Source organism: Capra hircus, chromosome 11, assembly GCF_001704415.2.
Source record: "Capra hircus breed San Clemente chromosome 11, ASM170441v1, whole genome shotgun sequence".
NCBI lineage: Eukaryota > Metazoa > Chordata > Mammalia > Artiodactyla > Bovidae > Capra > Capra hircus.
This window is the reverse complement of record NC_030818.1, coordinates 37,523,759-37,783,007: the sequence shown is the minus strand read 5'-3', so window position 1 is coordinate 37,783,007 and position 259,249 is coordinate 37,523,759. Positions and strand designations below refer to the sequence as shown.

The following is a 259,249-nucleotide window of genomic DNA, read 5'->3' as shown; positions in this document are numbered from 1 at the left end:
GTCAGCTTCTCCACTGTTCAGCCCTGCCTTCCTTACCTCCCCAGAGGTCTCTATCTAATACCAAATACCAGTTTCTGCTTACAACTCTCCACCCTAGAACCTTCATGTAGGGAACTAACTCTGAAACCATGTCTACTGGAGGTGCCATTATCCTCTAACGTAATTGTGCCATTTACAATGTGTGGTAGTTACACAGTTTACTATTTGTTGAAAAATCCAAGTCATTTGTTCTGTAGAATTTTCCATGTTCTGGATTTGGCTGATAGTATCCCTGTGAGTAGTTTTATTCTGATACTTTCTGTGAACTGTTAGTAATACTAAAGGCTCAAGTTCAAATCCATTCATTTAAATGTGGTATTCTGAAATCTTTTTTAACTTTTCTTTTTCTGCCCCATGAAATGTAAGCATTGCTTATCTGATCCTAAGAAGAGATGAAAATCAAAGCTCCCCAGGATCAGGAGAGCTCATTTATAATTGTATCTCCCTCCCCTACCCACTTATCGCCACAGACTTGGTGTATGCAACATAAAGGCCTTCCAGATGCTAAAACCAAATGACTGGAGAATATGTTTACTTAGGTTGAAGGCCTTAAACGATAAATACCTTCCTCCCAAAGCAGAGTCTGATTATCTTATTCTCATCTAGGAAGAGAACCAAAGATAGCGACACCATCTCTGGACTATTTGCATGTAGAATTCCACGTTGTTACTAATTTTAAAAGCCATCCTGGCTTTCTTGTCAAATGGTTTGATTGTGGATCACATTCTTTCACCGACAGCTGGTGTATTCTAAGTCAATTAATCAACATGCATTTATCAAGCACCTGCTGTGTGATCAACGTAATTCTTAGAGAATTCATGCTGATTAAATTCTCTGTAAAACAATTAGAAGGCTGTATCTTGTTCCTGTTCTGCCCCATCCCCACCCCCAGTTCACACAAATGCATTCCAAAATCAAATAGATGCTCTTTTTGTATCAATTTACTGTTTTGAATTATCTATATCCTGCTAGAGTTGATAACATCCTGGACAATTATGATTTTTTCTAAGGTATTCAAAGCAGTTTTGCATAAATGTATACCCTTCTGTACTCTTATGCATCTCCTTTTAAAGAAATTTGTTATGAGTTTTTGTTCATTTTATTTTTTTATTAATGTCATTACAAGTAATAGAAACCAGCCTGAGCTGACTCAAGGGAAAATAAAAACTTATTGGAAATAATATATTAGGCTCTCTCACAGAATCCAAAGAACTGAACCACCAACCAGGCCTCTGGAAGGGCAAAAGACAGGGAACCTCTGGAGACCCTAACAACAGCTGCTCACAAACGTGCCTTTTGGAATTCTGCCATTAACATGATTCAGAGCCAAACTTCTCCTGTCTCTGCTTCTCAGTTCAAAACTCAAAACTCCTGGGAGTGAGAATCTGATTGGCTAAACTGTGGTTAGAAGGCTGCTGATGCTCCAATCAAGTATGACCAGGACACTGGGTCACATGTCTAATATATCCACACTGTCCAATACAGAAGCCACTGGCCACCACGTGGCTGTGGAGCACTTGAAATGTGGCTAATACATTGAGGAACTGAATTTTTATTTTATTCGTCACTAACTTAAATTTTAGAACTAAAGCAAGGTAAAATATTTTCCCATTATATACAACTTTATTATTTTAGTAGAGCTTCATTTCACTTTGTTAAAATTTACAATCTGAATTGAGATATGCTGCCAGCATAAAACACTCATTGAATTTTGAAAGTCAAAGTGAAGTCCCTCAGTCATGTCCGAATCTTTGCAAGCCCATGGACTGTAGCCTACCACACTGCTCCATCCATGGGATTTTTTCAGGCAAGAGTACTGGAGTGGGTTGCCATTTCCTTCTTCAGAAGGCATTCCCAACCCAGGGAATGAACCTGGGTCTCCCGCATTGTAGGCAGATGCTTTACCATCTGAGCCACCAGGGAAGTCATTGAATTTTGAAGGTACTATGAACAAAGCAAAAGAATATTGCACATTGTGTTAACATTGTATTATAAATAAAATCAGTATATGATTACAAGTTGAAATAATATTTTGGATATTTTGGGTTAAATTGTTTTTGTTCCGTTGCTTAGTTGTGTCTAACTCTTTGCAACCCCATGGACTGCAGCACACCAGGCTTCCCTGTCCTTCACCATCTCCCAGAACTTGCTCAAACTCATGTCCATGGAGTCAGTGATGCCATCCAACCATCTCATCCTTTGTTGTCCCCTTCCTCTCCTGCCTTCAATCTTTCCCAGCATCAGGGTCTTTTCTAATGCGTTAGCTCTTCGCATCAGGTGGCCAAAGTATTGCAGCTTCAGTTTTAGCGTCAGTCCTTCCAGTGAATATTCAAGATTGATCCTCTTTAGATTGACCGGTTTGATCTTGCAATCCGAAGGTTTAATAAAATATCTGAAAATTGGTTTTAGCTATTGTATTTACTTTTAAAAATTTTAGCTCTTGGAAGATTTTATAGTACATGTGCAGTGCACATTATATATCTACTGTTCAGTGCTCCTCTGAATAACTATCAAGGATCTATTTATGAGTATCTAGGGTACATCCAAGATACTAAATAAAAGTTCTGAGCAGAAGAAACTCTCAAAGGGTAAACCACACAGAACAAATACCACAGAGACTTCTGGGGAAACCTAAGGTACTCAACTGATACTGGATTATATTTCCTCAGCATTATTTGACTGCTTCATTACAATACTCATTGTATCTCAAGAAATATTGAAAACTGTTATCTCAGATTTCAGTGGTTGATGCTACAAATTCCCACTCAACCAACATTTCTTGACAAGACCCCTGTTCTCACAGAGCTGAAAATCTGTTAGACAGGAGAGAGAAAATAAGTGGATAAACAAAAACATAATGTCCCGGTATTAATGAGTGCTATGAGGGGAAAAGACACTAAGATGGAGAATGACAGAGGATGCTTTTCTGCTGAATGAGTAGGGAAGATTTCCCTGATCCCATCCTGCTGAAATAGAGAGGAAGAATGTAATGGAGGGGAAGAGTGAGTCATATGACTCTCAGGGAAAGCAGTCTTTCTGATAAATGCATTTAGTGGGGCTTTCCTGGTGTCTCGGACAGTAAAGAATCTTCCTACAATGCTGGAGACACTGGTTCAATCTGTGGGTCAGGAAGATCCCCTGCAGAAAGGAATGGCTACCCACTCCAGTATTCTTGCCTGAAGAATCCCATGGACAGAGGAGCCTGGTGGGCTACAGTCCCTGAGGTTGCAAAGAATCGGACATGAATGAGTAACTAACCTTAAAAAAAGAAAGAAACAACACACAGCTTGTGTCAGGATCCACAGGGATGCTTCTGAAGCTAAAGAACGAAAAGGAAAAAAAGAAAGGGGAACAAGATAGAAAGGTAAATCAGAACAGGTAGTCTGAAGCCAGATCATTCACGGCCCTCAAGACAAGGTGAATGTAAGCCAAAGCCCTTGCAATGTTGAGAACAGAGAGTGAAACGACTGCATTTACATTTTTTCCTTTGGTCCATAAATCATACTGGCAAGAGATTTTATAAACTAGTTTTTTCTGTGGATTTTTATCCACATGGGTTTATCAAAAATGATCAACTCTTTATTTCCTCACTCTGTGTTTGTCTTGTGATAAAACTAAATGACTTATGAAAAGATTAATGAAGATTTAGGAAAGACAATTGAAAAATTAACCAGAGCTACTTACCTCTTGGATTAATTTGAATCCTGAAAATTTCTATGCCTTTTATCCGAATAAGATATTTGCCCAACTGAGTTGTGGAACAAACCTATTTACCTCAGGGAATCAATTTTATCCATGACAGAAGTCTTTGTAACGGAAGTCAAAATTTCTTGCATGAACAGTTTTAAAAAATAATCCACTCAACTGCCTAACACACAATCTAAAGACAACCATTAAAACAGACATGAATGCACATAAAGTCCTTAAACTTGCTAAGTACATGCATAATCTATATTCAAGAGGGTGTATGTATATGTGTGTGTATATATATATACATATATATAAAATAACTGCATACTACTATTATACTATATATATATATAAAATAAACTGCATGCTACTATTTTTAAGCACTTACTGTATATCATTTACCTGTGACCATCTGTATTAGTTTGCTAAGCTAAGCTGAGCTAAGTCGCTTCAGTCGTGTCCGACTCTGTGCAGCCCCATAGATGGCAGCCCACCAGGCTCCATCGTCCCTGGGATTCTCCAGGCAAGAACACTGGAGTGAGTTCCCATTTCCTTCTCCAATGCATGAAAGTGAAAAGTGAAAGTGAAGTCGCTCAGTCATGTCCGACTCTTAGCGACCCCATGGACTACAGCCTACCAGGCTCCTCCATCCATGGGATTTTCCAAGCAAGAGTACTGGAGTGGGGTGCCATTGCCTTCTAGGGCTGCTGTAACTACATACCACAGACTGAACACCATGGGCAGAAATTAATTTCCTCACAGTTTGAGAGGATAGCAGTCCAAGATCAAGGTGTCAGCAGGTTTGGTTTCTTTTGAGGCCTATCTGCTTGTCTTGCAGATGGTGGCCTTCCTATTGTGTCTTCATGTGGTTTTTTCCCTCTGTGCACGCTCATAACACTGCCATTTGCCTATGAAGAAAAAAATTGAATAAGATGCTGTTCCTAAAAGAGGGACATTGTGAGAAGTGCTATCACAGAATTATGTAGTAAAAGTGAGAGCACAGAGGAAAGAATGCAGATTCTTCCTTGATGCCGGGGCTGGGAGCAATCAGAGGACTTCACAGAGGTGGTCATATGTGAGGTGGTGTCAGCGAACAATTACACACTGCCTACTTTGTGTCAGCATCAGTGGCAGCTGTGCCTAAAATATAAAGACACCAATAAACTATTCAGTATATCATGGGTGAGCAACTGTTTGGGAAGCAGTAGGCACTATTTGAGGTTTCCTTTTTTTAAAATTAATTAGCAATATTACTATATCCCTTATCCCTGCAGAAAACAAGTTGCTCAGTGAGAATCTAAACACTTAATATCTTCATTAGCCTTCTTTATTTATAGGATAATACTTGGCAAAATAATTTTGTTGTTTCTGGATATTTTTTCATGTGTCTTCACTTAGATAATTGTTAAATATTTTTCTGGGGTGGAGGAAACTTCTACAGAAATTTTGCTTGTCATCCTGTAATTGATGACAGCATCTGAAGCTATTAATTGTGGTAGGAGCAAGATGGAATAATACTTAGCAAAGCTCTATATTTCTCTTGGATTGAAGAAGTCCTTCAACTGACTTCAAGTAGAATTCTTTATAGCTCTTTGTTATAATACCCACAGTATTGTTCTCTTGTAATGAAAGACACATAGTCTTTAAATTTTTCAGTGAGTCCTTTTCTTCTTTCAGTCACACCATGTGGCGTACGGGACCTTAGTTCCCCAACCAGGGATCAAACCCATGCCCCCTTCAGTGGAAGTGCATAATCCTAACCCCTAGAGCACCAGGGAATTCCCTGTAATTTTTTAAAAACCCTGCATCAAGGTAGCTTCTATTGGTCTGAAAACAGCTTTATTTAACAATGCAAGGAATTCCCTGGTGGTCCAGTGGTTAGGACTGCACTTCCATTGCAGGGAGCACAGTTTTGATCCCTGATCAGGGAATTAAAATCCCACAAGCCACTTGGGACTCGTTGGGGGTGGGGGATGGGCAGTAGGTGGGAGGCCAGATTACCTTCAGATTCCCCCATATTACTCCAGATATTTCTCCTAAAGAGAGCTTTCTTTTCCTAGAGAGAACTTTTGTGTTGTTGGCAATTATTTGTCCTCCTAAAGAAGTTGATTTGGCAAGAATCTCACCCTGTGGTCTTTTGCGGTTTCTGTGGCTCAGACTGTGATGAGTGGGTCAGACCTGTAATGTTTTCATAAATTATACTCCCACTACCTTTACAGCATGTCGCTGGGATAAAATTCAAACTCTACTAATTACATTAGGAAGAATGAAACTGTTTTCCCCTAGAAGTTAGAATGCTTTGAATTTTTGTGTACTTCTCTTACCTCTCACTACTGTGAAACTATTACTACGTTCTGTAGAAAATGTATGAAACTGTATATAGCTAAAATATGCCAAACAAATAATAGAGACTCTTCACCAGAGGATCTCATAATCACAGCACAAGTGACATCCTGACAACTTGTGTTGTTTTGCTAATGAATAGTTTATCTTAAATATTAAAATGCCACATTCTTCACAATTGTCACAGCTTAACTGGAAGTGACTTGGGAAAGAACTCATTTTAGCAGATTAAATGCAATGTGCTTCTCCTGGATTGGATCCTGGAATAGAAAAGAATATTACTGGGAAACTGATGAAATCCATATACATTCTGGAGTTTCGTGAATAATAATGTATCAATGTTAATTTCCTAGTTTTGATAAATATATGCTGGCTGCCGCTGCTGCTGCTGCTGCTAAGTCGCTTCAGTCGTGTCCAACTCTGTGCGAGCCCAGAGATGGCAGCCCACCAGGCTCCCCCATCCCTGGGATTCTCCAGGCAAGAACACTGGAGTGGGTTGCCATTTCCTTCTCCAATGCATGAAAGCGAAAAGTAACAGTAAGTCGCTCAGTCGTGTCCGACTCTTAGCGACCCCATGGACTGCAGCCTACCAGGCTCCTCCACCCATGGGATTTGCCAGGCAAGAGTACTAGAGTGGGGTGCCATTGCCTTCTCCTATATACTGGCTAGGGAAGATGTTAAAGTTAAGAAACAGTGGATGAAGGATATAAAGGAACTCTCAGTCCCTCTTTTCAACTTTGTTCTAAGTCTAAAATTACTCTGAAATTTAAAGATTTGTTGTTGTTGTTGTTGTTTTAAGTTAGCAGAGTGTTGAAGTTATATTTTCCAGTCTGTCTGCGTGAGTAAAGGGGCCAGCTCCAATTCCAGGTATCTGGATTGGACTTGAGGCTATTGGGGAAGACAAGACAGAACCAAGATGCAAAACCAAAAAGGATGGAACAAGAAGAGTTTCTGGGTGAGGAGATTCAAAACTGGTAAAAGGAGAAGAAATCTCTAGGTGGCCACTAAATGTTAATATAAATCTAGAAATGAGATTTTAATAACAGTGTTATAAAATCAAAACATATATGTAGATTAGAAGGATGGACAGAACATTCACTGATGCACCTTTTAGAAGTACTTCTGAAATTTAGACTCTACCTGTCAAAAATTTGGAAGCTGCCAGTTGACAAAAGCTAAGGAAACTGCTGAATATTTACAGGATTGGCTCTTGCATTTCTGATGTGTGAAGACAAGACAAAGTGTTCTTTTTATTTTTGTTGTTCTCTGTTTCTGACTCCTCATTCTGTTTGAGATCACCTTGCAATTTTTAAGCATGAGGGTGTGATCCTAAGAAACTTTCCTCCTCATATATTTTCAGTTTTGGATTTGATGATTTTCATATGAAGCCCTTAATTCTGTAAGGAATTTTAAAGATACAAGGTAGCTTGTAGTCTACCTCAGCGTTCCCATTCCTTTTCCCTTTTTCCAGGAGACCCCATCTAGTTGGATATGGACACATGACCCAGGTCCAATCAAATGTGGTACCCCATTTATCTGGATGTACTGATGCCAACATGGAGATGCTAGAAGAACCCTGTTAAGCAAAGAGGAAAGGATGAGCTTGAATTCAAACTCACTTACCTGAAAGCAGAAAGGCAAAAACATATTGGGAGGCCCTTTCTGCCTCTGACCAGCAATCCAGGACCACTGAGTGTCAAATAATTTTTCTTACTGATTTGAAAAAGCTGAAATCTATGCTCCAATCTAAAAGTGTTGCAAAGAAAGGAAGCAGGAATCACACCAGAAACACGGTAAAAATTAGAAAATCCTGTTTCCCTTGTCCCTTTCTCTTAAACAACTGTGCTGTTCCCTGCCAAATATAATTAATAATCGTGCCCGTGGAAAAACACTACCCACTGCGTTATAGCCCAGGGGCAGGATGCCATAATGGGAGACAGTTGAAAACCCATGAGAAGTGCAAAGCTGGTATCTGTTGCTAAGAGTAACTGCAAGGGCAGGATATGATTTCTGGTGTTGGTGTCTAGCTTATGGAATCCCCAGGTATAAAACTGGCAAAACACCAGCTGAGATCTGAGGGGAGTTGTATTGCCGGAAAAACCCAACTTGGAAACAAGCCTGTGAATGTTCAAAGCCTAAGGCAATGTGCAGGCTCCATAATGAGGCCAGTAAGAAGTTGGTGGCTGAAGAAGTACCGAACAGGAACATGTTGGGTGAGGGAGACTAGCCTCTCATAGGGACAGACTCAAGGGCAGCAAGATTGAATCACTAAAGAACTCCTCCAGAGCTTCCCTGGCGGTCCAATGGCTAAGACTCCATGCTTCCAATTCAGGGAGCCCAGGTTTGATCCCTGGTCAGGGAACTAGATCCCACTTGCCATAGCTAAGAATTTGAAAGCTGCAGTGCAGATAGAAGATCCCTGCCTGATATCTTTCTGAATTTTGGCTGGCCATCACGCTATCTATCTCTCCCAATACTAGAACATCTCTTCCGGAACAGACATGAGCATACATCGCCAGCCAACCCAATCTTAGTACCCCATTCCCCAGACATTGTGATTAGTACAGGGGTGGGCATGCAGCCCAAGCAGGGCCTATAAGAGTTCTTCTCTGGTACTGATATGTAGATGTTGAGGGAGAGAGGTCTCTTTCCACTGAGACTCCTAAAGCAGATGATGTAAGCTGAGAGCTGTGGGCAACCTAATTCTCTGGCAACTTGGAACGTGGAAGAAAGTGAGGTCACCACACAGAGGAGGCTGAGCTGAGCAATTAGGGGGAGGGAGGACGAGAGAGACCTGATGATATTATTTCCATGTGGGACTAAATCCAAGTCCTTCCACTGAACTTCTCTTTCCTTCTTTCTCACCCTCCCCTCAACTCCTCTCCCTCTTTAGTTTAATCTGAGTTGTGTTTCTGTCCATTTCAACTGAAATAGTCTCTATTTTAAACATTTTTCTAAATGTAATGGTAATATGTACTCACTGTAAAAGAAATTTGAAAAATATAGATAAGTAGAAAGAAAAAAGAAAATAATCTATTCTTTCAGTCTTCAAGTATAATGAGGTTAGCATTTTAGATTTCTTGCAGTACAAAAAAAATTTTTTTACATAGTTGTGATCATAATAAATATTCAAGCTTAATCTACTCCTTTTCCTATTTAACATTTTCTTATATTCTTTAAACACCTCTGGTGGCTCAGACAGTAAAGAATCTGCCTGCGTTGCAGGAGACCAGGTTCGATCCCTGGCTTGGGAAGATCCCCTGGAGAAAGGGAATGGCAACCCACTCCAGTATTCTTGCCTTGAGAATTCCATGGACAGAAGAGCCTGGTGGGCTATAGTCCATGGGGTTGAAATGAGTCAGACATGACTGAACAACTAACACTTATGTTCTTAAAACAGCTTGTACACAAAATAATACTCTTAAATATTCTCTACTATTGAGTAATTTTGCACTATTATAACCATTTGGATTACAGCATTTATTTTCAGAAATATAATTACTAGCCCTAAATATTAGGACATTTTAAAGGCTCATTTTATGTTTTAGATATGATTCCTTATTTAAATAGATACAAATACATGCAAATGAGAACTTTGTCCTTCATGGACAATCAGGATTAAATGAATCAAATATATTAATATAAGGTTAAATAAGAAAAAAAAACTGAAGGATCATCAGGCCTTCACTGAATAATTCTTTTTAGAGACAGAACTATCCTGAATTAATCCAGTTCAAAACTTAAGCCACATCCAATTACAGGCATTAAGAGTAATAAAAATACTGATATTCAACCATGATGCCATGTATACTTCCTCCCTAATTGACAGTCCTTTAAACATTATTTTAGCATTTTTCCACTTTGAAAATTATATATAAAGAACACATGATACTATTGACACATTTTTTAAAATGATAATGGCTGTTTTTGTTGAAGATGTAGTTGTAACGCTGAGAAGGGTGAGAATTAATATAAACCTTTAGAGACAATTGACAGCAATTTTATTTTTGTGTGCATGAATAAATAACCAGTCATTTAAATTGTTCTATGATACTCAATTACATGCATGTATTTCCTTAACCAATACTCTATTTTAAAACATGTAGATTGCCTCTAGTGATTTACTATTACAACAATACTGTATTATATTATTTTGCAATAAGTCTTGAGGAAAAACATTCCTCTCACTTCCTTGGGAGAGTCAGGGGGTGAACATGTGACCTAACTAGAACAACTGTACTCTGTGTCCTAAAACTTTTTAAAAAAGAATTTAACACTTTATTCCAGCATATGCAAAGTAAAAGGAATGGTATAATGAATCTCCTTGAACTCACACTCATTCTCAACCATGATCAATTCATGGCCAATCTAAACTGTGTATATATTTCTCCATTTCCTCCAGTCCCCAGGTTTTATTGAATCTAATCTTAGAGATATAGTATCAAGAAATATTTTATCCAGTATTACTAATATAAGCCATTCGACTCCTTTAAGTTAGTTTGATAAACGTATTGCTCTGTGCTATAAATTATGCTTTCTTAGAGTCCTTTCAGAGCCCAGTACTGAAAATGACAAGGCCTGAAAAAAAGTATTTTCCTCGTTGGAAGAATGAAGAAATGTCAGGGTCTCATCATCTTCTGTTTCTCTGACTTTTTGTCAACCAATCTTTGTTACCTCCAAAGTCAAACACAGTTGTATCAATTTTATTTAACTTGAAAACATTTGTTTACTTCCATATATTATCATGTGTCATTTAATCCCTAGAAAGATTTATGCTTCAATGCTCTAAATTGCCTTCCTGAAAATTTTCAGTATTTGACTGCATTTAGACTATTTTAAATTTTTTGTTTATTGTGGGAAAATATATATAACATAAAATTTGCCATTTTAACTATTTTTTAGTGTACAACTCGGTGGCATAAGGTACATTCACAATGTCATGCAATCAGGAACTTAGTATATTAAGCAGTGTGATTTAAGGAGAGAAAGAAAGTGTTCAGCCCTTGAAGCATGAATATCCAAACAAGATCAACCAGGGATTCCTACTACTGAAGCCTTCAGGAACTGTTTCATTCCAAGCTGGGTGTTCAGCCTCCTTTCTATCCTAAAGGCTCCTGCAACGCCCTTAAAATGATCACTGTCAATTATTTCTCTACCAGAGAACCCTAAATGACACAGAATGTGAAAGATTTGAAGCAAAAAAGTGACATGATCAGCTCAACTGACAAAATCCAACACCCTTGCACTATAAAAACACTTAATAAACTAAGCTTCCCTGGTGGCTCAGTGGTAATGAATCCACCTGCCAATGAAGGAGATGTGGGTTCGATCCCTGGGTTAGGAAGATCTCCTGGAGAAGGAAATGACAACCCACTTCAGTGTTCTTGCCTGGGAAATCCCATGGATAGAGGAGACTGGTGGGCTACAGTCCATGGGGTTGCAAAAGAGTTGGTCATGACTTATCAACTAAACAACAACAACATAAAAGGGAACTTCCTTGACATGCTAAAGAGCATCTCCAGAAAAATGCTCAGCTAATATCATACTCGGTGGTGAAAGACAAGTCTTTTTCCTTACATCAGGATTAAAACAAGGATACCCACTCTTGCCACTTCAATTCGACATTGTACTGAAAAGGTCTAGCCAGAGAAATTAGGCAAAAAATGCTGGGGGTAAGGATGGGGGAATCCAAACAGGAAAGGTTTGCAGCTTTGTGTTTTGGGAAGGTCACTTGGACTGTAGTATAGAAGTTGTTATGGACTGAATTGTGTCCCCTCCAAATTTCAATGTTGAAGTCCTAACCCTCAAGATGACAGAATTGGAGATAAGGCTTTTAGGGTAGCCATTAAGGTTTAAATGAGTGGGACTTTAATCCTTTAGGACTGGTGTCCTTATAAGAAGCCAAAGAGATGCCAGAACTTTCTCTGTACACAGAGAAGAGGTCATGTGAAAACACAGCAAGTAAAATAATGCTACAATAAACATTGGGGTGCATATATATTTTGGAATTATAGTTTTCTCCTGATGTATGCTTAGGAGTAGGATTGCAGGATCATATGGTAACACTGGAATCAAGATTGCCAGGAGAAATATCAATAACCTCAGATATGCAGATGACACCACCTTTATGGCAGAAAGCAAAGAGGAACTAAAGAGCTTCTTGATGAAAGTGAAAGAGGAGAGTGAAAAAGTTGGCTTAAAACTTGAAATCCAGAAAACTACGATCATGGCATCTGGTCCCATCACTTCATGGCAAATAGATGGGGAAACAGTGGAAACAGTGTCAGACTTTATCTTTTTGGACTCCAAAATCACTGCAGATGGTGACTGCAGCCATGAAATTAAAAGACGCTTGCTCCTTGAAAGAAAAGTTAAGACCAACCTAGACAGCATATTAAAAAGCAGAGACATTACTTTGCCAACAAGGTCCGTCTAGTCAAGGCTATGGTTTTTCCAGTAGTCATATATGGATGTGAGAGTTGGACTATAAAGAAAACTGAGGGCCAAAGAATTGATGCTTTTGAACTGTGATGTTGGAGAAGACTCTTGAGAGTCCCTTGGACTGCAAGGAGATCCAACCAGTCCATCCTAAAGGAAATCAGTCCTGAATATTCATTGGAAGGACCCATGCTGAAGCTGAAACTCCAATCCTTTGGCCACCTGATGTGAAGAACTGACTCATTTGCAAATACCTTGATGCTGGGAAAGATTGAAGGCAGGAGGAGAACAGGATGACAGAGGATGAGATGGTTGGATGGCATCACTGACTCAACGGACATGAGTTTGAGTAAACTCTGGGAGTTGGCGATTGACAGGGAGGACTGGTGTGCTGCAGTCCATGGGGTCGCAAATAGTAGGACACAACTGAGTGACTGAACTGAACTGAACTGATGATAACTCTATTTTTAGTTTCTTAAGGAACCTCCATACTGTTCTCCATAGTTGCTTGTGCAATATATTTTGAATAACACTCATTTCACTATTTTAAAAAAATCTGTTATGCTGCAATTTCAGATAGCAATTTGTAAAGTGCTGTACAAGCCTCCTTCAAGGGATGGGATACTGATTAGGATCCTCCAACTGCTAACTAATCGCCTCTGCCTGGGGTGTGGATTTCTGATCTGGCTGTTAATATTAAATCATTATCCCTGGGATACAGATTAATGTACACACACATATACATCAAACTAGAGTATTTTCAAGCAAATTCAAGACAAAATATCAGATACCTTTAACTAATAGTGTTTAAAATGAATTTTGTTTCCCACAGTTTTTTTTTTCTCCTCAAGGTGGAAGTGACATTGATTTTAAAAATATTTGCTATGACTCAGATATAGTGTAATATGCCTTACTATTAGTCAAGTGGCAGAAATCTTACTCAAATTGATTTAAGCAAAGAATTTAGTGGATCATGGTCCTGATGAGAACAAGGAAGGATCTGACCATAGACACTCTGGACCTAGGGACTAAAAAGGATATTGAAAACTCTTCTCACTCTTTCTCTCTCTCTCTTTTCCTTGGCTTTGTGTTTCTTCCTTGCAGATCTTTTTGTCTATTTTAGCCTCTTTTCTATTTCTGATAAGACTTTACACCAGGCACTTGACTTTCCACCAGGTACTTGACTTTCGTCTAGGTCTGTTAGCTGAAAGAGAGTTGGGAAACCATTTCTCCTGTGGGCCTGGGTTCTTGGTAAGGGTGCAAAGAAGAATCTAAGGTCTTACCCATTGCAAGAAAGTGTATTAACAATAAGGAAAGAAAGATCACAAAGAGTTGGGTACAAGTGAGCACACAAAAAGAAAGAACAGAGACAACACCTCAAGAAAGAGGTGGACCACACCGCGGGAGGCACCTGGCCCTGGAAGGCTGGGGTACAGAGTTTTTAAGGCAGTCATTTCCATAATCCAGGGAGGTATTTGATTGACAGTCTTAATTGATAACTGCAGGTTATATTACAAGATGCTCTGCCATGCATGTCCTTCCCATGATTCAGTCTGTTATAATTAGATGTATGTATTAATGGCATATTTATGAGCAGGTAATGAGTCCAATATGTGCCAAAAGTTAGTTTAGTATAGGACAGTGTGAGGTATTCACATGTGCTAGAGTAGGGAAAGTCCCACCAGCCTGCAGGTGGGGGATTTTTGTGGCCCCCCTGACTATTTTTGGAGTACAGCCGGGAGAAGCCACCTCACGCCTGAGGCCAGGGGTGGTGGCCCAGAGGAGCAACCCAAGGAGCGGTGGCTGTGTGGGCGCAGGAAGGCCTAGAGGAACTATCGCACGTTGAAGGTCAGGAAGGGTGGCGTAAGGAGATACACCTCATCCAAGGTAAGGAGCAGAGGCTGTGCTTTGCTGGAGCAGCCGAGAAGAGATACACCACGCCCAAGGTAAGACAAATCCAAGTAAGATGGTAGGTATTGCAAGAGGGCATCAGAGGGCAGACACACTGAAACCATACTCACAGAAAACTAGTCAATCTAATCACAATAGGATCACAGCCTTGTCTAACTCAATGAAACCAAGCCATGCCCACAGGGCAACCCAAGATGGGCGGGTCATGGTGGAGAGGTCTGACAGAATGTGGTCCACTGGAGAAGGGAATGGCAACCCACCTCAGTATTCTTGCCTTGAGAACCCCAAGAACAGTATGAAAAGGCAAAATGATAGGATACTGAAAGAGGAACTCCCCAGGTCAGTAGGTGCCCAATAGGCTACTGGAGATCAGTGGAGAAATAACTCCAGAAAGAATGAAGGGATGGAGCCAAGCAAAAACAATACCCAGCTGTGGATGTGACTGGTGATAGAAGCAAGGTCCGATGCTGTAAAGAGCAATATTGCATAGGAACCTAGAATGTCAGGTCCATGAATCAAGGCAAATTGGAAGTGGTCAAATAAAAGATGGCAAGAGTGAATGTCGACATTCTAGGAATCAGCAAACTAAAATGGACTGGAATGGGTGAATTTAACTCAGATGACCATTACATCTACTACTGCGGGCAGGAATCCCTCAGAAGAAATGGAGTAGCCATCATGGTCAACAAAAGAGTCCAAAATGCAGTACTTAGATGCAATCTCAAAAACGACAGAATGATCTCTGTTCATCTCCAAGGCAAACCATTCAATATCAGTTATCCAAGTCTATGCCCCAACCAGTAATGCTGAACAAGCTGAAGTTGAACGGTTCTATGAAAACCTACAAGACCTTTTAGAACTAACACCCCAAAAAGATGTCCTTTTCATTATAGGGGACTGGAATGCAAAAGCAGGAAGTCAAGAAACACCTGGAGTAACAGGCAAATTTGTCCTTGGAAAGCAGAATGAAGCAGGGCAAAGACTAATAGAGTTTTGCCAAGAAAATGCACTGGTCATAGCAAACACCCTCTTCCAACAACACAAGAGAAGACTCTACACATGGACATCACCATATGGTCAACACTGAAATCAGATTGATTATATTCTTTTCAGCCAAAGATGGAGAAACTCTATACAGTCAACAAAAACAAGACCAGGAGCTGACTGTGGCTCAGATCATGAACTCCTTATTACCAAATTCAGACTTAAATTGAAGAAAGTAGGGAAAACCGCTAGACCATTCAGGTATGACCTAAATCAAATCCCTTATGATTATATAGTGGAAGTGAGAAATAGATTTAAGGGACTAGATCTGACAGATAGAATGCCTGATGAACTATGGAATGAGGTTCGTGACATTGTACAGGAGACAGGGATCAAGACCATCCCCATGGAAAAGAAATGCAAAAAAGCAAAATGGCTGTCTAGGGAGGCCTTACAAATAGCTGTGAAAAGAAGAGAGGTAAAAAGCAAAGGAGAAAAGGAAAGATATACCCATTTGAATGCAGAGTTCCAAAGAATAGCAAGAAGAGATAAGAAAGCCTTCCTCAGCGATCAATGTAAAGAAATAGAGGAAAAGAACAGAATGGAAAAGACTAGAGATCTCTTCAAGAAAATTAGAGATACCAAGGGAACATTTCATGCAAAGATGGGCTCGATAAGGGACAGAAATGGTCTGGACCTAACAGAAGGAGAAGATATTAAGAAGAGGTGGCAAGAATACATAGAAGAACTGTACAAAAAAGATCTTCAAGACCCAGATAATCATGATGATGTGATCACTAATCTAGAGCCAGACATCCTGGAATGTGAAGTCAAGTGGGCCTTGGAAAGCATCGCTACAAACAAAGCTAGTGAAGGTGATGGAATTCCAGTTGAGCTATTTCAACTCCTGAAAGATGATGCTGTGAAAGTGCTGCACTCAATATGCGCAAATTTGGAAAACTCAGCAGTGGCCACAGAACTGGAAAAGGTCCGTTTCCATTCCAATTCTAAAGAAAGGCAATGCCAAAGAATGCTCAAACTACCACACATTTGCACTCATCTCACATGCTAGTAAAGTAATGCTCAATATTCTCCAAGCCAGGCTTCAGCAATACGTGAACTGTGAACTCCCTGATGTTCAAGCTGGTTTTAGAAAAGGCAGAGGAACTAGAGATCAAATTGCCAACATCTGCTGGATCGTGGAAAAAACAAGAGGGTTCCAAAAAAATATCTGTTTCTGCTTTATTGACTATGCCAAAGCCTTTGACTGTGTGGATCACAATAAACTGTGGAAAATTCTGAAAGAGATGGGAATGCCAGACCACCTGACCTGCCTCTTGAGAAATCTGTATGCAGGTCAGGAAGCAACAGTTAGAACCGGACATGGAACAACAGACTGGTTCCAAATAGGAAAAGGAGTACGTCAAGGCTGTATATTGTCATCCTGCTTATTTAACTTTCATGCAGAGTACATCATGAGAAACGCTGGGCTGAAGGAAGCACAAGCTGGAATGAAGATTGCTGGGAGAAATATCAATCACCTCAGATATGCAGATGACACCACCCTTATGGCAGAAAGTGAAGAGGAACTAAAGAGCCTCTTGATGAAAGTGAAAGAGGAGAGTGAAAAAGTTGGCTTAAAGCTCAACATTCAGAAAACGAAGATCATGGCATCAGGTCCCATCACTTTATGGGAAATAGATGAGGAAACAGTGGAAACAGTGTCGGACTTTATTTTTGGGGGGCTCCAAAATCACTGCAGATGGTGACTGCAGCCATGAAATTAAAAGACGCTTACTCCTTGGAAGAAAACTTATGACCAACCTAGATAGTATATTCAAAAGCAGAGACATTACTTGCCGACTAAGGTCCGTCTAGTCAAGGCTATGGTTTTTCCTGTGGTCATGTATGGATGTGAGAGTTGGACTGTGAAGAAGGCTGAGTGCCAAAGAATGATGCTTTTTAACTGTGATGTTGAAGAAGACTCTTGAGTCCCTTGGACTGCAAGGAGATCCAACCAGTCCATTCTGAAGGAGATCAGCCCTGGGATTTCTTTGGAGGGAATGTTGCTAAAGCTGAAACTCCAGTACTTTGGCCACCTCATGCAAAGAGTTGACTCATTGGAAAAGACCCTGATGCTGGGAGGGATTGGGGGCAGGAGGAGAAGGGGACGACAGAGGATGAGATGGCTGGATGGCATCACTGACTCGATGGAAGTGAGTCTGAGTGAACTCTGGGAGTTGGCGATGGACAGGGAGGCCTGGCGTGCTGCGATTCATGGGGTCACAAAGAGTCAGACACGACTGAGTGACTGAACTGAACTGAACTGAGTGGGAGTATGACAATCCAAAGTGAATTTATTCTCAACAGTGAAAGCTTAAATGTGTTTCCACTAAGATCAGGAACACAGCAAGTGTGCCCACTGTTGCTACTACTATTAAACATAGTCTGAAAGTCCTAGCCACAGAAATCAAAGAAGAAAAAATAATAATGCATATTGGAAAAGAAGAAGTGAATCCATCACTGTTTGCAGGTGACATAAAAGTACACCTAGAACACCCTAAAATGCCATCAGAAATTAATAGAGCTAGTTGATTAATATAGTAAAGTCTCAGTTCAGTTCAGTTGCTCAGTCATGTCTCACTCTTGCAACCCTATGAATCACAACACGCCAGGCCTCCCTGTCCATCACCACCTCCTAGAGTTCACTCAAACTCACGTCCATTGAGTCAGTGATGCCATCCAGCCATCTCATCCTCTGTCGTCCCCTTCTCCTCCTGCCCCTAATCCCTCCCAGCATCAGGGTCTTTTCCAATGAGTCAGCTCTTTGCATCAGGTGGCCAAAGTATTGGAGTTTCAGCTTCAGTATCATTCCTTCCAAAAAACACCCAGGATTGATCTCCTTTAGAATGGACTGGTTGGATCTCCTTGCAGTCCAAGGGACTCTCAAGAGTCTTCTCCAAAACCACAGTTCAAAAGCATCAATTCTTAGGCGCTCAGCTTTCTTCACAGTCCAACTCTCACATCCATACATGACCACTGGAAAAACCTTAGCCTTGACTAGACGGACCTTTGTTGGCAAAGTAACGTCTCTGCTTTTGAATATGCCATCTAGGTTGGTCATAAGTTTTCTTCCAAGGAGTAAGCGTCTTTTAATTTCATAGCTGCGGTCGCCATCTGCATTTCACTTTGGATTGTCATACATTGCCTCTTTTATGTTGAGGTAAGTTCCTTCTAAGTCTACATTCTGGAGAACTTTTATCATAAATGGATGCTGGGTTTGTTGAATGATTTCTCTGCATCTATTGAGATGATCATATTGTTTTTATCTTTCACATTCTATTATGGTATATTACACTGATTGATTTGTATATATTGGAGAATCTTTACATTCCTGGAATAACCCTACTTGATCATGCTGTGTGATCACGCGTTGTTGGATTCTGTTTGCTTGAACTTTGTTGAGAATGTTTGCATCCATACGTATCAGTGATATTGGCCTCTAATTTTCTTTTTGTCTGAAATCTTTGTCTGGTTTTTGTATCAGGGCAATGGTGGCCTTGTACACTTTGGCACCCTTCCTCTGCAACTTTGTGGAAGAGTTTGAGTAGGATAGGTATCAGCTGTTTTCTACTACTGGTAGAATTCACCTGTGAAGACATCTGGCCCTGGCCTTTTTTGTTGTTGTTGGAAGGTTGTTGATTACAGTTACAATTTCCATGCTTGTGATTGGTCTGTTTGTATTTTCTATTTCTTCCTGGTTCAGTTTCGAAAGGTTATACTTCTGTAATAATGTGTCCATTTTCTACCAGGTTGTTCTTCCTGGTTTTTTTTTTTTTTTTTTTTTTTTGACATAGAGTGCTTCTAGTAGTCTCTTACAATCCTTTGTATTTCAGTGTTGTCTGATGTAATTTTTTTTCATTTTGAATTTTACTGTTTTGAGTCTTTTCTTTTTTTCAAAATGAGTCTGTCTAATGATTTTTCATTCTTTCTTAATCTTCTCAATTTGCAAGCTTTTAAATTTATTGACCTTTTCTATTGCTTCCTTCATTTCTTTTTCATATATTTCTGCTCTGATCTTTAGGATTTCTTTCCTTCTACTAACTTGGGGTGTTTTTTATTGTTGTTGTTCTATTTCTTTTTCCAGTTGCTATAGGTGTAAGGTTAGATCGTTTATCTGAAGGTTCTCTTGCTTCCTTTTTTTTTTTTTTTTTTTTAGGCAAGAGGTCTTTTTACTTTCATGCGATGCATTTGTATTGAAAACACATGTTATAGGCCAAAGTAATTTTCTTTACAGACAATGAATCTTACAACTGGTTTGAAGAATTTTTAAAAACTTGAGTGTTTTACCACTCCTTGTGATTGGTAGAGCTAGAAGAAACTTCCCCCCATCAAAAAAAAAAAAAAAAAAAAAAAAAACCCACCTCACCCTAAACCGCCCCCTGCCAAAACCCACCACCACCAACAAAAAATATGAAGGAGGGAAAGAAGACAAGAAAGGCGAAAATGGAAGAGAACTGTTTGAAAAGTTGCAAGTTACCAGAAATTAAGGAATGCAGAGAGCCTTTGAAAGGCAGTGATTCTGTTGCTTTAGAAATTCTGATTATAGTCACTTGCAATATACTTTGGGGAAAATAGCTTTTATCATTTTTCGAAATGTTAGTAATTTGATAATTCATCAAATTTTAAAAATCAAAACACAAAAGAAAGCTATCAAAAAGAAAAACCCACTTTAGGGTGATCTTGCTTCAGGATAGTCTAGGTAGGCTTGTGTTGCTATAAACTTCCCTCTTATCATTGCTTTTACTGTGTCCCTTAGGTTTTGAGTTGTCATGTTTCATTGTCTTTTGCTTCTAGGTATTTTTTTATTTCCTCTTTGATTTCTTCAGTGACCTCTTTTTTGTTCAGAAGCATGTTGTTTAGCCTTCATGTGTTTGTGTTTTTTATAGGTTTTTTTTTTCCCCCCATGAAAGTGAAAGTCACTCAGTCTGACTCTTTGTGACCATGGACTGTATAGTCCATGGAATTCTCCAGACTGCAAGGAGATCAAACTGCAACCCATACTGGAGTGGGTAGCCTTTCCCTTCTCCAGGGGATCTTCCCAACCCAGAAATCGAACCCAGGTCTCCCACATTGCAGGCGGCTTCTTTACCAACTGAGTGCAGTTGATATCTAATCTTATAGCATTGTGGTTGTAAATGATGCCTGAAATGATTTCAATTCTTTGTGATTTACAAAGGCTTGATATGTGACCCAAGATATGGCCTATCCTGGAGAATGTTCTGTGTGCACTTGAGAAGAAAGTGCAATCTACTGTTTTGGGATGAAATGCCCTATATATATCAATTAGATCAAACTGATCCAATATATCATTTAACATTTGTGTTACCTTATTAATTTTCTTTCTGGATGATCTGTCCATTGGTATGAGTGCTGAGTTAAGTCCCACATTATTATTGTGTTACTTTCGATTTCCCCTGTAATAGTTGCTAGCATTTTCCTTATGTTATGAGTGCTCCTTTGTTTGGTGCATGCATATTTATAATTGCTAAATCTTCCTGGATTGATCTCTTGATCATTGTGTAGTGTCTTTTGTTGTCTTTATTTTAGAGCCTCTTATATATGATATATGTAGTGCTACTCACTTTATTTTGATTTCCATTTGCATGGAGTATCTTTTGCAGCCACCACTTTTAGTCTGTATGTGTCCCTAGGTCTGAGGTGGGTCTCTTGTGGAGAGCAAATATAGGGGTCTTATTTCTGTATCCATTCAGCCAATCTGTACCCTTTGGTTGGAGCATTAATCCATTTATATTTAAATTAATTATTGATATACATGATCCTATTAACATTTTCTTTATTGGTTTGAGTTTGATTTCATAGCCTTTTTTTTTCTTTATTATATAATATTATTTCCTATCTCATGACTTCTTCTGCCCCCTAAATATAGTCTAATCTGAGAATAGGGAACACAGAAAATCCAGAAAACCCATAAAGAAGGTACTCATAGGAGAGTTATGACCAACTTAGACAGCATATTAAAAAGCAGAGATAGTACTTTGCCAACAAAGGTCTGTCTAGTCAAGGCTATGGTTTTTCCAATGGTCATGTATGGATGTGAGAGTTGGACTGTGAAGAAAGCTGAGCACTGAAGAATTGATGCTTTTGAACTGTGGTGTTGGAGAAGGCTCTTGAGAGTCCCTTGGACTGCAAGGAGGTCCAACCAGTCCAGGAGATCAGTCCTGGGTGTTCATTGGAAGGACTGATGCTAAAGCTGAAACTCCAATACTTTGGCCACCTCATGCAAAGAGTTGACTCATTGGAAAAGACTGTGATGCTGGGAGGTATTGGGGGCAGGAGGAGAAGGGGATGACAGAGGATGAGATGGCTAGATGGCATCACCGACTCAATGGACATGAGTTTGAGTGAACCCCAGGAGTTGGTGATGGGCAGGGAGGCCTGATGTGCTGCAGTTCATGGGGTTGCAAAGAGTCAGACACGACTGAGCGACTGAACTGAACTCAACTGATTGCCACTGCTGTCACCTTTTTCCTGGATTAATCTCTTGTGGGAGGTTGGGGTGCTCTAAGTCTGGGGGACTTGCCCTGTGCTTTGTGGGTGGGAGAAGACAGCAAAAGAAGAGGTTGAGCCAGATTGCCCCAAACTACAGAGGCCATGCCTCCCCCACCATCCCTTTTGCTCCATCCCTGTTTTTCTTTGGCTTCTCTGTGCTAAAATGGATGTTATGAAAAACAAGAAGAATTAAAACTTTCCATGTCTTAAGATTTTTGTAGCATGTCGGCTTTGATCCACTTCCTATTTTTAGTAGGAAAGACCATGTAGAACTGGCTTAAGAATTTTCTGGGATTTACCGCCCGCCCCCCTCCACCACCACCAAGTGATACCATTAAAATTGAAATCTAAAAGTTTTTATAAGCAGATGTGAGGTAACATTGATCTGAAAAAAAAAGTGCCAATGTGCCCTAGCAGTGAATATCATAACCAAAATTAATTTCCTTAATCATTGAAATTAATTGAATGTGGGACTAGAAAAAACAGCCTGTTTACACATTTAATCACTGTCTATAGGTAATAAGCTCCTGGATTTTCCAAGTAAATGATGCTCCTGATAAATATTTCTCTGTCTTGTGGACAATGAAGTGACTCAACAAATGCCATATGTAGTGTTTAGCTCTAAAGGAGACCTGCAGCCTAGTTGGAACACAACCTATTTGCTGTGCCTACTGGAGGGTGGAATGAACAGATTGCTGGTAATAGCTCACTCCACATACTGTCTGTCAGACATGAAGTGCCAGGTCAACAACTGACCACATGCAATGTGGACACCATTATTTTTCCATTTCTCTCAGTTACTAAGAAGCTTCAAAAAGGAACAAAGAGAACAAATTGTGAGAACACTCTCCAGGCAACAATAAATGGTGATATGATTATCTGACCATTGTATTATAACTGGTTTATAGCATTGTTGAATAAAAATGGACAAATAGTACCAGTTCTGATTTTAAGTTTTAAAAGAAACACTTTAATGTAATGATTAGCAACTTTCTGGCATGAAATTTTATTATTGAATATAGTCTGAAGATGAGTGTCATTGTAGCAAAAACCATATTAGTATTAATATTTATATATGGAAGATAGTACCCTCATATGCCCACTCCAGTGTTCTTGCCTGGAGAATCCCAGGGATGGGGGAGCCTGGTGGGCCCCCGTCTGTGGGGTCACACAGAGTCAGACACAACTGAAGTGACTTAGCAGCAGCAGCAGCAGCAGTACCTTCATATAGATAAATAAGACCAAAATTTTAAAGATGAAAGAGTGAATGATAATGTCTAAGCTTTGCTGTTTAGGACCTAGTTGTTTGCTAGGAATTACACTGTGGATACTGAAAATACATACTGCTGCATACATACATGACTGATATATTATTAGTGCCTTAATACTTAGACGGTGGTATATGGACATGCAGCATCAGCATCACCTGGCAGCTTCTTTAAAATGCAAATTAATTGGCCATACCCTACACCTACTGATTCAGAAATTCTGGGAGTTGAGCCAGCTGTCTGTTTTACAAGCCCTCCACATGCTTCTGGGGCACCATAAATTTTAAGAAGTACCACCCTCTCCTGGTGGCTTGTGCCAAGCCCCAGGGATAGGACTTGACAACGTAGATGAGTGTCATACACAGGTCTCTTTTTCAGCAGTTAAACCAGCTTAGTAGACCTCCAGTGTTGCAATGACTTCTTTCACCTAATCCTCAAACCCACACATTAGGGAGGTTGAAAGTTTCCATTTCTTTAGGTCATCAACAGGAACGTTTCAGGTTACTTTTACTTCTAGAGTTCTAGCTTCTGTTGTCTTTAATCAATGCCATGTAATATACAAATACTGTCCGTAATAGTTAACACAACGAAGACATTTCTTCTCTATAACATATATTCTTTAAACATTTGTTTTTCCTTTTAACTTTTTTTTTCTCACAAGACTGGAAGGCTTGAATTTTCTTATGTCACTTTGTACTAGGATAAACTCCTTTCATTCATGTGTACTAGCCAAAGCTGCATAATTAACTCCTTACTATTCATATATTAATTACAAATTAAATTGTAAAAAGATACTTTGGGAACAAGTGATCAATCAGCATCAACAAATATTTATATTATGTATATTTTTACAGCCAATATGTTTTCTCAGAGTAGATGTGTGTATGTGTGTGTGTGTGTGTGAAAGAGAGAGAGAGTTGGTCTAAGACACCCCCATCATTTAACATCTGGTTAAGAAAAAAAGAAACTTGAAAATTTTAGTGACAATATCACATGATAATATAAGAGATATATCTAGGCCTTTTACAATAAATTGTAAAATAAATGGGAAAATCAATATAAAGGAAGAGGTCACTGGGTCAAATCTGTTTGAGAAGGCTTCACTCAAGTTTCCCTCACTGAACCCATGTTGAAGAACTACTTGTTCCAAGAAGGGCCTTGTGCAGGTGCTGGAAAGATTATGGAACCTGAGCTAAGTTTCTGGGAAAAGCAATCCAAATGACAGGAACAGCACAAGCAGAGGTATGGTGCGAGGAGTTAATGCAGTAGGTCTGGTGACCTCTCCTTGCATATCCCCAAGGAAGCCTGGACCATGACTGACCATTGCCCATACCTGGGCATGTGGCCCTTTGAAGGCTATATTAACTGGGGTTATCCTGTTGTATTTACTTGGAGCAATGGGCCATGATTTACCAGCTTGTCACATTGCTTTGCATAATCATTAAGATGGCTGAGGGAATTCCCTGGTGGTCCAGTGGTTAGGACTCCCAGTGGCAACTCACTCCAGGGCTCTTGCCTGGAGAATCCCATGGACGGAGGAGCCTAGGGCTACAGTCCATGGGGTCGCTAAGAGTTGGACACAACTGAGCGATTTCACTTTCACTTTTCACTTTCATGCATTTGAGAAGGAAATGGCAACCCACTCCAGTATTCTTGCCTGGAGAATGCCAGGGACAGAGGAGCCTGTTGGGCTGCCGTCTATGGGGTCGCACAGAGTCGGACATGACTGACGCAACTTAGCAACAGCAGCAGCAGCAGCAGCAGCAGCAGCAGCTTCTACGGCCAGGACAAGGGTTTAATCCCTGGTCAGGGAAATAAGATCCCACAAGCATCATGCAGAATTGTTAGAGCCCTGAGTTTCATTTGGCATGAATGGTCATGTACCAGAATATGCCTAGGCAACCAGACCTCCATGAAAGCCTTGGACCCTAAGACTTGAACCAACTCCCCTGAATGGAGACATTCTGCATATGTCCTATGCCTAGAGAGAAAGTATATCTTATATGGCCCTTGTTGGGGAAGGACTTGAAAGCCTGTATCTGACCTCTCTGGATTCTGCCCCATGTGTATCTTTTTTTGCCAGCTGCTTTTGCTCTACACTCTGCTGCAACAAACCGTAGCCATGAGTATAACCTGATTTGAGTCCTATAAATCCTCTAGCAAATCACCAAACTTGAAGCAGTCATAATACCCCTGAAACACATGGCATGCAACAAGATTCAAAATGCACGTAAATGCCTTTGTATAGAGACAATAAATATTTAGATCTGGTGGGAAAATCCAACTGTTGATTGCTGAATATAGATAAAGGGTATGTGGGTATTTGGAGGCTTCCCAGGTGGTTCAGTGGTAAAGAATCCTCCTGCTGATGCAGGAGAAGCAGGAGACGTAGGTTCGATCCATGGGTCTGGAAAATTCCCTTGAGGAGGAAATGATAACTAACTCCAGTATTCGTGTCTGGAAAATCCCATGGACAGAGGAGCCTGGCAGGCTACAGTTCATAGAGTCACAAAGAGTCAGACACGACTGAGTGAACTGAACATAAACACGCACAAATGTGGGTGTTCTGTGTACTATTTTTTAAAGTTTCCTGTAGGTTTTAAACATTTCAAAATATAAACTTGTAAAAAAAATGAATAATATTCAGCAAACATTAGTACTTACATTAGTAGAAATGTTAGCAATTAAAAACCTTAATTATACATGTGTATATAGAATCATAGAATTGTACATTGTCTTGAATAATAGAAGTTTTACATGTCACTGTTTAGTCAGATCTAATCATCTTTGCTTGTTTATTCGTATGTGTATTTTCCATTACTTTTTGTCCAATCTCCTGTCTTAGACAGATGGGGGCCTGAGAGGCATGGGAAAGCCCTGAGTTCCTGGGCTGGAAGTGGGCATGAAGCTGTGGCAAGTGGAGCCAAGAGGATAATTACCAGGTCAGTTTCCTATGGAGTTACTGGGTTAGTAGTGCCAAGACCAATAGTCTAGGGTCAGGATGCCAAATTCAGACAGGACAATAAGAAGAGGAAGCTTTAATTTTATCTGTCTGACAGATAATGGAGTACAAAGGGAATTCAAGCAGAGAGGAAAGCAGACAAGCCAAGAACGATCCCTGAGAAAAAAATACATAGAGCTACAAATTCTTTTTTAACCTGGTTCCTGCCACAGCCAAATGAGGGGGTATATCCTGAAGTGACTGATACATCTGGGTGCTGGGAACTTGTGAGGTCACAGAGTTCTATCTCATCCAAGTACTGAATAAATATTCATTTACATTTTCTTCTTCTTTTATTATTTGATATTTTTGCATGTAATATTTTAATTGCTATGTTAGATTGTTGCATCCATACATATGAATGAGATTGGTTTATATTGTGCTAACTGCCTCAGGTTTTATAAGTAAGATGTGAATAGCTGTCAAAAATGTGAATTCTGGAGTTAATCCCTTGGGTCTAAATCTTTGCTGTAACACCTAATAAATCATTAGTAATATTACTTATTTCTTGATATTTCATTCTCTCCTTTTATAAAATTCAGGTAAAAATATTACTTGACTATGCCAAAACCTTTGACTGTGTGGATCACAATAAACTGTGGAAAATTCTGAAAGAGATGGGAATACCAGACTACCTAATCTGCCTCTTGAGAAATCTGTATGCAGGCCAGGAAGCAACAGTTAGAACTGGACACGGAACAACAGACTGGTTCCAAACAGGAAAAGGAGTCCATCAAGGCTGTATATTGTCACCCTGCTTATTTAACTTATATGCAGAGTAAATCATGAGAAACGCTGGACTGGAAGAAACACAAGCTGGAATCAAGATTGCCGGGAGAAATATCAATCACCTCAGATATGCAGATGACACCACCCTTATGGCAGAAAGTGAAGAGGAACTAAAGAGCCTCTTGATGAAAGTGAAAGAGGAGAATGAAAAAGTTGGCTTAAAGCTCAACATTCAGAAAACGAAGATAATGGCATCCGGTCCCATCACTTCATGGGAAATAGGTGGGGAAACAGTGGAAACAGTGTCAGACTTTATTTTTGGGGGGCTCCAAAATCACTGCAGATGGTGACTGCAGCCATGAAATTAAAAGACGCTTACTCCTTGGAAGAAAACTTATGACCAACCTAGATAGTATATTCAAAAGCAGAGACATTACTTTGCTGACTAAGGTCCGTCTAGTCAAGGCTATGGTTTTTCCTGTGGTCATGTATGGATGTGAGAGTTGGACTGTGAAGAAAGCTGAGTGCCGAAAAATTGATGCTTTTGAACTGTGGTGCTGGAGAAGAGTCTTGAGAGTCCCTTGGACTGCAAGGAGATCCAACCAGTCCATTCTGAAGGAGATCAGCCCTGGGATTTCTTTGGAAGGAATGATGCTGAGGCTGAAACTCCAGTACTTTGGCCACCTCATGTGAAGAGTTGACTCATTGGAAAAGACTCTGATGCTGGGAGGGATTGGGGGCAGGAGGAGAAGGGGACGACAGAGGATGAGATGGCTGGATGGCATCACGGACTTGATGGACATGAGTCTGAGTGAACTCCGGGAGATGGTGATGAACAGGGAGGCCTGGCGTGCTGCGATTCATGGGGTCGCAAAGAGTCGGACACGACTGAGCGACTGCACTGAACTGAACAGGGTTGTCATGAAGATGAAATGAGGTATTTATATAAAGCGTACAGCACAGTTCTGATAGAAGTACTCAGCACCTTTTTAGTATTTTATTGGTACTTGCAGCATCAAAGAAGGAATAACATATAAGAAAAGGAGAAAGGCTAGAATGACCTCTATGAAGTTGGAATGGAATAAAAGCAACAGGAAAAGATGGTGGAAAAGGGGTTTTCTACCATCGTTCTACCACAAAACATCAACTTTGGCAATCACCTACAGATAAGGGTACCCTTGTAGGAGTCCGTGAGTCCAGGGGAGAAGTTCCAGCACATTTTGAGGCAAAAAAATCTGAGAACAGACAAAATGAAGAGCATAATAAGAACAGTTTTGCTTTACTTGCAGAAGTTCTGGGGATCTATTTTACAGCACAGTGACTATAATTAATAATATTGTATTGCATACTTGAAATTTGCTAAGTGAGTAAGCATTCTCATGATACATACACAAAAGAGGTAATGTATGTGTCAACTGGTATAATTGTGGTAATCATTTCACAGTGTAAACATACATCAATTCATGTTGTACACTTTAAATATACACAGCTTTATTTGTCAGTTCAGTTCAGTTCAGTTCAGTTGCTCAGTCGTGCCCAACTCTTTGCGACCCCATGAATCGCAGCACATCAGGCCTCTCTGTCCATCACCATCTCCCGAAGTTCACTCAGACTCACATCCATCGAATTAGTGATGCCATCCAGCCATCTCATCCTCTGTCATCCCCTTCTCCTCCTGCCCCCAATCCCTCCCAGCATCAGAGTCTTTTCCAATGAGTCAGCTCTTCACATGAGGTGGCCAAAGTACTGGAGTTTCAGCTTTAGCATCATTCCCTCCAAAGAAATCCCAGGGCTGATCTCCTTCAGAATGGACTGGTTGGATCTCCTTGCAGTCCAAGGGAGTCAGTTACACCTCAGTAAAACTGGGGAAAAAGTATCAATATGAACTGTTGGGTCTGGATAAACAGAAATATAGAAACAGAGGTGTATGCATATGTATATATACATATAGATAGATATTAATTTATGTATATATACATATATTCCCCAGCTCTGTCTGATAAGAGGGCCTGTAAGAATGACACGCTAGTAGCAACAACCTCACTCAATACCCAGATTTTGTTCTATAAATATAATTTAAAAAAAAAAAAGATAAAGCTCCTTAGAGAGATGGTTAACTCCAAGGTTCGAACACGGAGAGAACAAGAAGAGCCTGGAACATTTTTGCAGTGCCAAAAATGATGAGAGTGGGACTTCCCTGATCATTCTGTGGTTAAGGCACTGTGCTCCCAGTGCAGGGGGCATGTGTTCAATTTCTGGTCGGGGAACTAAGATCCCACATGCTCCAAGGTGCAGCAAAAAAAAAAAACAAACATACGGGCATATTGAAAGAACATTACAAACAATGTGAAGGGTTTCCAGTAGCCAAATTTGGGATAACTTAAGCAACAGAATAAACGAGAGTAGCATATTATAATCCAATAATAAAATCAATGTCCATGAGACCATATGATAAAAAATCAAATCAATCAAAAAATCAAATAATCAGTGGGATAGGGAAAGCTCTTTGGAACAGTAGAATTTCAAGTACTAGATGTTGAAGAAGTGATAGAAATAGAAAATCACCATTTGCCCAAGAGTATAGTAAGAATTGTTTTAGGCAAGAATCATTAATGGATCTAAAATTGTTAGAACAAAGAATGGAAAAATGGAATTTTTTACATAAAGTCAAAGATCTCCCCAGAAGACACTTATTCATGGCAAAGAGAAAAAGTATCAAGGTCTCAAAAGACAAAGGAAGATTGAGAAACTGTCCCAGATTAAAGATTAAAGAAACAAAAAACTAAATACATTGTGTAATCCTGGATTGTTCCATCCTGGTCCAGGAAAAGCATGACATTTAGTGGATCAGTTGGCAGAATTTGAATATGGCCAATAGATTAATTAGTAGTATTTATTGGTGGTATTTTCTTGATTTTGATCATTTTAATGAGGGTTATGTTACATTTAAAATTTGGGGAAATTGAGTTAAGGGCATACAAAAATTCTTTATACTATTTTTACAACTCTTGTAAGTCTGAAATTATATCAATGAAAATTTTAAAATTAAAAAGTATTTTTCATATATAGCTGACTCATTTTGTTGTACAGTAGAAACTAACACAAGAATTTAAAGCAACTATACTCCAATAAAAATTAATTTTAAAAGTGAATAACAAAAAATATTTTTCCTACTCACTGATGTCTTTCCTGACTTTTCTAATATAAGTATTAACAATAAATATGTATTTGTATATAGATACTTTTGTTCTATTTTACTGAAATGAGATTGCATTATACATGGCTCTTTTTGGTTTCTACTCAGCAATTATATTAAGTTCTTTTGGGGTACTGGCTTATCTTACAATGACCTAGCTTAACTCATTCTCCACACTATGGGCCCCAGACAACCCTATTTCTGTTTACATGACTTCATTCCTTGGTCACAGATGATGAGATCATGGGTAGAGGTCTGACTTAAACTGAGATCATCAGATTCTCTCTACTAGGAATTTGAAATTGGTACCATAATATTCTTATTCAGACTGAGCTACTATTTCAAGTGAAGGAAATTATAAAACTTTGAAGCTGGGATACAGGTTAACCTGACATGTGAACTGAGTAGCAGAGACAGTTGCTAGGAAGAATAATGAAAATTAAACAGAGAAACAGGACAAGATACTAGAAGGCATTTCCTGGGTTCCTGGTTGCTAACCATTGTATTATCCCATGCTCCTTCTGAGATACAACTGCCCTTAGATTCCACAAAGCCTTACCAATAATTCAAACAGCTAACTAACACATAGTTTATATATGATATGTATATCTATATATTTTATGCATTACTGGCATAACTTTTGATTGATGTTTTGGATAGTTCTATGCTATGCCATTCATCTGTGCAGTTTTCAGTTTGTCGCAGATCTCAAAAAAAATTGGTGATGCATTTACTGAAAAAAATCCCCATACAGGTGGACCAGTGCAGTTCAGATCTGTGTTGTTCAAGAGTCAACTGTATAGGCCAAATACTGTTGTTCAAAGTTCCCTAGGTTAGTTTTTATCTTTCCTCCTTCAGTAAGATTATGTCATTCATTTGTAATATAGTACTTGAGTTCATTTGTTATTATCCAGGCTCCTCTGTCCATGGAATTCTCAAGGCAAGAATACTGGAATGGGTTGCCATTTCCTTCTCCAGGGGACCTTCCTGACCCAGGGATTGAACCTGGGTCTTCTGCATTGCAGGCAGATTCTTTACCGTCTGAACCACCAGGTAAGTTTTATGTTATTTATATTTTACCACAATAAAAAAATGAATCACATGCACCATCATCGAGTGGGATTTATTCCTGGGACATGAAGATGGTTTAACATTATGCAAATCAATAAGTATGATTTGTCATTTAATAGAATAAAATATTTTAAAAGTCATCTCAATAAATATAGAAAATGCATTCCACAAAATTCAACATCCTTTAGTGACAAAACTCTCAACAAATTAGGTGTAGCGGGAACACCCTTGATAATAATAATGGCATTGTAAGACAGACTGCAACTATTATGACCAACCTAAATAGCATATTGAAAAGCAGAGACATTACTTTGTCAACAAAGGTCCGTTTAGTCAAGGCTATGGTTTTTCCAGTGGTCATGTATGGATATGAGAGTTGGACTGTGAAGAAAGCTAAGCGCCGAAGAATTGATGCTTTTGAACTGTGGTGTTGGAGAAGACTCTTGAGAGTCCCTTGGACTGCAAGGAGATCCAACCAGTCCATTCTGAAGGAGATCAGCCCTGGGATTTCTTTGGAGGGAATGATGCTGAAGCTGAAACTCCAGTACTTTGGCCACCTTATGCAAAGAGTTGACTCATTGGAAAAGACTCTGATGCTGGGAGGGATTGGGGGCAGGAGGAGAAGGGGACGACAGAGGATGAGATGGCTGGATGGCATCACTGACTCGATGGAAGTGAGTCTGAGTGAACTCCGGGGGTTGGTGATGGACAGGGAGGCCTGGCGTGCTCCGATTCATGGCGTCACAAAGAGTCGGACACGACTGAGCGACTGAACTGAACTGAACTGAACTGAACACCGTATTAAATGGTGAAAGGTTGAAAGCTTTTCTGGAAGATAAGAGTGCCCCACTCTCATCACTTTTATTCAACAGAGTACTAGACGTTTTAGTCAGAGCAGTTAGGCAAGAAAAACAAAAAGCACTGAAATCACAAAGGAAGAAATAAAATCGTCTCTGTTTGAAAGGGTTTCCCTGATAGTTCAGTTGGTAAAGAATTGCCTGCAATGAAGGAGGCCCCGATTCGATTCCTGGGTTGGGAAGCTCTGCTCGCATAGGGATAGGCTACTTACTCCAGTATTCTTGGGCTTCCCTTGTGGCTCAACTGGTAAAGAATCTTGCTGCAATGTGGGAGACCTGGGTTCGATCCCTGGGTTAAATCTTCCTAAGGAAGATCCCTGAAGAAGGGAAAGGCTGTTTGAAAACCCTAAAGACTCCACCAAAAATCATTTATTAAATTCCATTAATAAATTCCATTAATAAAACCATTAGTTGAATAAACAAATTCAGTAAATCATAGGATACAAAATAAACATAAGATTTAGCTGTCTTATACACTGAAAAACACCATCTGAAACAGAAATTAAGAAAACAATGGCATCAAAACAATAAAATATTTAAGAGATTTAAACAAAAAAGTGAAAGATCTGTGCACTGAAAACTTAAGACATCAATGAAAGAAATGTAAGAGGATACAAATAAATAGAAAGATAGTCTGTGTTCATGGACTAGAAAAGTTGATATTGCTAAAATGTCCAGACTACCTAATGTGATATAAAGATTCCATGCAATCCTTATGAAAATTCCATTGCTATTTCCCACAGAAATAGAAAAAATAATCTTAAAATTCATAAGGAAGCACAAAAGACCCCAAATAGCCAAAGCGATCTCAAGAAAAAGGAACAATGCTGGAGGCATCACAATACCTAATTTCAAACTTTATTACAAAGCTATAGTAACCAAAACAGTATGGTACTGGCATTAAAAACAGCCACATAGGCCAATGGGGGAAAAAAAAAAAACAACGGAGAGCCCAGAAGTAAACTCACACATGCAAAAGAGTTAAGAAATCTTAATGAGGAAAAGATACTCTCTTCAATAAATAGTACTGGGAAAACTGGATATTCACAAGAAAAATGAAATTAAACCTGTCTTATAATACTTACAAAATTCAACTTGAAATTGCTTAAAACTTAAATTTTAGGCCCCAAACTATAAAACTACAAGAAAAAAACACAGGGAAAAATCTCCTTGACTTTGGCTTGGCGATAATTTTTTGAACATGATGCTAAAAGCAAAAGGGCTTCTCAGGTGGCACTAATGGTAAAGAACACGCCCGCCAATGCAGGAGACATAGGACATGCAGGTTCAGTTTCTGGGTTGGGAAGATTCCCTGGAGGAGTAAATAGCAACCCACTCCAGTATTCTTGCTTGGAGAATCCCATGGACAGAGGAGCCTGGTGGGCTATGGTCCATAGAGTCTCAAAGAGTCAGACACGACTGAAGTGACTTGGCACACATACACGCACTAAAAACAAAAGAAAAAATAAACAAGTGAAAGCCACTCAGTCATGTCCGACTCTTTGCAACCCCATGGACTGTAGCCTACCCGGCTCCTCTGTCCATGGAATTTTCCAGGCAAGAATACTGGAGTGGGTTGCCATTTCCTACTCCAATAAACAAGTGAGATTACATCAAACTACAAAACTTTTTACACAGCAAAATGAAAAGGCAACCTCTGAAATGGGAGAAAACATTTGAAAATCATATATCTGATAAGAAGTTAATATCTAAAATATATAAAGAACTCATACAACTCAACATTAGATCAATCTGATTAAAATATTGACAGAGGACTGAAAAGGAAACTTTCCAAGGAAGACATACAAACGGTTAACAGGTATGTGAAAGAGTGCTCAACACCGCTAATTATCAGGGAAATGCAAATCAAAATCACAATGATAGATTACCTTAAAACTCTTCGAATGGCTATTCTTAAAAAGACAAGTTATAACAAGTGTTAATGGGGCTATTAAAAAAAAAGGGACTCCTTTTGCACTCTTAGTGGGAATGTAAATTGGTATAGCCACTATGGAAAACAGTATGGAGGTTCCCTAGAAAATTAAAAATAAAACTGCCATATGATCTAGCAATCCCTCTTCTGGGTATATATCCAGAGGAAATGAAATCAGGATCTTAAAAAGAAATATCTGCACTTCCATGTTACTGCATCATTCAAATTATTTAAGTTCATGGAAACAACCTAAGTGTCCATCAACAACAGATTAATTTTAAAAAGTGTGATACACACAAACACATGCACACTGAAATATTATCAAGCCATAAAAAAACCAGAAATCTTGTCTTTTATGACAACATGAATGGACATTGGGAAAATTATGCTAAATGAAAAAAGTCAAACAAAAAGAGATATATCATGTGTTCTCACTTATATGTGGAATTTAAAAATCTCTTGGAAATAGAGAATAGAATTGGTGGTTGCCAGGGGCTGGTGGCTGGGGGAAATGAAGAGATTTTTGATCAAAGGATATAGACTTCTGGCTATAAGATAAATAAGTTAGTTCTAGGGATTTAATGTACAGCATAGTGAAGGAACAGAGGTATTATCTAACCTTACTGTAAATCATTTTGTTATTTACATGTGCATCAAAGCATCACGTTGTATACCTTAAACTTACATATAAGTCAGTAATATCTGAAAACAGGAAAAAAACTTTAATTTTTTTTCTGATTCAAATTATATTCTAAAAAGTTTTTATTGATGTGTAAATATAGTCTTGGTGTATTGTTATGTGGGAAAAAAAGAGTACTATACATTGTCTATTGTTTGATCCCACAGGTGTGTGATTGTGTGTGTGTGTGCATATCTGTATGACAATTTGAAAGCATCTAAGTAGATGGGATTATGGGTGGAATCTTTCCAATTTCTTTCTTTTATTTTTATTTTTTCATTTTTATCCTTTTTGTATTATCTATAATATCTGATTATAGATACCTGTAAGATACTGTTACAGGTCAATTTATATAAATATAAGTTATAGTTTGTCTTAGTGTGATTAATGCTGAATATATTAAGACGTATAATTATAATAGTGTTCAGGACACAGATATAAATTACTTGTATTTATCATAGAGCATTTTGTATAATACATATTCTTATTATACATTTAGATCACTACATTAGTGGTATCTTAATTTTCTTTCTATTATCATGTTATGAACATCTTGAGATTCTTTTTTGTATCCTTTATTCTTAGCACATTTAACTGGCACTTGGTTGCAATGAAATTTATGATTAACTTGAATTTCAAAGAAGGAGAAATCTTGTTTGTAGTTGTTGTTTAATAGTGTATGGAGGATGATTCAAAACCTCCATGATAGCATACATATATATTTGTGTTAATGCTGGCATTTTTTTTTATTTTTGTATAGTTAGTTTATAACATATAAATTTGAAGTGTACAGTGATTCACAATTTTTAAAGATTATACTCCATTTACAGTTATTATAAAATATTGGCTATATTCTCTTGCTATATAATATATCCTTTTAGCTTATTTATTTTATGCATAATTTGTCTCTTTTAATCCCCATCCATATCTTGCTCCTCCTCCCTTCCCTCTTCCCATGGTAACCACTAGTTTGTTCATTGTATCTATGAGTCTGTTTCTTTTTTGTTATATTTACTAGCTTGTTTTATTTTTTAGATTCGACATAGAAGTGAAAACTTATAGTATTTGTCCTCCTCTATCTTATTTCACTAAGCATAATGCTCTCCACATCCATTCATGTTGTTGCAAATGGAAATTTTTCATTTTTTATGGTTGAGTGGTGTTCCGTCACATGTGTGCCTGTGTGTGTGTGTGTGTGTGTGTGTGTGTGTTTGTATCCCATCCTGTTTATCCATTCAACTGTTGATGGACCCTTAGGTTGCTTTCATAATCTTGGCTATTGTAACTATCGCTGCCATAAACACTGGAGTATGTGCATCTTTTTGAATTAGTGTTTTTATTTTCTTCAGATATATACCCTGGAATGGCATGTGTTTTTATATCACCAAACAGAACAAACATTATTTCAGGGAAATCTAAATTCCACCAGCAAATGAATCTGAAATAATGCCCCAAGCAGTAATTACTTTTCCTTTCTGCCAATAGAGGGCAACAAGAACAAGCTGCCTGATGGGTGGTAGTGTTCATAACCTCTTGTCTGTCAACAAAGTTCAAGAAAGTCAGTGTTAAACTTGCAACAAACGAAAGCAGTGTGTATTGAATCTATAAAACTTTAGTAGGAGGAATTCCTGTCTGGTTCCTCTGCCTGCAGCCTCACCTCTTTCCAATCCCCTCACTACTGTACTACTAGAATTTTCTTTTTAAAAGAGAAATCTGATACCATTCACTTGTTTTTTTTGTTTTTTGTTTTTTTTAAGCTTTATTTGACTAAGACTAGCTCTTGTGTATGATATTTTGGTTTCTTCATAGTATGACCTCAACTTTCATTTCCCACTCGTCTCCACCCCTGGGAAACTACGTTCTTTCTCCACAGAAAGCTATTCATGACGCCCAAAGACACCGTGCTCTTCTGTACTTTGATATGTTACTTCTGTTTTTCTTCTACCTGAAATGCCCTGGACTTTCCCTTCCCACTGAACATCTACTTTTTATTCGAGGCCTGAATAAAAGGTCATCTCTCTGTGCAGCCTTTCTTTGCTTTCCACTAAAACTGAACCTTGTTTCTTCCTCAAGTACTACCCATCACACATTACACTGTTTAAGAATAATCAGTTTGTCTGTATTTCCTAGCTGACTGTAAGGTCTGTGAGGGTTCATGTATTATAAGGAAACATCTTATTCACCTCTGTATCCTCAGTGCCTGGCTCATAATAATTATTCACAATGCACGTTCACTGAATACACAAAAGAAAAAGAGCTGAACAGAAAGCTCTCATAGTGGACAAAACCTGTTGGACAAAATTTTAGACTGACATTACAGCTGAGGCATGTGGGTGGTGCTTTCCATGAGTTTAGGAAGCACTTGATATTACTAAAAGATTATTTTTGAAATATATAGAGTTTTTTTGGTGAATTTTAATTTCTCCACAGCTTCTTAGTGGCCAGGTTTTTTGTTTTGTTATTTTGTTTGTGGTATTTGTCCAGGTGCGGGTCCTTTAGTGCAGAAGTACAGGGATATTGTGTTATAGTTTGGAGAAATCCTGGAAGCACCAGGTTACTTGATTTCTAGACCAGGTGGAATTCTACTTTTTTGCCTCTCAGGAGACAAGGGTGATCTACAGTCTGTGTGTACTTGGCACACTCAGGCACTGATTTCAGTCTCATTGACGCTTTGATGCTGAGATCAGCATTCAGGAGTGCAATGAAGGGAGAGCAAGCATTCCTTTCGTGGTTCTACCTCAGACTTGAGCACCAGAGTATGTTAAAAAACACATGATATATATACTGGTAAGTAGACACAGATGATGTTTTGTAGAGGTGGTCATTGCTATACCATCTGCCAGGTCCTGCAGTTGGTTAAAAAAAAAAAGAAGAAAAGAAATTAGTTTGGCAGGATTTGCTCTTCACAAAATCATGTTGATTTTTGCCAATTCTATGTAATTTGATATGCTCTTGCAAAATGAGTAAGAGCAAAGTGTTTTCACATCAAGCTACAGGAAAAATATGGCCATTGTTCTTATGACCTTAGTTTAAAAAAATGTAAGTATGAGTAAGATAGGGCCATGGTAAACAAAAGATAAAATGAAGGAGATGCAGACAGATGGGTAACTAATTCAGAACTACCAAAACTCAAAAATTGTTCGTAGCTGTAATGTAATTGATATACTATTACCATGTCTCAAACTAAAAGGGAGGGGCATGAAATCTAAAGCCTTCTGGGATCAAAATATGCTCAATTCAGGACTAGAAAATTTAATTTTTCACACTTACATTAGTAAATTTCTACAGAACATGTATATGAATTTGTGAAAAGTAACAGTTACATACAAATAATTTCTTCCTAATTTAGAGTCAAAGTCTTCATAGGATTAATGTATTAACTATAGGAGCTCTAGTTGGTATTATCTACTAACATTATTTCAGTCATTACCATGTTGATTTCACAAAGAATTTGGAAGATGCTAATTAAACTTTGTCAGATATAAGTAAAGGGTATAACTCTGATTTGTTATCCATTTTGCTTTTATTAAACAGAACGATGACTAAATGATTTCAAATGAGGATTCATTCTAAATGTTGAATGAATAGGTTTTAGTGCAAGTTGGTTTGTGTATAGTACTTCTGCTTTTTACTGTGAGTGAAGGACGCAGATAAGAGACAACACCAGTGCCAGTGCCCCATTGTCACATTAATCTTGCTATTTTCTTTTAAAATAACATCTCCTAATAAATTACATTTCCTGCTACATAAAAGTCAAGTTCTTTAAATGAAAGTTATGAAAAATTAATTATCTTAACAAATTTATTCATTCAACTAATATAGAGTACATACTATGTGCAAGACATTGCAGGATACTGATACTATATATTTGTTAGTCTAAAAAAAGAGATTTGGTTTATACTTTGCATTAACATATCTTATATGTCAAATGACATGCCACACATTTTATGGCATTTTATTCTTAACATCTTAACATATTTATTCACTCCCTCATGTTTCATCATGGCAGGGCACCAAAGATTCATTTGATAAGAACTGCCAACCTGTATGGCTAGTCAAGGCTATGGTTTTTCCTGTGGTCATGTATGGATGTGAGAGTTGGACTGTGAAGAAGGCTGAGCGCCGAAGAATTGATGCTTTTGAACTGTGGTGTTGGAGAAGACTCTTGAGAGTCCCTTGGACTGCAAGGAGATCCAACCAGTCCATTCTGAAGATCAACCCTGGGATTTCTTTGGAAGGAATGATGCTAAAGCTGAAGCTCCAGTACTTGGGCCACCTCATGCATAGAGTTGACTCATTGGAAAAGACTCTGATGCTGGGAGGGATTGGGGGCAGGAGGAGAAGGGGACGACAGAGGGTGAGGTGGCTGGATGGCATCACTGACTCGATGGACGTGAGTCTGAGTGAACTCCGGGAGTTGGTGATCGACAGGGAGGCCTGGCATGCTGCGATTCATGGGATCGCAAAGAATTGGATATGACTGAGCGACTGAACTGAACTGAACTGATGGCTATCAAAGAATCTAAAGACATGGTTCCAGGTGTTATCCACATTTTCCACATGCAGCTCTATACCAGAGAGTCACATCACCTGAGTTCTCTTGCTCTCTGCTTCTCATGGGGTTCAGCAGTGGGGATCATTGGCCAGCAACATAAGTGAGAAAGACAGAGGTTGGGATATTCTTTCCCATTTCTTCTTCTGCAGCGTGATGATTTCAGTAGCTCCATTCTCTGTGGACACAGTTCCTGTCCAGTGGTTCCTCTTCCAAGATGACAGTCTTTCGGGGTTCCAGAAGAACAATTTCCTCCTCCCCGAACCCTTTGGCAGAGGGGTAGAAGCCCTCCTGGTATTGCTCTTCCCTCGGTGCTTCTCCATCTTGGTGGTTCACTTAACTCTCCACAGCTCTCTAAGCCATCCCTTCAGTAAATTCCCCTTTTAACCACTTCAAAGGTAACCCCTCTTTCCTGCTGAGACTCAAGAGAATGCCCCCCAAATAATTTTATATCCAGGGGATTGGTTTCCAATGGTAACATGATGAGAGAGAGAAAGCTGTTTGAGCTATATCCGATGCACTGGAATAATGGAATTCTGTTTCCAAGCAACTTGTAGACAAACTCTTCCACACTTCCAGAATATATATGCAATAGAGTTGATTATTCAGAAAGTTAATGACTTGACTGGAAAAAATTCAACCCTGTTTTTTGTTTTCTTTGCATACAATATAAATAAAGTGACTGCTAGTTTACAGGGAACAAACTATGGCCTGACAAAACCAAACCTTTATTTTCCGCAAATAAAGTTTTACTACAGTGCAGCAACACCTGTTTCTTTTGCATAGTCTATAAGTGCTTTGTGCAGCCATGGCGGAGGGGGTACTCGCAACAGAGACTTTATGGCCCACAAAGCCTAGAATATCTACTATCTGACCTTTTACAGAAAACTTTGCTGACCTTTGAAATAGTTGATTGAATAATATATTTGTCATTTTATTTATTTTGGCCTCATTTGGATACTTCTCTGAATCTTATAGTCCATATGCTATCTTACACACACAGTAACTCAATCAATATTGATTAATAAAGAAAGCGAGAATACACTGACCAATATAGAACTCAATCCCAGTTTTGCTTTAAACCCAGAGAATTCATTTTTATTCTTTTACAAGATTTATTAGCCAAGTTTTAGATATGGTTACAGAAATTTAGGGGTTGCTGTTTCAAAAATTGGTAACCTGGTAGTTCTATACACTTAACATATGATGAATATCATTATTAAAATTTTATTTGAGTTCCATTTATTGAATAATTTAAACTGAGATACATGTTCAAATTTTGATCATAGTTATATTTCCTAGTGGTGTTTTGAGAGTGGTACAGTTTTTTAAAATTATATGAATTATATGCAGAAATGTATTAACTTCTGAGTGGTAGAATTATAGGCTTGATTTTTTTTTTGTTTCATTTTTTTGCGTTGTTGATTTTTCCAAATAGGACAATGAAATGTATTATTGATAATTTTAAAAATATGGAATATGTTTAGTTTCACGTAACTGAATATTTCATACTGCTTTTTTGGTTTGGGAAATAAAAGATCTTTACAAAATTCATGGGATAAAATTAACTCTGAGAATTCTTCTGAAGCTACTATTTTAAGAAAATATTCAACTGGCATATCTCAATTGAAAATTAGAAAATAAAAATATTCACATTAAAATTTTTTAAAGTTTTGCATGAATTTTAACTTTAAGCAGCAGAACATCAAATACATAGTCTCATATTTGCATACGCATTTTTAACACATCTTCCTACTGTCATTTGACAGAAGGAAATAAAACGCTTTCATATTTCCTCATTTGCAGTGTTCATCATTTGTAATTCATATTTTTATATGAAAGAAGACCTACATTTTCTTCTATGATTAGAAGTATTTGTTTTAGCCCTCATTTATTTTCAGCAGCCTCAGAGCACTACTGGTACCTTATGTGGAATTGACTTGCTGATTTACCCCAAAGGGAATGCTGTGTGACAAATTCAAATGACTCCCTAAAATGGTATTATTATACCCAAGAATAGCCAGTTTGTGTTTCTTTTATCAGAAGGTCTTAAGCTTTTGTGTCATGGTATATAATTTATCAATTGTATTTCTGTGGTCTTCCTCCACTGTGAGGGTACTTCCTGCCACATGGAAGTTTTGTCTGCTTTATTGATGCTCCATCATTTGTTCTGACACAGATAAGTTCTTTCTTAACTAAGTATTGCTAATGTTTGCCTCTAAGATCATAAAGATTTACCATCAGAATAGGAGAGTGATTTTTTTCCACCTTTTAAAAGTCCATTTTTATAAAATTTTCCTTTTTCCATACATGTTTTTATTTTCTCCTCTGTTTATCTAGCTTCTATTTGTTTGCTGTCTTTCCATCAGTAGCATCTTAAGTAGGAATGAGTCATCACCACCTATTGCACAGATTTAAGGAATTAAAGGAGGGGGAGGAAATCATACAAATAAAAGGAACTGAACACATGCTATGACAGCCATACCCTGGAAATACCTGACAAGTGACCATTAACTTAGAAGATTATTTCCTGTCAGACCACAGCCAAAACATTACACATTACTTTTAGGCACATCACAAATTCATAGACTTTACTCATAGGAGAGTCCATCAGGTTCTCACTCAAAAATTATTACTTCTTTCAGACTGTTTTCACAATGTGTGAATTTCCTGCAGATAGAAAATTAGTAGCTGCAGATTTAAATGGGGACTCTTGATAGATTCTCAGCAACAAAAATGAAGAGCCAGGAGAGAAGATAGGAAAACTCTTCAAAGTAAAAACTCAAAACATAGTTGTCTGGGACCCGTGAGGACAGGTCAAACACCCTCATACTTCTAAAGAGCCTCTGAATATAGTTATATTAAAAGCATGACGCAATCTTTTAGGTCAATTGCAATGACATATTTCTTTAATAAAATATCCATTTCTGTTCAATAAAGCTTAAACAATAATAACACCTTTCTACAAGATTTCATAAAATGATAACAAATGGAAAACAGTTTGGGTATTGCTGAGAAATGAAAGATTGCATGATATTTATGTATCCCTCTATGCTTTTCCTTGAGGGAAAAAAATTATGGACTTTGGCAAAATCTGTCTTGAAAGCCATGTGTTTTATAATCTCAGTATCTTTTCAGTTCTTCATGTTCACTGGCAAGTGTTATCTTCAGCTAATGCTTTCTCTAGGTCATTAGTTAACTAGAATAGTTCTTGGAAGTCGCTCATCTGTGAGCTCTTGACAATTGTCAGGAATTTAAACTGGTCACCATGGTTGAAGGAAGACTCTGACTCACTGACCAAGAGTTCCCATAAGAGCAAGGCACAGTCCTAAAGGCCAGGGATACAAAGATTAATAAAATGAGGTCATTCTTCAGGATTTCCCCATCTATCCAGAAGAACATGTCAGCAAATACATGCCATTCAGAGTATATTACAGAAACAAATGGAGATTAGATCATCTGCAGGCACCACTTATCCCGTGGAAGAGGAATGCTTCAGAGAAAGTGACCCTGGAATCCTGAAGGTTGGGAGTTCACTTTGTTAGAACTTAGGAATGAGCATTTCAGGGGATGGTAACATGAAATTAAAAGATGCTTGCACCTTGGAAGAAAAGCTATGACAAACATAAATGGCGTATCAAAAAGTAGAGACATTACTTTGCCAACAAAGGCCCATATAGTCAAAGCTATGGTTTTTCCAGTAGTCATGTATGGACTTGAGAGTTTGACCATAAAGAAGGCTGAGCACCGAAGAACTGATGCTTTCCAACTATGGTGTTGGAGAAGACTCTTGAGAGTCCCCTGGACTGCAAGGAGATCAAACCAGTCAATCCTAAAGGAAATCAATCCTGAATATTCATTGGAAAAACTGATGCTGAAGCTCCAATACTTTGGCCACCTGATACGAAGAGCTGACTCATTGGAAAAGACCCTGATGCTGGGAAAGATTGAAGGCAGGAGGAGAAGGGGACAACAGAGGGTGAGATGGTTGGATGGCATCACCGACTTGACGGACATGAATTCGAGCAAGCTCTGGGAGATGGTGAAGGACAGGGAAGCCTGGCGAGCCGCAGTCCATGAGGTTGCAGAGTCAGACATGACTGAACAACAACAAGCATGGAATGTAATGATGAATTTGTGATGGTTCACCTTGTTCAGAATACAGCATTAGGGCATTTGAGAGGAATCATTGTAGACAGGGCTTCCCTTGCGGCTTAGCTGGTAAAGAATCCGTCTGCAATGTGGGAGACCTGGGTTCGATACCTGGGTTGGAAAGATCACTTGGAGAAGGGAAAGGCTACCCATTCCAGTATTCTGGCCTGGAGAGTCCATGGACTGTATAGTCCATGGGGTCACAAAGCGTTGGACACCACTGAGTGACTTTCACTCTTCCCCGATAGTTCAGTTGGTAAAGAATTCGCCTGCAATGCTGGAGTCCCCAGTTCAGTTCCTGGGTTGGGAACATCCCCTGGAGAAGGGAAAAGCTACCCACTCCAGTATTCTGGCCTGGAGAATTCCACAGACTGTATAGTTCATGGGGTTGCAAAGAGTCGAACGTGACTGAGTGACTTTCAGTTTACTGATGACCAGGCTAAGAGGAGGATTCCTTTCTCTGCCCTGTCATCTCTTCCAACTTTACTTTCTTCTGCCCATTTGAGATATAGAACAGAACTACAAGTACACTAATTAGATGTCCTTAGCGAATGAAACCCAGAGAAGGCACTGGCAACCCACTCCAGTACTCTTGCCTGGAAAATCCCATGGACGGAGGAGCCTGATAGGCTGCAGTACATGGGGTTGCTACAAGTCGGACACGACTGAGCGACTTCACTTTGACTTTTCACTTTCATGCGTTGGAGAAGGAAATGGCAACCCACTCCAGTGTTCTTGCCTGGAGGATCCCAGGGACGGGGGAGCCTGGTGGGCTGCCATCTATGGGGTCGCACGGAGTCGGACACGACTGAAGCGACTTTAGCAGCAGCAGGGAATGAAACCACTATCCCATTTTACAGCTGAGGGAACAGATGCTCAAATAAATTAGGAAATATACCTTCTCTTTGTCATCATATTATGTTTCTCTTAAAACTATGCTTGATAATTAAAACATATATATTCTATATTCTAAGGTGAATTTAAAATCTTATTCTTTACATCAAGGGGACTTACATCAAGGGGACTTAGAGACCCTTTTGAAAAATCTTTGAGAGATTGGATTTCTTGATAACCTGGCATTTTGTTTTTAAATATTCATGAAGCAATGATGCTATTCCTTTTTTTAAGAACTAATTGACAATTCAGCCATTTTAGGTGTCCAATTCAGTGATTATTATATATTTACAGTATTTTGTATCCATCACAACAGTCATTGAGTATTTTCTTGAAACCCACACCCCTAAATCATGAATCCTATTTCCTCCCAACCTCCCCAGACCTAGACAGACACTGATCTGCTTTCTGTCTCTATAGACTTGTTTCTTCTGGACATTTCATATAAATGGTATCATACAATATGTGACGGGCCTTTGTGACAGACTTCTTTAGCTTAGCATAATGTTGTCAAAGTTCATCCATACTTAGCATGTGTTAGTACTTCATTGCTTTTCATTGCCAAATAATACTCCATTTTATAGATATACCGCATTTAATTTATTCAATTATCAGCCAATGGGCATTTGGGTTATTTTCATTTTCAGCTATTCTAAATAACAGTGCCATTCTGCTACTGTATTTATGACATTTATTATACTAGCTTATGGATGTGATTAGCTTTGCAAATATTTGTCACCAAGGAGCCTGGTTCTGAGTGAGTTTATCACTTCCTGTAGTGTAAATCAAGATGGAGGTAAAAATGGGTGCTTTTAGTACACAGGTCGTGTTATGTACGTGTAACCTGCAGGGGAAGCCTCAATTATAATAGACCGAAAGAATCTTTCTCTAGTGATTTCTAAACTGATCCTGGTCCATTCCAATCATTTAATTTCTGCTTACAAGAGGGTGGAGCTTTAGACCCTAGCCAGATGGATATGATTTTTCCAAAGTCCTTTCCTGGGGATTTAATGTTCTAAGAAGGAATGAATTCAGGACACATAATTACAAAGCACACAAAAAAAATACCTTGAAGAAATCTTGAGAAATCTCTTCCTAAGTGAAAGGAGGATAGGGAGAACTTTGGGATTTATTCTTACAGGATGTTGCAATTCAAAGACCATTAAGTTGTATATAATGTGCAATCCTCTTTTGCCAGACAGAGAAGTTTCCTGATTGTACTCTTGAGATATTATAAAGCGTTTCTAAGACTGCTGTTAAACTAGAGAATTGTGAATTGGTAGGTTTTCAAATAAGTTACTCCAGACCTCCGTCTGGTCTAAAGCTTCCTGGTTTTACAATTAACTCCTCATGTTTCTTTGTTGCGTGCTTGTGTGTGTGTGTGTGTGTGTGTGTGTGTGAAACCTAAAGATAGACCAGGAAGCATCTGGGGCCATCTGGTTCTAAAGGGGAATCCAGATTTCTATCAGGGCTAGCTACTAAATGTAAAGAGGATAAACAATTCTATCTTAACTTTCAAGTCCTGGGCTAACCTTCAGTCATCACCATCCAAAATGCCCTTAACTCACACTGGTGTTAAACTTAATGGTGTTTTTCTTTATGAATGAAGCAGGTTGGTCTGTCTTAACACAAACCACAGTACAGGCATGAACACTTCCATGTTGTTTTTAGCCAGGCTTCTGAGAGATTACAAAGAAAAGTGGACAAGTTAGGCATATGGCAATTCTTCCTACTTGGTGCCTGTTCACTCTTGGTCTGTTTCCAAATAAGGGATTGTGATTAAGAAAGAGTCATCAAGAGCAAAGGGGAAAGACTGCTAACAACCAGGACGACCAAGGACTTGTGTACTGGCCAGGGCAATGCAAGATTCTACTCTGTATATCACTTAGCAAAGTGCCACATGAATGCATCCTAATTTTAATTAAGATAATTTAGGAGGTGCATTTATCTGCTCTCCAAAGCAAGATTGTTTCTCCTGCAACTGAAGTAAGACAGGTTACATTTCAAGTTTTTTCCCTCAAGATTCTTGAGAGGAATAATAATGAAGACAACACCAATAATATGTATAAAGCCCTTACCCTAGGTTGCTATTTAACTCTATTAAGTTAACCCTGTTTAACACGTGAAGAAAGTAAAGTGCAGAGAGGTTCAGAGACTTGCCTAGGCTTACACAGTTGTTGAGTATTAGAGCCTGGATTTGCATTCAGCATAAGATTCTAGGGCTCAGATGGTAAAGCGTCTGTCTACAATGCGGGAGACCTGGGTTCGATCCCTGGGCCGGGAAGATCCATTGGAGAAGGAAATGGCAACCCACTCCAGTACTATTGCCTGGAAAATCCCATGGACAGAGGAGCCTGGTAGGCTACAGTCCCTGGGGTCGCAAAGAGTCGGACACGACTGAGCGACTTCACTTACTTACTTAGAAGATTCTAGAACCCAGGCTCTCAACAACCTAAATAAGAAATTGTGCTGTTCTTAATTCAGTGTTATGACAAACACATTTTTACTGCTAATTAAAAATATCATGTAAGTACTCAAAGTAGATATTTATGTAAACACACACTGAAGAACTATAATATTTATTTTCTTAAAAAAAATGTTTTTGCATGCTATTTTGTCCCAGGGAAAAGCCTTATTTTCCTTCAGAATGAAGAGGAATAACATTTGATTTTGTGGGGGAACTGTTAAAATTACTTTGATGGTTCCAGTCGTGCACAGCATTAAGATTTATGACAAATATGTAATCTGTTTATTTGTCACCCAACTTGGCTGACTTCCAAATGTTTCCTCTTAGTAGCTCTTGATTTTTGTTTGGATTTTTTTCAATCACCAAATAGTCAAACAACAATGTCTGAATCACGTTTGCTCCAGTTAGAAAATACCAACATGTTGAAAGGCAGCTTTGGTTATTTAAAACCCTACTACATTCACGTGCAACTTTGAAGAGCATGCATGCTTTCATGGACTGGATTTTTTAAAGAAGCAAAAAGAGGAAAAAACCCCTAAAACAAACAAGTTTGCGACTCAAGTCCCTTCTTTGCTATTTACTGCAGTGAGTTTTCCTACTCCGTTTCGCTGGCGAAAGCACGCTCAACAGATCAAACTGTCCGAAAAAGGCCGTCTGCATCCCTCATGTTTAGAAGAGAGGGATTTCGTTCTCTTTCCTTCACACATCAAAGAAAGCACTCGGGGAGGAAATAAACCATAATTAGGCATGAGCAAGCGAGCAGACCGACCCCTTCCTCTCCCTTCCCCATCCCCGCCCCCCGGGCCCTGGCAACCATCCTGGGCGCGAGCGAGGAGCCGGCCACCGCAGCAGCTGCAGCGAGCGCGCGTCCACGCCGCGCCCGTCGCTAGGATCTGGGCGGCGGCGGGGCCGGCCCGGGGTCGCGCGTACTCGGGAGCGCGCTCATGCAGCGGTTTTCTTCTCCCACAATCCAGAGGCTTGCGGCGCGGGAGGGGCGGGGTGTTGGCGGAAGGATATGGCCGCGGAGGGAGCTGCACGCTCCCTTTGATGGCTGGCTGGAGGCGCTAGTTGAGCGGCAAGGAGCGGGGTGTGATGCGGCACTGCGGTTCTGAGGCCGTTACTCCGGCTCCTCTAGAGAGGGCGGAGGAGGAGGCTGGAGCGCGGCGGTGATTTTGTGCCAGGGCTTCCCAGAGGCGCACTGAAAAGGCTGGCGGGGCTTGGGAAGCTGGGGGGTTAGGGACACTCATTCAAGCCCCCACCCCCCGGGAGGGGAAGGGGGCAGGCGGCGAGGCTCGAAGGCGGCTGAGAGATGGTGTGTGCTCGGGGGGAAGGAGCGAGTGCTGCCTGTCGTTGGTGAGGGGCTGCAGGCAGGGAAAGCTCCGTGGGTCAAATCTGTTCCATGCCCACTGGTGGGTGGAACGTGTTGAGCGGAACACTGAGGTCTAGCCTGGCGGCCGCTCGGAACCCTTAACATAGTATCTAACGTGGGATTTCATTTAACCCACGGTGGGATTAATTCGTTGGGGGCAGCCTCGTTGGTCTGGCTCCTCCAGGAGCTGGGCAACCTTGACGGGCTTTTTGTCTTGCTGCTCCAGCCCCTTCTCCCTTCCTCCTCCTCCAGATGCCTTTTCTCTGCCCCTCCTCGCCCGGTACAGACATTTCCAGCGCAGGCTGCCGCTCGTGGCTGCTGTCGAAGCCACTTTTCGGGATTTCGATTCGTTTCCCTCTGGGGTGTTTTTTGAGGAGGGAGAGTTTTTTTCCCCTCCACGATGGGATTTTCTTCCCGTGCCAAAGTGGACTTTCATTGATTTCTACTTACTTCTTCAGCGTTTAGTGACCAATACTCTAGGCGTTTTTTTTGTGGTAGTTCCTTTTTTTTTTTTTTCAAGTACATTCTCTGTAAAATGGAGAACGAGGTTTTTACTCCCCTTCTGGAGCAGTTCATGACCAGCCCCTTGGTCACTTGGGTAAGTGGGGTGTTATTTGTTGCATATTTTGCTGCATTATTTGTGGCTGCAGAGATGGAGGTGGGCGTTCGTGTCGTAATGATCCTTCTGTTCTAGGTTAAAACGTTTGGACCTCTGGCTGCAGGAAATGGGACCAACCTGGATGAGTATGTGGCTTTGGTGGATGGGGTATTCTTGAACCAAGTCATGCTTCAAATGTAAGTGCTCTGTTTTTTCTTTCAAGGCAGCTTTTTTTTTTTTTTTTAATTGCACACTGTGAACTTAGAGACTATGTTTTAAGATCTTTGATCAGAAAAATTCAGGTGGTTTAAGAACTGCACCTTGAAAGGTGATAATCTTACGTGCCCACCCCATTTATCACAAGCCAGTAATTATACCTGTTAAAATTGTGAAACTTTAATTTTTCATTCTGCAAATCATATATTGTCACTTACTGTCTTCAGTGCTGAAATCCAAACCACATTGTGTCCTTTTTGATAATTTGGTAAAATGAGGAGGAGAATTAGAATAGTTTCCTGAGGTGGGGGGCTGGGGGGGGGAGCGTTTACTGTAAAGTTATGTGCATTTGGTACAGAATGTTTCCTATTAACCTTAGTGTCTAAAAATAAATGGCTCAAATTTTGAAACTGGTGAAGTAACAGATTTCAGAGAAAAGAATTTCAAATAGCAGTTCTGATTGGTGAAGACTGTTGCTGTAGGAAGTAATTTAAATGCATATAATAACTAAAGTCTGATTAGATGATTGATTGTGTGAATTATTTGATTAATATTTGGGGAATCATTTTAAGGTGTTCTTAGAGCTTGTTTTGAAATGCAGGTGATCGAAATCTTGATGACAGTTAGCTAATGATTTAGTAGGCAAATCTTTGTTTTTTATATTTATAATGTTGGCTTTAAATTAAGTAGAAAAGTGTTTTTGAGGTGGCAGTTGAATATCGAAATCACATTGGTAGCTGGGTCAATGAAATAAAAACTCTTTATCATAGATATTGTAGCATTAGGTGCATTCTCAGCACATCAGTGTAGTGAATATTACAGCTGTGCTCAAAATTATGTGTATTAGCCTTATTTCTCTTGAATACTACCTGATTACAAGAGTAGTTTGAAACTTTCTATTTTAAGATATTCTTTGTGTTAGATATGTGGGGAATTTAGTGCATTATTAGTAAATGTTACCAGAGAATAAGTCTACTGTTAATAGACTAATACCCTAACATAAAAATGATCAATTTTGTATATTTTTGGTATTAGTTTTCTCTTTAGATTTTTCTACTTAAAAGAAGGTATAGTGAAATCCATAAATGACTGTTCCACTTGTAACTTCAGTCTGTGTACTCAGAGTCTTGTAGTCTATGCTCAGAGACTTTGTGTTGTTTTTCATATATGTATTGATCGTACAGCAAAGTATTACACTACTACATGTTTCCAAAAGTGTTTTTTTTTTTTGTATAGGCACCCAAAGAAATATGTTATCTGAATGTTTTTTTTTTTCTTAAGAAAGGAAAAGGGAATGTGGACATAATTATTTCCAGGGATAATAAATATATTTTGGGCAGCTTTCCTATGGAAGTATCTTTAATCTTTGAAATATCCCTCCATTTTCCAAGCAAAATGGTAGAATAATTAAACCAACTTCTATTTTAGGGAACACAAATGACAGGAAGGGTAGCCATTACAGTAGATACTCAGAACTTGTTCCCCTGTGTCTCTTTTCTTATTTGTTTTTAGACAGAAGATTTTGAGTTTGTATGTTAAACCCTAAAAAGAAGGTGTGTTCATAAATATAGGAAAATATATCAGTTTTCTCCTTTAATGGTTTTTATTTGAATGATCCTTTTTCCAAGAAGTATTTAGTGGATTTTTTTTGAAGCCAGAATAGTTAGCCGAGGTGCTAAAAACAGACACTTTAGCTTGTTTCCACTTTGGGTATAGTTTTATACTTAAAATATATATGTGTGTGTATATTTTGAAGTAATGGTGTTCCAAAATAGTGGTTGCCAGGTTGTTTTTTTGGGAAGACTAGCTCCATTCCAAACCTCAAATCTGCTTCTGTTTTTAATTCCACCTTTTAGTTTCTTTAAAAGTGTTTTCAGTGTCCTAATTCTGTTCTGAATGACCTGTATAAATTAAAGGAAAAGAAAATTAAGAAAAAAAGAAAGACATATGTTTTAGTTTTTTAAAAAGTGTCTTATGAGATCAACACAAATTTATTGTAATTTATTACCTAATTATTTACCTAATAGGGCAACAAAATACACATTGTTTTAAAAGCAATATTTTGCTAATTTTGAAATCATTAAGATTTCTACTGAGCACTTTGCTCAAATTAACTTTTGATTTATTATATTAAATTGTCAGTTGAAATTGTACCTAGTAAGTTAACCTAAAAATAATTTCTAGATTAAGTTTGGTTATAGAATTTGTGAGTGAGAACCGTTTGTAAATGCAGCATATGGATTATTTTGTGTGTGTGACATTTCTTGTGCTTGGAGTTCATTGAGCTTCTTGGATCTGTGGTTTTATAGTTTTTATCAAATTTGGAAAAAATCTGTCCATTATTTCTTAAGTATATATGTATATATGTCTTTTCTTTGTCCCCTTTCCTCCTCTTGGAAGTCCAGTTACATGTAAATCAGGCTCCTTGATGTTTGTTGATATACCATTCAGTTTTCTTTTCAGTCTTTTTCTCTGTTTCACTTTGGGTAATCTTGCTAATTCGTTAATCCTTTTTTTCTGTAATGTTTAATCTGCTGTTAGTCCCATCCAGTGTGTTTTTCATTTTAGATACTGTAGTTCCATCTCTAAAAATTCAGTCTTTTTTATATCTTCCATGTCTATAGATTTCATGTTTTGTCTTTTCTGTAGCTTCTTGAACATAGAGAGTACAGTAATAATTGGCTTAATGTTCATGTCTTCTAATATTGTCTGTGCTGTTTCTTGGTTGGTTTTGATTGATTTTTTTTCTCGCTATGGATTGTGCTTCCTTGCTTTTTGCATACCTGGTAATTTTTTTATTAGATGCCAGACATTTGAAATTTTACTTTGTTGTTGGGTGCTGGATTTTTTTGCATCTCATTAAAAATATTTTTGAGCTTTGTTTTGGAATGCAGTTAAGTTACTTGGAAACAGTGGTCTTTTCAGATCTTGCTTTGAAGTTGTGTTAGGCAGTACCACTTTGCTTTGTGGCACTGTTGAGGCAAAACCCTTTTGAGTACTCTGGCAGTGGGAACAGGGACCTGTTCCTGGCCTTCTGTGCACTCTGGGTGGTGTTCCTTCTAATCCTTCTTAGTGGTTCTTTCATTGCCCGTGGATGGTTTCTTCACACATATGTACTGATAAGTACTCAGGTAAAGACTTGAGGGATAACCTGTGCAGATCTCTGGATCTTTCTGAGCAGCTCTCTCTTAGGTGCTCTGCTGTGTATATGAAGGTCACCTTGCTGTCGCCAGGCTAAGTTATGTGTCCTGGATTCAAGGAGACCACTGTGCTCTGCCTCCGTTCCCCATTCCTGTTTTGCGGCCTAGAAACTCTTTCAAGGCAATAAACTGGTACAATGGTAGGATTTATTTTGTATGTTTCCCATCTATGAAGGATCTACTGTTCTTTGTTGCCTGGCGTCCATTGTTTTGAAAAATGCTTCGTATGTTTTGTGTCCTTCCCCACCCCTCCACCCCCTCAGTTGTTTCAGGCAGGAGGGTAAATTTGGTTCCTTTAATTTCATCTTGGCCAGATGTGAAAATCTGTTTATATACTTAAAACCTGTCTTGTATTCCTGCTTTCAGATGTGACAGAATTTCATTATAGGATCCTTATGGTAGAATTTTTTTTTTTCATCTAAAGAGTAAGAATATTCATTAATTTAGTGACTTCTGGATTTGCCATTTTTTACCCAGGATTTGAAAGTAAAGAGTGGACCTCTTCATTCTAGTTTATGACTCTGCCTTATCATTTCAGAGTCTGTTCACTGGTTTGGGATTCACTTTATTCAGAGATGAATCCTGAATTTCATTGAGTAGCTCCTTGAATCAAAGAATCTCTGTAAGAGCCTGTGACAAGGCATCAGCCCCCTAACTGATGGGAAGAGGAAGCTATTCAGAGGTCTGTAATGATGGCCAGCTCTTCTGCATGCTGCAGGGCATTTTCCTACTTCAACCAGATGAGATCTTTTCTCTTCAGTGCTAGTTATCAGACATAGGGCTTGGTGACAGTGAAGTGGAAATAATCATTTTCCTGTTTGAGATGTCATGCAGTTTTGCAACCAATTTAGGATATTACTTGCTGTGAATTTTTAAGGTATTTGTGACATTGTAGCTGATTTCATAATTTTAGTCATACTACTATAAGCAGTTGAAAATATGGTTATGTTAGGGTTTTAAGTACTGAAAAGTTGTTAATAATATCAAAACCATATTTGGAAATTCTGTGATTCAACCTCATTCGATAGACCCCTACAGTACTTGAATTATGTAGTAATTGTGATATACTTGTTTATGGCATTTCTTCTTTTAGAAATCTTGAATTTGAAGGGATTTAAAAAATCATCTACCATGAAAATCATTCTTATGTGACACATGGTCATCCAACTTCTGCTTAAGTATTTCCGAAGAAGCAGCTTCATAAAGTATACCTAAAGAAGGCATTAAATAGAGGAAGTTGACTGAGAAATCTTCCTTTATTCTATTAGTGCTTAAGATTCAAAAATATACTGTGCTAACTTCATGACTAAGTAACTGTCAAATGTCTAATAAAATGCATGTTTTCTTACCAAGTATGGCATTGACTCTGAATTTTGGTATGATCTCTCATACAGTTTTTGTTCAGTTTTTTTTGTTTGTTTGTTTTGACTTCTTTAAGAATGCACTCATGATATAGTCAGAGTTGCTCTCTTTCTACCTGGTTTTTGATTTACCTCCCAAGTATTTCTCAGATGTGTCCTTGACTCTGGTTAATGCAGTAGCCCCTGACTGGTTTTCTTACCTTTGGCTTGCCCCACTTCAAGTTGTCTCCTCATCTGTAATCATGGGAAATTTTTCAATATGCAGATTTTAGCATGTCACTCCTATCTGTAAGATGGCTCAGCAGCCTTCTTCTGCCTTCAGAGTAAACATGTTATGGAATGTCTAGACTACTTTGAGATCTGGCTACTGCCCGATTCTCTGTTTTTATCTTTGCATAGTACCAGTTCTCAGTGCATGCCCGAGGATTGAGCAAACTTAGAGTTCCCAAAGACAAGTTGTGTTCTCACATGTCTCTGTGCCTTTCTGTACACATTTCCCTTCCTTAGAACACTCTCCACCTCCTTACTAGTGTTTTCTTTAGCTTTGCAGCCATTCCCTGGGCCATCTGAGGCTTAGCACTCCTTGTGCTTCCGTAGGACCCTATATATACCTTGGTAATAGCAGTTTTTGGTATGCTAGACTCTACTGACTAACCTGTGACTGTCTTGGTACCAAAGACTATATCTTTTATATCTTTGTTCCTAACACAGTGCTTGATACACAGTAGGTTCTTGCTACACTTACCTTGAATAAATGAATAGTAGGATGTGTGGTAAAGTGGAATGAATTTGGGCTTTGCATCAGGTGGACTTGGTTTCACGTCACCATACTTGCCTGTTCATGTTTCCTCAAACAAGTCATGATCTTTCACAGCTTGGTTTTGTATGATCTCTATTGGTGTCATCTCACTTCTGAGTTTTCTCATTTATAAACAGGATAAAAAGAGAATCACAGTGTTATTATAAGAATCAAATAGGATGGTTTGTGCACAATGCTTAGCATATAGCGAGTGCTAAGTAAGTGTTAGCTGTTGAAATCTTTTATTTCTGTTATAATAATAACTGTCTTCTGGACTTCCCTTCCTCCCCCCACCTTTTTTTTTTTTGTGCCAGCAAATTCTTACTCATCCTTTAACATGCTGAGAAGCCCCTTTGTAGAGTTAATTGTCCTCTCCTGTGTTATTCCTCAGCTACCTTTACTAAATTGTTAAATTGTTGTTACTACTAGACAGTTAGCATTTGGAGGCTAGAGATTCAGTGTTACGAGTCACCCGCACTTAGCATAGTGTAAGTGCGTGGCATGTATCGTCAGCATGTAGCATAGATTGGTACATCTAAGTTTTCAGTAAAAGTCAAAGGAATGAATGCACATTTTGTAATTTTATTAATTGTCAAAATTTTGAGGACACTCTCTAGTTTTAGTGTTGTACTATTTTGTTTTACTTTTTAGTTTGTCTCCCTTTTTTCCCTAAATTTAAAAAAAAATTATTTGTTTTTGGTTTGCTAGGTCTTCATTGCTGCACTGGTTTTTCTTGAGTTGTGGAGCGTGGGGGCTAGTCTCTAGTTGTGGTGCATGGACTTCGCAGACCCTAGGGTGTGCCAGCTGCAGTGGTCGCGCTTCCTGTGCTCTCAAGCACAGGCTCAGTGGTCCTGCCACACTGATTCTTTACCACTGAGTCACCAGGGAAGCCCTTTAGTTTGTCTTCCATTTCTCCTTGCTTTTGTTTTCCTTCTGTCCCCTTATTTATTTTCATTACCTTTATTGGAGTTTTCCCCTTATGTTTTATGTGAGGTGGTAAGAACAAGTCATAGTTGGTGGTTTTGTATGGTATTAGAATATATAAAGCCTTCAGTTTGTGTTCTAGTAACTTTCTTGTTGATGTTCAACATACTGAGATTTTTTGTCCCCAGCTTAATAGTAAAAATTCAGATTGATAATTGGTGGAATTTAGAATTCATAAATTCACAGTTTTGCATCTGAAGAGGTGAATCCCAGCCTCCTGTCTCCATCGCTGACTCTGGCACCACAGAGGGGTCCTCTGCGCATGCCTGTGGGCATCTTGCACGTGCCTGAGGTCCAGGCTCTTGTCCTCCCTCTTCCAGACAGCTGCCGCTTGGCCCAAGGATGTACACATCTGTAGCACTGAGCACATCCTCAGAACTTACGGGAAGAGAGGCCTGTGCAGGTGCTGAAATTGGGTTAGAGGTATTTTAATAAGAAATTCCACAGTTCCACATAAGTGGAGTGTCATCAAGAAGTGGTAGGGGTTTGTCCTCTTGTTTTCATGGACTTCTTGCCCAGTGGTGAGGGGCATGTCCTGAGGAGGGCCAGAGTGCCACTCTGGACAGACGTCTTTTGCCAGGATCTATAAACATAATGAGAAGGATAAAAGGGATGGTTCATTCAGAGATCACTTCATTCATTTAATAGCAAAATCTGTACACAAACTGTTTGATAGGTGTTTGGGATGTGATGCTGAGTAAGATACAGTCTTTTGCCCACTAGTAATGGAGACGACATGTAAACAAATTGCAGCGTGACATACGTGCTATGTAGTGGAATTATGTTCTTGGTACAGTGTTGGCACAGAGAGGTAATCATTTACATTGAATAGGAGCAGTCAAGTGAATAGAAGTCACAAATAGTGGCAATAGGAGGGAGGACGTTTTAAGTAAAGAAGATAACACGAAAAGAAACATGAAAATGTGAATAAAAATGGTGGAATTGGGGAGCTGTAGGATATTTTATGTGGCCAGAGCAGAGATTGTATGCTTCTTGCACATGGGAAATGAATTTGAAGAGGTGGAGAGTGGCAAGCTGTCCTTAAGAAACCGCATTGAGAAGATCGAGTGTTTTCCTGGAGAGATGACTATTTGTTCAGGTCCTCTCCAGAGAAACGAAACTGACAAGATTGTATCTGTGTCAGTGTGTCTGTATGTGTATGTGTGTACATGTGTATGGGGAGAGAGAGATGTATTGATAGATTTATTTTAAAGAATTGGCTCAGGAGATTGTGGAGGCTTAGTCTGAAATTTAATGGAATGGGCCTGCGTGAACTCAGGGAAGAAATGCGCTGAGTTCAAAGGCAATTTTCTAGCAGAAGATTCTGTTTGTTCCATTAAGGTCTTCAAATGGTTGGACAATGCCCATCCCAATTATGGAGGATAATCTGCTCTACTTAAAATCGGTTGACTTAACATTGTTAATCTTTTCCAGAAAACACCTTCACAAAACATGCAGAATAATATTTGACCAACTATCTGGGCACTGTGTGTTCCAGCCAAGTTAACATATATAATTAGCCAACATCACTAGTGTTTGTTTAACCGGGTCCTCAGGTATTCTTGGGAATCTTTAGAAATTTTAACTTTCTTGCTTTCATGTCAGTTTTTTAAATTCTTTTTCAATTAGTAATAGTAAAACATTTCTTTTGCAGTAGTAATTCCCTGTTGAATGTTGTTTTTTTTTTTTAAATCATAGATTTTAAATTAGTTTCTTAAGCGACTTTTTTTCAGACAGGCGCCTAAGACTCTTAGGATGTCTATGGACAGATCCTCAGAGATTCTTGATAATTTGTTTCTTTAAAATTTGTCACTCACTACTTTATTCCCATCTTGAAAAGCATTAATATAAACTAAAGAACATTGGAATAATTAAGCAGATAGCATTTGCATTAGAAGGACTGAGTCTGAGGCCAAAACAGAGATAGAAACCACATTGATGTAGAAATGATATGGAAGAGAGAGAATGCTGACATGATGGGACTCGGCTACCATTTTGGTATGAAGAATGAGAAAAGGATGTGTTTAAGATGATTATCAAGCTTTTTGCTTGGGTGGAGAATGGTTGGTAGAGGGGCTTCCCTGGTGATTCTGTATTACTGATTCGTCTTGCAGTGCAGGGAATGTGGGTTTGACCCAGGGATCCAAGATGTCACATGTGGGTTTGACCCAGGGATCCAAGATGTCACAGGCAACTAAGTCTATATGCCTTAATAAGACCTGATGCAGCTATATAAATATATATTAAAAAAAAAAGAATGGATGATAGTGGTAGTGCCTTTTGTAAGTAAGGCATTATGAAAAGTTAAGGGGGGGGAAGTGTGGAAAATAATTTTATTTTGGAATGTCTGGTGAACAGTGAGAAATATCTTGTGGGCAGGTGGATATACATAGGTTTGTGCTCAGGAGAAAGGCTTAGAATAGAGAGAGAAATACGGGAATTAGCTTTTAAGTTTGTAATAGAAATTAAGGACATGGATTTCAAAAAATAAACAAAAGGGCCAATGACATATCCTAGGAAGCAGCAACATTTAAAGGCTGGAAGTTAGAGGAAAGTGGAAAATTTCACAAGGCTGCTGGGAGGAAATCACAAAGGGAGTCAGTTAAAAATGAATACAAGTATTGTCTTGCAGGGTTGATGGCTTATTTGAGATTTGGAAACCACACATTTTAGCAAGCCAGTCAGCATGGTTGAGTTCGGTGATGCTTAGCACTCAGAAACTGACCCAGAAGATCTGTGGAGTTTATTCAAAATTAGGGATTGATTCAGATATGTGGAGTGGGAACATTTTCAGATGAGAGGTGAAATGAATAGAATGTGAGCATTAAAGTGAGGAGGGAGGGAAGTGTCATTAAGGGAGGTTGATAGACTAGCGTTTGCAGTAATGAAAAGTTGGTTTAGAAGGAGTGAAGAAGTGAGACAGAGTAGTGTGTGATGTTGAGGTCAGAGGGGACTTTTGGAATTTGAGCTTTTGGAGGTTTCAATTCTGGGTGGTCATTTAGAGCCAAACTTACACCATAGTAATGGGTGAATACAATAAAATAGAGTGAAGGTAACTAAAGTTGAGAAGGAACTTATTTCCTTATGCTTAATGAAGCTGTGGTCTCTTGATCACCATTAGAGGTAGGCAAAAGTATTTTGAATTAAAAAAGAAAGCTGGATAATAAATAGCTCATTTTAACGATGTTATAATTTAAGAAAATTTCAATAGTAGGGAAAAAAGACCAGTAACTGGAAATTTTATTAGCATAACCCTTGTATTAAAAATCAAACTTTGTGAAATAGCTAATAGTTTTTGGGGAAGTCTTTTTAAATGATGTATTCTTAATGTGACTTACTTTCCTAATGATAACCAGAAAAATATTTGAACTTCACGTTACCATTGACAACACGACTGTTGCCTTTCCCTAGCGTGGTAAGGAACCAAGGATGATGGCTCAAGTTTTAGGTGTTGAGTTCTAGTCCTTGAATAAGACCTGGATTATTTATTACAAAGTGGTAGTGGATAAGACCTGGTAGGCTGCAGTCCATAGGGTCGCTAGGAGTTGGACACGACTGAGCGACTTCACTTTCACTTTTCACTTTCATGCATTGGAGAAGGAAATAGCAACCCACTCCAGTGTTCTTGCCTGGAGAATCCCAGGGATGGGGGAGCCTGGTGGGCTGCCATCTCTGCGGTCGCAGAGTCAGACACAACTGAAGCAACTTAGCAGTGGATAAGAAGTGAAGAAAGACCACCGGAGGCAATACTCCAATCCTTCTTATTTTTTTGTAAGATTAAGCAAAATTTTATTTTGCATTATTTCTGAGAATGTATTTTTTTAGGTATAATTGATTAACATTATATTAGTTTCAGGTATGCAGCATAATGAGTCAGTATTTGCATATACTGTAAAATGATCACAGAAGTCCAATGAACGTTCATCACTATTCCAGACCATTTTCGCTGAGACTGGTTATGAAAGGGTAAATCACAGTAAAATCCTAGTTGATTTGAATGTTCAGTGAAAATGGAGTGTTTACTTACAATTGAATGCTAATTTCATTTTCTCCAACTCTTTGTTTAAAATCTTTGCAAATGAATTAAACTGGATTTCTACCTCTGTAAATGTATATGTGATGATTCAAAATCTTACAATATATAATTTTATTGTTTTAAAGTTAAGTATTTGTGTTAAGTATTGAATGTATACCTAGATGAATGATGAATGATTCCAAGCATGTATTTGAAAACAAATCTCTTGTTAGTAGCTTTTCTCTTTCTTTCTTTAGTTTTCATGAGTTTTATGTTTCTTTTCAAAGAGAGAGTGTGTGTGTATGTTAGCAGGTTTCGATTAGGAACAAACCTAAAAGAGTAGGGAAGCTACTGTTTATATATATGTTAGAAGTTTGGTTTAGCTTCTTGAGTTATGGATAGTCAGGGAAACCTAAATAGGGAGGAAGCTAGATTTGATTCAGATCTTGTGGAATGATTGGACTTGATAGCCATAGATGAGAGGAGGGTGTTTTAAAGTAGGGGAGCAGCTTGAGGGAAAAGTATATTATGTATATTTATTAATTGGAAGATGGTGAGGGGACTAGCCTTAGCAGAAAATCCAATTTGGGGACCCATAGTAGGCCAGATTATAGAAAACCTGAAAATTCACTAGTTATGAATTAGACTGCATATATAGGCATTGGAGAGCCATTTAAAATTCCTCATTAGGGGATTAAAAGTAATATTTTAGGAAAATCACTTTGGCATTAATTGGCAGCACAGATTGAGGAAGGAATTGATTTGTTTATTCAGTTTATTGAGCACATACTATTTATAGTATTACAAGTACTGAGAATTACACCAGTGAATTAATGGAACTTAGAACTGGACATGGAACAACAGACAGGTTTCAAATAGGAAAAGGAGTACGTCAGGGCTGTATATTGTTACCCTGCTTATTTAACTTATATGCAGAGTACATCATGAGAAACGCTGGGCTGGAAGAAGCACAAGCTGAAATCAAGATTGCCGGGAGAACTATCAATCACCTCAGATATGCAGATGACACCACCCTTATGGCAGAAAGTGAAGAGGAACTAAAAAGTCTCTTGATGAAAGTGGAGAGTGGAAAAGTTGGCTTAAAGCTCAACATTCAGAAAACGAATATCATGGCATCTGGTCCCATCACTTCATGGGGAAATAGATGGGGAAACAGTGGAAACAGTGTCAGACTTTATCTTTTTGGGCTCCAAAATCACTGCAGATGGCGATTGCAGCCATGAAATTAAAAGACGCTTAAACTCCTTGGAAGAAAAGTTATGACCAACCTAGATAGCATATTCAAAAGAAGAGACATTACATTGCCAACTAGGCCCTTTTAGTCAAGGCTGTGGTTTTTCTAGTGGTCATGTATGGATGCGAGAGTTGGACTGTGAAGAAGGCTGAGCGCCGAAGAATTGATGCTTTTGAACTGTGATGTTGGAGAAGACTCTTGAGAGTCCCTTGGACTGCAAGGAGATCCAACCAGTCCATTCTAAAGATCAGCCCTGGGATTTCTTTGGAAGGAATGATGCTAAAGCTGAAACTCCAATACTTTGGCCACCTCATGCAAACAGTTGACTCACTGGCAAAGACTCTGATACTGGGAGGGATTGGGAGCAGGAGGAGAAGGGGACAAAAGAGGATGAGATGGCTGGATGGCGTCACTGACTCGATGGATATGAGTTTGAGTGAACTCCGGGAGATGGTGAAGGACAGGGAGGCTGGCGGGCTGGGATTCATGGGGTCGCAAAGAGTCGGACACGACTGAGTGACTGAACTGAACTGAACTGAATGTTCTATTAATACTAGTGTTTGAGGAATAGGTAAGGAAGATAGATGGGTAGTAGTGATGTCATTTACGCTTTTGGTGTTGAGGTCCTTGATCAGGGTGAGGTGTATGACTACAGAAGGAGCAAATTCAAGAATTACTGCAAAAGAATTAATGAAATTCTAGTTACAGTGTGTGAAAAGGAAGAATGAAAGATGATGTGAAGATATAAGTTGAGCAGACAGACTATATTTAAAATTATGTGCTTATAAGAAAAATGATGTGAAGTTTGAATACTTAATTTTAACATTTAAATCTATGAGATGGCAGTGTGTTTCGACAATGAGGCCTAATTTTGTATGAGAAATATTTCAATTGCTCTGTGTCTGTGCTCTTGTTCAAATTCTCATGACTATCATTTAGTGCATATTTTGTTTATGAATTTATTTTGCAGAATAGTTTTAGGATGTGTTACTACAATTATTTTGGGCTTTTAGAATGCGTTAAAGTCTACATTTAAAGAATATAGCTTATCTAGGGGATTTAACAATCCCCTGAAAATTAGGTTGAGTGTGGGTTTTGTTTTTGTTTTTTTTTTCGGTTGTGCTGTGCACCTTTCTTGACCAAGAAACTCTCCTTTTGCAGTTTAACTGTTTAGAATTTAGCTATCTTTATGGCATACATCTGGTAATTTTAAGGATTTAAAGTTTTGTCTGTGCTAATAGACGTTAAAACAGTGTTTCAGAGTTTCGATAGCGCTGTCTTCAAGTTTTTCTGTTATCTGAGAATATTCGTATATTGCACATTATTCTGAAGACATAGGCTATTACACAGTTATTTACTCTGGCCTTCTTTGCATAGTTCTCCAGAGGTTTTTTGTTCTTAATTCTATTTTTAAAATGAAATTCTTATATTTATAGAGAAATTAAATTCCGTATTTAGTGAATATTGCATGTTTTTCCTCTGAACATCCCATTATCCATCAACTTTGCTGTTCCTAGGCACTTTTAAAATATTCTGAAATCCTAAGTCATATGTTCCTCTATTAAAAACTAGTGATCCATATTTATGAAACTGGAGGCCCCTGGAACAGTTTCCTCCTCCCGTTTGTAGACCATCTTGCCTATTGATAATTTCTTACCTCCCTATTTGTGCTTTTCTTCTTACTTGGTTTTCAATTGATCACATATTTTTCAGTACTATGCTTGTTATATGTGTGGCTATTTTTCCCCTTCTGTTTTACTTCTTTTTACTGTATTTTTTCTTTCATTTCAGTCTGTCCTTATCATTGCTTTTTTAATAAGCATCTATTGTTTTGCCTTTAGTTGGTGGACTTATAATGAAGTTAGCTTGTGATTCTTTTGGATCACTTTTATGGAATACTGAAAAGGGCGTATATTAAACCAGTATCATTTAATAGAATTCTGCTCTTAATAGAATTCATATTCTTAGAGTTATCCCTAGAGTTATGGGAACTATTTTTGTTTAATATTAGAGAAACTATTTTTGTTTTATATTAGAGAAACTGATGATGAAAAGGCATTTTCTTATCAAATTTTTAAACTTCTTACTTGAGATAAGTTTCTCTGACTGTGTATTTTAGTTCATTAATTAGAAGAGATTGTACTTTAGAAAATACTTTCTAAAGTTTTTCGTAATTTTAGAGGGCTTTATTACTTCTCAGAAATGACAATGATACATGTCATTGATAATTAATCAAATGAACTATTTAAATTACCCTAGGAGGATTTATGGACTTCGGGTTAACTATCTTTAGAGAATTGATAGTGTGGGAGTGAAAGCCATACTAGTTAATAAGTTGGTCACTGATCGAGGAAAGTACCTAACTGCACATCAACTCAGTTTGAGGTTTCTTGAGTCTCTAGGGTAACTGGATCTGGAGCATATACTGCCCTAGAATACTGATTTAGACAGACTCCTGTGACCCTTTCTGAAGGCTTAAGGGCACTGGATGAAAGTTCCACCACTGGTCGGTGATGCTCATTGGTACTATATAAACAATTTCTGTTTCAGTGACTCGCCATGTGGTTGATCACTGAGCACATGAAGATTCTGTTACTTTATGGAGGCACTGATTAGTGTAATACTAAGTCCTCAGAGTTCCATAGTCAAGAACAGGAGTTGATTAGCCTAACACAGTGGTCTCAAAGTGAGACCAGGAGATAGCTGGGAGTCTGTCTGGTTGTCTCTCAAGTCAGAATTATCTTCATAATAATATTAAGATAGCATTTGCCTTTCTTACCTGTGTTGCAAAAGCAGTAATGGTAGAAGAGCAAGAGTGGGTAAAACTGCTCACATCTTAGCATAAATGGTGGAGTAGCACCAGACTGTGCTGGTGGTCATTATACTTTCCACACTATATACTTATATATGTACTTATATTCTTCACACTATGTATTTGCAGTTAAAAAGAAATCCAGCTTTACTTTAAAATGTCTTGATAAAGTAAAATTTACCTTGGTTAGTCTTGACTCTTGAGTGTGTGTCTTTTTTACATTCTGAAGGACAAAATGGGAAGTATGCCTGAAACACTTTTGTTGTATAATGGGGTATGGTGATTCTTTCAAGAAAAAATACTCATGATGTTTTGAGTTGCAAGGCAGAGCAAGTCTCTGTTTTGTGGAACACTGTTTTTACTTGAGAGAATGACTGATGGGCAAACTATAGTTATTCAAGCTTGAGTTCTCTGCAAACACTTTCTCAAAAATGAATAAAGTGAGCCTATCACTTCAAGGAAGATATCTGATACTATGTGTTGTCGGTGATAAGACTGAATTACAGAAATCATGAACTTGGTAGATTCTCAATATTTAAAGACTTTTCTGGTGAGACTGGAGGTGGTAATAATGTAATTTTAAAATATTAAATAATAAAATGTGCAATGTTGGGAAGATCTGTGTAACTCAGTGAAAACAGTATTTTCAAAATGACCGGTGCTTGGTAAGAAATCATGCATATGTAAAAGATCCATTCAACGTGTCAGATAAACCAGTAGATTTTAATGTTATAACAGCAAGACAAGTTCATTGATAAGGGCTCGAATTCCAGATTGTGTCCAGCCTTTTAAAAAAGTAGCATTTCACTGAATTTCGATAGTATCAGAGAAGAATATCAGTAATTATCTGAAAGGACTATTAAAGTACTCTTCCTTTTTCTGATTGCATGTTTGTGTAAGGTCAACTTTTTTCATATACTTAGAGCAGAATAATGTATCACAACACATTGAATGTAGAAGTGGATTTAACAATTCAGATGTCTTCTACTAAGCCAAACATTAAAGAGACTTGAAATTTACAAAGTTATGAAAGAATGTCATTCCCTACTAAAATTTTTTTTATTGGTTTTGAAAAGAATACTTGTCATAAAAATGCTCTTTATGTTAATATACAGTGAGTTTGTTATTCTTAGATAGACTAACAAATTATTTTTTACTTCCTAATTTTAATATCTAATATAGTAAAATATAGATAGATATAACACATAAATAAGAGCTCCTTAGTGTTACCAATAATTTTTAGGAGTGGGAAAGACGTCTTCAGACCGAAAAGTTAGAAAACTGCTAACCTAATATTTGAAGAGCTCATGTTGTCTCATTCTAACAAGTAAGGGGTGTATCTTTAGTCATTTTATCCAATTCAGATAAAACCAGAGTTAAGTGTATTGTAGTTTTATTCTCTTTGGGTCCATTTGCGATTTTTAAATCAGAGCATTAATTCTGTTTGTTAAGGGAAGATTGTGCTGTACTGCTAGCTCAGTCTTGGGCTAACTAGAAAATATCAGATATTTCTTCAACTTTTGAATCTTACATTCTCTATCTTAAGTTATGAAAGTGTTTTAATACATGAAGATGGTTGGGGCTGTATCCATAATCTCAATGTGGTAATTGTGTGTCACATACCTCTCCAAGAATGACTGTTTACTCATTGTGAAGAACAAATTAGTTAAAATGTGAAAATGTTATATAGATTTATAAAAGATTATATTAATACTACATTTTATTATTGGCCATCGTGCATTATGATTGAGTTTGTGAGAAGGGGGAGATGCTAAGGTGAAGGGATACTTTCTCATCAAGACAGTATGGTACTGGCACAAAGACAGAAATATAGATCAATGGAACAAAATAGAAAGCCCAGAGATAAATCCACACACATATGGACACCTTATCTTTGACAAAGGAGGCAAGAATATACAATGGAGTAAAGACAATCTCTTTAACAAGTGGTGCTGGGAAAACTGGTCAACCACTTGTAAAAGAATGAAACTAGATCACTTTCTAACACCGCACACGAAAATAAACTCAAAATGGATTAAAGATCTAAATGTAAGACCAGAAACTATAAAACTCCTAGAGGAGAACATAGGCAAAACACTCTCCGACATAAATCACAGCAGCATCCTTTATGCTCCACCTCCCAGAATTCTGGAAATAAAAGCAAAAATTAAAAAATGGGATCTAATTAAAATTAAAAGCTTCTGCACAACAAAGGAAACTATAAGCAAGGTGAAAAGACAGCCTTCTGAATGGGAGAAAATAATAGCAAATGAAACAACTGACAAACAACTAATCTCAAAAATATACAAGCAACTCCTGCAACTCAATTCCAGAAAAATAAATGACCCAATCAAAAAATGGGCCAAAGAACTAAATAGACATTTCTCCAAAGAAGACATACGGATGGCTAACAAACACATGAAAAGATGCTCAACATCACTCATTATTAGAGAAATGCAAATCAAAACCACAATGAGGTACCACTTCACACCAGTCAGAATGTCTGCGATCCAAAAATCTGCAAGCAATAAATGCTGGAGAGGGTGTGGAGAAAAGGGAACTCTCCTACACTGTTGGTGGGAATGCAAACTAATGCAACCACTATGGAAAACAGTGTGGAGATTCCTTAAAAAATTGCAAATAGAACTGCCATATGACCCAGCAATCCCACTGCTGGGCATACACACTGAGGAAACCAGAATTGAAAGAGACACATGTACCCCAGTGTTCATCGCAGCACTGTTTATAACAGCCAGGACATGGAAACAACCTAGATGTCCATCAGCAGATGAATGGATAAGAAAGCAGTGATACATATACACAATGGAGTATTACTCAGCTGTTAAAAAGAATACATTTGAATCAGTTCTGTTGAGATGGATGAAACTGGAGCAGATTATACAGAGTGAAGTAAGCCAGAAAGAAAAACATCAATACAGTATACTAACACATATATATGGAATTTAGAAAGATGGCAATGACGACCCTGTATGCAAGATAGCAAAAAAGACACAGATGTGTATAGCGGACTTTTGGACTCAGAGGGAGAGGGAGAGGGAGGGATGATTTGGGAGAATGGCATTGAAACATGTATACTATCACGTAAGAATCGAATCACCAGTCTATGTCCGATGCAGGATACAGCATGCTTGGGGCTGGTGCATGGGGATGACCCAGAGGGATGTTGTGGGGAGGGAGGTGGGAGCGGGGTTCATGTTTGGGATCGCATGTACACCCGTGGTGGATTCATGTCAATGAATGGCAAGACCAATACAGTATTGTAAAGTAAAATAAAGTAAAAATAAAAATTAAAAAAAAACAAAAACAAAAACAAACCACTTAGTTCCCTGATACCTTACTACTTGGATAACCCTAAATGTGATGATATTTTTCCAGTTAATATTTCATAAAGCTATCGTTCTGGTATATGTGCATTTTAAATTAAATATGCAAATTAGTTATTTCAGTATGTTTCAAGATGACATGTAAATACTATTCTTTTATGTGATATATCTCAAAATTTAAAAAAAAAAAGCCCTGTGTACAACTAGCTTTAAATTAGAATGGCATTGTCAAGAACATGAGCACATGTAGTTGTTAGGCACCAACACTAAACAGATGGTCCAAGAGGATACATAACAGGTTTGCAGTCTGGGTAGAAGAGCATAAAGCCATTAAAACTATCAGATTTCTCTTTTTCATAGATAATAGTCAATGAATAAATAAAGATATAATCCTCGTTACATAAGGACCAAATCTTAGAATATTAGTTGCAGAATTGCTAACTTTTCCTTCCTCTTTTACTCTTAATTTAAAAATTACTGTATGCAGTGACAGATAATACTATAGCCTGTTTATTGAAATTAATGTATCTTGTCATAAGTAGGTCATTTATAAATGTGAAATTGCTTGAGGCAGTCTTTTACTGCCATGTTGCATTTAACTTGTGGCTGGACAGATTTGAGCTATACTTATATTGCTAGGCTATTTGCCTCTCTCGATTTTCATCTTATAAGAGGAAACGGACAGTTTGAAATTACGTTGACTTAGGGATAGCTGTGTATGATTAGAAAGGTACTTCCTCACATATTATGTGTATATCATTCAATAGCTCATCTTTTGTTTTAGAAAAAGGTTTTTTCAAAGATAGCCTTTTTTTTTTAAGGTGTGCCTTCAAAAACTTAAACAAAACTTAATTAATTATGACTCTTTCTGAATTAATCTTTGTTTAGCATTTTAAGTATTAAACATGAAGGAAAAACAGGATTTTAGAATACTGAATAGACTACAGTTTCTTTTTAGAGATTTCTGGACTTATAGTAAGTATGTTTAAATTGCTACACTGTGACCCCTGTATCCTGTAAAGAAATAAACCTTAAAATATACAGTGGGAGTGGAGTCCTTTCTGTCTTTCATAGAATGCATACTTTTTACAGAAGAAATGTTTTATATTGTTTTATTTTCTTATGTTTATGCATAGTATCACACATCTTGTGACTCTGAATCGCTAGCATTGAGTGCCACATGTATGACCTGATATTTTTCCTAAAAGTAAATAAAAAAGCTTCATGAAACAGCATTTTTTGTATCGTTTCCCTCTTTAAAAGAGTTTTCTACATGGTTAAGGTGAAGTAAGGAGGTGAAGTCGCTCAGTCGTGTCTGACTCTTTGCGACCCCGTGGACTGTAACCTACTAGGCTTCTCCGTCCATGGGATTCTCCAGGCAAGAATACTGGAGTGGATTGCCATTTGGTTAAAAGAATTAGTTAATACCAAAAGGTTCACAGTGAAAAACTATAATCTCTGCCCTAACTTAGCCACATTTAATTTCTGTTCCCCAGAGTAAAACTTCTAACTTTTTTAAAAAGTAGTTTCCTCTGTCAATTAGCCCGGAATGTAGTGAGAATATACCTATCCTAGTATTTCTTTTTATTTTTTTTACCCTAGTATTTCTTGATTTATCCCTTTCAGACAGTATCTACTAACTTCCTGATAATGGTAGGTGAGATTTTAGCTTTTTTTTAATGTCCCATCTGTTTATTTTCTTACACTATCCTTCTAATTTATTGCAAGTTAAATCAGTAATCAATATTCATATGTAATGTTTTCTTCAGAGCCAGGTAGCATATCCTTATTATATTTTTCTTCGTTTAAAAAAAATACTTCTTTTCCTAAAGTTACTAATTTTCTTAAATTGCATTATTTTCAGTAGATCCATCCTTAAATGTTTAATAGCGTTTCATGGGAATTGAGATTAAGACTTTTCAGGCAGTTTCACCTGAGAGAAGTCTCTCACATAAAGAGGTGACGTTCTTGGGGTCAAAAGGCCTGTTTTCAGGGTCCTAACATATGTCAGTATGACCCTAACTCAAATTAAGCATGAATCAAATGGGAAACCCAAGCCTTGTAATTGAAAGTTTATTGCTTTCACTCCATGCCTAGAGTGCTTAGCAGTTACCGCCATCTCCAGTTCAGAACTTTATGGGTAGACTGTGATGCAATATCCAATGATTCTAAAGCAGTAGGAACTTTCCAGTTCTGATTGATTATTAAAATAACTTCAAATTGAGGTCTTGAATACCTAGGTATCAGCCAGTTCTTACCAGAGAATTGCACTACTCCTTTGAAATCGCTCATGAGTCTACTAGATCTACTCCATCTAGTATCTTGTAGGATCTACTAATTATCTGGAAACCCCCTCAAATCCCATGTTAATCATAGCAAATATCTATAAACATAAAGCCACTAGAAAACTTTCATTTCCCCTGTCTTTTAAGACCCCTGTTGAAAGTGAGGTTAATTTTAGGTGTTGAAGTACTGTCTGTAAATTTTTCAAAATACTTTCTCTAACGTCTCTTAATGGCATATTTCCTATTTTCCTAGATTTCTAAAATAATTTCATCTGCTATACTTAGTGTATAAAAACTGGACAGTTCCTGCTCTTTATATTCAGAATTGTTTTAATTGTTATACACAGTCTTTCTCAGAGGCTGAAGAAACGATACAGAACGTAAATATTTTTTTCTGCAAAAATTTCTTAAAAGAATTTGAGCAAACTAATATTCTAAATTCTTAAAACTTGCTAATTCTTGGAGAAGAGCTTTATGCAAAGGAGACTATAGGCCTTTCTGGCAATTTAATAAATTTTGAAATATCATATGAGTAATGTTGGACATAAAATATTAACAGAAACTTGTAAGACTTAAGTTTAAAAGCACTTTAAGAACACAGAGAAACTTGGTAACAACTCTGTGAAGGCAAAGATAATATTTACGTTATAAAATTAGTTAAAGTGGGAATGGAATCACATGTGTTTATTGGAATATTATGCATCTATTCCAAAGTATAATCTGAATTATGTATTGTCATGTAACAGTGGACTTGTACTGTATATTTGAGGGATTTTGGGTGTACATACCTCTTCAGTAGTACTACTAAAATAGAATTTCTTAAATATTTTTCATCTGAATTAAATACCTAGATTTTTAAAGAAAATAGTACTGTAATGAACTGGAGAGGCAAAGGAAATGAATCTTCTTTATTTTAATTAATCACTATGAAAACAATCAGGAATATACTCAAACAAAAAAGCAATGATTTATTGTACACATGGATTTTATAGATGACATTGCCAAAACCATTTTCTGTTGGTATTGTCTTTGTTTTCTTGAGTAAGAGAAAAGATTGAAAGAGAGTAAAGGGAAGAATCCGTGACAGCCTAGGCAAATTACTACTTTGGACTTCAATTTTCTGATTTATAGTGAAACTAGATAATCTCTAAAGTATTTTGGGGGTCTAAATGTTATCATTTAGGAGATAGTTATAGGTGAGAGGTAATTTAAGAGAATTCAAATACAGAATAAGGAAAATAGAAATAAAACATGGAAGACTAGAGAGAAAAGATACTTACTGAATGTCTGTGATTACAAATGAAATTTATGTACCTATAGTATACCTAACATTTTTACTGAGTCATTCCTACAGTCTTTTCTCAATTACAAATGTACTTTTCTCCACAGTGATAGCTTGATTAAACTAAGCTCTTATACATTAAGTAGATTGCCGGGAGAAATATCAGTAACCTCAGATATGCAGATGACACCACCCTTATGGCAGAAAGTGAAGAGGAACTAAAAAGCCTCTTGGTGAAAGGGAAAGAAGAGAGTGAAAAAGTTGGCTTAAAGCTCAACATTCAGAGAACGAAGATCATGGCATCCGGTCCCATCACTCCATGGGAAATAGATGGGAAAACAGTGGAAACAGTGTCAGACTTTATTTTTTTAGGCTCCAAAATCACTGCAGATGGTGATTGCAGCCATGAAATTAAAAGACGCTTACTCCTTGGAATAAAAGTTATGACCAACCTAGATAGCATATTCAAAAGCAGAGACATTACTTTGCTGACTAAGGTCCGTCTAGTCAAAGCTATGGTTTTCCCTGTGGTCATGTATGAATGTGAGAGTTGGACTGTGAAGAAGGCTGAGCACCGAAGAATTGATGCTTTTGAACTGTGGTGTTGGAGAAGACTCTTGAGAGTCCCTTGGACTGCAAGGAGATCTAACCAGTCCATTCTGAAGGAGATCAGCCCTGGGATTTCTTTGGAAGGAATGATGCTAAAGCTGAAACTCCAGTACTTCGGCTACCTCATGTGAAGAGTTGACTCATTGGAGAAGACTTTGATGCTGGGAGGGATTGGGGGCAGGAGGAGAAGGGGACGACCGAGGATGAGATGGCTGGATGGCATCACTGACTTGATGGACGTGAGTCTGAGTGAACTCCGGGAGTTGGTGATGGACAGGGAGGCCTGACGTGCTGCGATTCATGGGGTTGCAAAGAGTCAGACATGACTGAGCGACTGAACTGAACTGAATATAGCTACAGTATGTATGTGTAGTATGTAACTTACTGACAAAAAGTATACCAAGTTAGTTACGTAAAACAGGATTTTCCCTTCAGCTGTCTGAATTTTTAACCATGACTTGACTTTACTGCTGTTTATCTTTTGTCTGCCATGGCACGTAATCTGACTTCTGTGATATAGTCTCCTTGTTTTTGTGGATAACTAGTTCTGGTTGGTACCTTCATCTAAGAGACCTACTTTTCCACTTATACATCCTTTTGCTTTGGCTATTCATTGTTCATTATTTGCTTTAAGAATAAGTCAGTCACAAGTGAAATTTAACTTACTTTTCTATTATTCTTGCTTGCTCTGTATGTCTCAAATTGTGGTTTAGAACTGTGTTATTCAACTGATATCTGGGACACAAACCTTAGTAGGGAATGTCTACTCGAGTCTGCCAAATGACTTTAGCTTGGAGAATGTCATCTCGTAACTCTTAATAGTAAGCAACAATTTTTAAAACTCTTTGCTTGCTATACATCAACATGAATCTACCATAGGTATACACATGTTCCCCATCCTGAACCCCACCAATACAATATTGTAAAGTAATTAGCCTCCAATTAAAATAAATAAAATTATATTAAAAAAAAACTCTTTGCTTGGTCTCAGATCATTTATTGTTCTTACCTATTCAAACATTTGCTTAGGATATATGCTGATTGTAGAGAATAATAAGATGAGGTCCCTGCTGTCAGGGAACTTACATTCTGGTGAGAAAGTAAAAGGCATAAAGGCAATTAGTACTGGAAGACCTATAATAGAATGATGTACCAAACATGGGAACAGTAGTTACACTATGGGGTGGGGCTGATGGAGTAATAGTCTAGGATCGTGAGGACAATTCAGTGTTAAAGATGTAACAATGTAATATTCACTACATTAACACATTAAATGAGAAGAATCACATGGAAGTCGATATTTGAGAAATTCACCAATTAAGATATTAAATAGGATTAGGAGGGAACTTAATTTGAAGGAGGGTGTTGATCAGAAAATGACAGTGAACATTAGGTATTTATGGCAAAACATTAAAAGCAATCTCATGAAATTTGAGAACAAAATAAGGATAGCTCTTATCTCCATTATTGTTAATACAGTAAGTAAAAAACAGAAATGAGATATACAATTGGAAAGGAGATAAATTGTCATTTACTTAACATTTTTCAGCTAGAAAATCCAAGAAATGAACTGAATAAACTAAATTTTAAAAGGTGGTTAATCAGAAGTGTAATATACAAAAACTACAGTTTTCCTATTACACACTAGCAGTGACCAAGAAGACAGTGTGATAGAAAACAAACCCATTTCACCAACAAAAACCCAAGGGAAAAAAAGCCGACTTAAATATGTAAATACCATTGTGCATAAATTTAAAAAATTTACTAATGTGAATGTATCAAATTAGTTTATTAATAAAATCCCAATAAATCTCAACAAACTTTTTCATAGAACCTTAATAAATATCCTAAAACTAATAGAAAAGAGCAGCAAGTGTGACTAAGCAGGACGATATACAAAACAAAACCAAAGGAGAAGAACTTGCTCTAATAGAATCAAGATGGCAATAAAGCCATAGTAATATTTAAAGGGTTTTAATGACGCAGGAATAGACAGATGGGTTAAAGAAACAGAATAGATGCCAAAAGTACAGCCACACTTACAGGCACACTTAGATAGAAATCTAGCATAATCATAGAGATCAGTGGAAAACAATAAGCTCTTTAGTAATTGGTGTTGGGATCATTGATTTTCAGTATGCAAAAACTATAAATTACATTCTAGAGAACCTGTAAGAGCACCAACAAACAGGATTTCTAAAGATAAGAGAAATACACAAAAATTTACTGTATTTACATATCAGTAGTAATCTACTAGCAAATAAATTTTTAAAAATTACATTCATATTAACAGCAAAAACTGGAAGGAATTTATGAATGTAGCCAATAAAAGCCCTTCCTAAAGAGAATTAAACTGATTTTATAGTAAAAATTTTTAGTAAAAATTAAAAGTGGATCATATCAATGATTTATGTGCAATTAAGGAAACAGTCAACAAAATGAAAAGACAATCTATGATATTATAAAAGAAGTTATATATTAATAGATTATGATCACTGATAATTATGAGGAATCATAAGTGTATACTGATGTAAACATACATAAATTAAAGATAGATGTAAATCAGATTATTGACATAGTTTCAAAGTATGTCTTCACAAAATAATTTCAAAAGGAAAATAATGACTACCATGGAGAAAACTGGCAGATACCAGTTTAATCAAGTGATAAAAGTGAATATTATCAGTAATGGGATAAAGTGAAATCATGTACCTCCTCTTAGCATGCACTGAGAAGATCAGAGCATCTCTTCTGCATTTCTCCTGTCAAAGATATGTAACCTGAACTTAATTATGGGCAGTATACGATTTAATCAGACAAACCCAATTGAAGGACATTCTATAAAAAATTGGCCTGTAACTGGCCTATAACTTTTGAAAGTACATAGGTCATGAATTTCAAGGAAAGATAGAAACTGTTCCAACTGAAAGAGACTAGGGATTGTAATTCAGAATACTGAATGCAAAGTGTGGTTTTGAGCTAGACCCTTTTCCTATAAAGCCATTCGTAATTGGAACAAGTTTTAATGGATTCTACAGATTGGATGGTAGTAATTACATGATTGTTAATTTCCCAATTTTGATAGTTACATGTGTTTGTACAAGATAAATACTAAAATGTGTGTGGATTCTTGGGTATCAGGCCATCAGTTTATTCTCAGGTGGTTTAGGAAAAAAACTGTATTGTCCATGCAACTTTTTTGTTAATCTGTTGCCCCTTAGCTCCTTTAGTCTCCTTTGTTCATTTCAGGTGTTTGTTTTTTTTTTTTTCCTGTGTTTTTTTGAATTTGTGTGTGTGTGTCTTCAAATTCACTGATCTTTTGTAATAGTTTCTTATCTTCTGTTACACAAATAAATTTCTCATTTCAGATATTATATTTTTTAGCCTTAGAAGTTCCATTTGGGTTTTTAAAAATATGGGCCAAAGAACTAAACAGACATTTCTCCAAAGAAGACATATGGATGGCTAACAAACACTTGAAAAGTTGCTCAACATCACTCATTATCAGACAAATGCAAATCAAAACCACAATGAGGTACCATTTCACACCAGTCAGAGTGGCTGTGATCCAAAAGTCTACAAGCAATAAATGCTGGAGAGGGTGTGGAGAAAAGGGAACCCTCTTACCCTGTTGTTGGGAATGCAAACTAGTACAGCCACTATGGAGAACAGTGTGGAGATTCCTTAAAAAACTGGAAATAGAACTGCCTTATGACCCAGCAATCCCACTGCTGGCCATACACACCGAGGAAACCAGAATTGAAAGAGACACATGTACCCCAATGTTCATCGCAGCACTGTTTATAATAGCCAGGACATGGAAACAACCTAGATGTCCATCAGCAGATGAATGGATAAGAAAGCAGTGGTACATATACACAATGGAGTATTACTCAGCCATTGAAAAGAATACATTTGAATCAGTTCTAATGAGGTGGATGAAACTGGAGCCGATTATACAGAGTGAAGTAAGCCAGAAAGAAAAACACCAATACAGTATACTTACACATATATATGGAATTTAGAAAGGTGATAACGATAACCTTGTATGCAAGACAGCAAAAGAGACACAGATGTATAGAACAGACTTTTGGACTCTGGGAGAGGGAGAGGGAGGGATGATTTGGGAGAATGGCATTGAAACATGTATACTATCATGTAAGAAATGAATCGCCAGTCTAGGTTCGATACAGGATACAGGATGCTTGTGGCTGGTGCACTGGGATGACCCAGAGAGATGCTTATGGGGAGGGTGGTGGGAGGGGGGTTCAGGATTGGGAACTCATGAAAACCATGGCAGATTCATGTAAATGTATGGCGAAACCAATACAGTATTGTAAAGTAAAAAAAATAAAAAAGAGCACACACACACACAAAAAGTAATGTCTCAAAATAAAAGATGAGATAAGGGAAAATTTTGCAAATCACAATAAAATATAAGACTAGGATATTTTTCTTTTTTAAAGGAAAAAGATGTAAAAGAGAGGGATACATTATAAAGCATTGAACATGCAGTATATAGATAACAGGAATTCCTGATATAGCCAAAACAAGGGGTTAGAACAAATAATAAAATTAAAAAAAATAAATAAAAGTAGTTAACTTTTCTTTCATATAATGTTTATTTTTTAAAAGTTCTTTAGTATATTCATAGCAGCTCTTTTGAAATACTTGTTTGCTGTGTCCATTCTCTCTTAATTTCTGGATCTGTTTCTGTTAACTGTTTCCATTTTCTTTCCTGTTCACAAATCACATTATTTATTTATTTGTTTTGCTTCTTTGCATGTCTAGTAATTTTTTACTTTATGTTGGATATTGTGATTATTACATGGTGGGGTCTAGATCTTGTTCTTTAAGCAGTGATGAAGTTTGTTTTGGCAGGTTTTCAAGTTACTTGCAATCAGCTTGCGCCTTTCTTTTCTCTCCTTTTTTTCTTGCCCCACCACATGGCATGTGGGATCTGAGTTCCCTGACCAGGGTTCAGTCCTTTGTCCCTTGTAGTGGAAGTGCAGATTCCTAACCACTGGACTGCCAGAGAATCCCCAGCTTGAGCCTTTCAATGCTTGTTTGCAAAGCTTTCTAAGGAGCTTCTGGAATAGCTTTTACTCAACTGCTAGTTTAATTGCCAAGACATGATTCTCCTGAGGACTCTACTGATGCTCTAGGTATTTATTCTGACTGGTCAGAACTTAAATTTCTCTCTGCACTCTGTGAGCTTTGGGTGTTATCTAGTTTCCAGCTTTTCTGTACTTGTCCTCTGCTCAGCCTCCTGGAGTTTTAGGGTGCATATGTACAACTTAGTATTTAGTCAAAATCTTAAGGGCATATTTTGGGAGCTCTTTGCTTGTATAGCTTCCTTGTCTCTGGTTTTCTTTTCTGAAAATTTCAGTTTTTTAATTCCCTTAAATTCCAAACTTTGTCGCCCTGAGTTCAGTGAGACATGGGCTACCCTTCCTTATGTCTCATTCTGGAAAGTACTTACTGTTTCATTAGAGCTTTGCTAGAGATTATAGTCTTGTATTATTTGCTGTTCAAAGTCTGAAATTAGTTATTTTGTATGTTTTGTCCAGTTTCTAATTCTTTATGGCAAAGGGCAAATTTGATGCTGTTTCTACCTATGTGATGTTTTAGCTGAGTTTTAATTGTATTATTTTCTCATCTAGTACTATGGGCAACCTCAGTGTACACAGTTGAGCTGATCCAGTATCAGGGATTGACAGTGTGAATGTGATAAGAAAACAGGATTAGTGTTGAGAGTGCTGGCAAGAGAATAGTTGAAGTAAAGCAGCAGTTCTCACAGTATAGTTTGAGGGTCCTTTCAGAGAGTCCCTAGGCTCTGTCAACTTTTAACTAAATGTCTGTGAGAGGCCGATTTCTTTTTTTATATATATATAAATTTTTATTGATTTATTTTTGGCTGTGCTGGGTCTTTGGTGCTGCATGGACTTTGCTCTAGTTGGAGTGAACAACTGCAACTCGTTGTGGTGTGTGGGCTTCTTACTGTCTTGGTTTCTCTTGTTGCAGAGCATGGGCTCCAGGCACATGGGCTGCAGTGGTTGCAGCACACGCGCTCAGCAGTTGCAATTCCAGGGCTCTAGAGTGCAAGCTCAGTAGTTGTGGCACATGGGCTTAGTTGCTCTGCAGCATGTAGGATCTTCCCATACCAGGGATTGAACCCATGTCTCCTGCTTTGACAGGTGAATTCTTTACCACTGAACCACTGGGGAAGCCCTTTATTTCTTCATATACATGAACCAAAATAACACAAACAGTAGATGGAATGCAGAAGCAAAGATGAACATCAGCCCTCCCCTTTTTTTTGACATTAAGGTAGATATCAAAGAGATATTTAAAAATAGTAAAACAGTGCCAGTCCTCTCAATAAAAATTTTTTTTGATTTGGTGTTTATAAGCATGTAATGGGTTTATTTATTTTTTTTAATGAGTCAATAAGTAAACAACCGTGAAATTTTCTGTTTCATTTTCTGATATGATAAATACTGATAAATGTAACCCACAAAGTAATTGCTGAAATAAAGCACCATAGAGTGCTGTCTAGGGAAGGAACTGAAGGCATCAGGTACAATAGACTGTATAAAAAAGGGAGGGATTAAGGAATGAGAAGTGTCCATTCAGTTCCTATTCTCTATTGGGTAAGTGTCAGTCTTCTCTGCATTCTCCTGTGGAGGGACCTGCACTTAGAGTCTGTAACCATGGGTTAGTACTCTGTCCCAGCAACTTCTTAGATTCCTGCTTTATGATATTACACACTCAGCCCTTTCATAGGGACATTTCACCTGGCAATGTCTTTTTCTAGCTTGACCTCCTTGTCCTAATGAGGAACTAGATCTTTGCTAATGTTCTGGCATTTACTTAAATTTCCTATTCTTTAAAAAAAAAAAAAACTTTAATTAAAAATTTTTATTTTCTTCACCTTTATTGACATACAGTTGACAAAATTGTAACCATTTAAAGTGTACGTAGTGGTGGCTTTATGTATGTGTACATGTGAATGAATTCCCACCATCTAATTAAGTAATACATCCATCACCTCACATTTTTAACTGTGTGTCAGAACATTTAAGTTCCACACTCTTAGCAAATTTCAATTATTTAATATAGTGGTTGCCATGTTTTTCATTATATCTTCAGGCCTTATTCATCTTATAGCTAAAATTTTAACCTTTTTACCAACCTCTCCCTCTTTCCATGCAACTCTCCCATCCCAGATGCTGGCAAGTGTTCTTCTACTATTTCTATGAATTTGACATTCTTTTAAAAATCATTTTATTTATTTTAATTGGAGGATAATTACTTTATTGTGAAGGTTTTTGCCATATATCGACATGAGTCAGCCACGGGTATACATGTGTCCCCTGATCCCGAGCCCTGCCCGAACCTCCCTCCCCACCCTGTCCCTCCAGATTGTCCCAGAGCACTGGCTTTGGGTGCCAGGTTTCATGCATCGAACTTGGCACTGGTCATCTATTTTACATGTGGTAATATACACGTTCCAGTGTTATTCTCTCAAATCATCCCACCCTCGCCTTCTCCCACAGAGTCCAAAAGTCTGTTCTTTACATCTGTGTCTCTTTTGCTGCCCTGCATGTAGGATCATTGTTACTGTCTTTCTAAATTCCATATATATGTGGATTTGTGTTTCTCTTTCTGACTTATTTCACTCTGTGTGAGTTTGAGTGTTTTTTTATGTTTCACGTGTAAAGAAGAACATACAGTATTTTTCCGTCTCTTTCTAGGTTATTTCACTTAGCATGACCCCTTCAAATTTCATCTATATTTTCACAAATGGCAAGATTTCCTTCTTTCTCATGTCTGAATAATATTCTGTCTGTGTGCATGCTGAGTCACCTCAGTCTTGTCCAACTCTTTGTGACCATGTGGACCATAGCCCACCAGGCTCCTCTGTCCTTGGGATTCCCCTGGCAAGAATACTGGAGTGGGATGCCATGTCCTCCTCCAGGGGATCTTCCTGACCCATGGATTGAACCTGTGTCTCTTAAGTCTCCTGCATTGGCAGGCAGGCTCTTTACCAATAGTACCACCTGGGAAGTCCCTCTATCTGTATGTACCTGTGTGTGTCTGTGTGTGTATTTCATATGTTTTTAATCCACTTATCTGTTGTAGGACATTTGGGTTGTTTCTATATCTTGGCTATTGTAAATAATGCTGCAGTGAATATGGGAGCACCATTATCTCTTTGAGATCTTGTTTTTTATTCCTTTGGTTTTTATACCCAGAAATGGGATTGCTGGATCATATGGTCGTTCTGTTTTTAAGTTATTGAGAAACTTTCACAGTAGCACCAATGTATTCTCAACAGCAGTGCACAAGGGGTCATTTTCTCCTCATCCTCACCTACCCTTATCCCTTGTCTTTTAATAACTGAGATTCCAACAGGTATGAGGTAATACTTCTTTGTAGTTCTGATTTGCATTTTCCTGATTCTTGTGATGTTGAACACCTTTTCATATACCCATTGACCATTTGTATGGTGTTTTTTTTTTTTTAAATGCCTCTTCAGTTCCTCTGGCTATTTTAAAATCATTTTCACTAGTGAGGTGTATGAGTACTTTGTATACTTTGAACATTAACCCCGTTAAATAAGTGATTTGTACATATTTTCTCCCATTCAGTGTTTACCTTATCATCTTTCACTGTGTCCTTTGCTGTCCAGAAGCTTTTTAGGACGATGTAGTCACACCTGTTTATTTTTGCTTTTATTGCCTTTGCTTTTGGTGTCATTGAATTTCTTTCTTAACCAGGTCCTATCTTTTATTCTTTTTCAGCTTCTGCTACTTCACAATCATTCATTCCTTTGCTCTTATTAAATCTGCAGAGTTTATCCAAGATGAAAGTGATATCTTGTGTCATCACTTCACTCTTTAATTTCTCTGGGACATTGCCTGCTCAAGTATGGTCCTCGTTTGCCACTGAGAAGAAACAACATTTATTGATTATTAGTCCAAATTTACATTATTGATTTAAATAGATTTATTTTGGGTGGTGGAAGTATATATATTCAAAGAAAATAAGTGTTATTCATTTCAGAAAAAATGAGATAAAATGAGAATGAAGTGCAACATCTGACTTATATTTTACCACTGTCTGTGAAATATCAGATACATTTATATTAATTAAAACTACAGAATACATGTCAAAATAATCATGTGTCCTTTTGGATCATCTATTAATGAAGATGAATACACAGTTTGTTTATAGAAAAAATGTATTATATGATTATTTTTAGTCATCTATAAATTGATAGGTATATTTCAATATAATTTTTAAAGTATTCCTTTTCTTATTTCTTACAGTAATCCTAAATCAGAGAGTCAGAGAGTAAATAAAAAAGTCAACAATGATGCTTCACTTCGAATTCATAATCTGTCCATTTTGGTGAGACAGATAAAATTTTATTACCAGGTAAGTAGTTCTTTTTTTAATCTAATATTTTAATAACTGCTTTCATAGTCACATTTTTGTGTTGTTTAGTATTAGTCACCTAATATATACTAAAGGCTTATTATATGCCAGGTATTGGTCTATTTGTTGCAGGTAGAGTAGTCATAACACAGTTTGTTTCTTATGGAGTGTGAAAGATATAAACATGTACTTCATAATTATTAAATTTATAAATAATTATTGTTTTATGATTTTTTAAATTTCCTGATAATTTGTATAGTGAAACACTTTAGGTGTAAATCAGTTTCGCATTGTTTTATTATTTTGGAGAAATTATACCATTTATAATTGTTTCTACATGTCTTTCTATCTACTAGTTTAAAATTTTTCACCCTACGTTGGTTTTTTCTGGAAACTGCTCTTGAAATTGTACCTTTTATTCTTTTCATAGCAAGGGCCAAAACTAATCAGTAGCTTACTCTTTTTATGCAATAGTATTATGACCGAAGTTCAGTTCGGTTCAGTTTAGTCGCTCAGTCGTGTCCAACTCTTTGTGACTCCATGAACCACAGCATGCCGGGCCTCCCTGTCCATCACCAATGACCTGAGTCCACAAAACCCATGTCTATTGAGTCACTGATGCCATCCAACCATCTCATCCTCTGTCATTCCCTTCTCCTCCTGCCTTCAATCTTTCCCAATATCAGGGTCTTTTGCAATGAGTTAGCTCTTCGCATCTGGTAGCCAAAGTATTGGAGTTTCAGCTTTAGCAACAGTCCTTCCAATGAACACCCAGGACTGATCTCCTTTAGGATTTACTGGTTGGATCTCCTTGCAGTCCAAGAGACTCTCAAGAGTCTTCTCCAACACCACAGTTCAAAAGCATCAATTCTTCGGTGCTCAGCTTTCTTTATAGTCCAACTCTCACATCCATACATGACCACTGGAAAAACCATAGCCTTGACTAGATGGACCATTGTTGACAAAGTAAAGTCTCCGCTTTTTAATAGGCTGTCTAGGTTGGTCATAACTTCCCTTCCAAGGAGTAAGCGTCTTTTAACTTCATGGCTGCAGTCACCATCTGTAGTGATTTTGGAGCCCAGAAAAATAAAGTCTGACACTGTTTCCACTGTTTCCCCATCTATTTGCCATGAAGTGATGGGACCGGATGTTATTATCTTAGTTTTCCAAATGTTGAGCTCTAAGCCAACTTTTTCAGTGTCCTCTTTCACTTTCATCAAGAGGCTCTTTAGCTTTCTTCACTTTCTGCCATAAGGGTGGTGTCATCTGCATATCTTAGGTTATTAATATTTCTCCTGGCAATCTTGGTTCCAGCTTGTGCTTCCTCCAGCTCAGCGTTCTCATGATATACTCTGCATATAAGTTAAATAAGCAGGGTGACAATATACAGCCTTGACGTACTCCTTTTCCTATTTGGAACCAGTCTGTTGTTCCATGTCCAGTTCTAACTGTTGCTTCCTGACCTGCATACAGGTTTCTCAAGAGGCACGTCAAGTGGTCTGGTATTCCCATCTCTTTCAGAATTTTCCACAGTTTGTTGTGATCCACACAGTCAAAGGCTTTGGTGTAGTCAATAAAGCAGAAACAGATGTTTTTCTGGAACTCTCTTGCTTTTTCGATAATCCAGCAGATGTTAGCAATTTGATCTCTGGTTCTCTGCCTTTTCTAAAACCAGCTTGAACATCTGGAAGTTCACAGTTCACATATTGCTGAAGCCTAGCTTGGACAATTTTGAGCATTACTTTACTAACGTGTGAGATGAGTGCAATTGTGCGGTAGTTTGAGCATTCTTTGGCATTGCCTTTCTTTGGGACTGGAATGAAAACGGACCTTTTCCAGTCCTGTGGCCACTGCTGAGTTTTCCAAATTTGCTGGCATATTGAGTGCAGCACTTTCACAGCATCATCTTTCAGGATTTGAAATAGCTCAACTGGAATTCCATCACCTCCACTAGCTTTGTTCGTAGTGATACTTTCTAAGGCCCACTTGACTTCACATTCCAGGATGTCTGGCTCTAGGTGAGTGATCACACCATCATGACTATCTTGGTCGTGAAGATCTTTTTTGTACAGTTCTTCTATGTATTCTTGCCACCTCTTCTTAATATCTTCTGTTAGGTCCATACCATTTCTGTCCTTTATCGAGCCCATCTTTGCATGAAATGTTCCCTTGGTATCTCTAGTTTTCTTGAAGACATCTCTAGTCTTTCCCATTCTGTTGTTTTCCTCTATTTCTTTGCATTAATCGCTGATGAAGGCTTTCTTATCTCTTCTTGCTATTCTTTGGAACTCTGCATACAAATGGGTATATCTTTCCTTTTCTCCTTTGCTTTTCACTTCTCTTCTTTTCACAGCTATTTGTAAGGCCTCCTCAGACAGCCATTTTGCTTTTTTGAATTTCTTTTTCTTGGAGTTGGTCTTGATTCCTGTCTCCTGTACAATGTCACGAACCTTCATCAGTTCATCAGGCATTCTGTCTATTAGATCTAGTCCCTTAAATCTATTTCTCACTTCCACTGTATAATCATAAGCGATTTGATTTAGGTCATACCTGAATGGTCTAGTGGTTTTCCCCACTTTCTTCAATTTAAGTCTGAATTTGACGATAAGGAGTTCATGATCTGAGCCACAGTCAGCTCCCGGTTTTGTTTTTGCTGACTGTATAGAGCTTCTCCATATTTGGCTGAAAAGAATATAGTCAGTCAGTGTGGACCATTTGGTGATATCCATGTGTAGAGTCTTCTCTTGTGTTGTTGGAAGGGGGTCTTTGCTATGACCAGTGTGTTCTCTTGGCAGAACTCTTATTAGGCTCTTCCCTACTTCATTCTGTAGTTCAAGACTAAATTTGCCTGTTTCTTGACTTCCTACTTTTGCATTCCAGTCCCCTATAATGAAAAGGTCATCTTTTTTCAGTGTTAGTTCTAGAAGGTCTTGGAGGTCTTCATAAAACCGTTCAACTTCAGCTTCCTCAGCGTTACTGGTTGAGGGATAGACTTGGATCACCGTAATATGGTTTGCCTTGGAAACGAACAGAGATCATTCTGTCGTTTTTGAGATTGCATCCAAGTACTGCATTTCTGACTCTTTTGTTGACTATAATGGCTAATCCATTTCTTCTAAGGGATTCTTGCCCACAGTAGTAGATATAATGGTCATCTGAGTTAAATTCACCCATTCCAGTCCATCTTAGTTCACTGATTCCTAGAATGTGGACATTCACTCTTGCCATCTCCTGTTTGACCACTTCCAGTTTGGCCTATTTCAGCCATTCCCTGCTACTGTTTTTAAGCTCTTCTTGTCTTGTATTTTAGTTCTTTTTAAACCCCATTAATTAAATATTGAGCATACTGTTAAATAAATCAATTTGATCAAGCCACATAGTTTCCTTTTTTTCTGCTACACGTTTTCTGTTGTATCTCAGATCTGCCCTGATATTACTTTCTTCCTGAAGTACATCCTTTAGTTGTTTGTGTGGAAAAGGCTTGTTGATAGTAATGTTTATCAGTGTTTGTCTAAAAATGCATTTCTTTCATCCTTGTTCTTAAAAGATAGTTTTGTTGGGTATGTAGTTATAGGTTAATAATTACTTTTCTCTCAGTGTTTTGCAGGCTTTTATTTCTCTCTCTAAAAGAACAAAAAGGATTTTAGAACTACATACTCAAGAAAATCATAAAAAATAAGAAAAAAATAAGAACAAGGAAACTAAAAATCACAATTAATTTGACATTTGTTTAAGTCCATTTAGCTGTTATATACTTGGCTATAGCATATTTTATCTTGAGATAACTTGCTTTTAACTTGAAAATTCACTTATTAAATACTCCCAAACTCAGTATCATCTGTTGGAGTAAGTGATTGTAGCAGTTTTTGACACTTATTTTTAATATTCTTAACAATATTTACATAATATTTTATATGTATTCTTTATTGTGTTCAGCATATGCTAAATATGTACTTTTCTTTAAATGTGTGCATATTTTTGGTATTAGTTTTTTTAAGAACTAGTGAATATAATACTGAGAAAATTTCTATGTATCTGTAACAAATAGATAAAAGATCAATTCTAACTAGCCTCTGGTATCATGCTGTTCTCTGACTATAGGAAAACACTTAGAGTGAAAATCACACAGTTTTTTAAAAGCAATACAAATTAGGTTTTCATGGTTATTTGCTTCTTTGTCATAGTATTAAAGTAAAGAATGATTCAGAAAGAAATAACAAAAAATTATTCCTCAGCAGCTAGTATGTCTGAATGTGTAGTGAAAGCCCAATAGTTAAGCACTTATTAGTATTTAATATTGCAAAGATTCAGTATTACCACATTACAGTGATCAATCTGTAGTCTCTTTCTTCCCAGACCCTTTAATGGTCATTGTTGGTGGTTGTAATGATAGACGTGGTGTGTTCTTTCATTTGCTCAAAGAACAGAAGATGCATCTTGGGTATATAAATAAAATGAGTAATTCGGAAGCATTCAGTTCTTTCTGAATCATTCTCTACCATCAAAATTTGTATATATTCTTGTCACAAAAAGTTTGACAGAAATCAAAGGGAGTGAAACATCTGTTTTTGATAAGAGAAAAATAATGATTCACAAGGAAGAATCATCCACTTTTATGAAAATGATCGTAAGATAGGATTTTTAATGAACTAACTAGCTTTCTTAATTTTACTATCAGTTGATTTTTTTAGTTCTCTTAGAAGTAGTAAAAAACAAAACAACAAAAAGTACACATACTTGAATTTTTATTGAAGAAGCTTGTTTAATTATCTAATACCTAAAATTCAGTTCAACTTGGACATTGTTGTTTTATGGACATCTAATATTATAATTATAGTTATTTAAGTCATTAACTTATAGTTAAAAAAGATTTAAGACTTTAGTTACCTTTTTTTCACATTTTGTAAGCTTTTTAATTGCAGTATACCAGTGTAGGTATCAGAGAAGGCAATGGCCACCCACTCTAGTACCCTTGCCTGGAAAATCCCATGGACAGAGGAGCCTGGTAGGCTGCAGTCCATCGGGTCGCGAAGAGTCGGACACGACTGAGCGACTTCACTTTCACTTTCCACTTTCATGCCTCGGAGAAGGAAATGGCAACCCACTCCCGTGTTCTTGCCTGGAGAATCCCAGGGACGGGGGAGCCTTGGTGGGCTGCCGTCTATGGGGTCACACAGAGTCGGACACGACTGAAACGACTTAGTAGCAGCAACATTGTAGGTATAGCATGCCCAAGAGATGTGCAAATAGTAAGTTATAGCTTGTTGAGTAATAACCCTGTCAGCTGTACTCATACGGCAACCTTTGTGTATCTTTTTATAGGAGACTTTGCAGCAGTTGATCATGATGTCATTGCCAAATGTCTTAATCATTGGCAAAAATCCCTTTTCTGGTAAGTATTAAAATTAGCATAATTTGATAATAAATATAATACCATCTTTGTGTAATGTTGTAATGCTAACTAAGATCTTGCTTATTTCCACTAACACACTACGTTTTTCATCAGTCTGTAGTGAGAATTGGAGGTGATAATCCATTCTGTATAGAGAAAATGAACAGAATATTTGTAAGTTGTAGTGAAATCAGACAAGCATTACTAAGTCCAGTGTTTTTCTGACCCTACCAAATTGATACTTTCCTGTGATGATTTTTAGTGCCTTAAAGATAAGTATGGAAGATAAGTACAGTAGTTAAAAGCTTAGAAAAATATAAGCTTTGAAAAGAAGTGATTTTGAAGTGACTTCTAGGATTCTGTTCACTCTGTTCGGGTGTTTGCTTTGGGCTTCCCAGGTGGCGCTGGTGGTAAAGAACATGTCTGTCAATGCTGGAGATGTAAGAGATGAGTGTTTGATCACTGGGTGGGAAAGATGCCCTGGAGAAGGAAAGGTAGCCCACTCTAATATTCTTGCCTGGAGAATCCCATGGACAGAGGAGCCTGGCAGGCTATAGTCCATGGGGCCACAAAGAGCTGGACATGACTGAGCATGCACACACATTTTCTAGTTTATATTAAACTACTTTTGAGTGGAAAAAAAATGAGAAATAGTTTCTTAGATCATTTAAATTATTTTCTTCAAAGTTTCTGCCCTTTGCCAGATTTTAATTGTGACATGTTCAGGGTTTTAATTTTTGAACAATTGGGAAAATTAACAGCTACCTAACAGTTTCAACAAAGGACTTGATTCTTACAGGCTACATGTAACCCAAATCAAGTATATCTTCTCCAATTCCCACCTTCAGTCAAAACAAAGATAAAACCAAAATAAAAACTAAATCCAAGCAGCTGGTTTTGTTGAGGAAACTACCAATTACATGGAGGTGAATTAGGAGGTTAGGTGCTCTTTTGAGACATTCTGGAATGTTTAAATATACAAATAAAAATGAAAAAGTGTTGTATGTATTATGGAATTGTTTTCAATTCCACATATATTTAGGATTTACTTAAACCAAGTTAGAGGGACCAGGAATATAAAGAAAATGGTTTATGTTCTGGAGGATCTTATGTTTTGGTGTGTGATAAACAGATTACTGGATCATGTAGTAATTAATGCAAAATAGATGTAAAAATGTTAAGACTTATAAAATATGAAGCTATTGATTATTCTTAAAGTTGGCAAATTAGTGATGGTTGGAGACTACTGGTATTTGGGTCAAGGAAGACTACACAGAGATGTAAGAGCTGTGCATATTATTGTGATTAGATTAGTAGGTAGTTCATTAGAGGAAAGAGGGTCGCGAAAAAAGACAGGCAGAGGGAGTAACAGAAGTTGTGGCAGTGGCATGTGTAGGTGTGTATATTTGGGGAGGGTGTTAGTATAGCTAAGAAGGTTTCATGGAGAGGAGGAGGAATTATTTGAAAAGAAAGTTTGGACTTATTTGTAGACAGATTGGCTTGATGGTGAAATTCTGGAGTAACCCAGTGTTTTAAGAAAATTTGGATTGAATACTGTTGGACAGTGAATATACTTTCCAGCTCTGTTACAGACCATTACTTTTATCCTGCTTGTTATATACCTTTATTTTACCAGCCTCACTGTAACTGACATTTAAGATTTTGATTCTTATGACTCTACATAGTGGAAAAGCCATTTAAATTTTATAGGTAGATGAATCATATAAGATATATGTTTAAAAAAAAAAAACACCAATAGGCCTAAAAGAAGCCAGACTTATTCGGGACCATTTTGGCTGACTCTGGCATGTCTCTATAGCAGCAGTTCTTAATTTGGTATCCTGTTGTAATATAATGATTTATGGAGAAGTAGTGGATTTATAGTTAGCATCTGTTATCACATGGAGCTTTGAAAGCTATTTTATCTGTACTGCAGCCTTTCAAAATTGAGATACTTGCACATTTCTTCTGCTCTTACCACTGTAGTTAGAAACTTAATTCCTTGATCAAGTTGTGAATACCATCTCTAGAGTTAATTCTACCACTATCACAAAGTTGAACTAAAGTAAAATGTTGTACCTAGTAATTATTTTTATTTCAGAACAAGGCACAGAAGAAGTTAAAAAGTTGCTTTTGCTTTTACTGGGTTGTGCAGTTCAGGTAAGTTAAAATACTTCATATTTTATTTTAATAAGTTTTTGTAACTTTTTGAGGCTCTAGTTTCTGAAAGACTTAAAGGATGGGCCTTTGCTGTTCAGAGTCCATGTTAGAAATTTTAACATAGCTGTATAACCTAAGGAGATTCTGAAGAAAAATACTTTGTGTTATTTCAAATTTTATTTATGTTATCAGATAATCATATCTGATAGCATAAATTATGTTTGTTAATTTAATTCTTGTAATTTAATTAAAATTAATTATCTTTTTTTAAAATACAGAGGCTTTTAAAGACCCCAGGCTTTACAAGTTCCCTAAAGGTACCCTGAAAACCTCTCCCAAAACATCCTTATGACTTATGCGTGTATGTGTATGTGTTATTGAAGGGAAGAGGAGTGATGATAAAAAGGCAGAAATTATGAAGTCTCAATCATCTGCTGGCTTAGAAGTTAGTTACTGTAATAGAATTAGAAATCTTTCAGTGCCCATAACACTTTAAGAACTGAACATAAAAATAAAAGAGCTTAATTTTAAGTGGAAAAAGTTTGCTAATGCTTATTTAGTCTTCATGCCTATCTTTATAATTGGAAGTAAAACTATTTGTAGTTCTGTTTTTAACACCAGACTTTTTATGCTCTAGAGCTGGACTGTCAGTAGAATAGCCACTAGTCACAAGTTGTTGTTAAAGCTTAAATTCAGTTTAGTTCAGTCGCTCAGTCGTGTCCGACTCTTTGCAACCCCATGAATCGCAGCACGCCAGGACTCCCTGTCCATCACCAACCCCCGGAGTTCACTCAGACTCACGTCCATCGAGTCAGTGATGCCATCCAGCCACCTCATCCTCTGTCATCCCCTTCTCCTCCTGCCCCCAATCCCTCCCAGCATCAGAGTCTTTTCCAATGAGTCAACTCTTCGCATGAGGTGGCCAAAGTATTGGAGTTTCAGCTTTAGCAACAGTCCTTCCAAAGAAATCCCAGGGCTGATCTCCTTCAGAATGGACTGGTTGGATCTCCTTGCAGTCCAAGGGACTCGCAAGAGTCTTCTCCAACACCACAGTTCAAAAGCATCAATTCTTCAGCTCTCAGCGTTCTTCACAGTCCAACTTTCACATCCATACATGACTACTAGAAAAACCATAGCCTTGACTAGACGGACCTTAGTCGGCAAAGTAATGTCTCTGCTTTTGAATATGCTATCTAGGTTGGTCATAACTTTTCTTCCAAGGAGTAAGCGTCTTTTAATTTCATGGCTGAAATCACCATCTGCAGTGATTTTGGAGCCCCCAAAAATAAAGTCTGACACTGTTTCCACTGTTTCCCCATCTACTTCCCATGAAGTGATGGGACCAGATGCCATGATCTTAGTTTTCTGAAGGCTGAAGTTAAGCCAGCTTTTTCATTCTCCTCTTTCACTTTCATCAAGAGGCTTTTTAGTTCCTCTTCACTTTCTGCCATAAGGGTGGTGTCATCTGCATATCTGAGGTTATTGATAATTACAATTAAATAAAATTGCAGTCTCAATTGCTCATTTGCACTAGTTACATTTCAATACTCAGCCATAGGTAGCTCTTGAGTACTGTGTAGGACAACTCTGATATTCTGATTTTTCAATTTCAAAATTAGTGTCTTCTCATTCTCTTTTCCATCTTGGTACTCTCTCTTTTCTAGCCTTCAAGAACCTATCAACTTCATCCTATATTCTTTAAGAAAGTCTAGCCTGTTTATTCTTTAAGAAAGTCTAGCCTTCTTAAAACTTCTAAAGTTTGAATAGAGGTGAGATTTAGTACAAATTGTAGGCATTTTAAGAGTAAAGGAAGAATTCTCATTGATTTATGTTGAGATTGTGTTAAAGGGTGAGCTTTTAAAAATAGTATAAATATAAAAAGTGGCTCTAGGACTTAGAAAAGGGAACTGTAGTATATGTTTAATTTAAATCAGCCAGAGGTATGGCAGTTGAATTATGACTCTTCATTGAGTCATAGTTATTATAACCCTGCTATTTAGTGTATGCTCATTGGCTCAAACTGTTTATTGGGCAATACTTTGGAAGCATAAAATTTAAAAATTGGGGTTACCATACCTAAAAAGTTATTTTATAGGTGCTACAAAGGTACTATCTGAAAGTCGTTCTTAATTATTCTTACTATGCCTGTCAGATATTAGTAGACCAAAAATCTTGTTTTTAAACCTGGTAATTTTTATCACATGTTCCCCAAAACTCTGACTTCCTCGTTACAACTGAAAACTTTACATTTCTTGTAATTTAATTTTAAATATTTTTGTATTATCCTAATAATTTTGTTTTTATAGGATGAGGAACTTTCTGCACTGATAGAAATGTGCTTAATTAAGTTAAATTGTGTGGCAGTAGAAATAGAATATTATAATGTAATATGTAGAGTATAAATCAGAACCTTATAAGTTTCTTATTGACGGAAGACCCAATTTTTCTTTTTTGAGTTTAATGCTTTCACTAGGAGTTCAGTAATTGGCCCAAAAGATGCAACTAAGCTAGACAAGGCTGTGCTGTCTATTTTGTATGCACTCCTCATTTGGTAGCTGTAAAAATACAGTTACACAAACAGTTGGATTGCAGTATAAGAGATGTAGGGGGAAGATAGAGTGAAACAATAAGATGCATGTTAAGCTCTTATTCAGTACTGATTGGAAAGGAAAAGATAAGGTTTGCATTGTAACACTTTTAGTTTATATCAAGTTTTTTTTAATGTGCACAATGAAGAATTGCTGCCTTTATTCTACTTGCTACATGTGTACTTGTATATACATTCTTAAATTTTGCCCCTGGTAACTTTTTGTTAGAAACAAATCAAATATTTATTGTATTATCTTATATGTGTTGAACTGGGCCACAAAAAGAGATTTCTTTTATTGAGATTGATAGGATAAAGATGTGAGAATGAATTGTAAGTTTGAAGTAAAAATTGCTCAGAATTTTTTTTTCCAAGAAGAAAGGCTGTGTTGTTTGATGACAGCCAAAGACTGACTGAGCATTTTGGCTATATTCCGAATTCTGCCACTGACTCACTGTGTTTTTTGGCAAGTAACTTATCCTCCCTGAAACAAGTTCTTGATTCTTTACTTCTCTGTTTGTAAAGTTAGCATAATAATATTTTACTGACCTCACATGAGTTGTGTAATGATTACCTGCTTTAGAACTTTTCAGCATACAAGTAATATGGATTTTCAGTACCTTACTTTTTAAATAAATATTTCTAAATTTTAATCTTTTTATTAGGTAAGTATATTAGAGAGATCATTTAAATGCAAAACAAAACCCTCATTGTGCTGTTTAAACCCTCATTGTAGCCAAGCTTTTTAGCCTAATGAGTTTTTACTTATTTACAACATATTAGCAACTATTCCTTATAAAGTATGAGTGATTGTTCTATTCATTTCCCTTAGTGTCAGAAAAAAGAAGAATTTATTGAAAGAATTCAAGGTTTAGATTTTGATACGAAAGCAGCAGTTGCCGCACATATTCAAGAGGTAATAATCTGTATAAAATGTTCATGTGTTTTTTATGAAGTTCATCATACATTATATTTGTATATCTCCCCAAATACTTAAAGTCATAACTTAAGCAAGAATAAATAAAAGTCAAATATAGTCAAATACTTAAAGTCATAACTTAAGCAAGAATAAATACAAGTCAACTTAAGCACTCTGCTTTTAGGTCATCCTCTTTTCTTTAGACATAGCTTCTTAAGTGAATCATCTATAATGGCACAGTGCTGACTACAGATGTACTGTTGACTTTATCCATAGGGATATAGGCAGAAAGTGCTATCTGGGGAATGTATATTTCTTTGTTAGACAGCGTAGCATGCATGATATAGTGAATGGAAACAGCATAAAGTGGATCACTGCCTGTAATTCAAATTAAAGTGAGCTAAGGCAATGTATTATATCACTCCAGTGATTTTGTTTTAATGAATGGGCACAGCAGAATTTCTATTGAAGATATTGCTTGAATTATAAATACATTAGTGATTGTATCATCCATGTAAAACCTAAATATAGGACCTAATGTGCAATGTCAAATAATTGAAGTTAATATTTGTTTAGATTTTCTTTTTTTAAGCTGCTATTTCTGCATCTGTCTAGTCTTGGGCTTTTAATCTTGTGTACTTATTAGTTTTTAGAACTACAGTGTGTTAAATTTTACATTTTGATTAGAGAGAACTAAGGAAACGGAAGGGGGAAGAGTTATATTTAAATAATCTCTATTTAAATCACATTGTGTTCCATATGTTTTCTTTTCTGTTAGTTAATGTTCATAGAACTCTGCTTTCTTGTCAGTAATATTGTCAACAGTAAGCATATTAGTACGCAACAAGATGCAGTTTTGTTGGTACTTTCCCTTTACATGTATGTTTCCATTAGCTTTGTGATTTGTATTTTATTTTGAATAAATGTTGAGTGCCACACGTTACTGAATTTGCCACCATTCATGAAAGTGTTATTTTTCTGTTTATTGTGAAAGTTAAAGCAAAATATCAGAATCACAGTGAGAAATGGAAAACAAGAAATAAGTATCTCACTTATATAACTTCTCCATTCTTTTAAAAATCTTTATTAGGAGTCTTTTTCTCCTAAGGAGCTGTGATAGTGTCACCTCAGAATCTGTAAAAACTTTGCTTTTTAAGAATAAAAGTGCAATAATATATATAGTATAGGATTAGAAAAACCTTTTGCTTTTGATTTCAGTTACAATTTATTTAGTCTTATCTAAGGAAATGATCAATTGATTCTATTAAAGCAGTTGTCAGAAATAATAGTATCACCTTTCCTTAGGAATGCCTTGAATTAAATCTTATTTTTTAATTAGAAGATAAAAATAAATTCATTTAAAGATTATATTTAGTGAAAATAATTTTTAGTAGAAGCTTTTTCAGCATTCGTTAATTTCAAATGCTTTTAGACATATTTACTTTTCATATTTTTATTATATGGGATATATAATATTTAACTTAATGTACTAAAATCTATTTTTAAGTATCAGCCATTTAAAAGTTGTTTATTTTGGTTGCTTTCTAAAGGTAACCCATAATCAGGAAAATGTGTTTGATCTACAATGGATGGAAGTGACTGATATGTCTCAGGAGGAAATAGAACCACTCTTGAAAAACATGGTGTTGCATCTAAAAAGGCTTATAGATGAGAGAGATGAACATTCAGAGGTTTGTAAATTTCTTTTAGTATATTATGAAAGTTTCCTTTCCAAAAAACTTCAGAGATTTTTGAGAATTGATAGTCTGTTTCTTAGGGACAGGTAATAAGGTACTATATGTCTTTTGTGTAACATAGGAACCAGGAAGGATGCGTAAGAGCCCCAAAGTGCTAGTAAACATATTGCAATTGGATTTTCTTTTCCCCTTCCTTTTAAAGTGCTCTGACTTTGTTCTGTGTTTTTTTAAAAACTCATCCCTATAGTTCTGGCAAAAAGTACGAAACCAGAGTTCTGGCAAATTATAAAACTAAAAATATCGTTGATGTAAGTGGAAAAACCATTGCTTTTTCAAAGTTTAAGAATTTGATTAAGGTTAATCTTGTAGTTTCATTACCACATTTTGAGACTGTAAAAAATGTGTTAATAAAAGGAGAATAACAGGTGTTCTGAATAAAATGTGCCGCAAAAGGTCTCAAATTTTTGTAGCAGTTTAATGAGGTGTGATTTTTAAAAAAGAATTATTATAAGCTCTTTTTAAGAAAGCACTTTGCTTTTAAAAGGAGTAAAATTGCGCCAGACTTTTTGGTTGGATTCTTTGAGAGCAGTTTATAATTTTTAGAGAAGTCTAGACGTTAGTGCATGTGGTGGTGAGTAATATTTTCTTAATAGCAGACCAAAATACTCTGTCATTCTGGAGACTGTAAAACTTTGATCAGTCGTTCAATTTACATGAGAGAGACAGATTTGAGTTTATTTATGGAGAATTTGATTAGTCTTGGGACTAATGAAAGACTATGTAGGAGAAATTTCTAGAGATGTTTTTGAAATAAAAAGCTTTCTCGTTGCTCTATAAAATATATTCATTTCTGATGGGAATTTTTAGCTTTTCTTATGGCTTTAAAAGAGAATATATAGGAAATAAAGAAATGTTTTTTAAAGCAACAGCTGAATTTTTTAAAAATTTAAGACAGTGAGACCAAAGGAAGAAACGAATGAGTTTCAAAACATCCCTAGTATATATGAAACCTACCCTGAGATACTCAGATCACTTTATTTTCAGTCAGTTTTGAACCATATGCTGTATCTTCTTTTTTATGTTAGTAATCTTTTTACTGTTTTAGTAAAAACAGTTTCAGTAGGCGGTAGTACTCACACTGGGAGTTCAAGTGGGTATCCTAGTACTCAAATCCTCCATTTGTTGGCATGGCCAGAATTGGGCAGCCACAGGCTATCCACGAGGGGTGCTCCCCCTTGTTAGAACAGAGAGCCCTTTTCTCTGTTTTTATTGCTCTTGTGTCATCGTTGTTTCCCTTTGATCTAGAAAGTATAATTTGGTGACATTGTTTTAATTATACGTCTTTTTTTTTTCTTAATGCTGTGAAACAAGAATCTCTTCAGTCATCTCCTTTTGAAAGTGAAAGTAGCTGAGTCATGTCAGACTCTTTGTAACGCTGTGGACTGTAGCCTGCCAGGCTCCTCTGTCCGTGGAATTCTCCAGACCAGAATACTGGAGTGGGTAGTTGTACCCTTCTCCAGGGGATCTTCCCAACCCAGGGTTTGAACCTGGGTCTCCTGCACTGCAGACGGATTCTTTACCATCTGAGCCGCCAGGGAAGCCCAAGAGTACTGGAGTGGGTAGCATGTTCTCCAGCAGGATCTCCCCAGGCCGGGATCTTCTTTTACTAAACTCCAGCAGGATCTTCTCCTTTTACTAAAAACTAAATATTTATTGTCACTGTTTAGGCCAAGCTTTGTATTATAGATTTATTGTGTACTTAATCTTAGTACATCTGCACAATAATCCCATTTTAAGGATGAAGATTCTAAAGTTCAGAGAGGTTAGATGACTTGCCCATTCTAACTCCAACACTTGTGATCCTAACCTTTATAATACCTTTGCCTAAATCTCTGCTCTGATACTTTTCCTTAATGATGATTTCTGTAATTATCATCACCTGAAATTTTTAGCCTTGTTGTATCATATGTTCATTCTTCACCATATATTGATAAATACCTGCTTTTTGTAAGAACTTTTACTAGAGTACGAGAGAGCAACAGACTTCCAAAGAAGAACCAAAGATGATTACAGTCTAATAGGGAAATTATTTTAACAAGTGAGTTAACTGTAATTAAAGTTGTTAAGTGACAAGTACCAAAAAAAAGAGACATGTATCTAAATGTTGTACCATGTGTGTGAATTGGTCACTCAGTCATGTCCGACTCTTTGCGACCCCATGGACTGTGTCCCGCCAGGTTTCTCTGTCCATTGAATTCTCCAGGCAAGAATTCTAGAGTGGGTTGCCATTTCCTTCTCCGAAATGTTGTACTATATGAATTTAAAGAAGAAAGATATTACTTGCAACTGATAGTGGAATACCTAAGATTGGAAGGATCAGAGAAAGCTTTTCAGAAATTAAAAGTATGCCTTAATAACATTTCCTATCAGACTTTTTGAAAATGTTTGGAGTTCTTGAGCTCGAGAAACTACCACTATTAGAGAAAAGGCAAAATGGAAAGTACCTCTGGGTATTCTCTTAATTCTTAATACTAGGTTTCTTTCTTTTTATTTTATGACTTTATTTATTTTAGTTGGAGGCTAATTACTTTACAGTATTGTAGTGGTTTTTGCCATACATTGATATGAATCAGCCATGGGTTTACATGTGTTCCCCATCCTGAACCCCTCTCCCACCTCCCTCCCCATGGTTTCTTTCTTTTTAAAAAATATTTTGCATCCATAGATCTTTTGTGCTCTGTTTGTTTACAACTGGAAATTGTTGTTATACTTTAATTTTACCACCTGCTAATTTCAAATATAATATGTATCTTCAGTACTTTTCTTGAGTTTTCTGTTTTGTGAATAATTCAGTTAAATATTTCTGAACACTTTTTTTATTCACTACTATGCTGGATAACATCAGGGATACAAAGGAAGTATAAGGAAGGTTGTATCTGATTTATTTTAAAAAAGCACATTGTAAATGAAAAATAAGGTGGCATGTAATTAAGTTCTAGTTTGTGTATGAAACAGATATTTAGTAATTACTATATGCAGATACTGATGGTTCACAGGTAAAGAATTTGCCTGCAAATGCTGGAGACATAGGAGACGCAAGTTCAGTCGCTGGGTCAGAAAGATCCCCTGGAGGAGGAAATGGCAACCCACTCCAGTATTCTTGCCTGAAAAATCCCATGAACAGAGGAGCCTAGCGAGCTACAGTCCAAAGAGTCACAAAGAATCAGACATGACTGAGCACAGACACACACACGTATGAGATGTTATAAGGCAATATTAAAGCGACAGTAAGAGACAATATTAATTGAGACAGTAAGAAAATAGGCAAATAAAAGCTGACTCTGTGAAGTTTGAGCTTGGGGTGCTGTGGAAATTAGTAACACTATCCACAGAGACAGTGGAGTTGGGCTGGACATACTAAGTAGATAGACCAGGTGAAGTAGTGTCAGTGAGCAAACCATCCTTCAAAACGTAACATTGAAAGAGAAGTAGAAGGATAATAAAGGGGAAAATGTGATTTTTTTTTCCCTCCCTAGATAGTAGAAACTTGTATGTCTTTGAAGAACAAGGAGAAAAAAGCAATAGGAAGAGAGAAACTGAAAATGTTACAGAAATAAGGGATATGTGCTGGAAATAAGAGATGCATAAAAATGGAGGAATTTATTGCAGGTGGTTCTGTTTCTTTGACAAATTGAAGGAGAGTTCATTTGTTGGAAGTCATGATAGCAGTTGGTAGTTGAGGGCTTGTGTAGAGAAAAGGGAATATATTTACATCTGCCTTTATGGGAAAATTTTGCCAGGAAACCATCAAGATTTTCAGTGAAAGAATTGATGGACATTGGAAAGAGCTTAATTGAAAGTGGATGACAACTTCTGTAGTAGGGCTGTATTTTATTTGTTTAGTTTTTTTAGAGTTCTTTATCACCTTGGAACAGGAATAGAAAAATTGACAGTAGGTAAGGAAAATGACATAGCATTGTAAGTCAGACTTGAATTTGAATTTGTGTTATATTCCTGTGTGACTTTTAAGTTATTTAATCTATATGTGCCTCAGTTTCCTTATATCTAAAATAGATGTAAAGCCTCTATTGCCAATTATAGTATTGGATGGGATCTTGTTGGAAGATTCTCTAGCTAGGAGTTCTATATATATTTGTTTCCTTTTGTTTTTTCCCCGAAGAGTGAACGAACCATAGTCAAAGAATGACATAGTAGTGTTAAATTAGAAAGTAAGAGTGACATTTAACAGCCTAATTGCAGTTTCAGGCCAAATCGGGACTCTAGAGTAGCCAAGAATAATCTGTTTGACTGGGCAGAGGGGGAGAGTTGAGTGATTGGAGGTTCAGGCATAGGAATGGTGATATAGGAGTAATGTTCTAGTAAAGAAGGCTAAGGAACTGTATTTTTGATTTTTAAAACTTGAAATTAGCCTCTTGTGCTACTGCTTACTGTGTTGGACAGAACAGTTACAGACATAATAATTTTGAGTTAATTCTCTACTGTGTCAGCAAATCTTCTATGCTTTTCCAACAGTTGCTATTTGTTCTACAGATTTTACCACAATTTATTAATTTTTCTTAAAACACTGAGAAGGGAAAAAAGTATTGTCTTGTTCTTGTGTTATCTACTAAATAACTCAACCATGTACTGTTGAATGAAACTTTTTGAAAAATGACAGCTAAATATGTTAAAGTTAAGGGACTTACCTGGTGGTGCTGTCTTTAAGTCACCATGCAAGGGGTGTGGGTTTGATCCCTGGTTGGGGAACTAAGATCCCACATGCTGTGTGGCATAATCAAAAAACAAAAAGTTCACCATTAATGATAAAGATAATAAATAAGACATTTTTGACCAATGGATTCTTTCTGATATTGTAGTATAATACTTAGAATTAGTGACTAGTGTTGTGTATTTGGTTCTCTGATATGTAAAATACTAAAAGTGCTTCTGTGATTTCTGTTCCGTTAGACTATTGTGGAACTCTCTGAAGAGCGGGATGGTCTTCATTCTCTACCCCACGCCTCTTCATCTGCACAGTCACCGTGTGGTTCTCCAGGCATGAAGCGAACAGAAAGTCGACAGCATCTGTCAGTGGAGTTGGCAGATGCTAAAGCCAAGATAAGAAGGCTTAGGCAGGAATTGTAAGTTGCTACTTTTCAAGGCTTGTTGAATTTATATGGTTGCAAAGGTGACCTAAATGCAATGTTTTTAGACTTATGAAATTGTGCGGTTCCCAGTTGGTAGGCTGTGTCACAGTTTTCAGTAGTATTTGTCAAAATGAAGACACTATCAAAGTTTTCTTAATGCTAAATCTTATCAACTTAAAGGATGCCCTTTATCCTGTATCTATGTACTTCCTATTCTTCTAGTGTTAGGATGTCCTTTCTTTTATAAAATAATGTTTTTCCTTGGCAAATTAAGGTCTGCTTAATTTTTTTATTTTTTCATTCCATGAAATCCAAAATACTGACAACCACTGATACAGATTGTTAAGTTTAGCTTTTTTAAAATTAATGTTATAAAATGAATTTTTGGTGTACAGTGTTACAGAAAAATAATTTTGTGTATCTTCTGCATGGAGTAATTGAAATGCCTGAGTCACATACTTAAAAATGGTAAATATTCAGATTGGTTAGTGATGATAAAATTAATATTTATTTAACTTTCAAAAATCATTACAGGAAAATCAGTATAAATGTCACATTGGTGAATAACTTGTAAAGACACAACCAGTCTCTGCTGGAGATTTTTTTATATTGCACTTTAAAAAACAAAGGAGTTGTGTGTTATAGGCTTTTTCTTTCCTTTTTTTTCCCCTTTTTTGGGAGGGTTTTGTTTTCTTGAAATTTAGGCTTTGGGGTGTAGATTTTAAATTTAAAACCACCATATAACAATTAAGTTTATTGATTGTTTAAAGCAGTTAGTTTTAAGAAAGTGGCTGAATGTGCAAGGTAGAAAAAATATACAGTCCATAGGAAAATTTGAAAACAAGAAAATACAGCTTTCATTGTGAATGTCTGCTGTATTATGTATCTGTTGAAGTGAATACGCCCAAGATATTCTATAAACAGCTGCACCATGAAAATTAGGGAAGAGATTGCTGTTATTAGTTTGACTGGCAGTTAATGGATAGCCTAAACAGTGAACACTAGTTCGTTCCATATAATTTAGCACAATCTTCTTCAGTCTTTAGATAAAGCATGCAATTAGAACTGCAGTGATGGCTGTGAATTCATTTAACATTTTGCACTATATTAAAATTTGATTTTAAAATAAAATTTACTTGAGCATAGTGTTTGTTAAAATTCCAGACAACTTAAAGAGATTAGTAAAATTTGGTCTCATGTTGACTGGAGAATATAAATGAATATTTTTAATGAATAAATAAATATGCCAGATATAGCAAGCTTTCTCAGTAACTAGCATTACATCAAATACCATCTATATCTTTTGTTGTCCTTTGAAAATGTGTTCCTTCATGGGTTTCTTCTGTTAACATCTGTTTTAAGTGTTTTTGTTGGGATAGATCTTTACTAAAGTGATAGAAGTGTGGAATCATGGTAGATAAAAATAGTTTAGGTTGCCTTATACCTAATGGAGATAAATAATTGTAATAAGAACATGCAGATTGATAGCATACTTGTGGGTGGTACATCATAATATAATTGCTTTTGATTTATTGACATACAGAGTAAAAATGTAATTTGGATGGAAGAAGAAGTAATTCCTTATAAATTTCACTTTTATGCAATACTTAACATTATCAAATGCTTCCTCTAATAATTCTCTTTGTCTTCATGGATCCCATGTTTCCAAAGAGTTTTTCTCTCATGCAAAATATTTTTTTTTAGAAAAAAACAGCTTTATTAAAATATAATTCAAAAAATATATAATATAATTCATATATCAGAAAATTGAACCTTTTAAAGTGTGAGATTCAATGATTTTTAGTTTATTCTTAGAGTTGTGCAATCATCGCATGCCATCTAATATTAAGACATTTTCATTACCCCAGAAAGAAACTGCATACCCATCAACAGTCACTGCATCACCTTTGGCTTCTGCCTCCTCAAAACCACTAATATACTTCCTATTTCTGTAGATTTGTCTATTCTAGACATTTCATATATATAAATGGAATCATACATTATGTGTCCTTTTATTTCTGGCTTCTTTCACTTAACGTAATGTTGTCAAGATTTATCCATGTTGTACCATATAGCAGTACTTCATTCCTTTTGATGGTTGAATAATACTCTCTTTTATGGACATTCTACATTTTGATTACACATTTATGAGTTGATGGACGTTTGGATTGTGTTCTACTTTTTGGCTATTTAAATAATGCTCCTGTGAACATTCATGTGTGTATTTTTGTATAGACATATATTTTCATTTCTCTTAGGTATTTACTGAGTTGTGAAAATTCTTGGTCATATAGTAGCTCTGTGTTTAACCTTTCGAGGAACTGTCAAACTATTTGGCTGTACCATTTTACATCACCACCAGCAAAGTATGAGGCCTCTAGTGTCTCTGCATCTTCAGCAATACCTGTTATTATACACCCTTTTATTACAACCATAGATTTGATTTGCATTTCCATCATGAGTAATAATGTTGAGTCTCTTTTCATGTGCTTATTGGCCATTTGTATATCTTCTTTGGAGAAATGTGTATTCAGTTCCTTTGCCCATTTTTAAGTTGAATTTTGAGATAAACTTTTAATCAGTTCAGTTCAGTCACTCAGTCGTGTCCGACTCTTTGCGACCCCATGGACCACAACATGCCAGGCCTCCCTGTCTGTCATGAAATTACATGAAAACTGGAGGGATATTACAAATCTCTATACCCTACAGTTGAGAGTAAGTGAATTTTATTCACTTTTGACTTGGGGGAAAAAAGGAATGGTTTCAGGAAAAGTTCATAGAGACAGTAACATTTCACCTGATGTTAGGCATTAAGTAAGTTGAAAAGGCTCAGATGGGTAGAAGCAGAAGAAACAGCAGCAATAGAATATGAAGAGGGACATGGGGAAGTGAAGTTGAAATGATGGAGTGGGTAAGTAGAATGTCATGTGTGCAGTGCTGAGAAGTTTGAATATTAAACAGTGGGGGCCAGCTGAAGATTTTTTGTATAGGAGAGTAGTTTAAAAACAGATTTCTGTTTTAATAAAGAGATATCAACCTAGTAGCTGACCTTCAGTGAGTATTCAAATTGGAAAAATAAATTCTGGTGTCATTGTAAAGATAGACTGAAGGACAGTCCAGGCAAGAAGTGGTTTGGGCCTGATCCAGGGTTTTAATGATGAGGTTAAAGAGGAGGTGTTAAGGAAGAAAGTAGTGTCTTCAGTATAATTCCTAGTTTCCTATAAGTAGTGTCTGTCTAGATGGTGATGCCATTCATTCAGACAGGGAACATAAGAGAGAGGAATACTATTAAGGTAAAAGACAAGTTTAGTTTTGACATATTTAGTTTGAGGTGCCTTTGAAATATTTCTGTGGAGATGATCAGTTGGATAATTGACTATCTGGCCCATGATGCAGAGTAGAGATTTCAGATCATTAGTATACTCATGCAGAGTACTATATGCAGCAGCATGTAAGTCGTAATTGAAACCTTTGGAATGGATCAGACTGCCCATGAGCATGAAGGATGTGAAGGATGTAATCTGAAGAATACAAATACTAGAAAGGTGTTTAAGTGGTTGAAGGTAGATGTCACCACTTATTACCCACATTACTGTTTCTTCATATACAAAATAATGGGTAGAGCAAATAATCGAGTGCATGAGCTTTAGAGGCATTCTAAAATGTGAATCCTGGCTCTCAACACTTCCTAACTGGGTGACTGTGGCCGTTACTGAAACTCTAAGACTATTCAGTTTCCTAGACTGTTAAATAGGAATAATATTAGTGCTTACTGTAGGGTTGTTATATGAGGTAAATATGTAAGTAAACAGTGTGTATTACATAAGTGCTCAACAAATGTAAGCTGCAGTCATGAGCTACTGCTTCTTTAGAGCTCTTGTGAGGATTAAGTGCTTGGCAGAGTGTAAAATGCATAGCAGAAGTGTGTGGCACAGATAATGAGAACTTGATAATTGTTAGTCAAAAGATAGGCACAAAACATGAAATCAGCAAAAGAATCAGAGAATTAATATATTGAGAACTAGAAAATCCTAAGAGTATAGAGTCATGGAAACCAAAGGAGAAGCATTTTAAGAAGAGTGGCATGAACTGCATTGTTTCTCAAAGATCTGAAAATAAGGTGTTGGATTTGGCAATAGGTGACTGACTGACTGTGATAAATAGTGTCAGTGGGAAGATGTGAATGGAAGCCTCATCACTGTAGATAGAATGATCAGATGGGTGCAAAAATCACCATCTACAGTGATTTTGGAGCCCCCAAAATAAAGTCTGATACTGTTGCCACTGTTTCCCCATCTATTTCCCATGAAGTGATGGGACCAGATGCCATGATCTTCGTTTTCTGAATATTGAGCTTTAAGCCAACTTTTTCACTCTCCTCTTTCACTTTCATCAAGAGGCTCTTTAGTTCCTCTTCACTTTCTGCCATAAGGGTGGTATCATCTGCATATCTGAGGTTATTGATATTTCTCCTGGCAATCTTGGTTCCAGCTTGTGCTTCTTCTGGTCCAGCGTTTCTCATGATGTACTCTGCATATAAGTTAAATAATCAGGGTAACAATATACAGTACATCAATATACCTTGAGGTACTCCTTTTCCTGTTTGGAACCAGTCTGTTGTTCCATGTCCAGTTCTAACTGTTGCTTCCTGACCTGCATACAGGTTTCTCAAGAGGCAGGTTAGGTGGTCTTGTATTCCCATCTCTTTCAGGATTTTCCACAGTTTGCTGTGATCCACACAGTCAAAGGCTTTGGCATAGTCAATAAAGCAGAAATAGATGTTTTTCTAGAACTCTCTTGCTTTTTCTATGATCCAGAGGATGTTGGCAATTTGATCTCTGGTTCCTCTGCCTTTTCTAAAACCAGCTTGAACATCTGGAAGTTCACAGTTCACGTATTGCTGAAGCCTAGCTTGGACAGTTTTGAGCATTACTTTACTAGCATGTGAGATGAGTGGATTATTATTCCGCCATAAAAAATGAAATTTTGATATGCTGCTGCAACATGGATGAGCCATGGAATGAGCCATAAGATGAGCCATCTCAGCTTGCTAAGTGAGATAAGCCGGATAAAAGGATAAATTTGAATAATTCCACTTAAATGAAATATCTTTTATGGGCAAATTGAGAGAGAAAATAAATTGGAGAGTTATTGCTTAATGAGTATAGAATTTCTGAATAAGGTGATGAAAAAGTTTTGGGAATATGTAGTGGTGATAGTTTAACATTGTAAAATTAATTAGTGCTTCTGAACCATACATTTAAAACTAACCATTTTAAAATGGTTAAAATTTTAACCATTCTCTGAGCACCATTCTCCACCTGAGTGGAGGCCTTAGTTCTGCAGAAAAGCTTAAAGATATTGTTAAATCTATTCCTTGAGGAAGAACTAGAACCCTGCTTTATTGCTGGACTGTTGTTTCTCAGCTGCTGCTCCTCTGTTTCTGCATTCCCTTCCTTCTGTGAGTAGCAGCTGTTTGAATCTGCCCTTTAGATCTCAGGGAATCAGCAGGCTGAATGAGGCCTATTTCCTACAAACAAGAAATGGGGGACAACAAAGATTTGTACCTGGAATGACCTGCCAGAGTCTTGCTCCGTTTCATCTGTAGTATGTCATCTGCAGATAATGACAGTTTTATTCCTCCTTTAAATTTGGATTCCTTTTATTTTCCTTGTCTAATTGCTGTGGCTGGGACTATGTTGAATAAAAGTGGCAAGAGTGGGCATTGTTTTTTGTTTCTGATCTTGATGGAAATGTGTTCAGCTTTTCACTGTTGAGTCTGATGTTAGTTCTGGTTTTGTTGGATATAGAGTTTATTATTCTCTGTGCCCACTTTCTGCAGAGGTTTTTTTTTTTTTTATCATAAATGAGTATTGAGTTTTGTGAAAAGCTTTTTCTGCACCTACTGAGATGCTCATATGGTTTTTATTAATCAGTTTGTTAATGTGGTGTTCAGAAAGATGCATGTACCACAGTGTTCATAGTAGCATTATTTATACTTGCCATGATATGGAAGCAACCTAAGTGTCCACCAACAGATGATTAGATTAAGAAGATGTATATAGAGAAAAAAAAGATGGCGGAGGAATAGGATGGGAAGACCACTTTCTCCCTCACAAATTCCTCAAAAGAACATTTCAACGCCGAGCAAACTCCACAAAACAACTTCTGTAGGCTGGCAGAGGACCTCAGGCAACCAGAAAAGCAGACCATTGTCTTCAAAAACAGATTTTTAATCTTTGCTCTTAGGTTTTTGTTGTCAATTTTGTACGTTTAAAAACCCAAACTTCACTACCCAAGTTTACCTAAGAGCGAGATTACTGGCTTGACCACTCTCTCCTCCTTTGGACTCTCCTTTTTGTCCACCAGGTGGCCTCTGTCTCTTTTCTCCCCCATCTCTTCTCTATCCAACTCTGAATCTCTGTGTGTTCCAGACGGTGGAGAACACCTAAGGAACTGGTTACTGGCAGGATTTGTCTCTCTCCTTCTCATTCCTCTCTCTTATCCTCCTGGTCACCTCTGTCTACTTCCTCCCTCTCCTCTTCCCCGTATAACTCCGTAAATACCTCGGAGCGGTCCAGACTATAGAGCGCACATAAGGAAGTGACTACTGGCTAGCTTGCTCTCTCCTCTTTTGATCTCACCGCATCTCATTCCAGTTACCTCTAACTAACCCCTCCATCTTCTCTTCTCCTTGTAACTCAGTGAACCTCTCTGAGTGTCCCTCAATGTGGAGAAACTTTTCATCTTTAACCTAGATGTTTTATCATTGGTGCTGTATAGATGGAGAAGTCTAGAGACTACTGTAAAAATAAAACTGGAAACCAGAAGCAGGAGGCGTAAATCCAAAGCCTGAAAACATTAGAGAACTCTTGAATTCAGGGAACATTAAGCAATAGGAGCTCATCAAATGCCTTCATACCTACACCGAAACCAAGCTCCACCCAAGGGCCAACAAGTTCCAAAACAAGACATACCACTCAAATTCTCCAGCAACACAGGAACACTCCCCTGAGCTTCAATATACAGGCAGCTCAAAATTATTCCAAAACCTTTGATGTCTCATAACCCATTACTGGTCACTCCACTGCACTCCAGAGAGAAGAAACCCAGCTCCACCCACCAGAACTCCAACACAAGCCTCCCTAACCAGGAAACCTTGACAAGCCACTGATAGAACCCCACCCACAGTGAGGAAGCTCCATAATAAAGAGAACTCCACAAATTACCAGAATATAAAAAGGCCACCCCAAACGCAGCAATATAACCAAGATGAAGAGACAGAGGAATACTCAGCAGGTAAAGGAACAGGAGAGTTGCCCACCAAACCAAAGAAAAGAGGAAGAAGTAGGGAATCTACCGGAGAAGGAATTCCGAATATTGATAGTGAAAATGATCCAAAATCTTGAAATCAAAATGGAATTACAGATAAATAGCCTAGAGACAAGGATTGAGGAGATGCAAGAAAGGTTTAACAAGGACCTAGAAGAAATAAAAAAGAGTCAAAATATAATGAATAACGCAATAAATGAGATCAGAAACACTCTGGAGGCAACAAATAGTAGAATAACGGAGGCAGAAGATAGGATTAGTGAAATAGAAGATAGAATGATAGAAATAAATGAATCAGAGAGGAAACAAGAAAAACGAATTAAAAGAAAGGAGGACAATCTCAGAGACCTCCAGGACAATATGAAACGCTCCAACATTCGAATTATAGGAGTCCCAGAAGAAGAAGACAGAAAGAAAGATCATGAGAAAATCCTTGAGGAGATAATAGTTGAAAACTTCCCTAAAATGGGGAAGGAAATAATCACCCAAGTCCAAGAAACACAGAAAGTTCCAAATAGGATAAACCCAAGGTGAAACACCCCAAGACACATATTAATCAAATTAACAAAGATCAAACACAAAGAACAAATATTAAAAGCAGCAAGGGAAAAACAACAACACACAAGGGGATTCCCATAAGGATAACAGCTGATCTTTCAATAGAAACTCATCAGGCCAGGAGGGAAGGGCAAAACATACTTAAAGTGATGAAAGAAAATAACCTACAGCCCAGGTTACTGTACCCAGCAAGGATCTCATTCAAATACGAAGGAGAAATCAAAAGCTTTACAGACAAGCAAAAGCTGAGAGAATTCAGCACCACCAAACCAGCTCTCCAACAATTGCTAAAGGATATTCTCTAGACAGGAAACACAAAAAGGGTGTATAAACCCGAACCCAAAACAATAAAGTAAATGGTAACGGGAGCATACTTATCAATAATTACCTTAAACGTAAATGGGTTGAACGCCCCAACCAAAAGGCAAAGACTGGCCGAATGGATACAAAAACAAGACCCCTCTATATGCTGCTTACAAGAGACCCACCTCAAAACAAGGGACACATACAGACTGAAAGTGAAGGGCTGGAAAAAGATATACCACGCAAATAGAGACCAAAAGAAAGCAGGAGTGGCAATACTCATATCCGATAAAATAGACTTTAAAACAAAGGCTGTGAAAAGAGACAAAGAAGGCCACTACATAATGATCAAAGGATCAGTCCAAGAAGAAGATATAACAATTATAAATATATATGCCCCCAATATAGGAGCACTGCAATATGTAAGACAAATGCTAACAAGTATGAAAGGGGAAATCAACAATAACACAATAATAGTGGGAGACTTTTAATACCCCACTCACACCTATGGACAGATCAACTAAACAGAAAATTAACAAAGAAACGCAAACTTTAAATAATACATTAGATCAGTTAGACCTAATTGATATCTATAGGACATTTCACCCCAAAACAATGAATTTCACCTTTTTTTCAAGTGCTCATGGAACCTTCTCCAGGACAGATCACATCCTGGGCCATAAATCTAAACTTGATAAATTCAAAAAAATCGAAATCATTCCAAGCATCTTTTCTGACCATAATGCATTAAGATTAGATCTCAATTACAGGAGAAAAACTATTAAAAATTCCAACATATGGAGGTTGAACAACACACTTCTGAATAACCAACAAATAGCAGAAGAAATCAAAAAAGAAATCAAAATATGCATAGAAACTAATGAAAATGAAAACACAACAACCCAAAACCTGTGGGACACTATAAAAGCAGTGCTAAGAGGAAAGTTCATAGCAATACAGGCATACCTCAAGAAACAAGAAAAAAGTCAAATAAATAACCTAACTCTACAACTAAAGCAACTAGAAAAGGAAGAATTGGAGAACCCCAGAGTTAGTAGAAGGAAAGAAATCTTAAAAATTAGGGCAGAAATAAATGCAAAAGAAACAAAAGAGACCATAGCAAAAATCAACAAAGCCAAAAGCTGGTTCTTTGAAAGGATAAATAAAATTGACAGACCATTAGCCAGACTCATCAAGAAGCAAAGAGAGAAAAATCAAATCAATAAAATTAGAAATGAAAATGGAGAGATCACAACAGGCAACACAGAAATACAAAGGATCATAAGAGACTACTATCAGCAGTTGTATGCCAATAAAATGGACAACGTGGAAGAAATGGACAAATTCTTAGAAAAGTACAATTTTCCAAAACTGAACCAAGAAGAAATAGAAAATCTTAACAGACCCATCACAAGCACGGAAATTGAAACTGTAATCAGAAATCTTCCAGCAAACAAAAGCCCAGGTCCAGACGGCTTCACAGCTGAATTCTACCAAAAATTTCGAGAAGAGCTAACGCCTATCCTCCTCAAACTCTTCCAGAAAATTGCAGAGGAAGGTAAACTTCCAAACTCATTCTATGAGGCCACCATCACCCTAATACCAAAACCTGACAAAGATGTCACAAAAAAAGAAAACTACAGGCCAATATCACTGATGAACATAGATGCAAAAATCCTCAACAAAATTCTAGCAGTCAGAATCCAACAACACATTAAAAAGATCATACACCATGACCAAGTGGGCTTTATCTCAGGGATGCAAGGATTCTTCAATATCCGCAAATCAATCAATGTAATTCACCACATTAACAAATTGAAAAATAAAAACCATATGATTATCTCAATAGATGCAGAGAAGGCCTTTGACAAAATTCAACATCCATTTATGATAAAAACTCTCCAGAAAGCAGGAATAGAAGGAACATACCTCAACATAATAAAAGCTATATATGACAAACCCACAGCAAACATTATCCTCAATGGTGAAAAATTGAAAGCATTTCCCCTGAAGTCAGGAACAAGACAAGGGTGTCCACTTTCACCGCTACTATTCAACATAGTTCCCGAAGTTTTGGCCACAGCAATCAGAGCAGAAAAAGAAATAAAAGGAATCCAAATTGGAAAAGAAGAAGTAAAACTCTCACTGTTTGCAGATGACATGATCCTCTACATGGAAAACCATAAAGACTCCACCAGAAAATTACTAGAGCTAATCAATGAATATAGTAAAGTTGCAGGATATAAAATCAACACACAGAAATCCCTTGCATTCCTATACACTAATAATGAGAAAGTAGAAAAAGAAATTAAGGAAACAATTCCATTCACCATTGCAACGAAAAGAATAAAATACCTAGGAATATATCTACCTAAAGAAACTAAAGACCTATATATAGAAAACTATAAAACACTGATGAAAGAAATCAAAGAGGACACAAATAGATGGAGAAATATACCATGTTCATGGATCGGAAGAATCAATATAGTGAAAATGAGTATACTACCCAAAGCAATTTACAAATTCAATGCAATCCCTATCAAGCTACCAGCCATATTTTTCACAGAACTAGAACAAATAATTTCAAGATTTGTATGGAAATACAAAAAACCTCGAATAGCCAAAGCAATCTTGAGAAATAAGAATGGAACTGGAGGAATCAACTTGCCTGACTTCAGGCTCTACTACAAAGCCACAGTCATCAAAACAGTATGGTACTGGCACAAAGACAGACATATAGATCAATGGAACAAAATAGAAAGCCCAGAGATAAATCCACACACGTATGGACACCTTATCTTTGACAAAGGAGGCAAGAATATACAATGGAGTAAAGACAATCTCTTTAACAAGTGGTGCTGGGAAAACTGGTCAACCACTTGTAAAAGAATGAAACTAGATCACTTTCCAACACCACACACAAAAATAAACTCAAAATGGATTAAAGATCTAAATGTAAGACCAGAATCTATAAAATTCCTAGAGGAGAACATAGGCAAAACACTCTCAGACATAAATCACAGCAGGATCCTCTATGATCCACCTCCCAGAATTCTGGAAATAAAAGCAAAAATAAACAAATGGGATCTAATTAAAATTAAAAGCTTCTGCACAACAAAGGAAAATATAAGCAAGGTGAAAAGACAGCCTTCTGAATGGGAGAAAATAATAGCAAATGAAACAACTGACAAACAACTAATCTCAAAAATATACAAGCAACTTATGCAGCTCAATTCCAGAAAAATAAACGACCCAATCCAAAAATGGGCCAAAGAATTAAATAGATATTTCTCCAAAGAAGACATACGGATGGCTAACAAACACATGAAAAGATGCTCAACATCACTCATTATTAAAGAAATGCAAATCAAAACCACAATGAGGTACCACTTCACACCAGTCAGAATGTCTGCGATTCAAAAATCTGCAAGCAATAGATGCTGGAGAGGGTGTGGAGAAAAGGGAACCCTCCTACACTGTTGGTGGGAATGCAAACTAGTACAGCCACTATGGAAAACAGTGTGGAGATTCCTTAAAAAATTGCAAATAGAACTACCTTATGACCCAGCAATCCCACTGCTGGGCATACACACTGAGGAAACCAGAATTGAAAGAGACACATGTACCCCAATGTTCATTGCAGCACTGTTTATAACAGCCAGGACGTGGAAACAACCTAGATGTCCATCAGCAGATGAATGGATAAGAAAGCAGTGGTACATATACACAATGGAGTATTACTCAGCTGTTAAAAAGAATTCATTTGAATCAGTTCTGATGAGGTGGATGAAACTGGAGCCGATTATACAGAGTGAAGTAAGCCAGAAAGAAAAACACCAATACAGTATACTAACACATATATATGGAATTTAGAAAGATGGCAATTATGACCCTGTATGCAAGACAGGAAAAAAGACACAGATGTGTATAATGGACTTTTGGACTCAGAGGGAGAGGGAGAGGGTGGGATGATTTGGGAGAATGGCAGTCTAACATGTATAGTATCATGTAAGAATTGAATCGCCAGTCTATGTCTGACGCAGGATACAGCATGCTTGGGGCTGGTGCATGGGGATGACCCAGAGAGATGTTGTGGGGAGGGAGGTGGGAGGGGGGTTCATGTTTGGGAACACATGTAAGAATTAAAGTTTTTAAAATTAAGATAATTAAAAATTTTAAAAAAAGATATATAGAAAAAAATATATATACAGAGAGAAAATGGTATGCTACTCAGTCATAAAAAGGATAAAATTTGCTATTTTAAAAACATGGGACTTCCCTGGTGGTCCAGGTGCTAAGAATCTACCTTGAAATCTAGGGGACACAGGTTTGATCCCTGGTCGGGGAACTAAGGTCCCACATGCCATAGAGCAGCTAAGCCTGTGCACTGCAGCTACTTAGCCCCTGCACTCCAGAGCCCTCAGGGCGCAACTAGAGAGCCTGCATGTTGGGATGAAGATCTCTCGTGCAGCATCTAAGACTCAACACAGCCAAATAAATAAAACAACATTGATGGACTTGGAGGGTATTATCCTAAGTAAAATAAATCAGACAAAGACAAATGCTGTATGATGCCAATTATATGTGGAATCAAAAAAATAAAACTAGTGAATGTAACAAGAAAAACAGATTTTTAGATACAGGAAGCAGGTAATTACTGGTGGGAGGAGGGAGTGGGGAGGGGCAATATAGAGGCAGAGGATTAAAGGTACAAACTTATGTATAAAATAAGCTACAAGGATATATTATACAATGCAGGGAATATAGCTAATATTTTATGAAGTATAACTTTTAAAAATTGTGAAGCACAATAACCTGTAGTTTATATAACATTGTGTATCAGCTATACTTCAGTAAAAATTTTCTCTGGTGAAAAAACTAAAATAAGCACATATGAGATGTCAAAAGCAGATTGTTCTACATAATGAACATTTATTTTTTATTATTTAAGAACAGAAGGTTGACAGAGACAATGAGTGGAGACTTATTTTGAGGAGCTTGGCTCTAAAGGAGAGAGAGAAAATGGGAGTTAGAACACAGTGTAAAAAGGAAAAAGTGTAGTAGGAGAAATACAAAAGTGTCCAGACTTCAGGGTAGAAACTAAGAGAGAGTCAAAGATTTTACATATCTGTGTGGCACTGTATTATTTTCTTTAGGTCATTGTAAATATTGAAAATAGTTTGGAGACCCTTAAAGTCTCAGACCCAGCTAGTATTGCCTTGCTTAAGAACTCTTCCAGCTAATTTGTCTGTGACTATACAGAGAGGGCGAGAGAGTAAGGAGATGGGAATCAAGAAATGACAGAAGAGATGAAGAAAAAAAAGCTACATTATGAACTATGAGGACATTAGTCATTGAGGGTATTAGCATTTGGAGAACTTTAAGGGTGAGTCTGATGACATTCAACCATATAAATTCCTAATGCCAATTTCTTTGTCTTTTTCCCCAGCTTGAGGTCATGACCAATATTATGTTAAGTTAGATATTTAATAATGATAGTATTTTGTATTAGTTCAGATGATCATAGTTTTCAAAGCACAAAGTTTTTTATTTAATAAATATTTTTTGCATTTAAGGGAGGAAAAGACTGAACAATTGTTGGACTGTAAACAAGAACTAGAGCAAATGGAAATAGAGCTAAAAAGGCTGCAGCAAGAGGTTTGTACCTGGAACTTTCATTATATAATATAAATTGGAAATTGAGTTTTTTCGTTATAATTTACAGCATTTGCCTTACTGCTTACCGAGATTTAATGAAATGTAATGACTTTTTCAGTGTTTCTGTCTTCAGAAATGCCAGAGTGAAAACTAGAAATCAAAACTGGAAAGAACTTTGGAGTTTTCTTTTTTCTCTATCAGTGTGCTATTCAAACCTTGCTGAGCTTTCAGGGAACCTCTTAGGACTAGGACAGTTCCAGGTTTTCCTTTTTTATTTATTGGCATCTGTGGACTTGACAGCTGGAATACCTCTATTGCTAAACTGTGCTGCTTATGTATATTTCCCTAAGTCTCTGCTCTCTTACGGTGCTTTATGTTAACTTCCATAGAATAGAATACATTTTAATTTTTCTCTTTTTCTACCATGTAGATCCTGTACTTTTTAAAATGTGTTTATTTTTTCTGAAGCTTTGTGTTTTTTCATCATGAACTAAAACTATTTAAGAATTTGCTTCTTTTAATTACTCTGTAATGTTTTGTTTTCATTTGAAGGTAGTGCAAGAGGTCTTCTTTAAGCCATAAATGATAAAGATTGGGATAAGGCTGGAAAATTCTTTCTTGTCCTTACTTCCCCCAAGCTGCCATTTTAAATTCCAGGGTTACTTCAGTTGTGGGATCATAAACCTGTGACCTTTCTAGGTGAATGAATCTAGGAATCATAACCTTTAGTTTTAGATATGCTGTGACTGCTGTTCCACTGCTTGGTAGCAGGGTTTTTTTGTGTTCCATCTAAAACAGTGATTCTCAATCTGTTTTTGTCTCAAGACCCTTCTTTACTCTTAAAAATTAATGAGGATTATTTAATGTGAATTCCCTTTACTGGAATTAACTATATTTGAAATTTAAACTAGTAATTGAAAAATATTTATTAATTCATTTGAAAATAATACTCAGCCCATTCCATGTTAACATAAAAATTATATGGTAACTAACTAACCATTATTTTCCAAAACAACAGAAAAATTAGAAGAATAGTAATCTTTTATATTTTTGCAAATCTCTTTATTTAATGCCTTCCTTAATTGAAGACTACTAGATTCTCATATCTGTTTCTGCATTCAGTCTGTTAAGTTAATAACATACCATCTATGTAGCCTCTGGAAAGTTCCACTGTACCCTTATGAGAGAATGAGAGTGAAAACAGCAAGTACTGTCTTAGTATCATTATGAAAATAGTTTTGATCTGATGAACTCCCCAGAAGGCTTTCAGAGACCCTCAGATGTCTCTGGATCATGCTTCAATTACTGTTATTCAAAGGATTGCAGGAGGACTTTTTAAAGTTTGAATTTTAATATTTATTTCAAATGATGTAGAGATGTATACTAATCATATGCAAGTAATCATTCATGTGGAGGTATTTAAAAACTCAGCAGGATTTTGGTAACATATCTGGATGGAAACATTTCTTTAAAGTAACTAATGATCAACTTTTGTAGTAGTTTGCCTCGTCTGTATTTTTACTATCTTGTATTTTGAAGTTAGCTTTTAACCTTAAATTCATTGCAAACAGTTATGTGAAGAGATTTACTTATTTTAAAATGTCCTGAATATTTTTTACAATCTTAGTAGTGAACATTATATATAAAAACTTGTATGTATGCGTGTGTTTTTATATTTGTATAGAAGTGTATATTTTAAAAAGACTTCTTACTCTTGGTTTAAAAAAAAAGACTTTATATATCGCATTAAAAAATAACTTAAGGTATAATATTTATACCAGAAAATTCACACTTTTAGCAGTCTGTCTCCTTAACCACTCGGCTTCCTCGTCCCACAAAAATTCATACTTTTAAAGTACAGAAGTACTTGGGGTTTTTTTGTAAATTCATCGGATTGCACAACCTGAGCATTATCAATTTGAAAATAGAGAATAATATTTTAAATATTAGTATGTGTTTATATTTAGAACATGAATTTGCTTTCGGATGCTCGTTCTGCAAGAATGTATCGAGATGAATTAGATGCACTTCGGGAGAAGGCCGTCAGAGTTGATAAGCTTGAAAGTGAAGTCAGCAGATATAAAGAGAGACTACATGATATTGAATTTTATAAGGCAAGAGTTGAGGTATGTTGCATAAGTTAAACAATTCACAATTTTTTTCTTTAAAAGTTACGATTTTTCAAAATGCATTTAAAATGCATTTTAGTAAATGTAAAGAACTCTTGAAAACATTGAGCAAACTCATTGAGCAAACTCATGTTTGCTCAATACCATCAGATGCTTATTTTATGATAGATCAGCATATTGTTTAGACTTGTAAAAAGGAATTTTTGGACGCTATTCATTGGAGGTTTTATTTCATTCCTTTGTTTAATTAGCATTACAGGTAGGGAAGACTTTGAAGTTAAAATAAAGTATATATGCCTCTCCTAATTTTGAACTCATGCCTAGAAGTGAATGCTTCTGATTGCTGCTCAACTCAGAATACTAAATTAGGATCAGTGAAAGCAAAATCAGTATCTGTCTTCCTCTTCTCCTTCTCTCTCTTCCTTCACCTCCCCAATGCCATTTGTCTCCTTATATGAACAAGTTAGAAGAAAACCAGTTTTTCTTACTTAATGGTTGCAATTCTGTGTTACATAAAGTTGAGTTTGATAGCAAGAATTTGGAAATCTTACTTCTTGCATTCTTTTTTCCTTTCTCAATGATTTCTTCTTTGTCTGTAAATAGAGGAGATTTTCATCAGTTTCGGTATGGGGATAACAAAGAAGGAGTTTGCAATATCAAGTGAAAACATTGTAAGAGAAAGTTAACACTTAGCCTGAATGTTACCAGAAAATAGACCCAATAGAGTGCAAGGATAAGCTGCTTGTTAATTCTTTTATACTTTTTTAAATGGGTGCATGTGTGGGACTATTCAGGGGTCCTCATGTGTGCCATGTTTTAATATACTTTTGCTTGACCAGCTTATAAACGGCAGGCATATAACTTAGCAATATAGATTTGTGAACATGTCTTCAAAACATACATAGTAATTTTAAGATGTTTATGTAAAGTATTTTTTGATAAAGCCTTGGTTTATGATTTACTTGAATATTGATTGTAGTCTTGATATTTTACTCAAAACCCCAAACTCTTCACTTTCAAGTAGAGAGAAACTTAAATCTATTTTATTAAATAAATTAAGCCCCAATTCTATGTAGATTTGCATCTTAAAAATCTAGACTACTTATACTGAGTTCCTTATCCTTGTGACTTAAGAATTTAAATATACCCTGACAATTGCATGTAAAATTATAGTAGACTCATCCTAATATAGGTGCTGAGTATTTGTTTACATATTTTTTAATTAATTTATTTTTTATTGAAGGATAATTGCTTTACAGAATTTTGCTGTTTTCTGTCAAACCTCAACATGAATCAGCCATAGGTACACATATATCCACTCCCTTTTGAAACTTCCTCCCATCTCCCTCCCCTGTTTACATAATAATTTAAATTCTTGGAAATAAAATGAAACCAACTATATTTGTTCCTCAGTACCTTTAATCTTGCATAGACCTGTTGATAAAGGTAGCTTAATGTCTTATTTTTTAACAAAGAATATGTTTCAGAACTTTAAAAATTATCATATTAACATTTGTGACCAATAAAGCCTACTTGAAATTTTTATAGGAATTAAAAGAAGACAATCAAGTTTTATTGGAAACAAAAACCATGTTGGAAGACCAGTTAGAAGGAACTCGAGCTCGTTCTGATAAATTGCATGAATTAGAAAAAGAGAATTTACAACTTAAGGCTAAACTGCATGATATGGAAATGGTAAGTGTATAAGGTAGATCCATTACATAGCTTCTAAGTAAAAATTCTAAGATTCATCTGATTTCCCTGTAGTGATAAGGATGGCTAGTGTTCTTAAGGTCTTAACAGAAAAGTGAGAACTAAATAAATTAGATGCTCCTGATTTTATGTAAGTTCAGGAGTAGAAGAAATTTCTGCCTTTCTTACAAAGGGGTATTATTTATTAATTTTTCTACTTCTTTTCAGAAAACCCTAATAAGCTATTGTGTAAACATTTTTTAGACTATAGAAATACAACTATTGCTAAAATTTAGCATTGGATCAGAAGTCATTTGTTATGTGACTAGAACAATATAATGACTCTGAAGAAGTGTTTTCAGTGTCCCCAAAAATCACTTTAAAAGGAGGTCAGACAACTGATCAGTTTAATGACCAGTAGTAATAAGTATAATTGATTATTATAAAGAGCTTCAAATTGTGAAAATTTTAAGGAACTCAAAATTTAACTTATACAGTTTCTGATAATTGAAATTTATAAAGTAATACAATATTAGCTTGAAATTGTACTGTTTCTTAGCTTTCTTTTCTCTCCCTACTCTGCCAATAAAAAAGGAACGTGATATGGATAGAAAAAAGATTGAAGAATTAATGGAAGAAAATATGACTTTGGAAATGGCACAGAAGCAAAGTATGGACGAATCATTACATCTTGGCTGGGAACTGGAACAAATATCTAGAACTAGTGAACTTTCTGAAGGTATTTCTGATACTGTTTTATTTAAATGGATAAATGAATAAATGACATTGTATGTATGCTTACATTTCTGGATATTTTCTTACTTGTCTTTATTTTCCTTGACTGGAGATGTCTCAAAAGACCAGCTATCTCCCTAGATAGGATTTCACAGAAGAATATATTAATTTCCACAATTCTGGGTTCGATCCTTATCTCTGTGTGTTTTACAGCTCAACTTTGAGTGCAGTAACAGATTTGATCCATTGTTTAGGCACTATTTCATGTTAATATCCCAAGAAGTGGGGGTATCGGTTTATTAATGTATTTTGAGAGATATAATCATCTACTAAATAGAACAGAAAAGTCGTATCTACTGGTCAGCCTGTTCTTTGACTGTAGGCAAACCTAAATAGGACATCAGAATGTAATGGGAATATTCTTTGGTGAATATGTAGCCAGAATAAAGCAACTTAAGGACCTTTACAGTTACTTTCATCCATATGTGTCATCGCCATTTTAGGATTATACCTACCAGTTGCTCAAGCCCACTTATACTTGGGAGGTAATAAAAGACCTCAGATAAATATTTAACTTTTGGCTCTATGTCTCTGCCTCCACATTAACTTGTCCTCTTTATTAAAGCTAGACACATACATACAATGTGGCCTTTTGTGTTAAAACTTTGAGTTTGCTAATACTGATATACTTTATTGAAATTATACCCCAGTCACATTTATTTCAATTAGACTGGTTCCCCAGTTTCTCAGTAAACCAGTATATTATTATACCTGTTTTATTGTAGCAGGCTCTGAGAGCTTATAGCCTGGTGCTAAAAAATGGTAACTTCTGCAGATGACTTGTCATATTTATTACTATTAGGCTTTTCCTAATTTTACACTTGGGAACCTAATTCCAAGTTCTGGGACCTCATGTAAATTGACTTCATAGTAAGTGATGATACTCAGCCAATGAACTTGCCAAGAGGTGTTACATAAAACATTTGTGGAACTTTTTAATTGTATTCCATGTGAATTGAGTTACAAAGAAAACAATTCAGATTTCAATGTTTTCTACTGCACTCAATATGCCAGCAAATTTGGAAAACTCAGCAGTGGCCACAAGACTGGAAAAGGTCCATTTTCATTCCAACCCCAAAGAAAGGCAATGCCAAAGATAGCTCAAACTATGCACAATTGCACTCATCTCACACGCTAGTAAAGTAATGCTCAAAATTGTCCAAGCCAGGCTTCAGCAGTACGTGAACTGTGAACTTCCAGGTGTTCTAGCTGGTTTTCGAAAAGGCAGAGGAACCAGAGATCAAATTGCCAACATCCTCTGGATCATGGGAAAAGCAAGAGAGTTCTAGAAAAACATCTATTTCTGCTTTATTGACTATGCCAAAGCCTGTGACTGTGTGGATCACAAGAATCTGAGGAAAGTTCTTCAAGAGAATACCAGACCACCTAACCTGCCTCTTGAGAAATCTGTATGCAGGTCAGGAAGCAACAGTTAGAACTGGACATGGAACAACAGACTGGTTCCAAATAAGAAAAAGAATTGAAAGAGACACATGTACCCCAGTGTTCATTGCAGCACTCTTTATAATAGCCAGGACACGGAAACAACCTAGATGTCCATCAGCAGATGAATGGATAAGAAAGCTGTGGTACATATACACAATGGAGTATTACTCAGCCATTAAAAAAGAATACATTTGAATCAGTTCTAATGAGATGGATGAAACTGGAGCTGATTATACAGAGTGAAGTAAGCCAGAAAGAAAAACACCAATACAGTATACTAACACATATATATGGAATTTAGAAAGATGGTAAGGATAACCCTGTATGTGAGACAGCAAAAGAGACACAGATGTATAGAATGGACTTTTGGACTCAGAGGGAGAGGCAAAGGGTGGGATGATTAGGGAGAATGGCATTGAAACATGTATACTATCATGTAAGAAACGAATCGCCAGTCTATGTTCGATACAGGATACAGGATGCTTGGGGCTGGTGCACAGGGATGATCCAGAGAGATGATATGGGGTGGGAGGTGGGAGGGGGGTTCAGGATTGGGAACTCATGTACACCCGTGGCTGATTCATGTCAATGTATGGCAAAACCAATACAGTATTGTAAAATAAAGTAAAAATAAAAATTAAAAAAGAGTACATCAAGGCTTTATATTGTCACCCTGCTTATTTAACTTATATACAGAGTACATCATGAGAAACTCTGGGTTGAAGGAAGCACAAGCTGGAATCAAAATTGCCAGGAGAAAATCAGTAACCTCAGATATGCAGATGACACCACCCTTTTGGCAGAAAGTGAAGAAAAACTAAAGTGCCTCATGATGAAAGTGAAAGAGGAGAGTGAAAAAGTTGGCTTAAAGCTCAACATTCAGAAAACGAAGATCATGGCATCTGGTCCCATCACTTCATGGCAAATAAATGGGGAAACAGTGGCTGACTATTTTTCTGGGCTCCAAAATCACTGTAGATGGTGATTGCAGCCATGAAATTAAAAGATGCTTACTCCTTGGAAGGGAAGTTATGACCAACCTAGACAGCATATTAAAAAGCAGAGACATTACTTTGTCAACAAAGGTCTGTCTAGTCAAGGCTGTGGTTTTTCCAGTGGTCATGTGTGGATGTGAGAGTTGGACTGTGAAGAAAGCTGAGCGCCGAAGAATTGATGCTTTTGAACTGTGGTGTTGGAGAATACTCTTGAGAGTCCCTTGGACTGCAAGGAGATCCAACCAGTCCATCCTAACGGAGATCAGTCCTAGGTGTTAATTGGTAGGACTGATGCTGAAGCTGAAACTCCAATACTTGGCCATCTGATGCAAAGAGCTGACTCATTTGAAAAGATCCTGATGCTGGGAAAAATTGAGGGCAGGAGGAGAAGGGGACGACAGAGGATGAGATGGCTGGATGGCATTACCGACTCAATGGACATGGGTTTGGGTGGACTCCAGGAGTTGGTGATGGACAGGGAAGCCTGACGTGGTGCAGTTCACGAGGTTGCAAAGAGTCAGACAGAACTGAGCAACTGAACTTAACTATTCAAGTAGTTAAAATTACACTGTTAGGAGTTTTCTCAGCTGTTAGGTGGGGACAGTAATAGTAAGGACTATCTGGTGGGGTTGTTGTGAGAGTTGAATTTGTTAATGAAGCTCTTTAGAACACCTTGTAAATAGCATTTGAGTGTTTTATTATTATTATTATTAGTTGTTTTGCTGCAGTCATAGAACAGAATATTAGTATAGTATAGTTTTTTTAACTATACAAGGAACTTTCTAGAAAATTTGTTGAATGTGAAAAATGTAAAGAAGGAAATCAAAGTCGCTAATAATTTCTTGCCTTTTACGTTTCACAAAATTTGCTTCTAGAATTTTTCTATACACACATTTATTTTATATATCATCATCAGTGTGTATGTACAATCAGGGTTCCTTTTTTCATCCAAAATATAGACAATTCTCCCATGTTAAAAATGTGTTGTATGCATCCTTTTTATTCTTTGTAAGATGGCTTGAAGTTTCTTTGAAGCACCTAGTATTGAAAGTTTTGTTAAGGCATATCATGTTTTGTAGCCTAATCTTGTTTAATTGAAATCAGTTTTACTTAAGAAGACATGGACAACTAATAAAATTTATGAAGTCAGTGACTATCTATGATACCAGCTTTTAATAAAAGATTAACAGTGTGCTGACTAGAACAAAAACTTGAAATAAGAATTGAGGCTTTCTTAAATCTTAGGAAATATTTTACTCTACATTATTTTTAAAAAAAGAATGTATGACTTGTGGGGATACATGGTTTGTGTGTGTGTTTATGTGTGTGTTTGATTTTTATGATGGAAGATTTCAAACATATACAAAGTAGACAGACCTAGAAATGCCCTCCTGTATTTCTGTTCATTTCCTTTCCTGAAATCTAGGATTTCAAAATAAATTCTAAGTGTCATATTTCATTTGTGAATCCTAATATTTTTATATCTTCAAAATATTTAATGAGTCTATTATACAGTTATTAGAAAATAATTATTTTTGGCTTACTGGAAAACATTTCCAGATGTTAAAACTGAGTTTTCTTATTTTAAAAAATATAATTCCAAAAGCTGCTTAGAAAGATGGTTTCCATTGGCAAAATGGACTGCTTGTTGCTCTTTATACTTAATTAACTAGAATCTTCATTTAGAGAAAGACTGTTTTGAAGTGACCTGTGTATAGTACTGTCTTGCCTTTCTCAGAATCAGATTGGGATTTTTTTTTCCCCTTCAAACTGTTTTCCTTTTTTTAATCTTTGAAGGTGTGGCATAGAATATGCTTTACACTTGTTATTTGAGTCACACAGTAACTCTGTTAGATACACAGGATAGTAACTATATTTTGTCCAAGTAAGTTAAGATTCATTGAGGTTTAAGTTGTTTTCTCATGGAATTAGGACTAAAAGTCTAGTCACTTCAGTCTAAATTTTGTACTTTTTTTCCAACTAGAATGCTTGTGGATATATACACGTGTGTGTGCTAGGTCGCTTCAGTTGTGTCTGACTCTTTGCGACCCTATGGACTGTAGCCAGGCTCCTCTGTTCATGGGATTCTCCAGGCAAAAATACTGGAGTGGGTTGCCATTTCCTTCTCCAGGGTGTCTTCCTGACCCAGGGATCGAACCCTCATCTCCTGCGTCTCCTGCATTGCAGGCGGGTTCTTTACCACTGAGCCACCAGGAAAGCCCCCACTTCTGAATGCATTAGAATTTAAAGATTTACCTGTATTTATCTCTGTTTTTTAATTGTGTCTATCTTGTATAACTTATTAAAGTTAAGGATCAGATGATTTAGTGTATTCACACTAAGTATTTTAAATAGTGAAGAGTAAGCATAGTTTTACCAGTGTCATCTTTTTCAATATTACAGCACCACAGAAATCCTTGGGCCATGAGGTGAATGAATTGACATCAAGTAGATTGTTGAAGTTGGAGATGGAAAATCAGAGTTTGACAAAAACTGTAGAAGAGCTTCGGAGTACTATGGATTCTGCTGAAGGCACCACCTCCAAAATCCTGAAAATTGAAAAAGAAAATCAAAGACTAAGTAAGAAGGTATAAAAATTAATGTTTAAGATAATGTAAAAAAGGTATATGTAAAAGTAAATAGTGTTTAGATAGAACATTTATTTTCCAACTTTTATTATACCCTCAATACTATTTTAACTTATTATATAGATCTCAAACTTACATAAATATGAAGTGAATGTACTCGTAGACTCATTCAAGTTCAACAGTTATTATCTTACACCTAATCTTACTTCTACCCTAGATACTGTCTGTGCAACCACCAGATAATTTTGAAGTAAGTTCTAGACATGGTAATGTCTTACCAATAAATATCTCAGTTATAAATTTCTAAAAAGTAAGGAATTTTTAAAAAGAACAGTTATGATATCACACTTAAAAAATTATAGCTTTTGATCAGCATTTCAGTTTCTCAAATCTATTATGATTTAAAAAATTTTTTTCATATTTTGAATATAAATATATTCAAATATTTTTAAATATAAATCCAAATAAGATTGGTATGTTCAATCAGTTGACGTGTCCCTTAAGTCTTTTTTAGTCTATAGATTTACTCTTCTTTCCTAGTAGTTTTTCTGTTGAAGAAAGTGATGTTTGTAGTCATAGAAAATCATTGGTTTAGATCCCTTAATTAATCAGAGGGTACAAAATCCTGATAGTATATCATCCATTCTTAATTTGGTAGCTAGAGTGTTTCTGTAAGGAAAATTTCTTTTTAAAAAAAAATACTGGGTTAAAAAATAAACCACTGTTAGTTACTCTGAGGAATAACTCTTAGGGTGGGTAAAGTGGGATGAATGTTTGATTCTTGTCCTTTATTTACTGGTTTCCTAGTAATAAACTGGTTCTCTCATATCCTCCTGAGATAATTATTGAGTTTGTTGTGGTGTCATAATAAACTCACAGATTTAAAAATATTTCACTTATTTTAATACACTGCATTTTTCTTACCCTCCCAACTCTTTTAAGCTGCTACCTGAATCCTTATGACATGACCTGAGCATTCCTGGAGAGCTTCCTTGCTCTCTGCTGTGACAGAGTGTTCTAGGTTCCTCTGAAACATTTCCTGCCTCAGACCTGGACACAGCCATTTCTCTAAAAAGCCCTTCTTTCTTTTAGTCGATAGTGGTATTTAGAGGCCACAGTTTAGGGATTATGAAACCTGAATTTAAGTAGACTTTGAAAAGAAATAACAAGCTTACCTTATTTTATTGCATAGTACTTTATTGCACGTCACAGATAATTGCTGTTGTTGTTGTTTACAACTTGAAAGTTTGAGGCAACCCTGCTTCAAACAAGTCTCTCAGCACTATTTTTCTAATAGCGTTTGCTTACTTCATGTCTCTGTGTCGCATTTTGGTGATTCTCACAATTTTTCAAACTCTTTCATTGTTACTGTATTTGTTATGGTGATCTCTGTCAGTGATCTTTGATGTTAGTATTTTAATGTGTTGGGGTGGCATAGACTGCACCCATATAAGATAGTGAACTTAATCAAGTGATGTGGTGTTCCAGCTTCTCCACTGACTGCTGATTTCCCCATCTCTCTCCCTCTCCTTGTACCTCCCTATTCCGAGACACAACAATATTGAAATTAGGCAACTAATAACCCTAGAGTGGCCTGTATGTGTTCAAGTGAAAGGAGTAGTTGCACATCTCTCACTCTCACAATCGAGTCACAAGCTAGAAATGATTAAAAACAGTGAGGAAGGAGTGTTAAGCTGAGATAGACTGAAAGGTAGGCCTCCTACACCAGTCAGCCAAGATGTGCATGCAGAGAAGTTCTTGAATTAAAAGTACTTTCAGTGAACTTTGAATGATAGGAAAATAAAAGAGCATTGTTGCTGATATGGAGAGTCTTAGTGGTCTGGATAGAAGACATGCCAGCCACAGCATTCCTTTAAGCCAAAGCCTAATCCAGAGCAAGGCCCTCTCTTCAGTTCTGTGAAGGCTGAGAGAGGTGAGGAAGCTTCAGAAGAAAACTTTTAACCTTTTAGAGGTTGGTTTGTGAGGTTGAAGGAGAGATGTTTCCATAACAGAAAAGTACAGCACGTACTAAAGTAGAAGCTGTATTTAGTTTTCCAGAAGATATAATTAATTACGGTGACTACACTAAACTAGATTTTTAGCTAGACAAACGACCTTCTATTGGAACAAGATTCCATCTAGGACTTCCATAGCTGGAAGAGTTTAATTAATGCCTAGGTTCAAAGCTTCAAAGGACAGGTTTCTTCCCTGGCAGTCTCAGTGGCTAAGACTCCACACTCCCAGTAAAGGGGGCCTAGGCTTGATCCCTGGTCAGGGAACTGGATCCCACATGCCACAACTGAAGATCCTGCATGCCACAACTAAGACCTGGCACAGCCAAATAAATATATTTTTTTTCTTTAAAGGACAGGCTGACTTTCTTGTTAGAGGCTAATGAAGCTGGTGACTTGAAGTCAGTGGTCATTTACAGTTTCAAAAATCTTAGGGCCCTTAAGAATTCTGCTTAATGTGTTCTCTCTGTACTTACTTTCCCTATACTCTCTTGATGGACAACAAAGCCTGGATGACAACATATCTGTTTACAGTATGGTTTATTAACTATTCTAAGCCCACTTGTGAGGTCTACTGCTCAAACAAAAATTTCTTTCAAAATATGACTGCCCATTGACAGTGCTCCTGATCCCCAAGAGCTCTGTTAGAGACTTAGGATTGAGATTCATGTTGTTCCATGCTTACTAACACAATATCCATTCTGTGGCCCATAGATTAAAGAGTAAGTTGACTTTGAAGTCTTACTCTTTATTTTGTAAGGCTATAGCTGCCATCAAAAGTGATTCCTCTGATGGGTCTGGACAAAGTCAATTGAAAACCTTCTGGAAAGAACTTACCAGTCTAGATGCCATTAAAAATATTCGTGATTCATGGGAAGAAGTAAAAATAACAACGATAACAGGGGTTTGGAAGAAGTTGATTCTACCCCTCATGGATGACTTAGAGCCTTCAGTGGAGGAAGTAATTGCAGATGTGGAGAAATTAGCAAGAGAACCAGAACTAGAAATGGAGCCTGAAGATGCGATTGATTTGTTGCAATCTCATGATACAGCTGTAATGGATTAGGAGTTACTTCTTGTGCATGAGTAAAGAAAGTTTCTTGAGACGGAGTCTACTGTTGAAGATGTTGTGAAGTTGGTTGAAATATCAACAGAGGACTTAAATATTACATAAAGTTGACAAAACTGTGGCTGTGTTTAAGAGAGCTGACTCCAATTTTGAAAAAACAAGTTTTTGTAGCCTTGCATGCTACAGAGAAATTGTTCATGAAAGGAAGAGTCAACTGACAGAGCAGACTTTATTGTTTTATTTTAAGAAATTACATAGCCATCCCAACCTTCAGCAGCCACTACCCTGATCAGTCAGCAGCCATCAGCATCTAGGCAAGACACTCCCCCAGCAAGAAGATTAAAACTTGCTGAAAGCTCAGGTGATGGTTAACTTTTTTTAGCAGTGAAGTATTTTTTAAGGAAGGTATGTACATTGGTTGTTTTAGACATAATGGTATGGCACACTTAATAGACTACAGTGTGGGGTAAACATAGCTTTTAGAATATTCATTTGACTTGTTTAATTGTGATACTTACTTTATTGCAGTGGTCTTGACCAAACTTGCAGTATCTCTGAGATACTCTATTTTCCTGTTGTGGGACAGTTAGACCAAGTAATTTACTTGTGCATAGCTTTCTACCTACACAAACACATACACACAATATACATAAATAGAAATCATATTATAAAGACATACATGATATTTTTATCATGAATACCCTCCATCATGTATACCCTTCAAAATGTGTTTCCAGTTCTTGGTCACTGAAAAATATACTGTAATAAATATTTTTCTACATGTGTCAGCTATGTCTAGTTTTTCCTTTGGATTCTCTGTTTCTAGATTTGATTATGAAAATCTGCCTAGTTTTTAGACCAGTAGCTTTGGATAGGTAGGTATTCATCACAGTAACCTTCAGCACTTGTTAAGATACGGATTGCTGAGCCCCATGCCCAGAGTTTCTAATGTGGTAGGGCCAGGGTAGGATAAGAATTCTCATTTCCAAGAAGTTCCTAGGTGAGACTCATCCTGCTATTGTGGAACCATGCCATGAGAATCACTGCCTTAGATAATGCAGATAGACACTTTGATTTTCTTGAAAGATTTTTTCTCTTTTAAAATATTCTTTGCATCATCTTTAATTCATTAACCAAATAAGCATTTCACAATAAATTAGTGTTAAAATAGAAGTGGCCATTTAGAACTTGGAATGGTTTTATTTTTGCCGCCACTATACATCTGGAATTTTTATTTTGAAATTAACTTTAAAGTCTGATTAGTAAATTAGTGATTCCAGCAATTTTTGATTCTTTGTATATCTTTTGTAAACTGAATGTTTCATTTGAATTCCATTAATATAGCAAATGAGTTTAATTAAATAAATACTATCCATATATTTCAGTATGTAATGTGAGAACCAGATTAGTTATTAATAGCTTAAAGGTTCCTGATTGTGTAAACTTAATGTGAATTATTGAATAAGATTTGTGACTTTATGCTTTTGAGATATTAATATCATTTCTTAGAGTTTCTTACTGTTGTTACAAGGATTTAGGTAATACTTAAATGTGAAGTGGTATATTTTATATGTCTAAATCTTTTTTTTTTTGGTTATCTGGTTTGAATATGTTACATAATAATGGGGAAATCACTAGTATGGCATATTTTGAAGTTGAATTTTTCATACTCGTTAACCTCATACTTTGCTAGAGTTTTGCTCAAATCTTTTTTTCTCTAGTAGTCTCCTTTTTTTCTCTTTTTAATCCAGATTCCTTCTTGTCTCATTTTCTCATCTGTTCCTTCTTGTACACTAAATTCCTTGACTAATTAAATTTCCATTTTACAAATCCATTCAAGCCAAGAGAGTTTTTTTTCAGTATGTTTTGTGTATTCTTCCTGTGGCATGTGTGTATGTATGCAGTTGTATTTGTTTGTGTTTAGAAGTGGAAATTTGCCTTCAAAGATGCAGAGGACAAGAAAGATAATCATGTCTGTGTATTTTAGATAGCTGCTAAAATTACCTTGAAATACTACTTGAATTTTTCTATGAAATTCTTAAACTTCACTATTCTAAATCTGTCTTCTACCCTTTATTCAGTGATTAGCTTTTGTTTATACATGGTTCCACTATTTTGAAATACTAATGATATGTTGTTTTGTGATTTCATTTTCACCAGGTTGAAATCCTTGAAAATGAGATTATTCAAGAAAAGCAAAGTCTTCAAAATTGTCAGAATTTAAGCAAGGATCTAATGAAGGAAAAAGCTCAGCTTGAAAAAACGATCGAAACACTTCGAGAAAATTCAGAGAGACAGGTTCATAAATTTTTTTATTAAGCAACAGATCTTAAAACTTATTAACAACAGTTATTTTAAAGTTTGTGCAAGTAAAATTTTCATAACAACGTTAAATGAAATATTTTAGAACTTTTTAGATTTTAAAGTAACTATAGTTTTACCTCATTTTCTATCCCATGCATTTTTGAAAAGTTGAAGACAAAACTTAGAATTTTTAAAATTATCAGTGTGCTTAATAGTTGTCTGATAGAAAATTTCGTGGTACCTGTGCATGAATTGCTTTCCAAGTGTCAGTGGAATGAGACTGCAGATATTGAAGGCCCTGAATGAAGTTGGGATGAAGTGCAGCTCTACTCTGATCCCACTGAAGTGGTGGCAGCAACTGTTCTGTATATTTTCATACTTGCTCTCAAGTTTTATTGGTCATTTACATGTTATGCTTGAAGAAACTGAGAATCAAATAAATTAAATAACTGGCTGTTTTAAATTTTTTAGTTTTTAGAAGTAAAATTATTTGTATTATCGAGCTATAGTCCTCAAAGTTGAAAGTGTTAGTTGCTCAGTCATGTCCAACTCTTTGTGACCCTGTAGTCTTGTAGGCTGCCAGGTTCCTTTGTCCATGGGATTTTCCAGGCAAGAATACTGGAGTGGGTTGCCGTCTACTTCTCCAGGGGATCTTCCCGACCCAGGGATTGAACCATGTCTCCTGCATTGCAGGGGAGACTCTTTACCATCTGAACCACTAGGGTTAGTCCTTAGGACACCTGTAAAAATACGCATTTCCATAGAGTGATGGAACAAAAATTCTAGAGCTAAGCATGAATCTCTATTTTTACAAGTTTCTTGGAATTGATTGTTTAACACACTGTATTTTAAGAACCATTACCTTTATAATAGACCATACTATAAATTGGATGTTTTCATTTTAAATGTACCAGGAATATTGTTATTTTGATGTTTCCAAATTAGAATTCTTTTAGGAAATGAATACACACAAATAATACACACACACATACATATACATATGTACGCATATAATAGAGCAAATAATGTGTTTACTGAGGTCTTCCTGTATATATGCATTGTGAATTTCTTGAATGAATGTAAAAGCATGTATCTTTAAGAAGATATGTGTATACATTTCATCTAGACTCATATTTGAATTTGAAACATATCACCACTATATAATCTGAAGATCATTTTGGTTAATATTCATCTCTCTTAACAGTTCCTATACATTTTGGACTCCCTAAAGATATGAAATTTAAACACCTGGCAGTACATGTACATGGTGATCTCTTAGTAAATATTTGTCAGAATTAAAATTAAAATAGACAATTTTAGCACCTTTTTATGATCTGATTTCCCTGCTAGTTTTTGGAGGTAGAAAACTATGTAATTTTTAAATATTTAGTTCATGTTCCATTAAGTTTTAAATTTTCTCCTTTTTTTTTTTTTTACTAAATTAGATTAAAATATTAGAACAGGAAAATGAACATCTGAATCAAACTGTGTCCTCCTTAAGGCAGCGCTCCCAGATAAGTGCTGAAGCAAGGGTGAAAGACATTGAAAAAGAAAACAAAATTCTCCATGAATCTATCAAAGAAACAAGTAGCAAGCTAAGCAAGATTGAATTTGAGAAAAGGCAAATCAGAAAAGAATTGGAACATTATAAAGAAAAAGGAGAAAGAGCAGAAGAACTTGAAAATGAGTTGCATCACCTTGAAAAAGAAAATGAACTGTTACAGAAAAAGATAACCAATTTAAAAATTACTTGCGAAAAAATTGAGGCCTTAGAACAAGAAAATTCAGAGTTAGAAAGAGAAAATAGGAAGTTTAAAAAAACATTGGATAGCTTTAAAAACCTCACTTTTCAGTTAGAATCCCTGGAAAAAGAGAATTCCCAGCTTGATGAGGAAAACTTAGAACTTCGAAGGAGTGTGGAATCTTTGAAGTGTGCAAGCATGAAGATGGCTCAGCTACAACTAGAGAATAAAGAATTGGAAAGTGAAAAAGAACAACTTAAGAAAGGTTTAGAGCTCATGAAAGCATCTTTCAAGAAGACAGAACGCTTAGAAGTTAGTTATCAGGGTTTAGATACAGAAAATCAAAGGCTACAGAAAGCTCTTGAAAACAGCAATAAAAAAATCCAACAATTGGAAAGTGAACTACAGGACTTAGAGATGGAAAATCAAACATTGCAGAAAAATCTAGAAGAGTTAAAAATATCTAGCAAAAGACTAGAACAGCTGGAAAAAGAAAATAAATCATTAGAGCAAGAGACTTCTCAACTGGAAAAGGATAAAAAACAACTGGAAAAGGAAAATAAGAGACTCCGGCAACAAGCAGAAATAAAAGATACCACATTAGAAGAAAATAATGTGAAAATTGGAAATTTGGAAAAAGAAAACAAAACCCTTTTCAAAGAGATTGGTATTTATAAAGAATCCTGCGTTCGTCTGAAAGAATTAGAGAAAGAAAATAAAGAGCTTGTGAAAAGAGCAACTATTGATATAAAAACTTTGGTTACATTACGAGAGGTAAGTTAATTACTTAAATTTCACACAAATTTTTAAATCTTTTTAACTTAGAACTTCTTTAAGCTTTATTATGGTAATTTGTATAATCTATTTTATGGTTCAAAGTAGAAATTTAGAATTAAAAATTTTCCAAGTTTCCAACTTGTGTTAAATTAAGAAGTGAATGCAATTTGTATTTTTTAAGAAATTATACTAATAAGTTATCCATGTAGTATCTGACTTATTTCTTATAATTTTACACTTTTGTTTCAAGGTAATATTAAAATATATGATCAAAACTTACTGAATGTGATAATTACTAGTTATTGAATACTGGCTATGTGCCAAATACTGGATAATTTTTACAACCAATCCTTTATTTCTGTTACCTCCATTAGGTTAGAAAACTGGGGTTCAGAGACATTAAGTAACTTATTTAAGAACAAAATGGTAGGTTTGGATTTCTGTATTCACATCTAGATCTTTCAGATTTCAAAGTCCCTTGGATTTTGACTGAGAGAATATAAGCAAGAGAATGCAAATCTGGTCAACATCGAACAATTGGTAGTTGGTTGGATCGGTGTATCATGAAGAATTCTAAAATTTATAGGAGTAGATTGGCAATAAATGGTTGGTGTAGCTCAGAAGAGAGCAAATAATGTTTATTTGCTGTCCGTATGCTCTACTATATATGATAACCTTTTAAGTTCAATTTAAAAAAACTTAGCATTCTGGCAGATGCTTGCACTGGGAAATCTGCCTTTTTGCTAAAGAGACGTTGAAAAGGGATCATTATTATCCTTTTTCTGTTTCCTTTCTGTTGTTCTACAGTCTTACACACATAAGCATTAGGTTCCTGGTCCCCACATCTCTAAGAATTCCCCCTAGTTATTCAGATCAATGTCAGGCCTCCCACTGGGAGAGGGGTGCTTGTGATGGGAGAATATATGTTGTATCCAACATATATTCATGAAAGAAATATGCACTAGAGTTCTAGTTCACTATGAAAAGTTAATGGATATATGTTGTTTCCCCCACACTTTTCAAACCTAAGGTGTGTAATCACAAGTATAAGTTTCTCGTTTTACTTTTTAACATTAAAAAGTTAAAAAGTATTAGCAAAATAGAAGAAGGAAAACATTGCTCTTTGAATTGGATTATAATTTTTTTGCTTGACTATTTTTTAATTGATAAAAAGTTCAGCAACAGCCTTTCTGTCTTTCCTGGTTTAAATTATGTGTATTCCTGGATGAAATCTTGGCTGAATTTCTTTGATGTTTATGTTCACAACACTAATGTGAGTTTTGCATTACTTTTAAAATAAGGATTTGGTGAGTGAAAAATTGAAGACTCAACAAATGAATAATGATCTTGAAAAATTAACTCATGAGCTTGAGAAGATAGGGTTAAATAAAGAGCGACTCTTACATGATGAGCAAAGTACTGATGACCGGTGAGTATTAAGCTATCTGAGCAACAGTGGAAATCATTTATTTTGCTCAAGAATTAATTTTGAGACTGCAGAGCAATTAAGGCAGAAAAATAATGTAGAAAACTAGGGCTTAACAAACAGAATAAAAAGTTAACTTATATATACTTTAATTTGAAAATATTCAGTACAGGCTTGAAGAGAATTTCTGTTCTCCCATGGTAAATACAGTCTATCAGTTAATTAGATTTTCAAATAGTCTGCTGTTTAGCATCCAGTTGGCCACATGATTCCAGCTGGGATAGAAGTATGTATTGTTAAGAATATTGTTATACACTAGATTTTATTTCATTAGAATTTTTGTAATTATATAATTTGTATTTTGTTGCCTAACCATCATTACTGTTCTAGTGTTTATATTTTATAATAAATAAATGTATGTGGGAAAAATTAATGCAGATTGTATTTATTAGCAAGAATTTATTCTTACCATTGTGGAATATATAGTCTAATTGTGGAATTGAATGTATAAATATAATAAAGTGAATTTAGTGGTAGAGTGCCCTGTGATCACTTTTGTCTTTCTCTTTGTAACAGTTCTTTGTCCTGTGCGTTCTCTCTAAATATAGTTTCCTAGGGTTAGGTTCTTAGGCCTCTTATCCGTTCCATGAGCATTCTATCCATCATCTCAGCTGACATGCATATTATCCCCTGCTTACTGAACATCTCTACCTGGACAATCAGAACTCAGGCATCACAAATTTAATACATCCAGAGTCATACACATTACATGCTTTAAAATTGTTTGTTGACTCAAGCCAATATCAAAGTGAGATTTTTTTCCTCTGTTTTCAATGAACTTAAAATCTAATTGAGCAGAAAATATATGCACACAAATTAATTACAATAAGAGGCAGAGTATGATAGAATTTCTCATATACGTACTTCAGGTTTTTATTTGCTTTAGTCATCGAGGTTCTCAGGTGTAAGAAATAGATTAATCTGTAATTCCTAGTCTGTGGTTCCCTCTCAGTGTATGTTCATGGGCATCCTTTTTATAAAGAAAAAAATCTTAATAATACAAATATTCATGAACCCATCAATCAGAAAGATAAATAAAATATTAACACTCAAACCTATCTGCCCCTTCCTCTTCTATTACCAGTATCTTGGCTCTTTACTATGTTGTCCCCCCTCTTTATTTTTAATATTCTGCAAGTTCTCCATGCCCTGAAGGTAGTCTTCAGAGTGCTTTAAGTCTTAACTATTCATATGTACCTGTGTAAATATATTATATATTAATATCATAGACAAATGCTTAATAATGTGCTTAATCCATCCACTTAATCTTCTTGTAGATTCTATTCTTATGAAACTAAAAGATATATTTTGAGACTGGGATCTTCCAGATGCCTTTTTGTAGCATTAATTTTTGCTTTTAACAACCTAGACTGTAATCTGGAGCTGTATACTCAGGGCTTTTTTGTTTTTTTCTCATTACCAGGAATAGTTAAAAAGGGAGAGTAGACAGGAAGAACAAAATAATTTGTTTCTTTTTTAAAAAAGACTATTTTATAAGGCTTTTTTATGTAAGGTATCTAATCATAAATTATCTTTAAAAATAATTTTCTGACCTCCAGTAATGAACTATATTCTTTTTATATTTGGATAATAGATACAAACTTTTGGAATCAAAATTAGAATCCACTCTAAAGAAGTCTCTTGAAATAAAAGAAGAAAAAATTGCTGCTTTAGAAGCTCGACTAGAAGAGTCCACAAATTACAACCAGCAGTTGCGCCAAGAACTAAAAACAGTAAGTGATTTTCTTGGGAAGAATTTTGATTGTCAACTTTTTCTCTTTTTCACACTGCTCAGCTTGTGGGATCTTAGTTCACTGACCAGGGATTGAACCTGGGACCCAGTAGTTAGCACTGAGTCCTAACCACTGGACAGCCAGGGAATTCCCTATCAGATATCTGGACAGAAAATATAAAGTATCCTGTATCGAACCTAGACTGGCGATTCGTTTCTTACATGATAGTATACATGTTTCAGTGCCATTCTCCCTAATCATCCCACCCTCTCCCTCTCCCTCAGAGTCCAAAAGTCCATTCTATACATCTGTCTCTCTTTTGCTGTCTCGCATACAGGGTTATCCTTACCATCTTTCTAAATTCCATATATATGTGTTAGTATACTGTATTGGTGTTTTTCTTTCTGGCTAACTTCACTCTGTATAATCGGCTCCAGTTTCATCCATCTCATTAGAACTGTGTGTATTCTTTTTAATGGCTGAATAATACTCCATTGTGTATATGTACCACAGCTTTCTTGTCCATTCATCTGCTGATGGACATCTAGGTTGCTTCCATGTCCTGGCTATTATAAACAGTGCTGCGATGAACATTGGGGTACATGTGTCTCTTTCAGTTCTGGTTTCCTTGGTGTGTATGCCCAGCAGTGGGATTGCTGGGTCATAAGGCAGTTCTATTTGCAATTTTTTAAGGAATCTCCACACTGTTCTCCATAGTGGCTGTACTAGTTTGCATTCCCACCAACAGTGTAAGAGGGTTCCCTTTTTTCCACACCCTCTCCAGCATTTATTGCTTGCAGACTTTTGGATTGCAGCCATTCTGACTGGTGTGAAATGGTACAGGATACAGGATGCTTGGGGATGGTGCACAGGGATGATCCAGAGAGATGATATGGGGTGGGAGGTGGGAGGGGGGTTCAGGATTGGGAACTCATGTACACCCGTGGCAGATTCGTGTCAATGTATGGCAAAACCAATACAGTATTGTAAAGTAAAATAAAGTAAAAATAAAAATTAAAAAAATAAAAATAAAAAAATATGCATATAAATGCACAGTAAAAAATATGGAAGGAAATACAACTGAATGGTAACAATTGTTAAATTTGGGTGGTGGTGCTATAAAGGATTTTCTTCCCCCAAAAAATAAAAATAAAAATAAAAATTAATTATTTCCTTTCTTGTGCACTCTTTCAATGTACTTTGCTGTTCTATTTCTGGTTTTCTGAGCTGAGAATTTAACTCACTAATTTTAATCTTTGATTTTTAATAACAAAAACATATAGAGGTATAAACACCCCTCTGTTCGTTTTTTAGAATCCTATCAATTCTATTGTTTTCATATAATTTATTAATTTACATTTCAGTTGTATTTTTTCTTTTATCCAAGACTTTTTCATAGACTCCATTTACATTTTAACTTGATTTTTTCCAATTGTTACTTATTATAATTGATAATATAAAATAGGTAGACTCAAACCCACAAAGTGTAAAGCAAGATCTGATATAAAAATTATGCATCTGTTGAATATTTTCTTTGCTTTTACCTTGGTCTGTGAAGATACTATAGCTGTAAACATCCATTCTGTACCATTTTCTTAAGCAATAAATTCACTAAAAAAATAAAGAAAGAAAATATAAAGTAGAAAATGAAACATAAAATTTTATTACTGTTTTGTCTATTTCTTTTTCTTAAACTAGAGATTATTATTAAACAGATCTTTGTTATGTAGTTTATAACAAACTATTTTGTCTATATACTATAGCTTATTCAGTCTTATTTTGTGTATGAATGTCCCTCAATATGTATGAAGACACATATTGGAATTGTGAGAGTGGAACTGGGAAGAGGCAGACTTATTACGTTGGGAAAAGCTCTCAGTGTGATTTTGACACTTCACTGTCACTCTTTTCCTATTGAGAATCCAGGTAAAAGTTAGATTAAAAAAAAATATGGGGGTGAGGATAGCAAGTAGAAGGAAGCAGTATGTGTGGTATAAGAGAGCCCTTGATCTAAAAAATTTGAGGTCTTTTCTGAATTTTTTAATTGTGCTATTTGGAATTATTCAGTGAAATATGTGAGGTAGGGGCTGCTTTCTGTTTTCCCTATGTGAATGAATTGAAATTGAAGGGACTTGCCCATTCTATAGGGTTAGTGTTTGGTAGAATGGTAGAATCATGATCTGCCTTTTACTCCCTTTTATTAGCTCTGTAGTCATACCTGGAGTGGTTTTACAGTCAACCAAACATTCAGGCTGACAAGCTTATTATAGGCTACATTTAGAACCATTCAATTCAGAGCACTATAGGAAGTATAAGCTAATAGTAGGGCACAATCTGGTGTCCCTCTTCACATATTTGTCTGAGAGTCGTCTTCTCACTAGATGATAGTTCAGATGCAAGAAGACAAGATTCACATTGGGTGTGAAAGCTGCTCTGGCTTTGGGACATCATGCTTAATACCAGTCATCATCCCTTGCAACATCTCCAAATGCATGGATTTAAGATCTTCACAGTCTTACGATTTAAGAGTTCCTATACTCAGAGAAGTCCAAAGATGTAGCTTCTTATTAGGCATTTATAGTTCTTGTAGTACAAATACAATTTACCAATCAGAAGTCATTTTTCTTGACTGGTAGCATGTAACATTGTAGTTTTATCAGGTTTCCAGAGAAAGTTACCCAAAGATTAATTTCTTATACAGGAGAGGAAAAGGATTGGTTCCTCATTTGCCCATACCATCATTGCTGGTGTTTGTCTCAGACATTAACACAGAACGTTTTTTGTTACGGAAGGAATTTTAGAACTTTGTTTAGTCAGCATAAAGTGTTGTCCAAAAAAATATAAAGTAAAACTTGTTACCACATTTCATTAATCATCTTTCTTTTTCTGAATTTTTGCCCTTTATGCAGTATCACTATATTGCAAATAAAGTCAATTTCATGAAGCTACTAAGCCAGGAAATAAATGGGTTTGAGTATGGGTTGGTATATGATGTGTTTCAAGTCTAAAAGTTAGAGATTGTCTTCCACTTTCAGCCATTTGGAAGTGGAAGATTTCCAAATTATTATTATTGAACTAGTTTTCTGCCATAAACATGCATTCAACTGAAATTATACTGTTCTAGTTTTTAATATATGATTAATTAATTATCCTGTTCTAGTTTTTTCATAGTTAACATAGACTATGAAAGCTAAATATGAGTAATAAGTATAAAGTAGCCACTAAAATAGTATGACAAAGAAGTATAACTAAATGGCAGCAAAGGAGATTACATAGAATCAAAAAATCCAAATAAAGGCAGAAAAAGAAAAAAGAACAAACTACAGGTTGGACAAATGGAAAATAAATAGCAAGATAGCAATTTTAAACCAAACCATGTCAGTCATCACATTAAATGTCAATGGTCTGTACATCCCAATTAAAAGGCATTTAATTTATTTAAATTAATAAATTAGATAAGGCAACACCCACCTGTACACTGTCTCTGAAAAACCCTGATGGAAAATGTCATTTTCAATATGAACATAAATTAACGATTCTGATTAATAATATATAAGGTAAAGGACCATTTTTGAAACTTACAGAACAGTGGACTGAAAATGAGAGGTTCTGAGTTTTATTCTCATGTCCCCTTCTTAATAATGACATATGTCCATAACTATTACAAGCCTTGAAAAAAGAGCCTGTGAGAAATTAATGTAAAATAGACTGGAAATTATGTTATCCATCTGTATTATTAGGGTGTCAGAAGTATTTTTTTTAAGTGGAAAATCAGGATCTCAGAATATCTGTTCGATCATTTGCCAAAATTTAAGTGACACTCTTATCTTGGCATCTTATTTTCTATAATCTCACATCATTATTGTCTCACTCAGTAGTAGTAGCAAAGTTTGAGCCATAAAGCTTTCTTGAGGTTGCATTAGACATTGAATTATTTTAAACATCTGTATCCTTATCTTAATAGAAAGTTTGGGTTTAAGTTAGAAATTTATGATAATCATTTCCTAGGAAAAACTAGTAATTCAGTATAACAATAATTTAAATTGAAGAGAGCAATTTAGTTAATCGTTAACTTTGGATGATGACCAATTTGTTAGTTTTGACTTTGCTCTGTTAAAGTAGGATTTGGTTATAATCATACCAGAAAACCCTGGATAAGATAATATCCTTGGATTGCTCACTCTTTATAAAATGAATAATAGTAATTTTATGTGGGTCAGTATCTGTATAAAGAAGTCATTTATTTATTAACAGGTCATTCCAGGCAACAAAATCCTTTTAAAAAGATCATACATAGATAGTTACTTCCTCAGCTTCAGTTATTCTTTTTAAGGGGAATTAATACATGTGTCAAGTTTTTGTTCTTGACATGGAGATCTCTGAAATCTCTAAACCAATTATAAATAGCTGTAAAAACAATTGTTAGTACTTAGCAACAAGTCTGTATTCATCTATTCTTCAGTGATATTTTCATCATAAGCAAAGGATCTGAAATTACAAAATAATAGCCACATGACACTTAAGCAGGGTATATTAATATTTTAGAGGAAAACATTTGCACTTTACAATGCATAAATTATGATCATGATAATAATGGTAATTGTATATATTATTATATTTTTAAATAAACTGTCTGTCACATTCACCAGACCGTTGTGGAGTTTAATTATGATAAATATAACCTTGGTGGTATGTTTTCTCCCTTTTTAAATAAATGAAAACAATATTATAAATCAACTATACTTCGATTTTAAAAGATATTTTAAAATAATATTTTAGGTGAAAAAGAATTATGAGGCTCTCAAACAGAGACAGGATGAGGAAAGAATGGTTCAGAGCTCTCCTCCAGCTGCTGGTGAAGACAACAAGTGGGAGCGAGAAAGTCAAGAAACAACTAGAGAGCTTCTGAAAGTTAAAGACAGATTAATTGAAGTTGAAAGAAATGTAAGTATTTTAGAAGGAAAAAAGTTTTTTAGAAGTAAAGGATCACTGAGTATATAATAAAGTTTATCTAATCTGGTTTTGTAGTTTTGTTCATTTTATACTTTCTTGATCAGTTTGTTTTATAGTATTAAGTATAGTATTAAGAACAATTTAATATTTGTTTCTTCATCATCGTCATGTAAGCCCATCAGCAAGCTTTGTCAACTCTTGTCATGTAAATAGAATGCAAATTCATCTATTTCTCTCTCTCTGGTGCTAACACTCTAGTCTAAGTTACCCTTACCCCTCATCTGGCCTGTTAAAAAAGAGTATCATCCTAACCGGCCTGCCCCTTTCACTTCTTGCCCAAACTGACCCATTCTCAATGTTTTTTTAAAATAATGTTTTTTTAAAATAATTTGTGAAGTTTTTTATTCATTTATTTTTGGCTGTACTGGATCTTTGTTGCTGCTCATGGGCTTCTCTAGTTGCAGAAAGTGGGAGCTGCTCTCTAGATGCGGTGTGTTGGCTTCTCACTGCAGTGGCATCTCTTGTGGAGCATGGGCTCTAGGGCTTGCAGGCTTCAGTAGTTGCTGCACGTGGGCTTAGTAGTTGCAGCTCTTGGGCTTAGTTGCCCCTTGGCATGTGGGAACTTCCCAAACCAGGGACCAAACCAGTGTCCCCTACATTGCAGCAAGGTGGATTCTTAACCACTGGACCACCAAGGAAACCCTAGAGTTATTTTTAAAACATAATCCAGGTCATGTCATTTTCCTGCTTAAAATCTTCAGTGTTTTCCCATTTTATTAATAATGAAATCCCTGGTGACTCAGAGGTAAAGAATAGGTCTGCAGTGCTGGAGACCCAGATTCAGTCCCTGGGTCGGGAAGATCCCCTGGGAAAGGGAATGACTACCAACTCCAAGGACAGAGGAGCCTGGTGGGCTACATACAGTCCATGGGATCGCGAAGTCAGACACAAATGAATTAACACTTTAACTTTCACTTCATACTTTTTACTATATCCATAAGATCCTATTTGACATTTCCCTGCCTGTATCTCTAGCCTTATACCATATTAGTCTTCTACCTACCTTATTTATTAATCTGAGGATAATATTAGTATCTGTTAATATGTGGAAAACAGAACAGTGACCGGCACTTAATAAGCAAATAAATTCTAGTCATATTGGCGTTTTCTGTTTATTCCTCTTTCAGGGCCTTTCTGTTTGCTTGCCCTAGCTGGAACACGTGACAGGCTTCTGCCAACATTCAGGTCTCACATCACATGTCATCTATAGGGGGTTTTCCCTGACCCCTTCTCCACTGAAGCAGTCATCCCCAACCTAAAACCATTTACTCTCACACCACTGCCTTGCTTAGTTTCTTCATGGAACTTTTTACCAATTAAAATTAATTGTTAGTATTCACTGATTTACTATTTGACTATAAAAAGCTCCCTGAACACAGGTAGCTTGTCTTTCTTTTACATCACTGTGCCTTCTCTGTGTAAAACAATGCTTGGTAGATAGCAGATTCTTAATAAATATGCACTAAATATGCACTAAGTATGCACTATTTATTTATTAAATATTTACTGTAGAAAATAATTCAGCAACCATTTATTCTTCAAAGATGAGTGAGCCTGAAGAAACTTAATGGGCTAACAAGTAAAAGAGTTGTGGTCCAGTTCAGTTCAGTTCAGTTGCTGTTCATGACCCCGTGGACCACAGCAAGCCAGGCCTCCCTGTCCAACACCAACTCCCAGAGTTTACTCAAACTCATCTCCATGGAGTCAGTGATGCCATCCAACCATCTCATCCTCTGTCATCTCCTTCTCCTGCCTTCAATCTTTCCCAGCATCAGGGTCTTTTCAAATGAGTCAGCTCTTTGCATCAGGTGGCCGACGTATCGAAGTTTCAGCTTTAACATCAGTCCTACCAATGAACACTCAGGACTGATCTCCTTTAGGATGGACTGGTTGGATCTCTTTCCAGTCCAAGGGATTCTCAAGAGTCTTCTCCAACACCACAGTTCAAAAACATCAATTCTTCTGTGCTCAGCTTTCTTTATAGTCCAACTCTCACATCCATACATGACTACTGGAAAAACCATAGCCTTGATGAGATGGATCTTTGTGGACAAAGTAATGTCTCTGCTTTTTAATATGCTGTCTAGGTTGGTCATAACTTTCCTTCCAAGGAGTAAGCGTCTTTTAATTTCATGGCTATAGTCACCATCTGCAGTGATTTGGGAAAAATAAAAAAAGTCAGCCACTGTTTCCACTGTTTCCCCATCTATTGGCCATGAAGTGATGGGATGGATGCCATGATTTTAGTTTTCTGAATGTTGAGCTTTCAGCCAACTTTGGTTTTATTGTTTTCTAATTTGTTTATTGAAAACTAAGCCATGAAGACAGAAGTTAATCTCTTACACTACTGATTTCTACTTTTTCATCCAAAAATAATCACTGAAAACTGTTTTATATTTCCAGAAAAATGTTTGTGAGTTATCTGTTTATAGCAGTTTTATTTCTTTTACAGATTTACATTTTTGAGACCTTATTTCCATTTTTCAATTATTTTATCTTAGATCTATTTTAGCATATATGGAGCTATATAATTTTATTTAATGAACACATACTGTTCCATTGTGTATATATTACCATAATTTATTTAAATAAATTCCATATCAGTGGACATTTAAGTTATTTTTCAGATTTTGCTTCCGTGAAAATCCATGTTATAACGTTTCTGCATCCTGATTCTCTTCTATTGTGTCCAACTCTTTGCGACCCTATGGACCGAATCCAGCCGAATACTGGGGTGGGTTGTCATTTCCTCCTCCAGGGGAATCCCTTGCTGATCCAGGGATTGAATCCGCATCTCTTAAATCTCCTACATTGGCGGGCAGGTTCCTTACCACTAGCGCCACCTGGGAAGCCCTAACATGTTCTGCGACCCTAGGGACAACAGCCCTCCAGGCACCTCTGTCTGTTGGATTCTCCAGGCAAGAATACTGGCTGCTGCTGCTAAGTCGCTTCAGTCGTGTCCAACTCTGTGCGACCCCATAGACGGCAGCCCATCAGGCTCCCCCGTCCCTGGGATTCTCCAGGCAAGAACACTGGAGTGGGTTGCCATTTCCTTCTCCAGTGCTTTATAAAAGTGAAAAGTAAAAGTGAAGTGGCTCAGTTGTGTCCAACCCTCAGCGACCCCATGGACTGCAGCCTACCAGGCTGCTCCGTCCATGGGACTTTCCAGGCAAGAGTACTGGAATGGGTCGCCATTGCCTTCTCTAAACTGGAGGGGGTTGCCATTCCCTCCTTCAGAGGATCTTCTGGACCAAGGGATCAAACCCGAGTCTCTTAATATATCTCTTGCATTTGCAGGCGGGTTCTTTACCACTACCACCACCTTGAAAGCCCTAACTTTTTTGGATCCACAGCATGTGAGGTCTTAGTTCCCCAACCAGGAATCGAACCTGCACCCCATACATTGGGCTGGCAGAGTCTTAAACAGTGGACTGCCAGGGAAGTTCCTAGGGTAGTAAATTGCTGACAGTAGAACTGACAGGTCAAAGAGCATATATAGAGTGATATTTCTGTGTGTGTAGTTAATTTTAATTGATACTGTTGTAAAAGCTTTTCAAAAAAGTGAATTTTCAGTTCCACTAATAGAATATCTGTTATTCCAGATTGACATTGGGTATTACCAACCTTGTAATTTCTATTTAAGTGATAGAAAATATTTTAATTTGTGTGTTTTAAATTATTAGTGAGCTATTTTATATCCTTTTTATGTATTTATCAGCTACATATGAAAATTCATGTCTCATTATTCAGTCATATATATTTATAATCAATCGCTTAGATTAAAAATTACATTTCAGAAAACTTGGTGTGTTATATTCTATAAGATGAATCTCTTTTCCCACTTACTTCATCTATAAACTTCCACTGGAGAGAAATTACCTGGTTGACATATTGTACTCATTTAGATAATGGGTTTGTAAAGATGGCTACCCTGTATTAGACTGATAATTTTTGCTGATTTGCTAGTACGTACGTTTGTTAACTGCATCCTTTTCCATTGTAAATCTTTTCTTGTTGTTAGATACCCTATCTACTCTCAGTTATCTCTTCTATTCATTATAGACTGTAGGAGTTTTTCTTATTAAGGATACCCAGACTCATTAGAGCTTTTACATTTTGGTTTCTGAAGAGCTGAACTATAACAGTATAAGTGAATATACTTATATATCTCACATATATAAGTGGAAAATGGTGCACCTTTTTGTTATATCAGAATGGTATATAAGAAAGGGCTACACTCAATACGCCAGCAATTTGGAAAACTCAGCAGTGGCCACAGGACTGGAAAAGGTCCGTTTTCATTCCAATCCCAAAGAAAGGCAATGCCAAAGAATGCTCAAACTACCACACAATTGCACTCATATCACACACTAGTAAAGTAATGCTCAAAATTCTCCAAGCCAGGCTTCAGCAGTACATAAACCATGACTTCCTGATGTTCAAGCTGGTTTTAGAAAAGGCAGAGGAACCAGAGATCAAATTGCCAACATCTGCTGGATCATGGAAAAAGCAAGAGAGTTCCAGAAAAACATCTATTTCTGCTTTATTGACTATGCCAAAGCCTTTGACTGTGTGGATCACAAGAATCTGAGGCAAGTTCTTCAAGAGATGGGAATACCAGACCACCTGACCTGCCTCTTGAGAAACCTGTATGCAGGTCAGGAAGCAACAGTTAGAACTGGACATGGAACAACAGACTGGTTCCAAATAGAAAAAGGAGTACGTCAAGGCTGTATATTGTCACCCTGTTTATTTACTTCTATGCAGAGTACATCATGAGAAACGCTGGGCTGGAAGAAGCAAAAGCTGGAATCAAGATTTCCAGGAGAAATATCAATAACCTCATATATGCAGATGACACCACCCTTAAGGCAGAAAGTGAAGAGGAACTAAAAAGCCTCTTGATCAAAGTGAAAGAGGAGAGTGAAAAAGTTGGCTTAAAGCTCAACATTCAGAAAAGAAAGATCATGGCATCTGGTTCCATCACTTCATGGGAAATAGATGGGGAAACAGTGGAAACAGTATCAGACTTTATTTTGGGGGGCTCCAAAATCACTGCAGATGGTGACTGCAGCCATGAAATTAAAAGACGCTTACTCCTTGGAAGAAAAGTTGTGACCAACCTAGATAGCATATTGAAAAGCAGAGACATTACTTTGCCAACAAAGTTCCATCTAGTCAAGGCTATGGTATTTCCAGTGGTCATGTATGGATGTGAGAGTTGGACTGTGAAGAAAGCTGAGTGCCGAAGAATTGATGCTTTTGAACTGTCGTGTTGGAAAAGACTCTTGAGAGTCCCTTGGACTGCAAGGAGATCCAACCAGTCCATTCTGAAGGAAATCAGTCCTGGGTGTTCTTTGGAAGGACTGATGCTAAAGCTGAAACTCCAGTACTTTGGCCACCTCATGCGAAGAGTTGACTCATTGGAAAAAGACCCTGATGCTGGGAGCGATTGAGGGCAGGAGAAGAAGAAGACGACAGAGGATGAGATGGCTGGATGGCATCACCAACTCGATGGACATGAGTTTGAGTGAACTCCGGGAGTTGGTGATGAACAGGGAGGCCTGGCGTGCTGTGATTCATGGGGTCGCAAAGAGTTGGACACGACTGAGCAACTTTACGACTGAACAGATTCCATATTATTTTTCTAGTGTAAACTTTTTTTACCCTTTGTGATCAGATGAACAAAGGAGAAGTACAATGTCAACATTCATTTTAAAGCATTTTTCTTTTTCACCTTTGATTTCATAATATATCAATTAAATCATGATTTAACTTTTATGCATGACATGTAGTATATATGACTTGAAAGCCTATAAAGTGAATGTTGTCATTGTCCAATAATATAAAATAATGATAAAGATGATCTGTTGTAAATCAGTTGTAATCTTTTTTGCATGTTGCAATTATATATAAATTCTGGCCTTGTATATTAAAGTTTTATTTTGATTTTCCAGATGATTCTTTGTTTATACTTTTTGATGCTAATTTTTAAATGAGTTTTTATTTAGAAATAATCCTGAAAATAAAATATTTATAACATCACATTTTAAATATAATGATTTGCATGGTAATTCAACCATTTAATTATAAAATTGAAATATGATCCTATATATTAGGAAAATTGAAAATAGTATGTTTTATTTGGATTCATTCCAGAAGTCATATAGCTAAAATAGTTGTAGTAAGTGTGTTCTACCATGAAAAAAAAACACTGGAGAAATATATGTAACATCTGTTAGGTCCATTATGTACTAAATTTTTTAAACAGATGGTTAAGATTGTTCCTACCTCTCTTCTAAATAATTGTGTTTGTGAAACACTTAATTTTGCTGCTACCCCAGGGACCACTACATATTTGTGTATGTGTATATGGGTATTTGTCTCTGGGGAATTAGAAAAAGGTTCACTGTCTCTCGGCTAGACACAGCCCTGTTTGCTCTGGGCACTTTTGAGTAGCATAAAAATCACAGAACCGACAATCCCATTCTAGTTTTCTGTGTTAATAAATATACTTATAATGGAATATGTTGTTCTTTGGACATCATAAAACAGGCAGAACACAGACACAATAGTATTAAGGTTTTAGTACTGCTTTCTTTCCTAGATTAAGTATCTTTTAACAATTTGGGTTACAGGGGAAATGTTTTGTCTTTTTCTCTTTTAAGGTTGTTGAGATTTTTTTGGATTATCATGGTAATGAACATTTGTATAACATTCTAGTATCTGTTAAACAGAAATATGTTTGATGCTGCTTTTATTTTTAATATGTATTTTCTGTATTCAGAATGCTACACTGCAAGCAGAGAAGCAAGCATTGAAAACTCAACTGAAGCAACTTGAAACACAGAACAATAATTTGCAGGCTCAGATTCTTGCACTTCAGAGGCAGACAGTATCATTACAGGAGCAGAATACCACTCTTCAAACACAGAACGCCAAGCTTCAGGTTGTAATGTAACATTGTGGGGATATGCAACAAAACTCTTGAATTATGCTTTAAAATAAGGATGAATAGACATAAGTAACATTGTTTCTTAGTGAGTGAATTTAATTTAACAATTAGTTGAAGATAAAGTATTTTTATATAGTACTATGCCAAATTTTTGGATATCAGCATTTTTAAAATGTCAGTGTCTAAATTAAGTAATAAATTTATCCATTAAATAAAAATTTCATTTACATTGACTTTATGGCCTTTCACCCATTTCAACCAGTTAATTATAATTAATCAGGTAGAAACCCTTGTTTTAAAGTATTACTGCAACATATCAGTTAGGTTATTGGAAAATAACAGCATGAAAATTTTGTCTTTAAACTTACCCTTAATTCAAAGGATCCATCTTGCAATTAATACTACCAGTGTCTTTCCAAATAGAGCAGTCAGGTGCGGGAAAGTACAACTCTCTGAAACCTCTTAAAAAAGTGGAATTGTTCCCCCTCTGAATCTAAAAGTTCTTTCTATAACTCTTTCCAAATGAAAAAGAATATACTGATTTGATTTAGTTGTTCAGTTGCTAAGCTGTGCGTGACTCTTTTGTGACCCCCGTGGACTATAGCCTACCAGGCGCCTCTGTCCGTGGGATTTAACCAGGCAAGAATACTGCAGTGGGTTGCCATTTCCTTTTCCAAGGGATCTTCTGAACCCAAGGATTGAACCCATGTGTCCTGCATCTCTTACATTGGCAGGTGGATACTTTACCACTGAGCCACCTGGAAAGCCCTGGTTTAATTTAGACTTGAGAAAATTACCAGTCGAGTTTCACAAGTAGTTTTTCAGCTCTATCAACTGTCAACTTCTATAAACTGATAAACTGGCATTTAAAATTTTTTACTCTTATGGAATTGTTGCTAATGACCTTCATTTAAAATAATTCAACTCAAAAAATATGTAACACCTACCAAAAATCAAAATTAAATGGTAGCCTGCCTTTTTGGGATCTAAAATCCAGATTTTCTTAGTATAATATGAATATATGTGCTGTGATTTATTTAGTGCTTCCTAAAGTTAACATTCTTTTATTTTAAAAGAATTATAAATAAACTATTTTTCTGATGTCTGGCATTCTTGTAGGTTGAAAATTCCACGCTTAATTCCCAAAGTACCTCACTTATGAACCAGAATGCACAACTCTTAATCCAGCAGTCTTCCTTAGAAAATGAAAATGAATCTGTAATCAAAGAGCGAGAAGATCTGAAATCTCTCTATGATTCTCTGGTCAAAGATCATGAAAAGCTGGAACTTCTACATGAACGGCAGGCTTCAGAATATGAGACTCTCATTGCTAAACATGGAACTCTAAAGTCTGCCCACAAAAATCTTGAGGTGGAACATAAAGACCTTGAAGATCGGTAATTTATCATCTTTTCTTGTATTGTTGCCTTAAAACCAATTTAAGAAAACAATTTGAATTGAATAATGTAATAAATTTCAAATGTTAAACATGTCTGAGATAATTTATATAGGAAATGTATATAAACTTACATGCTTTATGTGATATTTATAAAATAAACTCATTTCCATTATTTCTTAAATTTTTTTCCTAAGGAAATATTATAAAACAAATGCATAACATTTTTTTTCCAGTTACAATCAGTTACTAAAACAGAAAGGACAGTTGGAAGATTTGGAAAAAACATTGAAAGCAGAACAAGAAAAAATGCTGCTTAAAAACAAAAACCATGAAACTGTAGCTGCAGAATTCAAGAAGCTTTGTGGTGAAAATGATAGGTAATAAATATGTATATATATAATTTTGTATTTGTTCATTATATCCAACGGGTATATTACCCCTTTGCAGTACTACCCATAACTTAGAATTTTTAAAAAAGATCCCAGGGTAATGCGTAAATTACCCAACAGCATCATTTAGCTAGTTGTAAGTGATTCAGACAAGAATGTGGGTCTTGAACTTTCTCTGATTGTTTCTCTTTTGATTTATTCAACTACTTAAGTTTTTAAGCCACAATATATAACAACATTTCTGTATGTTGATTGCATTTGTATACTTTATTGAGGAAGAATGTAGTGAGACCTGATTTTTTATATCTTTCTTTCTACTAGCCTGGTATCACAATTCTTGTCTTTCAGAGTTGCTACAAGTGAGTGACCTTGTCATTTTCTAGCTAACTGGTTTTGTAGTCTTATTTTTAATTGTCTTACATATTAATGGGCTCATGATACCATGGGGCAGTTAATTTTTAGTTTAAAGCCTTGGCAAAATCAAAACTTGTCAACTGGTGATCAGCCTACTTCATAAGGGTACATTTTCAAAAAATGTTTAGAAGCCTTTGAAAAATTTAAACAATCTGAACATCGTTTACTGTATTTACATTGCCCTAGTGAAGTGCTAAAAGCACACAAAATTCAAATGGGTATTATCATTGTTATGAATTTAATGTAGTGTATTTTTAGAATTAAACATCTATTTCGTTTCTTTTATTTAAAAAAAATCCCTAAGCTTCTCGAGCCATTTTCATTCTCAGTAGTTTTTAATTTAGTTGTTACAGATAGAAATTCTATACTGATGGATTTGAACTTTAATAATCTTAACACCAAGCTAAAATCAAGGAGCATGTATTTGTATAGTATAAACAATGGAAGACCAAATTGTGACAAGTTATAGGGTATAAGGACACAGTTATTATTACATGTAGAACACTGGGGAATGCATTTACTCTGGAAATCCCATCTTGAACCTAACCTTTTTTCTTGTTGGAATTCAAACTGGGGCAGTTTGTGAACTTGAGTAGACCTTGCAGAATCTAATTGTATACGTAAATGATGAGTCTCCAGAGAACGAACTCAACCTAATTGATAAGAAGAAATTGAGCTTGATGAATTTGATTGCAGTTCACCCAGTCTGCAGTCTTGGATGGGAAGAGTGGTCTTAAGTAGAGTATTTTCTGTCTCTCAGTACTTTGGTTTCTTACCCAGCTTTTGTGCACTCATGCCTGTGTTCTCAGGAAAGAAAATGCGTTAAGTAAAACCTGGAAGAACTCTTTCACAAATAAAAGATATTTGTGGAGACTTAATCTAAAGAACAATAGTTTATTCATTTCTCTAAATCACCTAAGTTTTAATCTTAGGTAATGCCAAGTCAAGAAAGCTTCTTACATATACTAGGTTATCTTGGCGTCTTTGGAATTATGTTTTCTGAATTGCATTTCGGTGTTAATGTTCTCAGCTTTGAGGGACAGTGTAAAAAAGACTTTCTTAAAGAGCTGATTTTAGTATCTGCCTTTGGGATGATATTGAGGACATTGTATATTCTTTTTATATCTCCCTCTCCTTAAAGCATTAAGTAGTTATCTGTATGTCTCTGTGAAGTTTACACAGTTGCTTACACATGGGATGCATTCACACATGGATTCAGCCTGCTAATGGAACGTTTATTGAATGTTTCTGGTGTTGCCATTTTACTTTTTTACCAAGTCTTATTTTTTTAATGTATTATTTTGTTATTTATAATTATTATAAATGGACCCAAATCCTTTAGGAAATGAGTTGAAATAAATTATTAGATAGTTATGAGCAAATATCTTGCTGAGCAAAAGTTTGTTTGGCTTTCTCTACCTTGTATGAGTTCCAGATCTTAATGCCGTAAGATCAAGGTTGGTAAACTACAGCTAACTTAGCAGGCCATATCTAGCCTGCAGCCTGCTTTGTATAGCTCCCAAACAAAAAACAGTTTTTAACACCTTAAAATGTGATGGGGAACAAAAAAGAAGAGCACGCTATAGATAGCATGCAACCCATAAAGCCTAAGGTATTTATTACTCTGTGGTCCTTTACAGAAAGAATATGCTGATCTCTCTCTTAGAGGTCAGTGGACCTTGTTCTAAAGATGTAATAGCAGAAAGGACAGATAAGGCTATAGTTTGATTTTTTTAAAAAATCCAAAATTTGTCATTAGTAATTGAGGACTGCATAAATATGAATAATTTGCAGAAATCTCAATTACTAGAATTTTGATTTTAGTATGTATATCTTAGTTATCTGGCAACAGATTGATAGGTTACCATGTCTCAAACTGGATTGATTATTCGTTTGATCTGATTTTTCTTTATTTTTCATGTTGAATTATAGAATCTTTGAATTCTCTAGGTTAATTAATACTGGATTGGTTATTTTCTTCTTTGTCCTTTAAGCTAAATATTTTCTAATTAATGCTTAAAATTTTTAAATTTAGTTTTTACAGACTTGGAACTGATTCTAGATGAGTTTAGTCACTGGCAAGAGAATCTTTTCTATTCTTTAAGTATGTCTAAATGTGATTTACAGCAGTTTCACATTGTATAAATTACAATGAAAGCTATGAAGAGAATCTCTTTCTATCCTGATTTCCAATTATAGGTTGAATCATACATATAATCAGCTTTTAAAAGAGACTGAAGTTTTACAAACTGACCATAAAAACTTGAAAAGTCTTCTAAATAATTCGAAACTGGAACAAACAAGATTAGAAGCGGAATTTTCAAAGTTAAAGGAACAATACCAACAATTGGACATCACATCCACCAAGCTAAATAACCAGTGTGAGGTGAGCTTAACAAATTTAATTCCCGTTTCCTTCCTTTATGCATTAAGACTAGCCTAAAAAGGTAAACCATCATAATGACAATAGCAGGATGTTTAATGTTTAATGAGGTATTTCTAAAAAAATTGGTCAAGGATAATTTAAATTCACAAATAATTCAGAAAAGCCTCCTTCTTCCTTCTTTAATTTCAACAATTTTTACTATTAGTTTAAACTTATATGTTCAGATACTTGGACAAATTAACCCTTGTTTAATGAAAAAATGTTTACTGACCACTTGGCATGTATTAGTAAACCAAAAAGGGAAAGATCTCTTCCTTTGTGGAATTTATATTCTGGTGGAAGGAAGTAGACAATAAATATAATACATAGTTAAAATATATAGTGTTTCAGTGTTTTGTTACATATGGCTGTGTAACAGTTTACCCCAAAATACAGTGGTATAAAATACAGTGGTATATATGAGTGCTCTCATAGCTAGTGGGTCAGCATTTGGACAGGGACAGTGGGGCCAGTTTGCCTCCTCCACTTAAATGTGGGCCCCCAGCTGAAAGATTTGAAAGGCTGATTGCATGTTTGGTGGTTGATGCTGGCCATCAGCTGAAAGCGTCAGTCTGCTCTTCTTGTGATCTCTCCCCATGGACTGGTTTGGGCTTTCCAACACCATGGTGAGAACCAGACAGAAGGCATCTCTGTGTTAATGATCAAGCCCCAAAAGTCATGAAGCATCATTTCCCCTGCATTCTAGTCATTGAGGCAGAGTCCCATCCAGGTTCAAGGGAAAGAGAGACTGAGCCTCTTGATGGTGAATGGCAGGATTCTGGAAGAGCACATGGACTGGAAATACTGCTGTAACCACTTAGAAAATTAGTCTGCAACACATATAGTATGTTACAAGATAAAAGTTATGTACAAGTAAAAATGGAGAGAGGTAAAGAGGATAAGGACTGCCAGAGTAGATGAGGAATACAAATTGAAATTTTAACTAGGCATCAGAGAACAAAGATTTGAAGGAGATTAGTATGTTGTTATGTGGACATTGAGGAAGGAACCTTCCAGGCAGTCAGCCCACACAGTTAATCTAGACCAGAGGAATCCTGGTGTGTTTGAGAAACACTCAAGGAAGCTAGTGTGGCTGGAGTGGAATGAGCAAACGAGGAGAGTGGTAGGAGATGAGCTCGGAGATATTCCTGGGCCAGATATATTGCCTTATGTATGTGTTGTTCTCAGTTTTGTCCAACTCTTTGCAACCCCCTGGGCTGTAGCCTACCACGCTCCTCTGCCCATGAAATTTTCCATGCAAGAATACTGGGGTGGGTTGCCATCTCCTACTCCAAGGGATATTCCTGACCCAGGGATCATACCCGCGTCTCTTGTTTTCCTGCATTGGCAGGCAGATTCTTCACCACCACTGCACCACAGGGGAAGCCCGTGTTGCCTTACAGGCCATTGTAAAATACTTTTCTGAGTAAAACAGGGGGAGCTATTGGAAAGTTTAGAACAGAAGTGACATCTGCCTTATGTATACAGTTGTGCTCTTAACATGATTCTGTGCTTCTTCCCATGATGAGTTGATAATGTGATAGAAGTTTTGAAATAGAAGAATACTGAAAGCCTTAAATATTATAATTCTTACATTTTATGATTGGTCTTTAAATCGTTAAAGTTTGAGTATAGCTTAACATCTGAATTTCTTGAAACTTAGAAAATCAGCACTTAAGCAAAACCCTTAAATAGAATTAGGAATAGACTGAAAAAAAAAAAAGGAATAGACTGTAGCAGAAAGTAATACTTAAAAGCTTTTTGTCTGAAATCACAAACTAATGGAAGGAAAAAAATTAGTTTGATATCATATATATTTAATTATACAGGAAAGTTCAGAAATTATGGAACCTTCATTCTGCTTGTAATTTATAAAATCTAAATAAAATATAATAGAGGTAATAGACTTACAGAAAGTGAAGTGAAGTCGCTCAGTCGTATCCGACTCTTTGCGACCCCATGGAGTGTAGCCTACCAGGCTCCTCCGTCCATGGGATTTTCCAGGCAAGAGTACTGGAGTGGGGTGCCATTTCCTTCTTCAGGGATCTTCCCAACCCAGGGATCAAACCCGGGTCTCCCACACTGTAGGCAGACGCTTTACCATCTGAGCCACCAGGGAAGTCCAGACTTACAGAAAAACATGACAGACAGGGACTGAGATCCTGCATGCTGCACAGCATGGCCAGAACAAAGAAAGGAACATGACAAATCCACTTTCCCGGAAACAACAGAATTGGGAAAAAATACAAAAACAACCACTTTTAGGACTCTGGAACTCAAGCAGAGACATAAAACAAATTGAGAAGAATTAAAGAAAAACTACTTAGCTTTTGGTAGGAATTATAGTTTATTAAGTGACTTCTCCCATTCTGAGTCTCCTCCTCCCCTTTCTCCATAACTGGGAGTTCAGTCAAGAGGCATGCCTTGAAACCAGCAGGTTTGCTACTGGAGGGTTGTCAAAGGCTAACTCAGGTAGCCTGAAACACTGGATGGTGCAAATCACAGATGAACAAACTACTCAGAAATTTAACATGGGAGATCCAGAGAATGAGACAAGTAGCCATAATTGGTCTTGTAAGATCCTGCATGTCACTGCTGGTCTCAAAGACCACTCAAGAGAAATCAGAAAGGGCCCTGATTGTCCCAACAATCAATCCACCCTTGGCTAGGGATTAAGTCATATAATAATGTGATTTGAAGGGAATGGAAAAATGAATCCATAGTGTTGGAGACTTCTCTATGGGAAGTGTGGTAATTGGAAGAGCACGCAACAGATGTTTCTGGAATACAATTGATGTGCTGTTTCTTGATTTGAGTACTGGTTCACTCATGAGTTCACTTTATGGTAATTCACTGAGCTGTATGTACACTTAAAATTTGTTCTTTTTTCTGTATATGTTTTATGAGTTGTCTGCTGATACAGTAATGCTGTGTAAGAAACATAGAACCTCAGTGGTAAGAGACTAAACAGTTACTTTTGCTCTTGAGTCTCTGGGTCAGCTGAGCAGATGTGCTGGTCTGCGTTGATGTGTGGGCCAAGATCAGTAGACCTTAGTAGGGCTTGCTCGTGTATCTGCAATTAGCCAGCATGCACCCTGCGAGCTAGCTAGTCTAAGGTGGCCCCAGCTGGTGTAACTTTTCTGTGCCATGTGGTCTCTCATCTTTCAAGAGGATTCCAGGAGCCTGAGTGGAAACACATAAACCTCTTGAGGCCTGGGCTTGGAACTGTCACACCACCGCTTCTGCCTCCTTCCCTTAGCCAAAGGGATTCCCGGGTCAAGAAGAGAAGTATTAATAGATTTCAGTTCTTGATAGGAAAAGTAAGAAGTCACAGCACAAGAGGGTACAGGGAGGAAAACTGCATTCAATTTTGCAGTGAATCTACCACATGTGTTATGTTTCAATTTAACAACATACAGATAAATAAAACATACAGCACAGTATTGACAGTTGTTAGAACTAGATGGCTGTTTATGCATATTCATAGTATTATACTATTTGCTTATTTCTACCTTCTGAGAGTTTTCAGGTTTTGTCTTTTTTGGGGGGGCGGGGGGAAGGGGTTGTTGTTGGCTTAAAAAAAAAATACAGAACTCTAAAAAAAAATCCAAACTTGCTGAATTCTAATGCTAGAACCCAAAAATCTTTTTTAAAAATATATTCTACAAGTGATATTAAATTTTGACAATCACTGCTTTGGGCTTTCTGACTTCTGCTGGAACCTCTGGCCTAACTGAGGCATATTTCTGGTTTCTGCTGACTACAGAGAAGCAGCTCAATTATGTTGGCAGCCTAACTGCCAGTAATAATCAGTAATATGACCACCCATTTACAGTATCACCTGACTCCCTTGGTTCAAGCCATAAAAATTATACACAAACTTTTGAGGTTTCTTGACAACAATGTTTAGAGGAAGAATGAGGTATATGAAGTACCTACTATGTGTCACAGGCATGACACCAGCTACTTCACATATATTATTTAATCCTTGCAACAGTCTTGGGGGATTGACAGTCTTCAATTTATAGATGGGTGGAGTCGTTAAGATTTAGAGAATTACTAATTTGTTTAGCATTTAATAGCTATTTAAACAGAAGGCCAGAGATATGTATCTAGCTTTGAACTCTAAGTCAAAATGGTTGTAAAGACAGCAGTGGTTTTGGAAGTAGATAGCTTAAACCCAGTGTTTCTGAGAATTAAGAAAACATAAATGTCTAGCACATAACCCAGTAGTTTAGATGTCATTATTACTAAAATAATCACTAATGTCATTATTAATAATCACTAATTCTAATCAAAGGACAACCATCTGATTGTTCACTGGCAGAAGACTTAAAACTTTGTGAAGTACTTTATATTTTTCAGATGCTTTGGGGGATTTGTGTCAAATGTAAATGTTGATATTTTAAAAAATAAATGTTTGTGTTTAAAACAGTTGCTAAGCCAACTTAAAGGAAATTTAGAAGAAGAAAATCGACATCTACTAGATCAAATTCAGACATTAATGCTACAGAACAGAACACTATTGGAGCAGAATATGGAAAGCAAGGATCTTTTCCATGTTGAACAAAGACAGTACATGTAGGTACCAAATAATTTTTCACTCTGAAATATTACTCCGGTGGCAGAGAAAATGCAATGCTAATTTTTCCTAATTTTCAACATTATTATTTCAGTATTTTTTTAATGGTTATGCTCTGGGCAGTATGCTAATAACCAGAAATACTAAAATGAAAACATATAGATCCAGCTCTTAATGTTCTATTAATATAAAACAAGAAGTAAAAATAATTTTTATAATGAAGGTATGTTATAGGAAGCCATAGAAATACAGCAAATAGAGGGGCAAAAGTACCTTAGCTTGCAAGAGAGGCTGGACTTTCTAAAGATGATTGAGCTGAGACTTAAAGATTCAGTAGGATTTTGCCTGAGGAGGCATAACAGGCCAAGAGAGCAGCAAATGCAGAGACAAAGAGGTGTAATGAAACTGTATTATGATTATGATATATGGGCTAAAAATTAATTGCTCATACTGGAGCAAAATTGTGGAAGGAAGTGTAGCAGAGAAGTGGCTAAACACTCAGGAGCCACTTTACAAAGGTTTTTCTTTGCTGTACAGAGAACTGGCTGAAAAATTTGAGCAGGGCAGTAATATGATCAGATTTGTGCTGTTTGTTTAAATCACTGATGACATTAGCGTATAGATTGGAGGTTCTAAGAATTAGAGACAAGGAATAAGTTTTAAGGTTGTTGCAATAACCTAGTGAAAAATAATTCACAAGCAGTGGTAGTTAAGATCAAGTACAAGAGAGATGTGAAAGAATCGACAGACCTTGATTATTAGTAAATTGTGGTGAAGCTAGTGTATTTATGCATATGAAAGTGAAAGGAAAGTGAAGTCGCTCAGTCGTGTCCAACTCTTTGCGACCCCATGGACTGTACCCTACCAGGCTCCTCCCTCCATGTGATTCTCCAGGCAAGAGTACTGGAGTGGGTTGCCATTTCCTTCTCCAGGGGATCCTCCCAACCCAGGGATCAAACCCGGTTCTCCCAGATTCCAGGCAGACACTTTAACCTCTGAGCCACCAGGGAAGCCCATTTATGCATATAATGTTGTTTAATAACTGTAGAAAGATGTTGAGAATATTCTTTTGTCATGATAGTATTGTAATATAGATGATTATTTCCTTCAGACAAATAAATCCTGTTGAAAATTGAGATTCTAAGTCCTGTATCCTTTTATTTAAGTAAGTTGTAAATTAAAAGACAATGAAAAACTTGCAAGCAGTTCTGTTGTTACTGCTTATTAAATTCTTAGTTGTCAACTATGGTATCTGTATTTCTTTGTGTTTTGGGGAGAAGTTAGGTTATAGAATCCAAATAATATTCATAACTGTACAAAATATGATGTCCTAAATGTAACTTTATTTTTATAGTGATAAGTTAAATGAATTAAGACGACAAAAGGAGAAATTAGAAGAGAAAATTATGGATCAATACAAATTTTATGACCCATCTCCACCTAGAAGGTACTATTATCCAGTTGGTTGTTTTTTTTTTTTTTTTTCATTTTTATTTTGGGGGAAAAACATTCTGATTTTGAGAGGAATTTGTATGCTGAATTTTAAACTGATAAGACTTTTAAAAATTACTTTATTAGGAGAGGCAACTGGATTACTCTGAAAATGAGAAAATTGATAAAGTCTAAGAAAGACGTTAATCGGGAACGACAGAAATCACTAACTTTAACACCAACCCGCTCAGACTCCAGTGAAGGATTTCTTCAACTCCCCCATCAAGATAGTCAAGATAGTTCTTCAGTAGGTTCAAACTCTTTAGAAGATGGCCAAACTTTGGGGACCAAGAAAAGCAGCAGTGAGTGCTTAAACTCTTTAAACATTTGTGATCTCTAGAATTGATTTAGATTCCTTACTAAAGATTTCTTTTAAATATCTTCCACAGTCCTTTGGGATAATGTCTGATGAATGCATTTCTTTTTAACTTCATATGATTTTAAAATTCATTGCATACTGCAGTACTGCATAGCCACGTGATTTTCTTTATTGTATATTTAGAGAAATACAAAAAGATACCATCATTTGACCAGGAAGGTAAAATAGTATAGAAAGAACAGTGAAATGAGAGCCGGAATACCTCTGCCACTTGCTAGTTCTGTTAATGTGGGCAAGACTTTTACTCTTGCATCCTACTTCACAGGGTGATTATGAGGAGCAACTGAGAAATATTTATAAGATTTCATTTTCATAATTATTTGTAACTGAATAGAGTAATAAGGCTTTTTAGAATGAGGTTTTAATCATACTTTGTTGGTATCAAATTGGAAAAAAGTTACATTGAGGGGGAGGAAGCAAAGAAAAATAGCTATGAATTGGAAGAGAATGTTTTTCAATGATTTAGAAATAATTGAAGGTTATAAAAGTTATTGAGGGATTGCTTAGTAAAGGTTCAGTTAAAATAAAATGGATTTGGAGATACAAGTTTTCGTATAAACTTGTGATTTAATTTTTTAAATTACAAATGTTGAAGTGTAATATCATAACGTGACCTCCGCAATTAATACTCTCTTGATTTCATTACTAGTGTGCTTAGCTAAACATTAAGAGCAAAGTAAAAGCCTAAGGAAGAGTATTTTAAGAGAAAGAAAAGAATCCAGTGGTAGGCCCTTTGAAGATATAGGAGAATTTGACTGCTAGCAATGTTCTTATATGTAAACAGGATATTTTGAATCCACTCACACCCTCACCAGAATCACTAAATTTAAAAGCATATATATATGTGTATGTTTATACATAAGACACATGTACAAGATAGATACTATATATATGTATACATTTGTATGTATTAATATATACATTTCAATATTATTCTTTAGAAGTAAATAGCAGGCAAAAGCAGCCACTATTTCTCCCAGGGATAGACACTGTATGGGCAGCTCTCAAAACACTCAAAAAACTGTATAGACATGGTTTTGTCCTCAGGGGAATTATCTCTGAAAAGACAGTGTTTTAGAGTGTAAGAGATTAGACATTCATTATAGGCTGTATTTAAGAATGCAACTATAGCACCCTAAGAACTAGAATCCACAAGTAAGCAACAAAAAATCATACACGTACATGAGTACCATATTCATACATACACACATACAAATATGTTTGTGTTATAAGAAAGTGGTTTAGTTCTGTCTGTTCTCATAAGATTAATCTTGTTAGCCAAACCTACATGAAACCTCCAAGTATTTTAGAGAGATTATCAAGTTTTCCTTAAAAAGGTGCCAGATGATTCAATTTTATCTACCTTTGGATATAAAATATCTGGCATCTGATTTAATGAGAAATGGTTATGGGTATATATAATTTTTTTAATTAAAGGAAGATAATTCAAGTAGGAGAATATACACAAGAAAGGTACAACAGTCTTTTTTAAGGTCATCTTGTTTTAAATTATCAATCTATCATTCCTTCATACTCTATGCTAGAAACATCCAGAGTAAAAATGAGAAGGAAGTAATACTCTTCTTTCCAGCAGTTATTCAGTTTTAGAATTTTAAAAATAAGCAGAAAACCCTACCATTGTAATGTTCCCATAATTTCATATAGTTTGGGAAGCGAACATTGTATGTCTACAAACTAATTGCCATAAGAATAATCATTTTCCACCACTGGCAAATATAAAACTCCTTTTATCCTTTTCATTTTGGAAGAGTGTCTGTCAGTAAAGCAGTCTATGGAAAACAGTTGAAAACAGAAAAAGAAAGTATCTAAACAAGACATGTGCATGCTGCAACCATTCAGCTTTGTTTTAGCTAAGTGTCCATTTTTACATTGCTTTCAGTTCATTTCTTTTTAATCATTGAAAACAGCTGTGTTTTCCGAGCTAGAAACAAAAAGTTTAAAAGAGTCATGACTGTTCTTAATAGCAATCAAATAAGTAAGTTAAAAAGCTGTATGTCTTTGCATTCTCCTTAATGAGTGATACTTGTCAGTTTGTCAAAAGAGCTTTTTATTATTTATAAGATAAGAGCAAACCATAAGAAAGAGCATAGTTATTAAGGCTGTATGCAATACACTTTTAAATCTCAATGTGAGTTTTTTCCCTGCCTCTTAAATTGTTGCTCCAAAGAGGTATAATAATATTTTCCATTAAAATCTTATTAAAGTATAGCTTAAGAATGTTACTCTACTGAACATTTAAATTTTTATGTTAATGACTCCTACTGTAGTTATAATCCTAATTTTCATTCGTATATTGATAACTTCCCTGTGTCATGCTATGATTTTTTTTAAATAAACTGACTCCCAAAGCCCTTCAACATATCTAAAAATGTTATAAAAACATAATTTTCTATCATTTTTTCTTGCTTTTTTAGGATGCATCCTTATTTTTTAGGCTATCAGAGCTTAAGCGCTACTATTAAAATACTTCTGTTTTTTCTTCCAGCCAACCTTTTGCAAAATGAAATTAACATAATTTCTCATGCCATCTTTTGAAAGACTTGTCTTAGAAGAATATATATTTCTGTGGTGCTTCTAAATAATGCATCAGAATTCAGTTTAAACCAAGAAGTAGTTTCCTATTTTCCTTTTTAACATTTAAAGAAATAATGAAAGTTTTAAAAGTTTCTTTAGGTTATTGTAAACATCCTGGAACACCTTAGTTTTTGTTGGAAGTATTTTACCAAAATACAGGATCTACATTTTCCTAAACTATTTTTTTCCAAAATAAAACCTTATAATTTAAAAAGTTAAAGAAGATGGGGACTTCCTGGTGGTCCAGTGGTTCAGACTCCATGTGCTTCCACTGTAGGCGGCACAGGTGTGGTCCTTGGTTGGGGATGAAGACCCCACATGCCACTTGGCATGGCAAAAAACAGTTAAAACAGAGGAGTGAAAAGCCTCCTGCATTTTCATCACCTACATTCCCTGGTCCACCAAGAGTGGCCCTAGTAATATAGGTCTATCTATCTTTACAACTTAACTAGAAAAATTGTTCCTTCAGTAAGTAGTTCTTACCATTTCCTGTATTTATAGGACTTTAGTCAGTCCAGGTTTTCTAAGTATATGTTTTTCATCATTGTCTTCAGTGCTTTCCCAAGTATTTTAAAGTATCAAAGTACATATTTCATATTTCATAATCACTCAGCAGCACGAGAATAATAGCTTTAGTGTAGCTTACATAGCTGAAACTCAGACATTCATTTCTGTCCTTAATTTCAACATTTAACTCCCATCTGTTCTTCTCCCTTTTTTCTTTCATTTTTCTGTTTCTGTTTTTTCTCATGCTCTGACATTAAAGTGGTTGCACTGAAAAGACTGCCCTTTTTGAGGAACAGACCGAAGGATAAAGACAAAATGAAGGCCTGCTACCGTCGTTCCATGTGTAAGACTTTATGACAGTTCAGCTTCTTTCAAATGACTACACTGGCTTCCATTACTAATTTTCACTAACCATTCTCTGGACTGTGCCAATTTTCTTATTTTGCAAAGTGCAGTCTTCCTGTAACCCATGGAGCTGGAAGAATTTTTTTTTTTTTTTCAAAACTGGCACTGAATCTGCATTATATGTATGTTCATTTATACATATACATGCATATGTTTAGTCATACATGTAATATACTTATAAATTTCCAGTGCTTTCTAAAAGTTGGCAGAAAAAAAACTTTAATTTTATATGCCATAAAGATTTCTTCCCAAAGAAATTTGCTTAAAGAAAATACAACAAAACCTTTAGCATTAGGTATTTATTTTCTTAATGAACTAGGATTAAATAAATAAATAAAATGGCCTGTAATCCTTGAAAATGTTTGTCATTCTTTATATACTGATACTCTGGTTTCTATTTTTTTTAAGTGGAATGGGTAATTAATCACATTAAATGTCTGTCACTGGATATCCTCTCTTTCAGGTTTTTATTGAGTGGTATACTTATTTGACTCATAAAATGAATAATTTCTTCAGTAACCTGCTCTGACCAAGGACTCTTTATCATTTTCAATAGTGTTGCTATAAAGAACTGCTCTCCATCTTACCTTTATTCATTCCATTTTTGTCACCACAAAACCACATTTTGAAGGCTTCTAATTATATTGCACATCACTGCTCAAAAGGCAGTTGTACAGAGTAAAATTCCTTTTCCTACCTTTAAAGGGGGTGGAGGGTGATAAAATTATTTACTGAAGTTTATCAAGCTTTGGCCTCCTCATTTCATACAGCTAAATGCATGTCATAATTCAAATGACCTTGTGGTTAGTTTTTTATTTCCCTTGCATTAATCCATAGACAATAATCAATACAAAATAGAAATAAGAGCAAGTACATTAACCATGCTGATTCATTTGCTTTCATTTGCATCCCAGCCATGAATGACCTGGTGCAGTCCATGGTCCTAGCAGGAGGACAGTGGACAGGTAGTACTGAGAATTTGGAGGTTCCTGATGATATTTCAACGGGTAAAAGGAGAAAAGAATTGGGAGCTATGGCCTTCTCTACTACAGCCATCAACTTTTCAACTGTCAACTCTTCTACAGGCTTCAGATCCAAGCAGTTGGTTAATAATAAAGGTATAGGCCGTCTGCTATTTGCACTGTGGTGTAACTGTTGGCAACAAGAATTTTTATTTGACTTTTTAATGTTTACTTTTTTTGACAGCAGCAACCTGAAATAACTATCAAAACAATCCGGACTTAATCTAAGAATTTTCAAGTCATTTCAAAAATTTAAAACATCATACAGATAACTACATCTTTCCTAGGTCTTTCGTAATAAACAGCTAATGAACTAACAAGAAATGGAAAAGTAAACCAAGTAAAAGACAGAAAAGGAGAGAGTGATAGAAGCTTTAGAAAAACAAACAAAAAACCTAGAAACACTACAACATCAGAGAACCACATAGAACAACCCAGGCTCTTGCTTTGCTTTGCAGGGTCACAGGGAGGTTGTTTCAGTGCTTCTGGTATTTTCCTTAAGCAAGTCAACTCACATCAGAGTTATTCTGTTTCTTACTCCTATTCCAGTTTCTGACTGAGTATATGAAATATGTTAAATCAAGATGTACTGTACATGATTAAAAAAGAATTTCCATATTCTGCATAAATGTTACAATTTTTTTTTGTTAAAAAAATTTTATATCCATTCTACTATTTTACGTAGATACTACATCCTTTGAAGACGTAAGTCCACAAGGTATTAGTGATGATTCTAGTACGGGATCAAGAGTTCATGGTAAGATATGAACTTTATTTAGCAAGTACATATTACATACAGAATGAGAATGCTAAGACTCTTGCATTGACCTCATGAATGTGGCATTGCCAGCAAGCATGTTTTCTCTAACCTGCATCTCATAGCTACTTCTGCCATTTCTTCAAACCTAATACTCCCTTTTCCCTTTTATAAGGTTATTACTTCATCTAAATAGTCTCTGCTTTAGTCAGGGTCATATATAAAGTATGTCTGCACAATGCTTAAAGGTAATTTTGTTGCCATTTTGGCATAAAGTTATTAGAGATACATTTCATATTTGGTTATAAAAATACTCAGGTAAAGGACAAACTCTAAGAAACCACATTTTCTGCAGTGTTGAGCATTTCAGTTTTTAGTTTCTGACTGGAAAGTCTCTTACCAAACTAAATTATTAACAAAAAAAAAAATGGAAAAGGAATGAATTTAATATGTAAAGAAATACGTTAAAGAAATTTCATATGTGAGCAGGATTTTAGGAAGCAGGGTGGGGCCGTGTTAACAGTGTAGTTATTTCCCTTGTATGGATAGGAATACAAGACATTAACTCTGCGGATGCTCATATTCCTCCTGTTCGTGGCATCTCTGCAGTGTGCAGGGTTCCTTGTCTGATCTTTTGTGACCTAATCACTAGCTTTTTTTTTTTTTCCTTTGGTGACATATCGTTCTGTTCAACTACAACGGTCCTGGTATCTGTCTAGAAATCCATTTCCAAATGTATTATTCACTTTATCTTCTTTTGTTTGAATCTCAGCTGTTGTCTCAGAAGTGTCCTGTTCTCAGTTGTTTAACTGAACTATCTGGAAATGCCTTTGCTTGCTAATCTATAAGACTCAACTCTCTGTGGGCATGCTCAGTCTGTGAAAGTATGCATGATTGCTTCCTCAAAGCATTCTGTAATCAGAATGTAAAGTTCAGTGTCTTCAGCTGCAAGTTTTATCACTGTCTCCTGATTTTTTCATTTAGCTTCGAGACCAGCCAGCCTTGATAGTGGCAGAACATCCACTAGCAATAGCAATAATAATGCTTCACTCCATGAAGTCAAAGGTATGCTGTAGGTAAATTTACTAATATGCTCCATCCATTTCCAAGTGGGAAATTGATTAGTTTCTGGGGGAAAATGAAATCCAAATCATCTGTGTTTGGAACATAGTTCCTTGGAATATTTTATGCTTTTCACATTGTAATACAAATGTATTTCAATGTGTACAAATGTAAAAACAGGAGCAGTTATTTTAGTTTCCATTTTTCATCTTCACAGGTAAAATCTTTCTCTTGTTATCTTTCTATTTCAAAAGTATCTGTAAGTTCTTATTTTCTTACATTTTGTCTTTGTCATGAAAATGGTTGGCCTTAATTTTCTCATGATACGTGTACACTGAACTCACAGAAAGTGTTTTAGAAATACTTTTAGCTTTGTTTATCCACGAAATAAGGAGGAATATATTTTTTTAATTTGAGAAGACAGTTGTGTTTGTGTGAGTGTAACAAATGCCAAATGGATGCATATATCTCATATATAGAAAAAATTAGTTCAAGATACCTTTTTCCTCAGTTTATTAATGTGCATTCCAAGCTGAAATTTTATGTGAATGTCTGGAAGTATCAACTGATACCTTTTTTCTTAAAGGTATACTGCCTAGTCAAATTCTGGAATTATTTAATAAATTATAAAAGTTTGTTAAAGTAGTTATTTTCTACAGAACAGAATTGTTAAATTATAATGAGTGCATTTGTTCGATTGCTTTTCTGTATTATATAATAATTTTGTCTCAGTTATAATTTTAATATTTGTTGCAATGATCTGAAAATCTGATTTTGAGCGAGTATTTTTTCATGTTTATAATCATGTTCTTATATCCTTTAGAAAAATATTATCTGAACTGTGAAGAAGCCTTTTCTGATTTGAAATTTTAAGAAAATTATTTTCCTACAAAATGTTACATAGTTTGAGCCAAAATCTTTCATGACCCACTTTACCCTCTGTGATTAGGAAACCATGGAAAGTTGCATTTTCCATCTTGATGCTTCTACACAGTTTGTGATTGATCAAAATGAATAAGCAGTCTTAAGGAATAGCATAAACTCTGGGGAGCTTTTTTCCAGAACTAGTAGTTTGCATTCTTTATCATTGTTCAGTCTCAGCTGATTCTTCTAAAGAGAGGAAAGCAGGGAGAATCAGATTTTTCAGACATTAAATAAAGAATGAGATACTACATACTTGATTTTTACTGGAATTTTCTAAGTTAATTATATCATGTCTCCGTTTGACTTTCCTTAGATACTTGCTATTTAAATTTTTTTTTAATTTCTTAAGATTATTTTTTACTTATTTTTTTATTGTTAATTGGAGGATAGTTGCTTTACAGTGTTGTGTTGGTTTCTGCCATACATCAGCATGAATCAGCCATAGACAGACATATGTTCCCTCCCTCTTGAATCTTCCTTCCACCTTCCACCCCTCTAGGTTATCACACTCTTTAAGGTTATTCGTTTAGGATGAACAGAGAAGCCTTCAAATAAGGAACACAGACTTCATAGAAAGTCAAAGAATTAGAATTATTAGTGTTTGGTTTTAACATTCTCAATTTAAAATTCATATAATCATATTTTGGGCTTCCCTAGTGGCTCAGTGGTAAAGAAACTGCCTGCCAATGCAGGAGATCTGAGGGTCACGAAGATCCCCTAGAGAAGGAAATGGCAGCCCACTTCAGAATTCTTGCCTGGGAAACCCCATGGAGAGAGGAGCCTGGTGGGCTACAGTCCATGGGGTCACAAGAGTCAGACATGATTTCATGACTAAAACAACAAATGTTTTTTTAAAAATTATAAGGTGTTTTACTGTTTTTTAACCTGAATTTTAAAAAATGTATTATTTCTTTGTTTATTCATTTACTCATCAAATGTATATGTTTAGGTTCTGGGTCTGGTGGTGAAGGCAAGTGTTTGCCCTTGTGGAGCTTACAGTATTTGTCATTGTGACAAATAAGGAAGCATGCTATGGTAGATAGTTATTAGACTGATGAAAGATTAACATGGTTTATTTACTAAGTATTATGAATAAAGCTTTGAACGTCATTTTGGCTATTCATAAGAATCCAGTCAATAAATTATCAGTACTTACGTAGTGTTAATCTTGTGTCTATTATTGAACTTTTAACACACCATTTTACTCCTAAAGCAGGTGCAGTTAATATCCAGAGCAGGCCACAAAGCCACAGCAGTGGAGAATTTAGCCTGCTTCATGAGCATGAGGCGTGGTCCAGCAGTGGTAGCAGTCCAATCCAGTACTTGAAAAGACAGACCAGATCAAGTCCGGTGCTCCAGCACAGAACACTAGAGAATCGGGCACATCACAAAATCAAAACTGGTTCCCCTGGAAGTGAAGTTGTTACTCTACAACAGTTTTTGGAAGAAAGCAACAAGCTTACCTCAATGCAGGTTGGTTTTATCTATGGTGACCTTAATTTAGATGGACACTATAAGTTAAATTTCTATGGTTGAACTTTAGAGCCTTTTTTTTAAAGTTAAGGAGTGTTTAGAGACATTAGCGATTTTTTATAATCTACCATATCAGGAAAGCAAAAATATGGCTGTATTCACTAATCTGCTTTGATTTTTCTTTTTTTTACAGCTAAAGCCCTCAAGTCAAGAGAATCTTTTAGATGAAGTAATGAAAAGTTTGTCTGTCTCTTCTGACTTTTTGGGAAAAAACAAACCAGTTAGCTGTGGTCTGGCCAGGTCAGTAAGTGGAAAAACTCCAGGAGACTTCCATGATAGACGGACAACTAAGCCTGAACAGTTTGTGAGACCTGGTCCTCAAAAGGCTGAAGATACCTGTTTCATGAGTTCTTCAGGAAAGCCTACACGAGGCGCTCAAGGAAAGATAAAATTAATAAAAGAAACTTCTCTGTCACGACAATCAAAAGATAGTAATCCCTATGCCACTTTACCTCGTGCAAGCAGTGTTATCTCTACTGCCGAAGGAACTACTCGAAGGACAAGCATCCATGACTTTTTGACCAAGGACAGTAGACTACCTATGTCAGTTGATTCACCACCAGCTACTGCTGATAGCAGCGTCACTGCACCATCTAGTGAGTACTGTTTACACCAGTGGTCCTCTCATACACTTCACAGTCCGACATCTGCTCTAGGTTCTCAAGCACAAAATTATTTAGCTACAGACAAGCCCCAGTCTCCACATACCCAGGCCAGAAACTCAAGAACTGAAAGGTCACATCTTCTAAATCAGACTTTTGCCATGGTTAATATGTCTAATGATGCATTTGGAAAATCAGCTACAGATAGCATAGAATCCTTTACTGTGGCTCATCCAGCTCAGCCATTTTTATCCCTGAATACAGAATTAGTTAGTAACATAAGTGGGTTACCTCTCAGACCAGTCACCAGAGTTACTGACCAGGCTTCTGCTTCTTTGGAAAAAACAGCTCAGAAAGATAATGAGCAGTTTTCTGATCATCAGAGCCACAGTAGCATTAATCCACAATCCTCTATAGACAATAATAATCTTACCACTCCTGCATGCCTCTATCCTGATGACACAGAAGCTGCATTGTTGGTTTCTGAGGATAATCAAACGGTTTGGTATGAATATGGTTGTGTATGATCAAAACTGCACAATATAATACTGATGTCATTTGATACACACTATGCTTCTCTAATCTGATTTGAAGAGCTGCTGTTGAAAAGAATCATTTGACTAGGTTTATATTTTTATTTTTAAGTTGTGGCATAGTGTTCAAGTGTACATTGTGGCATGTATATAAATATGATTATGTAACCACAGCAAAGCCTGCATGAACTATTAATTACATTGTACATTTTCTGCATGACTTCAAGAACCTTAACAATACATGCTCCTCTTTCACATTTCTTGTCACCCAATAAGAGATTGTTACTTTGATACCTGGAAGCATGTTAAAATGGTTGCATGCTATAGTTACTAAGAAGGCATTTCCAAGTCATATTTGTTGATTCCAAAAAAGAATGCTCACTGTCCCTTTTGCTCCCCTTTCCCTCTCTCCCTCCCTCTTGTCCTTTCCTTTTTTTCCCAAAACATGCAATTCATATTGCACATGTACAGTATTAGTAAGGAAAATATGTTAAAAAGATGTCATTTTCTTTTGCCATTTAATTTTGCCTTCTGCCCTGCTGTTTTATTTTCAAAGAAATAGTTAATAAGTCAACACTTTACATAGCAAATATTAACTATTGCCCATATTTATAAAATTGTTCAGATTTAAAATGTTGTTAATACTCATAAATTTAGTGTAATTAAAAAAAAAACACCATTGAATTTAAATGTGACTTATACAGTGATTAGGAGCATTTATATTCTGTTTCTTCCCTGTACTTTTCTTCATTTGATGAACAGAAGAGTTCAAGTACTATCTTTCAGGATGACTTTTTTACTTGGAATCAGTTAACACAGTAGTTTTTTCAGGGTTTTTTTAAAATGTAGAATCAAAGAGAAATAAAGCAAATCATACTCAGTGTGTGGGAGATTTGCATTTTTACTTCTCTTTTAAAAGGGTAGCAAGTTTACTGAGTGGTGAAGATTGTTACTTAAATAATTCTATAATTTCTTGCTAAGTTATATATGTCCTAAAAACAGAATTTTCTAAAATGAGTACATTGTGCTAAAATAAAATGTAAAATTAGTTTTTAGCCGTATAAACAGACATGTTTCTAGTAGAATAAATTTTAAAACTAAGAATAGTTGCAACTTCTTAGCTAAAAAATAATCATAAAAGATAGAGAAAATATTTGCTAACTCTGATTCATGTCATAAACTTTAAAATTATCTTCCTGTGGTCATAGCATTTTAAAACAGAATCAGCCAAAATTGAGTTTCTAACTTCCAGAATAAAACAGCAAAAAAGAAAGCCCCAAGAAACCCATAACCCTGACTCACTCACTTCTGGAGAAGTATACCTTACTTAGCTCTATCTCTGAAATGTTTTTGCTCTCTTGATTCAGCCTAAATATCACTGACAGTAATGCAGCCTGGCATCTAGAAAAAATGATTTGAAATGTAACTTGATAAACAAGGAGGAAATTATTATTTTACACGTGTTGTTATAGTAAATTTTTATTCATTGGGCCAGAGAAAACAAAGTTTCTAAAGAATCTTTGCTTAATAAAATGTGACCTGGGAATTCGCTGGCAGCCCAGCGGTCAGGACTCTGCAGTTTCACTGCTGAGGGCCTGTGTCCGATCCCTGGTCACAGAATTAAGATCCTGCAAGCCACACAGCATGGGCAAAAATTTTTTTAAAAGGAAACGAAAAGAAGGAAATTTGTATCCTTTGTAAATTACCCTATTCTCTTGTACTTACACAAGATCATTTCAGGCATAGGCCCCTTCTGTTTATATCTTTGACCATATTTTTTTTCTCACAGCCAGCTCTTACTAAAAATGCTTCCAGTGCGTTGGTTTCACTTCAGGTCGAATAAATCTTTCGCCTTTTATTTTTAAAAAAATGCTTCCAGTGCAGCTCATCAAATAAACAATCAGAAATTTTTTTATTTTTAATACCATTTAATATATTTTATCTACATGAAAACATCAATCCATTTGTCACTTATTTCACAATTAGTCCTAATATTTCAAATGTTTTTGGTGTCCCTTTTCTTTCTTCATAACCTGATAATAAGACTTTTTAAAAAGTTTAAGATTATTTATTAAAATACATTGAGAAATCATATGCTACTATATGGTAAACACTGTGATTATTTTACAATGTTAGACTTACAGGAAAGAAGCATTTCTAACCCAGATGACTGTAGTAACATATACAGCATGTTTTCCAAAGCAACATACACATTGTGCATGTAAGACAGAGAGATATATACCACGTCCATGTGTCTGGGACTGTCAGAGAATATAGGTGATATTTCCTCCAGAAACTGTCACCAGGTGTAAGGTCATAAAATTCCCTTAAAACACTGTTTTACCAGTGTTTCTTGATAGCACTTACTTGAAATCACATTTTTAGTAGTGATAAGAGCCTTAGAAATCGTATAGAGCTAGTATTTCCCAAACTCTTAAAAAAATCAACATAATACCTTCTATAAATGAAATCTTACAAGATGCCCCAATTAAAAAAAAAATTATCTTCTGATCAAAGTGAAGCAGCTCTGACTCAGTTGAATAACTGTACTTTTTTTTATCTCCATAAATATTCTCCAATTTCAGAGGATTACAGGCATACCTCGTTTTATTGTGCTTTCTTGTACTTCACAGATACTGTGGGGTTTTTCCCCAACAAACTGAAGGTTTGTGGCAATTCTGTCAGACAAGCCTATCAGTGCCATTATTCTAACAGCATTTGCTCACTTCATGTCTCTGTCACATTTTGGGAGTTCTCAGAATATTTCTCACTTTCTCATTATTGTTATATTTGTTACGGTGATTGATGATCCGTGATCTTTGATGTTACAATTGCAAAAAAAAAATTATGACTTGCTACAGGCTCAGATAATGGATAGCTCTTTTTAGCAATAAAGTTTTTTTTAATTAAGATATGTACATTGTTATTTACATGCATTGGGAAACTAAAAATTCATGTGACTCACTTTATTGCAAAATTCACTTTATTATAGTGGTCTGGAACCAAACCTGCAATTATCTCCGAGGTATGCCTGTATTAGTACCCTAATTTTAGATGAAATTGAATAGCTTTCATATTCCTGGCTTAGGTTTCTATAAATGATATCCTTATTATTTTGTGGTATTATAAAGTCATGTCAGGCTTTGGGTCCCCTTTGACCAAAGTAGTTTTAACTCTTAACAGTGTAAGTAGATATATTTTCCTACAAAGTAAGCCTCAAGGCCTGGTTTTCTTAGTAAACAATACAAATATTTCATTGTGGATGTTTCTGCTGCTGCATGCAAGATTATATTTTACTTTAAAACTATATGTGACCATTTAGTAAACAAACATCATAAACCTATCAGACATCAAGAGGGCATTATTATTATAGCTTTTAAAACATGTAAATCAGTCTTTAAGTAGAGATGTCTATCAGATTAATAATATTTCCAGAATTAGATTCCTTCTCCTTGCCTTAGGCAGTGAAAACTCTTTAGTTTCTTATCTTCATGAATTTTATGTTTAGCTTTTCATTAAATAACATGAAATGCTTTTCTCCTGCAGATGTGGACAAAGTACAAGAAAACAGAAATTCAAAAAGCAGGTCTAGGGAACAACAAAGCTCCTAATTCTATAACCCCACTACATGACATGTGGGCCAAGTGGTGAGTTTCTTGCTTAAACTGTAAATGAGATTAATCTCATTTGTACAAACTAACTGCATTAAGTATAAGAACAAGTGCACATTGCATTAACAGATGTAAATATTGCTTGCTTAATTCATGATTTTCTGTGTGTCTGATTAGTAAGTAAATCAAAATTACATGATTCCTCAGAGCGTTTGGCCATCAGTGCACGCTTTGTTATGTCCGACTCTTTGCGACCCCATGGACTGTAGCCCACCAGGCTCCTCTGTCCGTGGAATCTTCCAGGCAAGAATACTGGAATGGGTTGCCATGCCCTTCTCTAGGGGATCGTCCCAACATAGGATCAAACCCGGGTCTCCCGCATTGCAGGCAGATTCTTTACCATTTGAGCTACCCGGGAAGCCCTTTAGTGCAGGAAAACAATCTTTAAAAATATTTTTTCCCCTCAATTTAAATTTGATTTTACTAATGAATAATGTTTTAGAAATTATTTCTTCAGTTTAAAATCTTTCTGGTAGGAATGTAACTTCTGTGCAATGTTCTTGGTAATTGAGGAGAAGAAATTAAATGTCTTTTTTACGAAGAGCTGCTTAGACAAATTCTCTGACTCTCTGTCACTCTTACCCCTGTAAAAGTACCTAGTGCATGCTGTTCTTTTAGTGGTTGCTCTGTATGTTATATCTCTTATCTTCAAACTTTTCTTATATTTTCTTTCTTTCTACTTTCCAACTAAATACAGAGAGAAAAGTGTCCTTCAGTTTCTCAGTATGAAGCCTTTATTTCTGAAGTAACAAGACACCCAACTATAGGAATCATTTTTTAAAATCTTTAAGGAGACTTAACAATCCTTCGTGACTAGAGCAGGAAAGAAATACAAACCTTCATTCCTTCCTTGAATCAAGGAGTACTACTGGAGTCAACTGCCAAAATTTTTAGAAGGTTTTTGTGACTTATTATGTACATTGTACTTTTAAAATCTACTGAATAAAGCATGTTCTCTCGCTAAGGACCAAGTGTTTTAAGGGTTCAAGAAGTACTCCAAGAATATACTTCTTTCATCATTTGTTTATGAATTTATCCATGTTTGCTTAATGCTTCTGCTAAGTATTAGCCTAAGTCTAGCCATTTATATTTAGTTGTGTAAACCTAAATTAAATGCTGTAGTATGCTGTGGAATGTACTATATATCAAGATACAGAGAACATTGTTTAGGCATGTCAGAGCCTTATTTGGTTAGCAGACTGCATGTGTTGGTATTCTCTTATTTTTAAGCCGACTATTTTGATGCACTGCAAAAGAAACTCAGTTTATGAAATAACTGAAAAATCCATGATAGGAGTTATAAAAAAAATTTACAGTGATATGAATATTTCCATATTCCCTGCTAAGGAACACTAAGTAATTCATTCACACATGGATCCAAGGTAATTAGAACGTGTTTTTCTGAAACTTTTTTTTAGTAAGGTGGTTTTCTAGAAAAAGACATTCCCAAGATAAAGCTATTGTGTTTGAACTCACTTCCCTTCTTTAGTGTTGGGTTATGTATGTACGTTTTTTTTAACTTGAGAGCTGACTGTTGCTTAAGAAGTTTTCTTATGGCAAAAATAATGTAAATAATTTACTACGATCCGCATTTTGCCAGGAACTCATTTATTATTAAGGTTATCACTTATTAATAAGAATTTTTGGTTTTGTCCTTTATAAGACTACATTAAAGTTGGTAACTGTTATCAGTACTTCTGAAATATTTGTATGCATTTGTTTTACATTTGAAAGAAGCACAAAAAAGTAAATTTAGTTAACCCAGGGAAACATCAATTTTTTTGTAGTTCCAATTTTCTATCACAGTTTTATTTTCTTATGCAATCAAAAATTGCATTGATATATATTAATGCAAATTCATTATTTAACATAAATATATGAATAATCTTAAAGGTCTGAAATGAGAAAGATACTGATTTTTTAATTTTAACAATGTACTTCTTAGGCTCTCACTACCAGCTCTAAAAATCTTTTTGGAATAATTCCATAGTGTGTGGTTTATGAATTGTGTGTTTCATCACTAACCTAGTAGCCATGAAAAATGTGTCTCCCTCTCCCCCTCCTTCCTCATGCCCTTCTCTTTTTTTCCCCTCTTTTTGGTAGGCCAGTAACAGTGTTGTGTTCTACTTTCAGAAGATAGTCTACTTTCAGAAAGACCATTAATGAAAAGAAATATGGCATGTATAGTTGAAACTGAAATGGAAGTTAGGTTTTGCCACCAAATAATGCTGTAAAGTTAAATCACTTTTAAATTCTTGGATGAAAGGTGCTATGTAAATATAAATACAAAGGATTCTTACTAAGATACAAATATTGCACAACAGACATATTTAAAACCTATTCTCTAGACTGTGAAACATGTCTCCATCATGATTTCCTAGATTCAAGTATCAGACTGATAATGGGCATTGTGGCAGTCTAGAGACGTCTGCATGTAAAAACTGTAAATTCATTTTTAGGTGGATAAATTGAGAGTAAATATAGAAATTATGTTTTAGCTAAATACAGTAAGTGTGTAACTTAGATTTATATTAACTAGCATCTAATTTGCACAACTAGGACACATCCCAGGACATTTGCTTCAAGTTGAAATTTAATGAGTAGGAGGTAGTCCAGTGAGGGTGTGTGGCACCACAGCTTGATCTCTCCAGGACACTAATATCCTAAAACAGAGACCCTGCTGACTGAAGCAACACATTATTGCTTCAGTTAGAAAATGCTTAAGGGTCGCCTGTAAAGGGCTGACTCAGAAAATGCAGCAAGACGACCAAGAACACCTGAGACTGCAAAAAGTAGGCATATTCTCAAATCACATTCGTCACCTTTCTCATACCGTTTCAAGAAAGGACTAAATGACCACATGAGTGTTTTACCATTTCCAAAAGATAGCATCAGAAGCAAACTTAGTAGGAAGTCATGCTTTTCCTTTAGATAAACTACTTCTGCCAAACGAAACCATGTAGCCAACTAGAAAGTACAATAACTGGGGCCACTTTCCTGACTGGCGCCTGACATGATTTTAATTATACAGCTCTAATCCCCCTTGGAAACTAAAAGAATTTATATACAGGGTAATAGGTTCGGCCCAGAGCTCCGATAAAGTGCTTGAGATCTGGCAATGTGGAAATGTTCGGTCCAAGTTTTTGAACTGGTGGTTACCAAAGAGTTCACGAAACAGGTTTGTATGTAGCACCTTTCATGCAAGGCATGGTAAGAGCCTATTTAAAAATCACTGTGCGTATTACAGAATTGCAGCCACCTCACAAATAAATATTATTACAGCCTGTACTGTCTTAACAGTTTATGTCAGGAAGTGAAAAAGATATTGTACCAAATCTGGAATTACAATGAGGAGTAATAATGTATGCTAAATAACTTTTGTACTTTAAGTTACTTTTTATGAGAAAAGTGAAGTTTTGTGTTTTTTTTTTCTGCTACTCTTAGTCCTGAGATATGTTTTTTTCTTTAAGCCTTGAATGAATAATACAGACGGAGCCCATTTTATAATATAAACCTTGATGTACAAGTTGAGATATTTGGACAACAGTGAAAATGCCTTAAAAGGAATGCTTATGGATAAAGTTGCACTTATAACACCCTTTAACAAAACCTGATTTTAAATTGTCTTTCTTTTCTAAGGGTTCTCTCTTTCAATGTTTGCCATTGTACTTATAACTGTTATTAAATACCAAATCAAATAATACAAGAGCTGTAACATTTCCTTTAAAGTAATGCTACTGAGAAATCTGGAGTTAAATGGCAAAATGTTTATTACTTGGCTATATTAAAGCCACAGTTGATAGCAAAAAACCCAGTTCATAACAAAAAAGACACCATCATTTGGCTGATCGTTTTTCAAAAACATTTTTTCATTTTAGTTTTTAACTTTTATTTCTCCTAAAAAAATTAAGTTGGTTTAACATTCACTTGTCAAACTGATATGATTTTTATAACAAGTGGTTAGCAATCATAACATATAATTTAACCAAGTATTATTCTTTCCTTTCTCTTTGCCCTAGAAAATCAATTTTCAGACATAATCTTGTTTATCTCTGTTCTAATCACTTTGGGATGAGTATTAGAGGTTTGGGGAGAAAGAGAAGAATCTATTAGTTTTGTCAATCCCAGAAGTGTCATTATAATAACAGACTGTACACATCAGTCTCTTTCCATTTTCACGTAGACTTTGGGAGGCATAATGTTAAGAGATGGCAACTTGACTTGTGTCATTGGGCAGGTCAGTCTTTCTGGGCCTATTTTCACTCTAAGGTGAGGAAGACAGACCAGTTTGCTGAGGTCCTCAGTGTCTTTGATTCTATTCAGTAAACCTTCATTTTATATTCAAAGCAACCTAAATTTCCTCTTTCTTAGAGACATAATACCGAGTAGGCAAAAAACCAGTGTAGCATCTCAGAATGTTATCATTGATGGAAGATATTTCTTACTAACTCACTCATCTATAGTTTATAAAAATTCTGCCATCAGTAGACTTGTAGTCTCTAACCACATATATTGAAAAATGACAGGTTTTTACCTTTGCCTTTCAGAAATGCAAATCGGTACAAATTAAAAACGGTTTCTCTACCGGAAGCAATTACTGCATCTTCAACCTTAGGAAGAAACATTTTATCTCTCAAATATCCGATTGTACTAGAGGAAATGAGAATTTTCCTAAGTCCTCTAGGCTGTTTTGTAGCCTACTCAGACCCTCAATTAGGGTCTTATTTGAGTTTAAGAGAGGTGAAAAAATACATTAATTTTCCTCACTGTTTTTGAACTAGCTTCTATATGGCAACTGACAATACCTAATCCTGGGTTCTTACACGTTTTCGTTTATATGTGTATAAAATTTATCTTACACTTTTTAGATGCGTAATTGAAAAATGAGTAAATTTAATATAGCCTAAAGGACAGAAACTTGTTCAAGCATGTTCAAATTTCTAACCTCTGAACAAAGACCAAACAAATCCTTAATGGCCTCTGTATGTTCTGCTCCTGAGTTAAAATGTAATTTCATTAGTATAATGATTACGGCATATTTTCTATCCCTACTTTGAGGGTTTTTCTAGATTAAGATATTGTAACGATAGAATTTTATTTTAAAAATTAGCTTATATTTTCACTGGGGAAAAAAAAGCATTGGTTTAAAAACAAACACTCGGTAACAGAAAGGTTTTCCCTTGCCCCCTTGTTTAATTATACTGCTGGGAAATTCTTATTCCTTAATCCTCATTCCCTCGAGATAACCACTATTTACAATTTAATGTCTTCCCATATTATTTTTTATTTTTTCTCCTGTATGTCACTATCACATGTGTAATTTTACATATGCTATTTTTGAAACTTGCTTTTTTCCAAGTATAATAAATAAGATGTAAGACAGTTAATCTTAGATAAATAATCTTAGTTTTGATGTTAATTTATTCTTTTTTGGCCACCCTGCTGCGTGCGGGAATCTCAGTTCCTGTGACTAGGCACTGAACCTGGGCCAGGCAGTGAAAGCCTGGATTCCTAACCACACAGTAACCAGGGAACTCCTGATGTTAATGAAGGCATTCTTGTAACAAGTAGTCATGGGGATGGGGAGGGTGGAACCTCTGGCCTGACTAAAGCTACCTCAATATATTTAAAAAAAGAAAAACTTTAAGATGAGATAGTTTTTCAATAGTTCAGGTAGTCACCAAACCGAGTGCTAGATATATCTTCCCACTTTTAATGCTGCTTATAATTACAAGTAAGAAAAACAGCTTTCAGAAACAAATACTCTGAACTTTAGCCCAGTTAGTTTTTATCAAAGTTTAGTATTATGGGATCATGTCCTGTGTTCTTCACAAATGTGAGAAAGTCTTCAGGGCTCAATCCCATGGTTGCAGTATTGGTCATTGGATGAAAGTACACCTTTTCATGTCCACCTTCCAAAAAGGCAGAATCCAGAACAAACGTCACATCTCCATCATCACAGAAGAGTGCCAATGGGGTGGCACAACCTTGGCCAACTTTCAGTTTTTCTAGCATGGCTGCTTCATCGGCAAACCGCAGGTTTCCACTCCCAACACCTAACTGCTTGGCGAGATCATTTAAATTAATTTGTCTATCATGAAGAACTGTCACCAGCCAATAGCCTTTTTTCTTTTTGTCCTTAAGAAATAAGTTCTTACTGTGTGCTCCTTTCAAATGCTGGATATGAGGCATCATTTCTTCAACTGAAAACACCTGTAAAATACCACATGAGAACTTTTAAAATAACATGCATGTACACTGCAAACATACAGTTATATATACATTGCTTGCTGGGTCTAAACAGCGTGGTTAGGGAGTACTCGGTGTCCAGGATATCACTGGTAGCAACCGATTCCCAGCCTATTATCAAATAATTATATCTCATCTTGGACCTCAAGTAGTTTCTCTTTGGCCAATTCTCCATTGCAATATGCTGGCTAAACCTTCACATTTCTAAAATGCTATTTTTGTTTTTCCTTTAGACTTTTAGTCGAGTTTATAGCAGCCCTCACAACACTGTAAATCAACTATACTCCAATAAAAAGGGGCGGGGGGGGGGAGTTTATAGCAGCCCAGACTCCTATTCCTTGGCATTCCATCCAGATCATAATACAACCTCTACTCTATAAAATATAACTACAGAGAGGGAGTGAGGGCAGGAAATGAGAGCCTGGACTAGTATAAAAAGAATATCAGAAACGCTGGCAATATGCACAGTAAAAAGGGAGAGAGTATCGAGGCAAAAGAGTCAAAGAAAATAGTTATGATGAATTTCTCTACCCTTTGAAGACTATCACCGTATCTAGCTAGTTATCAGGAGCTGTTACTCAAAGAGTTAGGCAAAAACTATGTCCTCCCAACAGTCAGGTTATATACTGGCTACGTGAGGTACTTGCAGAAACAAAAAGTCTCCATCAATCAACTGAATCGTTAAAAAAAAAAACCAAACTCTAACCCTGGTGTCCCGCATGCGTCATAGCCACTGCAGAAACGTTTTACTGCTTGGCAACTTACATACCCAGGCCAGTTTGAGATGCACAAGTTCTCAATATGTTGCGCTAGTTCCCCAAATTAAAAAAAAAAAAAATCGCTCCAAAAGGAAAACAGGTTTTTTCATAATAACAGCAGAGTCCCAAGTGGAGATGCACTCGGTGGTGCATTCAGATCCCTCTCTACTCTGGATTCCGGGAAATGCCTTAGGAACGGACTTTACAGTGACCCCCCAGGACGTCTAGTCTCAGCGGCTTCGCCTCGCAGACGCTGCAGTAGAGCCCACTTCCTCCCGGGGTGGTCCTGGGGGAGCGTCTCACCTCCGGGTGCTCCACGACCTCTGTGCGGATGGCCAGGGCGGCGAGCCGCTGCTCCAGCGCCGCCCGCAACTCGGCGCCTGCCATGCTGTCCTCGTGGCGGCGGCGAGAGACGCGGAACTGGGCGTGGCTTCCCGCGGACCGCCCACTGCAGGCCGAGGCGGAAGTTCCTGGAGGGACAGGGGCGGTGCTGGAAGTCCAGCGCCCGCGTTTTCTGGAGGCGAGGTCGTACCGTGTTCGCTCGACATCTACCGTTTGTTCCTGAGGTTCGTCCGAGTCCGCAAGGACATCCTGCCCCTGACATGCAGTGTCCTTAACCCGCGTCCCGCAAGAGGGAGGCGCCTGCGTTCTCACAGCCCACTCCATACCCGCCGCAGGTTCCCTAGATCCAGCTTGTCTTCCATTTAAATAGATTTAAACCTAACAACTCAACTCAAGGAATGTTGAGGGAGTGATTCATTGTATGTGGTCTCGGGTTTACCCAGGAAGCAGACTGAGGCAGTCTCCTTATCCCTTCTGCCCTTGGAATGTACATACTACCCACTGTTCTGAGCTAGGTGCTACTTGAAGGATGCAGCCTTGAGAGAGTAATGTGTCATTGAAACCTGGACTTTTTAGGTAAGTGAGGCCCCTTTCGCCCCTTAAGGCCTCTAGATAAATTCTTAAGATGCTGGCAGGTGGATGCCCAAGACAAACCACCAATATAAGTTCCTTTGAATATTATTAAAACTGCCACCTACCAATGAGGAATGCCCCGCCTCTTCAGTCTTTCCTTGCCCTTCTGGGGTGGAGGGTGGGGTCTCTGGGTGTGTGTGCGCGCACAGCGGTTTCACCTGGAAAACTTCCTAAGGTTGTGGACCAACAAGGAGAGAAAGAGCCAGAATCTCTATCCTTTTGACTACCTTTTTCAGAGGCATTTTTTCCTGCCTCTTGGTGGAGTGTTTTCCACTATCCTGCAAAACCCTCACTCCCCACCTTGAATGAGGCCTGAAATTCCACTAGAGTTTCATTTATGAGTTTAGATTAAGCTTCCAATTGTTACCAAAACTGTTGCCCCAGAATCATACCCCTACCCCTCTCTTGAATGGAAACCAGTTGCTCTTATCTGAAGTTTTGGGAGGGAGCTGCAAAGCAAAAACCAGGGACTGGTTAGATCCAATTAGGCACTAGATGGTTGAAGATTTAACTTCCAGTAGACCTAGAGCCTCATTATATAGTCAGTGCATGCTAAATGATACACCCATAAGTGCAGTGACAGTTGACAGTTGCCATGACAACCACCAGAAAAGGATTCAGTTCAGTCGCTCAGTGGTGTCCGACTCTTTGTGACCCCATGAATCGCAGCACGCCAGGCCTCCCTGTCCATCACCAACTCCCAGAGTTCACTCAGACTCACGTCCATCAAGTCAGTGATGCCATCCAGCCATCTCATCCTCTGTCGTCCTCTTCTCCTCCTTCCCCTAATCCCTCCCAGCATCAGAGTCTTTTCCAATGAGTCAACTCTTCACGTGAGGTGGCCAAAGTACTGGAGTTTCAGCTTTAGCATCATTCCTTCCAAAGAAATCCCAGGGCTGATCTCCTCTAGAAAAGGGTTACAAAGACCGAAAAAGAGTTATATCAGTGCCAGGTCCAAACCACACTTCTCTTCTCAGGTAAGTCATGAATATTCCTCTCACTCTTTCCAATTCCCTCCCTTCTATCTCCACCCTCCTATATAAATAGTGTCTCCCCTTGAATTAGGTTGATTTGTACACAAGATTCTCCATTCTTTAGCCATTGAATAAAGCTTGTGCTGTTCCAGTCTTAGCATAGGATTTATTATTGGCTGTGCAAATCTGTTCAGGAAAAGAACCTTCCTGACTGGGACAAGGGTTCATGGCTGGGGCTAGAACCCCAGCACAAGCCAAGTAGACCAATTCAGTAATAGAATCTGAGCTAAATCATAGCTATTCCTAGGGACATTTAACTCTGGTAGGAATATATTTAGGTCATCTCTGGGGTGCAAATGGAAGGCCTGGCGAAGAATGCTCTTAAGAAGATACTGCAAAGTTCAGTTGTCTTGCCATATGCACAGGTCTGAATCCATGAATTCAAGTAACAACAGATGGGGAAAAAAAAAAAATTCTAGTAAGTTCCAAAAGCCAAAACTTGAATTTCCCACACACTAGCAATTGTTTACATAGTTACAATGTATTAGATATTATTTAGAGATTATTTAAAGTATACAGGAGGATGTGTATAGGTCATATGCAAAATTGCACCATTTTATATAAGGAACTTCAGCATCTACAAATTTTGGCATCTGTGGAGGATCCCTGGAACTAACACCCCTTGGATACCAAAGGTGGACTATATTTGAGTCCTCCCCCACAGGACAGCCTCAGAGGCAGCTGTGAAAGAGAAAATCAGAGCCAACTTCATAATTCACCCAGAATTAGCCTTGGACAGTGCACTTTTAAAAGGTCTCAGTTTAACCAACCTCTTAAAATTATTATGCCATGTCTTCCTTCAAACAGTCCATCCAGTTCTTTGATACTTGATTATGGAATCAACAGGCATCTGCCCGTGGCCACCTAAATTCAGATCAACAGCAAAAGAAATGTACCACATTAAAGAGTATTTAGAAAACTTAGATAAGGAGAAAGGGATCACTCAGAACATTTTTTCTATGTTTATTATTTTATTTCCCCATTTGTGAGTTAGTTTCATTTCTGTCTTGGCTCATTTAGCTATGGAGTGAATGTTAATGGCTTTCACATTGGTTTACGTGAGCTCTTTAAATAATCAAGTTGTGTATCTTTCATTGTCCTATATACTCCAAATATCATATATACTTTTTCCATTAAAGAAGAGGTTTCCCCCCCACCACCACCACCATATACCTTTCAGAGATCATAGTTCCCCAACCAAGGATCAGACTGGGGCACCTGGCAGTGAAAGCCCAGACTCCTAACCACAGGACTGCCAGGGAATTCACAAGAGGGGATTTTTTTTTTTTAGTTTGGTTTTACCTACAGATGTTACTTATTTTTGTGTAACCAAATGTGTTTTTTTTTTAAGTTAATCTGATCTAGGTATAGAAAGCTAACCTCTACCAATAGAATATGCAATCTTTTTTTTATTTTCTTAGAAATACTCAACTCATTAATATTTAAATTTTACTTTGGTATATAAGATATGGTTAGGCTTATTTTTTTCACTACGCTCTCTCAGAATAAAAATGGAAAGCATAAGAATACCAAGGACCACATATACGAAGATGTGGCATATCCCAAATTATTGTCCTTAAATATTTGAAGACTTTCAAGAACACCCAAATTCAATCATGGAGACCTGAGCATTGAAAGAAGGGGAAAAGAAGAATTGAAATCTAAGAAGAATTGTAGCTAAGAAATGTGAATCACAAGCCAGAATGGCTATCATCAAAGAATCCACAAACAAATGCTAGAGGGGATGTGACGAGGAGAGAAGCTTCCAGCACTGTTTGTGGGAATGTAAATTGGTACAGCCACTACGGAGCACAATATGGAGGTTTCTTAAAAAACTAAAAACAGATCTACCATATGACCGTGCAGTCCCACTCATGGGCACATATCTGGAGAAAAACATGATCCAAAAGATACATGTACCCCAATGTTCATTGCTGCACTGTTTGCAGTAACCAAGAAATGGAAGCAATGTAAATGTCCATTGATGGAGAAATGGATAAAGAAGATGTATATACATAAAATGGAATATTACTCAGCTGTTAAAAAGAATGAAATAATGCCATATTGCAGCAACATGGCTGGACATCAGTTCAGTTCAGTCGCTCAGTCGTGTCTAACTCTTTGCGACGCCATGAACTGCAGCACGCCAGGCTTCCCTGTCCATCACCAACTCCCAGAATCCACCCAAACCCATATCCATTGAGTCGGTGATGCCATCCAACCATCTCATCCTCTGTCGTCCCCTTCTCCTGCCCTCAATCTTTCCCAGCATCGGGGTCTATTCCAATGAGTCAGCTCTTCGCATCAGGTGGCCAAAGTATCGGAGTTTCAGCTTTAGCATCACTCCTCCCAAAGAACACCCAGGACTGATCTTTAGGATGGACTGGTTGGATCTCCTTGCAGTCCAAGGGACTCTCAAGAGTCTTTTTCCAACACCACAGATCAAAAGCATCAATTCTTCGGCACTCAGCTTTCTTTATAGTCCAACTCACATCCATACATGATGACTTCAAAAACCATAGCCTTGACTAGACAGACCTTTGTTGACAAAGTAATATCTCTGCTTTTGAATATGCTGTCTAGGTTGGTCATAACTTTCCTTCCAAGGAGTAAGCGTCTTTTAATTTCATGGCTGCAATCACCATCTGCAGTGATTTTGGAGGCCCCCGAAATAAAGTCAGCCACTGTTTCCCCATCTATTTGCCATGAAGTAATGGGACCAGGTGCCATGATCTTCGTTTTCTGAATGTTGAGCTTTAAGCCAACTTTTTCACTCTCCTCTTTCACTTTCATCAAGAGGCTCTTTAGTTCTTCTTCACTTTCTGCCATAAGGGTGGTGTCATCTACATATCTCAGGTTATTGATATTTCTCCTGGCAATCTTGATTCCAACTTGTGCTTCCTCCAGCCCAGCATTTCTCATGATGTACTCTGCATATAAGTTAAATAAGCATGGTGACAATATACAGCCTTGACGTACTCCTTTACCTATTTGCAACCAGTCTGTTGTTCCATAGAGAGTGTCATACTGAGTGGAGTAAGAGAAGAAAAAATATGACATCTATTATATGTGGAATCTAAAAAGAAAGGATACAAATGAACTTAACAAAATAGAAACAGATTCACAGACCTTGAGATCAAGCTTATGGTTGCTGGGGGAGAGCAGGGACAGTCAGGGAGTTTGGAATGAACATGTACACACTGCTATGTTTAAAATGGATAACCAACAAGGACCTATTGTATAGCACAGGAAACTCTGCTCAGTGTTGTGTGGCAGCCTAGATGAGAGGGGAGTTTGGGTGAGAATGGGTACATGTATATGTATGTCTGAGTCCCTTTACCATTCACCTGAAATTATCATAACATCGTTTGTTAATCGGCTATACCCCAAAACAAATAAAGTTTTTTTAAAAAAGAAATATGAGCCATGTACAAAAGTAAGGAAACAATTAACCAGAATAAGGTCTGCATGACAGCTACAAAAGAGAAACACAAAGAGGAAAATTGATAATGCCATCCACCACATTGTCTAGACAAGGAAGGTGTTCTGACCTGGAAATCTCTTTAGAAATGAACTGCCATCCATCAGTTATGCAAGGTGTGAAGCCCTCCCCCCGCCCCACTGACAATCCATCACAATTCAGTTTCTTAAATCCTTCTACTCTAACCACTTCCATCACTCTACCCCAAATTACTATCATCTCTCCTGGTCTACACTAATGTTCTCTTAATTATATTCTGTGCTATGTGCTGTGCTTAGTCACTCAGTCATGTCTGACTTTTGGTAACCCCATGGGCTGTAACCCGCCAGGCTCCTCTGTTCATGAGGATTCCAGGCAAGAATACTGGAATGTGTTGCAATGCCCTTCTCCAGGGAATCTTCCCAACCCAGGGACTGAACCCAGGTCTTTTGCATTGCAGGCAGATTCTTTACTGTCTGAACCACCAGGGACGCCCTAATTACAGTCTACCTGTGGTGTGATGACCGGGTATCCTGCTCCAAACAAGTCTTACAACCAAAGATTTTTATTATAAAATGGAGCTAAATCTATGGTAAAAGAATCTTATATCACTGTTTAGAAACTATCCTAACCCAAGTTCATGCATATTTATTTATCAAACATATATGTCAGCATTGTATTAAATAGAAAAGAAATGTTATCCTTTGCATGGTCCCTTGTCCTTAAAGCAAATACAGTCTCAAATTTACATTGGAAAGAACATGAGACATTAAATCAAAATTATCAACATGAACTTGAGCTAGACATCTAGTCACAGAACTTGAATATGAAATGTCATGATGCTGGGAGAGGGGTTTGTTTAGTTGCTAAGTCATGTCCAACTCTTTGTGACACTATGGAGTGTGGCCCGCCAGGCTCCTCTATTCATGGGATTTTCCAGGCAAGAATACTGGAGTGGGTTGCCATTTCCTTCTCCAGGGGATCTTCCCAACCCAGGGATCAAACCCGTCTGCTGCATTGGCAGGCGGATTCTTTGCCACTGAGCCACCAGGAAAGCCCAGGAGAGGGTAGTATCTGATAAATACAGGTGACTGAACTATTTTACAAAGGGGGAAAATTTATAAAGAAATCTTTTTAGGGAATTCCCTGGTGATCCAGTGGTTGGGACTCTGGGCTTTCACTGCTGGGGCCTCGGGTTTGATCCCTGGTTTGGGAGCTAAGATCCCGCAAGTTGAGTGTCGCAACCAAAATTTTTTCAAAATTGTTTTTTCAAATAAATTTTAATTTGCAAAGATAGTAGATAGTTCCTGACTGTCCTTCACTCGGTTTCCTCTAATGTTAACATATTGTGATGCGTTTGTGAGAATTAAGAAATTAACACTGGGGTATTAGAATCAACTAAACTACAGATTTTATTTAGATTTCACAAGTTTTTCCACTAGTATGCTTTTGTGTTCCTGGACTCTATACAGGACCCCACATTGTATTCAGTCATTACATTTCCTTATTCTTCAGATCTGTCATAGTTTCCTTGTCTTTCATTGTTTTTCATGACCTTGACTACTTTGAAGAATTCTGCTCAGATATTTTGTAGAATGCTCTTTAATTTGGGTTGCCTGATGTTTCCCCCATGATTGTAGTAGGGTTGTGGGTTTTGGGGACAAATATTAGAGATGTAGCGTCCTTATCACATTATTTCAGGGGGTATGTGATGTCGACATGACATTACTGATGTTTACCTTGATCAGTTGGTTAAGGTGGTGTCTCCCAGATTCTCTGTTAAGAAGGTACTATTTTTCCCTTTCCATATTCTGTTCTTTGGAAGCAAGTCATTAAGTCCAGTCCACACCCAAGGGATTGGAGGTGGGAACTATGCTTTAACTCATAGTTGAAGTTAATAAACATGGAATTATTCTATAAGGAGGATTTCTCCCTATCCTTCATTTGTTATTTTGAGTTATAATCTAATACTCCATTATTTCGTTGTTCAGAAGTTTCCAGCTTAGACTTTTTCAGGTTGGTGCCTGTTTAACTGCCCTCATTCTATTTCCTTCCTCATTTCCTTCCTTCCTTGCTCCTTTCACTTTCTGTGTTTCGGTGTATTGCTTGAATTTTCCACATTAGTATGTATATCTTCATGATCAGAAATGTATTGGTTATTTTCATTCTAATATTGGGGAGAATGGTATGACCATTACTTTGATGTTCTGCCAATCAATTTCTGCTTCTTAACTATTTGGCAAGGCAGAGAGAGCAAAGAATTTCTTACAGAAATTGCACTTCAGTGAGTGTGAAAGGTAAGTAAAATGATAGCAAACTGAAACGCACTTCAGTAGTTTTCAAGTGTGTTAGGTTCATTAAAAAGATTTTCTAGACAGAGGTTTCCATTCAATCATTCAGCAACACTGCCTACACATCTTTGTGGTGACACTGGGGAGACAAAAAAAGAGATAGGGCATGAGTTAGGAGTCCACACTAGGGGGGATAGGGCATGAGTTAGGAGTCCACACTAGGGGGGATAGGGCATGAGTTAGGAGTCCACACTAGGGGGGATAGGGCATGAGTTAGGAGTCCACACTAGGGAGGGAGAAAGCAGATAACAGTAAGAAACTCTAATATACCTACATCATTAGCCTAGGGTAGTGTTAGACCTTGAGGACAGAAATAAAACAATACTTAAGACTTGAGAATAGTGGCGGTTGAGGTCAAGGTGACAAGCCAGAAGACAACATCCCATCAAGGTGTGGAAATGTTCTGGGAGGAAGCTAATAATCACAACAGCAAACCCTTATGAACCAGCTACTTTATGAACCTTCCTGCTACTGCTATCTTACTAAGCAGCTACTATTATTACCATGGGGCTTCCCTCATAGCTCAGTTGGTAAAAAAAAAATCTGCTTGCAATGCAGGAAACCCGAGTTTAACATCCAGGTCGGGAATATCCTTTGGAGAAGGAAATGGCAACCCACTCCAGTATTCTTGCTTGAGAATCCCGTGGACAGAGGAGCCTGGCAGACTACAGTCCATGGGATTGCAAGAGTTGGACACGACTTAGGGACGAAACCACCACCATTACCAGGGCTTTGTCTGCAATGCAGGAGACCCAGGTGCGATCTCTGGGTCAGAAAGATCCCTTAAAGAAGGGAATGGATGGCTACCCACTCCAGTATTGTTACCATATTGCAAAACTGCAGCACAGGGAGTTTACATAAAGGTCCCTGAGTCACCGCTGGGAATGAACTGGGATTGGGGCCCACTCTAGCTTTACCACTTCAAATGCCACCCACAGGAAGCGACTTTTAAAAGAGAAAGCGCTCCTTCCTCATCACTAATTCTATCACCGCTTTCCCTTGCATTTCTCTCTTTTTGGAAGTATGTGTTTTAAGGACTTATTTCTCCCACATTTCCCCGTTTAACTTTCCCTTGAGCGTACGCATGGAGGACACTCACGGCCCCAGAACTGCAGTAATTTACTTTCTAGGAAGTGAAAGTGAAGTCGCTCAGTCGTGTCCGACTCTTTGCGACTCCGTGGACTGTAGCCCACCAGGCTCCTCCGTCCATGGGATTCTCTAGGCAAGAATACTGGAATGGGTTGCCATTTCCTTCTTCAGGGGACTCTTCCCGACCCAGGGATCGAACCCCGGTCTCCCATATTGCAGGCAGACGCTCTAACCTCTGAGCCACCAGGGAAGGGGAAGGGATTTGTAAAAGCGATTATTCATCCACGCACAGCAACACCGGTACGCCTTCAACAAACTTTACAGCTACTGTTCCGAAGTAGCGACTTCTGAATTCCGAGTAGAGCCGCTTCCGGCGGCAACGGAAGCCGGAGAGGGACCGTTTCAGGGACGGACTGGCTGATTGACTGTCCTGCAGGTCCGGAAGGTGATCTCCGCCCCCTTCAGAATCCCGAAGCCCTGGGTCCTAGGTAGGAGCTAGGTGAGGGGCCCAGGGGTGGGTCCCTTAGCCGGGTCGTACTGGGTGGCGTGTATTGTATTGTTTGGCCTAAAGTGTCAGCGGCACAGATGAGAAACATTGCGCATTCGGGAGCCTTTCCATGATGCACCTAATCCGTGCGTGACCCTGCTTTAGGCATGATGAAGGAGTTATCCAGCCGGAAGCAGAGGGCTGCTTCCTTTCCTTGAGCGCCCCGTCCCCTGCCTCCGCTGTATTCAAGGCTTACTGGCCTAGGGTTCCAGGTGAAGCTACCTTAGATCCATCATTCTTGTATAGTGACTTCTTTTTACCTTGCACATAAAGTCCAAGGTTTTCAACTGTTTCATTCAGATGTTTGGACCAACGCAACTACATTATTTCCAACATCTTTTTTTTTTTCAGGTTCCATAATAAGAATATCCTAGCGGCAAAGGAACACCGGAATTGGGAGTCAGAAAGCTTGGGTTCTAGTCCTGTCAGTAACTAGCGGTATGACTTTGGAGAAGGCTTTTTGAGCTTTCTGGACTCCATTTTCCTTTTCTATAAAACGAGAGGCTTGGAATAAGTGGCAAGTTTTCCTTCCAGTTTGGGTATTTGGTTTATTGCCTGCCGCAGCCCCCATGTGTTTTTCGAATATCTGCCTCAGTGAAATATCTGTGCTTTGGTTAATCTCCATGAAGGACCTTTCCTACCACTGCATTAACTCGTGTCCTTGTTAAATCTGGTTTTAGACTCGTTAAAAAAAAAAAAAAAAAATCTACTCTACCCACACCCCCGCCTGCCCGAGGAATTCCATGCTTCCTGAGCATTCTACTTCATCCTGGGAAATGTACCCAAATAAGATTGTTTAAACGTGCCATTCTTGAGGTGTTTAAGAATCATTATACTGGAACATTTTAGGGACAGTGAACTCCAAAGGAAGTGACTCTGGCTTATTAACCTTTGAATCAACAACCTCAAATGCAGTCCCTAGAAGATGGTGCTAAGGAAATGTTTGCCGAGGAGAAAAGTAGTACTTCTTATGTTCTTTTAGTTGCTTCTTGCTTTAAACACTGAAAAACAAAGCTGTGGAAATGCAGTCTTGTGATCAGAAGAAATAGAAGACTCAAGGAGGAAAAGACTGTACTACTGAGTTCTGAGCTGTACTATTGAATTCGATTGTGAGTTTCTCAATAAACTCTTCTTTCATCTGAAGAGTAATATTCAGGGGCTTCCTTGTTGGTTTCATGGTTAAGAATCCTACTGCCACTGCAGGAGACACAGGTTTGATCCCTGGTCCGGAATGATTCCACATGCCAAGGAGCAGCTAGGCCCATGCACTGCAACTACTGGGCCAGTGTTCTGGAGCTCGCCAGTCACAGCTGCAGATCTCACGTGGTGTATCTGCTGAAACCCTTGTGCCTAGAGGCTGTGCTCTGCAGTGAGAGAAGCCACCACAGTGAGAAGCCTGTGCACCCCAACTAGAGAGTAGCCCCCACTCACTACAACTAGAGCCAGCCCATGAGCAGCAACATAGACCAGCACAGGCAAAAATAAATAAATCTTAAAAAAATCCAAGAGTAATCAGAAAACGTTATTCAGTAGGTATTTATTGGGTGCCTTCTTCCCACTCTGTTACATCCTTTTTTGGGAAAGAGCTATGGAAGAACAGAAAATTTTAGGGTTGAAAGACACTTCCAAGTAGAGGAAGCATATGCAAAGGTTCAAAGATTAGATGATGACCATCAGAGATCATATGTGGAACAGCAACAAAAATTTGGGAGGTAGGCATGAGGCAACTATAAGATTGTAAGAGATGAAGTGAGAGATTAACAGAAGGCAGATAATGACCCCTTATATAGCATGTTTTGAAGTTGTATATTAAACTAGGGATAATCCCCTTCCAGCCCCCACAAAGGATGTTTAGCAAAGAGTTGAGTTCAAATTTGTGTTAAAAAAATCACTCTAGTTATGATTTGGTTAGTTGATGTTTCAAGAAAAAAGAGCCCTTATAAGTTATTGTATGTCAGTGTTGCTGCTGTTAAGTTGCTTGTCGTGTCCGACTCTGTGCAACCCCATAGACGGCAGCCCACCAGGCTCCCCCATCCCTGGGATTCTCTAGGCAAGAACACTGGAGTGGGTTGCCATTTCCTTCTCCAATGCATGAAAGTGAAAAGTCAAAGTGAAGTCACTCAGTCGTGTCCGACTCTTAGCGACCCCATGGATTGCAGCCTACCAGGCTCCTCCGTCCATGGGATTTTACAGGCAAGAGTACTGGAGTGGGGTGCCATTGCCTTCTCCTGACATATGAAATCGTAGGACTATTAACAGCAGTAATAGTTAATATCTAGAGAATACTTGGTACGACATCCCATCTCTGACTGGACTGTGAGCTCTCTCATGGTGGGAACCCAGTTTTACTCATTGTTGAAACACTAGCACAGGCTTTTCGTGTGGTACATATCCTATTAACGTTTCCTAACTTGGTTTCAATATTGAACATAATATTCTTTTAAAACTTTTTTTCTTAGGAGAAACATGAACCGGAAGATACTGAAGTTGGAGAACTTGCTGCGGTTTCACACTATTTGTAGGCAGCTGCACAGCCTGTGTCAAAGAAGAATGTTGGCACAGTGGAGGCACGTGTTTTCATCTGCTTATGCGGTGCAGACGGCTCAGCTGTACACCCGGCCCTGGCAAACAGATGCACTCATCAGGGCTGCATTATTTCAACGTAGGCTTCTGGTGACAAAGAAGGTATTTAGAGATTTCTCTGTTATTTGATCTGAGATGAAAGTTCCTATACTGATGAGTAGAAGTCCATTTTGAGTATTTTTGTCATTTATGAAATCTTTATGCCTTGATGTTATACTCCAGGCAATAAATCTTTGTGAGGAAGGGAGGTTCTAGTTAGCTGTTTAGTAATATTGATGAATTTGATGACTTATATCAGTATATAACAGTGAATTAAAAATGCAGGATTTTAAATTTTAGTCTGAGGTTTAACTACTTAGGAGAGTTGGTAGAAATAGGAGCCGTGACTGTGGTGTATATTCCAGAATAAGTCTCAAAGTGTTTTCTTCCTTCTTTATGCATTCCGAATATTTAATAGGAAAAAAGATCACAGAAATCTCCATTACCTTCAACAAAATCTAAAAAGGAGGTGGAGGTATGGCTTGGAATGACTGTTGAGGAGTTGGCCAGAGCAATGGAAAAAGACATAGGTAAGCCAGATAAGTTTATAAGGAAAAATAGGGAAATACTTTCCTATAAATATGGACTACCTGATATTTTATTTGCAGTGAGATTCAGGTATTTAAGGATGAAAATTAGACTGTGGTTTAAAAAGATGTTAAGTAATTCCAATTTTTTCACTTCAGGTGACAGTTCCTAATTAGTTTCTTGGCTCTTTGCCAAATATAGTTCTCCAAGATTTTGTTTTAATAAAAGTGGGAAAGATTTTTTTTTAATTTGAATGAAACTTTCTTTCTCAGAAGTCTTATGGGCTATTAGAATAAGTCCAAAGGATGTTTTTGGACTGAGAGACTGTTTATACTCATTTACTTTCCCTTTGTTTATCTGTAATTCTCAAATTTTCTTCTTGCACTCATTTTGACAATATTTATAGTGTAGTATAGGCAAAAACAATATTTGTAGTAATGACTATACAATACAATAACAATTACAATACAGTGTAGTAACAATGCAACTTAAAAAAATTATTTATTTGGCTGCTCCAGGTCTTGGTTATGGCATGCAGGATCTTTAGTTGCAGCATCTGGGATTTTTTTTTTTTTTTAGTTGTGTTTAATTCATGATCCTAAAGGTTTTATCTTGTTTCACCCAGACTGTGTATATGAATCTTTAATGAACACTGCTATTGACATAGATTCACTAGAAACACACTCACGTTTAGATGAAATCTGGATCAAAGAAGTGATAAAGAAGTCAGGAATGAAGTTAAAATGGAGCAAATTAAAACAAGACAAAGTCAGAGAAAATAAAGATGCTGTCAAAAGGTAAAATGTAACTGTGTAAATTGGGGGAAGGAGACAACATTGGTTTTTTTTCACACTTTTTAATGGAAAGATTTGACTTAAAATTTCTTTTGCAATTAAAATGATCTGTGAGTATATGTTAAACTTTTCTTCAAAGTGCTTAAAGCATCAAAAAGTATATTTTCAGGTTATTATAAAACTCTAAGGGTTATTTTTCTTAGTGTGCTGATTTATATATACTGATCCTGAATTTTAAAATTTCATTCAGTTCTACTCATTGTTATTAAGATGCCACAGCAGGTGGGCAGTCATTGTATATATCATCATAAGTCACTGGTATGTATGGAAGAGGAAGATAGTCATATCTAATCAGAGCTGAATGTTGGGTTTTGTTGCTAAAGGTGGTGCACAGAGGTAACTGCAAATCAGTTCATAGGCTATAAAGTATTTCTGATATTTAAGAAATAAAACTCCTTTGCTGTTAATTGTAGGCCCCAGGCCGATCCAGCTTTATTAATACCAAGGTCCCCAGTTGTTACTATAATGGGCCATGTTGATCATGGGAAAACGACGTTACTTGACAAACTGCGAAAAACTCAAGTGGCAGCAATGGAAGCTGGAGGCATCACTCAGCACATTGGTGCCTTTCTTGGTATGAACACAAATCACCTTACAATGTGCTTGGGAACCCCACAGATTATTTTCTTAAACCAGGTATTCATAGTATGAGTATACAAATTTAAAGTAAAAGAAAGGCTAAAGCTTAAAGCCATTAGATGAAATGTACGGCAGGTGGCCGGTAAAGGTTATTTTGTACATAGTAGAAGACGAAAATTATACCTTTTTTATTCTAGCCCATTCTTCAGTTCAGTTTAGTCGCTCAGTCGTGTCCGACTCTTTGCGACCAATGAGCCAAAGACTCTTCAATACTAGGTTGTGATAATGTTACTACTCGTAATTCAATAACAGCTGTCATTTGCTGAACACCTAGCATGTGCCCAGCTCTATTCTGAGAACCTTGTATGCTTTATCTTTTTTATCTTCACAACAGCATCATGAGGTAGGTTTTAGTAGTCCTGTATACATGTAAAGAGGCTGAGACTTGTTTAGGTTAAGCTACTTGCTTCAAAGTACACAGGTAGTAAAGTGGCAAAGCCAGGATTTAAACCCAACGCTATTGGACTCAAATCCTGAGCTTCTAACTGTGTATTAAATTGTATTTGTTGCTCAAAGCAGTTGTGCAGCTGTTGTTTGCTAATGTAGGAGTGGCTGCCTATACAACCATCAGTCTGTTTTTTCCTCTAGATTTCAATTGGTATTTTATTATAATATATACATTTATATTATATATATACTGTTATACATTTATATTATAGTCTAGAAATAGGAAAAATTTTAGTTTGAAACAATTACATAAAAAGAAACTCTTAAGGTCTCACTGGTATGTTATCACTTCATTGTGGACTGATGATCTGTATTGTTCTAATTAAGATTAATGGGAAAAATAAACTTTCTTGAAGAATTATTAATTGTGTTGATAACGTCATGTATGTTCTTATTTGAGTCCTTAGTGATCTTGTATTTCTGTTTCCACAGTCTCTTTGCCCTCTGGGGAAAAGATAACCTTTCTTGATACTCCAGGACATGCTGCTTTCTCAGCAATGCGAGCCAGAGGTGCTCAGGTCACTGACATTGTTATATTGGTGGTAGCTGCAGATGATGGAGTGATGAAACAAACCGTAGAATCCATTCAGCATGCCAGAGATGCTCACGGTACTGTGTGGTTGACTTCCATGTATCAGGAAGGAAGTTGCTTTTTTCTTTAAAGGATCTACTAAATAGAGTTACTGTTTTTACATGTTGCTCATTTCAACTTCCTGGGAATTCCAGGATTATTATACCTGTTTAACAGGGAAGGCTCAAAGAAAGTTGAATTGTTTTGCTAAAGACATTATCTACCAAGAAGAGTGTAGCAGGATTCAACTTGGGACTTGTGACCACAAATATAGTCCTTGCTCTACTGTTTACTTACTTGGCATGGTGTAACAATTTTAACAGTCTCAAATGACTTTTGAAAACATTTCTATCAATGAAATTTAAAACAGATATAAAAAATAAGCCTAGAATAATGAACCCCTATGTATCCATTGACTAAATTCCAAAACAGTGATATTCTAATTGTTATTCCTTATTCATTTATTATCTGGAATTCTTCTCTAAAAAGAGACTTTTCCTTCATCTGCTTTAAATAAGTTTTTCTTTGGTCAGAGGTATAAAATTGAAACTTTTGGAAATCACTTGGCTGTCTTCTTCCTTTTTTCTCCATTTAAAAATTGTAATAGTAAACACCACACATATATTTTGTACATTCATTCTTATTCTGAAATGACCTTACACTCACTGAGAAAATACTGTTGTCTTGAGAAAATGTACCTGACAGAGTGCATCATGTCCCCTTAGGTTTGGTGGCAAGTTAAAAAAGAAAGGTTGACAGTCATTGATCTAGTCCAGTTTTTTTTTTTTTTCTTCCATCTCATAAACAGAAAAACTAAGACCTAGAAGGTGGCAGGAACTTCTCCCAATTACAGTAAATTTGCATCATGTCTGCATTTGGAATCCAGTCTTCTAGCTTCTGTGTTCCTCTCTTTAATTTTTAATTTCTCAAAGTTGCTTTTGCGGAATGGGCTATGTTCTTAATGATCCTAAGGAGTGTAACAAATATGAGTGAGAAATCTGTCAGGGATCCCATAACAAAGCAGTTGGTTGAGACAGGATAAATTCCTTATATCAGGCTTCCTGTACCTGTTAAGAAACAGCTCATCGATATAGAATGTACTTTTTCCTAAAGTAGGCTGTGGATTGCATAGCTCTTTTTTGTCTGTTTTCAATTTCTGTTCCTTTGATACCTGACATTGTAGACTTGGTGAAACCTAACCAGAGAATTTTCTGTATTTTGTGTGAGTTCTCTAATGAGAGGGTATGTTTGGTAATGACAAGTAGATGATAAGATTATTTGATTCATTCATTAAGTACACATTTATTGAGACTCTGTTGTGTGTCAGTCTCTGAGCTAAGTGTATGAAGAAAGAGTTGCTGTAAATCCTAAAAGGAAGTTTACAATAACGACCCTTAGCCCTTGGTGAGATGTTGGGTTTTAACAGTGAGTTAAAAGCTTCTGAAAAGAAGAGGCAGATGATCTAGTGGTGGTGGTGGTTGTTCAGTTGCCAAGTTGTATTCAACTCTTTGTGACCCCCATGGACAGTAGCATGCCAGGACTCCCTGTTCCTCACCATTTCCCAGAGTTTGTCCAAGTTCATGTCCATTGAATCAGTGATGCCATCCAACCATCTCATCCTCTGTCACCCTCTTCTCCTTCCGTTTTCAGTCTTTCCCAGCATCAGGGTCTTTTCCAATGAGTTGGCTGTTGGCATTAGTTGGCCAAAGTATTGGAGCTTCAGCTTCAACATTAGTCCTTCCAGTGAGTATTCAGGGTTGATTTTCTCTAGGATTGACTGGTTTGATCTCTTTCCTCTCCAAGGGACTCTCAAGAGCCTTCTCCAGCACCACAGTTAAAAAGCATCAGTTCTTTGACACTGCTATCTTTATGGTCTGACTCTTACATCCATATATGACTACTGGAAAGACCATTGCCTTGACTATACAGACCTCTGTTGGTAAAGTGATATCTTTACTTTTTAATGCACTGTCTAGGTTTGTGATAGCTTTCCTGCCAACAAGCAATCATTTTCTAATTTCATGGCTGCAGTCACCATCTGCAGTGATTTTAGAGCCTAAGAAGAGGAAATCTCACTGCATCCACATTTTCCCCTTTATATTTGCCATGAAGTGATGGGACTGGATGACATTATCTTAGTTTTTTGAATGTTGAGTTTTAAACCAGCTTTTTACTCGCTTCTTTCACCTTTATCAAGACATCTTCACTTTCTGACATTAGGATGGTATCATCTGCGTGTCTGAGGCTGTTGATACTTCTTCCAGCAATCTTGATTCCAGCTTGTAACTCATCCAGCTCAGCACTTCTCATGATATACTCTACATACAAGTTAAATAAACAGGGTGACAATATACAGCCTTATACTCCTTTCAGTTTTGAACCAGTCAGTTGTTCCAAATAAGGTTCTAACTGCTGCTCCTTGACCCGCCTACGGTTTCTCAGAAGACAGGTAAAGTGTTAGTCACTCAGTCATGTCCTATTCTTTGCGACCCCATGGACTATAGCCCACCAGTCTCCTCTGTCCATGGAATTCTCTAGGCAAGAATACTGGAGTGGGTTGCCATTTCCTTCTCCAGAGACAGGTAAGGTGGTCTGTTATTCCCATCTCCTTAAGAGTTTTCCACAGTTTTTTGTGATCCACGCTGTCAGAAGCTTTAGTGTAGTCAATGAAACAAAGGTAGATGTTTTTCTGGAATTCCCTTGCTTTCTGTATGATCCAGCAAATGTTGGTTATTTGATCTCTGGTTTCTCTGCCTTTTCTAAACCCACCTTGAACATCTGGAAGTTCTTGCTTCACATACTGCTGAAGCCTAGCTTGAAGGATTTTGAGCATAACCTTACTAATATGGGAGATGTGTGCAATTGTCCAATGGTTTGAACATTCTTTAGTGTTGCCCTTGGGAACTGGGATGAAGATTGACCTTTTCCAGTTGTGTGGCCATTGCTGGGTTTTCCAAAGTTGCTAACATATTGAATGCAGCACTTTAACAGCATCATCTTTTAAGATTTGAAATGGCTCTGCTGAAATTCCATCACCTCCACTAGCTTTATTGGCAGCAGTGCTTCCTAAGGCCCACTTGACTTCACACTCCAGAATGTCTGGCTCTGGGTGAGTGACCACACCATCTTGGTTATCCATTTCATTAAGAATCTTTTGTACAGTTCTGTGTATTCTTGCCATCTCTTCTTGATCTCTTCTGCTTCTATTGAGTCTTTACCATTTCTGTCCTTTCTTATACCCGTCTTGGATGGATTCCTTTGGTATTTTCCAGTTTTCTTGAAGAGATCTCTAGTCTTTCCCCTTCTGTTGTTTTCTTCTTATTGCTTTGCATTGTTCACTGAAGAAGGCCTTTGTCTCCCCTTGTTATTTTTTGAAACCGTGGGCTCAGTTGGGTGTACCTTTCCCCTCTCTCTCTTGCTGTTTGCTTATTTCCTCAGCTATTTGTAAGGCCTCCTCAGACAACCACTTTGCCTTCTTGCGTTTCTCTTTCTTTGGAATGGTTTTGTTCACTGCCTCCTGTACAGTATTGCAAACCTTTGTTCATAGTTCTTCAGGCACTGTGTTTACTAGAGCTAATCCCTTGAATCTATTCATCACCTCCACTGTATATTCATAGAAGATTTGATTTAGGTTGTACTTGACTGGCCTAGTGGTTTTCCTTGCTTTCTTTAGTTTAAGTCTGAATTTTGCTCTGAGGAGCTGATGATCTGAGCCACAGTCAGGTCCAGGTCTTGTTTTTGCTGACTGTTTAAAGTTTCTCTGTCTTCATCTGCTGCTGCTGCTGCTAAGTCGCTTCAGTCGTGTCCGACTCTGTGTGACCCCATTGACAGCAGCCCACCAGGATGTAATCAATCTGATTCCTGTATTGACCATTTGCTGATGTCTATATGTAAAGACGTCTCTAGTGTTGTTGAAAAAGAATGTCTGCTATAACCAGTGCATTCTTTTGTCAGAATTCTGTTAGCCTTTACCCTGCTTCATTTTGTACTCCAAGGCCAAACTCGCCTGTTATTCCAGGTGTCTGTTGACATCCTACTTTTGCATTCCAATTTTTATGATAAATAGGACACCTTTTTTAGGTGTTAGTTCTAGGAGGTCTTGTAGGTCTTCAGAGAACTGATCAACTTCAGCCCTTTTGGCATAGGTGGTTGGGGCATAGACTTGGATTACTGTGATGTTGAATGGTTTGCCTCGGAAATAAAACAAGATCATTCTGTTATTTTTGAGATTGCACCCAAGTACTGCATTTCAGATTCTTGTTGATTATGAGGGCTACTCCATTTCTTCTGTGGGTTTCTTGCCCACAGTAGTAGATTTAATGGTCATCTGAAGTAAATTCTTCCATTCCCGTCCATTTTAGTTCACTGATTCCTAAGATACTGATGTTTACTCTTACCATCTCCTGCTTGACCACCTCCAATTTACCTTGATTCATGGACCTAACATTCCAGGTTCCTATGCAATACTGTTCTTTACAGCGTCAGATTTTACTTATATCACCAGATACATCCACAACTGAGAGTCATTTCTGCTTTGGCCCAGCTGCTTCATTCTTTCTGGAGTAACTGTCCTCCGCTCTTCCCCAGTAGCCTATTGGGCACCTTCTGTTCTGTGGAGCTCACTTTCGGTGTCATGTCTTTTTGCCTTTTCATACTGTTCATGGGGTTCTCTAGGCAAGAATACTGCAGTGGTTTGCCATTCCCACCTCCAGTGGATCATGTTTTGTCAGAACGCTCCACTGTGACCTGTCCATCTTGAGTGGCCCTGCATAGCTTCATTGAGTTACACAAGCCCCTTCACCATGACAAGGCAGTGACCCATGAAAGGGTGATCTAGTGGTGGAGTTGAATTAGAGTCTTCTCTTGATCTTTTTTTCTGGAAATTATCTCTAGTATAGTTGCTGATCCTGCTTTCAGATTTAAGGATAGGCCTTTCTCTGCCCTTAATACTGTTGTGGTTTTGTTTTTTAATCATCATTAATTGTCTAGTCTTAATTTAGAATCTTACACTTGCTGTTTTGACATCTCTTATCTGGAATTCTTCATGTGTAGAAAGCAGGGTAGAGTGGGTCTAAAGTGGGTGTTTTGTTAGATAAATACAGTCACTGAGTCAAGAGAAAGCCAGAAAATTTTGTGTTTTGATGTGAATACCTGGAGTTGAAGTGCCATCATTTGCACTCTTAACTCTGTTTCTTTCAGTTCCTATTGTCCTTGCCATAAACAAATGTGACAAAGCTGAGGCGGATCCTGAGAAAGTGAAGAAAGAACTGCTAGCATACGATGTGGTGTGTGAGGATTATGGAGGTGACGTTCAAGCAGTGCACGTCTCTGCACTCACGGTAAGTACAGGTGTGTTCAGATGAAAGTGCTGTGTGAAATGCACAGGATGCCTTGTAGCTCAAGAACATTTTGACCCACAGAATTTCTGTCGTCGTTTAAAAATTCTCTCAGTACTCAGCAAAGCTGGTATCTTTATCCTGGTTTGGCAGATTAGAAATTAGTCTCAGAAAGGTCAGTCACCAGTCCATGAGAATCAGGTTTAAACTGTGCTTTACTTACTATGAGATACTTAGAATGAGGAGAGTAAGTGGTAAATGTTGTAGGATTAGGTAGGATGAAGTGAAGTGAAGTGAAGCCGCTCAGTCGTGTCCGACTCTTTGAGACCCCATGGACTGTAGCCTATCAGGCTCCTCCGTCCATGGGATTTTCCAGGCAAGAGTGCTGGAGTGGATTGCCATTTCCTTCTCCAATAGATAGGATAATTCACTTAAAAACAGGCCCTTTTTATTACCAACCGAATTTCATTTCTGCTTAAAATAGTCTTTAGCCTACTATAGATTTAGTTTTAGTAGGCTAAAGACTATTTTAAGCAGAAATGAAATTTGGTTGGTAATAAAAAGGGCCTGTTTTTAAGTGGAAAGTTATAGACTAGGTCTTAGGGCACTTAAGAAAGATTTAAACAAATAAAACTTTTTACTAATACAGTGTTGTAACATTTGGATTCATTCTGTTATTGATTGACCCAATGCTTCTATGAGTTAAATTACTATAAGTTTTATGGTGTTATTTGTGATGAATTCCATTTTCTGTTCATTACCAATTATTCTTTTTAAAATAATTTTTTTAATCTGTTCATTTTTTTTTTGCTGTGCTGCGGCTTCTTGCTGCTCAGGCTTTTCTAGTTTTGGCAAGCAGGGGTTACTTTCTAGTTGCGATGCGAAGGCTTCTCACTGCAGTGACTTCTCTTGTTGCTGTTCCCGGGCCCTGGAGCACAGGTTCAGTAGTTAGGGCGCGTGGGCTTAGTTGCTCCTTGGCATGTGAGATCTTCCTGATCAGGGACCGAACCCCTGTCTCCTGCATTGGCAGGCAGATACTTTACCACTGAGCCACCAGGGAAGCCCATTAAATTACTAGTTATTCTTTTCTGGATAAAAAAACACCAAAGAAACTCAGTACTTGTTTTGTGACAGCACTTTCCAATTTTCTTGACCTCTATAGGTAGCTACTAAGTAACAATTTTCTTTTTTGTTCATTCTGACCATTTTCGATGGTTTACTCATAATATGGACTTTTTTCCTTCTGATCATTCACTGAAGAAATTTTACTTTATTTGGCCACCTTCCTCCAGTTAAGTCTCATTTTATCTTTACTTTTCCTAAATTTGTTCCTCTAAGATGATTAGAAGTTATGCCTCCATTAAAAACTCTGCCTCTTTTTTTCTGAAACTCATAAAATGCCACCTTACTTTTTTATCTTTCTACTGTACCTTGACTTTTACTCCACTCTGAAAACTGGATGGCAAGAAGAGAACATTTGAAGACATGACTGCTTTTTCTGCCTAGATACCATCAGATGAGTGCATAGATAGATGTGACTCTGCTTACGTAAATTTGAAGGCATGGCAGATATGATTCCTGGGGAGTGGAGGTAAGAGAGTAGCACGGAAGTAAGATGAGGCCTTCTTTTTCAAGAAGGAATAGGGGACTTTACATGCAAAGAAACAACCCCAACTCTGCTTTTCAGAGCAGCATTTTGTAAATTGAAATAAATACTAGGGGTTAAGTAGATGGGTAAACGACACCAGTCCTGGGTGTTCATTGGAAGGACTGATGCTGAGGGTAAAACTCCAATACTTTGGCTACGTCATGTGAAGAATTGACTCATTGGAAAAGACCCTGATGCTGGGAGGGATTGAGGGCAGGAGGAGAAGGGGACGACAGAGGCTGAGATGGTTGGATGGTATCACTGACTTGATGCACATGAGTTTGGGTGAACTCTGGGAGTTGGTGATGCGCAGGGTGATCCCCATGGCGTGCTGCGATTCATGGGGTCACAAAGAGTCGGACTCAGCTGAGCAACTGAATTAACTAAGCAGAGTGTTTAGCTAGTTTTGTTAAGGTTGTTTCTATTGTTTCATACTTTGTAACAACTGTGAGCAGTCTCTTAGCTGACATGGACAATGGAAAACTCTCTTGCTCATCAATTCCAGTTGCATCACTAGTTAATCAGCTACATGATCTTGGAGCCTTAGAAAGCACAATAAACAGAGATCATTAAAGGCGAAAGAGTCATCTAATCTAGCTCCTTCAGTTTACAATTGAGGAAAGGCAATTCAGAGAGTGGAGAAGGAAATGTACACCCACTCCAGTGTTCTTGCCTGGAGAATCCCATGGACAGAGGAGCTGGGTGGGCTGTAGTCCATGGGGTCACAAAGAATTGGACACAACTGCGTGACTGAATAATAACAGCCAAAGCACAGAGGTGAAGTGATTTTCAAGGTTTCACAGCTGAGTAGTTAGAGTGAGCTTATAGCCTGGGTCTAGTCAGTGCTTTGTCTCCTCATTTATTTAATAAGAATAAGTAGTATTTCATTGAATTCTTGAGTGATCAAAATGAAATCAGTGAAAGTTTATTTAATTGGCTAGAAATTCAAAGGTAAAGTAGCATTATAAAGAAAGTGAGAGGAAGAAAACTCATCTTTAGAAACAGATTAAGGAATGAGGGTGAAAGAAGCATATGTTTATAAAAAGGTATTGACAAGCACTAGTACCTATTCTTTGAAAAATAATACAGGCACCGTTCCTTGCAAGATCTGTCCCAGGGTCAGATTTTTCTTGCATCTCTCTTTTCTTCCTTCCTTTCCTCCCTCTCTCCCTTCTATCCTCCTTTCCTTCTTATAGGTTAATTCCTGGTTTTTGTGCTTAAAGAGAAAAGTATCGCAGTCAGGGATTGTTTGACTTTCTGATCCTGGTATTTACATTTACAGATAATATTTGTTAATGTATATTAACAACTCTTTTTTTGTTTGTTTCTAAGGGCGAAAACATGATGGCTTTGGCAGAGGCAACTATTGCTCTTGCAGAAATGTTGGAATTGAAAGCAGACCCTACTGGTGCAGTTGAAGGAACAGTAATAGAATCTTTCACAGACAAAGGAAGAGGGTAGGTCTGTTAAAATGCATACTTTCTAATAATTTTATTTCATTGTTTTTGTGACCTGATTATATAACCGTATATTATTGTATGTATTACATATTATTGTTAACACATGAACAGTATTTTCAAAGTATTTGTTTTTAAAAGCTGTTTATTGCACTGGCACACAGAACCCAACATGCAGTTATCAAGAGACCATAGCAACTATGTGTATACATTTAGTAGTCCTATTTAGGTGACTTAGTAGTTCAATCTGATTTTTGTTTTTTTCCCCACTGACTTAGCTGAATTGGTAAAATCTTATAGGCTAACATCAATTAGAATGAAATAGCAATTGTTGCATTTTTGGGTTTCTAAATCCTTTATGTCCTTACCCATTAATATATAGTAAGATTGTTGGAATAGTGTTCTCATCTTTAATTTCCCTCCTTATTAGCAGAAGAGGTCTTTTCACTACTTATTAGTTATAGAAAGAGGATTAGGATTTTGTCAAAATACTCAGCTATCTGCACCCTTCACCACCATAACCTTACAAGAAATATTTTTTTGTGTGTTTTCTTCTTTTTTTAAATTGTGGTAAAAGGTACATAATATTAAATCACCATCTTAACCGTTTTTAAACGTACAGTTCAGTAGTCTTAAGTATATTCATATTGTTTTGCAACAGATCTCTAGAAATTTTTCATCTTGCAAAACAAACTATTCCCATATAGTGTTAGTTTCCCCTTTCCCTCCCCCACCTTTTGGCAACACCTTTCAGCAGTGTTTCTGTGATTTGCAGTGCTTCAGATATTTTGTATGAGTGGAATCATATAATATTGTCCTTTTTGACTAACTTATTTCACTTAGCATAATGTTCGTTGAGGAGGTTCATCCATATTCTAGCATGTGACAGGATTTTTTTCTTTTTTAAGGTTATATAATACTGCATTCTATGTATATACTGCATGTTCTTTATTGATTCTTCCATTAATGGACACGTAGGTTACTATTATGAAAAATGTTTTTATAGTATGAAAATTGAATAGATTGAAGGCAGGAGGAAAAGGGAACGATATAGGATGACATGGCTGGGTGGCATCACTGACTCAGTAGACATAGGTTTGAGGAAACTCTGGGAGATGGTGAAGGAAGGAGAAGCCTGGTGTGCTGCAATCCATGGGATCACAAAGAGTTGGACACAAATAAGCAGCTGAACAGCAAATAGTATGAAAAATTATTTGAGAAGTTAAGAAATGGTGGAATTAACCCTGTTTGTTCATATTAATAAATATTTTGTAATCTCTTAAAGCTATCTTTACTTGAGAAAGTGCTATTACATCCTGATTATGGCATTAAGAATATATGCTTTTGTTTTCATATTAGTCCTGTTACTACAGCTATAATTCAAAGAGGAACTTTGAGAAAAGGCTCCATTCTGGTTGCTGGAAAGAGTTGGGCGAAAGTACGCTTAATGTTTGATGAAAATGGCAGAGCAGTCAGTGAAGCCTGTCCTAGCATGCCAGTGGGAATCGTAGGCTGGAGAGACCTCCCTTCTGCAGGAGATGAAATTCTTGAAGTAGAATCTGAGGTATATCAAGCTCAGTTCCTATAATATAGAATATGATATAGTGATTTGAAATGTCAGTCTATAATATTACAATACAAAATAAGTAATGTTAATCCAGTAGTATAACATGTGTGAGTGACCAGTGATGTCATTTTAGAGTTTGGCTATAGAATTTTTAGCAATTTAAGATGGGATTTTTAAATAATTTCACATTTACACAAAGCCTCCATATTAAAGTTTTAATGAGTGGTTTCATATATAAGTTAAGCTAATTTTATAGTGGAGGAAAAAACCAGCAGTTATTGGTTTCTGTTCAGTTAAGTAATTCCCTTTCTCCCTCTGTAAAGCCAAGGGCACGTGAAGTTGTTGACTGGAGAAAGTATGAGCAAGAACAGGAGAAAAATAAAGAGGACTTAAAATTAATAGAAGAAAAGCGAAAGGAACACCAAGAAGCACATCGGAAAGACCGCGAGAAGTACGGCACTTTGCACTGGAAAGAGAGATCATATATAAAGTACAAAGAAAGAAGAGAGCAGCAACCCTTAAAGCTGAAAGAAAAACTAGAAAGAGATTCAAATGTACTTCCTATAATTGTTAAAGGTGACTTTTAAAAGATTTTACTTTACAACTCTTTTTTTTTGCCATTTTTTCATATTTTGTCATTCTCTCATTAATTTGGGCCATAAGCTGAAATGATTTCAGTATTTTGGAAGGGAATTTTTAAAAGCTGAGATATGATTGACATGTAACATTTTCATAATGATTCAATATTTGTATATATGGTGAAATGACCACCATAGTAAATCTAGTTAGCATCTCTCACTGATACATAGTTACAAAATTTTCCTTGAACACTTTTAAGATTTGCTGTTTGCAGCTTTCCAATAAGCAATGCAGTATTATTAACTATAGTCACTTTGCTATATATTACACCCCCATTACATATTTATTTATAGCTGGAATTTTGTACCTTTTGCCCGCCTCCACTGGGGGAGATTTCCTTAAACAATTTTCTTGTGACTTTTGCTGTAAATGTATATCTGGTTCATTATACTTTGTTCAGCTAAGAAGGTATTTATCATGCTAAACCTAAATAAGAATATATTCCATGGTAAACGCCATTCTTGTTACTGCTTTAAATAGATTATTATAATTTTTGAGTCTGTTAATTCCTAACTCCTAACATCAATACTTTTAAACTTTTGCTGCATTTAGGTGATGTTGATGGTTCTGTTGAAGCCATTTTGAACATTATGGATACCTATGATGCTTCACATGAGTGTGAACTAGAATTGGTACATTTTGGTGTGGGTGATATTAGTGAAAATGATGTCAAACTTGCTGAAACATTTCATGGTAAGTTTTCCATTTCCTGTTTAACAGTGTTCCCTAGAACACACTCTGAACCTTTCACTTTTGTCTTTTGTTGCTGGGCTGCTGACACCTGACATTTACTCCGCATCCGCATTCCCCTTCCTGTTGGCAGTCCAGTCCCAGCTGGCGGCTGCACGTTGCACAGGATGTGCACTACTGCAGGCACAGCCCCGCTTGTCATTGTTGTACTGAAATCTTGGGGAACTATTTCAAGCCCCAGTAGTTTTCCTTAATGTTTTTTTCCCAGTGTACCATTACTGCCACCTCATCTCGCCCAGTTCCTGAACCAAACCCAAGCTTGGTGCTCTCTTTCACTTAGACTTTTGAATGCTCCTGAAATCTGCAGACAGCCTATTCAGTGTTTTCTTTTAGAGACTGCCTATTTTTGTTCACTTGTAATTTTATATATTTTTCTTAGATCAAAAGCTCCTTTTAGCTTTAAATACCTCGAAGGCAAGGGGACTATTTATAAGCCAAACTTACGTTATACAGAATGGGGAATCATGATTGCATGACTGTGACTTTGACTAGGTTTAACATCTAGGCAAAGTTCCAATTTTATTGAATTAGTGAATCATTTAGGAAGGAGGTACTTCATGACCTAACTTGATTAGAATTAGTTGTTACCTCTACTACTGAAATGGTCTTCCATAATGCTGGCTATTTCAAAGTACTTTATGGGCACTGACTATACTATTAATGTAGATAGTGTTGTGTGTTGAATGATTTCTTAATGACAAGATTTTCAAGGTGGTTATGTTTTTCTCCTGACTACCACACAGTTGCACTCATCTCACATGCTAGTAAAATAATGCTCAAAATTCTCCAAGCCAGGCTTCAGCAATATGGGAACTGTGAACTTCCTGATGTTCAAACTGGTTTTAGAAAAGGCAGAGGAACCAGAGGTCAAATTGCCAACATCCGCTGGATCACTGAAAAAGCAAGAGTTCCAGAAAAACATCTATGTCTGCTTTATTGACTATGCCAAAGCCTTTGACTGTGTGGATGACAATGAACTGTGGAAAATTCTGAAAGAGATGGGAATACCAGACCACCTGACTGGCCTCTTGAGAAACCTATATGCAGGTCAGGAAGCAACAGTTAGAACTGGGTATGGAACAACAGACTGGTTCCAAATAGGAAAAGGAGTATGTCAAGGCTGTATATTGTTATCCTGCTTATTTAACTTTCATGCAGAGTACATCATGAGAAACGTTGGGCTGGAAGAAGCATAAGCTAGAATCAAGATTGCTGGGAGAAATATCAATAACCTCAGATATGCAGATGACACCACCCTTATGCCAGAAAGTGGAAAAGAGGAACTAAAAAGCCTCTTGATGAAAGTGAAAGAGGAGAGTGAAAAAGTTGGCTTAAAGCTCAACATTCAGAAAACGAAGATCATGTCATTTGGTCCCATCACTTCATGGCAAATAGATGGGGAAACAGTGGAAACAGTGTCAGACTTTATTTCTTTGAGCTCCAAAATCACTGCAGATGGTGACTGTAGCCATGAAATTAAAAGACGCTTACTCCTTGGAAGGAAAGTTATGACCAACCTAGATAGTGTATTGAATAGCAGAGACATTACTTTGCCAACTAAGGTCTGTCTAGTCAAGATTATGGTTTTTCCTGTGGTCATGTATGGATGTGAGAGTTGGACTGTGAAGAAACCTGAGCACCAAAGAATTGATGCTTTTGAACTGTGGTGTTGGAGAAGACTCTTGAGAGTCCCTTGGACTGCAAGGAGATCCAACCAGTCCATCCTAAAGGAGACCAGTCCTGGGTGTTCTTTGGAAGGAGTGATGCTAAAGCTGAAACTCCAGTACTTTGGCCACCTCATGAGAAGAGTTGACTCATTGGAAAAGACTCTGATGCTGGGAGAGATTGGGGGCAGGAGGAGAAGGGGATGACAGAGGATAAGATGGCAGGATGGTATCACTGACTCAATGGATGTGAGTTTGAGTGAGCTCCGGGAGTTGGTGATGGACAGGGAGGCCTGGTGTGCTGCGATTCATGGGGTCACAAAGAGTCAGACACGACTTAGCCACTGAACTGAACTGAACTGAACTGAAGCCATTTGCTTTAATTTTTTCACTTGTTTAAGGAGAGTGTTTTGCTTTTGCTTCCCCCATTTGTTCTTTGGTAAAATGGTCAGCTCCATGGTACTTCTTTCATTTCTTAAATAACTCTTGAACTTTTCTAATTAAGTAACTACAGTTTACACTTGAACAACATGGTTTTGAACTGTGGGTCCACTTATACATGGATTTTTTTCAGTAGTAAATATTATAGTACTATAAGATCTGAGGTTGGCTGACTCCTTGGATGTGGAGGAACCACATTTATATGGAGGGCCAACTATAAGTTACTGTTGGATTTTCAACTGTCTGGAGGATCAGCATCCCTAACACCTGTGTTGCTCAAGGGTCATGTGTTTTTGAACATCTTTTGGTCAGCTGAATACTTCAAAGCAAACCACAAAAGTTGTAGGCTATAAGATTATAATTAATAACAGTTATTAAAATAATGTAATAATATTTCAGCTATAATCATTTTTTTTCTTATTTCCCTGGTGTAAAAATTAACATTTAGCATATCACCCTGCACATTTTGGGCACTTTAAATGTTTCCTAAACGAACATTAAACATCATAAAGGACACTTAAAAATCAAAGAAACTTTCCTTGTTTAGTAAGACATAACAGAATTTATAAAATATTTTTATTAATTTGAAAACTAGCTTTCATGAGAAAATATTATAGAATTTATCTCTCCTACTTGCTTTTAACGTACATAGAAGCAAAAAATTTAGATTTGAGTTTTTGCTTGAAAGACTGTGTAATGCAATATTTGTGCTACTTTATTTATGCTTTCCAGGTGTTATATACGGCTTCAATGTGAATGCAGGCAATGTTATCCAGCAGTTGGCTGCAAAAAAAGGAGTAAAAATTAAACTTCATAAAGTCATTTACCATCTTATTGAAGATTTGCAGGAAGAACTGAACAGCAGATTGCCCTGCATTGTGGAAGAGCACCCAATAGGTGAGTGTTCACTGAATGGTACTTCTAAACATTCATACCTTACCTGCTGTGAGTAACACTTGAAAGCAAAGTTTAAGGGGAAATGTATTTCACTGTTTGAATATGTTCACTGTTCCAACACATATCCTGTGTTCTAGAAAAAATGACTCCTGTAGATAAGGATTCAGCATAATTTCATCTGAATTATAAACACCTGGCCTCTGTAAGGTGTTATGCTTTGGCTGTGAGGATATAAAGGCAATAAGGCAGTAAGAACGTGCCCTCTAGTTAAGACATAAACTACTCATAATACAAAGTAGACTGGATGGAGGCATAAAGGTTAATAGTGTTGTGGAAGGAGCCATTGATTGTGTCCTGCAACTGGCAGAGAAATCCACCATGAGAAGAAAACTTACATTAAATATTTAACATTTAAAATTATTTTTTCTAACATATCCTTTGGCCAGATTAAAGGCTAAATTTATTTAAGATGGACTGAATCATTTTATGTTTTTTCCTCCCTACATCCAGATTTTCTTGGTTAACTTTTGATGATAGTTTTTAAGTTTCCTGAAAAATCACTGGAAAAGTATAAGGAACTAGCTTCCAGTTCAGTTGTTTACATTTTGCCCCATTTGCTTTAGTCCACCCCCTTCCTCCATACACACTCACTGTTTTTTTTTTTTTCTGGACCATTTAATTGTAAATTTGAGGTATTGTATTCATTTGCCCCTAAATACTGGGTTGACCAAAAAGTTCGTCTGTAAAATCCAAACATTTTGGCCTACCCGGTGTTTATTTTCTAAGCACAAGGATGTTCTTTTATAAAACCACAGAACAAATATAAACTTAGGACCTGGAGAAGGAAATGGCAACCCACTCCAGTATTCTTGCCTGGAGAATCCTGTAGACAGAGGAGCCTGGCAGGCTACAGTCCATGGGGTCACAAGAGTTGGACACGACTTAGTGCACTGTCTTACCCCAGAGATCCTGCCACATATACCACAAAAATGAAACATCCCCCAATGACCTTGGCCCCACTGTTCCAATCACTCCCAGGTGGGAATTCAGGCACATGTCCACAGAGGTCACAGACAACATACATACGGTTCTGTTATGTCCCATATATTACCCTTTCATGTCCCAAGGAAGACATTTTCTCTTAGAGATTTTCATTTAGTGTATCTTTAAAAAATCTTGTGTTAAACTTGCCTCCATCTTTTTCTTGGGTAAGGACAACCCAGAAATGGCCCTTTTGTGTCTGTGATGTTGCCATTCACAGCTTTGATAGGCCTAGTACAATCTTGAGAACAGGGTTGCTGTATGCTGAATGTCAGACGGTAGCTCTTAGCTTTGCCTGTCTTAGGTAGTTATGCTGTGCATTTTTTATTGGTGTACCATGTTTGATTTGTCCCTAATACCTTTGAAGTTTTTCTGAGAAATGAAATAATGCAACATGAACTTATTAAAATACATTTTAAGCCTAAAAAAATAAAATAAATAAACAGGAAATGGAACATTAATACTGTAAGTCAACAGTCCATGTTCATTGTTTCTATAATGTATTATAGATATATATTTTCCCCCTGGTTCAGGATGACAGATTTTCTTTTTTTAAAAAATATTTGGCTGCCCTGGCTCTTAGTTGCAGCATGTGGGATCCAGCTCCCTGACCAGGGATTATATCTGGGCCCCCGGCATTGGGAGCATGGAGTCTTAGCCCCTGGACCACCAGGGAAGTTCCCTGTTCTTGTCTTTTTTGACCTTGACATTTTTGAAGTGTTATAGGCCAGTGACTTTGTTGAATGTACTTTAATTTGGATGTCTGTTTCCTCGTGACGAGACTCAGTATTTGCATTTTTGGTCCACAATGCAGATTTATTTTAGGCTCTTCTGACCTGCTAAATATGATCACAGAGATTTGTTATGTTCTTGTGCTAAGAGCAATTTGGAAAAGTCATATGAGGATTTCTAGGAGGAAGTGAACACCAAATAGCACTAACCCTAGAAGACTAGTACATTCTAGTGTGTGATACCATGTCGTATTGGAATGTTTCAAATTTCAGTCAGTAAAAAAATTGAGTCAGAGATTTAGTACTCTAAGTGTGTATAATCTACCAGTGGTGAGCTTAGTAAGATGATCCAGTTGAGAAACTGGATTAAAGGATGACTAGCTTTTCACAAAGTGGACATAAATTACACTCATTTTACAGTCAACTGTTAGCATCTTCTACTGCATTTTATTCAGCCAAAACAGTAACCGTGTTTCTTTTGTTCATTCTTTTGGTAAGTACATTTCCAAGGATTTTTATGCTTTTATTTCTAATATTGGTCAGGAAGAGTGGTGGAGTCAGAGAAAACCAGGACTTCTTTACCAGAGTTTGTATATTTTCCTCATGCCTTTAATTCTTGCTGTGCAGAATGTCAGAAATTATGTATTTGTCAGAATTTCTGTTTTCAGTATACTTAATGTTCTCTTCTTCCTAAAGGTGAGGCTTCTATACTAGCTACCTTCTCTATAACAGAAGGGAAGAAAAAAGTTCCTGTGGCTGGCTGCAGAGTCCAAAAGGGACAGATAGAAAAGCAAAAAAAATTTAAGTTAATCCGCAATGGACATGTTATTTGGAAGGGTAAGCAACATAAAACTGTTTCTATCATATCCAGTCACTAAAAACCTGATTATGGGTTACTATCTGAGGTCTTTCACTGCCCTAGTCTTAGGTAGTCTCAGGTCACCTCTTACCAACTCCTATCTGGCCTCCAGTCTCAGTGATTCCCACAGGATTGTTAGTTCCCCAGTCTTGATTTTCTAAGGTTCTAAAAAGTGACCCCAAACTACCTTTCCAGCCATGTGTGCTGAGTTGCTTCAGTTGTGTCCGGCTCTTTGTGGCCCTGCAGACTAAGTCCCACCAGACTGTCCAGTTTTTCAGCAAGAATACTGGAGTGGGTTGCCATGCCCTTCTCCAGGGAATCTTCCAGACCCTGGGACTGAACCTGTCTTATATTCTGCACCAGGCAGGCAGGTTCTTTACCACTAGGGCCACCTGGGAAGCCCTTTCCAGCCACGTCTACTTATTTCCATCCTCTAACCACCTTTGCCTGCAGAGAAGGCGATGGCAACCCACTCCAGTACTCTTGCCTGGAAAATACCATGGGCGGAGGAGCCTGGTAGGCTGCAGTCCATGGGGTCGCTAAGAGTCAGACACGACTGAGCGACTTCACATTCACTTTCATGCCTTGGAGAAGGAAATGGCAACCCATTCCAGTGTTCTTGCCTGGAGAATCCCAGGGACGGGGGAGCCTGGTGGGCTGCCGTCTATGGGGTCACAGTCGTACACGACTGAAGCGACTTAGCAGCAGCAGCAACCACCTTTGCCTGCAGTGTCATGCTGGTTTAGCTCATCGAAGTCCTGAGAACCACCCCATCCCTTGCAGTGTTACCTTTAAAAAAGGAAGATTACTACAGCCATGTAACTTTTCCTCCCTTTCCTTGGTATTTACCCCTATCATGTAACATGGAAGAAGTGTAAAACCTGTAACAATTTCAGTATAATTTTCCTTGTAAGCAGACAACAGTACTTGCTGGATACTTATTTGTTGACTGTATGAACCATGCATTTTCTTTTTTCCCCTAAAGGCTCGTTACTTTCACTGAAACACCATAAAGATGATACTTCAGTTGTCAAAACTGGAATGGATTGTGGTCTTAGTTTGGATGAAGAAATGATAGAATTTAAAGTGGGAGATGCTATTGTTTGTTATGAAGAAAAAGAAGTTCCAGCCAAGACTTCTTGGGACCCAGGATTTTAAAATTATTTAAAAATATATAAATGATTAAATGTTTTTGTCTTATTATAGAACAACTAGTTTTTACTAGTTCATCACTCACTACTGGTCAAAAAGCTCTACCAAGCTTTAACTGATGTTTACCTGTTAAAATACTCTAGTCCTAGGAAATCTTATTTAAGGATGCCTACAACTAGAAATCCTGGTATGGGAAAATATGGCTAAAGGAAACTATTATTGGTATATCACTAAATCTTAAAAATAAATTTAAAAAGTCTCAAAAAAAAAAAGTCTCAGGTGCTTTAGTTCAGTGATTCTGAACTGTGCTCTAGAGGCAAAATGAGATACCAATACTATGAAACCGTATTTTTTAGCATCAACACTACCAGTAAGTAAACATTAGAATTTACACACTTAGCACTGAATAACAGCATGTACCCTTTGTATTGCAAACAGCAAATATTGAGCCAAACCACCCAGAGACTTGAGATGGATTAATGGGCAACTCAGGAGCTCAGCCTTTAAACTTCATTTGTAGGAAACAAGTATATTGTTGCTTTTTAAGGCAAGGTTGTAATACCAATTCACACAAACCAGTGTTTCCCAATCTGCAGGGGTGAGAAAGGGCATAGTTCTTCCCCACCCTCAGGGGTCATCTGGCAATGTGGATACTTTTGGCTGTGGGGAGGGATAGTATGCTCATGGCATCAAGTGGGTAGAGGTCAGGAATGCTGTTCATTATCCTACTGATGCACAGCAAGGCCCCTACAACCAAGAATTATCAGTCTAAATGTCAGTACTGCTGAGGTCAAAATAACTGGCTGAAATCTAAACTGATACTAAATACAACATAATTCTGCAAAGTACAGGTTACTTTAGAACGCTTAAAGTCTACTTTTAAAAGCAGTGAAATAAAACCCAACATTTAAATGTTAGCTCATATGTTTATTAACCAATGTACAATTACTTGTCTTCTGGTTTGTTGAAACAATAGGTCAGACAACATTTGCCACAATAATGTCTGTCGAAGTGACTGGCCATAAAAACTCCAGCACCACATTCATCTGAGGGACACTCCCGGCGAAGGCGACTGATTTTCCCATTCTCATCCACCTAAAAAGCAGAAACCTGCTATTAAGATAATCTTGCAACATATTCTGAAATCTGGCTTATAAGTGACTCAAAATATTTATCCTTTAAATTACACGACAATGATAGTTTTTAATATTTACAAACCAAAGCATCCCAAATTCTCACCATAATTAGTTCAACAAAAAGTTGAGTTTTTAAAAGTCCAACCATGCAAGTGATAGAGTTAAGACCTGAACCCAAACTGACATTAGAACCCGAAGCTTAGTTGAAATGAAGTAGCTACAGGTAATCCCCATTACATAAAGCCCAATCAAATACCAAAACAGGGAAAAACTCCGAACTTCTTTAATAAAAAAAGAGTTTGAAACCAGAAATGCAAACAAAATTATTCATCTATAGACAAAAAAAGTTATTTGGCCCACCTTATAGTATTTCAGAACAGCCAATTTAACCTTCTTTCTCTTATGCTTGTTCTTCTTGGGAGTGGTGTAAGACTTCTTCTTCCTTTTCTTAGCGCCACCACGAAGTCTCAACACTAGATGAAGAGTGGACTCCTGTTATTGAACAGAGAATGAAACAAGCTTTAAAAATGGCTAAATTAATGCTAGTGTTCAGAGAAGGGACAACCAGCATCATACACCTTCTAACTGGATGTCAAGCACACCCACAGATGATGGAATGTTGGGGAGGGGTTATCTGATTCTTATATAAACTGCTATGCTGCTGCTGCTAAGTCGCATCAGTTGTGTCCGACTCTGTGCCACCCCATAGACGGCAGCCCACGAGGCTCCCCCGTCCCTGGGATTCTCCAGGCAAGAGTACTGCAGTGGGTTGCCATTGCCTTCTCCTATAAACTACTATAGAAAGGTTAAATAACATCATGGGATGCAATGTGCAAAATCCAAAATGTAGGGGACTGTAGCAGCACTTCTCAAATGCTGATGCAGGAATCACCTGGGATACTATTGCTAATTGAACGCTATTCCCCCTACTTTCGAATATTGGTCAAAATTCCCAGTTGTAAGACGTATTTATTAAGGGGCTGCTTTCCTCCAAACAGACCTTTTGAATGTTGTAGTCAGACAAAGTACGTCCATCTTCCAGTTGCTTGCCAGCAAAGATCAGTCTTTGCTGGTCAGGAGGAATTCCTAATGGGAAACAAGTTGAATACATAAATTAAGTGATAGCAAATAGACCATATCTGCTCAAGATTTACAATCCTGAGTCAAATAAATGGTACTGACAGTCATCAGTGAGTTTTGACTACAGCAAAGGTGTAACTGTAAATGTTTACACATTTTAATCTCATTTACTCAATATATGTTAACACAGCCACTTTACAGAAGACGCTAAGAGTGTAAATTAGCCAGCTCGTTCGAATTCACACACGTGAAACGTACTGCAGTTTGGCTCCACACTGATAAACGTTTGTCTACTGTCTTATTCCAAAAGCATTTTCGTACAACGCGTTTCAATCAGACCTCTTCCCACCCTACAGAAAGCAGCTATGTCTAGCGCCTGACAAGAACCTCTACAGGTCAGTTTTTCTGAATCAGAAAGTACCAACTTGCCTTCCTTATCCTGGATCTTGGCCTTTACATTTTCTATTGTATCCGAGGGCTCGACCTATGAGTTTTAAAACGCAAACATATTGGTAATAGAGTAAGAAACTTGAAAGTCACCCAGGAACCGAGCCGGTGGGGTCCGAAGCCTACCTAGGAGAGCCCAGACTGCGCGGCCGGGCCACACGTGCTCGCGCCCACCTACAGGAGCGCCTCCCTCCCACCGCGCGGCACCGGCTCCGGCTACCCAGTCGGAACGCCTTGAGGTGACACGCTCGGACTTCAGGCATAGAAACCGCGCCCTAGGCCGCGGCTCAACAAACAACCCTCACTTCAAGAACAGACTTTAGAAGCCCGGCTCAGAAACGCGTTGCGCGGCGGAAAGCAGCGCGCGTGCCGAAACCCGCCTCAGGCCCTCCCTCCTTCAGGCCGCGGCTTCTCCCCGGCCTGGCCCGTACCTCAAGAGTGATGGTCTTCCCCGTCAGGGTCTTCACGAAAATCTGCATCCCGGCGGCGGTTCCACCTGAGGGTGAGGAAAAGGAGGAGACAGATGAGACCCGGAGACACACGAAGGGCGATGGCAAGTTACGGGCCAGAGCGGGGCCGAACGCACACACTCACCGCAGATGGCGGATCCGAAAGGAAGGCCCCACGCTGGTCCACGAGCTTTCCGGGCGCTCCTGGAGGCCCCGCCTCCTAGGCGGCCACACCAAGTGCCTGAGCACTGTCGCAGCGGCTGTCCAGCCATATGCCAGACCAGGTCGTGACCTCATTTCTCCTCCCTCTAGCTTAGCTTATTTCTCACTTTATCACCCAGAACTTTCTCGAAATAATAGATTTAAGCAACTTAGAAATGTCTTTAAAAGACTTGCCCCCTGTAGTTGACGTGGGTAAGAGGGCCTTTAAAAGGGGGTGGAGTTAAAGGGGCTTCATGAGAAAAAGGGAGGAAATGGCAGTGTCTTCTGGGAATTGTAGTTTCCACTGCTTTCTTTTCAGCAGGACTACTTGTCCCAAGATGCAGTTCCCCACCTCCCGGCTCCCTAGTTACTATCGCCTAGCGGTAGGTTTGGAGAAAGGGGTTAAGGTGAGGAGGAAGAGGCAAGCGCAGTAATGGTTTCGGGGAGATGGAAACGGGTCAGAAGTGACTAGGAGAGAAGGTTAAGAAGCTGGAGAAGAGCAGGGGGACCAAAAGTGTCGTCACCCACTAACAGAGGCGGTGAGGGGCGGAGAATCAGCAATCTACCACCAGAAGCTCCCAGGGCCTTCAAGGGAAGGGCCTTCCAGTGGCCAGCTCCGGGCAACCAGAAAAATAGGTGGTGTCCTCAACCCCTTCGGCTCTGCTACTTTGAGGGAGAGCTTGTCTTGTATGTCACTACGCAGTGTGAAAAGGTTTAGTATGTTAAGTCTAAGGAGTTTTAAGATTTTCACATGAAGTCATATGGGAAAGAAACCCGATGGTAGTTTATTTACTGCAGAATCTCCAAGTTTGGACGTTGGGAGTTGTGAAAGTCCTAAGAGGAAGTTTTTGGAGTATGTGTAGGGTGCTCTCCTGGCAAGGCAGGAGGGTTAGCGAGCTAAACCTTTGCTACGCGTTTGTTCTTAGTCCTGTGCCGACTCTTTGCGACCCGATATGCTAACGCGGCCAGGGCCCTCAGTCCATGGAATTTTTCAAGTCAAAAATACTAGAATGGGTTGCCATTTCCTTCTCCAGGGGATCTTCCCACCCAGGGATCAAACCCAGGTCTCCTGCAGTGCAGGTGGTTTCTTTACCTGCTGAGCCATATGGCCTTTTGTCATGTACCCTACTGTCTTTCTCTCTCTGCCATTCTTGCTTCCCCATCCCCAAATTCAGGCTTCTTAATTTTTTCTGTCCCCAGTCGTCTTCTAACCCACGTTTATTATGCCGCCAAAGTATTCTAACAAGTAAAAATGATTATGTCATTATGCTATTTCACCTTCAAGATAAAACCCAGATTCCTTAGTGTGATAGTGAACCTCTGCCTTCCTTAGAGCCTAATCTGCCAAAGCCATTACTCACTTTACTCTTGCTAACTGAAGTTCCGGACATGTCTTTCCTACTTTGGCACTTCTGAGGAATCCATTTCTTCTCTCTGGTACACTCTTCATCCCATATTCTGCCAATTACTCTCCACTTTTACAACAAAACTCCTTGAAAGTTATTTATACTCATTGTCTCTTTAATTTTTTTCCTTCCATTGAATGAACCCACTTCTGGGGACAAGCTTTTTGTCTCCCCTACTATTCCAACTGAATAACTGTGGGAATAACCTCCGTGCTGCTAAATTCAATATCCATTTAATCTTCTTTGACCTGTCAGCAGCGCTTGACACAGTGGATCATGCCTTTCCTCTTTGAAACACTTTCTTCACCTGATTGACTTGATCTCCATAGACCCTCTTTTCCAGGCTGTTTTGCTACTTCTTCCTTATCTGCTAGACCTCTAAGCTTTGAAGTGCCCCTCAAGGCCCCATCCTTGGATATCTGCTTTGCTTACGTTTCCGAGATCTTTTTCCATTCTGCCTCATAACTTTTAAATATTTATATGCAGATGACTTATAAACCTCTTTCTCACTCAGGCTACTCACTTGAACTCCAGCTTCGCATACTAGCTGTCAATTCATCATCTCTAATAGGTGGGCCCAAACTCCTGATCTTATGAAATTGATCTTCCCATCTCATAAAAGGCAAAACAATCTTTTCAGTTGCTGAAGCCAGAAACTTTATGGTCATCCTTGACTGTTCTCTCATACCCACATTGCATCCTTCAACGAATCTTTACGGTTTTATTTTTGATGTATGCGCTGAACACTTCTCACAGCTCTGCTGTTACCACTGTTTCAAGCCACTATTATCTTTTGCCTGGGCTATTGTAGTAGCTTCCCAGTAATTCTGAGTTCAACCCTTGTCTTCACGGGGCAGTAAGAGCAATTCTTTGAAAATGTAAGTCAGCTGTCAGTCTTCTGCACACAGTCCTCCAGTAGCTTCTTGTCTTAGAGTTAAGCCTAAGTTCCTATAAGCAAGGCTATCACTGCCATACCAGAATGACTGCAGGCCACAATATTTGACCTTGTTTGTTTCATCAGGATGCTTTCAAACTAGTTTTCCCACATGAAGCAAATAAAATGCTAATTAAACTTCTGTTAGAAAATGTTAAACCATTCGATCTTATGATACAAATGCTTCTTTAGTAAGAAAAGAGCTTTTTATTGTCTGGTGTTTGGTATTTCTATCCCAGAGGTATAGTATAGCACATAACAGTAGAATTTATTAGACCTGTTCACTCATAGGTTGAAATATTTATTTCATGAAGACCCATGAGTTTTTTTTCTGATACATTTTATTTAGATCCATATTTGACCTAATTTATGTAAAGCTTTAGGTTAATTGATTTTTTTTTTTCTTTCAGGCTTATCAAAAATTTGGCTTTGTTGCGTAAGCAGATCAAGACATAAATTTTCTCTCGTGAACAGGAGTCTAGATTGACATATGTCCGTCCAGGAAATAAATAAGCATGCTGTTCTCCCTCCTATCATTAGTGGAAGTGACAAGGAATTTTTGGAAAGAATGCAAAGATACATAATTACAGAAACTGAAAGAGTGTGCTGTAATGAGGAAGGACCTGCTGATGAATATTACATCATATACCGAAATGTTTTTGATAAGGTATCGTAACGCTCTAAAACAGTGGAATTTTTATGTGGTAGAAATGGTCCATCCTGACAATAAGATTCATACCTTAGTAACACCACTGCTTGTTTGACTACTTCCATTTATCAGTTTTGAGAAATTTGCCCAATTTGTCAGAAAGAGATGAATGTGGAAAATGCTATGCTGGATTTATATTACTAGACAGTTAATAAGTGTTTCAGTTATCATAGCTTAAGGCTATGATAGCTGCAGGCTGTCAGGCTTTGAGCTACAATCTGTGCCTTCAAACATCATTTTGACCTTCCATCTTAAATTATTATCTGATTTGTTAGGAATTGGGCAGTAGCCAGAACTTGGTGATTCTTCATCGTTTTGGGTTGGTTTGCAGTGTCACTAAAATCTTGCTTTTAATTTGATCTATAATATTGAATTGAGACCCCTCATAGATTAGAGGTCTTATAGGCACAGTATACAAGCAGTTGGTGCACGCATGCTCAGTTGCTTCAGTCATGTCCAACTGTTGGTGACCCCATGGACTGTAGCCCAACAGGCTGCTCTGTCTACAGAATCATCCTGGCAAGAATATTTGAGTGGGTTGCCATTTCCTCCTCCAGCTGCAGTTTTAGCTAACATTTGATTTTGCTTTTTAAGATTTTAGAAAAACCACCTTTTCTTTATAAATGATTGCATTATGGCCACCGATCCTCATTTTTTTTTTAACCTCACTTTTTCTTTCTCACCTGTCTTTGAAAATGCCCTGACAGTAAAATAAGTGAAATTAGCATCCTTTCCTCCTTACCTGGAAGAAATACTTATGTTAAGACTTCTGTAAACTATTTGTCTCTGAGTTAAACAGCCATAGGCAAAATAGAAGAACTCTGTTTTGTTTAATTTTTAAGCATTATACACTGAGTCTTATTTCTCCTCTAAAATAAAAATAAAATGCCTCACTCTAAGGAAAAGTGAGCATAAAGCAGTCATAGATACCTAAAAGTGGAATTAAGAAAATTGACGCCTATCTACTGGGCTTCCCCAATAGCTCAGTTGGTAAAGAATCTGCTTGCAAGGCAGGTGACCCTGGTTAGATTCCTGGGTTGGGAAGATTCGTTAGGGGATAGGCTACCTAATCCAGTATTCCTGGGCTTCCCTTGTGGCTCAGCTGGTAAAGAATCTGCCTGCAATGTGGGAGACCTGGGTCCTGGGTTTGATCCCTAGTCTGGGAAGATCCCCTGGAGAAGAGAAAGGCTACCCACTCCAGTATTTTGGCCTGGAGAATTCCATGGAGTGTATAGTCCATGGGGTCACAAAGACTCGGACGCAACTGAGCGACTTTTACCTCACTTCACTTCACTTCACTTCACTTGCATATCCATAAAAGTATAAAATGGAAAAAAGAGTCTTTTCTTCCTTTAAAGTCATGTAGAAAATCTGTCTTTAAGAACTGGTACATTGGCAGGTTCAGGTTAGCTTCATTTTTTTTTTTTTTTTAATTTTTTTTTTTTTTTAAATTTTAAAATCTTTAATTCTTACATGCGTTCCCAAACATGAACCCCCCTCCCACCTCCCTCCCCACAACATCTCTCTGGGTCATCCCCATGCACCAGCCCCAAGCAAGCTGCACCCTATGTCAGACATGGACTGGCGATTCAATTCTTACATGACAGTATACATGTTATAATTCCCATTCTCCCAAATCATCCCACCCTCTCCCTCTCCCTCTGAGTCCAAAAGTCTGGTATACACATCTGTGTCTTTTTTCCTGTCTTGCATACAGGGTCGTCATTGCCATCTTCCTAAAGTCCATATATATGTGTTAGTATACTGTATTGGTGTTTTTCTTTCTGGCTTACTTCACTCTGTATAATTGGCTCCAGTTTCACCCATCTCATCAGAACTGATTCAAATGAATTCTTTTTAACAGCTGAGTAATACTCCATTGTGTATATGTACCACAGCTTTCTTATCCATTCATCTGCTGATGGACATCTAGGTGGTGCTGGGAAAATTGGTCAACCACTTGTAAAAGAATGAAACTAGATCACTTTCTATCACCGTACACAAAAATAAACTCAAAATGGATTAAAGATCTAAATGTAAGATCAGAAACTATAAAACTCCTAGAGGAGAACATAGGCAAAACACTCTCAGACATAAATCACAGCAGGATCCTCTATGATCCACCTCCCAGAATTCTGGAAATAAAAGCAAAAATAAACAAATGGGATCTAATTAAAATTAAAAGCTTCTGTACAACAAAGGAAAATATAAGCAAGGTGAAAAGACAGCCTTCTGAATGGGAGAAAATAATAGCAACTGAAACAACTGACAAACAACTAATCTCAAAAATATACAAGCAACTTCTGCAGCTCAATTCCAGAAAAATAAACGACCCAATCGAAAAATGGGCCAAAGAACTAAATAGACATTTCTCCAAAGAAGACATACGGATGGCTAACAAACACATGAAAAGATGTTCAACATCACTCATTATTAGAGAAATGCAAATCAAAACCACAATGAGGTACCACTTCACACCAGTCAGAATGGCTGCGATCCAAAAATCTGCAAGCAATAAATGCTGGAGAGGGTGTGGAGAAAAGGGAACCCTCCTACACTGTTGGTGGGAATGCAAACTAGTACAGCCACTATGGAGAACAGTGTGGAGATTCCTTAAAAAATTGCAAATAGAACTACCTTATGACCCAGCAATCCCACTTCTGGGCATACACACTGAGGAAACCAGAATTGAAAGAGACACATGTACCCCAATGTTCATCGCAGCACTGTTTACAATAGCCAGGACATGGAAACAACCTAGATGTCCATCAGCAGATGAATGGATAAGAAAGCTGTGGTTAGCTTCATTTTATAAGTTGTTATGGTCAATGGAATTGTTTTGGTGTTTTAGTCATTAAGGAATGTATTAGGTGAATGTTTATAGGTAGTGTATTGAATAGGTTTTATAAATATCAGAAATCGTGCTGAGACTCTACTTGTGTGAAATCAGCAAAGGAAAGTTATAACTGTAACATACTAATTTTTGCATATCCAAATGCTAACTCTCGTCACAAGTTTTCACACATGAAGAGCTCTCTGCTTTAAATTAGTATAGTTATGGTGAAGTCATTTTGGAGGAGGTGTTGGTAAATTTAATTCCTAGAAAAAAGACAGGAGATTAAATAAAAGGTGATTTCTGTATCTTTAGTCCTTTTCTCCCTACCCCCCAAGATTTCCATTTGAACTATTTGTACGTTATACAGTTATACATTGTACATTGTGAAGAATCCTATTCTTCAAAACTAAGAGGGGATCTGAAATAGAAATCCTGTGGTACTTAGAGGAACCTTTCTTCTAGCTTCTCACAAAAATAATCTGCCTTTTCATTTTCATGTTATGCTAGCACATTTGGTTGTTAATAAACTATTAATATCTGCCTTCTTTAATCTTCCCTATCTCTTGGAAGGGTCTAGTTTGGCAAAAGATGAAAGTACCAACTTGCATCCCTGAGTGCTTAGCACCGGAGAACAAGTACCAAATTCTGTTTAAAATCAGAGGTAGAGGATTCAGCCTAGAGAACCATGCCTGAATCAAAGCAAGGAGACCTGAGGCTTGTGTTACAAGAATTGAGGGTAGGTTCCAGAGAGAGCCAAGGACTTAATAAGCAAAGACGATCAAGGCTAGGAAGAGTGAGTTTCAGGAGATATGGATGAATTATAGAGGCAGCCGGACTCTGGAAAGTGACTGGCCTTTGTGTTCCTCGTGGTGTTTTGTGCAAATAGTGTATGTCCTGTGAGTGGGAGCTGAGGTGGAATGAGTGCCATTCCTTTTCTTCCTCATAGTTCTGTACCTGGGAAATACGGCTCTGTTTTGGAGGAGTTAAGGGAAGCCTTAATATGGAGACTGAAGCTTGAATGCCTAGAGGTCAGGAAGGTCATATGAGAGTTAGGTGGATTGGCTTTAAGAGAATAAGGAATCATGGGGACTGTGGTGAAATGAAGAACAAATCCAATTTAAAGCTCCAGCTGACTACTGCCATTAAAGGAATGGGAGTTCCATGTTGGTAGATTCTTCAGAATTTTCAGGAGAAGCTAAAAATGCGAGCTTTGAGTGAAATTTCCTAAATCTCTAAATATTTTGCTGGCCAACCAAAACTATTCTACCTCTAGCATACCAGCTTGCCTCCTTTACTCTAATACATTTTCTGTGCATTCTCAAAACTTCATGAGTGTCTTTCTGAAGTCTGTTTCTTCTAGTGAACCCATGGGAGCTGGTAGCAGGTAACAGTGAAGTGTTTAGCTTGAAAGACCATAAATTAATGGTCTTCACTTTATTGAAAATTGCTGGGCAGCAGTCTTGATTTTGGTGGATAGGTAGTTTGGTCATGTCAGAAAGATGACCAGTATCTTCCACTCAGAAATCCTCTTCTGGTGCTTGGCGTTGATCAGTTATCTCCTTATACCATTTTTTTTTTCTTTTGGCCATACCACTTTTGCGATCTCAGTTTCCCTACCCAGGACTGAACCTGGGCCACAGCAGTGAAAGCACAAGTCCTAACCACTGGGCCAATGGGGAACTCCCCTCCTTATACCGTTTCTTGATAGACCAGATGTCTTTCTGCATTATTTTTTTCTAGGTATTTTCTAGCCATAGTGGAGTATACTATAGACTAGATATGTAGCAGGGGTAGAAAGCGTAATTGTATCTTTCAGAGGAACTTGTGGATTGGTCATATTTATTCCTTATATCACTTGACGCCTTCTGAAATTCTCATGAGTTGGCAACTATAGATAATTTTTAATGTTTTTGTTTTTTAACTTCTTTAAAGTGTTTCTTAGTTATTATTGCTTTTTCATTTGAGTAATTCCTACACAAGGTTAACCAGAGAAAAAGAAAGAAAAAGTAAAAAACCAATAAGCAGAGTATACAATGAAGTCAGGTCCCTCTCGTTTTAGAACCTACTTACCCTTTCTTTCTCTATAGTTTTCTTCTTTCCTCCTCTGTAGGTTTCTATTTTTTTCCATTATCGTTCCAGAGATATTATGTACATAAACATCATTTTAAACCATGAATATAAGATGTGAAGGGTTTTCTACAATTGTACTTGACATCTTGGGGATAGAAATGCAGTTTGGTAATTGAGATTATTGATCAACAAGAGCAGATGGGTTAGAAAAACAGGGAGATACAGGGAGTCCAGGATTTTAAGGTCTGAATGAAGTCAGAGACTAGATTTAGAGATAGTGAGGGATGATATGTAATTGTATTTAAGAGATTCAGAGTTGGGATAGTTAGACCTGCTATTGGTTTTAACTGACCTCATATAATGTATGTGTTAATTCCTGAGTAGAGCAAAAAATGTTTTTTTCTCATATTTAAGCATACAGAATTGTAATGATTCACAAAGATCATATATTCAGTAACCATGAACTATCTTTAATATCCAGGCATATTGTATATAAGTGCAAGCTCAAATTTGTAAAATTTTAGATTTCTAATTGCCCATCATTCATTAAAAAAATTATAATGCTATTTGCAAGGCTTTTGATCTATAGTCTTCTAGAAAAAAATTCAGTGCCATAGACAGAAAAAATCCTGTTTCAGGTAATAGAGTATGTCACTGCATACAAATCCATTCTTACTTCAATCAAGAAAGAATATGACACATTTATTGAGACAATAAAGAAAGGCCAAAGAACTGCATTTTATCTTCATGGAAAACTTAAAGTTTTGGCAGGAGAGCCCACAGCGTTGGTATACCACAGGAAAAGAATAGCCCAACTTCAAGCGAAGTAAGTATATTTGTAAGTAGCCCAAAAGGTGATAATTGCTACTTGGTTTATTAACTAGCCATTGTAATTATAACTAATGATTCTTCGTCATCTTCAACTTTGATTTTATTTTAAAGCCATGTTTTTATGTTACCCTTCCTATTGAAATTACTGTATTTTTACTTGAAAAATAATATTAATTCACTTTGAGAAATTTATAGTATCTCTTAGGATAATTGGAGGCACATTGTAGTATCGTAAAATGAAGGATGCAGATAATTGCTCCAGGTAATTTCTTGCATGGAAGGTTTAATGGTACAATTTCATGATTACCATCTGAAATAGAGCACTTAATCTTGTGATGCAAAAAAGTAAGTAACCTACTGGGAGATGATAAAACTCTCACTCTTTTTGAACAGTCTCAGATTTTCAGTGTTCCATTTGGTAATTGATGGGTAAATTGTTCTTATAGATAATTTCAAGTCAACCAGGAAAATTATGTGACATGTAACCTCCATTTTTGGTAATGTAGCTGGCTAGAGGTTGGGATCACTTCTTGTTGGGAGAAAATGCTACATAAAACAGTAAAAAAAAAAAAAAAATTGTGAAAGGGACAGGAGGCTGATAAGATAGTAACAGAAATATTAGGGCAAAATCAGAAGACAAAAGATAGAGGAGCACTAAAGCTTCTTTGGAATCAAGATTCCTGGGAGAAATATCAGTAACCTCAGATAAGCAGATGACACCACCCTTATGGCAGAAAGTGAAGAGGAACTAAAAAGCCTCTTGATGAAAGTGAAAGAGGAGAGTGAAAAAGTTGGCTTAAAGCTCAACATTCAGAAAACGAAGATCATGGCATCTGGTCCCATCACTTCATGGCAAATACATGGGGAAACAGTGTCAGACTTTATTTTTCTGGGCTCCAAAATCACTGCAGATGGTGACTGCAGCCATGAAATTAAAAGATGCTTACTCCTTGGAAGGAAAGTTATGACCAACCTAGATAGTATATTCAAAAGCAGAGACATTACCTTGTCAACAAAGGTCCGTCTAGTCAAGGCTATGGTTTTTGAAGTCATTATGTATGGATATGAGAGTTGGACTGTGAAGAAAGCTGTGCACCAAAGAATTGATGCTTTTGAACGGTGGTGTTGGAGAAGACTCTTGAGAGTCCCTTGGACTGCAAGGAGATCCAACCAGTCCATCCTAAAGGAGACCAGTCCTGGGTGTTCTTTGGAAGGAGTGATGCTAAAGCTGAAACTCCAGTACTTTGGCCACCTCATGAGAAGAGTTGACACACTGGAAAAGACCCTGATGCTGGGAGGGATTGGAGGCAGGAGGAGAAGGGGACGGCAGAGGATGAGATGGCTGGATGGCATCACGGACTCGATGGATGTGAGTCTGAGTGAACTCCGGGAGTTGCTGATGGACAGGGAGGCCTGGCGTGCTGTAATTCATGGGGTCTCAAAGAGTCGGACACAACTGAGCAACTGAACTGAACTGAATAATATTGGACTTCTGAGGTCCAGAATTATGAAAGGACAGATTTCTGTTGTTTTAAGCCACCAAGTTTGTGGTATTTTGTTATAGCAGCCACAGGAAACTAATATGATTACTTAACAAAAATGATTTTTAAATTGCAAAGGTAATTTTCAGCTAAAGGGAATGGACTTAATACTTTGTGGCCAGATTATTGTATTTAACATTTACAAATTTCCAGTAAGGTTACAAATCATAGTCAGTATAAGATTTTATTGATACTTTGAAAGAGAATGGTTTCTCACCTATGAGATTAGTTAACTTCTTGCCATTGTTTGGTAAACTTATACCCACATTCATGGTACAAAATGATGATTAGCCAAATTAAAGTGATAATTTAACCTGTTTTACTTTGAATGATATGATTAAATAATTAGTTGAAAGAAACATATTTAAAAAGCCTTTCTGATTTTCAGGATGGGACTTATTGAAAATAATTCCTCAAAGATTCAATTGCAGATAAATGAAATGAAACAAGTCAGGGCAAAATATAACACAAAAGAAGAACAATATTGTACTTTCTGCAAAGATCCTTTAAAACCTATTCCAGGTACAGTATTTTGTTTAAAATATTTGTGAGAAATTCCAATTGTTTCCTTAGCATGTGGAATCTTCCCAGACCAGGGATCAAACCTGTGTCCCCTACATTACCTGGCAGATTCTTAACCATTGGACCACCAGTGAATTCCCTTCATTAAGTCTTCAGTGATGATTTGTTTAAAACTTCCAGCCATTTAGAAATGTATGCTAATGTTCAGTAATCTACGAGTTCATACAGCCATCTCTTAATTATTTCTTAACATAGTCAACCATCTGACCTATTTTATTAATACTAAGACTTGCTCTTTGAGCACAAGCATCCCACACACGACTTGTCTTGTTCTATTTGTTCCCTTTCCCTTAGGCATGACTCTCCAAGAATCTGTCAGTTTAGATGCTCTCACTAAATATTTGAAACATCTTGAAGGTAAATACGCAGAAATTGAAGAACTTATGTCCAAAAAATATGTACCTATTCAGAGGAAGGCAGATTTAGATGAGGAAATGACTGTGGTATTAGAACGGCGAGATTCAACTGAAAATCTGAACAATGAATTACAGTTTAGGTATGAAAGTTGCATCTATGTTTTAAAAGTTTGAAGCTTTTATTTGTATTGATTTTAATATTCCACTATTTGATTTTAGGTTCAGTATGTCATTAACGTTTTTGTATCTTTATAGTCATCAAAGACTGCAGATTATTTCACAAGCACTTACTTTGTGGGTAAAATCTGATATGAGCAGATCATTTCAAGACATCGTGAAGAACATCCAGAAAAGTAAAGATTTACACGGTAGATGATCTGTATTTTTTAAGTATCATATATAATGGAAAACATTTTGTTTCCCCTTGAAAACTAAAGAATAGGGATTTTCCTAGGCTGAGTTCTAAAAATATAAAAATGTACTTACTTTTGTTAGGGCTCTGTTACCCTATGGGCTTCTTCCTTCAGCAGTTGGCAGATAATCTGTGAAGAGTACACTTGGTTAGCCAGGGAGAGAATACCTGAAAATGTACCTGAAAATAAGGAAGCAAGAGATGGGGAGGCCATTCAGTTTAGGAAGAGGTTGGTACTATTAGAACTATAGCATTAGATTGTTGGTATTAAACATTTATGTTTGTTGTTTATATTGATTGATAACCTTAAATATCATCTGATGATGCTGTTAATATTTACAGATAAACAAGGCATTGTTGAAGAGCTACTTGAAGAAGACCCAAGCAAGGCGAAAGAAGCTGAAATTTTGCTGTACTTCATTGAAAGGCAAATATTTAAAAGCTTTGATCTTCCTTAAGCTATTATAGCATTTATTTAATACTTGCTTAAATGCTTACTCAATATTTAGCATTTTTAGCATCTTTTTGAAATATTAGCATCTTTTTGAGCTGTAGTCTCTAGCTTTTGTATTTTTTAAATGCTACTCTAGTAGACAAATTAGAAAATAAACAGGAATTTTTAGAATATAGATTCTTTATGAAAATAAATACCAGATTGATGGTCTCAGAGATTTTATGGAAGATATAGCTGGACTATAATGTTGTTTTATTTATATTTTTCTTGTATTCCCTAACCATTGACCTGATCTTACTAAATGTTTCTGAGAACGTCTTCTTATACTTGTTTATTTATTTTGCTTGTGTTAGTTAGGTGTTTGTTGCTGTGTGTCGGCTTTCTCTAGTTGCAGAGAGCTGGGGTTACTCTTCGTTGTGATGCACAGGCTTCTCATTCCCATGGCTTCTCTTGTTGTGCAGCACAGGCTCTAGGGCACTTGGGCTTGAGCACTGGCACTTCACCAGTTGTGGTATGTTGACCCAGGTGGCCCTCGACATGTTTGATCCTCCTAGATCAGGGATCCAACTCATGTCCGTAGGTGGATTCTTAACCACTGGACCACCAGGGAAGCCCAGGAACATCTTCTTGAATCAGATTATCCAAGCCAATTTAGTCCTTCTTTTCCTCATTGTATCCTGTGACATATTAGGAAGGCATATTTCTCTCTAATATGTATTAAATTATTATATATGTATAGTAAAGGCTTAAAGAGATCTGACTTTATTCTTTTTTTTAATTTTTAAATTGGAGGATAATTGCTTTACAATGTTGGGCTGGTTTCTGCTATAAAACAATGTGAATCAGCTATAAATGTATATTTGTCCCTTCCCTCTTGAACCTCCTTCCCACCCCCATAAGACTTTATTCTTTAAGAGGTTAATTCATAGACTATGAGGCCAATCTGTAATGAACATATGTAGTATTCCTAGTCTTCTATGTTAAACAGTTTTCTCTTGTTGATTTGCTTGTTGATATGATATAAAGAAGGAGAAGGCAATGGCAACCCACTCTAGTACTCTTGCCTGGAAAATCCCATGGACGGAGGAACCTGGTAGGCTGCAGTCCACGGGGTCGCACAGAGTTGGACCTGATTGAAGCGACTTAGCAGCAGTAGCAGTATGATATAAAAAAGGGGTAAAGATCATTTTGAGGGGCCCCAAAGCCTGGATTGTTTCCTCATACTCTATGCTTCTCTAAGTCTACCAGCTTCCAATATGAGAGAAAAACCCTGAGGATAAAAGTTTTATGTATTTTGCTTAATATTATTTCAGTGTTTTTCCTCCTCTGAGGTTCCACATTCATTTGCAACACTCTTTAAATGCTGTTTGGCGTAGTTTTATTAATAGTGAGGTAAGGGTTGAACTGGAGACATTTTGCCCTAGGAAGAGGAGTGGAAGCCTAAGTTATCTGAACTATTATCTTTTCTTCTTTCATTTAGTCTCACATTCAGTTGGGAGTCTGGTTACTGGTGGAACAACTTATGCTTCCGAATACCAAGGACTCCTTGATTTTAGCTTTGGCAGCCTTTGAGTTCAATTAATATTTACCCTACATTGAGCCTCTAAGCAGATTGCCCTTCTTTTTCCTCTGGTTCCCGTTTTCTTCTGGAGATGATATGAGAAAAAAAAAATCTGAGCTCATTATAAATTCAGTGAAGTTCTTTCCATTTCCTATGGATTGTTCTAGGTACTGAAGAATAAGGTACATAATCAGGTTCAAGTCACCTGGCAGGTGAGAATCTTCTTCTGAAGCTACAAAAAATAATATTAGGGAAGGGAGTGAAAGAATATTTTAGAGAGTGAATGAATCTAGTTATAGTTTATTAGAGGTGTTGTTTGTATTACTATACTACTATGTTTAATATGTATTAGATATTTCTAATCAGTTTTCTTTACTTTTTTTGTATACTGTTATATAATGAAATGCAATGACTGTAGGTTCAATGAATTAATCTCACTTGGGGAATATGAAAAGGCAGTTTATTTTGCAGTGAATGGTCCTAGAAGAATTCTTCAAAATATTGGGACAGTGAACAAATTTAAGGGTAAGCATTTCTCTCTGAATCTTACATGTATATGCTAATCATACTTTTCTTTTTCCCCCTGATAGAATGGGATGAATATTGAACTGGAAAATAAGATTCAGGCTCCAGCCCTATATCTATCATTTACTCAGTTTCCTTACCTATAAGATTAAGGAATTTGATTAGGTTTTCCAAATTAAGTTATGAAATATTTCAAGTGTACAGAAAAGTATGAATAACAGCAAAGATTGAGGGCAAGAGAAGAAGGGAGCAACAGAGGAAGAGACTGTTGGATGGCATCACCGACTCAACGGATATGAGTTTGAGCAAACTCTGGGGAATAGCGAAGGACAGGGAAGCCTGGCGTGCTGCAATTCATGGGGTCACAAAGAATCAGAAACAGCTTAGCGACTGAACAATAACAATTCACTACCAAGCTTAAAAATGTGAATATTTTGTCAGGTTTGCTCCACTTCCTTTAAAAGCAGCTTTGTTGTAGCGAGTCAACATACATACAATAAACTGTACATTGTTAAAGTATAGAGTTTGTTAGGTTTTGACATATGTATCCTCCAAAAGTTCCCTCTTTGTCCTCAGTGATCCCTCTCTAAATCAAATCCCTTAATGATTATACAGTGGAAGTGACAAATAGATTCAAGGGATTAGATCTGATAGAGTGCCTGAAGAGCTACGGATGGAGGTTCGTGACATTGTACAGGAGGCAGTGATCAAGACCATCCCCAAGAAAAAGAAGTGCACAAAGGCAAAGTAGTTGTCTGAGGCCTTACAAATAGCTGTGAAAAGAAGAGAAGGTAAGGTGAAGCCGCTCAGTCGTGTCCGACTCTTTGCGACCCCGTGGACTGTAACCTACTAGGCTTTTCCGTCCATGGGATTCTCCAGGCAAGAATACTGGAGTGGATTGCCATTTCCTTCTCCAGGGGATCTTCCCTACCCAGGGATTGAACCCGGGTCTCCCGCATTGGAGGCAGACGCTTTAACCTAAAGGCAAAGGAGAAGAGGAAAGGTATATCCATTTGAATGCAGAGCTCCAAAGAATAGCAAGGAGAGATAAGAAAACCTTTCTCAGTGATCAGTGCAAAGAAATAGAGGAAAACAATAGAGTGGGAAAGACTAGAGATCTCTTCAAGAAAATTAGAGATACCAAGGGAATGTTTCATGCGAAGATGGGCACAATAAAGGACAGAAATGTTATGGACCTAACAGAAGCAAAAGATATTAAGAAGAAATGGCAAGAATACACAGAAGAACTATACAAAAGAGGTCTTCATGACCCAGATAACCACGATGGTGTGATCACTCACCTAGAGCCAGACATTCTGGAATGTGAAGTCAAGTGGGGCTTAGGAAGCTTCACTACGAACAAAGCTAGTGGAGGTTATGGAATCCTAGTTGAGCTTTTTCAAATCCTAAAAGATGATGGTGTGAAAGTGCTGCACTCAATATGCCAGCAAATTTGGAAAACTCAACAGTGGCCACAGAACTGGAAAAGGTCAATTTCATTCCAGTCTCTAAGAAAGGCAATGCCAGAGAATGTTCAAAGTACCGCACAATTGCACTCATCTTACACGCTAGCAAATTAATGCTCAAAATTCTCCAAGCCAGGCTTTAACAGTACGTGAAACGTGAACTTCCAGATGTTCCAGCTAGATTTAGAAAAGGCAGAGGAACCAGAGATCAAATTCCCAATATCCTTTGGATCATCGAAAAAGCAAGAGAGTTCAAGAAAAACACCTACTGACTTTGTGGATCACAACAAACTGTGGAAAATTCTGAAAGAGATGGGCATACCAGACCACCTGACCTGCCTCCTGAGAAATCTGTATGCAGATCAAGAAGCAACAGGTAGAACTGGACATGAAACAACAGACTAGTTCCAAATTGAGAAAGGGGTAGGTCAAGGCAGTATATTGTCACCATGCTTATTTAACTTACATGTAGAGTACATCGTGGGAAATGCCGGGCTGGATGAAGCACAAGCTGGAAACAAGATTGCCGGGAGAAATATCAATAACCTCAGATATGCAGATGACACCACCCTTATGGTAGAAAATGAAGAAGAACTAAAGAGCCTCTTGATGAAAGAGGAGAGTGAAAAATCTGGCTTAATACTCAACATTCAAAAAATTAAGATCATGGCATCCGGTACTATCACTTCATGGCATACAGAAAGCTAGTTCAGTTCAGTTCAGTTCAGTCGCTCAGTCGTGTCCAACTCTTTGAGACCCCATGAATCGCAGCACGCCAGGCCTCCCTGTCCATCACCAACTCCCAGAGTTCACTCAGACTCACGTCCATTGAGTCAGTGATGCCATCCAGCCATCTCATCCTCGGCCGTCCCCTTCTCCTCCTGCCCCTAATCCCTCCCAGCAGCAAAGTCTTTTCCAGTGAGTCAGCTCTTCACATGAAGTGGCCAAAGTACTGGAGTTTCAGCTTTAGCATCATTGCTTCCAAATAAATCCCAGGGCTGATCTCCTTCAGAATTGACTGGTTGGATCTCCTTGCAGTCCAAGGGACTCTCAAGAGTCTTTTCCAGCACCATGGTTCAAAAGCATCAATTCTTCAGCGCTCAGCCTTCTTCACAGTCCAACTCTCACATCCATACATGACTACTGGAAAAACCATAGCCTTGACTAGACGGACCTTAGTCGGCAAAGTAATGTCTCTGCTTTTGAATATGCTATCTAGGTTGCTCATAACTTTTCTTCCAAGAAGTTAGCGTCTTTTAATTTCATGGCTGCAGTGACCATCTGCAGTGATTTTGGAAGAAATGAACTGTAGTGTTGGAGAAGACTATTGAGAGTCCTTTGGACTGCGAGGAGATCCAACTGGTCCATCCTGAAGGAAATCAGTCCTGAATATTCACTGAAAGGACTGATGCTGAAGCTGAACCTCCAATACTGTGGCCACCTGTTGCCCAAAACTGACTCATTGGAAAAAGCCCTGATGCTGGGAAAGATTGAAGGTGGGAGGAGAAGGGACGACAGAGGATGAGATGGTTGGATGGCATCACCGACTCAATGGATATGAATTTGAGCATGCTCCAGGAGTTCGTGAAGGACAGGGAAGCCTGGTGTTCTGCAGTCCATGGGGTCGCAAAGAGTCGGACATGACTGAGTGACTGAACTGAACTGATCCCTCTTTCCCGCTACTCCCCTTCCTGCCACTGGTCTCCCTCACATGGCTTCTCTCCAGCCCCCAGGCAACTACTTACCTGCTATCAATCACCAAAGAGTAGTTTTCATTTACTAGAATTTCATATAAATGAATTATAATGTAGGTATCCTTTTTTATTTTTTTAATCTACTAAACCCCAAACAGGAACTGCTTATCTAACTGGAATAATCAGTCTTGGTTCAATTCTTTATAAGAGACTTCTAATATTCCTAGAAATAAGTTGTTCTAATGCTCAATTTTAAAATTACTTGTTACACAGTATACCACAAACCATAATCTGAAATCACAGAGCAACATAAAAATAAAGACTGAAAAACAAAAAAAACAAAACCAAAAAGTACAAGTGTAAAATTCTTTTGTTTATATTTTCAAGTTTATTTCAGAAACAGTGAGAAAATTAATTTCTGTTGTTTTTTTAAAGGCACCCAGTATGTGGTGATTTGTTACAGGAACTCTAGGAAACTAATACAGTGTATGTATGTGCAGTGCATGGGGGGTGCATATAGCTTCCACAAATGCTTCCAGAGATGTTCATCTTGCTCATTTCACGCCACACTTGGGACCTTTCCTGCCATACTACATAAGTATGCAGTTATCTTTGGAGATGGCTAATGTAATAGTATTCATGCACTCTCCAAATTCAGTTGAAAATAGAGGCTACTAATTTACTGTTCCCTTGGGCAGGAGAAATTGTCTTGAAATCATTGACAGCCTTTTTAGGGTGGTGATCCACTGTTGTTTTTCTCCACTTTTGCCCTATTCTATAAGACAGCCAAATGCACTACAAGAAATTTAGTAGGTATGCTTTTTTGACTGATTTCTTGCACTGAGCATAATTATTTTGGAATTCATCCATGTTATTGCATCTATCAATAATTTATTCTTTTTCATTGCTGAGTAGTGTTCTATTCTGTGACTAGAAATGCTTTATCAGATATTTTCTACCAATTTGTGGCTTGTCTTTTCATTTTCGTAACAGTGTCTTTCTAAGAGTAGAAGTCATTCATTATGTTGAAATCTAATTTATGATTTTTTTTTATAGATTGAGAATTTAGTATAGTACCTAAGAAATCTATGTCTACTCTGCAGAGATTTTTCTTCTATTTTTCCCCCTAAGGATTTTATAATTTTAGGTTTACAGTTAGGTCTGTGATCCAGTTTGGGTTAATTTTTATATATGATGTGAGGTATGAGTTAAGGTTTTTCTTTTCAAAGTTTATTTTTGCTAATAGCTATCTAGTTACTCCAGGATAATTTATTTAAAAAGACTTTCTCCACTCGTTTACCTTTGTACCTTTGTGACAATCAACTGATTGTCTATTCTGTTCATTGATCTGTTTATCTTGAAGTTTGTACTACACTGTCTTGATTAATGTAACTTTATAGTAAGTCTTGAAATTAGATTGTGTTAGTCTTCAAACTCTGTTCTTCTTTATCAAATTTGGTGTGGCTATGTTAGGTCTTTTATATTTCTGTTTAAATTTTTGAAGTCAGCTTGTAAATTTCTTAGAAAAAAAAAAAGATCTACTAGGAATTGCTTTGAATCTATAATATAACATGGGGAGAATAGACAGTGAACAATACTGAATTTTATGACCCAGTGAACCCATAAACGTGGTCTATCTCTCCATTTTTGTTTTTAGGGTTTTAAAAAAATTAGCAGTGTTTTATAGGTTATAGTGTTCTGTTTTTTGTGTTTTTTTTTTTTTTAACATTGAAATGTTCGATTTTTACTCAGAAATTTTGAGACATCTTGCAAGTAACCAGGAACTCTTTCTTTGGATGTGCTTTTAACTTAGTATAAGTTAAAAGTGATAAAAATTTTTAAGTGATATTGGTATAGTCCTGAGTTTCTTTCTCTTCTCCCTTTGTATTAGTCTACTCAAATTATGGATTGCAAGTTTCAGTAAAAATCAGTGCTTGCAATTAATGCTTAAATAGTATATAATTACCAGTGAAATTGAAAAACAGCCAGCTTTTATTCATTTACTAGGTATGTGGATCTTACTCTAAGAAATTCACCAAAACTAGATTGGTGATAACTTACTGAGTGTTTCGTAGAATCACAAAATATTAAGTAAGACACTAAGTGAGATCCTAGTTCCCTGACCAGGGATTGAACCTGGGCCCACAGCAGTGAAAGCACTAAGACCTAACCACTGGACTACCAGGGAATTCCCATCTTTCACCTCCTTCTGGAGGCTCTGAATAGATTTCCATTCCATGCTGCTCTCATAACTTTAAAGTCAGCAATCTTTGGCATTCCTTGACTTGTAGACCCATCTCTCTAATCTCTGCCTTGGTTTTCACATAGCATATGCAATTTAGTCATTGTTGTTGTTCAGTTGCTAAGTCATATCCAACTCTTTGAAACCCCATGGACTGCAGCACAACTGACTTCCCTGTCCATTATCCAAAATATAAAGTTTAATCCACAAGCATTAGTTAAAAATTACAAATGTTGATATATAACTTTGGATTAAAATTTTTAGAAAATGATATGAGATGAAAATAAGAATGTGAAGTAAGAAAAAGTAAATTATTACTTAAAAATATTTGACCGAAAACCTTTTCTTCTCTTTGTAGCTATTGGAAAAATTAGAGGAAAACCTTCCCCATTACTCTTATTTTTTGAGGCTGTCTTTAGCATAAGTCATGCTTTTAGACATCCTGTTGATGCAGTGCTAACTCTGGAAGGAATCAAGTGTGGATTGTCTGAAAAACGTTTAGATTTAGTCATCAACTGGGTCACCCAAGAAAGGTAAGCAAAGTTATGCTTTTAACTTAATTTTGAAATTTGCTTGATAAAGCATTTATCAAGCATTTGCTTGATAAAACATAAAAAGTTCTCAAAATTTTAATGGTTTTCTTGTCAGGACATTATTTGAGCATTTATTTCAGATCTCTATTGCAATTTATCCAAAAGTATTTACTAAGCATTCATGGATGAAGTAATAGGGCCTAGTCACAATGAGCTCAGGTCAGGAGTTGCCTCAAGGCAATTGGCAAGATGATTTGTGACCAGTTATTGGAGCATGGAAGTTAATCAGTAAGGATAGAAAAGGGTTGATCAGTATCATGCTGCTCAGAGGGATAACTTTATTTCAGACAGGCTATGGATACATGTAAAGGATAAGCCCAGGAGAAAACTTAAAGCAGGAGGGACGTGAACCAAGGTAACATTTAAAAGAACATACAAACCAGCAAGCACAGGCAGGAGGTGGCTTCTTGGAGTTGAGTCTTGGCACAAATTGGCAGACTTGTACCAGGGTGGCCTTGGATTGGGTTCCCTGGAACCAAGGCCTAAGATGGGAATTTGGGTGTTCATGAAGGATGGCTTCTCAAGAAAAACCTGTAAGGGACTGAGTGAAGCAGAATAGGGAAATGGAAAGAGCCAAGCAAGGATGTGACCTCAGGTAAGTATTGACCTTATTTACAGAGGGATGCCTCTGAAGCATAAAGCACATCACAGAGCTGTTCCCACTTGACAGAAGGGGCCAGGCTTCCATGCTTCTCCGTCAGTCAAGGGCTGTGGGCTGCCTGGATAGGGTAGGAATACATAACTTTCTGGCCATAGCGGCTCCCACTAGCCCTGGGTAATCCCTTATGGAAGGCAAGCACCTGTGAGCCACTGGGAGCCAATACCTAGAGCAGTTGGGGAAGGGTATGCTGACTCAGTAAGGAGGATTTGGGCAGGACACCAAAACAGCATCTGCCTTAGTCAACCATTTGCATAATACAGATCTCTCTGCTTTTCACGTTAAGTTCACTCCATCCAGGCACAGCTCCTCTAGGATTCTGTGGTCATAATTCTCAGGGAAACTTATAAGAGGAAGGTGAGCAGGATGAATTATAACCCTTGTTACCAAGTCCTAGGGCTGTAATTTGCTTTTTTACAGCTTTATTGAAATATAGTTTATAAATAATAACCTATATGTATTTAAAGTGTACCATTTGATGAGTTGTTTAAAAACAGCATTATGGAGATATAATTGATACACAGTAGGCTGCACATATTTAGGTGTGTAATTTGACAAGTATTGACATATATATTGTTGTTTAGTTGCTCTAAACAATTTAACTCTGAATTTGGCAATAAGGAGTTCATGATCTGAGCCACAGTCAGCTCCTGGTCTTGTTTTTGTTGACTGTATAGAGCTTCTCCATCTTTGGCTGCAAAGAATATAATCAGTCTGATTTCAGTGTTGACCATATGGTGATGTCCATGTGTAGAGTCTTCTCCTGTGTTGTTGGAAGAGGGTATTTGCTATGACCAGTGCATTTTCTTGGCAAAACTCTATTAGTCTTTGCCCTGCTTCATTCCGCATTCCAAGGCCAAATTTGCCTGTTACTCCAGGTGTTTCTTGACTTCCTACTTTTGCATTCCAGTCCCCTATAATGAAAAGGACATCTTTTTTGGGTGTTAGTTCTAAAAGGTCTTGTAGGTCTTCATAAAACCATTCAACTTCAGTTTCTTCAGCGTTACTGGTTGGGGCATAGACTTGGATAACTGTGATATTGAATGATTTGCCTTGGAGATGAACAGAGATCATTCTGTCATTTTTGAGATTCCATCCAAGTACTGCATATTGGACTCTTTTGTTGACCATGATGGCTACTCCATTTCTTCTAAGGGATTCCTGCCCGCAGTAGTAGATATAATGGTCATCTGAGTTAAATTCACCCATTCCAGTCCATTTTAGTTCGCTGATTCCTAGAATGTCGACATTCACCCTTGCCATCTCTTGTTGACCACTTCCGATTTGCCTTGATTCATGGACCTGACATTCCACGTTCCTATTCATTATTGCTCTTTACAGCATCGGATCTTGCTTCTATCACGAGTCACATCCATAACTGTGTATTGTTTTTGCTTTGGCTCCATCCCTTCATTCTTTCTGGAGTTATTTCTCCACTGATCTCCAGTAGCATATTGGGCACCTAATGACCTGGGGAGTTCCTCTTTTGGTATCCTATCTTTTTGCCTTTTCATACTGTTCATGGGGTTCTCAAGGCAAGAATACTGAAGTGGTTTGCCATTCCCTTTTCCAGTAGACCACATTCTGTCAGACCTCTCCACCATGACCCGCCCGTCTTGGGTTGCCCCGCAGGCATGGCTTGATTTCATTGAGTTAGACAGGCTGTGGTCCTAGTGTGACTAGATTGACTAGTTTTCTAAGAGTATGGTTTCAGTGTGTCTGCCCTCGGATGCCCTCTTGCAACACCTACCATCTTACTTGGGTGTCTCTTACCTTGGGCGTGGGTTATCTCTTCACGGCTGCTCCAGCAAAGCACAGCCACTGCTCCTTACCTTGGGCGAGGGGTATCTCCTTTCTGCCGCTGTTCCTGACCTTCAACGTGGGATAGCTCCTCTAGGCCCTCCTGTGCCTTCGAAGCCACCGCTCCTCAGGGTTGCTCCTCCCGGCCGCCGGCCCTGGCCTCGGGCTCAGAAGAGTCCATCCAAAATCAAGCATGACCAAGATCGTGCTCAGTCAGGCCCAGAGCACACGAGTAAGCTCCATGAGTAAGTGGCCCAGACCCCATGTCAATTCCCAGGGTCTTACGGGTACTGATACCACTTCAACAGCTTGTAACTAAGGGCTCATGCAAGGGTGGGGTTACCTAAGATAAGCAGAAAGGAGAAGGAAAAAAACCCGAACTTTGTTCCTGGAAGGTTAAGATGCCCCAGGTAAATAGCAAGGAGGGAACACAGCTCCACCCATCAGGAAAACTGGATTAAAGATTTACCGAGCATGGCCCCACCCATGGGAACAAGACCCCAGTATTCCTCTCAGTCAGTCTATCCCATCAGGAAGCTTTGGTAAGCCTCTCCATCAGAAGGCAGACAGAATGAAAACCACAGTCACTGAAAACCAATCTAATCACATGGACCACAGCCTTGTCTAACTCAGTGAAACTATGAGCCATGCCAGGTAGGGCCACCCGATATGGACATGTCATGGTGGAGAGTTCTGACTCTAAAATGTGGTCCACTGGAGAAGGGAATGGCAAACCACTTCAGTATTCCTGCCTTGAGAACCCCATGAATAGTATGAAAAGGCAAAAAGATAGGACACTGAAAGATGAACTCCCCAGGTCGGCAGGTGCCCAGTATGGTACTAGAGATCAGTGGAGAAATGACTCCAGAAAGAATGAAGAGATAGAGCCAAAGCAAAAACAACACTCAGTTGTGGATGTGACTGGTGATATAAGCAAGGTCTGATGCTGTAAAGAGTAATAATGAATAGGAACGTGGAATGTTAGGTCCATGAATCAAGGCAAATTGGAAGTGGTCAAACAGGAGATGGCAAGCATGAATGTAGATGTTTTAGGAATCAGCAAACTAAAATGGACTGGAATGGGTGAATTTAACTCAGATGACCATTATATCTACTACTGTGGGCAAGAATCCCTTAGAAGAAATGGAGACGCCATCATAGTCAACAGAAGCATCTGAAATGTAGTACTTGGATGGAATCTCAAAAATGACAGAATGATCTCTGTTCATTTCCAAGCAAACCATTCAATATCATGGGACTCCAAGTCTATGCCCTGACCAGTAATGCTGAACAAAACTGAAGTTGAACGGGTCTATGAAGACCTACAAGACCTTCTAGAACTAACACCCAAAAAAGATGTCCTTTTCATTATAGGGGACTGGAATGCAAAAGTAGGAAGTCAAGAAACACCTGGAGTAACAGGCAAATTTGGCCTTGGAATGCGGATTGAGGCAGGGCAAAGACTAATAGAGTTTTGCCAAGAGAATGCACTAGTCATAGCAAATACCCTCTTCCAACAACACAAGAGAAGACTACACATGGACATCCCCACATGGTCAGCACCGAAATCAGACTGAATATATTCTTTGCAGCCAAAGATGGAGAAGCTCTATACAGGCAGCAAAAACAAGACCAGAGGCTGACTGTGGCTCAGATAATGAATTCCTTATTGCCAAATTCAGAGTGAAATTGAAGAATGTAGGGAAAACCACTAGACCATTTAGCTATGACCTAAATCAAATTCCTAATGATTATACAGTGGAAGTGAGAAATAGATTTAAGGGACTAGATCTGATAGACAGAGTGCCTGATGAACTATGGAGGGAGGTTCGTGACATTGTACAGGAGACAGGGAGCAAGACCATCCCCAAGAAAAAGAAATGCAAAAAAGCAAAATGGCTGTCTGAAGAGGCTTTACAAATGGCTGTGAAAAGAAGAGAAGCAAAAAGCAAAGGAGAAAAGGAAAGATATACCCATTTGAATGCAGAGTTCCAGAGAATAGCAAGGAGAGATTAGAAAGCCTTCCTCAGGGATCCATGCAAAGAAATAGAGGAAAACATAGAATGGGAAAGACTAGAGATCTCTTCAAGAAAACTAGAGAAACCAAGGAAACATTTCATGCAAAGATGGGCACAATAAAGGACAGAAATGTTATGGACCTAACAGAAGCAGAAGATATTAAGAAGAGGTGGCAAGAATACACGGAAGAACTGTACAAAAAAGATCTTCACGACCCAGATAATCATGATGGTATGTTCACTCACACTTACCTAGAGCCAGACATCCTGGAATATGAAGTCAAGTGGGCCTTAGGAAGCATCACTACGAACAAAGCTAGTGGAGGTGACGGAATACTAGTTGAGCTTTTTCAAATCCTAAAAGATGATGCCGTGAAAGTGCTGTGCTCAGTATGCCAGCAAATTTGCAAAACTCAGCAGTGGCCACAGGACTGGAAAAGGTCAGTTTTCATTCCAATCCCAAAGAAAGGCATTGCCAAAGAATGCTCAAACTACTGCACAATTGCACTCATCTCACACGCTAGCAAATTAATGCTCTAAATTCTCCAAGTCAGGCTTCAACAGTATGTGAACCGCGAACTTCCAGATGTTCCAGCTGGATTTAGAAAAGGCAGAGGAATCAGAGATCAAATTCCCAATATCTGTTGGATCATCAAAAAGCAAGAGAGTTCCAGAAAAGCGTCTATTTCTGCTTTATTGACTATGCCAAAGCCTTTGACTGTGTGGATCACAATAAACTGTGGAAAATTTTGAGAGAGATGGGAATACCAGACCACCTGACCTGCCTCCTGAGAAATCTGTATGCAGGTCAAGAAGCAACAATAAGAACTTGACATGGAACAACAGACTGGTTCCAAATAGGAAAAGGAGTACGTGAAAGCTGTGTATTGTCACCCTGCTTATTTAACTTAATGATACAGAATACTTCATGAGAAACTCTGGGCTGGAAGAAGTACAAGCTGCAATCAAGATTGCCAGGAGAAAGATCAATAACCTCAGATATGCAGATGACACCACGCTTATGGCAGAAAGTGAAGAACTAAAGAGCTTCTTGATCAAAGTGAAAGAGGAGAGTGAAAAAGTTGGCTTACAGCTCGACATTCAGAAAACAAAGATCATGGCATCTGGTCCCATTACTTCATGGCAAATAGATGGAGAAACAGTGGAAAGAGTGTCAGACTTTATTTTTTTGGGGCTCCAAAATCACTGCAGATGGTGACTGCAGCCATGAAATAAAAAGACACTTACTCCTTGGAAGAAAAGTTATGACCAACCTAGGCAGCATATTCAAAAGCAGAGACATTACTTTGCCAACAAAGGTTTGTCTAGTCAAAGCTATGTTTTTTCCAGTAGTCATGTATGGATGTGAAAGTTGGACTATAAAGAAAGCTGAGCACCAAAGAATTGATGCTTTTGAACCGTGGTGTTGAAGAAGACTCTTGAGAGTCCCTTGAACTGCAAGGAGATCCAACCAGTCCATCCTAAAGGAAATCAGTCCTGAATGTTCATTGGAAGGAATGATGTTGAAGCTGAAACTCCAATAATTTGGCTACCTGATGAGAAGAGCTGACCCATTTGAAAAGACCCTGATGCTGGGAAAGATTGAAGGCAAGAGGAGAAGGGGATGACAGAGGATGAGACAGTTGGATGGCATCACTGACTCAATGGACATGAGTTTGAGTAAACTCCAGGAAATGGTGTGGACAGGGAAGCCTGGCGTGCTGCAGTCCATGGGGTTACAAAGAGTCGGACACGACTGAGCCACTGAACTGAACTGAAGTGATGCCAACGTATGTCTTCATCTTTCAGCATGAACAGTGCTTCTTAAACTAATGATCATTATATGGTGCTGTATTCTCAGTAGACCTGAGAAATAAAGAGTGGCCCTGATCAACTGTCACTCCCAGGAGCCTGCTTGCAGAGTGTGTTAGCCAGGGTTCTCCAGAGAAACAGAAAAAATAAAATAAGAAATGGACTCATGATTGTGCAGGCTGAGAAGTCCCCACATCTGCAGTTGGCAATCTGGAGACTGAAGATCATCAGTGGTTTAAGTTCCAGTCTAAAAACTGGCAGCCTTGAGACCCAAAGGCAGGAGAAGACTGGTTTCCCAGCTAAGTAGTCAGGCAGGAAGAGTTCCCTTTTACCTGAGTGGGTGTCATCATTTTTGTACACTTCAGACCTTCAACTGAATGGTTGAGGGCCACCCACATTCAGGAGAGCAATCTGCTTTACTCAGACTGCCAATTAAAGTGTTACCCTCTTTAAATACATTCTCACAGACACACCCCAAATAATATTTGACCAAATACCTGGGCCCTCTGTGTCCCAGTCAACTTGACCATTGAGCATAAATTTCTTTATTCTAAATAGGACAATTTGACTTAACTCTAGAGCACTTAACTCAACTCTAGAGCACTTATAAGCTAATTAATATTGTTCGGATTTTCCATGTTTGGGATTTCTTCTATTTAGATACCTTAGTTTCAGTTCAGTTCAGTGCAGTTGCTCAGTCGTGTCCGACTCTTTGCAACCCCGTGAATCGCAGCACGCCAGGCCTCCCTGTCCATCACCAACTCCCAGAGTTCACTCAAACTCACGTCCATCGAGTTGGTGATGCCATCCAGCCATCTCATCCTCTGTCATCCCCTTTACCTCCTGCCCCCAATCCCTCCCAGCATCAGAGTCTTTTCCAATGAGTCAACTCTTTGCATGAGGTAGCCAAAGTACTGGAGTTTCAGCTTTAGCATCATTCCTTCCAAAGAACACCCAGGACTGATCTACCTTAGTTTAGACACTATAAAAATCATTACAACTTTACTCCATACCATATTTGCAACAATTGATTTTAAAATGTTAGATTTCAGTCTTCTGGCAGTATTTTCATTTTTTCTTAAGCTTTGATGGAACTATGTGGTAAAACTATGCACTAAAATTAGAAGACTATGGATAACTATGGATTATACCTATTCATATATTTCAAGTCTCCATTAGGAACTCATAGAAAAAAAAATCTGACCTTTTTCCCAAAAAATGATTGGATGAACTACTACTGAAAATATGCTACAAGTTGAAAGTAAGGCAAAGCCTTTTAAGAGTATGAACTCAATATACTAGTTTATAGAAAAAGCCTTTAGGTTATTTATAAACCATCGTAAATTATGCCCATTCTTATGAAACATACCATGTAGAAAGAAGGATTCCCAATGATTTTTAATGAATTAATCATTAAAAATGTGTGAAGATAAACTGCACATCAGTAAAAATGTGTGAGGATAAGCTGCATTTTATCTTTATTTAATCTGCATTTTTTCTTAATCTCTATTTAGATAGAATACTGTTTTTTATATATTAGAATGTTTCCTTTTTTTTTTTTTTGATCCAGAGATGATAGAAAAGAATACTCAAGGCAAATCACACTTTTTATTCTTAGCCTCTGTCCCCTGATCTCTGACTCTGATGACCTGGCCTTTACCACATAGCTGCCTTTAAAACTGCTTCAGTTCTTTTCCTGAAGCTCAGCACAGAGCCAGCCCTAGAGCAACCTGGGTTATGGACTAAACTTGGCTCTCTTAGTCATTCCTACCAGGAAAAGTCTAATCACTTGACCCACAAAGCCTAAATTTAAGAAATGGTGCTTTGTTGGTACTGATATCTCCAAATTGCAGACATTGCCCCTAGAAAGGAAAAATAGAATATTAACTTTACAAACCCAATCCTGTAAGACAACAATAAATGAATATCATGCATAGATTTGGTGATTACCTTTATTTTGACTTCTGAAAATTTTACAGCACTGGAGTAGGTAGCCTCTCCCTTCTCCAGGGAATCTTCCTGACCCAGGAATCAAACCAGGGCCTCCTGCATTGCAGGTGGATTCTTTGACCAACAAAGTTATCAGGGAAGCCCACAGTCTGGCTTATAATCAAGTCTACCTTAGTTTGCCTGTGGAGTTAAACATATTTTGTTTATTAGTCATTTGTATTCCCCAGAGCTAGTCTGGTCTCGGGTCCACTTTCAGAAGTCTTTGAAAGAGCCTTCTTTAGAGTTGGAAGTTGAGGTTGGAAGAGCCAAGAAGGGGCTTCGTGTTAGTTGCTCTGTCATGTCTGACTCTTTGAACCCTTTGGACTGTAGTCTGTCAGGCTCCTCTGCCCGTGGGATTTTTCAGGCAAGAATACTGAAGTGGGTTGCCATGATGAGGTAATTAGGGGGAGAAGAGGGGCGGGAGGTTCCCAGGCTCATTTCCCAGCCTGGTTCAGGGTGCCTCTCTTACCCCCAGGGCTAGTAGCATCCATAATTTTCTTCCCCTCCTTTTCCTTCAGGGCCAATTCCATTCTTTTGGGGTTTGATCCTCCTCCTCCCTTTGGATAATTTTCTTTTTAATCATACTCTTTGCATCTCATCATCCTTTTGGAAAGTGACAAGCGAAGACAGAACAGTCTTAGTCTCAACTCTGGCCTTCTCTCAGGTGGGACAGCATCGTGAGGGTGACCACTGAAAATAATGAAATAATAGTATTAATAAGAGAAATAAATACTAAAGTACTTATATTTTCATGTTGCTTCAGTAATGTCACTAAAAACAACAGAAATAATGACTTGTTCAAACTCAGGAAACACTGTGACTATAGCTACCAAAACCCATATTTTGGTATTGAAATGTGGAAGTCGGGGAATTGCTTACTACATAATTAATTTGTACTCAGAACCTGCTTTTTTATTTTAGACCCACCTCTCTGCTGTCCCCACCAGCAAACACAGAGGGCTTTATCTACTTAATTTTCAATAAAGAGACCAGTTTGTAGGGGCTTCAGAATTTCATTTTATTATTATTGGCATTTTATTACATATATGCAGACACTAATATATGTGATTAATATTACATAATTAATATTATATAAAATTCTGTAGTTATTAAATAAAAATTTAACTAAAGCACAATTTCAGTATAGCCAGTATAGAAGTGGTTTCTTTCAGTTCAGTTCAGTTTAGTCGCTCAGTCATGTCCGACTCTTTGCGACCCCATGAATTGCAGCACGCCAGGCCTCTCTGTCCATCCAAATCTTTTTTGGCTTATGCTTATAGTTTCTATCTTTCCTGGTGGCTTAGATGATAAAGAATCTGCCTGCAACTCAGGAGACCCAGGTTCGATCCCTGCGTCAGGAAGATCCCTGGAGAAGGAAATGACAGCCTACGCCAGTGTTCTTGCCTGGAGTTACTGTGTAGTACATGTGATTTCCTTCAATTGTGTATGAAGATGGTGCACTAAAATTGATGGAAAGTGAAATCTATTTAGTCGAACCATCTCAAAAGAGCTGCTTCTTTAGTCTCCCCTAATAGACACAGTTAAGTTCATTTATGCCCCTCCGCATTGTTTCTTACAAATCTATAACAATAAAAGACAAAACACTGCTTCATACTTTCTGTTTCACTTTTAGTACTATATAGTGTTTGCAAGATGTGATGCTAATTTCAAGCTAAAAACTTTGTCATTGTCTTTAACCAACACTTAATAAATTCTTACATTCTACAGGGTTTTGGAATCTATATAACAGCTAAGAACATTGAGAGCCTCAATTAGGAGAGAATTTTTGTTTACCTTGAAAATTTAAACCCCACCAGTCTTTTCAGGAGAGTTTTAACCTTGTTTGTAGATTTTTTTAAAAGTTGAGCTCAATTGCACCAAAATGACTTCCCCCAAAGGAAGACATGTTGATTGTTTTTGTTCTTGTGATTAACTCTTAAATATGTTTAATTTCATCAATTGCCTAACATGGGATTCTTACAGACCATAAAAAATCCAGTTCTACTGTGCTGAATTTTCAAATATTTCATTCTCATCCATTCATTAAGAACTCATTAATGTGTGCCCTATTGATCTGCTTGCTCTAGGCTGACATTTTCTGAGGAGGCTGGGGATGTGATTTTTGATTATGGGGAGCAGAATACTTATAACAAGGCCAAATGTCTGGCTTTAGCTCAGATTATCTACAGTGAATGTGGCTTGCACAAGAAGGCTCTTCTTTGCCTGTGTAAACAGGGTCAGATTCATGGGGCCATGGAATACATACAACAATTCAAGGATTTTACTTCTGGTGAGTGAAAAAGCCTATTATTTGTATATGTTCAGATTCTGAACTTCAGTTGTAAGATCACCCATAATATTAGGCAATATTTTGGACTTACATTGTAAAACTTGTTTTATATATACTGGTAAGTAGATTTCTTTAGTAATTTTTAGTGAAAACAGAGAAGCTGGAACTGATTGACTTTGATGCCAGACTTTCAAATATATTATATATTTCCTCAATACATAGACATTTAGTAAACTTTGGACATTTGGACCATGCTATTTAAGAATTTTAAAAAACATATAATTTCTGAACTATAAGCATTAGAATTAGTGGAATAATGTTGATTTTAAAAGTTTAAAACACCTAGGTTGCAGCTGAACAGTGATCTGAGAGAATTGAGGACCTTAGAGTGACCCGAGTTGAATGAGCTGATCTCTTACTGTAGTCTAGTTCAGCATTAGCCTTAATGTACAGGCAGTCCTGACAAATCCCCGTACCCCAGGCCTGTATCAATCCTGATTTTGCAAGCTATATACTCCAGTTCTAAGAAATCACAAAATGGAACAAAATATAGCACTTTTAGGTCACATTTTTTCCAGGTAAATAGTCTTTTATGGTTGTTGAATCTAATCATTTTTGAAGAAAAAATTAACTTTTACTTAGAATCTGGTTTTTAAAACTATTAGTTTTTTTCACATACTATGTAACAGCATGCCTGATACAGTTAGTATAATAATAGCTTAGTCTACCTTTTTACATCCCTGTCTCACTTAAGCCCTATGTTAACTCTATGAACTAGGTTTTGTTATTACCCCTATTTTATAGATGAAAAATAACTATGTGTTCACAGAGAGGCTAAGGCACAGAGAGGTAAGTAATTCGCCTTTATACACACAGCAACAGATCAGAATCTAGCAAGAACAGTTACGACATAATATTTATTGAATGAATAATTATTTTAATAGTTAAATTATACAGATTCAGTTTCTGTTTTATTGTTTTTCCTTAGAATTATTTTAGTCAAGGTTTAGACATGGAATGTAAGTTTTAAGTACTCTTGGAATTTTTATTGAATGAAATGTGAAGCTTCTTTTTTTGCTTACAAAATTTGCCTCACATGAGTACATAGAAATACAATCGACTCACTATCATATTATCCTGTTCTTCTAGTAACACATTGCACTAGAAAATAATTAAATTCACAATCAGCTCTCCATATTCATGGGTTCCACATCTGTGGATTCAAAGAACGTTAGATTGAAAATATTTGAGGGGAAAAAATTCTAGAAAGTTCCACAAAGCAGAACTTGTGTTTGCTGTGCACCAGCAATTATTTACATAACATTTACGTTGTATTTACAGATATTTACGTAGTATTTACATTGTGTTAGTTAACCCAGAGATGATTTAAAGTATATGGAAGGATGTGTGTAGGTTATATGCAAATACTATGCCATTTTGTATAAGAGACTTTTTATATGAGACTTGAGTATCCTCAGATTTTGGTATCTGCAAGGGGTCCTGCAGCCAATACCCCATGGGCACCAAGGAACGACTGTATATTGTACTAATTTAAGAAATAATAATACTTCTTTATAAATAGAACCTTGATACTTATCCTCAGAATTTATTTAGCACAGCGTCATAATAATAACCTGAGGAAACTTAAGCTTAGAAAATAGAAACAATGTTTAAAAGATTACTTTGCTTATTTTACATTTTAGTGACAAACAGCCACAGCTTTCCAAAGTATCATCCTTGGCCTTAGGGGACATTTGTTGCTGTTGTTCAGTCACTCAGTCATATCTGACTCTTTGCGATCTCATGGGCTGCAGCACGCCAGGCTTCCCTGTACTTCACCAGCTCCTAGAGCTTGCTCAAACTCATGTCCATTCAATTGGTGATGCTATCCAACCATCTCATCCTCTGTCGTCCCCTTCTCCTGCCTTCAGTCTTCTCCATCATCAGGGTCTAATGAGTCAGCTCTTTGCATCAGGTGGCCAAAGTATTGGAGCTTTGCCTTCAGCATCAGTCCTTCCAATGAACATTCAGAACTGATTTAGGATTGACTGGTTTGATCTTCTTGCAGTCCAAGGAACTCTTAAGAGTCTTCTCCAATACCGCAATTCAAAAGCATCAATTCTTTGCCTAACCCTAACCCTTCTTTATGGTCCAACTCTCACATCCATACATGACTACTGGAAAAACTATAGCTGTGACTATGTGGACCTTTGTCAGCAAAGTAGTGTCTCTGCTTTTTAATATGCTTTCTAGGTTTGTCGTTAACTTTTCTTCCAAGGAGCAAGCGTGTTTTAATTTCATGGCTGCAGTCACCATCTGCAGTAATTTTGGAGCCCCAGAAACTAGTCTGTCACTGTTTCCATTGTTTCCCATCTATTTGCCAAAAAGTGATGGAACCGGATGCCATGATCTTAGTGTTTTGAATGTTGAGTTTTAAGCCAGCTTTTTCCACTCTCCTCTTTCACCTTCGTCTAGAGTCTCTTTAGTTCTTTTTCACTTTCTGCCATAAGGGGACATACTCAGTTTGTTAATACTTTCTGGTTTGAGAAGAAAATGGTCTCTCTCAGATTTAGACTGTCAGCTTTCCATTTACATTTACAAATCAAAGAAAACAAACGCAGTAGTTCTAAAAAAAGTCTTTTGTTCCAAAAGAAAAATCTGACTCATAGTGCATCTGTTTTAGAAGGAAAAATTCTTTTTATCCTGCTCCTCTACCCCCTTCCCACCAATGATTTCTAGAATAAAACTGATATCCAAAAGATTAAGTGACTGATCAAGCTACGATTAAAATTCAGTTTTCTTGATTGTCAACCTGGTCTTTTTTAATACCACATTTCTTTTCATGACAATTTTTGGATAAATTTTTGCTTGTACTCTTTGTTTAGGTATTTTTCCTTTGTTTTTTTCTATACTGAGTAGGATTGTTTTATTTTTGGATTGGAGATGGTAATGTTGAATTCATTGAGAGCTTTGGAAGGATTGGAAAATGAAGAGTTTATTGACAAAGATAAACATTAGCTAGTCCCTCATCATATTAGGTGGAGAAGGCAATGGCACCCCACTCGAGTACTCTTGCCTGGAAAATCTCATGGGCAGAGGAGCCTGGTGGGCTGCAGTCCATGGGGTCACTAAGAGTTGGACATGAGTGAGTGACTTCACTTTCACTTTTCACCTTCATGCATTGGAGAAGGAAATGGCATCCCACTCCAGTGTTCTTGCCTGGAGTATCCCAGGGACGGGCGAGCCTGGGGGGCTGCCATCTATGGGGTCACACAGAGTTGGACATGACTGAAGCGACTTAGCAGCAGCAGCAGCAGCAGCATCATATTAGGATGTTGAGATACAGTTTTTAATTTTTGCTTTTAGATGACCTGATGCAGTTAATAAAGTTATGTCCCAACACTGAATTGATTCAGTGTCTCACTAAAGAGTGGAATGGGAAACCACCATATTTATCTTTTGGTCTTGCTGTACTTCACCTGTTCTCTGTAGACATGAAAAAAGTTGGGATTAAGCTACTTCAAGGAATAAGTAAAGGTGGGAAAGGTAAGTGAGGTAAAATTTTGTTGTAGAAGAAATAGTGAGTTATTTAAGGAAAGGGTCAAGATTATTATGTTTGCGTTAACTCTATCTTCCTCAGAGCTCCTTCTTGGCATGTTAGGAATTTATAAAGATTACCATGTCAAAATACTCTGTTGGCAATAGTGTATATTTGTTGAGAGGATTAGAATGAAGAGAGATTCTTTATGAAGCTTGAGGAGAACATCATAATAATTATAACTGCTATGACTACTCTAAAACTTTATATATATTAACATGCATATATTTAATAATTTTTATATATACTTTAAATGTTATTTAGACAAACTTTGGTTCTTATTCCCAAACTAAATATATATGTAAATATTATTTACATATATCATTTACTTTGAACCTCACTCTGCAGTGCAATCAAGAATAATTAGATCTCAATTTTTTTTCTTTCCTTTCTCTAATTAAATATAGAAATTTGAGCAGATACCTTGATTTTAAATTATTACATGAGGCCAAAGAATGAAGAGTAAATTACATGAAAACATATTTGGGAAGATAATTTAGAAATTATCATTACAGACATCAACTAAAATATTTTGATAGAAAAATAGTAATCATGGTAGGAATAAAATAACAGTGATTACAATATCCTGAATAAAGATCCTCAATTCATTAAGTATCATAACTAATGAAGGTAATAGATGAATGAGTTCCATAAATAGTCCCAGAGAGGGTGACTGTAATTGATTTTTAAAAGTAATTATGAAAATAATTTCTTTTTTTTAAATAAATAATATCATTAGTTTTCCTTAATAAACTAAATCCTTCTTTTATTTCCTTTAGAAAAACATTTGTTACAGAAGCCTCATCATTAAAAGGTCTCTGTCTAGTGGCTGGATAGAGGTTTTGCCAGAGATTTTTTAAATCCTTAGGTTAGCACTATTAGGGCATTTATGAAAGTGAAGGATCATAAAAAGTTGACCATCAGATTTATTAGCTAGTTCCTAGTGGTACCTTAGAGACTGTGAATGAGGCTGGTCCCACAGTCTTCACTTTCTGAGTTCCCTACATCTCAACCTTCAGCATCTGCTGACCTTACCAAGAAGGAGATGAGTGGAAGAATAGGGAATGTGAGAAATGGTGGAGGAGTGAACTGAGGCACAGAAAGGTTAATGAAAAAGGAGGAGAAAGAACTAACACTTGAGTACTCACTATGAGCTCAACTGGGAACTCCATATGACACTTGAAGGAATTGGATCTAACAGAAATGGTGTTGAAATGATCTCTATTTTTGAAGAATTGTTAAGTATGAATTATCAGATGAATGCTATACTATAATATTGGATTTTATTTCCTCAGATGCAGTTGAACATCTTATGATAACTGATCCATTTTGCTCCCTAGAAAAGTGGCAAGAAGTAGCAAATATATGTTTACAGAATGGCTTTGACCAATTATCTAATGACATCATGTCTGTTCTTCGATCTCAAGCTGGGGTTACAGAAATTTCTGAAGAGGATGATACAGTCAACTTAATGCAGCATGTTTTTTGGTAGTTCTACATCTTAACCAGTTGAGGGAGCCTGTATAACATATTATGTGTATTGGTTGGGCAAACTGATTTTGGTATAATAAATCTGGAGTGTGAAGGTCTCAGAAATAAATCATGCTTCTTTTATTATGATGATGTTTAGATTTGTCCTTGAAATATTTATACCTTTGCTTTCTTTTTTTTTAATATGGTCATTTTGTATATTGAATCTTTTAGAGAAATTTCCTGTTTGTTTTTTCTTTTAAAAAGGTTTTAATTTAGTTTTTATTTTCTATTGATGTATAGTTGATTTACATCATTGTGTTAGTTTGAGGTATACAGCAAGGTGATTCACATATACATGTATCTATTCTTTTTCAGATTCTTTTCCCATATAGGTTATTATATAATATTGAGTATAATTCCCTATGCTACATAGTAGGTTCTTATTGATTATTTATTTTATATATAATAGTGTATATATGCTAGTGTCAAACTCCTAATTTATCCCTCTCATATATTGACTGGATAAAAATCTAAGAGCATAAGTCTGTATAAATCTCAGTTTAGGTATTACTAAGGGCATAAGTTAATATTTAAATATACTTCATTCTGGTGATCTAATTTAACAGCAAGAACTGAGGAAGGTGTAGTAGTATCCTGTCTGTTAGGTGACTTCCCAAATATTAAATGCTACAAGCCTGACTTTAAAGGCAGGATGTCAATTCAAGGTTTTCACTGGTGAAACCCTCAAATATAGTAATTTTGTACTACTGACTCAAAGATGTGCTCCAAGCTCTGGTGTTTATAAATGGCAATGTTAAGCTTCTACTATAAAATGAGAGTTTTAGCATGTTCTTATTTAGAGAAAGAATAGTCAAATTTTTCAAATAGATAGACCTGGGATACCTATAGGCATGGAAAATGGCATTCAAAGCAGTTTTGGATAATTTCAAGTCTCTAAGTGTTTGATTGAAAACTCAGAGTTCTGTGTCTTGGACGCGTGTCTATATTCAAAATATTTAATGATCAGCATGGCATAGGCATCAATCAAAACAGAACGAATACCTAACTAATCAGAATAGCTTTCAGCCCTTATGCCATACCAGAGCATGATAACTGAATGTCAGCCTTGATCATGGAACATGGTAAACATGAGCTGCTGTTAGAGAAAATAAAAGAGCATAAGTATTTCCCTCCCAAATTATTGAGTGTATACATTTTATTTTATGGGCTTCCCCAGTGGCTCAGATGGTAAAAATAAATTAGCCTGTAATGCAGGAGATCTCTGGGTTGGGAAGACCTCCTGGAAAAGGGAATGGGAGACTTGAAATCAGATAGCGTCATTATCAAATTCAAATTCTTTCTCTTCCTCTGTGTAAAATATGGACTATTTACCTCCCCTAAAGGTTTAGTGACATGTATGTGTAGTATATTATGTAGTAAAAGAACTTAGTAGAAGATAACCCTTATTTTGATGTAATAGGTCCCAGAAACACATATTCCTCTGGTTTAGACTTACTAAATCCCATATATCTGTCCATTTATACTTGTATAATTATCCCTCTTTGGAGTATTTCATATAACACACCTTACTGCCTATATTAAGCTATCTGTTTACACAAATATGAAGGTTGTTGGGCTTACCTTATAAATCCAGAAGAGTATTGACTGAGTTCTCAATTTTCCGTATATTGGTAAGCACAGTACTGGAGAATTATAATTCAGTTTTCTAAAATGTAATATTTTTAAAAGTAATACATATGCACAATTTAAAAACCAACAGAAGTGCTGAAAGAATAAATCTAATAATATTTTTATTTCTGTCCTTCATATTAGCTATGATTTTTGAAAATAAAAGATGAAGGATGGAAAAAGGAAGGGGAGGAGAGAGGGTATTTCAACAGCATTGATTCTCTATGTACTATGGCTTCACACCTTTTTTCCTTTGAGGTCTATATGATTGATAGAAAGGTACTGTGTTATTCATTGACAGACTTGGGAAAAAATGTATACATGAAAGCCAGTAGGATGGATTAGGTACATAAATCTGGAAAAAAGCTTGAAACAGCAGCTGTTGTTATTACTGTTAATTTTCCTTTGGTTTCAACCAAAATGTTTTTCCTCCACTCATTATTCTTCTTTGTTAGCATTACTTTTGGCAGTTTTCCCAAGGAAAGTGAAATTTGTCAAATGAATCTAAATTAAAACACCTGGAGATGGAGCTAGGAGGAAGAACAAAAATATAATGTCAAGTAGGGGAAGGACAAAGAGTTGAGCTGTGAACTGTACAGGACTGGAAGCTGCGAGAACCTCCCTATAAGCTGCACTGAAAGAGGTATAACAGGAACGTCATGGCATAGGAGCCCGTGTCATAGACCAGCTCTACCATGATCTATCTAGCATTGTGTCATTTTCCTCTCGAATTTATTTTGACTAGATAATTCCTTTTGTCATTTACAACTCAAAACTTCATTAATTCCATAAAGGAATAATGATTTTCCAGTGCTTTTGACCTTCTGCCTTAATTGTAAGTATCAAGAGTCAACATCACTATCAATAACACATTCTGAATACCTATTTTATGTATGGTCTCTGTTGTCAAGATTACAGCTACAATGGGAAGAGACAGCATATTGTAAAAATAACAATAATTCCTTGGTATTATCTAATATCCAGTCTATATTCAGATTTCACCAGATGCTTAAACATGACTTTTTACAGTTGAGCTGTTCCAATTAGGATCTAAACAAGGTTCATGCGTTCTATTGTTGTGTCTCTGCATATATTCTTCCTCCCTCTCTTTTTTGCTCTCTTGCCATTGACTGATTAGACTGGCTTGTTTGTTATCCGCAATGTTCCACGTTCTAGATTTGTCTGATTACTTCCTTTTGGTATTATTTAACTTGATTTTTTTCCCTATATTTCCTATAAATGGAAGTTAGCTGTAAAGGCTTAACTAGATTTAGGTTCAGCTAACTGAACTGAACTGATATTGGCAAGGATGCTTCATAGGTGATACTGCTAGTGCTAGTTCTTAAATTGCTTTCAGTCGTGTCTGACTCTTTGCGACCCCATGGGCTGTAGCCCACCAGGCTCCTCTGTCTATGGGATTCTCCAGGTAAGAATACTGGAGTGGGTTGCGATTTCTTTCTCCAGGGGATCTTCCTGACCCAGAAATTGAACCCGGGTCTCTTAGGTCTCCTGCATTGGCAGGTGGGTGCTTTACTGCGCCACCTGGGAAGCCCTCCAGGATCCTCTGCCCATGGGATTCTCCAGGCAAGAATGCTGGAGTGGGTTGCCCTTCTGTTCTCCAGGTGCTCTTCTCGACCCAGGGATAGAACCCAGGTCTTCTGCATTGTGTGCAGATTCTTTTACTGTCTGAGCCACCGGGGAAGCCTGTTCTTGTAAGGGGCTTGAAAATATGCTGCTGCTTCTACCTGGAAGGTTCGTCCCTTTCTTTTTTACCCAGTTAAGAATTTCTTTTAATTCAGATCTTACCTTGGTTAAAAATTCCTCAGGGAAGCCTTTTATGACTTCCTGAATTATGCCATGTTTCTTTTTTCTAGGCTGTTCTTTATTGCCATTATCATGGTTACAGTCAGGGATAGTGCTTTTTATTGATGGCAAGGACAGCGCATTTTGAGGGTGTGGAAAATGGGGGAAGGATACTGTGTTAGTTTTCTAGAGTTGCTGAAACAAAGTACCACAAACTGAATGGCTTAACCACACAGATTTATTGCTCACAGTACTGGAGGCCAGAAGTCTGGGATAAGGTGTTGGCAGGGTTGGTTCCTTTAGAGGATTGTAAGGGAATGATTCGGAGAAGGCAATGGCACCCCACTCCAGCACTCTTGCCTGGAAAATCCCATGGACGGAGGAGCCTGGTGGGCCGCAGTCCATGGGGTCGCTAAGAGTCGGACACGATTTAGCGACTTCACTTTCACTTTTCACTTTCATGCATTGGAGAAGGAAATGGCAACCCACTCCAGTGTTCTTGCCTGGAGAATCCCAGGGACAGCAGAGCCTGGTGGGCTGCCGTCTGTGGGGTCGCACAGAGTTGGACACAACTGAAGCGACTTAGCAGCAGCAGCAGCAGCAAGGACTTTGCCTCTCTCTGGCTTATAGGTGACCACCTTCTCTATATTTCTAATGTCATCTTCCCTCTGTCTGTGTCCAAATTTCCTTATATGTACACCAGTCATATGAGATTTGGGCCCACCCTAATGACCTCATTTTAACTCTGTAAAGACCTTATCTTCAAGTAAGGTCACATCTTAAGGTACTGGGATTAGGGCTGCAACATAATAATTTTGGGAGGACACATACGGTTCAACCCATAACAGTTACCATTATATCACCAAATCAAACACAGTATTGGGTACAAAGTAAATTTCAATAAGTAGTTCAATGAATAAATTTCAGGCTGGACCTGGAATCTTTCATATTTAATGCCAATTTTGTGAATTAGCTTTACTCTTGCTTTATTTTATTGGTAAATTTGATTGATAACTAAATATATATATACACAATAATACATTCTAAAAATTGCACAGTGATGACTGTAGAGCACAATAATTTTTCATAAAGTGGAGAAGGCAATGGCACCCCACTCCAGTATTCTTGCCGGGAAAATCCCATGGACGGAGGAGCCTGGTGGGCCGCAGTCCATGGGGTCGCTAAGAGTTGGACATGACTGAGTGACTTCACTTTTACTTTTCCATTTCATGCATTGGAGAAGGAAATGGCAACCCACTCCAGTGTTCTTGCCTGGAGAATCCCAGGGACGGCAGAGCCTGGTGGGCTGCCATCCATGGGGTCGCACAGAGTCGGTCACGACTGAAGCGACTTAGCAGCAGCAGTAGCAGCAGCAGCGACACATTTGTGTAACCAACTCCCAGATGAAGAAACAACACCCCTGGAATCCTAGAAGCCCCCTTTCAGTCACTACTGTCCACCTCCCAGAGACAGCCATGCCTGACTTCTTATACCTCAAATGAGTTTTGCCTGTTATTGACTTTAGGTAAGTGTCAAAAAGTATTTATTTTTATGGTATTCATCCATGTCAGGTAAATTTGTTTATTCTCATAGCTCTTTCTTATTCCATTGTGTGAGTATACCACAATTCTACCTACATGGGCCTTTACATTGTTTTCAGTATGGGACATACATATAGTACTTTCATAAATATTTTTGTACATGTCTTGTACATGAACACGTGTGCATTTCTATTGGATGCCTGCTTTGTTTTTTAGGTTGCATATTAATAGGTATTAGGTCATATTAGTAGCTATAGTTTTTTGGGTCAGCACTGCATTAATGTTTGATTTATGACATTGTTCTCACAGCTGTAATGAAATAGCTATAATAGAAAATTTCCATTGGGTTAGAAATAGCCAAAATCCATATTATTCTAAACACATGACTTTTAAAAGTAGATTTGTTTGTTTGGTTTTTTTTTGCAGTTGTAGGTTCAAAGCAATATTGAGCAAAACATACCGAGATTTCCCATATATCCCCTTTCCCTACATATGAACAGCCTCTCTTGTTATCAACACCCCCTCATACAGAGTGGTACATTTGTTACAATTGATGAGCCTTCAGTTCTATATCATTATCACCCAAAGTCCATAGTTTACGTTAGGGTTCACTCTTGGTGTTGTACATACTGTGGGTTTGGATGAGTTTATAATGACATGTATCTACCATTATAGTATCAGACACAATAGTTTCACTGCCCTAAAATTCTTCTGTGCTTTACCTATTCATCTCCCATGGTATTTTCATTTTTATACAAGGCATCTCTGCCTACCATGTTTGAAGAGAAATATTTTTAAAGTGTTCTCTGTGTGCCAGACACTGTGCTAGTAACAAATTCCATCCACTGTCATTTATCTGAGAATGTCTTAATTTCTCCCTCACTGTGTCTTAATGTCTTCCTCACTCTTGAAGGACAGTTTTTCTGGATCTAGAATTCTTGCTTGACAGTTTTGTTTTTGTTTTTGTTTTTTTTTAGCATTTTGAACAGCACTGCTTCTGAGCTCCCAGGCTTGTTTCTGATGAGAAATCTTCTTATAATCAAATTGAAGTTCCCTTGTATTTGTGAATCACTTCTTTCTTGCTGTTTTCAAGATTCTTTGTTTTTGTCTTTTGAAAGTTTGATTAGTCTCAGTGTGTGTCTCTTTGAGTTCATCTTGTTTGGAGGTCTTTGAAATTTTTGGATGTTTATTTCATGTCTTTCATCAAATTTGGGGAGTTTTCAACCCATTATTTCATCAGATATTCTCTCTGCTCTTTTCTCTCTCTCTTTGGGATTTCCACAATGCATATTTTGATCCCCTTAATGGTGTCCCATAGGTCCCTTAGGCTCTGTTTTTTCCTTCTTCAGTTTTTTTTTCCTTTCTTTTTCTCAGACTCGGTATTTCCATTGTTCTGTCTGCAGCTGCCTTTGAATCCCTCTAGTGAATTTTTAATTTCAATTATTGTACTTTTCAGCTCCAGAATTTCTTTTTGGTGTATTTTTAGGTTTTCTATCTCTTTATTGGCATTTTCATTTTGCTCAGCCATCATTTTCTTGTCTGTCTTCACCTCTCCCTGTAGGTTTTTTTTTTTTTGCACATTTAAGGCAGTTGTTTTTAAGTTTTTGTCTAGTAGACCTGATATCAGTTATTTTTCAGGGGTAGTTTCTCTTGATTTTTTTCTTTCTTTGAATGGGCAATACTTTTCTATTTCTTTTATATACCTTGTGGGGCCTTTTTTTGGAAACTGGATATTTGATCTAATAATTTGGTGACTCTGAAAATCAGCTTCTCTCTGGTCCCCAGGGTTTTCTGTTTTAATTGTTGTAGGCCATCTCTGTGCCAGAGATCTGTTTGAGGTGTAAACTTAGAGTCTTCTCACATCTTTTCTGAGCCCATCTTTCCTCTAAGTGTGCACAATGAAATGACTTTCTAACTTCCACTATATATGGAGTTGCTTTTGAATGTCCTACTCTTTTGTAACTGTCCTTCAAAAAAGGAAAACGAAAAAAATGGAAGGAGGAAAAGAGTGAGTTTGGGGCCTTTAAATCCCCTGGAAGTCTCTTCATTCAGCTGGAACAGGGAGGGACTTGCAACAATGGAGGGAGGTGAAACAATAATAGTCAAAGGCCTCTTTATTGAGCTCAATTAGTGAGTGGCAATCAGAGTTCAGAGCACCCTGTATTTGGAAGACAGGGTTCTTCTTGCCCAACCTGGCTTCTGCAAGCTATCTGCAGGTGCTCCAGGAACAAGTGCACAGCTGCCTGCCATGGGGCTAGGGGTGTGGAATGGGTAGCTGCTACTGTGCTGCTGCTGCTGCTAAGTCGCTTCAGTTGTGTCCGACTCTGTGCGACCCCATAGACGGCAGCCCACCAGGCTCTGCTGTCCCTGGGATTCTCCAGGCAAGAACACTGGAGTGGGTTGCCATTTCCTTCTCCAATGCATGAAAGTGAAAAGTGAAAGTGAAGTCGCTCAGTTGTGTCTAACTCCTAGCGACCTCATGGACTGTAGCCTACCAGACTCCTCTGTCCATGGGATTTTCCAGGCAACAGTACTGGAGTGGGTTGCCATTGCCTTCTCTGAGCTGCTACTGTACTAAGAGCTAAAATTGACTGAAATCAATTGCACTTTACTGCCCAAGCCTTCCCCTGGAAGTTGCAAGCCTTCAGTAGACTCCAGAGTCCCAGAATAGTTATGTCAGATAGGTTCTGCAATTGTCGTCTAGGTGGAGAGACAGATTCCTCGTGCTCCCTGGCCAGCCAGCTTCCCAGAAGCCTCCTTGAGGACTGTTCTCAGGGGATTTGTATTCTTAAGGAGATGGCCCTTTAAAAAAAAATTATTCTACATTAAAATGTTTTAAATCCTAGCACTTTTTCTCTTTTTGAGCTTTTCAGTTGAAGTAGGGATGAGAGTGGGATGAGTGGGGTGAGTTCGGGCCTGGAGTTGAGGACTTTATTTTCTAGACATAAGATTGCTTTTCAAGGCATTTCAAAGGCGGTATTGTAGTGGGATCCTGCCCGTCATGCAGTGATCCCACACTGTCATATGCTGGACCAGGCCCTCCTAGCCTGGCTGACTTTCCTGTTTCTGCTTTTGCATGTTGAAGCACAGGCTGCCTGCAGAGTTGTTGCTTATACCATAATTTTAGCTTTGAAAAATTCTGGCACACCAGTCTTTTCTTCAGAAAAGTAAGAAATGTATATGCAAAAATATCCCAGGCTGGTCAATTTACTGCCAGATTGTAGAAAGTCTGTTTTCTTAAAATCACTGAAGTGGTTTCAAAACCAACTGAAGAGAGTATCTGGTTATTCTGCTTACACCATATTCAATCCTTGATTCAGAGTTTGGGGATGAGATTATGACAGAATTGAAAACAAGAGGTATGTCTTTGTGCCTGTAAACAAAACGCTGATCTAGGAAGTAATTATAAGAATTCCTTGTTATTTTCTTATCAACCCTTCTGCTCATGTGTGCTGTGCTGTGCTTTACTCAGTCACTCAATTGTGTCCGACTCTTTGCGACCCTTTGGACTGTAGCCCATGAGGCTCCTCTGTTCATGGGATTCTCCAGGCGAGATTACTGAAGTGGCCATGCCTTCCTCCAGGGGATCTTCCTGATCCAGGGATCAAACCCGCATTTCTTACACTTCCTGCATTGGCAGGCAGGTTCTTCACCACTAGCTCCAGCCCTTCTGCTCACAGATTCCTACACATAAAGTATATAATTGCTTTTGAAGGGAACCCATGAGCCAAGGTCAGCTTGCTTTCACTTCACATTTGGGTTTCACTTATCTTTGTTCCTCAGCTCTGTCTCCATCAAAAATAAGACAGTGCATTGTTGGTCAAGCAGCTTGTAATTTTCCCAGGCCCGCTGAGTATGAAGAGTAGGAAAATCAGCAATGCTTGAAGCTTCCTGAAGACGTGAGTACATGGACATGAAATTATTTGTAAGTCAGACTTTCTCAGTCACAGCACTGTAACATTTTGGGGAAGTGCTTCCCTGTGGCTCCATGGTAAAGAATCCACCTGCCAATGCATTAGACTTGGGTTCAATCCCTGGTCTGGGAAGATCCCACATACCATGGAGCAACTAAGCCTTAGCACCACAACTGCTTGGCACACAAACTAACCTCTGTGCTCCGCAACAAGAGAAGCCACCACGGTGAGAAGCCAGTGCACCACAACTAGACAGTAACCTCGCACTCGCCACAACTAGAGAAAAGCCTGTGCAGCAATGAAAACCCAGCACAGCCCAAACAAACCAAACCAAAGCATTTTAGACAGACAATTCTTTGTTGTGTGAGGCTGTCCTTGCCATGTAGGGTGTTTAGCGGCATTCTGGCCTTTATCCACTAGATGGCGGTAGCGCGCCCTGCTCCCCGACCCCCTGCACCACAACTAGCGGGGTCAAGCAGAAATGTCTCCGGGCCTTGCCACGTCATTAAAACCATTGGTGTAAATTTTCCTAATTAGTGTAAAAACCCTACCAATCCACAGTAAAACATAATAATTATTCTGTGGGCCAAAGCCAAATAATTGAATGTACTTCCTTTATTTCTCTCCCCTACTTAAATCGTTATTTTACCACACAGATCCAGGAAACATCCTGAGATAAGTGCAGGAAAACAAGCAAATAGAACAGGGCTTATCTCACTTTCAGTTCATAACTCAGAAATATAAATATTTCAAGGATTCTTGACAAGAGAGAAAGAACTGATGTGCCTCGATTTCTCTCATAGGCAGAAGCACACAACCCCAGAACCTGAGCTGCCTGCCTCTGGCAAGTTCTGCAGAATACGACCCTACTTCAGTTATCGGGGGGGGCACAGTAGCTTCTCTGTTCTTGGGAATTGTGCAGCCTCAAGTTTATCCTTTTTGCCTCCCACCTCTTCAGTTAGAAGCCCTGTTATATCTTCAGGCTGGGGGAATGCTGACTTTGAAGAGTAGAAACCAAGGACAGTGCCCTTGTTGGCTTGTTGGTGTTGCCTTATTATTTTGCTGTTTGCCATGCAGGATGATAAAGCTAAGTCTAATAGAAGAGAAATGGACAAAACCGTTGAATTGACCGAGATTTGAGAGAGATTTCTTTATCGCTGTTAGGGAAAGCCACAGACATGGTGACAGGATGAAAAGTATAACTGCAAAAAGAAAAAAAATAGTGGAAATGGGCTTGTTCACCTTGAAGAGATTGAAGATGAATCATGAGTTGTCACTAAACAAGCTTACGTTTTCTACCTCTG

General features: G+C 37.3%; 5 protein-coding genes and 1 non-coding gene across 18 annotated transcripts; 3 read left to right on the top strand and 3 right to left on the bottom strand.

Annotated features, from left to right (window-relative positions):
- CCDC88A (coiled-coil domain containing 88A) lies at positions 47,803 to 173,235 on the top strand. Of its 6 annotated transcripts, XM_005686617.3 has the most exons (33): positions 47,894 to 48,744; positions 48,841 to 48,941; positions 80,242 to 80,350; positions 85,673 to 85,742; positions 87,844 to 87,902; positions 91,322 to 91,405; positions 92,959 to 93,099; positions 98,074 to 98,246; positions 112,022 to 112,103; positions 114,071 to 114,229; positions 115,781 to 115,927; positions 116,519 to 116,663; positions 121,564 to 121,748; positions 126,990 to 127,127; positions 128,579 to 129,649; positions 130,954 to 131,081; positions 132,733 to 132,871; positions 137,651 to 137,815; positions 144,672 to 144,833; positions 145,959 to 146,236; positions 146,472 to 146,615; positions 149,241 to 149,427; positions 153,902 to 154,047; positions 155,403 to 155,495; positions 155,627 to 155,841; positions 159,280 to 159,363; positions 160,340 to 160,543; positions 161,133 to 161,204; positions 162,189 to 162,269; positions 164,404 to 164,663; positions 164,857 to 165,319; positions 169,405 to 169,505; positions 170,227 to 173,235. In XM_005686617.3, the coding sequence occupies exons 1-32, from the start codon at positions 48,682 to 48,684 to the stop codon at positions 169,467 to 169,469; spliced, it is 5,613 nt and encodes a 1,870-aa protein (XP_005686674.2). In that variant the 5' UTR covers positions 47,894 to 48,681; the 3' UTR covers positions 169,470 to 169,505; positions 170,227 to 173,235. The 6 variants fall into 6 exon arrangements, with proteins under 6 accessions (XP_013823115.2, XP_005686674.2, XP_005686676.2 ...); XM_005686619.3 differs by lacking the exon at positions 159,280 to 159,363; XM_013967661.2 differs by lacking the exons at positions 169,405 to 169,505; positions 170,227 to 173,235 and having other exon boundaries at positions 47,803 to 48,744; positions 164,857 to 169,398.
- Positions 175,223 to 177,217, bottom strand: LOC102176133 (prolyl-tRNA synthetase associated domain-containing protein 1). The gene is made up of 2 exons (XM_013967666.2): positions 176,840 to 177,217; positions 175,223 to 175,742 (listed from the first exon to the last, which is right to left on the bottom strand). Exons 1-2 carry the CDS (start codon positions 177,200 to 177,202, stop codon positions 175,311 to 175,313), a joined length of 795 nt encoding a protein of 264 aa, XP_013823120.2. The 5' UTR covers positions 177,203 to 177,217; the 3' UTR covers positions 175,223 to 175,310.
- MTIF2 (mitochondrial translational initiation factor 2) lies at positions 185,845 to 209,891 on the top strand. 3 transcript variants are annotated; one of them, XM_005686613.2, is made up of 15 exons: positions 185,845 to 185,933; positions 186,344 to 186,430; positions 188,452 to 188,677; positions 189,033 to 189,144; positions 189,768 to 189,939; positions 190,410 to 190,570; positions 191,515 to 191,691; positions 196,853 to 196,992; positions 199,970 to 200,094; positions 201,454 to 201,658; positions 201,985 to 202,237; positions 202,853 to 202,993; positions 205,888 to 206,052; positions 208,521 to 208,661; positions 209,669 to 209,891. In XM_005686613.2, the coding sequence occupies exons 3-15, from the start codon at positions 188,459 to 188,461 to the stop codon at positions 209,839 to 209,841; spliced, it is 2,184 nt and encodes a 727-aa protein (XP_005686670.1). In that variant the 5' UTR covers positions 185,845 to 185,933; positions 186,344 to 186,430; positions 188,452 to 188,458; the 3' UTR covers positions 209,842 to 209,891. The 3 variants fall into 3 exon arrangements, with proteins under 3 accessions (XP_005686670.1, XP_013823112.1, XP_005686672.1); XM_013967658.2 differs by having other exon boundaries at positions 186,344 to 187,101; positions 209,669 to 209,858; XM_005686615.3 differs by lacking the exon at positions 186,344 to 186,430 and having other exon boundaries at positions 185,856 to 185,933; positions 209,669 to 209,858.
- On the bottom strand, positions 210,742 to 213,179 carry RPS27A (ribosomal protein S27a). Its single transcript, XM_005686612.3, has 6 exons — positions 213,093 to 213,179; positions 212,930 to 212,994; positions 212,481 to 212,535; positions 211,972 to 212,057; positions 211,332 to 211,463; positions 210,742 to 210,930 (listed from the first exon to the last, which is right to left on the bottom strand). Exons 2-6 carry the CDS (start codon positions 212,975 to 212,977, stop codon positions 210,781 to 210,783), a joined length of 471 nt encoding a protein of 156 aa, XP_005686669.1. The 5' UTR covers positions 212,978 to 212,994; positions 213,093 to 213,179; the 3' UTR covers positions 210,742 to 210,780.
- CLHC1 (clathrin heavy chain linker domain containing 1) lies at positions 213,469 to 249,144 on the top strand. 6 transcript variants are annotated; one of them, XM_005686611.3, is made up of 12 exons: positions 213,469 to 213,531; positions 215,899 to 216,155; positions 221,742 to 221,929; positions 223,864 to 223,997; positions 224,352 to 224,553; positions 224,669 to 224,781; positions 225,168 to 225,252; positions 227,259 to 227,365; positions 233,126 to 233,300; positions 243,725 to 243,927; positions 247,294 to 247,473; positions 248,821 to 249,115. In XM_005686611.3, the coding sequence occupies exons 2-12, from the start codon at positions 215,979 to 215,981 to the stop codon at positions 249,015 to 249,017; spliced, it is 1,761 nt and encodes a 586-aa protein (XP_005686668.1). In that variant the 5' UTR covers positions 213,469 to 213,531; positions 215,899 to 215,978; the 3' UTR covers positions 249,018 to 249,115. The 6 variants fall into 6 exon arrangements, with proteins under 6 accessions (XP_005686668.1, XP_017910746.1, XP_013823109.1 ...); XM_018055257.1 differs by having other exon boundaries at positions 213,482 to 213,555; positions 248,866 to 249,123; XM_013967655.1 differs by having other exon boundaries at positions 213,482 to 213,555.
- Positions 232,641 to 232,713, bottom strand: TRNAE-UUC. The gene has a single exon. It is a non-coding gene; the product is annotated as a tRNA-Glu (tRNA).

Bases quoted from the DNA above. Each gene is read 5' to 3' on its own strand.
- RPS27A (XM_005686612.3), bottom strand. From the start codon at position 212,977: ATGCAGATTTTCGTGAAGACCCTGACGGGGAAGACCATCACTCTTGAG. The intron at 212,058-212,480 runs GCAAGTTGGTAC...GTTTCCCATTAG, and splicing joins CAAGATCCAGGATAAGGAAG to GAATTCCTCCTGACCAGCAA. The intron at 210,931-211,331 runs GTGGGCCAAATA...TCTGCTTTTTAG, and splicing joins CTGTTCTGAAATACTATAAG to GTGGATGAGAATGGGAAAAT.
- CLHC1 (XM_005686611.3), top strand. From the start codon at position 215,979: ATGTCCGTCCAGGAAATAAATAAGCATGCTGTTCTCCCTCCTATCATT. The intron at 223,998-224,351 runs GTACAGTATTTT...CCTTTCCCTTAG, and splicing joins TCCTTTAAAACCTATTCCAG to GCATGACTCTCCAAGAATCT. The intron at 225,253-227,258 runs GCAAATATTTAA...CAATGACTGTAG, and splicing joins TTGCTGTACTTCATTGAAAG to GTTCAATGAATTAATCTCAC.
- LOC102176133 (XM_013967666.2), bottom strand. From the start codon at position 177,202: ATGGAGTGGGCTGTGAGAACGCAGGCGCCTCCCTCTTGCGGGACGCGG. The intron at 175,743-176,839 runs GTGAGACGCTCC...GGTATTTTACAG, and splicing joins AGGTCGTGGAGCACCCGGAG to GTGTTTTCAGTTGAAGAAAT.
- MTIF2 (XM_005686613.2), top strand. From the start codon at position 188,459: ATGAACCGGAAGATACTGAAGTTGGAGAACTTGCTGCGGTTTCACACT. The intron at 191,692-196,852 runs GTACTGTGTGGT...TGTTTCTTTCAG, and splicing joins GCATGCCAGAGATGCTCACG to TTCCTATTGTCCTTGCCATA. The intron at 208,662-209,668 runs GTAAGCAACATA...TTTCCCCTAAAG, and splicing joins TGGACATGTTATTTGGAAGG to GCTCGTTACTTTCACTGAAA.
- CCDC88A (XM_013967661.2), top strand. From the start codon at position 48,682: ATGGAGAACGAGGTTTTTACTCCCCTTCTGGAGCAGTTCATGACCAGC. The intron at 155,842-159,279 runs GTGAGTGCTTAA...CTGACATTAAAG, and splicing joins GGGGACCAAGAAAAGCAGCA to TGGTTGCACTGAAAAGACTG. The intron at 162,270-164,403 runs GTATGCTGTAGG...TTACTCCTAAAG, and splicing joins TTCACTCCATGAAGTCAAAG to CAGGTGCAGTTAATATCCAG.